Below are 288,358 nucleotides of genomic sequence, written 5' to 3'. Positions count from 1 at the left end.
TTCACAGACCGGCAAACTGAGGGGTAGCAGTGGTAAATCACACAGTTGGCTGTGGCTGCGGCTGCCGCGACTACCAAAAGTTCCTCCTAGATCTCATTCACTGGGGACTTACTGCACGCCGGACACTTCCTATGACCTTGTAACGTCCCTGAGAGGTAGGTATTACTACTTACCCATTGTGCAGATGAGGTAGGTGACACTGGGAGCCGTGAAGTTACTTCACAGCAAGTGCTGGCGTTAGAATTCACAGCCAGACTCAGTAGCCTGGTCCGGGCTGTGCTATATTGTTGCCGGACTGGAGAGTGACTGTTCTCCTGAGCACACCCCCTGCAAGACAACAAGACGTAAAGACGCTCCGTCCGTGGTTTACTGGCGGATACCGAGTGGAAGTCTGCAGGAGCCAGACCAACTATTAGGAGCTCGGAGAAACAAAAAAGTTGGGGAGGCCTGGAGAAGATGGAGAAGGTGGCTCTTGAGTGGCACCCACAGCACGGATGGGGTTTTCAAGGACAGGAAAGGCAGGTTTTGACTTAGTCTGCTCTCCTTGATTTTGTGAATCCTTTTTCTGGTCTCATGTATGGCATTTCCTTCTTGCCCACCCCATTCTGGCCGGACCGGTTTGCTTACCTGAATGTCTGCTCCGTTGGTGGACAGTGAACAAGTGACTTGATGAGCGTGCCCTGGCCATCTTGAAAGGCTGCCCCACCTACTACTGTTACCACTGCTCCTATGACACAGACACATACCCTAGAGTCACGCTTTATTCTGTCCCTTCCTCCGTCCCTCTCTTCACATCTATCTGTCTATCTGTCTCCTATCTATCTATCCATCTACCTACTACCTACCTACGTACAGTCATGTCTACACACATATAAAGTGTGGTACACATATAAAACACACTTAATATGAACCCAACGTTGCTGGTTGACTTTCGCTCTGTCATCTCCCAAGCAAAACCACCAGTTCCATGAGTGTGGGCCCCTTACGCTCTAATCTCCTGGGACTTGCACCTTGCGTGCGGATCATGTGCAGTTCTGGGCTGCAGCAGGTGTGATTTGATTTCATAAGAGTTTTATCCACATGGCTATTGGAAAAAAGCTCTACGCGTAGGGTCAGGGTTTGCGTGTTCCACTCTTAACTGTTCTTGGGCAAGTGGTTTAGGATCTTGTTAGTCTCATCTTTTGAACAGGACAACGACATCTTTCTTTTCCGAAACTAGTGTGAACAATAGTGACCTGGGTGGAGGCCAGAGAGCTTTGTGTGCTGTAGAAATGCCACCACCCTGTACCTGCGAGCTCAGAGGTTGGCCTCACATCTCCACCTTCTCTGTGAGCTGGCTTGTAGGAAGAGACCACGAAGGGGAGAGGTATGTTATGTTTATGGAAAAGGCTGCCAGAACTTCCACCCAATAATTGGGGCGTGCTCCTTCACTGGTGTAGATGTCACGTGGGGCCCATGCAGCCCCCTGGTCTCCCCAGCCGGGGTGCTTCCCTCCTCCGGGCTCTGTCTGGCCCACTTGGAACACAAAGGCATGGGGTGTAGCCTGTTCTCAGGGCTTTGCCTCACTGGTAGACTATGAGCTCTTGGAGAAGAATAAACCATGTCTCCTAAGTCTTTGTTCTTCCCTTTGCGTGTAGGAAATACGAATGAAATTTAACAAATAGCTCTTTACATTTTGGAGAGAGGTCAGAATTTTGGCTCACAAGCCCTAGGGTGAAACCCCACCGTCTACGACCTGTGATCTTGGGAAAGTCATTTCCCATCTTTGCCTCTGTTGTTCTCCCGCTAAAGCCAGTAGGCTGGCGGGGTGACCTTTCAGGCAGCTTGTTTTTCTTAGTGCACATTCTACCTGATGCTTGTGGTGTAGAGGGCAGTCAAAAGAGTGAATGCAGAAATGCCCTGGGAGTACACTTCCATTTCACAATGCATTTTAATCAGCCGTGTGTGTGTGTGTGTGTGTGTGTGTGTGTGTGTGTGAAGACAGCGGCTTTGACAACACTATTGCAGAGTGGAGGGTCTACTTTTGAGGAACTTACAGAGTGTGGCCCGTCATACCCCCTGTCGTACCCCTGCCTCCTGACGTGAATCTGCACACTTGATGGGGGCTTCGCTCGTCTGTCCCTCGGTCGACTTCCTGAACTTGGTCTCCCCTCCACTCCGAGCCAGCTCGGGCGTGGAGGGAGGGACAGCGTGAGCTTCCACAGGCTGTGTCTGAAGCTGTCGGTTACCGGTAGTCTGTTTAGAAGGTGGATTGCTAATTGTTTGATTTTTCTGCCAACAGGATTCCCTGCAAATTAGAATTGTAATCTCTGTGGGTATTTCTTGAATTAAAAGAAAATATATAATAAAATAAATAAATATTAGTTGTTTGGTTGTATAAGCTTTTGAGACCTGCAAGGCTCCTCATCAATTATTAAATATGGCCAAGGATGACATTCCTAACTAGTGTCTGTGCCTTTACAGGGAAGACATCGGTAGAGATAGCTTTGAGGCAGAGATTTTCGCGTTCTTCCTATTTAACTCGGAAAGTCTTGGCCCAGAAGCTTTGATTTCTCCACGATATAGTTTCTTTAAAAACATTTAGTGTATTTATCAAACTCGTATATGATCTTAAACACATAATTTTGTGTATAGAGCACATATGCCAGATATTTGTGTATACATACACATACGCAAACACACGTGCTTTTTTTTTCTTTTTAACTGGGGTTAAGGCATCATGTCCTTTCAGACTGATGGGGTGGATTCATCCAAGGCTGTTTTTTGGCGTCAATAAGAACGCATTAGGCGGCGGTAGCAACACGCCGGACCCGACGCGCTTCGTAATTTGGTGGCGGGAGAAAAATGGCAAAATATTGCTCTGGTCAAAATTATTAAAGGCCAGGTTCACTGCACGGTTCTGGTTAGGAGGTAAAATATGAGAGGGCAGCTTACATATTGCAGTGATTAAATATTTACTGTTCAAAGAAGATTCACAGAACTTTTTAAAATTAATGGCTTCGAGTCTTTGTTTGGATAGTATCACAAGTATTGAACCATTTATTGAACTGTTTGCTGAGCTATTTTACTATCGTTAGTGACATCCTAAATTGCCAGGCTTCCTCTCTCTCTGTCTCTTTCTCTCTCCTCTCCCCTTTTCCTTCTCTCTCTCTCTTTTAAAAGAGAAATAGAGTAGGATTGCTCTCTTTCTGCTCTCAGCAGCTGGTAGATATAAATTATATATTAAACTGTATTTGCAATGGATCACTGCAAGTGACAAGCAGTTTTCCGAAGGCTTTGTCATTGCAATGAAGTGTGTGCCTTTCGTACAGTGGTTAATATGAGTCCTTATTCATATTGTCCAAGTCTTCAAAAACATAATTCAGAAAAATGGGCAGCACTTAATAGAGCTAATCTCTTGTTCTGATTCAGCCTTCAAGATCAGCAGCCTGTAAATAAGTAAAAAAGGGCCTAAACGGATTTAGCGCTGTTAATCTTTCCATAGTGGGGATATCTAGCTCTTTAGACTGCGGTCTTTGTTGACAGAAGTGGCTTCTATTGTGCCAGCTCCAGTGGCTCAGAAGCCGGCTCCTTTTGAAGGGGCTGCTATCGGCCCTCCACACGCGTGCCACCCTCGCCCTGCACCAGCAAGATAGGCTGGCCACCGAGGCGGAGGGGGAGATTGGTGTGTGCGTCACCCCACGGCATATGCTGAATTCAGCTCCTGTAAGTAGTGCAGAGTGAATGTTAGCAATGACAATGTCTTGTGCTACATGCTCGATGCCTCTTCCTGCTCGTATTTGACTTTGCCTGCTTCACTGATTTTATTATGACAGCCTGAATACTGAGGAGGGAATTAAACTGTTAAGCGGGCATCAGAGGCTGTCTAATGTTTAATGCAAGAGTCGGAGCATGTAAGAACTGATAATGAATACAAACAGGGCGACATCTTATTTGCTGTGTTTTTATTAGCATGACTTGAGAGCTTGACATCCATTGCTATCACTTTTCTCTTCTGTTTTTTCAGTTTTCGGGGGTTAAAATTTCTAGCACCGGTGACAAACGTGCCTAAATGTGATGTGAATTAAAGACGGCTCTAGGAGATTGTAATACTTGGAAATCATCACCTATAATAATTATGTATAGATAGGAGGTAGTCATGGCTGTTAAAAGGTCACCCAGTGAGATGTAATTGCCTTTTTCATACTCCACTACATTTACTAGGACAGAAGCGCGACCCTGCTGGCAATCGCAGTAAATATGCCATCTTGAGAGTGTAATGATACATACCAGCACTCTCGGGCTCTTGCTGACTGCCCAATTCCTGCGACGGGCTGCAGAGAAAATGGGCTGAAGATGTAAAGATAAAGTAAAGACCACATGGTAAGAATGTGAAAATTAAAAATAAAATCTTCAATTAAATATCCACCCCCCTCCTAGTGTCGTAAAAGACAGAAAGCTGCCTTCGTGACACAGTGACTTGGAGGTGACTCTCAAAGGTCTTTTATATCAATAAAGACGCGGCCGGTGCCGTGAGGCCACCACATCCTGAGCAGCGAGTGGTTCGCTGGGCTCACGTACGAAATTCCAGTGCCCTCGGTGCCTCTTTGGACAGCGGGACCACATGCCGAGTTGCCCACTTTTTTTTTTATTTTTTAAAGCCAACGAATGCAGTTGGGAGACCCTGGGTCCCCTTTCCCATACAGACGCGGGAAATGCAGCAGTATGGTCGTCTTTCTGATTACATTTGGAGTGTATGAGAGCAATCCGAACCAGAGACGAGTATCCGTGGGGACTGACAGGCAGGCAGAGGAGCCCTGCTTTCTTAAACACGGCTTTGTTCCCCAGTACAGCAGAGGTGAAGGGGTGGGGTGGGGTGGGGCCGGCGGGCAGCTTCTGGGAGCCACGTCCGCGAATCTGTGCCGCCTGGAGCCCGGGGAAGACCAGGGACGCCGAGCGGCTGGTTGTGAAGACAAGAAAAGTCTATCATTAAACATCCCCGGTAAATCACAGTTTGCACTATTAATGTATCAAATTCACGGTCCAAGGAGGAGCAAATTCAGGAGCTCTGCAGAGAGGGATTGCACAACACTCTTGTTGTTTGTGATCGCGCCCTGCACTTTGATATTATCTGGTACAGAAATGTCTTCGTGGCGCAGGTCCCTCAAGCCAACGGTGGCTACCAGGGAGATAATAGGTGCCCTCTGCGTGGAGAGCAGAATATTTTCAAACTTACGAGGCAATTGCAGTTATCGTGGAAACGGGTTTTAAATTACCGCCTTTCAACGGTGAACCCAGCTAATAGGAAACCCAGAAATCCAGCTGCCTAAGTCAACTGCTAAATTTTTAAAAAGTGAAATACAATATGTAGGACCGTCCCCCCCCCCCCACCCCCCAGCATCTTAAACATCCCTCTCCTTTAAAAATCTCCCGAGTGCTAGGCTATGCTAGTTATTACCAATTGAATTTTCAATAGCCAACTTTCCAAGCCCTAACTTTGACAAATTTTATTTCACATTTGTCAAAGGAAATAAAGCTGACAGCATTACAGGGGCTGTGTACTAAAAGTGGTATCTCAATTCCAAGTCTGTCCAACCTTTTCTTCCCTAGGGGGGCATTAAATCTGGACCCAATTCACAGCTTTGTTTGAACACTATATTTTGCCTTTTCTTTGCACCTTTGATATTTATTTCAGTGTTAAATCTATTCTTCCCTTCATCTATTACCCTGTTTTATTTCTGTTTTTGAGAACCTATATTTTTGCTAATAAATATTCACTACAGCATTTCATCCTGTACTTAATATGCCCAGTGCATGTTTTCTGTGCTAACTTCGCAACAGATTGAGTGGACATTCCACTGTTGCAGTATAGTCATAAAATTCAGGAACTTATAAAACCTACCTTTCCCCTTCCACCGTGCTTTGCTACAGTATATTTTCTGCCCTCGCCTCCCCCCCACTGGCTTTGGCGGCCCTGAGCAGAGCCACAGCTCCCCCCTGTGGCCTCCTGGGGGGATGGCTTCCCTACCGCAGCCTCCTTCCCGTTCCGTCCTCGGCGACTGCATTTCTGCCTTTGAAACCTGGGTTCCAGGCCTGACTTCAGGTGCCAGGGCCCGTGGGTCAGTGAAAGAGAAGGCAGTCACGGGTGGGCGGTGGGGTGGGAAGTGTCCTTTAAACGTGAGCCACCCAGGCCCGTGCAAATAATTAGCGATTAGTGACCGAGCTTGCTTTTTTTTTTTTTTTTTTGTCTTCTCCTCCCCCCGGGCACACGCCAGCACCAGCATTTCTTGCAGTGGGGTGGGGATGCGGGAGCCTGCGTGGAGCGGCGCTGTGCTGTGCGAGCCTCCGGTGCGTGTATGTGCGTTGTGGTCTCACTCACGCTGCTTCAGGAAAATCCCACACAAGATTCTTGCCAGATTTGAGGAAATGCTCAGTTTAATAGAAACCCTGTGCACTTGGAGTTAAGGTAGAATTATAGCCAACTTAGAAAAAAAACAGAAAAAGCTTTAGCATATGACAGCGAGTCAGCTGGAACCCTCGAACACATACCGCACGCACCTTTGATCTCCCGCATCACATTAAGTAGCAAAGACCAGAGGACTTCAGATATGTACTAGATAGACCGCGTTTGATCACAGTAAAAGGCTTCGCCCCATTCCGGACTATGGATTGCACCATTGATTTTTCTTTTCTCCCCCCCTGAAAGAAGGGACTCTTTTAAGTATGTCTGATTCTTTTAATTAGATCATTACTGCTATTGTAATGTTTACTCCAGTATAATCTCTTATGAATAGCATGGGACTTTTTAACAGTAGCTGTTACGCTGCCCCTGATATCATTTGGGAAAATACATTCAAATAGTTAAGTCTGAATAATAAATACGGCTGGTTTCTCTCTCTCTCTCTCTCTCTCTCTCTCTCTCTCTCACACACACACACACACACACGCACACGCACGCACACACACCCCACAAATTGTGTGAAATCACTTTTGAAAAATACCACCGTTTCTTGCTACTTAGGAAACGAGCTAACGTGAGACCCGGCACACACACTGTATTATGCATGTAAATGCATGCGGTCCGCAGAGAAACTTGCTGTAGAGCGTCTGTCTGCGTTTGAAAACATAGGAAAGTTTTCACTGCAGTGATTTGAAAGATTTGAAAGGAAAACCTTGAATCTGTTTCTTGATCCCTTCTAGCGAGCTCAGTCACCGAGACTTTTCTTTCTCTGTTGCCAAGGGCCTCACTTTCCTTTCACTGGTTCCCTCTTTCCCTGCTATCCTTAGTCTTGTTACCTATTATTCCCTTCTCCTGTTTTTTATTATGCGCTCTTCACCTCAGTTTGATGAATCTGGGCCATCCATGGGTCTGGCAGTGGTCAATTGGGTGCCTAGTGATGTAGCTAGCTGGCATGCTTTGTGAATGTGCGGAGAAAACATCGGGGAGGCTTCCTACATGCTGGGTCCCGGTGCATTTAAGTGCAACTTAAGACAGTGATTTGTTCGCAAGACCAGCTGCACATTTTAAAAAATCGTGGCCACTGATTTCAAATTAATAACTAATAAAGGAAGCACACACATTGAGCGATGATTTTCAAAGGCAATAATTGGCATAGTTGATCTCTTCCAATATCAATGTTTATGACGTGAGTCCTCGTGGAAAGCACGGTTTATTTGTTTCTAATGAAGGACAGCATCATTTTATTCGGGGAACCCTAAGCACTTAGGCTCAGGCAACCGGACAATCATGAAAGAGGCTGTTCTTGGTGTGTGTAATGTAACGTCCACAGCACTGCCTCTTAAAGTATGTTAAATAATAAATAACTTATTAAAACATGTTCAATGTAATAATGGCCTTTTTCATGAATTGTTGTAAAAGAGAGATTAGAAAAGTAGGGGAAGCAGCCTTCAGGGGAAAATAACAGGAATTTCCAGCAGTAGAGTTGTGTAATGGTTCTATATTTTTTAAACGTGCCTGTACTCCATTCATAGTCATTTAAGTGCTTAAATAAGCACAATAAATGTAAATAATTTACTGCTTTGCAAACAGAAAATTGGGCAGAAAAGTAATTTTGAATAGCGAGTTGGCTTGCAATCTTCGATGATTTGGGACCCTGTAAAATGCAGCTGACACGCTGTTCATTAAGCTCGCTGCTATCGAGCCTTCTTCGCATTCATTAGCGATTAATTCCGACAGATATTTAACTTAATAAGGTAAGCAAATAAACAAAAAATCACTTTCTGTGCCTTAAGGTTTTTAGACCCCCTAATTGCTTTTGTGCACTAATTATCAAGATTAACACCTTACACTTTTCTCACTCCGTTTCGCCTTACAAAAAAAAAAAAAAAAGGAGAAAGAAAAGAAAAGAAAAAAAGAAAGAAATGCCACCAGGGTATTTTGAAGCCTTTTAAGTGGGAAGTGGGAAAGGGTTAAGGATTTTCCTTGCTAAGACAAAATGACCACCCACCAAAACGAGAGACTCGGGCTAAGTTGTGCGTGGATTTTTTAAAACATTAGCTGAGCAGAGGAGCCACACACATCCGTGCCGAGGGGATAGGGCTGGAATGGAATTCTAAGCCAGGAAACGAACGCTCCTGTCACACGGATAAATCAGACTTCCAGAAGGAGTGCTGGACGGCCCGTCGGCTTTGCTTATCAGGTCTCAGGCTGCATTTTCCAAGCGGCGTTAATCAAAGATTCGCGGTTGGGCTGTGGATTTAAAAGTTGATATTAACTTAAGATCACAGGTAGCGATCAACACTTTGTAATTAGTGACAAACCACTTTCAGGTCCTTTAATATTTACTGTAATAATATTATTCATAATGGAGTCATTCAGTATTCATGTGGATATAATACATAATTCCATTGTAATTTAGCATTAATTAATGTCTGCTTATTGCAGCATATTATAGTATAGGAAACAATTTCTGATAAGAGACACCAGTGTAATTTAAGGATGAATCTGATTGTAATTTGAATAATGATATGCATTACTTCAAGTCTCCGTGCCTCTGCCCCCACCCCCACCTGCCAGCACACACGCGAGCCTGCTGGAGTCCCACACACATCGCACAGCCGCACACGCACGCACACGTGTGAGCCGGGAGCTGAAGAGGTACGTGCACCAGTCTAAAGTGTGCGGAATCCCTTTCTAGAGCTTACTTTTAAATGTCCAAGTTTGTCACTCTCAGGGCTTTACGTTGCCACGGCAATGTCCACACGGATTGCAGATTCAGTGTCTCTCCTACAAAAACGTTGTTGTGAGACAGTCGCCCTTCAGTGCCGGGGGGGGGGTGGGGGGCACCTATTTTTAAAGTAACAATTACAAAGGGGCTTTAAAAATGAAAGCAAAAGTCCATCGCCCTATTTATCCATCCATCCTTCTCTCTCTCTCTAAATAACTACCTAATCTTTTTTCCTGCCCACCTCTCTTGCCACAAACTTAGAACTGACCCCTGAGAAGGGCCACCTTGGAAAGCAAAGGGAGAGGGTTCTTCCGCTCAAACTGGTCGCCGGCTGGGCCAGGCGTGGGGCTGCTGTGCCCCTGAAATAGCTCTCCAGCCTCGGGTTGCTAATTGCTACTTGCTGGGCTTATAAAAAGTCAGGAAGCTCTACCCCACCACTCCGACTTGAACTCCATACCATATTTCACTCGTTCCTGTAGCATTAGGGGATTTAAAAACTCCTTTTCCTTGAATTCTTTTCTTTCTTTAATGGGTGACTGGATAAATTCAGTGGTGGATTTCTGTGACACTAAAACAGCAGAGAAGTCTATGATGCACTCTCGCTATGTGGTTTAAAAATCCCTCACCATATGTTTTCTCACTGGAATGCCTCGTCTTGCAAAATTACAGGAACCGAAGCTTAAAAACACAATTAGGTAGTTTAAAATGAAGTATTAAAGAAATACCGCATATATTCAGATGCCTGCAATGTTTTCTTCCTCTCTCTCTCTCTCTCTCTCTTTTCTTTTTTTTTTGGTTTTGTTTTGTTCTTGGAGTATTCAAAAAACCTCTACTGTATTTGATTTTTATACTAATCATGCCCCATATTTTTTGGATTATGTTATATAGGCTGTGGTTAAATTATAAATGAAAGAGTGAACTACCAGACTTCTTGTCATAACAGCAGCTTTTATGTTGTTACAGAAAATGCAAAAAGAAAAAAAAAGGCGTTTTGCGTTGAAGGGTCCCCTCGCCTATTTTGTGCTGCTTAACGTATAGAGGCAGACAAGGAAAGCAATTTGTAGAAATGTTTTTTGCAGTATTTTGAAAATTACAGCACCCTCTCCATCCTCTGAGGGGAAAATGAAAGGAAACTAAGTACACAATGCATAAACGTAGCTCTCCCCTGCTTCGTGCATTCCTCCTTGTGAAACACATGTGCGTGCACGCGCCCACGGGCGTGCACAGAGCCTGCTTCAAGTTCAGTTTCTTCCCAGGTTATAAACCAAGGCAACTCTCCCGTGTGGTAGCCGCCTAAAAACCACCTTCCACCCTCCCAAGTGCCTCCTTCTTCAGTTGTTTGAAAAAAAAAAGGAAGGGCAACAAAAAGCCCATGCCACCGGAGGACGAGGAAAGGAATCGAGTATCAGCTTGTAATCTCCATACATGTTTGGGTTCCCATTAAACTTATTTCAAATTCACTATACATGAAAACACAATAAAAGATTTTATAGACGTCTTGTATCACACTGCTCAAAGCACTTGCTGAAAGGCCGCTTTATGTCCTCAACCTAGAGGGCTGGAATTTTAAGATATAATTTATACTCAGCAAATTGATGAAATATTTAGTTTATAGGCTGTGGCATTTTGGGCCCATTGTAACCGCATCACTTAAAAGACTTTGCCATGGTGCAGGCACGAAGAATAATTTTCTGCATTAAATCTACTGCCATGCCTAACCGTTTTGTTAATTTGTCCCCAAACTTTTTGCCAACTGGAGTCAGGGTAAGAGGTCAGGGAAGCCTGCGGAACCAGGATGGATTATCTCTCTGTATGAAGTCATTTGTTGGGCGCTTTCTAATGGAAGGCGAGATTTCACAGTATCTACTGGACTTGCTCAGATGCTTTCCATAAAGAGCAGATCCTATGCAAAAATCAATAGCGTAGCTTATGCCCTTCATTTGTAGATAAGTGTATTCTTGAATGTCTGAAAGGATATTTGATGTGGGACTTAAAACAGTGCTGGAAAAATATCTTTGCCTTAATTGCCTCTCTCTCAGCAGCCATGTGAGCCACTTTGCCAAGGAGGTGGGTATGGAGGGGTCGCGAGCCAACGCCTCCTTCGTGCTCTGCGTGGTGGGCTTGGCTCCTTTGCTCCCCTGCAACCAGCCTTAAGGACTGTTGTGTTTTTTTTTTTTTTTTTTTTTTTTGGCTTCACTGGATGAACTGTCTTCCCAAGATAACAAATTTTCTTTTGCAGCACTTGGCGGAGTTTGGTTAGGGGCTACCTCTGAGCAACATGAACTTGGCCTTGCTGGTGTCTTACACTAATACCTTCACTCCTGTTACGAATCAGGTGCTCGGGAAACAGCCTGGAGCCAGACAGCTGATTATTTCACCAAATTTGCATCTTTTCAACAGTAATGGGCATGGCTTCCACAAATGCTCCCAGGCTCTAAATAGATGTTAAGTGGTTGTTTCTAGTTTCTTCTCTTTCCACTCCCTGGAGAGCCACTTTCCAACCCACCCACTCCTAGCCTTGTGCGAGCCTGCCGGTGGGGCCGAGGCCTGCCTGGGCCCGGCAGCCTGTCCCCAAGGCCACAGCCAGCTGGCCCGGCTTGCAGTCCCGGTCAGAGCCCTTCTGGGAAGGCCCTGGCACGGAGGCCAGCTCCCTCCCGTGGCCCCACGCCCGACGGCAGGAAGCTGGACCGCTGCACGCACCGGGCCTGGGGGGCGTCCCACCATGGGCACCGGCCTCCCGCAACACAAGAAGACCTGAGCCTACCGAGAGTTGGGTGGGGAGAGCGCTATGGGCCCCAGGCTGGGAATCTCAGGCGGGCCGTAGGTGTCGGAGACGGTGGGGCGGGGATGAGCAGAGCCCCCAGAGAGGGGTGTCGAGGCGTGCCCCAGGCAGGGCTCCGCTTCTGACTGGTAGCTGAACGCGGGCTGAGCCGAATGGACTGTCCCGGAGCAAATATTTTTTTTTAATGTGGTTTTGATTAAAGATAGGATAGAGTTTTGTGTTCCAAAAATGTACCAGATGTTTGTTCTAATTGTTTGATGCCCTTCCGCCAGCCACAGGCCGGTCAGTTCTGCCATGGCTGTGCGGCAGTCCACGAGGTCAGGCCCGATGGGCTCTGAGTGTGCACAGGACCTGTTCAGAGGGCAGACTGGCAGCTTTGGGCCCCCAAGTGCTCCTGGGGTGGGGGTGGGGCTTTCGAGAAGAGAATTATCCTGGGGGGATGGTTCTATTTTCTGTAGCTACTTGGGAGACTGAAAAAGCAGTGTCTGCCAGCAGTGTCCTTCCATGGCCCTGGTTCCTCTTCCCGTCTCAAGGGGCGCTGGGGTCAGAGCCAACGCTGTCCCCACTCACCTTCCTCCGGAGCCTGTCCGGTTCCCAAGCTTCGAGGGATTTGTACTACTTGGACCCACTTTACCATCTGCTGATTCTACAGGGCAGAATGAAGGTTAGACCCAGCTGGTTCTCCACCAGGTGTGTCCCAGGGCCTTGTTGCTGTCACAGGGAAATGGCCTTGCACTTCCTGAGAGCATCCTTCTGAGGAGACTCACTTTGAGGTGCCGTGTGAATTTGCTTGCCCCATTTGTGCTGAGGGAAGCGACAGAACATTCTTTCCAAACCATGTCTGGAAAAGTGCATTTATTTTCACTGATATAAACAATAACACTTGAGTGTCTTTCCTTTAAAAAAACACCCCCGTGTATCCATCCTTCAGCTTCGTAATGGATATAAAGCCATGATATTCTTAATTTTCCTGTAGAGATGATTCATGACAAAGCCCATTTTCTCAAAGTACAGCTTTTTCTATTTTCAATATATACAACTGTTTGTACCTTAGATTTTTAAAAATCTGGTGAATAAAATCGATTTATTTTCCTTTTCATTGCCTATTGGGTTCCAAAGCAAGGAAGGGAGGCAACCCATTCAAAATAACTGACAAATGGAAAACCCGGACCCGGCTTTTTCAGATTTCATGTTTGTTTTGTAATGACATAACTCAAAGGCTTAATGACATCTTTCATTATGGAAAATCTGAAATGAAGGATTGAGTCTGATCTTCCTCTCTGGAAGGAATGTCTTGTTTTATGTGCTTTATCTCACCATTGACAAGGGGAAGAAGGGGAGGGAAGACTCTAAGGAGACCCATTTTCTTGTTGAAACAACAGAGGGGCAAAAGTGAGGGACAGGGTGTAGCCTTTTATGAATGAACCGGGACCTGTGAGGTGCTGAGCTTGACCCGCTGCTGCTGTGTCCACAGTGCACAGAGTTCATGAAGGAGCCGCTGGGGAAGCAGGGAGACAGCGGTGCCCTCACAGGTGTCTTTTCAGTCCGGAGTCCCATAATGACAGCAGGAATTGTGCCATCCAAAAAACAGTGTGAAATAATGGCCGCCATTACCATCAACTATGTTGGATTCTTGGATTATCCGGGTCTGACCATGTAGTTTGTTTGATTGCTTTTGCGTAATGAAGTTTATTTTTCCTAACTAGGAATTGAATAGAAAGGGATTGCACTGGGTCGTCAGCTTTCATCAGAAAACCGTGGATCCTACCCCACCACAAGGAAACAAACATGAAAGATCCTGGTTGCCCTGGAGGAGCCCTCCCTGTGGCTCTTGGATGTCCCTGCTTCCTTACCTGTCCGTGGTGATGTCCGTGCTTCCTTACCTGTCCATGGTGGACTCCACCACCAGCCACCGTCAATCACCTTGATAGAACTTTACGCACAAAATTGAAGAGCTTCAGGATGTTACCTTCTTTTCTGTTTCCTTCATTTCCTATTTCCACACGCCGGCATAACAGCCACGTCAGCAGAAATGAACGAAGATTAGGAAAACATAAAACCTATTCTTCCGTCGGTAAAATATGATTATTAGTTACTTTCCTATTTAGAAAGTAGATTTTACTTAATGTATTAAAAAAAAAAACCTAAACATATAAATTCATTAAAAATGTCCTCGGTTTAGTTCATTTGAGGGACAGTCATAAACATATACATTTATTTATTTGTCATATATTTTTGTCTTTGGTTTATTTTCTTCTCTAGCCTTCTGTGAGACATGTATCGATAGACTATGTGTTTACAGTGCAGGCACATATCAGTACGATTCTGTTTCTTTGTTGGTGTGCTCAGATGTGCCGGGACAAAAACATGCTTGTACCGGTGAGCTTGCAGTGTTCCGGGAAGATCCGTTAGAATTTTATTTTTTCAGATGTGCCCCCCGGTTCTCATCCAAGTTGTAGTTGTTGGCTTACGCCTCACCACCATTTAGCTTCTCTGGGAACCCCATTACTGTGTCCACACGCACGCTCTGACCTGTGCTACTCGGAGATTTTTGAGATGAAGTCATTGCTGGTTTGAGTTACTGGAGAGACATTAATTCGTCCAGCTGGGCTGGCTCAACAGCCCTCCCGGCACTTGGCCTTCACAGCCGCCCTCGGTGAGGAACCGGGGGAGGGAAGGGGGTGGGAGAGACGGGGGCGCTCTTGATGGGGGAAGCGGGGATCGCACATCACAGACACGGGACCACTAGGAAGGAGATAAGCTCACCGGTCCCACAAGACCTTTATGGAGAACACCTTTCTTGAAAGCTGGACTTTTAGTGAAAAATCTTGGGAAATGATCAGTTGTTATATTATCAAGTGGACAATGAAATATATACATATTCAAATATATGTTCTATATTTATGTGTAAATATAGAACATAAATACATATTAACACACGTATGTAATACAAATAGCGTGTGTTTTAAGGGCCTGTTGCTCTGACATGCGCCGGGTGCTCTCTGCGCTAAGACTGGCCTGTGTATGCGCGGCTGCCCAGTCCCGGGCGCGAGTCTCCCGTCGCCGTGCAAAGCCACACACTTCCGGAAGCAGTTTCCGTGCGGGAATTCAGGGGGCCCTCACCACCAGCAGCACCTAGAGGAGCTGAGGGAGGGGGCAGAAGAGGTGGGAAGTGACCCCTCCCCTCCCCCAGGTTATAACATGTCCGTGACCTCTCCACCCACACATTTACCACATAACATCCAGATGTCCAGAAACATTTTTTGAGAACTCTATGAAATTTGATAGAATGTGAAATGTGATAGTGTATGAACTCAGTGACTTGAATTGTAAAACAGCCCAAAGTTCTATATGTAAAAAGGCAGCAAAGCTCCCTGGAGGTTCACCCTGACAAAGACCAGCCCCGAGAGGTCTCCATGCGGGTCTGGCTACCTCCGCCTGGGCCTTCCTCCCTTTTTCTCCAAAGCCCTTTTCCCTTCAAGGGGTGCCTCTTCTCTCACGAGCTTACTATTTTTTTTTTTTTTTTTTTTTTTTTTGCTAAGATAATTGAAGATTCTGGTGCCTTTTCTATGGACACGGAATTCACAAATGGCAGAGACAGTTCTCAAACTCCTGCCTTCTGCCTCAAGACAACGGGGTGCCCTCCCACCTGTCCAGTCTCCCCTGATCCTCCAGTGCACAGGGGCGCTTAAGGGGAGCTGGGGTCGTGGCTCAGCCCTGGTCTGTGTCCCCACAAGGCCCGGAACTCCTGGGGGGCGGGCCCGAGTTCCCTCACCCTTGCTTGTCGCAGACCAGCAGTGGAATTAATTTTTGCCAAAAAACTGCAGTTATTCATACTCTGGAAAGTTCATAAATTCAGAGAGTCCAAAGACCTTTGATTTATATCTTGTTAATAAAAGAAAACAAAGTATTTGTTGCCAGTTCAACAACATCAATGCCAATGGGGCTTTACATTAAAAAGTTGCCTCTTTTAAAAAAATCGTATTATAAAAAGAGTACATGCCTATTGTGGAATTTTTAGAAATATAGGAGATTATTTTAAAAATTATAATTGGCCATCAACCCATTTCTTTCTGTTAATATTTTGGTCATTTACTCCACTTTTATCTATATTTTTAATATATTGATATTGTTCTGTGTGTACAATTTTATAAGTTGTCCTGTTCACTTAATGTTTTTCATAAACCTTTCCCTATTTTGCTTCAAAAATCTATGTGGACATCCTTTATAATGGCAAATGTTCTTGCAAATGGATTTAACATAATTGACTGAACTGATTCTTCATTATTAGATATTTGGTTTTTTCCCCCCTTGTAATTAGATACAATCCTGTGTTTTACACCATTGTGTGTAAAACTTGCCCCACACATATGGCTGTTTTTTGGGGGACAGATTTCAACAAATAGAATTTCTGAAAGAAGTTTGGTAACATCATTTCCAAAAGAATTTGCCTGATTAACTCTCACCAACGGCCTGGGAGACAATGAGGCTCACGTTCACCTTGGAACATTTCTGGTTTTTTTCTCACCTCTCGAAAATAACAGGTATTTGCAGGTAATATTCATTGCTTAATTTGCAATCTTCTTGTTCATCGTGGCGTCAGATATTTTTTCCCCTACAAATGTGAATCACTTGTTTTTCTTCTCCTGTGAATTGTCTGCTTTGTTTTTAGAGGAATGACTGAGAAATTCCAGGATTCGTGCACAGCTTATGTTTCTTAATATACCACCTGAGAAAGTATTCTAATGGCCAACCGATATTATTAAACAGAGCTGCAAAAGTTTCCATTTGAAAAATGCACAGAAGTAAGAAATTGAGCAAAGATTTCTCCCTTGTCTATTTCCTCCATATTGTGGACCTCTCTTCGGCTTTTGAGAGAAGTAAGAATACACCATCACCCTTATACTCCTAAAGGCAGGATAAAAAGCAACGACATCACCTCACCCAGTTTTACCAAACAAATATTCTCCCTTTTCTACAGTGGGAAAACCTCATTCTGACCATTTAGACGGTAACCTCGTTAACCACCTCACTGCCAAACTCCACCGAGAAAATGTTCTTAACTTCGGTGACAATTTTAACAATAAAAACCATACGTGCTGTCATTGAAAGAGGGAGTAACTCAAGAATGTGGTTTAAAGTTAAGCTGTGGAGATCATCACTCACCTTCTGAGGTTGCTGAAGAATAAAAGTGAAATCGTCGCCGGCATTGTTACCAGTTAGAAGCTTTAGTCTCTCCAGCGGGGCTGGGGTGGCTTGCTGGGTTTCCATAAAATCTTAGAGCAGTGACAAATTCTGAACATCTTATCCTGACAAGTATATTGGAGGTTTATGTCATCATCCTATAGTACAAAACGCATTTTTGAGGTAGAACTAAATACTTTGAAAAAGAGTTCCTCCTCAATTCTCTGCCCAGACCCTGATATTTTCAGCGGTAAATATTGATTTCAAAGAGCATTTTTCAGCTCGTTCGTGAGAAACACCTGAGTTACCGTCCATTGTCCCGGTTCATTATTTTTCTAGAACCGAGATATCGAAATAAGAAATTAAGATGTAATTATGTGTGGATTGAGAACATACAATACATTTTTTTTTTTGCGTGTAGCTGTCACGGAGTTATGGGAGACATCCCAGCTGACCTTGACCTTATTTAGTTGCTAATGGAAAATGGAATAAGAGCAGGCATTTAAAGGGTTAGACCTCAAGCTTATATTGTGTTTCAAGAATCATTTTCATTTTGACTTTCTTTGTTGACATCCTATATCCTTCCGAGTCTGAGAGATTAAGAAAAATTGAGGAGTCAGGAAAACAGGTGATAAACGCCAATTAACGTAGTGCATCTATATTGCAAACATCTTAAGTTTCTCAAAGATAGGGACCCACATGGGTAATAAGTCCTACTGGGCCTCAGAAGATCCAAATCTGCTTCTTCAAAGAAAAGGCTTCTGTTTTTCCTATCAGCCCATCCTAAGCAACATGCAATTATTGTCATTTTAATTTGGGGTTTTGGACATGAGGCTGTGAAGTGTTTCATATAGATGAAGTTTGCAGCTCGAAAATAAATGAGTTGCCAATAACTTCGAAATGGTGTAACGGTGCCTTCTTTCTATTGTCAATCATTTTTAGCACAAACTTTTGTGGTTGGATTGTCATAATGAGTGCATGCCGACCATGCAGAGAGCTTGAAGTTCTTGGAGCAGAATCTTAAGTGAGAAGATACCCATTTCAGGAGTTACACTGAAGGGTTCTGGGCTCAGCAACCCGAGAGTCGTCACAGGGTCCGTGCACACGCACACCCCTACACCCTCGACACACGTACATGGACGACCGATATTATCAAACGTGTGCTTTAAAAGTTCTTATCTTACATGAATTTATATATAATGTTAAAAAAACAACAACCCTGCCTCCACCTTCGCTCCATGGCCTTTATTCAAATTGTGAACCTGATTGATTATGGTATTGACTTAAAGTCTTTAGAATGAAATTTTAATACATACCTAAAACTAATGACTCCCCTCCCAGCCCCCAAGTTTTTTCTTGTGGATTTAAGAAATGTGTGTTCTCCACTATTCCTCTCTCTCTTTCTTATTACGAGTCCCTGGTTCGTTCCTAATTATAGGGCTGCAAATTATTTACTCTAGTTTTAAATTAAGAAGCAAACAAGTAATCTGGCGTAAAAAGCACAGGACCAACTTCAGGGGGGAAAAATGAGTATGTGTTTAATTTCTCTTTAGGCGTGCAGCTGTACAGCCCTGTAAAGGAAGGGTTGAGGCAGAATGCCCCCTCCACCTTGCCTCGGTGTAATGCAATTTAGTTTCATTAAATTACTGGAGGGCCAGTTACTTAAGCAGAATATTGATTTTCAGTCTGGCCCGTGTTTAACATAATTCTGCGTAGGCAACAGCTAATTCGGCATTTGAATCTAACACCCTAATGAAATTACAAGATGCTGCTTGACCACAGGCGAGCACTCAGCCATCCCATGTCCCACTTCTGGGCAACCTCTCTAACACCTAGGGCTCAGCTTACCTTCACGACTCCTGGAGATGGGGGGGTCCCCTTGCTTCCCGGGTCCCCGGATGCAGCTGTCTTCTTACCAAGGAGGCACTTTGGGGCACTAGGATGTGTCCTCAGTGGCATCGTATAGGTTTTAAGCAGCTTGTACTTGGCCTAAATACATATTATGGGTAAGACTCTTAGATGCGGTTAGCTTTCTTTGTGTTTCTGAGAAGTAAAAATGAGGCTTGTCTTTAAATTCAATCTTAATCTTACTTCAAATAGGACTCAGACTTTCAGAGTTTTGCCAAAAACATTTTTAGGTGGAAATCAAACATTACTTGGCTGCCTATTTTATGTGTTGGTGACAATGAGCAGGGAAAATTGTTACAATAATGTTCTTATCATTTCATTTTATCTTTAGTGAATCACAGTTTCAAAACGGACTTTTTTTTTTTTTCTCCCTGAAATATAGAGGCAAAAATACACGAGACTGGAAGTTGTCCTGCCAGCCTGGGAGGGGTTTGCTGGTCCTCTGGACAAGGGATCCCAGAGTTGCGCCAGAGGAAGCGACCAGGTGGGCAGGGCAATGAGGGGAGAGCCCTTGGGGCAATGCCTGTATGAGGAGCAGCTGAGACCGAGGCTCTCACTTCAAGGAAGGGACAGTCCCTGGGTCGGGGCTGTGCCAGGACACTCACCATGTCACCCTCATGGGCTTGCTTTGCCCAAGAAGACCAGGGTCCCTAAGTCTTCCCCGAGCCTGCACCTCAATTCTGATGCCCATGTGAAGGGTTATGGTGGGAGGGGCATGGTTGAGAGACCCTTCAGATGACCGAGCGTCTGACCAGGGTCCACCTGCTCCTGACCAGAGGTGCCTGGAAGTCGCTTCTCTCAGGTTTTGTTAGACTTGACCAGACACCGAGATTTTCCAGGAGCATCTGTGACTCTCCTTGTGCTCTCTGCCTTAGCATGAGAATATGCTACAGGTCAAGTCACTGGGCAGAAAAGCTTAGGTATGTGCCTAGTTTTTTAGCACTGAAACTTGTGTGCTCATTGGTCATGGAAGGCAGACAACCCTGAGTGGGCACTCTCAGGTGTGTCCAAGGCCCAGTGACTCTGGAGGGACTTCAACGCCTGTGACCCTCCTTCCCTCACATGGGCTGGACGGTCGGTGACCTCCCCACCCCCCTGCCAAGGATGCAGGTGCCGATTTGCCTGCCTGGGTCCCAGGCCCCTCTGGTCAGTGTTCTGTCTGAGGTTAGACCACGGTGACAGCAAGGCAGGTAACCCATTTCTTTGGGGCCTCACTTAAGGGACATGTGGCCTGTAGCAAAGGGGCCCGTCTGAGGATGGGCCCAAATGGAAAGCAGCCCATTCTAAGAGATTGACGAAGAGGGAGTAGGCATTCATTCTCCCAAGTTTCTCAGGAATGGGCCCCAATAAATCCGCATCTGTGCTGACGTTAGTGTTGGGGTTCTATGCCTGAAGTTAGTAAGTCCTGGTGCCTGGGTGGCTCAGTCGGTTAAGCGGCCAACTTCAGTTCAGGTCATGATCTCATGGCTTGTGAGTTCGAGCACCACGTCTGGCTCTGTGCTGACAGCTCAAAGCCTGGAAGCTGCTTCAGATTCTCTCTTTCCCTCTCTCTCTGTCCCTCCCCTGCTCATGCTCTCTCTCTCTCTCTCAAAAATAAATAAACATTAAAAAAAATTTAAAAAAAAAGAAATTAAGTAAGTCCTGACAGAAACACCTGCCATCTGCTCTCAGGAAGAATTAAATGTTCCATGTGAAACCTTACGGCTTCTCCCTTGATCCATATCAGGTCAGCATCCTGCTTCCAGCCTGAATCTTCAATACAAAACAAAAGCAAACCAAAAGGCCAAAAAACAAAAAATACAACATAATAAAACAAAGACACAAACAGACAGACCACAAAAGCCAGCACTTAGGGCGACAATTAACAAACACCCCTGTACTTCTGCCCACGGAAAGCCTTCCCTCTCTAATTACATTTGTATAGAGCTGGTTGGTTAAATTTATGTTCTCATTTTATCCTTAAAACAGCTTCCTTGTGGGGTCAGTTTCTACTTTCAGGGTAGCGATGACAAGGTGGGAGGGTAACCAGAAGTGAGTAGCTGCTAAGGGCAGGGCTGGGGTTTGAACCAGTTTCCTGTTGGCGAATTCAGTTCTCCTTCAGTTGCCTCAGGCTTTATCTTTCTTTCCTCCTTCTCCTTCTCCTTCTCCTTCTCCTTCTCTTCTCCTTCCCCTCCTCCTCCTTCTTCTCTTCTCCTTCTCCTTCTCTTCTCCTTCTCCTTCTCTTCTCCTTCTCCTTCTCCTTCTCCTCTCCTTCTCCTTCTTCTTCTTCTTCTTCTTCCTCTTCTCCTTCTTTTTCTTCTTCTTCTTCTTCTTCTTCTTCTTCTTCTTCTTCTTCTTCTTCCTTTTTAAAAGTTATTTATTTATTTATTTTGAGAGAGAGCGAGGAAGTGCAAGCGGGGGAGGGGCAGAGAGAGAGGGAGAGAGAGAATCCCACGCAGGCTCCATTGCTCAGCGCGGAGCCCAATGTGGGGATCCATCTGGTGACCGTGAGATAATGACCTGAGCCGACATCAAGAGTCTAACCACCCAGGGGCCCCTCAAGCTTTACCTTTCCATGTTAGAATATTGCATGTTTTCCCTGTGATGGAGCCCAGATATGAGGTTTATCTCTCCAAAACATTTCTCAATCAGCCCCCCAAGCCCATCGGCAGTATAATTAATGTGGGCAGTATAACCCACATCTTAGTGGGTTTGGGCGGCCATAAGGAAAGACCGCAGACCAGGTGGCGTATAAATAATGGACATTCACTTCTCACGGTTCTGGAGGCTGGACGTCCAAGATCAGGGTACCCGCACCATTGGCTTCTGGGTAGGACCCTCTTCCAGGTGCCTTCTCGTGGAGTCCTCACACGGTGGAAGGGTGTGAGGGGACTCTGTGAGGTCTCTGTTTTTAAGAGCATTAACTCCACTCGTGAGCGCTCTACTCTCATGTCCCAAGCACCTCCCAAACATCATCATCTCTGGTGGCTAAGATTTCAGTATATGGATTTTTCAGGGGAACACACAAACGTTCAGACAACAGCAATATAATAATAATATGTAAGAAAATAATAAATTATAGAAGATACCTTTTTACCAACTCTGACTCAGCTCCATGTTCTTTAGAAAGAGACTTTCCATAGGTGCAAGTTGAAGAGCCAGCGGCCGGTGAGTGAGGGGAGAGAGCCTCTCTCTCTCATGGGGCAGAGAGAGAGAAGGCAGGAGTGGAGAGAGGGATGTACTAACAGGAGGCGAGAGGGGGTTGAGCATGGGGGGGATCCTGGGCCCATGGAGACAGAAATGTCTACAGTCTATAAAGACAGCATGGAAAAACCAGGGGAAAGTGTGAACCCCAGGTGGCTGCTGCACCCGTGGAGACTGCCCGGCCAGCCTTGTACTGAGGGGACTGCTCTGGAAACAGTCGGTCTGAGGTGGGAGGGTGTGGGGTCTGTAGAGTCACCCCCAAAAAAGAAGGCTTGAAAGGTGGTCAAGCAGACTAATGCCAACTACAGTAAAACTTTTAAATTATGTGTATATCATACACGTGGATAAATATATACCTATTCACATCGCTAAGTATATTATCATATATACTAATTATAACACTAATACCAATTATAATACACCTAATTGTCACTCTGGCTGTCTTTGTTCCTTGGTACACTGGATTGGGGTTGGGGACTACTTACTAAAATACTGCAGGTCTGGGACACAGTTGAGGGAGAGTTGTGAGACTGCTCTCTTCTTGGAGGCACTGGGCAGGGGGCACCAACCCAGCCCTTGGTGGGAGGTTCCAGGGTGCTAACCGTGTTGGATGCAGAGAAAGGAGCTCATGGCAGTTAGGTGCTGTAGTTGTCTGGGGTGTTGCTGGCTCTTAAACTGGAAAACTCAGTCCTCCCTCATGGCCCAGCCTGGCCTGCTCACAGTCCTAAAAAGAGCTGAGTCTAAAGTCCTCAGGGCCTGAGTCCGCCCCCCCCCCCTCCTGCTCACTGCCACCATCATGGCCCAGGGGGCTGGAGGGCCGGCCACTGCATACAGGGTTGAGGTCTGCTCTGGTCCACTGTGGGCCCAGATGCTGCTGCTCAGGAACTTCCCCAGTGACAATGCCTGGATGCCTGTAAGCCAGCGCCCAGGAGCAGGGGTCCGCCCAGGTGAGCTGGGGGACCAGCTGTCCCTTCAGTGCTTGGGGCTGACCCTTTGGGTAGGGCTCAGCGGGGATGTCTGCCTCTGCCCTCTGTGAGCTGGACTCATCTATGGGTTGACACCCAGCTAGTGGGGTGGCTGGGCCTGGCCAGTCTGGGACATCCTCCTCCTGTGGCTGAGCTCTGGGACAGCTGGATCTCTGTCCATGTCCTATGTCCAGCTCTTCACAGGGCAGGAGGAAATTCCATGAAGAGGCTCCCCAATGGCACTCCTTTGTCAGATCGCTGGCCAAAGTACAAGCCCTCCCAGATTTGCGGGAGTAAGGGGGAGACTTGGTGGCCTTATTAACCTATCACTTTGGACAATGTCTCAGACCCAAGGTGCTAGAAAGGAGACCGAGTCACGGGGTTCCTGCAACCTGGCAAAGAGAGGACTGGACAGCAGGGGTTGAGCTGTGGGGGGAGGTTGCCCCCCAGGGTGGGGTTTTCCTGACCCCATGGTGCACCCCTTCCAGGCTCTGAGGAGCGAAGCTATGCCTCCGGGGCCCACGGAGAGTCATAGATTTGAATAAAGGACGCAAAACCCCGGTATTGATCTTTTATCTCCATCCCATGGGATGTGACCCCCCCACCCCCCAACTATAAAACATCATTTATAGAAGAGGACATATTTTATGAAGGAAAAAATAGGTAAGCCACAACCCCTCTTTACCACAGTGGACCTAGCCTTATAAGGAAATTTGCAACTCCATTGATATCTATTTCATTCATAAATATTTTTTTAAATGTTTATTATTTACTTTTGAGAGAAAGAGCACGAATGGGGGAGGGGCAAAGAGAGAGGGAGTCACAGACTCCAAAGCAGGTTCTGGGCTCCGAGTCATCAGCACAGAGCCTGACGTGGGGCTTGAAACCACAAACTGAGATCGTGACCTGAGCCAAAGTCAGACGCCCAACCGACTGAGCCCCCCAGGCACCCCACCATATGCAACTATTTAATCAGTGTATAGTTTCTGTATACATCCCATGCCATGTGCTCTTGGGCCATTTGCAGCTTTATTTTTTTAATTTTTTTGTTAAATTGATGAAGAGCAGTGCCCATTGTTTATGTCTTTGTGTGTTTGAAGTGAAGAAAAGATTTGTTTTCAGACCAGCCATGAGTAGAGAATCAAAAAAATAAAATTCCCTGTGGTAGATTAACTTTAAGAAAGGTGTAATGAATATTTGGAACTAGTAAAAATGTTTATCCCAAATTTCAGTAAATTCAATATCATGGAGCAGTAGATGTACAAGATTCGTAGGTTGTCAGTTTGACACCATCAAAATAACATTTTCCATTTTCCCATTTTGCTTTCCTTCAAACCCAGTTGACATAAAGGAAGGTTCAAAAGTAAATGTGCCTCATTGTATTTGTTTCCAAAATGTGGTTTCCAAACTGTCTGTTGGGGTGGGGGGTGGGGGCAGTGCCAGTATTGAAGGGTCATATGAAACCTTCTACGGTATCACTGCCTGAAGACCATCTGGGAGCTTGTCCCATTTGGAAATGGCTTGGATGCTGTTTATTGGGAGACCTCTTGTATGTTAGGGTTTTCATTTCAAAGGAATTGCTGTAGTTGGGGCTGTGTTCTCGCATGGCCACGTGCAGCTGAGTATAGATATCAGCAGTTTGGTTGATGGCAACTTAAGGGTGAAGGAAAGCCCAAGCAGGTATCCAGAAAGAGACATGAAAGCTTGGCTTCAAACTTTATAAGACACAAACTTTGTGAAACCCATCACTGTGTCTGTGTTCAGACAAGACTTCCTTTCTGGGTATAGCGAGTCCTTGTTCTGCAAGCTATTAACATTTAGGCTCATCGTGGCCAAATGGGAGGGAAGTTTTCCATGGCCTATGCTATGGGACTATATGGAGGCTATTGGCCAATCACCAAAAATCTGTTTCTTCTTCTTGGGCACATATTTTACTTAGCTATCTCTTCTACAAGTAGAGGAGGCTGAGTCCTCCCTCATAGAGGTTGAGCCAAGTGATATGTACCATTTCCATGCCAAAGCCACTGTTGCCTTCCATTACAGAGACCCAAGATGGAGGAGACTGGATCCTTCAATCACCATGTGGAGGAGAGAGCTGCCAGCTGCCAGGAACATTTGCTCCTCACTGGGGTATGGATGGGACATAGCATATATTGTGCTAGAACCACAATACATTCTGGCTCAGTTTGTTACCATTTAGCCCTTCCCTAAATTGCTCAAAGTGGCCATTACCATGTTGTAGGTCAGAGGAAATCACCTGAGATGACGGCTAAAGAGAGGTCCCCAGGTCTTTGTCCTGGAGTCTGAGCCCCTTGGTCTGGGGATGGGGGTGGATCTATTCATTTTTTAACTTCAATTTAGTTGATTCTTGTTCAGGAGTGTTGCTATAAGTCATCTTTGCATTTAAAGGAATCAAAGACAATGTGGATTTTGGTGGGACAAGAATATATGGAGCCAGTTATTCAAAGTTCACGTTTGGATACAACATTGAAATGGGACCTTTGAAACTAGTCTTTATTTGCCTTTATACATTGCAATACTATCTTTTCTCTAAAAGAGAGAATTCCAAAATTCTCTTTGGAAAAAGTATGACTGATATAACAGGGGCTAACAAAATAAAACAGTCCTGAGAGGTTCATAATGAACAGGTTTCCCTTGCTACATCCTATCTCACCCCCAGTTCAATATTCCACAGGCAATCCCCTTAGCTTTTTGTAAATGGTGTATTTGCTTCATAGATACATGCTTGCATACACTTGGTTTGTTTCTGGATTTATTAACTTCCAGTGTTGCTTATAAAATCATTGCTAGGAAAGAATAATATTTAGCTAAATTTTCTCCCGCCTCTCTTTTCATTCCAATCTGGCTAATCCACTGTTTTAAGTCCCTCAGCCAGTGTATTTCTGAAAAACCAAGCAGTATAATCAACCTCTTTCTTTTTCCACTGAAAGTATTCTTGAGAACCCACTTGCCCTTCCCTCCACCCCTTACCTGTTCCTCCGCCTCTCTGTCCCTCCCAGTTCTCAGTCCTGACAGCTGCCCTTCCTTTTATGTTATCAAGGTTATAGCTTTTACATTCTGATATGGATTCAGTTAGTCTTCGGTGAATTTTGTCTAAAAGTGGATTCCAAGATTTCAAAACCAATGAATACCATTTACATTGCTATGATTCTGGAAATAATGTTCACTGCAGAAATAAGTGCTCTGATAAAATTACATTTGCTTTCCTGAATGTCCAATTGGCCCTGAGTAGCTGTGTAAAATAAAATGTTCTTGACACTAAATTAAAATTGATTCCCCTCTTTTACCTTTGATAAATTCTCAACTTTTATCCAAGCTGTCAATTACATTATCTTATTCATAATTGTGTGTGTGTGTGTGTGTGTGTGTGTGTGTGTGTGTGTGTGTTTTCATGGAGACTTCCTCCCAAAGTCCTCTGTTCTTCCTTTCTAATCTGTACTATTTGATCTTTATACCCATTGTGAAGCTGTCACTTTTGAATTTCACTGTATGCTCTCCTGGGTCAATCTATTGATTTCTGGTCTCTCTTCTTGGTTTATGTCTTTGTTACATAATTAAATAACTCCCTAGAAATTTGCTTGGGAGCTATGTTTTCATATTCTTACTTGTCTCAAAAGGTCCTTATTCTGTCTTCATATTTGAGTGATAGTTTGACTGGGTATAGAATTGAAGGTTTAAAATAGAACTTCAGAACTTTGAAGACATTCTTCCATTAACCTGTAGCAAGCAATGTCGCTGTTGAGAAGTGTGATATAAATTGGATTCCTTTTCCTTTGTCAGCAGCCTGCATTTTTTTCTCTCATAGCAATTGGTATCTTTTTTAAAATAAGTGTTCTCGTTTCATGATGATTTTTTTTGTAACTTGTAAAAATTGTTGTGATTGACATACTTTCAATCTTATGACGTATTTTTTTTTTCAGTTCCAAGGAGCTGTCTTTCATTATTTTGTTCCTTTCCTTTGTTTTCTGTCTTCTTTCTTCTTGCAACGGTTATTAGTTGGAAATTAAAGTAATTTAATATTATTCCTCTCTCTTGACTTAACATATTCTCCATCAAATTTTTCTTTTTCTTGGAAAATAATTCTCAATTTTGCATTCTAGTCTTTGCTTTAAAAATCAATATTTGGGGCGCCTGGGTGGCACAGTCGGTTAAGCGTCCGACTTCAGCCAGGTCACGATCTCATGGTCCGTGAGTTCGAGCCCCGCGTCAGGCTCTGGGCTGATGGCTCGGAGCCTGGAGCCTGTTTCCGATTCTGTGTCTCCCTCTCTCTCTGCCCCTCCCCCGTTCATGCTCTGTCTCTCTCTGTCCCAAAAATAAATAAAAAACGTTGAAAAAAAAATCAGTATTTATATTATTTTTATTAACTTTCTATAAATCCTTGTTCTTTGGTCTTTTTCCATTCTACCCTGTCCTTGTTTTGTGAATGCAAGACCTTCTATTCCTCAGAGAATATTGATTGATATCTACATCTAACTTCTCTTATTTTACTGAAATCACATATACTTTGTCTAGAATCATGGTTTCTGTTTATCTTGTTTTTTTTTAATTTTTTTAATGTTTATTTATTCTTGAGACAGAGACAGAGCGTGAACAGGGGAGAGGCAGAGAAAGAGGGAGACACAGAATCCGAAACAGGCTCCAGGCTCTGAGCTGTCAGCACAGAGCCCGACGCGGGGCTCAAACCCACAGACTGTGAGATCATGACCTGAGCCGAAGTTGGATGCTATACTGACTGAGCCACCCAGGTGCCCCTGTTTATCTTGTTTTTTATTCTTTCTCTTGAATTACAGGGTTTCCTCTGGTATTGTTTTTATTATATTGAATTGTGGAATTACCTGTGTAGAAATTCTGGGTTGTCCCAGCATACTTTAGAGCAGCACATAGCAAAGTTGACCAGGAGTTCATTGTTTGTTGACTGGCAGGCTTGTTTCATATTAATTTACTATATTGACCTCTGCCATAAGGTTAAGGGCTTCTTTGAGGTCATTAATATCCACACAACTGCCCAATGTTCTCCAGACTGTTCATTTTATTCTTTAGAGACATATCCTCAGGTGTTAGTGGATAAATACCTGGCTCCTAGTTCTTCTGCTGTTACAGGTAGGTGTTTGTCTGAAAATTAATCTTTTTGTTTTTCAGTCTCAAGGGCCATCCATGCCTTTTAGCATTCATGTTGTCTCAATGTTCTGCTGGTACATTGGTTCCTTTGCAGGTGAATCACTCTTCATGTATTTTTTGAGCTTTGGCTTTTCCATGCTTTTCCAGCCACCACTTGGTCCACTTTTTGTCTTCCAGAAATCTTGAAAGTTCTTATTTGCTGATGGCCTCCCTAAATGTCTTCACTTTGGGGCATTAACAAACTTTTTTTTTTTTTAATTCCTTCTTAGGAAGGAGGAAAAATGCACATGCTACCTTTCTGAATGGGAAGTTCCCAATCCTTCCTTTTTATTTATACAATATTTTCAGTGTTGTTGATTTGCAGTTATGAATGAAAGCAAGTCCAAGACATCCCATCAAAAAACTATGTGTATTTGGTAAGACTCTATCTGGCAAGCTAAATTGGAGAACTAATGCATTAAATTCCCAAAATGGTAAATGCTAGCGTCAGATTTGAGCAGGAGCTTGAGCTTGGGAGACCAGAGCTCAGTGCTTATGTGCAGAACCCATGTAAGTGGGCAGAGGGAGGATCTTGGTGGCTCATAGTCTTCTCAACCTGTGGATCAAGACTCTTCTGGCAGATAAATGGGTTCAGTATGTAGCATCACCTTGTGATTCAGATTGTGACAAAGAATACTTCTGCTGGATTCATGTTTGAGACTTTCAGGCCCAGCCCATTTCCTGGCTGACACCATTCATGTAGGGTATGGTGAAAGGGATGCCCTCATCTTTCTCAAAGAAGGTTTAAGCCAGCCCAGGTAACAAGGTCATTTCTCCTGTATCCTTGGTCTGCTGTCCCTGACTAAAGCTTCATTCTCTCTCCTTATTTCTCAATCCTTCACATTCTGAGGTCATTATGTCTGGTGTTGTAATCTTGGGAAGACACCAACTGTGAATTGGCCCAGTTGAACAGCCCAGGGAGAAGGTAGGAGTCTCTTTCTCTCCTAAGAATTTTCAAGTTTTCACCTAAGATTGGTAACTTTTATTTCCTCCTGTTTCTAATCATACGGAAGGTAACCAGGGATGCATCTACCCCCGACGGGGAGGAAGAGGGTCCCTGCTTCCGACAGAGTGGATTGTGCCAGGAGACCTGATGCTCACCATTTCATGTTGGATCATGTCAGCCTTTCAGCTTTCTGCTTCACACCTCCCTTCCTGCATGTCCTGTGAGATCAAACCTTGTTGTGTGACTCACCACGGAGGTTCAGTTGATTAGCAGAAATGCAATATTCAGAACGGGTTTGTCACTGAGAGTCAATGAACGGCTTCAGGTGCCTCTCCACATTCTGTCAGATCTGCTATGTCAGGTGATTGATAACTGGCCACATTGTCAAGACGCTGAGTATGATTTGTTCCCTGCCATGGTGGCAAAACTTGGTGCGGAGTCTTTTGTCGTTTGAGGGACATGGTTTTGATTTTTTGGAATCTTCTTGGGATAATAGTCTTATTTTTTTCTTTTAAGTAATGAAAATCCCAGATATATGAAAACCTTGATCTGTGAGTGTGTGATTGGAGGTTTAGGATATCCACTCAGTGGATAAAGATTTTATAACTGGCTACAATTCTTTCAAAAGTTACACATTTTGTCATCTTTTAATCACATAATGAAAGCAAATATGTACAAACTTTTGTGCCCTAAATTATTTGATAACTTTGAATTTGCTGATCCACGAAGAAATATATAGAAACTTTATGTTAGTGGAATTAATTATGCCTAGGACAATCAATAGTAGCCACGAGGGATGATTAAGTCCAGAGTCACACTGAAAGATGCCCACTCTTTGAGTTACCTGGAAAAATATTGGAAAATCTGTTTTCAACACAGACAATGTGATTTTCTCTCAAAAAATCATATCTAAGGAGTGCACAAATCCCTAAAAATTTAAAAATAGAAAGAAACGTGTCCAAATAAATAAAAATGAAGATATCTGGAAATAAGTTGAAATCATATTGGATGTCAAGTAAATGGAAATCTAAGGACTATTAGTTTTCAAAAATATGTTTATGGCAATAATTTCATGTTTCTAATAGAACTATCAACCAAGTAAACTGTGTGGAGCTGTGAGCCATTCCTAGAAGTGACTGATGACTCTGGACAAGATGAACCCAAAGGTAGAGGACCTTGGAGTGACAACATATCACTATGCATCGTGGAACGGAGGACAGGAGTGACTGGGAGCTGCGTTCACACTTGCCTTGTGGAGTAAGAGTTGCTGTGACAGCTTTTGGGTAAAGGTCAGACCATCTGCCTCATCATCTCTCTTCAGCATGAAATTCAGATAAAAATGAGATAAGGCCATGAAGAGGCAGGAGGTAGAGGTCTGAGCAAATGTGGTGGGAAATCAGGTGTCGACAGCATGACTTCATCGCAGAACAAAAATTTTGCCTCACAACCTTGTGAGACTGGATTTCATGCCTCTGTGACATCACCAGACACCCTTGGGTTGAAAAGGATCTTACCTACCCAGGAACGTGGTCCCCGAGAGGGGACCTCCTGCTCTACAGTGTCATGGTGAAGGGAATGGGCTTGAACTTTGTCCTCTCATGGAAGAAAATCACCCTTGACCAAGAGGTCTTATTTCCTTGTTGGTTCCCTCTATCACCTTTGTCCCTGACTCCAGTGTCATCGTCTCCAGCTGACCTTGAGAGGGTGGGATAAGGCATCATGCCGAAACAAGTCAGCTAGGAGAAGCCCCGTTGAAGGAAAAAAAAAAGAGCCCCCAAAGAAGTGAAAACAATCCTGCCCATGGGGCCCTCCGTAGAGAAGTGCCTACCTCTGCTTTTAGGAGGTGTTTCCTTAGAGAGGAAATAACTGAATGCTTGTTAACAAACTAACACTACTTGACCCAGAGTTGGGGGGTGTTGGGACAGAGAACCTTGGAACTAAAGGGCCTGAAGCTTGACATTAACATTATGCTTACAAGTGGAGGCCTTTGAAACACAGTCTGCAGATAAGCCTGTTGTCTGGTGATAAGAATAGGCCATCATTTGACAGCCAACACATTACCTTCCCCGTTGGGTTATTCTTGCTAGGCTTACATTCTGCTAGGTGCTCCATCTATCCCATGTGGCCATCAGCCAAACCCACTGTGGAGGGACCCAAATTCACCCTGTGAGACCTGAGATTGCTCCTTAAAGCCGGGGATGCCTGCCCGTGTTGGCTGCCAGATGCATGCATTTTTGCCCTTCATCCTCTTTTGGTTGCGATCCATTGTCTACATCTGTCTTTATTCCTAATGACCTTGCCTTGTTCCCCTGTGATGCAGAGGACATCATTGCTCTTTCTGAGAATTGGCTGGTATCTGAAATTTTAAAATACAACAGAAGGAGAGGAACTCTTCTGTACAAACACCCTAGACAACATATTAGGCTTGAAAGAATGGATTCGAGATATCTCAGTGGTGATGACCTACATTGCTTGTCTAACTGCAACTTCCTACATCCAAGACCTCTGGCAGCTGACAGTCAGTTGGGTCACTGCTCCCATTAGTTCTGAACACTCGAGGCTAATTCTGGTTGAGCTGTTGCTCTAGGTGGGGTACAGCTTTGACCACAAAAGGTTCACAATACAATTGAGGGTTAAGATGAGGAATAGAAGAGGCACACTAGGTTGAAATGCAATGAGAGTTCTTGGCAACCTGTCAAATGATGTGTGGGGAGAGACACAATCTGATGGCTCACAGTTTGTGCTGTCTTTTCAGCAGAGGACCTTTCCAGTTTTGTGCACTGTATGTAATTTTGTGAAGACCCTCAAAACATACTGTGTTTCTAAGGATTAGACATGGCTTTGAATTGGAGTCTTGTTATTTGCACTAAAAAGAAAGATCGTTAGGGCACCTGGGTGGCTCAGTTGGTTAGGCATCTGACTCTTGACTTTGGCTCAGGTCATGATCTCATGGTTTGTGGGGTTGAGTCCCGGAGCCTGCTTGGGATTTTGTCTCTCTCTCTCTCTCTCTCTCTCTCTCTCTCTTTCTCTCTCTCTCTCTCTGCCTCTCCCCCACTTGCTCTCTATTTCTCTCTCAAAATAAATAAAAGTAAACTTTAAAAATAAAATAGGGATAGCTGGATGGCTCAGTCGGTTAAGTGCCTGACTTCAGCTCAGGTCATGATCTCGCGGTCCATGGGTTCCAGCTCCGCGTTGGGCTCTGTGCTGACAGTTCAGAACCTGGAGTCTGCTTTGGATTCTGTCTTCCTCTCTCTCTGCCCCTCCCCTGCTCACACTCTGTCTCTCTCAGATATAAACATTAAAAAAAATTTAAAAAGAAAGATCGTCAGATAAATAGAAACTCACTAACTGTTATCAAGACTTTTTCATATATGACCTTATTTGATTATGGTTTCATGCATCTGATTTTGGTAAATTAGAATGAATTAGAACACACATCTGACTGAATGGACATTGAGTGCCTTCTATATGCCCAGTGCTTTGCCAAACACTTGAGCTATGAGATCACATGAAAGAGAGTCTGCAATCCTCTGGAGGGTGAGTCCTCAGGGGAGATCCAAGTGAACACCCAGATGGGGAGTTCTGGGAGGCAGAGATAGGGTTGGTGCTGCTGACCAGGTTCTCATTGGAGAGCTAGTTCCAAATCTTCATAAATATCTTTGGTGTGGAAAAGCACTTCAAACTGTAATAATTTAGAAGAACAAAGCCTTCTCAATTCCTCAGCTCTTTCATATTCACGTTTGAATAGCAAAAAACTATCCAACAAAAATTTTACAGAATTCTGCATTTTTATTTAATATGCCCGGCAGCTCTTTCTTCTTTTAGTCATAATATTCAATCCCATCCTTTTGGGGAAATGCTCCCCATATGTCTTCTCTCCATCCTCCAACCTCCCACCCACATTCTAGTCTTCTGCTTTGAAGATGGGAACCCGCCACCTCCTGCCTGGACCACAGGGTTTGGTCCAGGTGTCGATTCACCCATGTCTGTGCTTGAGGTTTCATTGTTTTTAAATCGTTGATCTTCTCCCATAGGTTCCTTCAGAGTAAGTACCTTGAAAGCAGAGAACTTCTCTGTCTTGTTCATGCCCATGTCTCTACTGTCTGGAACACGTGGGCTGTGTTGGGCGGTGTTCAATCAATATTCGTTCAAATGAATGGGTGAATTGACTTAGAGACTGACTGAATGAATGGACACGTGGCCCGAAGTGAGAGCTTCCCCAGGACTTTCCCGATAGCCTCAGTATAAGGGGTCTCTCTTGCTTTTTGTCACAAAATTTTAGGGAAAGTAGCACAGAGCTTTTGGTGGCCATACCCCGGCACCCAAGTAAGTTGGAGGAAAGAAGATGACGTACAAGGAGACAAGCTGTTTGGGGAGATGTGGCTGCTCTCTGACTCCAGCTGCCCCCAGGTTCAGCCACACATGTTTCCTTACCAGTAACATGAGCCAGAAAGTTCCCCTTTTGGATAAATAGGCTTTTGTCACATGCAAACAGGGAAACCTAATAACCCAACCCATCAAATCAGGAACGAAAAACGTTTGCTTAAAGTGGCACATACTCAGATTTTTCTTTTTATCTCTAACGTGAAGATAATATCCTTCTTTCTCTAAGGCTATTTATGAAAGACCAAAATAGATCAGGTGGAGGAAAATGCCCTGCAAACTCCAATGTTTTGTGAGTGTAGGTTGCTGCTTTTTTTGCTCTGATCCTTTAGAAACAGCTCTGAAGTGGAATCTGTGTATAAGTTCTCACCTGTGGAAGAAGCAGTTGTCTCCGGACGCTCTCCTGGCCCCACCCGCTCCTTCCCACTGCTCCACGGTCTCAGGATCAGAGATGCAATGTGGCCTCTGTCCGGATTGCCTTCTGACAGGCCTTCCTTAATGAATCATTTCCTTCAGTCCCATCCTGCCTAAAACAAACAAAAAAACAAAAAAAACAACCCTCCTAGCGTCTCGCTTCCTTACTGGTCACCACCACACTTGGCTTTTCTCTTTAGTAGCCAATTTCTGTGTGTCCCTTGCCCACCTTCTGCTTCTTCCTTGCCCACCACACTAGGGTTTCCACCTCCACTGCACCACCAGAACCCCCAAGACTGCCAACGGTCTGCAGACCGTCACCTCATGTGCACCTGTGTGCATGTGAGCGTGCATATACCTGAGTGGGGTGCAGCTGTGAGCTTATGCCCCTCGCTGCTGCCGGCTCCTTTGTACCCATTCCTCGAGGCTGAGCTACATTCCTTCAGCTTTGGGCAGCTCCTCTGCCCACCCTGGCCACGGAGCTCCCCTCTGCAGCCCTCCACTTCCCGCTGGTTCGGGCATGCTCCTTCGTCACTGGCTCTGCACAGGCCCTCGTATACGTGACTCTTCACGTGGCACGTTCAACTCCTGGAACCACGCTTCTGGCAAGCAGTTCAAAACCAAACACTCATTTTGTGTTTATCCTGCCCTGAGGTCTGGTTGATGTCTCGAATTTCCAGAAACCCTTGGTCCTTGCCGCTGAGGTGCACAGTGTAATGTTTCCTTCTTCCCATCAAAATTGGGGAAATAACCGGCCAAGCTGATCTACTTCCCACGAGACCCACGCAAGGGCCTCGGTGTTAATTGCATGTAACCTACCATAGTCCCTCATTCTTTTCCTTTATACAATAACTAATATGTAAACTATGATTGCACTTGGAAATTACTTTCGCTTAAATTCTATTATTGAAGCCCAGCACGTGAGAGAGCTATAACCCACCTCATTAACAGACCAATCACGCCGGGTGTCCAACCGGAGGTTCTTGTCCATGTGAGTCACACCGGCAAATGTGACATACTGCTCGGCTGACGTTGAAGCATGGCGATGAGAACAATGGTGAGCATATAATTAAATGGAAAATTCCATTGTGGTGCAATGGAGAAAAGTAGAACTTCTGGACTATAATAATAATAATCTTCCTACCGATAAAGTTTACCCGATGGATCTCTTATGATGGCGTCAGCGTTTGTGAGAGTGCACGCCACCGGGGTCGTGCCTTCCCTCCTCCCTCAGGCTCATCACTGTTCTCTCTGTGGACTCGTGTGGCGGCCCGGCAAGGTCAAGGGTCAGCGGGTGTGGCTGGTAGGGGTCAGGCCGACTCTGAGCTGGTGCTCGGGCACTAAGGAGCCTGGAGAAGGAGCTGGCTTTCCTGGTTCACTTACTACACCTTGCTTAGCGACACCAACCCCGGCCTGTGCCTGGTCGCAATTCTATTCCCTGTGGAAAGGGACAGACAGGACATGAATTCTGAGTCACTGTGCGCCCGGGGCCGGGGCCACAGGAGGCCTGAGGAGAAGCGTGGGGCCACCAATGCGCATACGGGTAACGGAAGCCTGTCTTCACCACGCAGGGCCCTGCTCTGAAGGAAGGGCTGACTCCAGGGCTTTCAAGGGGAAGCCCAAGTGTCCCCGGAGGGTCTCCAGTGGAGGGGGTACGTCTGCTGGAGGCCTCCTCCCACTTGGGCCACCCCGTTGCCCAGCCCCGGACACACTTTCCCCTTTGAGCCTCCCCTCCTCCCGCTTCGGGGCCGCAGGAGGCGGATCCCCTGCCCTGTATGCCCCCCCTGTGTGGACGGTCCACCAGCCTCCAGGGGTCCTGGGGAGATTGTGGGGCCGCTGGGACGTGCAGATCACAGCCGCGTTGGGCCACTACCCAGGGTCCTGGGGATGGGGTGCCCTTCGCCTTCTCTGACTCGGGCTCCTGCAGCCTGAGCTCTAACTTCGGGCCAGCCGCCGCACGGCCACCTTCGTCTCAGCTTTGGGGACCCACGGGAGCCCGAGCTGCTGTCAGATTCCAGCCTGGAGCCTCAGGCAGGGATGGGGGCGGGGGAGGCACCACCTCGCAGGCTTATTCCCTAAGGCGGGTGTGCCCCTCGGCCTCTCGGTCACTCGTCGCTGAGGCCGCGCTCAGAATGCGTCCGTCTTGCCCGGAGAGCCACCAAGCGTGGAAGGGTGTGCTGTGGAGAATCAAGCCAGATGTCGAATCCTCGCCCAGGAGCTGTCCCGGCTGCTGGCTCTGAGTGAAGAGACCCACTTGATCAGCAGCCCATGACTCCCTGCTTCTTCTGCGTGTGTGTGTGTGTGTGTGTGCGCGCGCGCGAGGTGTATTCGGAGCCGTGGCAGGCCGTGAGCCTCTCCGGGAGCACCTCCCTCCTGAAGCCCCTCAGGATTGCTCCCACCGTGGACGGTCAGACCGGCTGCTCTGATGCTCTGGGCACTTACTCCACACCCCGATGTGATCTGCTCATTCCTGTCTCCTGAGCCGCCGGGGGCCTCTCAGAGGGCAAGGGGGGTGTCCACCTCATCATCCTTCAAGGACTCGTACAGGCTTGGTGCCCCCGCACTTTTGAAGACTGCGGGGTTGTGAGCAGCGGGTTGGTCACGGGCGTTGCAGGCACACGTCCTTGCACGTAAAGTAGCTCTCCTACTGGTAAAGCACTTCATGTCCCCGAACCTGTTTCTTTCTCTGCAGAGGAGCGACCTCAGGGCCTTAGCAGACACATCCTGCAACATCTCCCTGAAAGCGTCAAAGATGCTGAATAACAGTTTTCCTGCCTGTTTTCCTACCTATTTGTGCCCCACAGGAAATGCTGCAGGAGCTGCTCAGGGCACATTAGTGTCCTTGACTGGAAAGGGAAACAAAACACTGGTTCGGGGTCTGAGAGAGAGGCTTGGGTCCCAGGCGGTGTCTGGGGAGGAGGCTGCTTCCCCCACCGTCCGCTACCCGGGGCGTGCACGGTTGACGTGCTCCCTGGGTGCGGGGGTGGGGGGGGGAACCACCTGGTCTGGGTCAGCTGAGGAACTGACCCAGGTTCAGTGCTCCTTTCCGGAGGGCACCGGAGCAGACGGCAGAATCCAGAGGTGCTGCGGAGAGGGTTCCCCGGCCAGTTTTAGAGGACACAGTGTCCTCCAGGAGCCAACTGGTAGCAGGGAGTGATGCCTTGACCTAGGGATCATTCCCGGGCTCCAGGGGGACCCTCAGCATCATTTGACCCTTTTAGCTGTCACATCTGAGTCTCAGGTCCTTCTTGTCAACTCGCTCATTTTACAGATGGGGAAACCGAGGCCCACAGGAAGTTACTGGGGGGCGAGGCCAGAGCTTAGGGTCTGAATGATCTGCCATCCATCAGCAAACGTTGGCGAGAGTCTGCATGCAGCAGACACCGGGCCTGGACCCTCACCCTGTGGTCTGCAGTCGGTGGGAGGGAGGCTGGGGACGGGAAGGCAGTGTTCTCGCCCCTGTTCAGCTATGTGGTGCGCTCTCAGGAAAGTCAATTTTCCTGGTCCGGGTCTCAGAAGTATAGTTTTTGTTTCTTTTCTCCCTGTAAAGTGAGCAAATCAGAACTATTGCTTTGTAATAGTCTTTACTGCTTTAGAATGAAAAGAATAATTAGTGTTTCTCCGGGAGGACTTCCTTACTTATCAGTGTGGGTTTGTGAAGGCGCAGGCACTCGCCCCCAAATCGTGAGAGCCAGGCTGCTCTGGGCTGGGTTTGGGGCTCAGCTGATGCCCACCCCTTTCTCTGGCTGACTGCCACTCTCTGCAGCCTCGGAGAGACCCGGCGCCATTGGGCAGGCCCCGCAGTGACAGCCAGGCCTGGCCCAGTGTCTGTGACCCCCACCCCTGGCACGTCTTCTGGAAGGATCTAGAGTCAGAAAGCACTTTCTTCTTCTCTACTTCTTCCTTCTCCTCCTCCCCACCCTCCTCTGTCTCCTCCCCCTTGCCCTCTTCTTCCACTTCCTCCTCCTTCTTTTTGTTTTGTTTTGTTTTTGTTTTGTTTTGTTGAAGGAGGGCCCACTACTTGTGGGAAATGCCTCCCTTCATTCACCCAGTTTCCATTTCTGGCCAGTCCTCCCTGTGCCCTGCTGGGTCCCAGGACTGGGGCTTCAGAGGCAGTAGTGTGGCTCCTGTTGAGATGCTGAGGCAGGGGCAAGACAAAGGGCCGATCCTTCCAGAATCTTCTTCTTGGTAGATCTGAGCAGGGCTGGTATAAGTGGATCTCCTCATTGCATCTCCCCAAATGCTAAGGAAGTGAGAAGGCAGCCAGCACCAGGGGACCCGTCCTGGGCCATCAGCTCAGTAGCCAAACTGTTTGACCATTCCTTTCCTTTCTGGGACGTGGAGCCCTCACCCTCGCAGCTCACCTAGATCGTGTGAACGAAATAGAAAGCTCCCTTGTTTGTGCCATACAGGCCTAATTTCAGCTCACTTGAACTTGGTCTGGAAATAAAGTGCTTCATCCTATCAATACTCTTCAAGAGAGTTCTTCAAAGGTGTGATCAAAGGGTCAATGGCCTGCCCACCGCTTGGGCCCTCACTTGTTGGGGGAAGGACCTCTCGGCTCCCGGCTTTGAACCCTGTGTCTCCCTCGCTCCCAGAGCCCCCACACAGCAATAACTTATTACAATGGAGTGTTTTCAATTGTGCATATGGGGGAGGGCATCAAAACAGACGAGCTGAAAACAGCATCTCTTGGAGAAATCATCACAAAGCCGGCTTCTCTTGATTTGAGTTAAAAAAAAAAAGAGAGAGTAAAGGTTTGCATTTTTCCTCAACATAAAGGTGCGGGTGCTATGTCTCTGGAGAGGTTAAAGAGCGACCCGACCGAGCCTCCTACTGCAGAGGGGGGCAGGGGATAGCCCCTGTCCTGGGGGAGGGCACCAGTGCCGAGTGACCTTTCGTGGGCAGGCCTGGAGAGGGGGGACAAGGGATCCCACCCCCATACACTCCTGTAAAGGCAGAGAAAGGCCAGTGCTTTGTGCACACACACCGCTTGGCCAGGCCACGCCTGTGAGCACATGTCGGGGATCCACCTTGTAGCCATTTTCTTCTTCTAGGGCCCTTCAAGCTTCCTGAGATTATCCAGGGAGGAGCTCTTCCTGGCCTGGCCCTGGCTGACTCTCACCTTCACCTGTCTTTGTCATCTTTCCCAGGAGATGGCTTGCTCATACTTCTGTACCCGAGCAGACTCAGGGCCCTTTGCCTGCGATGCCACCTGCTTGACTGGCACATCCTTCCCCCATGCTGCAAGATGCACCCTCCTCCCAGCAGCATTTCCTAGCCCTTCTGCTGCGTGTGTTAGGGACCAAGCCCCATAAACACCCTTTGTGTATATCTTCCTACCCTGGACATTGGCCAAGAGCTCTTTGGGCGAGGACCATGCTTTGTTCCTCTTCGAATGCTCAGGCCTAGAGGTGGGCAGACGGTCAGGCTCAGGTGTGTTTGTTCAATAGTGGGTGCTCAGATGGCATTTGTGAAACACCCACTTTTCCCTCAGTGGGGGCTTCAGGACCCCAGATCCTTTGCTCTTGATGATCCTGTCACCGGCGGCACGCAGGCTGGGCAGTGCTTTCTAACAGACGCCCAAGGTGGGCAGTGGCTCTGGGCCAGGCTCGCCGGGGTCCGGCCCCCACGGATGGGACCTGCGGATCCCTGGCCACCTAGCTCAGTGTCAGTCTGTCTCCCTGGAGCATCGCAGGACAGATGCGTGATCCCAGTCAGAGACCACAGATTCCTGTTCAACACTCCTAGTTACCATGGCTGGGATTTTCATCTAGAGAAGCACAATTTTATCTTTTTTCTTTGAAAAAGTGGGCACGAGCTGGCTGTCCTGATACCATTTTCCCTTGGTCAAACCATGCAAAAAAAACGTCCTAAACTCACAACGGAGCAACTTCCATTTCAGATCAGTTTCTCCTCCTCTAACATGGTCTATTTATTTTTATTGGTTTGTTTCTCATTAAATCCTTCAATTACTCTGCAGTGTAAAATGGTGAAATTATTGGCATGTGCCACCTTCATCATGTATCTGAGTTTGCTTATTACACTTGCAGAAAATGCCTGAATGGTATTTGGTTCTGTTGTGGATTGAGACAGAGTTAATAAATATTATTTGGTGGTTTTTTTTTTTTTTTTCCCTGAGAAGCACTGCTTTTCTTGATTGTTTTTTACAGTTGGATTGGGAATATTGATTTATTCACCACTGTTACAATAATTGTATACAAGGAACAAAAAATGCGGAGGTAACATTTCATCTGCTCTAGCAGATTAATTAGTTGTAGTAGATTAGGCACAGTGTTACAGGGAAGATTTGCATATAGAGGGAGAGAAAGTTTCTTCTTCTTCTTCTTCTTCTTCTTCTTCTTAATCTTTAAGAAGCCACGAGAATTTAATAGAGATGTTTTACCATAAGCTGCTTCCCTCATTAGTCAATCAGTATTTCTAGATGAGCCAAAAGGACAAGTGGAAATAGTACCTCTGCCTTCTAAGAAAAAAACGTGATGAAATTACTGGGGGAAAAGACTTATGTGAAATCAGGAGAGCATAGTGATTGCCCGCGAAAGTAGAAATTAAGAACATTACGAGAATTTGAATATACAAGTGCTGGCCAAAACTTCCTTCCATGGAATTCGTGAGGGCTCGTTACTCAGGAAGTACCTGCACTTTCTTTGTATTTTTGTAACCAAACCCCATGCACTGTGGCTTTGTTTGCATTTATTCTACTGGCATGTAAAACAGGTTGAAGATGAGAAGAGTCACTTTCCTTCTCAGTGTCTCACACGGGAAAGTCTTTATGTCCCCTAAACACAAATAGCATAGTTTTCTCCAGCAAAATCAGACGCGACTCATAACAGCACAGCGGAGAAGCTAGCTCTCATCCACATTGGCCGATCCAGGTGGATCCATTGGAACAAGAGACAAGGCTTCCTGGGACTGGAGGAGGCTGCACACCTCCTTCCTTTTCTCCTCTGAACCGAAGATGCTGTCCCCCCCTGGGCTGCCCCAGAACCTCTCGGCTGCACGGCTGCCCTGCTGTTTGCTGCCCTGTTGCTCTTCTTAAGGGTTCGGGTCATTGCAGGATGCATGGAAAGTGAGGGCCTCCTTCTGGTCTAAGAGGCAGTACAGTCCTGCCCTAAAGAAGGGGGGAAGCTCAGGGAAAGTGAGAAAGGTAAGGTGAGGAGAGAGGGGGTGGGGTAGGAAGCCAGAGGAAAAACGCAAAGGGATACCGAGATTATGTGGTGGCCGGAGGGGAAGACCTGAACGTGGGGCCACCGCCATGCCACCAATGGGCACTGAAGTCCTCCCGTGTGACTGTGTGAGTCCCAGAGTGAGGCGTGAAGTGGACACAGGTCCCTGCTGTGGCCCCTCACACAGACGTGCTGGCCAGGGGAGGAGCGAGTGGCTGCCCAGTCTCGCTGAGTGGGACGCAGGAGTCCAGGACAGGCAGCCCTGAGCCAGGATCCTAAAACCTCCCTTTTCCGGGGCCAGCGCTTCTGCCACGATTTGTACAGGCTCATCTGGGAATCCGAGCTAGGGTGGGAAGCATGGGGTAGCTTTGGGACTGTGGTGGAGGTGCTGGTCAAGTTTCCTGGGTCATTTTAACCTGGTTTTTCTGGCACAGGGCTTCCCCAAGATCAGCAGACAAGGTCTTAGCACCTTATGTCCTAGACTTAGGGGTTGTTTCGTCTGTCTGCTTCTATGCTCAGCTACACTGAGCAGGTTGTGAGGACACTTTTTTTTTTTTTTACTTTATCTTATTTATCTATTTTGAGGGGGTGGGAGAGGCAGAGGGAGAGAGAGAGAATGCCAAGCAGGCAGTGCAGAGCCAGACGTGGGGCTCAGACTCACGAACTGTGAGATCATGACCTGAGCCAAAATCAAGAGTCAGACGATTAACCAACTGAGCCCCCCAGGAGCCCCAGTGAGGACACTTTAAAACAAGATTTAGAGTTGGAGTGGCATAGGGATACGTTCAAAAGTTCTGTCTTTGCTTGCAATGTTAGTGGTGTTAATATCAAGTCTACACTCCATAAGGTGCCCCAGGCCAGTACACACCTTTGTGTTAGAGCTGCTGTCACATGGGTCACTCAGAACCCCGAGGGTTCCTACCCAGCAGCCCTAGCATGATCTCTGCTGTGATGAAGGTCATCGGGAGTGGAAGCGACCATCGCAGTCCATTTGGCCATTGTTGGGACAAGGACACATGGCCATCTACTGAGGAGCACGTTTGGAAGTTAACCTGTTGAAATGACACAACTGGGAGCCCTAGATATGGTGGCTCCAGGTAGCAGGGCTTCCATTTTGAACCCATCGGCCAGTTGGAAGTCTATTCCCACATTGTGTAAACTTCCTCCAATTTTTATCTTGAAATATTTCAAGCCCACAGAAAACTTTAAAGGACAGAACAAAGCACACTGTACTTCCTGCACTGATGTCCACCATTTTGCTACATTGTGCACGGACATGCACACATGCTTTCTGAACCCCTTAAAGTGAGTCGTCACATCTTTTGACCCCCAATTGCTTGAGCAGAAATCTCCTAAGGAAAAGGACACTTAATCTCAGACATGATGCTTTATCTTACTCAAGAAATGTAATGTTGATATAACAGATTTCATATCCAGTCTTGATTTAGACTTCCCAAACTGTCCCACTATGGTGTAGAGACACCTCCATCTCGGACCTAATGAAAGATAACATAGTGCGTTTGGTTGCTATTAATTCTTACAATTTTTAAAGAAATAAACACGTTAGTAATTTACTTATGAGCTATAACTAGCTAATGCTTAATAGGAGGTTCCAGTTTGGTGATAACTTAATGCTTAAATAAGATGTGTCCGTCCTTTACTTTCCTACCTGAAATGAGTTTGGGGTAGCTTTGTATCACAAGTGGATTGAAATTCTTCTGCGAGCTTATTCACGTGGTGGGTCCCCATGGAGAAGGGGCCGTTGCTGTACAAACTTGGGAACACGGTATATTATGCTCCCCTCTTGGAGACCTGCACGTTATCACACGGAAGGTGCCGGAAGGTGCCGCAGGAAAGAGCCCTCTCAGCTCTGTGCAGCTTGTCTTTCCACTCATTTCATAATGGATCCCCTCATTTAGCAGTGCCTCTAGTGCCAAGGGACACAGTCCCTAAGTGAATTAATACCTAGTGCTGTGCAAAACTGAAGCTGTCTCAGAGCACTTTCTCACAGCTTTACCAGAGTGTTCCATTAGCAGGGCTGATACGGGAGGTTTTCTCTATTTTGCCTGAAGATCTCCATGGATGGGACACTGTCCATGGAAAGGGTGAACAGTGAGCCCTCTCAGGAAAGGTCTTACGTCAGCACAGTCTGCCCCTCTGGTGTGTAGGGTGCACCTGGCTGGGCGTCTGATGGAGTCATGGGGGTGGGTCATGGGGGAGAGGAGCTGAGAGAGTCAGCCAAAGTCATCTGACCTTGGGCTCGATGCTAATAACTGTTGGGGATTGATTCTTGTACATGTGCCCAGAGGTTTTCACAATGGCCATGTGGAACAGAAAACAAACATCAGACAAGTTCCACCATGGAAGAAGCTGACTCTTTCACCAGATCAACGCTCCTGTTCATTTCATTTCTTGATGCCAATTGGCATCCCTCCTCCTCTATCCTCTACTTCCATACATTGAATATTTGGAAATTGGTGAAGTACACACAGCAATGAACCCTGCTTCACGGGCGACTGGTAGACCAGCTATTATGCAGAAGAGAAGCTTTGTGGACAGAAGGAATGGAGACAGGTTCTGTTAGATGGACCATGGTTAGCGTGGCCACTGACAGCAGCTCTGAGTAGAGGTGAAAGATGGAGACTTTGGCTCCAGAAGGCCATCACTACTTGCTACGATTGTGACCTTGGCTTCTTGGAGACTCAGTTTCCTCAAAAAGAGAGAATGGTACTATCTCAGTGTGTTGCAAACATTTAAGTATAAGGGCAACAATACTAACATTGCACACTGTGCTCAGTTCACGGCGGGAGCATACCAGGCTGCTGGTCAGCACAGGCTGGCCCAGACTTTGCAGGGTCTGGAACTGATCACCTTCTCTCTGGGCTGTGTGTCCCCCTCTGTGTATCTAGGGGCCAGACAAGACTGGTATAAGGACCCTCCTAGCACTGTGACTTCACAAAATTCTGTGAGGGCAATTTGAGGACACCGTTGATCTTATGTGAGCTGGTCTTCCCGCAAGACACTTGCACTTCTTCTGTGCACACAGCTCTCCTGTGGCTGTTGAACACCCTAGCTCATGGCTCCCAACAGTTGACAGGGTGGGGCCTGCCCAAGACCCAGCCGCAGCCCCTCTCTTGATGTATTCAGTTTCCATAAGAAAGTTCTGAACAACCTGAGAGCTTACCATTTTTAGATTTAGTGGTTTCTTCTGGATGATGGAATGAGAAATGTCCAAACATCTGCCCAGTTCTTTGGGAGGAAATGAACTCATACAGATTAAAGGGATCTTTGCTGACAAGATGGGCCATTCACAGACCTCTTCCTCCTCTCTGTAGAACCAGATAAAATAATTCCAGATATCCCTGTGCAGAAGAGAATGGGAACAGCTTCACCTAGGACCAGGCCTCTAGAAAGCATGTGGCTTTCCGCCTTTCTTGCAAGGTCAAACGAGCCTTCACGTGGAGTGGGTCTTCAGGGTGTGAGGCCACTCCCCGTGCTGTCCCCAAGCAGCCACCCGGTCACCATCATCAGTCATCAGTATCTGTTCACTGCTTTCTGGTTTGATATCTTGACCTAGACACTGAAGGGGGTTCATTCATTAACTTCCTGGGCACAGGGCTCTGCTGGGTGTTGTCGTGAAGGATGGTGAGCGTGTCTACAACCGCATGGGTATTTCTGCCATAATGTGTGACATCGTGGCAGGAAGGATAGGACCCTTGGAGTTCACAGACCAGAGCTGCCATTCTGCCTATGCTACTTGGTAGCCATGTCACTCCGATTTTTTTGTTTTTTACTAAATTATTTCCCCAATTCTCAGTTTTCTCATGAGCTAAATAGGAAGAAACATGTCCTTCTGAAGCTATTATTGGTCGAAATGAGCTCAGGTTTGTGAAGTTGCTGGTGCTAACTTGCTGCTTGGTAAATGCATGCTCCCTCCCTGCAGTTCGGAGGCTGGTGCATTAGCGGGACCCATCAGAAGAGAGTCTCAGCCTGTGCTGGTGTGAACCTTGCAGTCCCAGGGCAGGGACGCCCCCCAGGCAGGGGACACCAGCCTAGTCCGGAGGCCCCTTCTATTGGAGACGAAGGGCCCCGCCGGGGTCTCTTGCCCTCTCACCAAAGTTGGCCCATGCATAATTGACTCAGAGAAGCCACCATTGTCCGTGTGGGCAGAGTATGTCTTTACTTCTTTGTAGAGGAAAGGTTGCCAGTCTGAGTCCCTGGCTGTCGCTCTGCTTCCCAGAATGGTGTGGGGGCCCTCTTTGTCAGAGGAGGAGTGGGTAGAAGGAAGAGCTGGCCCCCTCCCATCACTTCTCAGCTTGACAGAGTATCTGGAGCCCAGGGGTGGCCCAGGGCCCAATGTGGGCATGTGTGGGAAGGAGGGACCAAGGACAGACCAGGTGGAGCCATTTACCCAGGTGGCCTGGAGTGAGCAGGGCAGGAGCTGAACACAAGGAGAATCCAGCTGGGGCAGAGCTGTTTTCAGAACTTGCTCCAAGGGGTCCACTCCAGAAAGGGATTTAAATTCAAATTTCCTGCCAGGTTTCGAAGCATCAGTTAATTTCCTTCTCTTTCTATTTGGCTCTAAATTCTGAGTCTTTGCTAGCACACGGCATCTGTGGGCATGTTGAGGATTCGGCCTCATGGAGGCGATCGATAATCTAATGGGAAACTTCACAGCACATTTCTGATGAAGCAAAACCCATTTCTGACCGAGCCAGATGGGGACTGAAGAGAGGAAGCTTACAGAATAAATCCTGGAAAGTAGCTCTGGTAGAATCACATTTTGCCTCTAATTGATCTTCTGCTTTTTCAAGGAAAAGGAAATTAACATCCAGTATGTGGTTTTCCTAAGAAAACCTGATTTCCCACTCAGGGGCCACGGTGCTCCGATCAGTAGGCCTGGGGCTCCGGCTCAGCCAGCGACATAATGTTGACATTTACTAGAAACTCACTTTCACATAAACACCTGCAGGGCCTTCCTGAAGGTGCCGGGAACACCCCCTCAAGTCCTCCCTCTCTCTCTTCTTCAGCTTTGGAGAGGGGGACCCTACACACATCCAGCAAGTGTCCCTGGTGTGGTGCACCCCAGGGAAATCTTCTGGCCACAGGCTTGATTCAGAACTGGAAACTGCAGCACCGACCAAACCCTCCCTGACCTCTTCCAGGTGTAAACACAGAAAGAGTGGTTTAGAAACATACAAGTGTGCTGAAATTAAGCTTTAGATTTTCTTTTTTTTAATGTTCATTATTTTTCAGAGAGGGAGAGACAGACAGAGCATAACTGGGGGAGGGGCAGAGAGAGGGAGACAGAATCTGAAGCAGGCTTCAGTCTCCGAGCTGTCATCACAGAGCCTGACACGGGGCTCGAACTCACGAACCGTGAGACCGTGACTTGAGCCGAAGTCGGATGCTTAACCCACTGAGCCACCCAGGAGCCCCAAACTTTATATTTTCTGATAGAAGCTACTGGACTGGCCATCCGGAGTGTGTGTGTGTTGTGTGTGTGTGTGTGTGCGTGTAGGCACATGCTCGCTCCAGCTGTCTGGTGTCCTGAGCTCCACACGCCTATCGGCTAATCTTCGAGGTGGAGTTGGATGCTTATAGGGGTGTGGGAAAGGGGTTCTGGGCAGAGACTGAAAGCTCTCTGCTCTGTACACCCGGCGGGCGCTACGTGAGTGGCTGTCATGAAGTGGCTGCATCTTGCAAGGCCTGAGGACATTCAGTTCACTTACCAAGTGGTGACAATGGCAGGTGACCAAGCCCTGACCTACTGGCAGGAGATGTTGGCTCACGTAACATTCAGGGGCCTCACCCCCTGCATCCCAGGCCATACAGGCATCCCCTTGTTCCCCTCAGGGACCACAAGGGGGTTGTCATTGCTGTCATTTTGCAGAGGAAGAGGTAGCCCTGGCATCAGACAGCCCAGCCCTGGGGACTCCAGACCCTTCCCTTTCTCCTCTGTGAAATGGGGATACAAGGTCACCTTGCTTATAGGGTCTTTAGGATTAAATCAGTCCTGGTGTGGAGTCAGCAGTAGAGACGTATGAGCTCATGTGCTTTTGTCTTCGGGACAGTGTCTAAGTGATTTGGGAGAAGAGCCAAGTGTCAGCGCACTTGACCCGCCTCAAGGTGGCCGTGTTCCCAGGTGGTCACACTGCAGACCACGGGGAGGGGCTGCAGAGGTGGGAGAAGAGGCCAACCGAGATGTCCCGCTTCCTCCTCACCCCCGGTGGTGCCCGGGCTGGGGGCGCAGGCACTCTCCGGTCGGCAGCTGCAGAGCGCGGTGCTGGTGTCGTTTCTCCGCCAGACGCGGTGTCATGGGGTCACCGACCTGACACCGGCGCTGCCTGACGGGCCCAAGGAGCGCTCAGGTGTGCTCAGTGCCGGCCTCTCGCGTCGCCAGGAAACGGCCCTTTTGCTCACTCTTTCATGGAAAGTTCAGCCAAGGGCAAGGCTCTCTTGTCAATCAGACGAGGAGCCCCAGTTCATGGAGAAGAGACGCACGGCGGGGCGGACCCAGCCTGGCCGCCTCTGGAAGCATCTGTAAGTTTAGAGATGGACAGATGCTGAGCCGGGTCGCTGAGAGGCCCACAGAGCTGTCCAGGGTGACCACTGGGACACTCGGCCTGTCCCTGTGGACGTGTCTGTCTGTCTGTCTGTCTCCTGCAGGACTCGGACCGCATTTGGAATCAGACTGAGCCGCAGCCTGGAGTTTCTGCTTCCTGCCGAGGGACAGAAAAATGAGGCCTTGCACAAGACTCCTACAGGAAGAATCCGAGGGAAAAATAAAACGGTTTGGAGGTAAATAGGCTCCTGCAGATGCTTCCCTTACCTGGTCACGGAAAGGGTTTCTATCTGCGGCAAGGAATTTTGGACAGCTGTGTGGAGGAAAAGTGTGCCTTCAGCAGAAGCTGGCAACGCTGCTGTGGATTGGTTTTAAATGTCTTTTCCCTCATAACTAGATTATTCAGTACAATGTCATTTGCGGCCACTGACATTTTCTTTAAAGTCATAAAGGCCTACATAGTAATAAAAGAGCCAGGAATAAAATTAGGAATATCATGTATAAATTATCTTTAACCTTAGCTTCATTTGGACTGTGACTTTTTAGACCTGATCAATTTTCATGAAACTATCCACATAAAACCATGAAAAAATATTTGATCCCTGGCTCTCGTGAAGGCAGTGGTAACAAGGCTGCTACTTTACTTCTCCTTAATGGTGCTGTTGGTGCCAGTCTCTGTGGGCGACTCGGGGAAAGCAGGGGATAATTTTGAATTTAATGTAATTTCCCAGAGCTTTGTTAGGGAAAACATCTCTGCCGACATGCATATTTTATACAAGTGCTATGCAGTCAAGGACATTCAGCAACTTACTAAATTTTCTGCTTAGTTGGAAAAGCATCCCACTCACACAGCGGGGGCTTGTCCCTGGTTTCGTGGGGGTACATGGGTCAGGCACCGCTGTCACCTCTGTCCTTCTCACATCCTGCTTGTTACAGGCTTCCCTGCAGAGCCATCATGTGGGCCCAGGAAGTGGGTGGGACGCATGACCCGGAAGTCACCGTCTTGTCCCGGGGTCTGGGGCATAGCCTGGGCTGGCCCGTCTGGAAAAACCCAGAACAGGTGGTTCCCCTGGGATCTGGAGCCTCCAACAAGGATTCTTGGAGCTATATTTGTTTCGAGAGCAAAATTGCCTACAGTGCTTGCCTTCTCTCTAGGGAGATACCAGCTTGGAAAACCTCAAAGTGGGAAGGAAGATCTGCGCCACTGGGCAACTCCTGTTTAGCATTAGGAATTAACCAATTCCTAAATTTCTGGAGGGTGCACTGGCCTTCCAGGACTTTCTTGGGGCTCCGGAATTTCTGCTAAGCCTTGCTCGGCCCTCACGGGTCAGTCCTCTGCCTCATTCAACTGCTCCCCTCTGCACACGGGGTTGCTCACAGTGATGGGGGACCGTGGCAGCGGGTTCCCTGCAGGGCCCCCTCACTCCCCACCTTCAGGGGCTGCAGTCCATGCACAACAATGGCACCCACCCCAGCAGACCCAACTCTCATCCTTCCCGGTCTTAACACAGGGACTGGGGCCCGAGGAGTCTGAGGTCAGTAGGTACAAAGCGAATGGAATATTAGCCATTACTCCCCTCGTAATCTGAACATTACGTTTATAGACCTTTCATCCAGACGGTTCCCAGAGGGCATTTGCAAATTTAACAAACTGTGGCCGAGAAGTCCAGCAACCTCTCAGGTGAATGATCGTAATCGCTGAACCATGCTGCCTCCTGAGCCCCTGCACAGGATGTTGGAGCCCAAGTTCAAAGCGGGGTCTTATGGTGGCCCACACCCTGGTGTTCCTTCCAGAGACCTCAGCGCGGTGTCTGTGACCCATCGGCCCTTTCGCCTAGGAGGGAGCCGCCGCCCTGATCACCTGTCACAGGAAAGCAGAAAGACGTCCGTCTGTCACCTGCACCCAGCTCGGCTGTGCGTCCACCCTTCCTGGGCATGGGTACTCTTCCCTGCACTCAAGTCTCTGAGGTGGCGTGTCTGGCCCCATTCCGGGTGCACCTTTCCCCAGGGAAATGTGGGAGGGTCCGGTGCCCCCTGTAGATTCTGGGAAGCCCTACCCACCATTGTTTGCTCACTGGCTGTCAGGTGTATTTGTTGTCCCCGAGAGACATACTACCTCGAGAGTATGCCCTGTGCTGTGAATGTCCAGGACGGGGTGTTCAGAGGGTTTGGGAGGCATGGTTGGGGGAACAGTTAGAGGACTGTTCAGCCCCCCAACCTCCCCTCCCCCAGCTTGGGTTATACATGCCTGGGTGTTTCCCCCAGGATGCCCCAGTGAATCAGTAGAACTCCAAATGGATTTCCTCAGGGAGCTCTTCATTAAAAGATGCCCTGGTAGAGACACCAGCAGCTGACAAGGCCTCCCCTCCAGTGTCACTCCAGTCTGTGGTAAGGGGCTGGGCTCCAGGCGTGACCCTGCTCCTTCCCTGTGTCTTCCAGAGGCAGAGCCCTGCTGTGCCCTGGGGGCTCAAGCAATGGGCTCTCTCTCTCTCTCTCTCTCACACACACAGACACACACATACCTGTCTCCACTTGAGGCTGGCACAAAAGCTAATCCCTTGCCCAAGACTCTACACGAAGGTGAGATGCCCTTCTAGGCCAGGTCAATGCTAAGGCTACAAGTATTTCCCTGGAGAACGTCACAGCTTGGCCTGGCCTTGGGGGCTTCCTCGAACACAGGCCTGTGCAAAAGGGCTAGGGCAGGCTGGAGGCATGCTGTCGAAAGTAGGTCACCCCTGGCGCAGGCCCACAGCCTGGCGGAAAGTCAGCTGGGAGCTGGGAGCTGGGAGCTGGCCTCGGCCCATGTCAGTAGTTAGTGCAGGTAGTTAGGGAGACTGAGGCCCAAGGAGATGTGGTTTCTAAGGATGTGGAGCAGACAATGGTGGGGGTGGGGCGGGGGAGCTGGGAAGCAGAGACCTTGGGTGATTCCTGTGCCAGTAGCTCACACGGGAGTGTGTGGGAGGAAACGCCACCTGGAGGCCAGAGGTGCCCACAGCTCGTATATCCTCTCAGCGGGGTTTTGTCAGAATCTGCCAGAAAGGCCGCGTGTTCTCCGGGGCAGGCTGTGCTCTCCCCGACTGCGAGTGGACCATCTCTGCACAGAGCTGCAGCACGATGACTGTATGGGAAGGTGTGAAGGACAGTTACTAGAATTCACATGGGGCACCAGGCTTCTGAACTTTGTTCGAAGTTACGGATTCGACTAAGATCCGAATCCGTAAAATAGGAATATGGCTTTTCCTGGAGTGTGCACAAGTCAGGACACCATTGGCAACAGGAGGCAATAGTGACCGTTTCTGGGTCCTCGTCACGCTGCTACCCATGAAGCCATGCTGCCTTCTCTACGTGCTGAAGGCACGTAGCAATTCTCCATCTGACAAAGGAAGCTGACTTTCCCCACTCTCTCGGGACAGGAGCCACACTGGGCACCCTTGTGTGCCCCGTCCTGGTAGGATGGGTGCAGGGAAGGCTGGGGTGGCCTGAGGGGAGCAGCACCCTGTGCGTGGGGCCAGCCCCGTTCCCCGGGTGGTCCGGGCTGGAGTAGGCAGGCACGCGTAACAGAAGTCTGCAGACGGCTCCGAGTGGGGGCTGGCTTCTTCCCCATAAAATGCAAGACTGAAGCGGCCTGGGTGGTGGCTCACATTCTGGATTTAATTGTCCTTGAAATCGTTACATTCTGGGGAGGGATTTCCCTAGATTTGGGCTGTCCTTGAAAAGGGGACCCCACAACTCCACATCTCTGTGATTAATAAAAGATGCAGGCCCTTCCATGAATCCCTCCCATGCTGTGGACCCTTCCAGCATGTCTGATGAACCAGATGAGGCCATTTAGCCAGGAGAAGCCACCTCCTACAGGCTCCAAGATCTTTCTTCTTCTTCCTGTTCGGCCCTGGTCCCTGACTGTTGGAGCCCAGAGGAGTCCCTACTGGGCCAGCCTGGTCAAATCAAGTCTGATGCCCTGGCTTGGCATTCTAGGCCCTTGCTGTCCTCTTCAGCCCACCTCCCCTGCTCAAGCTGCTCCCTCCAGCCATCGTCAGCAGCTGTGCCGGCATGACCTTCCTCATTCCCTGCTCTGTGTGGGTCCCAGCCACTGGGGCTCATCAGCGCTTGGAGGACAGGCCTGAGTTTGGTGCAGGTCCTCGGAGAAGTTGAGGTTGTGGACACAGGAATGTCACCATTGTCACTGGTGGGTAAGGCTCTGGAATCAGATGCGGCTAACTCCACTTCTGCTAATGACACCCATCCCACACTTGCTGGGGAGAAGCAGGTGGTTCTTCTTGGAAGACTAGAACCTCCTCTCCTGCCACAGAGCCCAGACCCCACATCTCCCAGTCAAATCCTCTGCAGCTGGAAGGTAGAAGTTGTCACTCTGTCTCCTCCTGCAGCTTGGGACCCAACCTGGATTTTACTTATTTATTTTCCCGTCTGTGCCTGGACTTTAGCCCCACTGGATCCCCATCCTTACTCGGAGAATGCCCCTGCACCTGCACCTACCCAGCATGTCATATGCAGTTGTGACGCATGCCAAGCATTTATAGAACGTGCTGGGAAATTGCTCTGTGGATTGCAGTGACAAACCTGGGTGCACTTCAGAAATACTTGTGACATTTTGTTTGTTTGTTTGTTTATGTATGTATGTATGTATGTATGTATGTATGTATTGTCAAGTTAGCTAACACACAGTGTATACAGTGTGCTCTTGGCTTTGGGAGTAGATTCCCATGATTCATTGCTTACATACAACACCCCGTGCTCATCCCAACAAGTGTCCTCCTCAATGCCCATCACCATTTCCCCCTCTCCCTCACCGTTCCATCAACCCTCAGTTTGTTCTCTGTATTTAAGAGCCAAAACATAAGAGACTCTTAAAAACTGAGAACAAACTGAGGGTTGATGGGGGTGGGAGGGAGGGGAGGCTGGCAATGGGCATGGAGGAGGGCACCTCTTGGGATGAGCGCTGGGTGTTGTATGGAAACCAATTTGACAATAAATTTCATATTAAAAAAAAGAGTCTCTTATATTTTTAAAATTTTTCTTAATGTTTTATTTTTGAGAGAGATAAAGAGTACAAACAGGGGAAGGGCAGAGAGAGAGGAAGACACAGAATCTGAGCTGTCAGCCCAGAGTCTGATGCAGGGCTTGAACTCATGAACCTCGAGATCATGACCTGAGCCGAAATCAGACTCTTAACCAACTGAACCACCCAGGTACCCCTACCTGTGGCATTTAAAAATGCAGATGTCTTGGCCATGTCCTCAAGCGGCAACCTAGTGCTGTTTTGGAGAAGGTCATGCTACCTTAGCACAGATAAACTTCTCTTCTCTCTTTTTTTTTTTAACGTTTATTTATTTTTGAGACAGAGAGAGACAGAGCATGAACGGGGGAGGGGCAGAGAGAGAGAGGGAGACACAGAATCGGAAGCAGGCTCCAGGCTCTGAGCCATCAGCCCAGAGCCCGACGCGGGGCTCAAACTCACGGACCGTGAGATCGTGACCTGAGCTGAAGTCGGACGCTTAACCGACTGAGCCACCCAGGCGCCCCTAAACTTCTCTTCTCTTAAACCAACTACTCCTCTGTTAATAGGGTCATTTCTTTCAGGTAGGAAGGACTATTGCATGAACAAATGTGATGTTGTTGATTTCTCCCTGGTGTTTAGATGCTAAACACCAGTCACTGGCCAATGCCTTCTTTTGGGAGACACAGTGACATCATCAACGATGATGGGGTCAAAGTAATAAAAGCCATGTTAATTTCAAGGTCCATTAAAACTCCAGTTTAAAAAAAAATCAATATTTTCTGAACATAAATGGGAAAAATTGGTAGGAGACGAAATTCTATTTTAAGCTTTTAAGTCTAGAGCCAGCAAAGGATGAAGATACCAGCAAACCCCCCCCCAGCAACACAACTTTTCAGTGTTTGATGGATAATTTCCCTCAGAAATGCTACATGAAAGTATACGTTATTTAAGATAATTGTCTACTGAAGCAAATGGTTATCGCAGCCATTGGATTTTAATGGAAAGTCAACTTTTGCCAAGAAAGATGTGTGATATCATAGAACCTATGAGCAAATCAGAAGGTGTTTCTCCACTGGGCTGAGAAACACTGCTCTTCAGAGAGGAGGAAGTAGACTTGTCCCCAGACTTCATGCTCTGGTTCTGCTAGCCTTCCCATAGCGGTCAAATAACACCTTCCTGAATGGACAAGAAAATCAACGATGTACCAGGAACAACAACAACAACATCAACAACAAAAGGAGCTTGGTTTCCTGCAGGATTTCTATCTGTCTAGAAGAAAACTGGTATAAAACTCTTCTGTGTTGTTTGAAAAGTACTTTATTGCCTTTTGGCTGTTGGTGGTTTCCCTTGTGTGATAATGGCACATGACCATGGCCACGTACACAAGTGTGCAAGGGGTGGACTCTAATCCATGCCCTCTAACAGCACAGCCTCAGCCCCCCAGGGGCCAAGTAAGGACTGAGTCAGGACTGAGTGATGTCTTGGGCTAGTCGACAGAGAAACTGCTAATTTGTCTTGACTATTCACAACACATAAGAGGTAAGACTTGCAACTCAAAACACCTCCCTAGGAAAAGGCAAAACAAAACGATTATGCATTACCAGCTTTCCATTCCCAAATAAAGAATATTTGTTTGAATAAATCTAAAGCTGGCTTAGGTAGTCAATAGTTTAAATAATTAAGACCTATTCTTAAAGGAATTCTTTAGATAAGACCCACTGGTGACAACATTGTGTCAATGGAAAAGAATTCTAGAGCCAACCAAAGTCGATTTTAGTCTTGTTGGTCATAGATGGCATCAGGCATGGCTTCCTAAACTCTAATGGTGTTTAGGCACCAAAAGCTGTTCCCAGTTCCTGAGTTGGTAGGCGATTTCCAGGAGCCTCCTCCCTCTTCTGGTAGGTGGCCTCGGGTAGAAACTTGTCGGTTTCATCCAAACCATGCTAACCCTTCTGGGACTAGAGTGCATTCTTGCCCAAAAAGGCTCTGTTCCATGCAGTTTGCACCCAGAAGAATGAACCACAGTTCAGTTTCACGTCCCACCAGGCTCAAGAAGTCACTGCCATGCCTTTTGGGTATATTTTCCCTTCTTTGTTTTGGCAAATAATTCCTATTTCCATGAGCTATGGAGAGTCCTCGTATGATCTAATTGATTCAGGCTGAGTTGGCCCTTCATTCAGGCTACAGGAGACCTGGCTTCACTAGCAATTCTCATCTTTCTTTAGAAAGTGCCCCCAGCCGATGGGGATTCCCTTCAGCAGCTTATTGGTGAGTGTCTGGATTTTTTTTTTTTCTCTCTTTTAAGGCAATGCCAGTTCCAGACCTGATCACCACTGGCATGAGATCTGGTCAAAGTGGGCTTCTTCCCTTCTTTGACTCGTGCCCGGCTTTTCTGCTGGTGTCAGCTGTGTTTCCCCTGGTTCTGATGGTACCCATCTCTAAGTCCCCATGCAGATGCCCAGATTCCTCTTTCTCCGCCTCAGTTGTTGCCTCTCTGTCCAGTGTTGGTGTAGGTCAGCACCAGAGACCTTTAGCGAGTGGCCCACATGTCTTTGCAATCAGAAGAGTTGAGCTCAGTTTTCTTTGGAGCTTTGCATTTGTCACCCAATGGTTTCAACAGCTGAATGTCCAGGGCAGGGCTGGTGCCGGGAATGGTTGGTGCAGACATGTAAGACAGAGGCAGTGCTAATTGTTCCAATCCCCCTGCTCAGTAGGGAGAAGTCCTGTTTTCTTACACTTCCTTGAAAGCTTGCCTTAAAAATTTTGGAGGAGGGACATTTTAGCAATGCTTAGATTTCGAAGAGCAGAGCAGATGCTTTTGAACAATTCCCTCCAAATGGTAATCCTGAACTTTGATAATTAGGTGCAGATGATAAGATTTCACATAAGAAACCAGTGTATTTTACTACCCTTGAATTTCAGTCAGATTGAATCTGCACATTTCTCTGTGCTCAGATTGCTTCTGAAGTCGGGGGAGCACCCCTGACCAAAAGGGGGAGACTAGAAGATAAAAGGCAAAGGCTGATTTTCAAAGCTGATCTGGGTCCACTGTCTATGGGATACAAACCAAAGTTTGGAGAGAAACGAAGTGGTGTGTGTGGGCGTGGATGGGATTTCTTAATCTGGGAAACTGGTTCAGGCCCATGAAACATCTCATCAAACACTGATGTGAAACCGATGTGCTCATCAATATTTATGTCCTCCCAACAAGTTGTGGGCCTCTCAGCTTCCTCCCTTGTCTTACCAGAGTAGCCAAACAGTCCAGCAAAGGAAAACAGTGGCACCAAATCATACAGTATGGCCTACAAGTACTTTCTTTCTGTAAACACGCTTTCTATCTTCCTTTTGACTATTTATTTGTCTCTTGGAAGATTTGCTTTCCTCCCTCCCCCAAACCCGGCAACACAGGTACTTAGAAACCCCATCCATACCCTTCATTCCTCCCAGTGCCTGAGGTTTACTGGGAGGAGAAGTGGCCACTGAGCTGCATGGACCTTCTCTTATTCCACGTCACTGTAGCCTTGAGAGCTGGGTACCAGGATGATGGTCGTCCTTTTACAGGCAGGGAAATGTAGGCTCCCAGAGCATCAGTAACTTCCAGTAACTGGCAGCCCCAGATCTGGACTTTCCTGTGGCACGTCAGAACCCTACCCAACACCGGGCCTCCTGTAGACTTACTGCAAACTTGTGGTCATCTTGCGTGGCTTAGGCTCTCTGGAGAGTGCCAGATGCACATCCTCCTTCTCTCTTCCAGTGCACGGGTGCTTGGCCACTCCAGAAGAATGCAGAGGCACATCACGCTGCTCAGTAATAAAACAGTTCTTTGGGCATTTCTCTGCTAGATCCCGTGTCCCCAGGGGGCAGGATGAGCTTGGGTCTGAGTGATATCTGGGCCTGGATATCTTTCCCAAAGCCCAGTGCCAATGAGGCACTGAGGAAATGGTAGCTGAATGAAGAGGGCGGGGAGGGGGCCGAGGGGTATCCCAGACCATCTGCTGCTCAGGTGCCCTGAGTGGAGGAGACCCCATTGTGGCTCCTTGTACTGTGAATGGGAATCCATGTCTGTGTGTTGTCCCAAGCTTGTCCCCAGTAGGAACTGCTTCCCTAGAAGTCACCCTTTCGCCTTGTTTTACACCATCTCCATGATCTCAAAACTTCCAAGCTGGATTTTATAAACCTAGGGAGAGAAAGGAACCCTGCCAAACCTGAGGCTCATTACTCACAGAAACTAATTTTTAAATACACAATTCTAGCATAAATTTACATATAAAGAAGGATCTTGGTCGGGGGAAAAAATCCTGTTATCATAACATTGTGGTTGGCATACAAAACCACAGGAGGCACATATGCAGAAGTTATGGTTGCTCAGCAACCATAATTGCCCAGTTTAATGCCTAAGCAGATAGACTGATGGCTGGAATAGCATGGGGAAGACCTCACGTCTTCTGGCGCTGCAGTTGGGAAGTGATCGCTCAGTCCTCACAGACATCGTAAGTGGGGAGGGTAATTATTAAGCAGAAGAAAGTGTATTTGGAGCTTTGTGATTCTGCATGGCCATGTAACAGCTCATTGTGCCTACCAGCAGAATGTTTCCATCCTGCCTCCCCTCATCAGGATCCATCCGTGAACTCTGCAGAATTAGCGGCACAAGTGCTTTCCCTGCTTTTCTAGGGGAGCAGGATGGGGGCTAGAAGTTGCCTGCAGCCCCACAGTGTATGCCAGGATGGCCATGGTGACTACCCTCATAAGTCTCTGAGACAACGTGACTGAGGTGAGGTTGAGGAATGGCTCCCAGTCCCAGCTGGGGACAAGCTCTTGGAAGAAAGGGCTGTAGGTGGGGACAAGCTCTGGGAAGAAGGAACCGTAGCTGGGGACAAGCTCTGGGAGGAAGGGACCATAGCTGGGGACAAGCTCTGGGAAGAAAGGGCCGTAGGTGGGGACAAGCTCTGGGAAGAAGGGGCCGTAGCTGGGGACAAGCTCTGGGAAGAAGGGGCCATAGCTGGGGACAAGCTCTGGGAAGAAGGGGCCGTAGCTGGGGACAAGCTCTGGGAGGAAGGGACCGTAGCTGGGGACAAGCTCTGGTGACCAAGGAAGGCAGGAGTTGGTACCAGGGGAATGACTGAGGAAACCCAATGGTTATCCATGACATATCACCCTCAAATCTGCCCTTCCTAAACCCTCTTACCCTCAAAGTTCTTCAGTGGTTCCTGTGGCCTTGGAGAGAAAATCTGAAGAGCTTCAATATTCTGGCCATCAATTCCTGAAATAAGGCTCTATGTGACAGAACTCTCATTTCCACTGACTTTCCAAACTACCCTACTCTCTGGCATAAGTACAATCTATCAGGGAAGAAGCCCTGTAACCAGTTTATCACTAGGTCGTGTGAGAGGCCCTGTCTGTCTCTGGGGATCTCAGAAACCCCCACGTGTTGGAAGGGAGAAGGGAACTATGCCCTGCATTTCCAGCAGGCTGAGCCACCCAAGATCACCACAGGCCTGCTGGGAGTTGCAGGAGGCATCGTGTCAAGGTTAAGGCTCTGAGGTCTCCCCGCAAAGTCGGGCTCTGGGTCTGCCAGTTAGCAGGAGAGTTACTTAAAACACTCGATTATTCCTGGGCTGAATGACCTGTTTGTTTCTTGCTTTTGCTAAAACATGGTTCGTCAGTTTGTTAAAGATAGCCTATCTCAGTGTACTGCTAAATGGGTGTTTTTTTTAGGTATAGAACAATGTTCTGACCCACTCAGAATCTCAGTCTATGTTTAACCTCTCCTGCATGATACACAAAGATTGGGAAAGAAGAAATAGAATGTAGAAGACTGTTGCCTTGACCTGCTTGCATGCAAACAGACACCCATCCCAAGCCTTGACCTTATTAGCAAACAACTTGATGAAGTTTCATTTTTGATTCCATCCTTGAACTCTAAAGGGTTTCCCCAAAAGGAGTGCCGCAGATGACAGATGGCCTCATCTTGGCGAATATTAATCAGCAGCTTCTCCGCTGCCTGTCTTTTGTGCACAGTGTGACCCGCTGTGTGGTCTGTGTTTGCCGTGACACTTGTGGCCTCCACCTTGTTCCTTCTCAGAGGATCACTCCCCAGTGGAGAAGGATGGCAAACACAGGTGCCACTGCCTCCTCATGAGTGTAATGGGATGGGAAGAACCAATGAAATGTCTTCAATTCGCCATGGTTCAGAGCAGCAGCACCGGCTTCTAAATGGGTCACGGTGAATGTAGGGGTCACGTGGGAAGCTGCCACGGTTCTCATGGTCCACCTCTAACCTCCACAATAGTGCTGCTTTTGAGGGTGGTAGGGAGCTCTTTAGAAGGTACAGTTTGGAAAGGAAAGAGTAGGGCATCACTGAAGAATAATTTCCATGCTCAGGTATTTATTCGTAACAGGCCGACTCATTTTAAAATTAAACCCAGTATGTGATGGGACTCCCTGTTAGTAAGGAAGAAGGAAGAACTAAACTGATCCCCAAGGAAGACACTCGATCATTCCTGGGCTGAATGACTTCTTCCTTTCTTCGTTTTGTCAAAACACTGTTCAGCAGTTCGTTAAAGAAAGTCTATCTCACTGTACTGTTGAATGGGTGTTTTCCTAGGTGTAAAGCAATGTGAAATTTGAAAATCAGGAGTGAAAGGAATAAATTAAAAATTAATAGTTTGGAAATTAATCAGCCACTCTTGCATTTCCACTATTCCGAGGCAACCTCTCTAAACACTCTGATACTTGTCCACGTATCTTCCTAATACTATAACTTAGAAATTTGTTTTTATTTCTGATTTCACGGTAGATGAACTCCTTCCATGGTGCAGAGCTTGTGTGGGTGAGATGCCATAAACATCATGTTGGAGAGATGAACGGGGCACCAGTTGGTTTTTTATCAGTGCTTCTCACCATCAGCTGAGGTTTTTGGTATTTCGGCTTGGAAACTTGCACATTAGCCACAGCGTCGATCAGGAATCATACACTGAAATATTTCTCATAACCAGAGTGATAAGTATTATCTAAATCGCATGTGCTTAGCTCACTGGACACATTACTTTCCTTCTTTTATGTCAAAGAAACTTAGTATGCAGCTCAAGCTGAAGTCCACTTATCAGCAGCGCTGCTCCGTCACCCAATGGAGTGGTTACATTTATTATGAAAACATTGTTCAACTTTATCACAAGGTAAAATTCATGTACATTCTGCCCAGAGGGTGCGGGCAGAGGAGCGTGTGGTTTCTCTATCAGGACTGTCTCTCTGTGTAGGATCTTATTTTGATAACTGAGCATTTTAAGCCTCGTCTCCGGCCCTGTGACTTAGAGTTTCTCCAACGCCTTCTTGGAATGAGGTAGAATACAAATAAACGGACACACAAACAGCCTTTGCAACATCGCAGCTCCAGTTTGATGAGGGACACAGAATCACTGATCCAACATCCTCCCACATTCAAGTGTGTTGTGGGGAGACAGATAAAAGTGTAGCTCTTGTGACTGAATGGGTAAATCTTACTGTGGTTGACTACAGTGTTCGGATCTCATATTGCCCTTCCCAATCTGTGCTCAGGATGGAGATAGAAATGATCCCGAAGGCCAAATTGCTCATCTTTTCCTTTAAGAGATAGGCACAGTGTGAGTCCTGCTGACTTCCTGGAATTTTGTGAGACCCTGGACACATGACTTTCCCATCATTCCATCTTCCCAGCTGCTGTTAGGGCTAGTGGTGCCTTTTCTGCTCTTCTCAGCCTCCTTTCTGATTTTCTTTCTCTTCTGGTTGGTTTCTGAGGCTGGCTGTCTCTGTTCCCTCATGTTCCTCTGTACCCAGCTCTAGGCTGCTGGTCAGCCCACTCTCTGGGGAACACGATGGCCTCTCTTCTGGCTCAGGCTGTCCAGAGAGGTACTCACGCCCCCCTCTGCCTTTTTTGTCTAAATTAAAGTCCTGGGGTTTCCAACCTGCAAGGTCTTTAGGGGCCAGCCAGGAACCTCTGCATTTTTTAGAAGAGAAAACTGTCAGCCCACTGATTCATTCATAAACATTTACTGAGCATGCACTGTGTGCTAAGACCATTTCCAAAATCTATTTGGATAAACTAAATAAAACAATTCGTGGGGTGGGAGCTGGGGGGTTATATCTATTTGCTGAGGTCAATTCAGGAACCTATTCATAAATATCTACTTTGGCACGAATGAGTCTGCCTTCCTTTATTTTCACAGACAATATCTGCGTCCATAAAGATTCACCTAGGGCTGCCCATCCCCTAAAATGATACTGTCTCGTTCTTTCTGCTTGGGGATCTGCTCCTGACTGCCTTAACCTCCAAGGCCAGCTGCCTCGAGATATAGCATCACATTTCCCCATGGACCTTACTTCCCCTCCATATAAGTCACACTAGGGCAAGAGGTGAGTCATTTAAATACATTTTCTTCTTCCTGGGTTTTTAAGTTTTCATGTTGCTTTTGCAAAATGCAGCAAGGGCCGGGAGGTAGATATAAAGTGTGCAGGTTGCTTCAAATCCAAATACGTCCAGAAGCTATGGTTCAAAGCAAAGACTATCTGGGTTGGGAGAGAAAATAAAGGGAAACTTATGAGATAATGCTCGAGACAGATCGTCAATAGCATGTGGAAAGGCCACTTCACTCGCTCAGCTGGGCTGTTTTGAGCAGAATTTTGATTAAAGAAGACATTCCGGGCAGGGCCGGTGTGGACAGGCCGTCTGAACAACAATTGCTCAAAATGAATAAATGTGCACCACAGTGCGTGAGACCAGGAATGAAATGGGGCTGTCAGAGGAAGGGTGAGTGTGTTTTCTCCCTGTTGGTGCAGATCACGGGTTTTACCACAAGTTATCAATAGATCTCATAAATCTATTGAAAAAAAAATGGACAGCTTCTGACCAATGACACATCATGGGAAAGATGGGGGGCAAGGAACCAGGCTGCCTTTCTTCCCGACAGCAGGCTGATGGCCAAGGCCTTCACCCAGCCGGCTCTTTCTGAGCACTGGACCCCAGGTGTGCATGCCTGTGGGGAAGCCTGTCCTCCTTGGACCCCCTCCTATTTCGCCTACACCCCAACCACAGGCAGCTTAAGAATTTCAATGGAGAAATGTTTGTAAATATTTGAGTTATCATCATGTGGAAAATTCTAGAAAGAGTAAATTTGGGGGTCCATGTTCAGGCAAGGATAGTGTCCTGATGAAGATTTCACTCTTCCTTTGCCCCCCCCGCCCCCCCCCCCCCCACCCCGGACTCTGGAAAATGGGTGTTGCATCAGCCTAGGGTCAGACACAGATGGGCCCTGAGTAAGGGTTTCCTGTGGGTCGGGCTGCATCACCTCTTCCACCCCTTCCAGGGGGCTGCCCTGCCCCCAGGTGTGTCCTTTGCTCCTCGTGTCTTAGGAAGGTGGATTTATCAAGGATCATCTAAAGAGATGTAGTGAGAAATCCCAAGATTTGAGGGGCCTCTGCATAACTGCCCGGTCAGCCTGCCTTAGCCATAGGATTTGGGGCTTGGTTTGTGGCTTTCACATGGGAAAAGCATGTGTATCCACTAAGAAACACGGCAGCTTTGCTGGGAAGGGTTTGGGTGGCTTCTCGTGGGTGCAGCCTGGGCAGCTCATGGTGATGGTGACTGGCTTTCCCAGGGTATAGCCTGTGTGCCGTGCTTTGGCTGAACTGCTGGGTCGTGGCTATGGGTAACTGGATGGGCAAGTCCCTAGCAGGGGCAGTATCGGAGTGGAGGAGGAGGGAAGCATTGCCTCTTCACAGTCCCCGACCTGGGTCAGGTGCCTCATGCCAGGCCAGTCTGGATGCTTCTTTCCTCTCTATAAGCCCTGCCTGTTCTCCATTCCTCTCCTTCTGGGCCTTGCTGGATGCCAGGTAGGGAATGTGGGGCTGATTCATGCTCTAGGGGCAGCAAATGGTCTCTGTGCTGACCCTTCTGGGGATGCCATTGTCTGTACCATGGTGGGGACAGGAACTGGGGAAGTTTCTAAGAGATGTGCCTGGATGTGGCTCTGGGCACCTTCAAACTGGCATTGCTAACGTTGGCCAAAGCTCTGAAAATGTTAGCATTTCAGAGGAAGCAGTGGTGGAGGTTTTCCTTCATTTCTGTCCACCATGCATTTGCTCCTGGATCCGATGAGCTTTGTCCCTTGGAGCAACCACCCAGCTTCATGCTTTGGAGCAGGCATTGAACTTGCTGGTGCAAGACCTTTCTTGGGATGACCGAAGGGCTGTGGTTTGTGGCTGAAGTGAGTCCTAGAATGGTGGGAGAAACACTGCGTCCTTGCATTGGGCACCTGAGGCTGTACTATGCATGTGTGAGCACCTGGTTACTACAGTGGTGCCCTGGGTCCCTTTTGTCAGCTCTCCCCTCCCCCTGCCCCAGCATCCTCCTCCTTCTGGGAACACGTACCTCTGCTCACGAACCATAACACGGGCTGGCCGGAAACCATGGGGCACCACCTAATGGAGATGTTCCCCCAAAGTGCGGTCTGGGATTCTCTGTAGTGCCGTTGTGCCCTGGCAACAGACTGACCCCAGTGGGGTTTCAGGGAAGGAAGGCAAAAGGCAGCCAGTTCTGGGGCTGGGAAGGGAAATTAGGACAATTTATTATTTCCCTGTTGCACTGAGTAAATAGACTTTAAGATAAATTATTGGTGCCCGAAGCCTGTTTGATGCAAAACCCGTAAGTAAAAGCAGACTTTAATGAACATATGCTGGCCTGCCCCCCGTTCTGACTTGAAGTCTGCTATTAACTTTCTATGCACTCGGGAACCTTTGGCTCATGGCCTAAATAATAGAAGAATAATTAGAATAATTACTGGAGAAGGCCAGGTCAAATATCCAAGGATCTTCTCTTAACTACTTGGTTATCTTTACTTTTTTTTTTAAAGTAAATTTTTAGGTTAACCAAACACTGTTACTTTGCATCTAGAATATTTATTTAATGGAAAGTGAAATCGTCGCTTTGTATCTCGAGCAGACATTCACAATAAAAAAAATCATAGTAATTAATGTTCTGGTACGAATGAAACTCTCGTGCCAGGTTTTGACTTATTTTTGTTAAGTCAGGCTTCCACAGGATAACCTGGAAGATAGACGTCATTTAAGGCAACTCACCTGAGTAGCTCATGAGGGCATGGGTGCCTTCGGTCAGTCTTCTCGTCCTTTGACTAGTTGATGTTACAGGGGTGCGGCAAGAAGGACTCAACTTCAGATGGAAGAGCCCTCACTGAGCTGGATGTCCAGGGTGGCAGGATCCCAGGTGGACAGGGAAGCATCACCCCAGTGCTGAGGCCCCGATGCACCCGGCTCCGGCCTCACGTGGTAGGGGGTCCAGGATGCTTTCCCCGCACACACACAGCTTTATGACTCCAGTGGAGATTGTCACCCTTGCTACAACCCCCAATGTTTCTGTCCAGCCTCTCAGTCAGCAGCTGAATCTTCATGGGAGTCAGGGCTCCAGTCTCATCTTGGGACTTGTTAGGTCTGATACCCTGGGCCCAGACGTCACTGACTGCCTGGTGACTCTATTTCCTCATTTGTAAAACAGAGAACAATTAATACCACCTGCGTCATGCAGGGCTGTGGGGTTACGGTTGATGTTTTTATAAGAGTGCCTGACATGGAAGAAAGGGTGAATTCAGGTTAGCCTGTTGTTTTAAGACCATCCTTGCAAATTGTAATTATTAAACAAAAAAACAAACAAACAAAAAACCCCCACAAAAATTGGAAAAGGACCTATGTGCCAGAGCTGGGTGAGGCCCGTAATCTCATGCTTTATCCGTGTTCGTGGCAGGTCCCCAGGCCCTGTCCCTGCCTATTTCCTCCCACACTAGTTAAAATTCTGTGCATAACTCTGTGGACAGCAGGTAGGGCAGAAGGGGAGGGCAGAAGAAGTTGCCAACGCTGCTGCTTCTTTTAAAACATAAAATAAGACAGACTGATCGAAAGCAGCCATTTGAAGAACTAGGTGGAATGAAATCAACAAATACCTTGTGCCCTGGGGAGATGCCGAGGGCAGGTCAGACCGTGCCTGCCCTCCGGGATCTGAACCCTGGTTGGCAGGTGGAAACTGTGGGAGAATCAGGCTTCCTTGCCAGGCACACCTGGGTGGCAGGTGTTCAGGACGGGAGGTGGCCGAGCCCAGCGTGAGTGGAAGGTTACAGCTCGGAGGGTGCTTTCCACACATCCCTACCCGCCCCTGCGTCAGCCACATCGCCGGCAGCACAGTCCGTGGTTGGTTGTCCCCCTGCGGCCACGAGGGCTCCGAGGGGCTCGGTGTTGGTGCCTCGGATTGGGGAGGACAGCTGTCCCAGTGGAGAGAGGTGGCCGAGGATCTGGGCGATTCTAACGCGGGCTTCCCCTCTGATGCCAAAGTGCCACGCGTGCACCCCTCCTTGCACACTCAGCAGTGAATGATGGCCAATCCCCTCTGCTTCAGCCCAGCCAGGCAGCCATCCACCATGTCACTGTGATCCTTAAATATTCCTCCTCCTCATTTTTGATAATTAATAATATGCATCAATAACGCGATGCTTCAAACCTGAATCTACTATAAACTTGAGAGACTCCTACCGTCCGTTGGTTGAGTTTCTTTTTTCCCCTAAAACCATCAGGGCCTCTGGTGAATAACTACTCCCAGGAAAATGATCGCCTGCGAGGCACTGCTGTGGCGATGTGTCGGGCATCAGACCCGCTCATGGTCCTGGTTTCTTGGACCTCTTCGCGTGGCCGCCGGGCACACAGGAACCGCCCAACCCACCTCTCTACTGCTGCAGTTGGGGGCACACACGAGGGTGTGCCGATTAGTTTTCAAGGTTAATAAAATTAGGGGTTGTGAGCCTGAAATCTTCATGTGCAGCCTCCCTCTACCCGTGCACATGCCGCAGCCCCAAATTCCTTTTCAAGACCTGCTTACTCATGCAGATGGCACTGGAGCTCCAGAATCGTGGCATGTAAGCCGTCCCACACCTCCCGCGTTTGAGAGGTTCCTAAATGAGAACTTATTATCAACCTGTCATTCTTCCGTAATTATCCACAGCCCGGACGCTTTCGGTTGTTTCCATATCATTTGGAGTGACACAGAGTAGATATTACCCTTGTCTGTGTATCGTGCACAGTGAGCTTTGCAGGGAGCACTCGCCCATTAGCATTTCGAAAGAGGCAGAGGCCTGACAGAGATTTTTTGAGCTATTATGAAGCACTTATTAGTAGAAACTGATCCATCCCCCCCCATCATCTCCTTCCTCATAATTATTTCTACAAATTCTCTGCACCTTCCCAAAATTCTAGGGCACACTGTCTGAAAAGATCACCTGCCCCTGAGAGCATTACTCATTTGAGTTAATACAGTCCAAATCCTAATGTTTCCCTTCTTCATGTTTTCCGGAGATCACGGAAGGATCGCCCAGAGGGAAAATCACTCCATACGTGGCTTAGACGTATAGCCACGTACATGCGTGTGTGTGTGAGGATGCGGTACATACATAAAACAGGAGACGTTGTGTGTGTGTGTGTGTGTGTGTGTCCATGTGTGCATACGTGTGTGTGCCTGGAAATCATGGATGTGGGCACATTTTAGATTCGGAACCGGTGGGAGCGGGGGCCTGCTGCTCATTATGTGTTTAAATTTGCCTTCCAAAGAACATTTTTTACTAAAAAAAGCTCAGTTGTGGTAGCAGAGGAAATGTAGGGTTTGAAATGTTCTCAGCTTCTCCGTATTCAAACCCTTGCTTTTATAATTAGTCGTTTTCACGCTGTTTAAAAATACCTGAGTGTCAGCTGGAAAGCCAGGCTCCCCCCTCGCTCTCCGAACAGGGACACCGCCCCCCTCCTCCCGTCCCAGCCTGTGTGCTGTCTCTGTTATTTCTTTACATTCCCTTCACTCTGCTTTCCTGACTCTCTCCTCTGCCTCTATCCCTTTCTCCTGACCTTCCCGCTCGCCCTCTGGGGACAGGGCTGTCTGTGAGCTCACCTAGAAGGACCCTGCTGCCTGCTGCCTGCTTCTTTTGTCTGCCCCAGGCCCCAGGGCCATCCTGTGTCCAGAGAGGCTCAGCCTGGCATGGCTCTGTGGTTCCCAGCCCACCAAGGCTTGGGGAGAGGGGTGAGGCCTCCTGATTCCCCCTTCGAGATGGGCCTGGCCCCAGGTCTACTGTCTGCATCCCTCTCCCCACATCCTGGAGCAGGCCCTGGCTCCGCCCAGCTCTGGAATGTTCCTCCAGGTGGAGCTGCTCGCACCCTGTCCCACTGCACTGTGTCTCCGGGCCTCTATGTCTTGGGGAGATCCCAGGGCTGCTCTCCTCTCTGTCCCCTCAGCAGAGGACAGCACTGCGGGCAGAGGCTTCTGTGCAAAGCGCAGGTCCCCAGGGGTCACCTTCCTCTGGCCCTGGCAGGGCAAGTGTGACTTGGCAAGCGGGGCAAATGTGCATACTCCCCACTGGAGAGAAGGAGACTCGTGCGGATGTGCACGGCAAGGCCGTGGAGCTTCCCATGCAACGTGGAATTACATCGGAGTATCATCATTATTATCAATTATTATTTATTGCACACCCACCGGCGGCCCCAGCAGACTCCAGTTTGATGTTTCAAGAAGGCCTTGTTTGCACAGCCCCCGCCAGGGTCCCGAATTTCAGTCCTCACCCAAATCACCTTCTAGGTGACACGTGATTTTCAGATTCTCGGATTCAACCCGTTCTCGCCTCTCATTCTCCCAGGTCTTTAGACATCTCCTGCAAGAACCAAGATTATCTCTTCAGCTCCTCCTGCTCTGTGGGCTTTTTTTCCGGATTTTCTCTTTTTTTTTACCCCCACTTTTCTTTTTTTCCTTTTCTCCTTTCTATTCCCTCTGCCGGCAGGTATGATTTGGAGTTGTGCTCACAGTACAAGTAAACCTCTTGACTGAAAATGTGTCTCCGTGTCTTCTCTCTGCCTTTCTGCGTGTAACACGCGTGCTGGGAGGCACATGCTCGTGTGCTCCGTCCTGGGCAGAACCTGGCGGGGGTTTCCATGTGTTTTCCATGGAGCGTCCCGGCGTCGTGATGAGCCCTGGTTGGGGAAACACTACAGGGGCCCCGAGGGAGAGCGAGAGCTTCTGAGAAGCCACTCCAGGTCAGTGCCGTCTACACGGGAGAAGGGCTCTGACCTGTCCTGTGCCTCCGGCTTGCCTCCCTAGGGCCTGGGCACTGCTTTCCGATATCGCGTGCAGAATCCCGAGTTCAATTTAAGCAAATCAGGCCTAACGTGAATCAATAACCATTTCCGTGTTCATTATGGAGTTCGGAGGCACTGTTTTATGAACCTTTATTGTTTAAGGGGATCCTAAGCGCCTCCCTCCGAGCGTCTGGAAATAAGAATGTCTTCAACCGTATGACCCAAATGCACATATTTATTAGAGTTGAGCGGCAGATTAATGCTAGAATGCATTTTTAGACACAGTTTCTTTATTGCTTAAAAAAAAGAAAAGAAAAGAGGAAAACCTGCCTTGGGAAAGGGAGTGTTAAGCTCCAGGAGCGTCCTTCGGTCTCTGTCTTTGGGAAACTTAGTCTAAATCAACCAAAGACAGGCTGACTGCAAATTATGCTGAGAGGAGATGGGGTAAGGTCGGCACAGCCTCGTTCGGGGGAGCGTTTATCAAACACCACAAACTGACATCCGTTTTCTTCAGATCTAAGAGATCACAGGGTATGAGTAAGAAGAAAAACAGCATCAAACAAACACCCACCCCCATCACTTTTTGGAATGAAATGCGGAAGAGGGACCCCTTTCCGCACTCGCCCTATCATCCCCCTAAACTACGGCCGCCCTTGGGAGCGGCACGCTCAGGCTTCAGAGAAAAAGAATTAGTGTTTCATTTTCCAAGACTGTCACACCCCACCTTAATGAGCACTTAAAAGAGATGAATGTACTGGCTGGCAATGAAAAGATTTATTTGAGATATTTAAATAATCTCTCTCAGCTATCACTAAGCTGACACACCGGGCCCGCACAACGGTATTTTCCCCTTATTTTTGATAATACCCGATAGAAGTTTGTCGCTCGCCCTCCCTTTGTGCAGAGCACGCCTTTGTGCTGGCGCTTGCCGGGGAAGGGGCGGAAAGGAGGCAGATCGAGACACCTTACCCCTCCACGCCAAACACGCCGGTGAAGATATTTAATTACATTTCCGAATGCAAGCGGCTAAATAAATACCTCGTTAATTTTTTTTTTTTCCTAAATGGGTAGTACAACAGATCTTCGACACTTTACAGCACACTAAAAATCCTTGTGAGGGTTACAGCACCGTCCGTTACAATCAGCCATGAAGTACATTACAAAGGTAATGTGGGTTTAAGAAGGAGCTACCGCAGAATGTATATTTTCATTATCAAAAACGTTAAGCCATTTATCCTGAGGAGTCAGAATAATCATTAATGGCTGGGAATTTATGGTGCCAGATCTTAAACTAATGTGAATGATTCCAGGTGTTACTAATGGCTCCAGTGAAATGTGCCAGGATCTAAGACTTCTACTAAATCTGAGGTAATAGTCGGACGCTTAATCTCGACAGATGAGTAGCAATTTAACTGACACATTGATTGGATTCTGTAGACTTAAATGGCACCCATTGTGAAGGTGCACGGTCAAACGGCAGTCCGGAGGGCGACTTAGAAGTCATTCTCCTGGCGGGCGCCCCTGCACCGGGCTTGTGGAGATGGCACGGGACCCTTCTCGGGTGATATTGTCAGCGTGTGCTTACGTTTTGGTGGCCCGAGTGATAAGGAAGTCTAACACTGCCCGGCCTGCTTTTAACCCTTCTCTCTCCGGTTTGTGGAAGGTCCTTTGAGGTGGTCGCCTGATGGCCTGAGAGCCGCTGAGCTGAGGTGCTGAGCCAGGGGGAAGTTTTCGCCCTGCAGGGCTGGGGGCAGCCGGCGGAACAGGCTTTGTCCACCACCGGCCCCCCGCATCGCACCCGGCCATCCCCGGTTGGGTGTCTCGGTGGGTGGCTTCGCTGAACGGGACTCTGGTGCCCGCTGTCTGATGCCGGGTCAGAGCCGTGCTCGGGTACAGATTTGGACCTGGGTGGTGCCTCGGGGGCCCGACGTCCGGACGCCCTCCTGGCATCTACCCCTCGTGTTCATTAACGGTGACCGTTGGGGCTGGCGGGGCCCCCTGCCCTGGAAACGGAGCGTGCGTGGTGGGCACTCCTGACTGCTGTCAGCATCCTTTGAAAGCACATAAAAATAAATTATCCATAGGTTTACCTGTCGGGAAGATAGATTCGGTGCATCCGACTGTTGCAGGCACTCGAAGTGACAGGAGTGCCTATCATGTTCCCGTAATAGGGTCAAACAGCTGGACGGGGATTTAACGCTCAGCAAGGCCAGAAGGGCCCAGCGCTTGTAGGGGAGGATGAATGGAGTGATAGGAGGCAGCGGGTCCTGTTTATTACAGCGTTTTTCTGCTTCACTGCAGACCTCTAATGATTGCCACGGAGCCCGATTGACGGCTGCCCTCTCTCTTCCAGCGCTTTGAGGAAAGTGGGTGAAAGCAGAGAAGTCTGCCTGCTGACCTATCGCTCTGCCCCATCAAGAGTTCAATTTACTTCTCCTGACAAGCATCCGGGAGTCGGCGAGGGTTGCATTTCATTGGTCCATGTAGGTTAAATAAAAATTGGTTTAATGAATATTTCAAAATGTCTTGTCAGGATCAGGTACTTTAATTAAGGGACATGCATTCTGCATGTCGTGTAGGCCCCCTTTCCTCCAATACCCTTCAGGGAGGTCCGTGGGGCCTCCAGCTTCAGAGGAAAAGAGGAAGCTACAACGGGCAGGTCGATGCGGTTTGGGTTAGGAAAAGCCCGTCTGCTGTTTGTAAAGAGGAGAAGGCGAATGTTGGCGGGGAGGCACAGCCGTGTCTAAATAATGAGACCCACCGGGTGACCAAGGGCCCCAGCCCACAGGGTGCGGGGGTGACTTCCTTCTCCAGCCTGAGGAGAACTCTGGCCAGGTCACATTTGGGATCACGCTACCTTGTTCCCAGGGGATTCTGAGCCAGGGCCTGCCCCATCGGCCCTCCTCAAACCCCCGACACGGGGGGAATGGTCTCCTGCCCCATTGCCCCTTCACTACCTGAGTGTAAACCAGGAAGCCACAGAATAGTTCCCACTTATTCCTGGACCTTTGTATTACCAGGTGTGGTTCTGTTTCATTCTGTTCCATGAAAATATATGGTGCCCTGTGCCCCTCTCAGTAGTAGGGACAGAGGATGCATAGACGATCCAGGCTGGAGCTCACAGACTGAGGGCGAGCCTGACAGCAACAAAGACCACCTCGGTGAGAGAAGGCCGCTGAGAGAAGGCAGGAGGCTGTCCAGCTCTGTGCTGTGCTTTTCACCAGCAGCTTCCCAGGCATTGTGCTAGCATCCCCATACTGGGGCCTTGCCTCAGTTTCCTTAACTGGTGGCTGGCTTCCCGGGGATCATGACTTAGGCTGTGACAGGTGTCACTGAATCAGAAACAGAATAGAATAAAAGCTCCAAGCACCTGATCTACTTAAATCCTAGGTGGGAAGGAATTAAGATGCCACCTCAGAGTCACATGTGTGTAAGTTGGGTGTCTCTCCTTTTCTCTGCTCTGGAAAAAGATGAGGTGCACCTTGAAGCTCTGGATAGGGAGTCCTGTATGTTTGAAGCAAAGGAAGAGACTGACACTCTACCCTCACGGCATAGGCAGGAAGGGGATCTGACACGAGCAAGGCAATGAGGTTGTCTGTATGGCAGGAACTAGAGTTCTATTGGCAAGTATTAGGACGGAAAACCCATGCTTATTGCAAATGCTTATTTTTTCTATGCCACCTTTGCTATTGCTAACTGGGTCAGATTCACTTGGAATGCTTGTTACCACCGCCGGAAAGACACCCAAATGCTTTCCCACTGGCGGGGGTGGCAGGGAGGAGAATATTCCGAGGCTGGACCTTTGGGCAAAGAGACCCGTGGCTGTTGGGAAATCATTTTCTTTCCTGGAGCATGTCCTTTCCCACTTGTTTCGTGCCAGGCCCTCGTGGAGGGGCGTGTCCTCAGAGGTACTGGGTTCAGAACATGCCCGAGAGGACAGATAACTTGTACCTGTGGAAGTGGACAGCTTCATGTTGGTGGCCTTTGTTAGTTTCCAAAGGCAACAGATTACTTGGCCACAACCAGTGTCTCAGATTTTGTTTGAAATGCAAAGTCTCATTCTCCAGCCAGTATTATTTAGCAGGGGGGCAGGAGGGGCAAGTGTCACTGGGGCACTGGATAAATGTGAGGTGGTGAACAGACATCAAGGTGGCCTGAGCTGGGGATGGAAGAAATGGAAAGACTCACAAAGAGCGAGCTGGACAAATCTTCAAAATGTGCTACTCAGTGGAATAAATATGAAACAGAGTACAGGCTACCGGGCAGCGCCATTTGTATAAGGTAAGCACGTATTCATAAGCAAAACAACATTTAAGGCTATGTACCTACATGACGTGCATTGATAAAGTATACCGGAATGGACCCTTCTGGGTCGGGGCGGACCTGGAAGAGGAAAGACCGATTTCAGCGGAAATGGAATAAAGGACGGGGTCTTGCGTGAGCAGTGGTGAGCTGTGCCATGTGCGGAAAGATGTGCTGAACTCCATTCTACCCGTCTCAGGAACAAAATAAAGACTGGCGAATGGACGGGTGGATGGAGGTTCCCACCTGTGATGTAATCTGTACAACGGGAGACAGGAAGCCGCATCAGGGTGCCTGCTCAACTTGGTAGGACCATCTGCATCACAGGGAGCAGGGATGTTTCCAGACAGGGCTCTGTCTGCCTTGCTGACTATGGTTTGGGGGTCTCGGCACACCGTCCGGCACCCGGTTGGAGCCCAGTCAATGTTTTCAGAGGAAACCTGATCTAATTATCTATGTACGATTCCTTTCTCTCTTTTCATTATTATAAAAATAAAATATATCTGGTTTAAAAAAAACTTTCAAACTTGGCACAAGGGTGTACAATGAGCACAAGACCCTTCTCCCGCTCTTGGCCCCCAGAGGCCTCCCCAGAGATAACACTGCAAATTTCTCTGCGTATGTGCCGTGCAGGATGACGTCATCCTAATAATAGCTCCATATTGATTATAATGATGATGATCACCCTTCACGTGTGGGCATGCGCTGTGTAATTGATGGAGAGTGCTCCCCTGATGATGCCGTAAGCAGGACAGAGGCCGCTCTACCATTTTATACCCAAGGACGCTGAGACTCAGAGATTGAGCATTCTGTGTGATGCTGGCCCCATTTCTAGGTCTCCCCAAGTGTGATTGCAGTCAGATCATTAGGAAGTGCTCGCTCCATGGTGCCAGCTTCCTTTCTCTCTCTCTGCCCTCCCTTCCCCACCCCAGGTCTCAGTTTCCCCATCCTAATATAAATTGGCTGGAAAAGACAATGCCTGTGTCTGTCATCCTGTGGTTGGGGTGCGAGGTACGGGGTGCCATGCTAACATTTGCGGGGGCTCCGCATTTTGCAGTGAGCACCAGCGTGGTTGTCAGCAAACCTGGCCGGGTATTCCAGATGCAGTTTGCTTAAAAAGAGAAGCCGGGAAATGAACTCCAAACACCTGGTGTTGCAGCTGATGGCTCTAGGTGACAGTCTGTGGTCCCCTAGGTCGGTTACCTCCAAACTTTCCGCTGTCCAACAGCACTTGTAGAACCACTGCTCAGGCCATAGTGCCTCCCTTGATGCAACATGTATATAGTGAATTTAACACATTTTTAAAATAAGTTACACGAAATGTGTTAAGTGGGTAGATCTCATGTTAAGTGTTCTTACCACCAGGAAGCAAAACACAAAAACCAAAAGAAAGGGGCACGAGGAAATGTCTGGAAGTGATGCATATGTCTATTATGTTGATTGTAGTGATGGTTTAAGACTGTGTACAGATGTGCAAACTCATTAAATGGTGTACATTAAATATGTGCAGTTTGCTATATAGCAATTATGCCTCAACAAAGCTGTTCAAAAATACCCGGTTTGTGTCAAAAGGACACAGGCACCAAATGAAAGCACTCCTGAGAGCGAAATCCATCAATTGATCGATCGAGTGTATTGGGTTATAACCAAAGTATAAAATAAATACTCATGAGTCTACACTGATCTAAATAAATAGGGCAGAATAGACGTATTTCCAGCGTTAATTCCAAACGATTTACGTAGTTACTCTGCCTGCAAAAAATTGAACGTCACCTCATCACCTGCACCCCTTACGTGTGGGCTACACATGGGTGCCTCTCAAAGGGGGCCATGAGCAAGGGGAGAAGGCTGACGGTGGAGACCCCCGACAAACGGACCTCAGCTGGGTGATCAAGTCAACATTGACATTGACAGGTCATGTGGACAGAGTGGACCTTTGATCTGATGTGATGATAACCTTATCTTTGTGGTCCCTCTCCTAAAAATGCACAACCCCAATCTAACCATGAGGAAAGCATCAAATCCCATGAGGGACACCCTACAAAATGCCTTGACTCGTACCCATCAAACCTCTCAAGGTCATGGAAAATGAGGAAAGCCTGAGAAACTGTCCCAGCCAGGAGGAGACTCAGGAAACATGACCGTTAAAGGCCACGTGGGATCCCGGATGGAATCCTGGGATAGAAAAAAATCTAAGGAAATTTGAATAGAGTAGGAACGTTAGTTAATAATAATGTATCCACATTGGTTCATTAATTGTAACAAATGCACCAGACCAGTGGAACATTCATAATAGGGAAACTGGGTGTGGGGAATATAAAAACTCTCAGTACCATCTGCACAATTCTTCTGTGGATCTACAGCTGTTTTAAAATTAGTTTATTTTTTTAAATGAATGAAATTTAGAAATGTACGAAAAGAAGCTCTGATAGTTTCCTCACACTCCCCCTGCCCCCTGTGAATCGTCTCTCACGCCCTGCACTATGTGCAGCAACTTGGAGGTGACTTCTCCATGCGGTTGAGAGAACAGGTTGTTCTGAAGGTGGTTTGAGGGTCTTGGCAGAGGGTTCCTTACCCGGGAGACTGGGTCTTGCCTCTTGTTCCCTCTGGGTCTTCTCAGAATCTCGCTGGCCGAGCCCATCTCCTGGCCAAAGCAGTTTAGTTCAGGGACTAAATCTTAAAGGTGCACTTGATTGTAAAGGAAAATATCACTTCCTTTTCTTAAAGGCAAGGAATGTGATATCACGAGTATGTGTTCATTTCTAGGAACACTCTAAGCAAGTGCCACAAACTGGTGACTGATGCCAACAGACATTTTGTTCTTTCTGTGTTCCCGGGGCCAGAAGTCTGAAATTGAGCTGTTAGAGCCAGCTCTCTCCGAAGCCTGTAGGAGAGAATCCTACTTGTCCTTCAGTCTGGTGTCTGTGGATGGTCGTTGGCTTGTCCACGACCCTCCACGTCTGTCAGCACACTGCCATGTGTCTGTGTCTTCACATGGCCGCTCCTCTCTGATCTGTCCTCCTCTTCTTATAAGGACCCTGGTCGTATAGGACTAAGGCCCACCCCAGTGACCTCATCTTAACTTGATTGCATCCACAGTCTGCATCTGCAAAGACCCTATTCCTAAATAAAGTCACATGAACAGGTACTGGAGTTTGGGACTCCACCCCACTCTTCTGGGAGACGCCATGCAATCCACGACAGGGGTGTGCACACAACATCCACAGTCGCAGTTGTCATGGAAGGTCAGAACCCATTCCTTCTCCTCCTGGTGCCCTCCAGCCCTCCCACTCTTTCTCCTCATGGGGGTGCAAACCCACCTTTCACACAGTTAGGAAGGTCTTTATCTGCACCACCTCAAGTACAGGTGGTGAACAAATACCCCCTTGGATGATGGCTGTAAGGACACAGGGCACTGAGGCTGTCGTGCATGCGCAGCAGGGTCCTGGGCCTCTTCTCCTCGGCCATATGCCAGGGGCGCCAGCTGTGCTTGGCATTCGAAGGCCTTCTCCTCCGGTCGGTGCTGGGTGTCTGACCAGCCGCTACTCACTGCCCCAGCAGAAATCTGTGATGACAACAGCAGAAGAGATTAAACAAAGAAAGGAAGAAGAGAAAAACATAGTCATTCTTTGTCCAACGGAAATACTTGATTTCATGTTTCTACTTTAATTCCAGTCTTTGTTTCCAATCAGAAGAAACTAAAATCTGTGAATTTTAACACGCTATAGTGTAACTAGTTCCTACAGTCTCCATAATTACAGTTTTAGCAGCCAACCAGTATTCCATCGCTTCGACATACGATCCTTTGTTGGATATCAGGATTTTCGCCCGTTTTTTACGATCATAGAGAATGCTGCTAGGATTCACCATGTGCAGGGTTTTTCTTAAAAAAAAATTATTTCTTCAGGACAAATGTACAAGTTTGGAATTCTTCCTGCATCATAAGATAGCACAATTATATGACTTTAGATATTATCATAGAATATTCCAGAAAAGTGTCTCCCGGACTTGTGCTGTTGCAGACTTGGGGAAGTGAGTCTTTCCTGCCACATGTTAATCAGCATCAGAGACTGCATTTTTTGGGTCAATTTAGTAAAAACAAACTGAAGGCCCGCTGTTTAGCTTTTACCCTGTTTCTTGACTTAATGACTTCATGTGGGACTCTAAGCTCATGAGGAGGGAAGTGTCTGTTTTGGCCACAATAATGTTCGGTGACTAAATAAAGGACAGATAGGAATGAATGAATGAGTATAGGTTTTGGCCACAAGCGGTTCACTGCAGGTGTAGTGGGTATGATGTGGGAAACATGGATGGGCCCCATGGGGTGCCCAGACTCAGAAGCAAAGAGCACCTATTGGGCACGGAGGGGAAGTTGTTTCTTGGTCCCGTGGGGTTAGCTCTGTTCATACCATTTCACAGGTGAGAAGGCTGAGACTCTGGTCACAGAGTTGGCCCAGAATGGGCTCCAAAACCTTTATATGCCTCTCAGGCCACAGAATCTGACTCTTAATCACAGAGCAGAAATGATCCCTGTTGGGGGTGACCTCGTACCTGCTGGAGAGTGTCTGTAAACTGTGTCGCTCCTGATGCACAGCCTCTTCCACGGGTTCTCCCCCATCTGGGTCCACCAGTGACTCCCGAAGAGCCCTAAAAAAGCCAAGGGTGACTTAGGTAAGAAGCAGGCAAGAACAGAGGCATTGTTCGTATTAATCAGCCCAAGGAATTGTTGCCCACACCGGAAGTGTGGATAATTGCCATTTTTAATGGGGTTGATTTAGCAGCAACAACTTTGCATTTTCTCTTTCTCTTGGGGCTGTCACCTGGGCCCCTGCACACCTGGGAGAGAAGGCGGGCTGCTGAGGTCTGCCGAGCTCCCCCTGGGCTGGCCAGCTTCAGGCAGGGCATTGACTCTTCAGACCCCCGGGGACTAATTAGCCCCCGTGCAGCAGCCGTGTCCTAAGTGCTGCACCACAATGGTGACACTGAAGGTGGCTCACCTCCTGTGACATTGGGTCCTCCTTCTCCAGTGACACGGGCAGTTCCTTATGGCCACAGCTGATGGGAATCATGCCAGCGCCAGTGCAGTCAAAGAGTAGGAGCAGGGCTGGGTTCAGGCCTACTGCCTCTATAGTAGTTATTAGCTAACGTCACCTGCATCCTTGCTGGAACAAATCGGAAGCAAGAGGTGATGGCAGTGGGTCTGACTGCTAGGAGACACTGGGTATGTCATCACTTAAAATATTAACTATTTGAACATTTATTTTAATATTAAAGAAAGGGTTACGTTGTGGGATTAGAGGATTTGGGTCAGGATTCTGGCCCCAGGGTCCAAGATCCTGTGGACTTTGTTTCTGGAACAGCACCTGAGTTGGATGGAGGAGGCATCTTTGCTGCAGTGAGTGTGTGTGTGTGGGGGGGGTCTGTTTACATGTCCTTGGGGTGCAGGACAGTGTGGCCAAGTAGACCTGATGAAGGCACGGCCCCCCTCCATGGTTATTCTCAGCCCCAACACACAGACTGCCTCTGGCTTTCCATCAGTCACTCCTCCTCTTGAGATTCCATCCGATGCCCCTGGGGGTCCCAGAATGCCTGGACCAGGTGCGGCTTATCTGGGCCCTCCTGTGTCCTCAAGAGCCCAAGGACCCCGGGCCTCTGCTGCAGATGCCCGCCTTGGGCCTCTCAGGCTGCATCTGGGAGATGGGCCCTCCCACCCTGGGAAGCTGGCTGTAAAAGGTAACACCCTCCCCTCCCTCCGCAGTCCTTCCACAACTTAGGGAATACTTTGTGGACACTTGACAAGTCCTCCAGGGCTTTCCACACCTTAAAAAGAAATGCAGGCTGGATGCTGCCATGCGGCTCATCTGGGAAGATGTTGGCCTGTGGGCAGTTCCCAGTTCAAGCAGGTGCCAAGTGTCCCCTCTAGGGACAATTCACCTGGTGCTTTCTTCCCACCCGAGGAGAGTTTTATGTCACCTGATGGCACCAAAGAAAGTGCCTGGGACTGGAACTGCACTGGTTATCTGTCCAGAGCATGCTGGTGGGAACCACATTCGAGCAGGTGGGGACAACACTGCCTACCAACGGCATGCTGAACACATTGCAGCACCTGTTCCCATCCTCTGCCCATCTCAGTAGTACCTCCTGGACATCCACTGAGTAGGCCACAGAGGGTATCTCTCTAACTGGATGGTGTCCCTCTAATGGGGATCATGTCCCTCTGACAGGGCTGTGTGTCTGCAGTAAGGTCATTTCCTTCCAAATGGGCCATGTCCCGGTAGCCTCTGAGGAAGGGGGATGGGTTAAGGGCTTCTTTCCTGCTTTGGCCATAACCAGTGGCCTCCAGGAAGACCCGTCAGCAGACAAGTCGTGTTGCACTGCACTTCCTTGTCCTGCACCCTGGCAGCCCTATGTGCTGGGTGTGGACCCAGCTCTGTTATCTGCAGAACAACCCACTGGGACAAGCCTGATGGCTTGTTCTCTCTGGGCCTCTCGGGATTGCCTTTAGGATTACGGTCACACATCCTGTGTCTGCTTTTCCTATGGCTTTCAAAAGAGCACGTTGACTTTAATTCCAAAAGTGCACTCTGTTGGCTTGAATGGGTCCCTGCTTCTGTCATTGACCATAACAGCTAGTCCTTGTCAGATCAACCAGGGTCTGCTCTAACGAAATCCGAAATAAGTGATAAGTACAGAAGCGAACCACCAGAGGCTTTCTATATAACATTGTCTTTGCATTGGCAAGAGCTTTATGTGTCTTAGAGGCTCAGGTTTTTTTGCTTCCATTGGGCTTCCCATTAATGGACCATCCACATTCTGATGCCTTTGCATCTTGTCCCCTGGTCTCTGGAGTGGAAGATGACACAGTTGTCCTCTGCTGGTTAATGTCATAATGCACCAGAGATGTCAGCAGACAGCAGTCCAGACGCCTGGGACACAGAACAAGAAATGCATCTTGTTCTTTGTCCTGTGTGGCAGGAACCCTAGGGTCTGAGAGACCCGACTAGACCCTGTGCAAGCCTCCTGGAGCCCCCAGAAGCCTGTTGTCTCCTTACAAATCCTGTAAACCGCCCGTAATTGAATCCAATTAGAAGGAGACTGTCTAACTTTAAACAAATGGCAAACCAATGGAGCATTCTCTGGTGAGCCACAAACTTTATGCCTTGGCACTTTCGAGCGTTGTCAGGCCGAGCACATACCCAACTTAGAGCCAAATACACTAATGCTGAGAATTAGTTTAAAAGCACATGAGAGACTGGGAAAAAGAGAACGATTTTTAGAACTTAATAATTTAAAGGCCCAGTTTGCTCCATTGGAATATAGGCTGACTGGATCACCTTCTCATTTCATAATTAAAATCTTCCAGGAGTTCTAATTGACAGGATATTAACTCTTTTTTGTCCTTCCTTTGCCCCAGTTTTTTTTTTAATCTCTCCATGGAGGTGGTAAATGTTTTTAATAAAAAGTTGATAATCCACTTTCACAATACCTTAAAAGTAACCCAAGTTAAGCCTTCTGATCATATTACTTGATGTGTTCCATTTGGGGTTTTTCCTTTCTTGCATCCTGAGCCAGGGAATTGAGGACAGTTTCTGAAATATAGGACTGTGGCACCATGCCAGCCCATTTGAAAAAAAAAAACAAAAAACACAGTGCAATAGGTAGATGCTGAAGGATGACTCCGCTGTCCATGGTGCTAATCAGATGCCTTCTTGGACCAAGGGCCAGGGTTCTGGGTGTGGAACACACAAAACCACAGCCTGGGCTTCTATATGAACCCCACTGTACTGAAAATGGCAGTTTCTGTGTAAACCATGTGCATGTTATGCCCTTCAAGGAGTATATGGTTACACCAGTTGTGGTACATCCATGCAAGGGAATATTACTCAGAAATAAAAAAGGATCAAATGATTGGCACACAGCTGCCTCAATGTATCTTCAGAGAATTATCCCGAGGGGATAAAAGCCAATCTTAAAGGTTAGATATTGTATGATTCTATTTAGATGCCATTCATTTTTTGTTGCCATTTAATTAATTTACAGTCACATTGCTATTTATATTACGTTACTTACACTGCTATTTGCTGTTTGACATATGATATTCTTGAAATGATGAATTTGTTGCTGTTTCTTTTTCCAGTGACTGATAGCTGGTTCTGATCTTAACACAGATGGTTCAGGGTCTGTGGGAGGTCAAGCCATGTGCCCCACATTCTCCCAGAGGCCTCAGAGGGGGCCCTGAGCTGGGCAGATGGAAGCTGCAGAGCCAGTCTGAGGAGCAGGGAAAGTTCTGGAAAGTCTGACAGGTGGCATGGAAGAGGATGGGCAGGTAAGCTTCATCCTTGCCTGGACAGAACTTTGGGCTCCACCTGTGGCAAGTGCAGGGGCTGACTTCACTTGACAGAGAAGCTGAATCCTGCGGCAGATGGAAGCAGACTAAACATGCCAGAGAACACGGCCAACCCCAAGGTACCCGGGGGACCCCCAACATGTCCTAGAGCATCTCTGCTTGGGGCCAAATTTTTCCTTTTTTTGGAAATGAGAATAAAAACTCAGGCATCAAATGAGGCTCCTATAAGATACTATGTGGGAATGTTCTTTAAAAGTTTCTACAAACCTGAGGACTTTTATTCCCAGAGGCCTCCACATAGCCAAAAGAAACAAGGTGAGGTCACTCAGGCCAGGGGCTGAGGATGAGGTTGTGAGCTTTCAAAATTCCCATGCTTTTAGAGTGGCATGGAGGGTGAAACCTTGGTCTCTGCTCAGATGACAGCTCCTTCATCCTGAAACAGAATATGGCAGGTGCCCATGGGCAGGTGTATATGCCCACCTGGGTCTGGGAAGAGGTAAGGAGGCAGGTGTTCATAGGAGCTGTGGGCTTGGATGGGTTTGCTTGAGAGAGTAGGTGCAGACAGGGGTGACAGGGCTGGAATCCTGGGGAAGCTTGGCCTCATGCTGCTCCCTGGACGCAGGTGACCAGGTGCTGGGGTGGTGTTACCAACACCCAGACCCCCAGCTGGTAAACCAGCAACCCAAGCCTCAAACCCAGCTCTGTTGTTTGCTCTGTGATCAGGGGAAATTTGCCTCCTCTTACAGAAGCAAAGTGGGGTTTCCCCACTATGGAGATGAAGAAGGCATTGCATCAGCGTTTCTGTAACTGATCTGTGGGGCTTGGGGGGTTCCATGGACCTCTTCCATGGGTGATAAGAGGCAGGGAAGCATGGGAACCCATTGATCAGCCTTGCCCTCCATAAGGATTTGAACAAAATGACCGTGTGGCCAATCAAAGTTTAGAATAGAGTAAAGAGATGATACTTGAGGGTTGTTTTGATTCTAATATTCTTCAAAGACATTGTTTTTCAAAAAGGAGATGTAAATTGTAAAGACCAAATCGTCTCTGTAAACGACCTACATATTTTCTACTCCTTATCGCTGACCAGTGGTTGTGCCACTGAACCATCTCTCATATTTATCCACTTCCCTTCCTTGGGAAATATGTATCCTATAAATCACATGGTGGGACCCCTGTCTGGGACAGCTTAAATCAAAGAAGAAATTCCAAAGGATGTAAATTCAGGAGAATTAGTGAATGGAACACATGGGTATATATGTTTGCTAGGTTTGGAATTGGCTGGGGAAATCCTCTTTTTTTTTTTTTTTAATTGCCCACTTGAAAAGAATTTTCTCTGATGACAAATGTGGTACATGTCAGCTCCTGGGGCAGGATGAAGGGGGTTGGGAGGGGGAAAGCATCACACCCTGCCCTCTTCCTGCTCTAAGTGCCTCCAGTCTCTGTGCTCAGAACGCTGCTCTGCTCAGCTACTGAAGAGACTCACTTGTAGAGCAGACATATTTGGGTCAGCCATGTGCATTTCTGCACAAAGGCGTTCCCTTCTTTGGCACAGCCCACCTCCTACCTGGAGGGCTGACCCAGGGCCGGGAGAGCTCTGCAAAGCACAGCATGGCCGTAGCTATCTACCGAGGAGGTGAGGCCTGCTTCGTACAGTGATAGGCTCAGAGGACCCTGCAGTTACCGGGCAGTTAGTCCTATCCTACCTGACTTTCAAAATAGAATTGACTCATTGTTATTGTTTATTTTTGAAATAGAGTAAAACCTTGGTTTGCGAACATAATTCATTGTGGAAACACGCTTGTAATCCAAAGCACTCATCTATCAAAGGGAATTTCAAGAACCATTGGCTCAGTTGTGATCATGTGACATTCAGCGTCACTTCCTACTCGTACCGCAAGACATAACTCATTTATCAAGTTAAATTTTATTAGAAATGTTTGCTCGTCTTGCGGAACACTCACACAACAAATTCCTCACAATCCAAGGCTTTACTGGATTTCTCTTTTTTGCAGACCTTCCTTACTAATTCAAAGTAGCCTTGCCTGTCCAGTGTGGGCCCCCAATGAGGGTCTGTACCCTGAGTGAATGGATGAATGTGTGACAACATCTGCCTGCTTGACCCTGAAATTGTCTCTTAAGATTAAGGCGCTCTAGTGTCAGCCCAACCTGGTGACCGTGAGCTTGGCGTTTGAAGCAGGACCTTGGGCAGCCCACTTCATTCTCCCAATCTCAGTATCCTCAGCTTAAAATTCCTTCCCTTGGGGATCTCTGTGCGAAGTACATGAGCGGAGTCATAATAAAGCCCGGGGCCTGGCACCCAGGAGATGCTCAAGGCCCAAGTACCGGCAGTGATAATTCTTACTGTCACCGCATTCTTCAAAAGGTCACTTTGTTTCTTTGAAGCTTGTCTTCCTAGATGTCTCCAGGATCAAGGATTCCCACGTGTTTTGAAAATCTGTGAGCAACCAGTGCCTCAAAGCCGATCCCTTGCAGTCTGGGCTGAGTGATTATCTAGTAGCTGGTAATAATTGGTCACAGACATCCATCCTAGGGGGTTGATTAACTGGGAATCAGCTCAGCATTTTGTATTTCTTTACTGTAAGGCTTTTTGGAGTTAATTCACCCATCATTAGAAAGACAAATTTGGCCGTCCACCAGGAACCTCTGCCAAAACCATCTTTTCCATCAGGGGACTTTGAGTGAGGCTGCACTGCTGTCCCCTGGGGCACAGGAGGAAGTCCCTTTGTGGGTCTCAACTTACGGTGAGGACCCACTCACATGTGGGCGTGTGGGTGTCTGAGTATGAGTGCGTGTGACCTTGGATCTTCATCATAATCAAGGCTTTAAAGGGCATTTTGGTCCCTGTGTTTAGAAGCACAATTCTGTTCTATTCTGGAAACGTCCTCCTTATGTGCATGGAGGCCCCTTTTGGAGAGGAAAGAAATGCTCTCTCTGCTCTGTGTCGCTCACGGGGTTGCCTTTCTCCCCAGGAAACCAGGGCTCTTTCCCTTTAAAACACCCACTTTTCTCCTGATGCCTGGGTCTGTGTCTTTAAGACAATAATTGCTGAATTGAAATTTGAGACTGTTATCTTAATAACCAATTACTCAAATAACTTTGAAATTGGCTTAAATTGGCTCGTCATGCTACATTTACCTGAATCTTTTTATGGGAAAGTTAGGAACAAGAAAAAAAAAAAAATCTTGGCGGTCTTATTTGTTTGGTATCGCCGAAGGGTCTTATCTGCAACAAGCAAGTGGAGCTGAGTCGCCGTGGCCCAGACCCCTGCCTCCTGCGCGGGAGTCTACCCCGGCGGGCTCCTCTTTGAGCTCTGTCCACCCAGCGCTACAGCCCCTGGGTGCTCTCATGGCCCTTTCCAAACTGAGGAACCGTTAGCAGTGAGAGATCCAATCTTTATGGGTGTCATGCTCATTAAATAAATTTCCGTCTTCTTTGCAGAAGATTTAAATTTTGTGGATTTTTTTTCCTTTTGGAAAATAATAGATGGGGTTATGTAGCTTTAATTTTCTCCCTTCCAACAGTTATGAAAGCTTAAAGGTGAGAGTCACAATCTTTAAACTAAAGGAATTCACCATTTATTAGTGGCTTGAACAGAGGACGAGAGGCTGGGAGCAGTGTACTTGGATTTTATATATAGCTATAAACCCAGTAATAGAATATTACATCTTTTTCTCTAATATAGGCTTATATGCCCTCATTTTTCTTGTAGTCTAAACTAAAGTAATGGGAGTTCTTAATGCTCTTCAAGACCATACTACCTTTTTCTGCGCTGTTAAAAACTTGCTTCTGCAAACATGTTACTGATTTTAAGTAGATCTGTGACAAGGAAAGACAGAAGGGAATGAGAAAAAAATTAGGCACCAACTTTCTGCACAGTGCAAGGACCAGCCCTATCTGAATGATTCCCCTGCCTCCCTCCACTTGGGCACCTGAAGCCTCCAGTGGCTGGATGGAAATTTCAAACACCCTCTCCACCACACACAGATGAGCATGTCCCCAACCTGGCCCTGAGGTTTTAACTTAGCATCTCTACCCTGACTAAGCAGAGGTTGGAGTTTTCGCACTAAAGTTACGACATAGAGGTGCTTTGATTTTAAGGCATTGGAAGAAAGGCAGGAAAAGAACCAGGATGGTTTCCAGGTTTGATATTGATCTCCAACCATAATAAGACGAATGGCTTTCTCCCAGCGTGCCACCCTTCTCAGAAGAAGGAGCTCTCAGAGCCTTGGGGTGCAGCGGGGAGCTGAGGGTCTGATGTACCCTGGGCTCGGATCTCGGGTCTGGGCTCCTGTGATTCGACAAGCCACTGACCAGGCAAGTGGGGTGGCGGGTCCTGGGGGTCTCTGGCTCCTGGCGTCCTCGTCTGTGACACGAGGGACTAAATGAAGAGCTGGTGGCTTGCCTCTGCTCTGACAGCTGTGGGGCACATGTGGTGAAGTGGCAGAGGCACCAGTGGGCAAAGCGGTGACCCCGAAACAGAGGCCCATTTTCTGAGGGATCCTGACAAGGCACCCGGCTGCCTGGACGCTTAGTTTCCTGTCTTTGCGGCAAAGAAAGATGATGTTTCCCACCTCCCCTCGTGTGTTTGGGAGGACGAAACGAAAAAAGTACGAAATGGAGTTTGAAAATTGTAAAGCACTCTATATGAACATGAACTATTAGAGCCTTCATGATGCAACAAGATTTTCAACCTCATAATTTACCTCGAACTCTGGGAGGAAGTCACCCTGTCATAAAAACATCTTGGAATGGTAATCCATTATTCCCCTGTACTGGGAGAAAATTCAGAGCGGTTTCCAAAAGAACGAGATTATTATAAAACTGTAAAAGAATCTAAGTTCAAAAGCCCTTGGAAACTGCTGGACTGAGCCTTAATAATTTAAATGATTCTGCCAAAGTTTTTCTTTCTCATGGAATAAAAATGTTTTTTCGACACACCAGATAATGTGTCATAAAAACCTCGGGCAGGATCCAGACAGCGTGGAGCAGAGATTTCCCCCACTTCTGATGTTCCTTTTTGGACACCCAGCCGGGTTTCCAGGATGCTGGGGGCTACAGGGAATGCTTGTGAGCCAGAAAATCTTCCCTGGCCTCCCCCCAAGCCTTCCTCATCTCCCGCTGATGTCTGATGTCACAGTTGTCCCATGACCTCATCCAGAAGGGGCTTTCCTGCTCCCTCTGCACCCCTCTCTCTTCCTGCTCAGGTCTTAGGTGACAGGTGTCACTGAGGGACCCATCTCTGGGTGGCCCTGGCCACAGGAGGGTCAGGGTCCAGGGCTGGGGAGGAACATAACTTAGGGTTTTGGAGGAGAGAGGGTACAAGAGAACAAAGGTGTCTCTCTAGCCTTCTCTAGGTTATTCTAGCTTTTTGGAAATGCCACAGTGACTTAAGATTTGCAAAAGAACACATTTTTCCCCTTTGGAATCATTTTAATATAAGAAACAGGTCTCCAATTTAATCTACAACCTAAAAGGAGAAGCCAAAGATCCTGTATACCATGAAGGACACTTCCAAAGGATTTAGGCAAACACAGTATTTAGTTTAAATATATTGTAATTTTTTTTTCTATCCACAGAAGGGCAATGATGTTGCAATACGTGCCAGTATTTATTAAAGTGCCAAACCTTTTGTAGTTTTTGCTCTGGATTCAACTAGGGAAAGTCAATTAAGAAGAGTAAAAGCCCCAGACGTGGCTTGTGAGAATCCTGAGTGAGTGACTCCTGAAAACTCTGCCAGAGCAGTGATATTCTATCAGGAGGAATTCTCAAGAGGAGGCATCCAGAGACGAGTCCCCTTCGATAGCTAGGATCTCATGAGCAAACGTAGCTGGATTCCCGATGTGTGGAGATAGAGCTGACCCCGCCAGTCCTCCAGCAGCACAGCGGACCTTGGGAAGCCCAGCACCAGCGTGGCTTCCGGGACCTGGGGTTCAGCAGGCTGCGGTGCCGGCGGGCTGACCTTGGACGACTCCCACCAGAGAGGCAAGACTCAAGCGGGCAGCTGAAGGGGGTGCTGTGGGCCACTCTGTCTCTTTGCACCCGCACCTGTAGTCCATAGACCCCCCACCCCCGCAGATCCTTGCTGCCAGTTATAAAACCACGGTTTCAGGAGACAAATAATCATGCAATTTTATTTGTGTCCATTTCACAAACGTGAACTGTAAGAGTGGTCAGGAATTTATAGTAGCCACGTCACGTTCTGAAAGTTTGCACGGCGTTGCAAGGATAGAGTTTGCCTTGATAATATTCCCTTCGTGGACTTCAGCCCCCCCCCCCCCCCATGTAAATTCTGCTGGAGCACATGCACCACGGGCCACAAAAGTGACAGCAAAGGGAGTGGACTGTGTGGCCGGCACCATTTGCTACTGAACAGCTTTGTGGCACGCTGCATGATATAGAAGGCAGCCTGTGCTAGGGACGCTTCAGGCAGGCGTGCACACGAGCTGTGACCCTGATATGCAGGTGGATGGAAACACCTAGGACAGCACTGTGTGACTGTGCTCTGATACGCAAGGGAAGTGCTCAGGGCCGGCAGGATATTCAAGGCTGTTTATCACAGCAAATCGATGCTCCTGGAGAGATTTTTAATATGGTCAATGTTTAGTTTGTAGGTTGTGATTAGGCTGAAAAGCGTGCTTTGTGATGAGACTTTTGAACATCTGATGCCAATCTGATGCATCTGATGCCAATTCAGACCCGGCTTCATCCACAAAGGGCAGTGGTAGTCAGCACTGACCCAAGAGTGATAGTCGTGAAGGCCTTGTGCACACGCTCATCCTTTCAGTGGAGAGCACACAGGGTGAAGCTTTTTCACACGAAATACTCTGCGGGGTGAGAGAAAAGGGACATAGGCTGAGATCACAATATGCCTGCAGACACATTTTGAGTAGCACGATCCAGGGGCATGTCTCTGCGAAATATTTGGTTTCTTGAATCGCCTGAACCTGGCCTTTTAAATCAGGCAAAAGTTGGGGCACCTGAGTGGCTCAGTCGGTTAAGCGGCTGACTTCTGCTGACTTCTTCATGATCTCGCGGTTTGTGGGTTCAAGCCCTGCGTCGGGCTCTGTGCTGACAGCTCAGAGCCTGGAGCCTGCTTCCGATTCTGTGTCTCCCTCTCTCTACCCCTTCCCCACTCATGCTCTGTCTCTCTCTCTGTCTCTGTCTCTCAAAGATGAATAAATGTTAAAAAAAATTAAAAAAAGAAAAAAGGGGCCCAGTCAGTTAAGCGTCCGACTTCGGCTCAGATCATGATCTCGTGGTTCGTGAGTTTGAGCCCCGCGTTGGGCTCTGTGCTGACAGCTCAGAGCCTGGAGCCTGCTTCCGATTCTGTGTCTCCCTCTCTTTCTGCCTCACCCTCACTTGTACTCTGTATCTCTCTCTCTCAAAAATAAATAAACATAAAACGTTTTTTTAAACCAGGCAAAAGAAATTGATTACGTGGCATTGAGAATCGTCCCAAATTGCATCCAAATTCTGAAACAGAATATAGTTTGTTTTATTTTTCAGACCCAAATACTACTAAGTAATGGATTAAGAATCAATTCCCTATTATCTCCCAACCTGAAAGATAATTTCACCTTTCCAACTCTTCCAACTGTTGAGTAAAATATATGCATCAAAGGCAACTGGCAAAGCTAGTCTGGTTTTCAGCAAGAAATCTCCTCAAAATTTCTGGACCACATTCAGACCAAATGTCCAGATGCCAAAGTTTGGGGATAATCCCAATAATATGTGGTGTACAACTAGGATATTCTTACTTGGTAGTTTGGGGAAAAAAGAAAAAAATAAAGGTGAGAAATAGCCTGTTTTAGGCTTTTGCTCTCCACACCGAGTCCAGGGTATCTTCATAAAAGATTATGGACAATAGCATTACTCTTACTGATCCAAAACAATTATTTTAACTGTTAATTTAAAAAAATGTTACGTTTAAATGAATGTATCGAACAGAGATGTGAAGGTAGAGGATTGAGGAGGAGGACAGAAGGAGCTGTTGCCAGACGTGGCCTGTGCCATGTGGTTAAATCTAAATGCGTGATGGGGGGATCGTCAGGAGACGCACGAGCTTCTGGAAACAGAAGAGACATGGAGAAAAGAAAATTCTAATAATAATCTCGAAATAAAGTAATAAATTACCCGGCAAACCTAGGAGCCGGTGGGAGCTGTGAAGGGGGACATAAGTCATTCCCAGGGTCTCATCCGGGGAGGAGAGGGTAGGAGAAGTGATTGAGGGGTCACGGAAGAAATGGAGGGACAGAATATCTTTGGGGGAAGGACATGGATGCTGTTTTCACATGGTTTTAGAGAAATATTTGTCTGGTGATGGTTTCCAAAGAAGGGGGGGATTCTCAGCCAGTCTCAGCCGGAAACGGAGGGCATGCTCAAAATGGGAACTTTGAGAAATGTCCGATGAGGGACAAGCAGGGATATTGCAGTGCCCCAGGGAGCGGTAACTCCCGTGCAGCTCCCCAGCCCGGACGTGAAGGACGAGGGAGTGGGGTTAGCAGGACACAGAGCCAAACGCAGAGCTGGGAGAACAGAGTCTCCAAAGTATGGAGGGTGCTTCTTGGCAGGAGCTGAGGTCTTTCCTCAAAAGGCTCAAACTGCCTTTGGGCAGCTGCAGGTGAGTGTGGGGAAGCCATGAGCTGAGTGTGCTCACCCTCCCTCCAGTTTCCGATTTCCAGCCAAAGCCCCGGTTGCCCAGAGCTAACCAGAAACCCTGGAGCAAAGGAGCCTGATGATGTGGTCCATCCAGCTCAGCCCCTGGACACAGGGCACAGGGATGGAGACAGGCTGGGGGCAAGTGTGAGAGGCCCAGCACAGGTGACCGACAGTGAAATACAAGGCAGAGCAAATGTCCAAATCATCAGCGGCTGGGAACTAGATCAAAGCAGCAAAAATAAAGGAAGAAAAAGAAACAGTGTACATGTATATACGCACATGTTCACATACATACATATATGTGTATGCATGTATATACATATATACATCTATGTCTTGAAACAGAAGAGATAACGCAAAGGAAATTGTAATAATAATCTCGAAATAAAGTAATAACACATTTATATAAATATATCTACCTATGCAATAAATCCAAGAAAATCATGCTACACTATACTTAGAATCGAATTCTTTCCCCTAACGTAAGAAAACCCCTGTCTTACAGGGTCATCCAGCCGAGCCTCCTGTCTGATGCCTTTCTCTCCCCTTGGCCTCTGGTCTCCTCAAGGTCCGCCTTTCCCTTTTTGCCAAATCTAGCACAGCGCCTGGCACACAGCTGTTTTCAAGGTGCATTTGCATTAAGCGCCTCTCTCCTTGTAGACCCGGTGACACAGTGGAGCCCCCGCCTCTGGCTGCAAGCGTAGAGAACATCGGTTCCCCAGTTCTATGGGTGCTGGCAGTTTTCCTAAGAGAATCCCCTCCATGTCCTGTTTGCACATGGTCAGTAAGGAAGCAGAGGGAACAGATCCACAGTTTGCTGGACTGTGAAGCTTTCCCGGAATTTGACACGTTACAATTCATGTGAAGAGAAACGTAGACTCCTTTTATTTGTAAGTAGCCCTGTTTGCTCACCGCACCTCTCATGCTGATTAGTAGGCGGGGTGGGGGGGGGGGAGGGGTGTGGAGGTGACTAAATAACCAGTCCAGTCTTAGGCCAATTCAGACCAAGAGGTTTAAAGGAGCAATTTAGGCTGTTCCCAGGGCTCTAGGAGAAGAATAATCAATCTCTCCGAAGCTGCCCTCCCCTCCTCCTCTCCCTCCCACCCAGGGGTCTGCGGAGGGGCATGATGGAGAAGATTCACGGCCTTGACTGTGACCTTGCCGTCCGTGTGGTCTCCAGAGCACCATGCTTCTCCAAGTGTGGCCATCCCTGTGAGCTTGTCTGCATCTGGCGATGGGGCCTCTCTGGCTCCTGCTGGTGCTGAATAGATACTGGAACCAGGATGTCCCTGGCAGCTCCCTCCCAGGGCCCCAAACAAGACAGAGAACAAAAACCCTTTCTGCAGTGGACTGATATTTATATTTATGCCCCCCAAATTCATATGCTGGAACCCAATTCCCAGTGGGACGGTGTGAGTAGTTGGGACCTTTGGGGGGTGTTAGGGTCATGAGGGTGGAGGAGTCACAAATGGGGTAAGTGCCTTATAAAAAAGACCCCAGAAAGCTTCTAGCAACTTCTACCGTGTGAGGACACAGGGTGGCTCTCTATGAACCAGGAAGAGGCTCTCAGCGGACAACAAATCTACTGGTACTTGACCTTGGACTTTCCAGCCTCCAGAACTGTGAGAAATACATTTCTGTTTTATAAGCCACTCCATCTGTGATATTTTGTTATAGTCGCCTAAACCAACTCAGATCCCTTCAGGGAGGCCCCTGAACTTCTCAGAATTAAGACAGAGACCTACTCAACCCTCTTTGCTGCCTTGGCCCCCATCTGTCCCCCAGAGCTGGCAAGGGGCAGGGTTTCTTTCTGCTTTCCCTTTGTTGCATCCTGTCCCATCAGAGATGGCCTAGTTCTGTCATGGGCAGGTGGCCACGGCCCTCAGCTCAGGCTGAGTCCCTCAAGGTCAGTTTGGATAGGCTGCTCAGAAAAATCTGGCGAACGCCCTTCCCCCACAGTTGTCCCACTGGCAGAGCTCTGGCCTGGGGGGACCTCATCTTCAGCTGCATGCCGGGACCTGGAGATGACCAGCTCTGCTTTTCTCCTTCTGGTGACGGATCGCGATGACGCATCAGGTGGGAGGGTTCTCCAGGCAACCACGGAGAAAGCCATAAAAAACGTGGATGTGAGTAGTTGCCGTATTCTTACAGCTGGGTTTGGAAACATCTTTGGCTCCTCTCACATCACCGTTTGCCTTACCTGGCTACCGTTGTTAAGCAGGCCTTGGGCTTATCCCCGTCACAGAGTGGAAGCTGGGGACTGAGCGAAGGCTCTCCTGGGTTAATTTCACTATCCTCACTTTCCCCCAGAGTTCCTGAGAGCAGTGCCTTTGAGGTTGACTTAAAGTCAAGGGGAAATAGCTAAAATATCATTGCAGAGAGTTCAGGCGTAGCCTTTGCATCTTCAGACGCCGAGCAACACGCTTTCAAAACAAGGGCTCCATGTGTGTCTCTGCAGGGATACGGGATGCAGATAGTTAAGAACTTCAAATGGTGATATTCTAGGAAAGAAAACAACAACAACAACAACAACAACACCAAGGATGCTTGCTGTGTGTTAATTTGTAAGCAATGAATACAAGATTCTATTATCGATTAAAAAAAAGAAAGGAAAGGAAAACCAAGGTGAAGGTTTGCGGTGGAAGGAGGGAGGTTCTGTCTCAGAAATTCGGAGTGGTGGCTAATAATGAGGGGCTGGCATGTGCTGAATGAAAAGCAGCTCCCACTCGCCATGGCTTTGATCTGTGCTGTGGCTTTGGCTTTGTTTTCTTTGTAAGCAAAAGGCCTCCACTCCCTGGTCCTCCGTAGCACCCTCCATTGCTGCAGGAGGCATAATTGGCCCTTCACAGCACTGTCAGCATCCCGGACATTAGCATGAAGTGACACAACATGGTGTAAATAATACTGATGCCCATGTCCACAGCACATTAGCTCTATTAACCTTTTAGCTGAGCTGGGAGCACTGCCATTTTGTGTCCCCCCGAAACAGTCAGTGATGTTCCATTTCATACACGAAAACTCAAAGCACCTGTGTTTAATTTTCATCCAGAGCCTAGTTTTCATTTCTGAGCTGCAAAACTTCCGTGCTCCTGGCCCCTACGATGTCAGAAATGCACAGTGGCAGATTGGCACATTGAGCTATTAATAATTTGCTATATGTGTTACAGATGTTGCATAAATGAACGGTGTTCTATCACTATTTCTTGACATTGGGGCCCTTGGGGTGGCGGGCTAAGACCCAGATCTGTCTACAACCTGCCTGTTCTGGAAAGAAAGGGGGGAAAAAAAGTGGCCCCTTCGAGCAGAATCACATTCCAGTTTGCAGAGCCAATTTTTCAGATGTTCTCTCTTTCCTGTTCCTTGTTCCTCCACTCAGACCTCATCTGGCCACGATGAAAAATGATGTGATGCAATTTTTTATTCTGCGTTTGACACTCTTATGGAAGGCAATGTGGTTCATTGCTTCCAAACTCCAAAAAGGTCAACAATGAAGAACACAATTTTTGGAAGCAGCCCAGGAAAAACTTTCAAGCCCAGAAAAACAAAACTGCTAATTGTTACCCCTTCTGCTGCTATTAAAGCTTCAGAGGAGCGCTGAGTATGTTTCATGAGCACATACTTTTCCATTAGAACCTTATTGAGCGACCGGGTGAAGTATATACCAAGTGCCCGGCTGAAAATGGACACTAGGTTTAAATTTTGACAGTAAGCAGCTGTAGGATTTCTTAAACTTAATTCAAATAATGAAATCAATAGGTTATGCTACAGTTTCAAGTTTCCCCAAACAAATTTATATGAAAAATGATATTAATTTATCTGAGATTACTTCAGCCAAGAAATAGATTTTTCTCTGTCACTTCTGAAGGGTAGGGAAGAAAAAAAAATCTGAACTATTACAAAAAATGGAGCTTGGGTAGTTGAGGGATCTAATAAACAAAATGTGCCTTTTCAATTTAGATTAATCATGATTGCCCTGTTTACCCATTCTGCGGCCATGACGATTTTTGAAATGCTAATAAATTAGATTTCTTTTTATCCCCCAAGTTCGGAAAATGGTTCTTTCCAAACAAAATACATGTGTGGGCAGCATGCCCAAGGTTTTCCTCCTCTCTCTCTCTCTCTCTTTTCATATAAACTTTTAAAAAATGCCACACAGCGGTGAGCCCTCTATTGTATAATTCCAGTATGACTAAAACCTGAAGGTTAGCAATCCAAGTTTAAGCCAAATGGTGCCAGATAAAATTCCAATTTAGACACAGTTCCAATTCACACCGCTTTCAGCCCATAACCTTCCCTGAACAGTACAGCCAAAAGATTTAATAGTGTCACCAGTAGGGCACGCATAAATAGCAACTTTTATTGGTCACTATTTTGGAAATGTCAAGAGGGCTGCAATATGGTTCTGGTTTGCGCTCAGCATTCGCTTCACACACCTCTCTGGATCTTGGAAAACGCTTTTTCACTGTGACATATGACAATGCTGTGTGAAAAAGCGTTTTCGCTCTCGAGACTTCTGATGTGGGATTTGGCAAAGCGTTTCCTGGTAGCATCCACTAATCCACACCCCCTTGTGGTCCCTCACGGGCAGAATGCCTGGCCTCATTGCCTCCGGACCAACAGGACCCTTGTCCCCCCAAGAGCCCCATTGTCTAGGTTGAGAGAGGAGGGCCGTCCCTGGAGGGGTTCACGTAGTGCCATCTGTAAAAACAGGCCGCTGGGGTCAAAGCGGATTAGAGCATCTGGAAAATGAGACCTATCTGGGACACGAGACAGACCTCAGCAGGAGGGCATGGCGGACGCAGAAGGAAGGGCGTCCCAGGTGAGAAGGTGAGGTGTAGGTAGGGGTGGGCGTTCCGTTCAACACATAGATGAAGAATCGATCACGAGCACTTTTTCAAAGGAAATTCTTAGTCCTTATGGTGCGTATTCTGTTTGCAAGAGCGAGAAGTTGCCATCACTCAGAAACGTCACCTTTGGAGACACGTTTAGCTCAGATTCTGCACTGTTTGCAGAAATGCTTTGATTCTACTCTACGTTCTGCGGTCCAGGAAGGTCCGGGAAATCCAAGGATCGGGGTAGAGGGGTAGACTCATCTGTTATTGTCCTGTTTCCTGGAAGGAGTGTTTCAGAGTGGGCCTCTGCATGGATGGAGCCCCGAGCTCCTTGAGATACACTGGCGGGGCCTTGGGTGTCAGAGGGGGTGGGTCCTGCCATTGTGGGTCCTGCTGTGTCTTCCAGACTAACGATTTCACTACAGTGGTAGGAGTGAGCCTTACTGGCAAATTTCAGTTCCCGGTGCTGCTTGCTGGGGACCCACTCGCCACCCTGTCTGTGGACATGCTCTCAAACCTCAGGATCTGTGGGCACGAGTGAGGGGCCGTGATAGTCTCAGATGGGCCGTGCAACTGGCCCAGGGTCTCTGCACTCCTCCAGCACCATGCTCCGAGGGCTCAGCCGGCCTGGCCCCCCTCCGGCCTGCTGTGAACGGCCCTCGCTTTCTGTGTCAGGCTAGCTGGGCATGCTTGAGGGGGACGCTGGCTGGAAAAACCCTGCCCCCCCCAAGCCTGCATGGAAACAATCCCCCAAAGACAACCTCAAATATAAAACCGATCTAGAAGGAAGGCCTGTCTTGTTGAAGGAAACCTGAGAGCTTTTTCCTATTGCCAAGTCAGCCCGGTTCCTTCTCCCTCATTTATTGGTGACTTTAACAAATGTTTTAAACCAAATTTAGAACAGCTGGTTTTGCAGAAACTGCTGGAATATAAAGAGAATGCTTCGTTTGGTGCCATACCCAAATAAACAGGAGTTTAAACCTGAAGATCTGAAGAAGCCAGTCTGGCCTTGGGTGGCTCTGGTTAGTGAAAAATTGGCCTTTGTTCAAGAGGGATGACGTAACCTTGCCAGGCTGAGCTACCTCGGGTGTTATTTTGCAGTGAGTGTGAATTAGTAGATGCCATGACTCCAAGACCTGGATGGTTTTCCTAAAATGTGCATGTGGACCCAGGCATAAAAATGACACGGGCAGAAATTCTGACAAGAGAAGTCTCTCAAAGGCAGGGGGTGGGGTGGGGGGGGGGGGTCAGCTTACACTCTTAAAAGAACAATCCAAAAATCTCTACCTTGTACTAGGTGTAATTACGGGCTTTGTTGTTGGTTTATCTGTGCCTGGTATGCACGTTTTTTTCCCCGGCCATTCTGCTGTAGGACCGTTTCCTTCTTCCTCATCAGAAAATACGGTTTTAGTTTTTGCTGCCAGAATTAAAACAAACAAAAGCTTCCCTGATCCTCAACGTTTTCACTCTGGAGGTGAGCTCCTGTGTCTGAGCTCTGCCCCCCCACCGTTCGTAAGTGCCAGGGAGGGCAGAACTATTCCTTGCTTCTGTTTTTTATTAAAATAAAAAAGCCAGCTTGCAATCATGAGAGGGAAAGGATTTCTCCCCCAAATATGATTTCTCATGGTATAATTCTGGTTTCTATTCCCCTAGCAGCACTTACTTGTTAATATGCCAGATATCAGGGAGCAGGGATCACTGAAAACATGTTTATTAACATATTAAACTCAGCGAAAGGACCCAGGGCCAACGCTCTGCTGGTCAGAAGGACCCAGGCTTCTAAATGAAGCCACATGCCACAGACCAGGCCACCCCAGAACTGTTGCAGCAAGGGGCTGGGTCTGAAACACAAACACCAACCGCTGTGGGGGCGTTTAAAGTGCTCACTTAAAATCAACACTGAAATGCTAACTAATGGTGTCCTGTAAACTTAGGAAGCAAATTCCCGGTCCCCGGCTTGGGAAACACATAGGACACAGAGAGGGCTGGTGCGGGGGCCCAGCCTTCATTGAGTGGGGTCACATCCACGGATGGCATGTGTCCGGGGTCGAATGAATGCTCACAACTGCCCAAGCACAGCCAGACAGCGCACCAGACTTCTGGTTCTGACTTCCAGGCCCAGAAGAGGGAAGGGTTCCTCCACATCTTGTTTTTGTTCTGGAACATAAAAGCAAATGTCTCAGAACCCAAGCACCTTTACTTTGTAGAGTTCAATGCTTTCGCTCTTTCAGTTTTCCTTAAGTAGTGACAAGTTTCCTCCGCTGACAGGGTTATTTCACAGGGTGGTAAACATTCCAGTTTTGAGCAGGGCCAGATAGGCCACTGGCAAACAGCACCATCTGCAAACGGGCACACGGTAGGCCCGGCACAGATATGGTAAACATGCGACTGCCGTAAGAGTGCTTTCAAACTCACCCGGCAAGGATGAGCAGGTGGCCTTGGTCACCTAACACTTTGATCTCGCTTCTGCCAGTAGGACACAGCCCCCAGTATGGGTGTATGAGTGTATTTTTTAATATGTATATTCTGTAATATATGTATATATATATTCATATATTTATGTATATATTCTGTAGGATATATATTTTAGAACATACACAAAATAAAATTTCCAAAAGCATGAGGTACAAAACATATAAATAGAATTTCTAGTATTTTCTTCCTGTAGCTTATTGTATCATCTTGACCCTTGATCTGGAGATGGCTGTTCTAGAACACCGAAGTCTGAGCTGGGTTTTTTTTCACACCATGACCTCCAGTCTGATGTCAAGCTGCTGATGTATTCTGCTCCTCTAGGCTTCTGTTTCCCTATCAGCAGATTGAAGTAATTGGGGCAGAGGAAGGGACCAGGGCTTCAACTAGACCACTCCTACTTTAGACTTTATCCTTTGTTCTTTCTCCCCTTCCTTCCTTCCTTCCTTCTTTCCTTTCTTCCTTCCTTTTTGCTTTCTTTTTCCCTTTCCTGCCTTCCTTCCTTCCTTTTTGCTTCCTTCCTTCCTTCCTTCCTTCCTTCCTTCCTTCCTATCTATCTATCTATCTATCTATCTATCTATCATCTATTTATATCTATCATCTATCCATGGAAGCCATGAAAATGTTTCCAAACTGTGTTCAGCTATGGAGAAGAACTTAGTTTACAAATAATAGAACTAAACCATCTCAATCATTTTGAAGGTGATAGGACTGATTTCAGTGTTTTCCAAAGATCTGATTGAAAGATATCTGAAAAAATTCTCTCTGGAGGTTATTTCCAAAGGAGGCTCAGGATTGGAACTGACTAGAAGCTCCTTAGTTGCAGGGGGCAGGAACCCCACTCAAGCAGCTGAAGCCCATGGGGGTGCTGGTTATAAGAGCTCTGGGGATCCAGGAGCAGGGATGTGGCTGGTCCTCATGCACACCTGGAACCCTGGGGACTGTCTCCATCTATCACCTAGGCTCGTCCTTCGTGCTGTGAGTGCATCAGCTTTCTCTGTGTCTGGTGATGGAGAGGAAACATGGTTGCCAACAGCTGGTACATGTCACAACATACAGCTTCAGCCAGTGTTAGGGGACTGGCATCTCTTTCCTGGATTGGAAGTTCCGAGAATATGTCTGATTGGCTGGGGAGAGACACCCAGCCTGGACCAAACCGCTGTGTCCATGACGTTTCTAAGGTAACCATCCAGGTGGGTGTGGAAGGGGACTTTCCCATAAGACAGATAATTCCCTAAGTGTCTACCAAAGGAACTTTGAACAAATGCCCATTTTCAGGCTCCACTCTAGAAATTCTGATTCAGTCAACCTGGTGTGGGGCCTGGGGATGGGCAAGATAAAGACAGAGTGAGAGGAAGACATCAAGACAGAGAAAGGGAGGAGGGTAGAGGTGATAGATGGATGAATGGATAAATGATAGATAGATAGATAGATAGATAGATAGATAGATAGATAGAGGCAGAAACAAATATAGGAATACAGAAGTCAAGATGTCACCAAATGATTCTAACATGTAATCTGTAATTTTTAGGAACCAGGATGTAGCCAGCTCTGCACAAGCCTGCCAGGCATCATCATTGATGGCGATGTTCCTACATCCTCTGCTGTCTGAGATGACCAGGCCCTTGGCTACTGTTTGCCCATTGGTTTGCCCTTCCTGAGGCTCAAGATCCGTGACTGAGACCAGCCAAAGGGATTGGCTTTTCCAATCCCATGAAGTTGCTCCTGAGACTCACACTCATTCTGTGATCTTCTGCAGCTCACCAAGCTGGGCGTGTTGCACAGAATCACAGTTAATCCTAAGCTGAGACATGTGAGGTGATGGCAGAACCGCCACACGCCTGTTTTACGGGCAAGGAGACGGAGCTTCTGTGGAGGTAGATGATCTGCCCATGGCTACCCACATCTTCCACGATCTGCTCAGAGGTCCCTCCGGGCTCTCGTCACACCCGCAGGTCCAGGGAGCTTCACGCTTCTATCTAATTCCTCAATATGCTGCCATATTCAGATGACTTCAGGCAGTGCTTTGTTTGTGGCTGGTATTTGTCTCTCCCTCCAGATTGTCAGCTTTTTGGAGCAAAGCCTGGTCCAGCTCAGTTTTGGGCCCCCAGGCCCCTCCCGCCACCCCATACTGGATAGAATCCAGAATCCATCCGTTCTGGATAGAGTGGGGTTCCAGGTTTTGCATGGGGCTACTGGAAGGTCACTGCTTTGCCAGGTTGTGCCAACTGCTGAAGTCTAAGTTTCTTAAATTTCTCACTGGCAGGGAGTAGGTCAGTTATAAAGCATCTGAAACGGTCCAAGCACAAAGACTCCCTCTAGGTTGAGTTTAAAACATGTGTCTTTGCGGGCCATTCTGGACACGTGCTCCTGAGCTGCTGCTACCCAGGGCCACCACCCCGGGCATCCAGAAGGCCCAGCGCTGGCCCAGGGTACGGGTTGGGTCGTACCTCTCTTCAAAACCTCCTTGTCTCCATAGTGCCTTTTGCAAAATCAACACAGAAAATGAAAATGACTGAACGTGGACCTTTTCCTTCAGCTCTACAGCGGAAATGATGAAATTCTCGTGATTACACTTGACATTTTAGGCATTTTAATTGTATAAAATTTTGCTGCCCTGTGTTAAAAAGTTCTAACTTTATAACCAAGCATACCTAAGCTATTGAAACAATTGAAAAGGAACACCAAGGTCAAAGAAAGGTGAAGTACAAGCATCACACGTGTGTCAACCATACCCTAGGAACAGAGTGATTCTGGAAAAGGCCATCCAGCTATGATCTTTTGACACAAAGTCAGAGAGCAGAGGGCCTGCCAGAGGAGCCCCCAGTCCAAATGCTTACTTGGAGTTGTCAAGAGAGCAATCTGCCAGCCCCATCTACCTGCATGAACCTCTACCTTTCTAGGGGGAAAGGGGGCCCCAAGACTTATTTGCCAGCAAGGCCTCTGAAAGGCCAGGTGTCCCAGGCCAGCCACACTTCGTGTGGCTGATGCTGTTTACAGGGTGTGTGAGCCAGTGCGGGGCCAACAGTGGCTGCTTTTGCATCCGGTTTAGGGGCCAGAGGGCCAGTGGTCAGTGTAGAATGTTCTAGACACCCAAGGTGGAAGGGATTTTGAGGCCTCAGAAACGTGGGAGTTTACCTTGGAAAGTGCTGCTTTGGTAAAAGATATTACTAACAAGATATTAAAATGGAAACTTTCCCCCTTCAGTTTCGATTTGGTAGATTTACAATTTTTGAAGTGAGTGTGTGACAGATTGCCACGTGCAGAACTCACAAAGGATGTGGCTAAGAGCAGGTTCTCTCCATTTTGGACACTCAGCCGGATTAAAGATACAGCGTTGTAATCGGAGACTTGGCACTGGGAGTAGAGTTTCCCTGGAAAGAGTGGTGCCACTCAGTGGGTCCTCTCCCATCTGCTTCTTGAAGGTGGGACCACTGCCCGTTGAGGCGAGGCCTCTGTGAACCTGCACAGACCCTGGCGCTGTGGGTGGTGGACACTCGTCTGGTCCTCCCTGGCGGAGCTCAAGGGAGGCTGAGCCACCAGGCTGGGAAGTGGTGGGCAGAGAGCATGAGCCGTTGCCCTGCCGGGGAGTAACTCCTCCCCCTCCGCTGTGGCCAGAGGCTGGGACTGTGGGCACCAGATGCGGACTCCACAGAAAGAAGGAAGGAATTCGAGCCTGGCGTCCAGCATTGCACGTTGCCAGGAGCTCTGCCCTGACAGGCAGCAGGAGCCCGCCTTGGATGGAATGCCAGAGGGTCCTTGGCTGAGGGAGGTCGGAGGCAGGTGGCCCTGGCACAGCACATTCACCCTCACCTCTAACCCAGAGTCCCAAGGAAGCTGTGACAGTCACCAAGGGAGGTGTACATGTTCCATTAGCACCTCAGATGACATTACCAAAAGATTGTGTGTGTGTGTGATATGTAAATATGTACCATGTATGTATATATATATATATATATGTGACATTATGATACACACAAATATATACAGCCAATACGCACTTTTAAGTGAGCACATAGAAATATATACACATACACATGCTTTCAGGGTGGTCACATGACCAAAAGTACTTAGATCCTTGGGCATCTCTCTCTCTTCTGAATCAGTTCCCACAGCAGGAGAGGAAAACTCATTTCCCCTCTATCCTGAGTTTTTGGCTGAGGTCGTTTGCCACAGAAGACAGGTAACAAGAGAAAAACAAGGGAAGCTTTATTACCACATCTACCTCCAGGGAGACATGGGGAGGTGCCCAGGAAGCAGAGTAGAAGTAAATAGCACTTTCAGCTGAAGACAAAAGATGGGGGGGTGGTGGGAGGGAGGGGGGACCACTTAACTGGAAAAGCCAGTTAAGTTTTGCACCTTCTCCTCAGATAAGGGTTTCTTGTGATTTCAGTGTCTTTCTCTTCCTGGTGTGAAGAGGGAGGTGGAGATTTTTTAATATGAATTTCCCTTACAAAGGGGTAACTTCGAACTCTTTTTCAGAGCTTCTCCTGTACCTGCAGTCTCTCAAAAGAATCAGCTCCAAATACGCTTTAAACTAAAGAGGCACGTTTTGGGGTACCGTATTCCTCTGCCTTTCACCATCAAAAATATGGTTCCCGGGACGCCTGGGTGGCTCAGTCCACCAGTTAGGCGGTGAAGCATCTGACTCTTGATCTCAGCTCAGGTCATGATCTTACAGTTTTGTGAGTTTGAACCCCTCATCAGGCTCTGCTCTGACCCTGCAGAGTTTGCTTGGGCTTCTCTCTCTCTCTCTCTCTCTCTCTCTCTCTCTCAGCCCCTCCCCTGCTCACACTCCCTCTCAAAAGAAATTAAAAAAAACTTAAAAATAGATGGTTCTGCAAGGGAACTGCGTTTCAGTTGTAATGCATGCGATATGACCCACGATTGCTGTATGTGCAATATACACACAAATACATGGTCATATAATCCTTATTAGTATGTAATTTATATGTTAATAATATTTAATTAATATATTTAATTCTCGTTAAAATGCATGCAGTGGAAGAATGAGTTTAGAACTGAAATTCTAAAAAAAAAATATAAAGCTCATGTCCCACCTGAGAAGGGGCATTGGTGATCTTGAAATGAAGAAAATGGCGTATGTAAAACAACAGGGCCTCAAAGGGAATTGCAACGTTTGGAAAACGGCAAATATTATCAATATAGAAACACTCCTATTAATTATCAAGGTTGGCTTTGGGCGTGAGCCAAGATGGGTCAGGTCAGGGAAATTTTGAGCTAGGGAAGTAAGGCATGACTGCTTGCGACCCTGGGCGTATGGGTCCATAGCCTCGCAGTTAACTATTTATTTTGAAATAATTATCCGTTCTCAGAGAGTTGCAGAGATAACACAGCGATGCCCTGTATGCTTCACCCAGCTGCAGCCGACAATAGCTTACATGGAGCACAATAGCAAAACCAGAAAATGAACTTTGGTACAAGCCACAGACCTTATTCGGAGTTTGTCTTACATGCCGTTCTGTGTGCATGTGTTTTGGTGTGTGCAATTTGGCCACATGTGTGGGTTGGTGTGATAGCCGCAGTCAAGCACAGAACTCCTCCCCTTCGACGAAGATCTCCTTGGTGCTGTTGCTTTGCAATCATATCCATGCTTGCCCCCTCCCCGCACAGCACTAGGCTGTTCTCTGCAATCTGCTTAGCTCGAGAATAGTTCCTAAGCGGAATCCAACGCGTAGAACCTTTTGCGATTGGCTTTTCTCACTCTGCGTACCGCCCTCGAGGTCCATGTGAGTTATGGCATCTATCGGTTGTTCCTTTTTATTCTTTTATCGTTCCGTGGAATGGGCATACACCAGTTTGTTCACCTACATTCACCCACTGAGGGACATTGTTTCCAGTGCTCGGCTCTTATAAAACAAAGCTGCTGTGAACGCTCATGTTCAGATTTTTGTGTGGACAGAGTTCTCATTTTTCTGGGATATATGGTCAGGAATGTGATTACTGGGGCATCCAATAAGGTTGGCTTTTTAAGAAACTGCCAAACTATTTTCCAGAGAATTCGTGCACTTGCATTTCCCATAGGAATGGATAGGAGATCCAGGTTCTGTGCATCCGAGATGGCACCTGGTATTGTCGCAATTTTTACCTTTAGCTACTCCGATAGCTGTGCAGTAATCTCTCCTTGTGGGTGTACCTTGCCTTTCCCAAATGTGTGATGATGTTAAACATATTATAATGTGTTTGTTTGCCATCCATATATCCTCTGTGGTGAACTGTCTGTCTTTTGTCCATTTTCTCATCGAATTATTTGTATTTTTGTTGTTGAGAAGTCTTTATAGGAGTCCTTTGTCACCTATACGTTTTACAGATACTTTCTCTTGAAATATATCAAGTCTGTATCTTGAATTTTCATCCTCTTGATGGAGTCTTTTGTAGCATTAGAGTTTTAAATTTTGATGAAGTCTAATTTATCAAAGTTTTTATTTGTCGATCATGGTTGACCATAATGTCAAAGAATACTCCTTTCCTGGTCCTGTGGCTGAAGAGGAAAAGCTTTCCTTGGGCCTGTTTTTCTGTTATCTATAAGGATTTCAGGATGGCATCCTTCACCAGTGCCTCACTCAGCACTTATAGGAAGTGAACAAAGAACCCGAACACTCACCACTGTGTTGTCTCTCAAGGCCCAGGTCCCCAGCCAGTCATGTTGTTCTTACACCTTTCGTCATATGCCCCTTTGACACACCATGTCAGTGGAGGGGCAGAGAGAAGGAGACACAGAATCCGAAGCAGGCTCCAGCTGCTTGAGCCTGACATGGGGTTCAAACTCACGAACCACGAGATCATGACCTGAGCTGAAGTCGGACGTTTAACTGACTGAGCCACCCAGGCTACCCAACATTGAGTTTTTGTGGAGCAAGTGTTTTCTGGAACAAATCTGTTTTGATCAATTCAAAATAAAAGTAGAAACACTTGAAATATGTAGCCGTTGTACAGACAGTTGGTCAGGGAATTATTTCGCAAAATTATTTTCATCAAGATTCATTCTAATTAATTCTAATTTCATCAAAATTAATTCTCCCACGTAAATTTTGCAGTCAAGCTAGGATTCACAGAGCAGTATTTTTGTCCACAGATATATATATATATTTTACTAATTTTAGCTTTTGCCGGTGTATACTTTCTATTTGCAGTTATCACATTTTTCAACTTCAATATTTTCCAGATCATTTTTACAGACTTGGGTCTGCCAAAAGATTTCAATTCTTCTGACAGTTTCACCATGTACGTTTTAGCCACTGTCACTTTTATTTCATGCTGATTTGTTTCTGCCATAAGAATCATCATGAACTGAATGAAGTTGGTCTCTCGTGCCTATTTCTTATCTGATCCTTGAAAAAATAATTTTCCCCAAATATTCCAGGATGGCTTGACTGTTCAGACTGGACAGCCTTTTCTTTTCTCTTTTCTTTTCTTTTCTTTTTTTCTTTTCTTTTCTTTTCTTCTTTTTTTCTTTTCTTTTCTTCCCTTCCCTTCCCTTCCCTTCCCTTCTCTCTTCTCTTCTCTTCTCTTCTCTTCTCTTCTCTTCTCTTCTCTTCTCTTCTCTCTTCTTTTCTTTTCTTTTCTTTTCTTCTCTTTTCTTCTCTTTTCTTCCCTTCCCTTCCCTTCCCTTCCCTTCCCTTCCCTTCCCTTCCCTTCCCTTCTCTTCCCTTCTCTCTTCTCTTCTCTTCTCTTCTCTTCTCTTCTCTTCTCTTCTCTTCCCTTCCCTTCCCTTCCCTTCCCTTCCCTTCCCTTCCCTTCCCTTCTCTCTTCTCTTCTCTTCTCTTCTCTCTTCTTTTCTTTTCTTTTCTTTTCTCTTCTTTTCTTTTCTTTTTTCCACTATCTAAATAAAGATAAACCCAACCTGTATCCTCAGCGTTCTCCAGAAGCCACGTGCCCTCTGCAGTATCTCCGGGCTCTACCCAGGACCGAGTGAAGGAGGGACAGAGGACTGAAGGAAGGGCCAGCCTCACCCCAAAGGGAGGAGAAAGTCGGGGAAGGGGCTGGTCTGTAACCAGCGGAGGAGGGGCTGCAGACTGTGTGCGTGGGGCAGGTGTCGGGAAAGGACAGGAACATTTCCAGGAGCAGGTGAGCCTAGGTGAGCCTAGGGTACTGGCATAATGGAGGCGCCTTTGACAACACAGGGAAATCCAAACTTGTGCAATCACCATTTCCTTACACGCCCGGCCTCCTCGTGCACGTTGCCCTCACGAAGCTGTGCGCACACCTTCCACTTTGCCACAGGTACGTCCTGTCACCACGCTGCCGCCCTGTCACGCTGGTATGTCACTCTGAAGGGAGCTGCTCCGTGTGCCTCTCATCCAGACAGCGCCTTCATCCAGGAGGCAAATCGCCTCTGATGGCAGCGGCTTCAGAAGCGCCAGCTCTGGTTGCCAGGAGCAATGTCGCCCGCTGACATTTTCCTGGCAGGGCCTCCGTGATTGTCAGCAGGGCTGCCTGGCTGGGCCCGTGGGCTGGCAGCAGAGGGCTCTTCTGACATGTGCTCCTGGTGGAGGCCCCTCTTCCAGGGTGACGAGGGCCGCGGAAGAGGAGGTGTGCCGCAGAGCAAGCACGCAACCGCGCTGCGCAGGGTTCCTGCAGGGCGCCCCGCCCCGCTGTCCTCGGGCCTCCCCTCTGCCAGAGCAGCACAGGGCCAACCCGGCCACCGGACCCAGAGGTCTGGAAGGCCGGAGCCCCCTTGAGGAAGCGTTCTCGCCGGCTTGTGCTTCTCGCTCGCACAGTGACCTGCTTGGCCCGGAAGAGGAGGGGGGTACAACCCAACAGCCCTGATCTCCCGTCTCAAGGCACCGCTGCGAATCCCGGCTGTGCCTTCAGCTGCAGGGCTGGGGCGTCCTTGTCGGAAGTAAACACCACCAGGGCATCGGGGGTGAGGCTGTGACGCTTGGCTTTCCTGCACTTTGGTAGAAAGGAAGATGGCAGACGTTTCCTTGGCTCTTCCGACTCCTGGCCAGCACCACCTCTAGCGGCCCTCCACCCCTCCGGACAGGTCTGGCTCTATTCACCTCCTAGACCTCAATACGTGCTCTGTATCTCCTCTTGCCTCCCTTTACACCCCACCCTTGGGGGCTCTCTGCTGTCTCCTCTTGAGTGACACCCGTGCCTGGACCTGACCCTTAGGTACAAATGTCCAACCGCTCCCCTCCTGTCAGATGTTCTGTGGGTGCCCCATGGTCAGTGCCTGCCTGGGACTCCTTCCCACTAGCCCCGTGATATCCTGGAAAGTCCTATTCCTCTGAGACTCTCCTCTCCAGACTGTGGACAGCCACAGCCCCCACACCCCCAGCCCGGAAATCTCCCCATGGATTCTTCCTCTGCGACTCCTCGCATCAGGCCTCCTTCCCAGGCCTGCAGCCCTTGGCTTTCGTGACTTGCCATTTTCTCACTTGCTTTCTCTTCCTTCTGGGCCTGTCCCCCTGCTGCTGCACCTGGTTTCCCTCCTCCCTCTGCCAGAGGGACAGTCCCCTAGACACAAATCTGAAAGTGCAACCGCCACATCGCCGTAGCCCTTGGTGGCTCCCTGGGGCCCACGGGGTGAAGTTCAGCCAGCTGTCTGGCCTCCTTGAACCTCCCCTTGCTTTCAGTTAAAACCACTCCGGACTTGGATCTTCCGTGAAGTCTGGCTCCCTCCCTGAGGACTTCCAGGGCTCCTGGGTGCCGACACCCTGCCATCCAACCCCGCTGCTCCCCACAGACCTCCCGCCCCTGCTCTTTCTGTTCCTGCTGCTGTGGTGTAGGTGTGTGCACACGGGCCCCCGACGTGAGCATTAGGTCGCACGGCCGCCCTGGCGGGAGGTTTCGCAATGACCTAAGGGCAGAATGATTCTAAAAAGAAAAGAAAAAAAAAATCAGATTGTTAGATTGTGCACTGGGATCTCAGCGTCGTGTGCCCTTTTCCAGGGCAAACCCCTAACAGTGCTGCGGTGACTGTGACCGCGGCTGGCCAGCAGCCCCAGAGCAGAGAGATGGGGCCTGAGCTCCGGTCCCAGCTGTTACACTTGCATGGCTGTGCGCAGTTTCCTTCACCTCCACTTCCTTACCTGAGAAATGGGAATAATAGCCCCCTACTTGCTGCCACGAGTTGTGAGAGCCAAATGAGAACATACAGGCAGCTGTGAAAATACTGAAGGTTCCTCAAGGAGACGGAGACGGGTTGAGAGGCAGGCCAGTCCCTCCTCCTGGCAGACTTCACAATCCAATCGCACAATGTGTCTAAAACATTAAGAATTTCGGAAATGCCTTTTCAGTATGGCGAAGGAAAGGAGGAGGACCCAGGAGAAGGTGAAAGCTGGGGTCTACAGCAGCAGAAAGCTGGCAGCAGCTTCGGCTGGAAAACAAACCACCTGAGTGCTTCCCACGGAGATCCGGACATTGGAAACCACTCTCTCAGGGTGGATGATAAATGCCTCTGGGGTTTCGCAGCTTGGGGGGGAGTCGGGCTGGCTAGGGCCAATGAGAGCCCGCTTAACCTAGAGAGTAAAGCCTCTGTGATGGTGTGTGCTTCCAGGAACAGCCGTCTGGCCGGGCCGCAAGGCTCCCTGGTGCGAATGGGACACACCCGGGGCAGCGGCAGCCCTGGGACCTTTCAGACAAGACGCTGCCAACCACAGCTGCACCCACACTCTAGGAGACTCAGGCCAAGGCTGTCTCAAGTCGTCAGCTCGGTGACATGCGCTCAGAGGCCTGCAGTGCAGCCACCCGAGGGACCAGGTGCCTACTGAAAGTGCTCCTGGAAAGAGCAGGCCCCGGGGAGAGGAGCGGCGCCTGGGCCGGGTCTCTGCTCTCCTCCGCAGCATCCTTACTGGCCCGCGGTCTGTCGAAGGCGCGCCCTTACCTTTTGCTGCTAGGACTCCATTTAAACGAAGAATGTTGACTTACTGACAAAGTCCACAGGCACATTCTCAGCCAAGTTTAATAACAGGAAGATCAACTTTGACCCTGATGACTTCATGAGAGTTTCTTATAAATGAGCTTCCAGGCTCCAGACACGGCCTCCTTCCTGCTGTGAATGTTTATTGCAATCAGCCGAGGAGGTGGAAGTCGGGATGTCTCCGCGTGTGTCCCCGCGCCAGCCCACAAGTGCCTCCGGGTGGCGGGGGTGGAAAGGACGGCCGAGCTGCACACCTGCGGAAGCCGCCTTCCTCCTGGAGCCGTGAGGGCCCCGGGCCCGGCTCTGCCTCTGCCGCGCGGGGACACGAAAGCAGAGAACACGACCGGGGATAAAAATAGCAGGCTCGGGAATAGAGTTCATTAAGCATTCGATTGTCTTTGCCCCAAATTATATTCCTGGGAATTTCACTTAAGATCATTTCGTACTGTGTTTGAAAACAAAGCAAAATAAAACAACAGAACCTCAAACTCATCTCAGCCGAGTGCTCCTGGCAGACGTCAGTATTTTAATTCAGCTTGGAATGGAGGGGACTGAATGCTAAACTGGTTTGTAGCAGGATATAGTCATAAATCAGTCTTAAAATATGGATGCTTTGTTCCCTAATATGAATGAACCAGTTAGAAATGAAAAAAAAAAAATCAGAAACAAACAAAAAACCCAAATAACCTGAGACATTTGTTGAATAGTCTGGCACCATCATAGTATAAGCTACCTTAAATTTGGGGAAAATGTGCTCCAATTAGTACCCGGTTTATGCATATTTCAGGGCCCCTTTTCTTCTCCTTATTCTCTCCCCTCCCTTTACCTCCCGCACACGCACACACCGAAATTTTGAAATTTGACTTTTAACACCTGCTCAAGGAGAAATAGCTTTTCTTGTACAAATCATCATTCTTTATGCCCGTACAAAATTTTGGGTGCACTGGATAGAAAGGATGCGGACGGCTATCCGCGTTGCTTTGGGGGAGGGCCCAGAGCCACCCCCCCTCCGTGAGTGAGCAGTCTCTAAGTCAACATCCCCTGCTAGATCCCCCTGTCCTCCTCCAGGGTTGGCAGATGTCTGGAGGAACAGACATCTATCCTCCTCCTGTCCTTTTCCATCTTTGCCGTTCACCCTGCACCCTCCCCAGCCTGGAGGGCAGATTCAAAGTCTTTCTCTTTAAGTCTGATCCAGCAAGAATGTATCTTAAAATTTTAACACACATTCATGTCTCCTTGGGACAGCAATCCATTGTTTGCAAAATACTACTCACAAGCCTTCAAGGAGGGCCAAGATTCAAGTTCAAATCCATAGGCTCTCCTAGCAATGAAATAGGGTGCCTGACAATAGGGCAAGCATTCTTTTCCTCTTGAATTGAGAGGCGATTGAACCAGAGGCTGGTGCTGGGCAGAAGGAGAGGCTTGGAACGGAATGTCTCATACATGTCCTGTCTTTGTGGCTCCCTGCCATTCGACTTCTCTGATCCCGTCCCTTCATTTGAGAGACTAGAGTAGTCATACCTGTCAGACCCCCTTAACTACTCATAAGGACAGAAATGTTGTCTCCGTCCACTGTCCTCATTCTTCACAGTATTATTGGAAACGGTTTGAAAGCAAATGGAAAATGTACTGACAATGATTTCTGAGGAAACCAAGTAAAGTCAGCCACAATGACCAACTCCCTCCGAGGAAATACCTAGCACCGTCACACCTGCAAGGATATTTCTACCAACGAGGCACCTTCACACCTAATCTTATTGGAGATCTTAGTTTTGGACCTACTGTGGGAAAAGAGTCCGATCAGCCAGCCAGGAGCCACAGCTTCTGCCATTGCATTTGAGGACATCATAAATCCCTAGAGCAGAGAGACACCTTGGGCCATAGCCATTCCGGAACCTTCATTTATAGAGGTGCAGGCACCCAAGCCTGGAAAGTGGACAGGGCTCACCCAAGGTCATGCAGCTGGTTAGTTGAAAAGGAAGGTGATAGGACGAGGTCGGTCGAGCTCTGCAAACATCACGCAGGCCCAGCCCATAGTGCGTGTTGTGACTGGGCACGAAGCTCCCTGGTTGACACCTTACAAGGACAGGTATGGGGCATCCAAATGTCTTCACCAGACAGAAGGCAGACGGAAGGTTGTCTCCTCCTCCCTGACTCCTTTATCCTTACCGTCAGCCTTCTGGGGACTCCCCCAACCTCCCCATGCCCTCTTGTCTTCTGCCTGGCTTTTAGAACTCTTTCAGTATTTGGTTTGGACTATCTCCTGTTCACCAACTGGGAATAAGTATGAGAATTCCAAGGGAGTGGTTTCCATGGCAACAACAACCTCATGGAAGGTTTCAGAACTTTTCCCTCCTACTCATGGTACTGCAGAAATTCAGAAAGCATAAGGCACAGAGACAAGTGCTAATGATCTGACCTGAATTTGCTGTGGCGTGGCGGGTAGAAGAAAGACAAATGCATTGCGGTCTGCCAGACATTTCTCATCGGCACGCATCCAAATGACTTCCTGGAAGTGAATCATGATCATATTATTGTAATTTTTTTTTTTTTTTGTTAGAGGTGGCACTACATATCAAAGACAGGGTCATTTGTCTTCTACTGTGAAAGGCTCAGCCTCATGCTTTTGAGGGTGGAGAGTTGTTTCCTGGTGCTGTCTTTCGGTCAACCTGGCAGAAATGACGTCCGCGTGGATTATGATGTCTCTATACCTGCGATGCAGGTGCAGTGACAGAGTAGCCCATAATCATCAGTATTTAAACACAGATCACCGTGGTCTTAGATGTCTAAATGCCAGGTCTTGACTAGGCAGATGGACTTTGTATCATCACGTGAAGGGCTTTCTCTGGTGATGAGACCCAGGTGTGAGTGGGGCTTGACTCCATGCTGGGAGCACTTGGACCAATGGGAGGCAGGGGCCAGTTCCTCTGCAGCAGTCGCCACTCTGGGCATGGTTTTTCCATACAGTCCATCTGGTGCCATCTCATCAGTTTGAGAGGGTGCACCTGTCCGGCCATCTCTGGGTAGCTTGGAGTTTATGGCAAAGCAGAGCCAGGGAGGTGACATATCACCTTACATTTGCTGCCCACCCTACTTCAGTCCTCTCTTCCTTTACTCTCCCCGGCCTGGAATTTCATCCTTCAGTAGGACATTGGCACACACTCAAGCTTTGCCTCCACTGTTTTGTAGGAAATCGAAGCAAAGGCAAGACTTACAGGGCCAGGAGTTGATGTAAGCATTGGGGTGGATGTGTCCACAAGAAAGGAAGGTTCATCATCTCATGAGCTTGACATCTTACAAGGCTGACAATGGACACTTTTAAGTTAAAACAAGCTTGGATTTATTACAGCTAATGCAAAGAGATGCCTGGCTTTAAATGGCTGAAGAGTGACTGTCAGGTTTCTAGTATTTTGACACTGATTTCAGCAGGCAAGGGGGTGGTGCAGTGAGGTGATGGATGGGGCTGAGGAAGCCACCCTAGTTGCCTGAATTGCATTCTATAAGGGTAGAGCTGCTACCTCAGTATGGCTAGGGTAAGATCCCCAGGGCTAATCTCCCTGCTCCCCCAAACAGGCCTTATAGGCAAAATGTTTGAACTCACTCTCAGAAGTTATATGGAAAGCTAAGACAGAACAGTCTGTGCCACTTCTCCAACTCCTCTAGCACGCACACACATGTGTGCACACACACACACAATGTTAGGTACTTATCCGGCATTATGGTGGCCCCATCAACCACCCACACTACTAGTTGTCTTCATGGTACAATGCTTTGGAGACAGATCCACCAGGTAGAAGGGATTACCTGTTGGATTAAGTTTGAGGATCCGATGTCACCTCTGCCCATTGTAAACAGAAGGGCTTGGATCACCCAGGTGTTTTCCTGTTGGCACAAGATAGACATGTCCTCATTGTCTTAGCTAGTGAGGCCAGCTTCTCATCCATAAATGGAAAACCAGAACACTCCAGAGCCTTCCCTTCAAATGCATCCCTCAACACTGATCCCTGCAATTACAGAAGTTTGTCTGCAAGGATGGTTAGGGTAGGGTGGAGACACAGAACCTCCAGTAGCCCCTCCATTGATGACAAAAATATGGTTCAGAGTGCAAACCTGGGAATCCTCTCGGACCCTGCCCAGTTGTACCCCTTGGCGATGCTAACAGAGATCTGCTCCACCCAGGCGAGCAGGAACCAAGGCAGGAGAGCTCTCAGAAGCGACTCTTGCTTTCCCAATTAGCCTAACTTTGCAAACCCAACAAATCATGAGGTAGAAATGACTCTATGGTAAGGTCTTAACCTTTTAGGTTGACATTAAATTGGAAGAAACTGCTTGTGTTAGAAATAATTACTGCTGATAATGAATACAATTAAGCATAAAAGAATCTTTATAACTCCGGTACCATTTGTGCACTTAGAAATCGGCTCGTATTTTTCCCTTCACAGATGTTACCATAATGGTGTCAACACTTTTATTTCTTTGTCCATAAGCTGAAAATTATGGCTGTTTCATAAATCGGTAACGCGCTCAGATGGAGGCCCAGCTGCGGAGCACATGAGTTCAGGCTCCTGCCCCAGCCTCATGTTTCACGATGACCTCAGCTTCCTGTGTCAATGGGAACCCATGCGAGTAAGTACTTGTAAAACTGGTTTTGAAGAGTGAAGTTAGGAAGAGGTGCTGTGGTGTCAAACATCTGCTTCGTCCATTACCCTCAAATAGGGGCCGGAATGTACCGTAGGGGCAAGAAGCATCAATAAATTAAAATTCTCCTGTGAGCACAGAGCACACTTTCCATGCCTGTGCCAATGTGAGCCATGTCAAAAGAGAGACACAGAGAGAGAGAAAGAAAAAGAAAGATGCCAAACAAAAGAAGAGAGATTTGGGGACAGTGTTAATTAGAATCTGCTTTTCCTCGTGCAGCTGGTGGGCTTTGCAAAACACAAGCATTTTCACGCCTGCGCGAGACAATGAGAGTTCTGCTCCTTTCGGGAACCAGGTTCTTTTGCCCACCACCACCATATATTCATCAAAATACTAGAAGGATGAAAGAAAGTAAATAAGGTGTCATTGCAGTTAAGGGTGTAGGTTTCAGATGGCATAAATACTCACATAATTATTTATTTTACTTGGACTGCAATACTGTTAGCTGGTTAGGTTGTGTCGCCAGACCGGTAACACACATTTTGTCAAAACTAATGTATGTATTAATTACGAAAGAAAAATATATAGAAGCTTAATAGAGTTTCTAAGTTTTTAAGTGGGTTGTTTCAGGCTGGTATTCGAACTGAGCAGTTTGGGTAAGAGACACCCTCCCACCCTTTCTCGCATACGTGGCCTCGCCACCGAGACCCATCGTAAAGCCAGGCCGTCCTCGCTGCCAGAGGAGGGAGACAGGAAGTTGGAAGAGGAATGTTCAGTAATCCTTGAAGCCCGGCCTGTACAGTCTTCTTCCCTCTCACGTCATATATCAGAGAGAGTCCAGACTGTTCACAGCCTCACATCAGTCCTGGTACCGGAGGCCGGGTCTCCGAATGCGCTGTGGTGGGGTGTGTGCTCAGGCAAGGCTGTATGTGCAGCCAGGAGCAGAGGTGGAGTGTGGGGCTTGCATTTGGGAGATTCAGGGTGTACCCTGCAGGGTCACCTGAAGCTCCCTTTTGATATGACCGAGTGCCTGGCCTGTCCTTGCTGGGATGTCTAGAAGGAGCAGACCACAACTATACCCCCTCCCTGGCAGCATTTGGCGTGCTCATACCCTAAAGCACCCATCGCTCTCAAACCACAATCTTTTAGAAAGTAACTAAAAATGCCTCAGGCCAAAAACTCTGGATTTTTGCCTCATTTATCCCCTGAATAAATAAGTGGTAGTGGAAAAATAGTGTCTCCCCACCCCAGTTGGTCTTACTCGTCCAGGAAGACTGAATTTATTCTTTGCATGTCCTTCTAAAAATTCTGATTTTAATCTGAGATGATGAATTAGAAGGCTTATTCACCTTATACAAAATTTTTCAAAACAGACAGTGAAGTAAATTTAAAGGCTGTGTATATATTTTTTCTATCCCTGAGAACAAGTACTGTTTGGGGGAAGACAAAAGAGTAGATTTTAATCTGTTTGCCCTTTGAAATGACCATCAGCAACCTCCTTCCAATCACCTGTGCCCTGTGATCGTGGTCCTGGGAGCCGGCTTCATGAGTTTGGGGCTGTTTGCATTGCCACCAGACTACCCATAAAGACTCTGTTAGCCCACGTGCCTTCATAGTTTCTAATTGGCTTCTTGACCAAAGGGAATGTTCAGTAAATATTTGGCTTCAAAGTCATTGTTCTTCACCACCATACTTAAGTGAGATTAGCTCATTCAGGCAAACTTGGGTTTCAATCTCAACTTTACCATTTAACAGTGGAGAGACCTGGGCAGGCAGTGTGTAACACCCCCAACCCTCATGATCTCCATACGGAAAATGAGGCTAATTGTGCCCAGAGGATTGTGGGTAGGATTGAAGGTGTCAATGCAGAGTTATTTGCATTGTGCTTAGAACCTGGAGGTACTATCTAGTAGTACCTGTTATTCTTGTTGTTATTACTAATATTTTAATCACAAGTTAAAAAAAGATTTCTTGTCAGTTTCTCTCTCTCTCTCTCTCTCTCTCTCTCTCTCTCTCTCTCTCTATCTCTCTCCTCCACCTACCTTGGTGTGATTATGGTTAAACCAATGTGTCTCAGATAGTTAAAGACAGATAAGAAGCTTAACCTGAGTGCTGTGTGGTGCTATGATGTTGTCTAGGTTACCGTTGTGTGTTATTATCAATCATTCCAAAGTGTGCAATGAATATTTCATTCTCAGTGTCCCGTATAACCATTTAAGGGACATAGAGCCTAAGTGGAGCCAAAATCTTCTGAAGTTATTATGGATCAGAAAAGTACTGGAGAAGCCAGGGACACACACAGTGTAACTACATGGTTCCTGATTTTTTCCACATGGACCCCTGTCCCTCACTGCCCTGACATTGATTAGAGTTCCACACACACGTCCAAAGAGTCAGATACACAAAATAGAAGCAGTACCTCCAGCTCCAACAAGACTTTAGCTCTTGAGAGGGCAGTATGAATGCATGCTTTTTTAAAAATTAAAAAAAAAATTAAACAGAGTGTGAGTTGGGGAATAAGAGAGAGAAAAAGACACAAAATCCAAAGCAGGCTTCAGGCTCTGAGCTGACAGCACAGACCCTGATGCGAGGCTTGAACTCATGAACTCGTGAACTCATGACCTGAGCCGAAGCTGTACATTTAAGTGACCAAGCCACCCAGGCACCCTGCATACTTTCTAATAACATATTAGAGTTGAAATTTCCAAATATAACTATGAATTTTTTCATTTCTCCTTTCAGTTTTGTCAATTTTTATGTATTATATTTTTAAGTTTGTTTATTTATTTATTTATTTATTTATTTATTTATTTATTTATTTTGAGAGAGACAAAGACAGCATGGGCAGGGGTGCAGAGAGAGAGAGGGAGACAGTATTCCAAGCAGGCTCTGCCCTGCCAGTGCGGAGCCTGATGTGGGGTTTGAACCCACGAAACCATGAGATCATGACCTGAGCCAAAACGAAGAGTCAGACACTCAACCAACTGAGCTGCCTAGGCTCCTGGATTTTTATGTATTTTTGAAGCTCTATTATTAACTGCATACACATCTAATAAAGTTGTATCTTCTTGATGAAGTCATCTCTTTATTATTATCTAATGCTTGTCTTTGTCCCTCGTAACATTATTTACCAAAATTTACCCAATATTAAAATAGCAATTCCAGCTTTATTTTAGTTTTCAATTAGTGTTACTTGATATTTATTTTCCATTCTTTTACTTTTAACCCTTATGTTTATATATTATATATACGTATATACATATATACATATATGCATATGTATATACATACATACATATATACATATATATGTACATATATATGTATATATAATATAATATAATATAATATAATATCTTTATATTTCAAAGTGGATATCTTATCAATAGCATAAAGTTAGGTCTTGCTTTTTTTGTCCAATATGACAATCTCTGCCTTTTAATTGGGGTGTATAAACCATTTACATTTAATGTAAGTACTGATAAAGTTGTGTATAGTACTAATATAGTTGGGTGCTATTCGTTTTATATTTATCCCGCTTATTTTTTGTTTCTTTTTTCTCATTTCCTGTTTTCTTTTGGATTATTTTTTATAATTCAAATTAATCTCCACAATTGGTTTGTTAGTTGTATCATTTTTATTTTTTTATAGGCTACACTAGGGTTTATGATATACATTTTTACCTTTTCTCAGTCACCTTGAAATACTATTTTATGACTTCAAGTAGACATACTGATCTTACAACAATAAATTTTCATTTCTTCTCTCTCATCCTTTGTGCTACGTTGTTAAACAATTTATTCTACATATGCTATAAACTCATAATATATTTTTACTGTGTTTGCCTTACACAAGCATCCTTTAATTAAATTAAAAATATTAAGGAATTATTTTATATTTACCAACATTTTTACAATTTTTTTGGAGGTCTGCATGCCTTTGTGTAGAACTTAAGTCTTATCTGGTATCATACTACTTCTGTCTGAAAAACTTCCATTTATTTATTTATTTATTTATTTGGTGTGTTTCTGACAATGAATTTGCTCAGCTTTTTTTTTTCTATGAAATAGGATTTGTTTTGCTTTCCTTTGAAAAGGTATTTTTACTGGCTATAAAATTATTGGTTAATAATGCCTTTTTCCTTATTACTTTAAAAAAGTCACTATTATTGCTTGTTTTCAAAGTGTCTGGCATGAAGTCTCTGATATTTCTCATCTTTGTTTCTTTGTATATAATATTTCTATTCTTTGGCTGTCTTCAAGATTTTCACTGTTTTTTTTAAATTTTTTTTTATTATTTTTTTTATGATTTGACCATGATGTATCAAAGTGTTTGTGTGCATGTACGTGTGTGTGTGTGTGTGTGTGTGTGTGTGTGTGCTTAATTTATTTTCCTTAGAGTTCTTTGAGCTTCTTGGTTCATGTCTTGCTTGTCTTTTACTAATTTTCAAAAATATTTGGTCATTATATCTTAAAATATTTCTTCTGTCCCATTCTCTTTTTAACCTTCTAGGACTGTATCAATACATTAGAACATTTGATATTGTCCTACATGTCTTGGGAGTTATGTTCTGTTTCTCTTCCCTGTTTCTACTGCTTTTTTGCATCTATTTGTTTTTCAGTCTGGATATCCTCTATTGATTTAGCTTAAAAATCACTATTTTCTTGTTATTATTATTGCTATTACTTTTATTGTCTAGTTTCCCATTGTGTCAATTGAAGGAAGTCTTTATTTCTGATATCATGTTTTCTATTTTCTACCATTTCTATTTGACTCTGTTTTCTAATCTCCATCACATACTTTTTCATTTGATCCTTAATGTATTGATTATAGTTATTTTGAAGCTCCTATTAGCATCAATATTTTGTTCATCTCTGGGTCCCTTTCTATTTACTATCTTATCTCTTAAAAGTTTTTTTGGCTCTCTTGCTTGTGCACATGTGTGCACACAAGCTCATACATGTGTTTTGTCATTTTTGATTGAATGAAGGACATTAAGTGGAGAATAGTGGATACTGATGTATGCTCCAAATGGGCATACCTCCTCCTCTGCTGGGTCATTATTGTGGTGTGCTGAGTCAATCTAGTCACTAAGTGGATTGTTTTCAGGTTTTATTGTTGCTACAGTTGTATTTAGTACACCACAGACTAGAACTTCCTCCGCTGATGGGCTGGTGCAATCTTTTTCCTTGTCAGGGCTTTGGATGCCCAAGGGTTTTTGAGTGTCCCTGTCACATCTTCAACTTTCAGCAACTTCTACACTCCACAGTTCAGGAAGAGTACTATTGGCATAAGGCTCAGAATGAGATTAGGGAGTGATTCTCAGCTCTCCTGGTTGAGCCTTAGTCTTTGGCAGGCTCTGTACATGTGTACTTTAAAAGGAGATTCCTTAGTGTTTCTGCCTGTCTCCACTGGGCAGCCAGACTGCTATATATCTGAAAGAGTGTCTTCAGTGGGGGAGTGTTTCCTGCCCTTCTTCTAGAAGGAGACTTCAAGGCTCCTGTTTGGAGCATGGAGAAACATATTTTGTTTCTACCTCCTCTATATAGATAGTGGGTCTTTGCTTGTGTACTGGGGTGAGGTAGGGATTTCCTGTCCCTTCCTCAGTGGTTTAAGACATTTCCTTAATATGAGATAAAATTCTGGGAAGTAGGGGTTAGTGCATATGTACCAATGAGTGGGACCCATATAGGTCTTCTCTCTTACCCCATACTTTCTTGCAAGCTCCTAGTACTGGCCTGTGGAAAGAGCTTGTGAGGGCTTGTGGACTCCCTTCATGTTCAAGGCTCCCAAGGATTTAAAATGCTAATTGTAGCCCACTCTTGGTCTGTAAGAGTTTGTTAAAATTTCAGTTTTTCCCTTTTTACTTGCTTTCGTGGTATCTGCTTCTTTTTCCATGCACTGCCAAAGGTAAAACCATTAGGATAGCTTATGTCTCCTAGGAGAGGCTTGCCACCATTCAAAACTCAGTTCACTTAGTTACCTTGTGACATCAACTCAAGAAAATGTAAGACTTATAGATTATCCTATCTTTTTTTCTCATTGTTTGGGTGGGAGTAAAGACCTATTGAAGCTTCCTACATCCTAAATGGAAGCAAACTCCTAGACAGAGGAAACTGGTAAAATGACTTATCTCAAGCTCTGAAATGGAAGAATGGTAACGACTCACTTGGGAGTCTTGAAGCTGTGCATTTAGAGTATTTCTGCCTTGTCTTTTCTGTGTCTCTCCAAACTCACCCCCTTCTCTTGCCTTTATTTTTACTATGTCCTCTCTACTTGTGGTCCTTCTAATAATGGGAGAGTTTTAGTAGAATTGGTCACCATACAAATAGATGCAAAGATGGTGTGCATTTTAATCATTTCTTTTTAATTTAAAAAAATCAAATTCCATACTACAAATTATTCTCAATTGTCTTTTATTTTGGTGGTACCTGCTTTGTTAGCTACTCCAGGGGAATAAATATTTGGCTTGGCTTTTGGGAAGATCAGAGAATTGTCATAAAACTTATTCTGCAAATATGCTAAAAGAAGTGACAGGTTTGCTTTGCAAACACATGGTAGTTTTCAATGATGATAGTATCCCAGAGAAGAGATGAGTAATGCCATTACACAATAGTTGTTAGATAATTATTTGCAGATAATCCGTGTTTCCATCTCTGGAAGACATTATTATGTTCAGAAAATTTTTGGAATATCTGGTACTTACTATTTCTGTAAATTTTGTGCTTTTTGCCCATCACATTATTTTGCACTGTGATAAAAATTCAAATTAGAGTGTGAATGAGTATATTGAGAGGAATTTGGGCTCCCACATGGATTGATGAAATAGTCAACTAGACATTCCTGTAGTGTCATTACCTTTGTTGTTCTGTGAGTGTAGCTGTGTCTAGTTGGTTTTCTAGCAGTAAAGTGCTTATTAGAAATCTGAGAGAAGTTGGGGATGGGTTGATGTCTGTAGATAAAGATTTGAACATATGGTTTTTAATGTAACAATTTGTATTTCAACATTTTAATGGTAAACAAATGTCATTTAAGGGCTCAACATAGACATGCCAGTGGTCATGATAACATGGAGCCCCCCAACCCCCAAGAACTTGATGGCCACTTTTTTCAAGCCCCCCCCCCCCCATCTTGTCTCAACATTATCCTTAAATAGCTTTTCTGCCTTGATTTCCTGTCATGGGCTGCAACACCCATGTCCACCAGCCCCCAGTCTGGAGCTAAGACTTAATTACCTCATTCCTCAACAGCCACACCAGCAACCAATTCTTACTGATTCTCCATTCTCTTCTTCCTGTCTGTGGTCTATTTCCTCTCCTGCCCATATTTCAAATCATTGCTCTTTCTCATCCGCAGATGGAATAGCTTTCTGATCAGTCTGCCTTCCCTACATCTCAGACTTCTCAAAATCTCCCTCTATCAAGTGCCAAAACAAACTTTCAAAACTGTAAACCTGACCACGTTACCATCTTACCTAATTCTTTGATATTTCCCCCTTGAGTACAAGATGCAGTCCAAATTCCCCATAGTCTGGCCCCTGAGCATATCCTCAGCCTCTGCCCTCACCACGGCCCACCTCCTACCTTCTACTCCCAGCTAAGGCCCAACTAAAGGAACTTGGCTGCTTCACACTTCCATGGCTCTGCTCCTGCTGTCGGCCGGGCTGTTCTTCCACTGTTCATTTGCCTGTTGAATTCCTGCTGCTTTCAGAGACCGGTTCTATCTCTTCCTCTGAGAGGCTCTCCTGTCCTCTCCTTTTTCTTTCCCATCACCTACCCTCAACACTCTGCTATGAGCCACCAATGCAATCAGTAAATGCACACCTTTATCAATGGCTCATGATAATTCATTGCATTTGTTGGTTTGATGTCCATTGTCTCCTGGTATATGCAAATCCTTTGGCCTTTTACAGGGGGCAGGTGAGTGGAGTTGGGGGCAAGGTTTGTATCTTACTGCATTTTATATCAGGGACTTTTCATGGTACTTCCTGCTCTGTTCCCTCTTTTATGGAATGTTTCTGGGTCGTTTCAGTCTTCCTAAGACTTTAGGCTGTGCTTGACATGCTCACAAATGCCATATTGTACTCTGCAGGATCCAGTCCTTCCTCAAAATCATTTCTGCACTTCAGTGGCTTTCTGTATAATTCCACTCAGATGGATCACACAGGCATCTTGACTATGAACAAACTGAAGTCACTTTCTCTGCCTTTCTTATCCCCATGCCCTTCACATCTTCCCCATGGTTTTGCCCCACGGGTGATGCAATGTCACCACCATTAACTTTCTGGTGTTATCTAGACCTCTGAGGCAGCCTCAGTCCTTTCTTTTGAGTCCTTCTCCCCCGAGTCTCTGCATCAAGTCCATTCACCTCTGAAACCTCTTATATTGGTCCCTTCCTCGCTTAGGTAATTGCAATAACTTCCTGGCTGGTGATCTTGTTCCTGGTCCTCCCACTAGCCCAATCACCTTCCAGCCGTCTATTAGTACCATCCAAGGTGTGTATATATATATATATATATATATATATATATATATCCCAGACTCCTTCTCCAGGAAAACAGGGCCCTTTTCAGGTGGCCACATTGGGTTTAGTCTCTATTCCTCTGCACTCTGCAGGCTCTAAGCTTTGATCTCGCAGGACTCTCTCCCAAGTACAACATGAGCGGCCCAGACCCATCATCTGCACTGACTGTACCATGCTCCTGTTCCTGTAACACTTTCTTCTCATTTCTCCACCTTGAAAACCCTGACCTCATATTTAATATCCTGTGAAAATATCACCCCTCCCCCATGAAATTATCTCTGACTTCCCCAACAAAGTCAGCACTTTCCTTCTCTAGGTGCCGGGGAGCTTGCATATATACCTCCAGTGAGAATGTATCACACAGTATTGCAGTTTCTCTCGTTGGCCCAGGAGGTGCCTGGGGACCCGGACTGTGTCTTGCTCACCCAGACACTCTCAGTGCCTTGCACAACGCCTGGAATCACAGGTACTCAAATATCAAACTCAAGTGTGAATTAGAAAGATCAAGGACCTGGGGTTGGCCGTTGTAGGAAGAGAAAGGGGGTGTGGTTAGGGAGAGAAAGTGCAAGAACAGATGAGGACCGAACTTGCACTGAGGTGTTTGTTTATTTGTTTTTGATCATAAAACCTTGGGAGAAGGGCTGAAAAGAAAACATGGTTCTTAATGAGTCACCTTTTCCCATCATTCCTCTTCCTGGGGAAGGAGCCAAAGTATATTTAGAAGGACTGTAAAGCTCCCAGGTAAAGTTTAAGATTTTAGGGCAAATCAAGAAGGTTTTGCCTTTTTTTTTTTTTTTCTGGCACGTGGCTTAAGAATTACACTCCGTGGGTCCTCAAGAACTCTTCCAGTTCCCGGGTTCAGCAGGAGAGTCTCAAGTAAGTCTTTGAAATAAGGAAGTCCACGACAAGATGTCACTTTTCAAGGAGTAAGGGAACCCATACAGATGCATTCTGTGTATGCTATCACCTGGATTGCTAATGACAAGCCCGCTGCTGGCTGATAGACTTCATTCATGGCACCGAAGGGGGCCGGGGAGGAGGGAAGCCAAGCCAAAGTGGGCGGGTTGTGGAGTCTGAAATCAAAGTCAACAGCGAAAAGAAAGATCTGAAAAGAATAACATTGGAGCTCCTCATTTCTTTTCCTTTCAGGCTTTATGGCACCTTTGAAGAAACAAAAGCTTTACAGAGAAAAGGCTGGTTTGGCAGAGGAGCCTGGCTCCCCCACCCCCCTCACCCCTCCTTCAGCTCACTTTCCTGTGTTCCTGGAGCTTTTCTCTGTTGAAACAAACAAAACACTTATAGGTGCCATATTGGGGCTTCATCTCTGCTTCTCTTTCCTCCCTCCTTGCTTCTTTCCCCCATCTCGAATGGTTCTGGAAAAAGGGACATTGACAGACCCAGTGTGCCTTCCTCAGTGCTTCTCAACCTCCCCTCTTCCTCTCTCTCCCTCTCCCCCTCCCTCTCCCTCTCTTCCTCTTTCTCTACCTCTCTCCTCTCTCTCCCCTCTCCCTCCCCCTCCCCCATCTCTCTCCTTCTGTCTCTCCCCCTCCTCCCACCCCCCCCCCCCCCGTTTCCCTCTCTCTCCCTCCTTCTTTCTCTCCCCTCCTCTTTCTCTCTCTCACTCTCTCCCCCTCTTTCCCCATCTCTCTTCTCTCCCTCTCCCCCTCCCTGTTTCTCCCTGATGTAATGTCTCTGAGTTTGTCTGGCTCCAGCTGTCCTCCCCTTGAAGTGGAAGGAAAACAAGGGGGGTCAGTTTGAAGACACAATTGTGACATTATTCCTAAGACCCCATTTTGCTCCAGTGGCTCTGTCGGACCCATGATAGGATGGTCAGGTCTTCAATAGAGTCTCTCACTTGGAGGATCACATTTACCGTTGTCTCCTGGCTGCTCTTCATAGTGAGACATTGGAAATCCGCAGGCAGACAGAGCCAACTGAGCAGAAAGTTTGGAATTCTGAAATGCTGCTGAATTAAGCCAGGGACTAGCCTAGCTAATTTGCTGATTTACTCAGCTCGACCCGAATGAATTTCTGTGTAAACGAAATTTATGAAGAAGTCTCTGAATAATTCTATTAAATGAAATGCCAGGCTTTTATTTTCCATTTTATGACATTTTCTGAACACTGTGTATTCCAATCATATTGAAACATTTTGTTTTCAGGCTCTGTAGAAAGTGCTGATGGTTGAACCTCAAAAGAATTGAAGGGTTAGTTCATAAATGAGGAAAAAGCCAGCGGCATTTATCCAAAGTTTGTTTAACTACCCTAACCTCATGGGCCTGTAAAAATTCAACTGAAAATCATTGAGAAGAGGTCCTCCCATGAGATCTCTTGGCTCTTTCTGCTTCTGCTTGGATCAGAAATACCATGAGAGTCTCTCTCTTTTCTTTCTTTCTTTCTTTCTTTCTTTCTTTCTTTCTTCTCTTTCTTTTTTTCTTTCTTTTTTTTTTCATGCAACATTTCAACACTCTTGGTTCCATTTGCAGATGGAAAAGAGCGGCGGGGAAAAAATGGGAGAAAAACATGGTTGAACTTTCCTTAACCTAGAAGTTCTTGCAGATTTTACATGGAATTTCAAGCCAGAATACCCCTGGTTGAGGCCAGATGTGTCTGCCTAGGAAATGGAAAGGGGTCCCCTCCACGGAGGTTCTGGTAGAAGATGGCTGTTTCAGATCAAGTCTAGGATACCTGACAAGGGAACGTGGGCTCTGATCTCAGCACCCATCAGCCTAACCTCCCCTCTGGGGCAACGGAAACAGAAACAGGATTATTTATCCAACTAGACCAGAGTTCTTTTGTTCATGGAATAGCATATTTCATATCAGTCATTTAGAAGGAGAGACTGTGTGGGTAGATGGATTGCAAAAATAGCCACAACCCTCATATCTATGGACATGGAAAGTAGATTAGTGGTTGTTGAGGACGGGGCTGGAGGGGAAGCTAGAGGGAAATGGGAGTGTTTGCTAATGGGTATGGGATTTCTTTCTGGGGTTAAGAAAATATCCTAAAATTGATTGTGGTGATGATTGCATAATTCTGTAAATATACCAAAAACCATTGAATTGTACCCTTTAAATGGGTGAATTGTATGGTATGCGAATTATATCTCAATAAAGCTGTTATATTGAGAACAATAATCACAATCCTTCACTTGTCTCTGGGTCCATGCCCTTTGCAATGTGACTTTGCAGCTTTTCCCACCAAGGGATGGAATCTGTTGACTCTGGGCTACCTAATGAGGCTGGTTGGCCCACAGAACATGGTGGAAGTGAGCATGTGCCAGTTCTGAGCTTTACTTCTATGGAAGTGCTGCAGACTTCTGCTCACTCTCTTACTCTGCTGTCTTCAGTCTGAAGGCTTCATGGGCCAGCCCCCTGGAAGGTGAGGGACCTGTGAAACAGACAGGCATCATCCCAGTCAAGGCCACCATAGGCAGCTGGCAGGTGAGCACATCCAGCCGAGTTAGCCAAGCCCGTCCGAAGCAGCTGGACCACTCACTGAGCCATAGACTCCTGAGGCATAAAAATTGCTGTTGCTTTATGACAGGCATTGGGGCAATGCCTGACTGATATACGTGGCAATCTCTCTGAGGTTCGAGAAGCATGGGGAGGGAGAATGCGCATATTTGCACTGGTTACCCAGTAGGCCAATAATTTCACTCAGATTTCCAAGGCTCTGACCAGGGCTTGCATTTTCTCCTGCTAAATCTCCTTGAAAGGGTAATGAAACTCATCCTTGATTAGGTAAGTGCTGGTGATCATTAGACGTTTGCTCTCTGATGGCATGAGCATTACACTGACCTTCAGGAGCTTCTGGAGAGGAAAGTGCAGGGCCGCCCACAGTCCGTGGCCTTGTCTGTTAACATGAGAAGGACTGGGAGACAGCTCCATCACATCAGCGGGGACAAGTGGTATTTGTCACACACGGGTCTCACCTACAGCATCCTGATGTGTCTGGCATGGCCCACTCTTAGAGACAGGGGAGACATTGGCTTGAACAGGTGTAAGGAAGGTCTGTGACCCTCACATAGGACGTTCTTTGTGAAAGCCCCCTCTTCATCAATGCCACAGGGTGGCTGGGGAGGTGGAGACATAGCCCAAGTGCGGCAGGGGTGGGGCCATGTGAGAAACAGGGAGGGAGAGGTCAGGGGTGGCTTCGTGTGGGAGGCACACTTCTTAGGAGCTGAATGGTATTAAGGTGTTAAGTTTTGTGAGAGCGAGAGTGGACATGACATGAGCCAGGTTCTAGAGACAGATAAGAATGGAACACACACACAAGTGCATGAAAATGCCTCACGTCCCCGCTGCCCAGCAGAACCTTCTGCCCTGATGGCGTGGATACTGAGGCAAACCATAAGAGACTCTTAAGTACAAAGAACACACTGAAGGTTTCTGGAGGAGTGTTGGGTGGGGGGTGGGTTAAGTGGGGGATGGGCATTTAGGAGGGCACTTGCTGGGATGAGTGCTGGGCGTTGTATGTAAGAGACGAATCACTGGGCTCTACTCCGGAAGCCAAGAATAGACTGTATGCACTGTGCACTAGCTAACTTGAATTTAAATTAAAAAAATAAACAAAATAAAATCTTGTTTCAGTAAGTTAAAAAAAAAAAAGAAATGTGGCTGGTACGACTGAGGAATCAAATTTTAAATTTTATTTACTCTTAACTACTTTCAATTTAAGCTTAAATAATCACATAGGGCCACCGGTTAGTATATAGGACAGCACAGCTGCATTCAAGGTATAGACGCATGTCTTCAAAATTTTTATTTTCTGCTGTAACAAATATTGCAGAGGCGGTTCTGTTCAGAGAAACATTGGGCTGTGATTTAGTCCTAACTAACTTCTATACCCCCAACCGCCCAAATTCCTTCCATCTATAAGAGAGAAGCTTTTTCCTGGTCAATGAGACCCAGCACTCAACATATATATGTGTTTATTCGATGCCTGTGTGTATAGGCAAAACACATTTAAAACCACAGAAAACAAGTGGGTGATGGGCATTGAAGAGGGCACCCGTTGGGATGAGCACTGGGTATTGTATGGAAACCAATTTGACAATAAATTTCATATTTAAAAAAATAAATAAAATGAAATGAAATAAAACAACAGAAAATGTACACACAGTTCCTTTGAGCCTCTCTGTTTAAAAGTTGCGAAGTTGAAATGCAAGCATGGCTTTGACAGCATTTTGGGGCAAAATTATTTAAATTAGAAACTATGGATTTACAAGAAACAGTAAATCGTGTGCATTTGGAGAAGGCTCCTCTTAATTTTAGACACTGGCAAGTCTGATTTCTGTTGTCATTGAAGGTGATGTAATTGTGTCTTAATAAGCAAAATTATTAAAGGGTTTATGAGCTTTCATTTGTGAAACCCAGGGAGAAAAGGTCAACAAGGATTTCCCCCCTACAAATCTCTAAAGAATTTGAATTTAAAATGAATCTCGGTCGACAAGGAAAAATGTAAAATCAGAAAGACAGAAACCAACCAAAAAAAAAAAAAAAGGAAAAAAAAAACCCTTAATTTATGTTGACTTCATTATTCTCTAGATTAAAAGCAACTCAACATAAAATGAGGACTTTGAGTTCAAACTTTTAAGGAATTCACATATTTGCATCAATTTTTAAAAGGTTTTATGACTAATGAACTTGGATTTCTTTTGGCATGGCATAAAATCCATTTGTACAGTTTTTAATTAAGAATTCAGCCTATGCAATTAAAATTAAGGGTAGGGACTTCATCTGATGTCCTATGAGAACGCCAGTCGAAAAAATTATGGTAATGCTGTGTGTCCTAAAAGCCTTCTCTGAGTGCCACAAACACGTGGTGAGGAATTAGCCCTTCTGCATGATGAGGATTTGTTTAAAGTTGATAATTAGGAACATTTAATTTTGATGTGTTAGGGCCTTGTTTACCACTAATCTCCCTGGCATTAGCTGTGTGCTTGGGAACCAGCACTAAGGATCATCTAAAATTGAGCTCAGAAAGTATAGACTGGGTCAAACTCACAATCCATAATGCAAATACTGCAGTTTTTACATAGACAGGGGAATTCCTAATGTGGGTTTTAATATTTAAAGTTACCAGTGCCATTATTGAGAATATTAGGATGCTTTCATGTCGAACTGATTAAAATTACATTTAGAATAATGAATGACGTGTAAAGTACAAATACCCACCCACTTCCATTTTTTTTTTTAAGTATAAACAACTCTAATGGAAAGTCTTCCAAGGTATACTTTGGGGAGACGAGCTACAGGGTAGAAACCCAGGACCAGAGGGTCCTATGAGGTGGTCTACAAAAGCCAGGGGACTCAGGGCTTTCCAGAGACGAGACTCAAAGGGAAAGTGAACCCTCCCACCCCCCAGAGCTTGGTATTAATTTTCTTCCCAATCTCTGGAAGACTGAAGATACCTATTACAATAGGCCTTTCTATCTGGTGGAGGTGGGAGGAGGGACTGCCCAGGTCGAGTGACTCTGAATGCCGTTCATTTCTTTAAGCAGTAGGACACAGCTCTAAGTGCATTGTGTGGGCTGCTCCCTCCTGCCAAAGCTGTGTCCTGTCCTTACAGAAACCATCTTGGTTCCATTCTCCCATGGTGTGGGTCACACTCACAGTTTGGTGCTTCTGGCATTGACACTCACGACACAGAGGTACCAGCCTCCCCAGGTAGCCCTGGCCGTGAGCAGGGTTAGCTGAGACCCACGCCCTGGTAAGGCTTCCCGTCCCTTCTTAAGGGACTTCCTTGAGTGTCCCTATAAATAGCTCACCAAGCCACCCTAATCCTGCAGCCAAAGCACTAGGACCTGCCAGCTCTTCCCTCTGTGCCCCCATCCCATGTGCTCCCTTGCGCAGCAGAGTGAGCTGTGCTCCCCAGAAAGAGTTCTAGGGTGAGCTGGAGTGAGCCCTGCACAGAAAATGAAGATGCCTCCACTGTGTCCCCCATCCAGCCCATCAGCCTCTCTTTTGTCATTAGAATGACCTGTTTAACTGTTATTCATAGAGTACTTTTTAGCTCATTTATTTTTCTGAGAGAGACAGAGGCAGAGCATGAGCAGGGGAGGGGCAGAGAGAGAGGGAGACGCAGAATCAGAAGCAGGCTCCAGGCTCCGAGCTGTCAGCACAGAGCCTGATGCGAGGCTTGAACCCATGAACCCTGAGATCATAACCTGAGCCTAAGTTGGATGCTTAACCAACCGAGCCACCCAGGTGCCCCATATAGAGTGTATTTTTAAAGAAATTTTTACATTTACAGAGAAATGACTGAAAAGTACAGAGTTCAGCTTGGCCCAGCTCCCCGGTCTCCCTGTAAGAAACATTTCACTTTAATGTGGTCCATTTGTTAGAACTGAGAAAGCAATATTGACCCTTTACGATTAACTAAAGCCTATGGTTTACATTAGGGCTCCCTCATGGTGCTGCACCTTCTATGGGTTTAGATAAGTGTGCAATGGGCAGGTAGCCACCATTAAGGTATCATACAGAATATTTCCCTGCCCTTAAAATTCTCCATACTCCACTTATCCATACCTCCCTCCCTGCCTGTTAAAAACTTGATCGTGTCGTTCCCTTGTTTAAAATTATTAAATTAAAACTACTCCCCAGAACCTCCTTCCTCTATCAGGCACAAGCCTTTTATACTGCCCATCCCTCCTTCACCTGGAGGAGTTATTACACAAAGCCCAAACCCCTTAGCTGAGGGTGCTAAACATCTCACGCTCTCCCTGGTCCCTGCCTACCTGTCTGGCTCCTTCCATCCCACACCCTCACACCCAATGAAGTGTTGTGGATGAAGGCGTCGACCCTTCCCTAGGATATAGCTGGGCTGGAACCCACTCCTCCCCTCTCCAGCTGCCTGACCCCGAGAGGACAAACTACTTGGGACCTCAGAAAAGATCAATCAGACACTGAGAAAATATTTGCAACAAAACAGCAAATGCATCCGAATCGTGTAAATCGTTTGTGCGTGTTTCTTTTATTCATTTACCAAGGCTTGAAAAGTGCCAGCTAATATTCCAGGACATCAGCATCCAAGCTTTAAGATGTTAACATCATCCTCCTTGTCTTGGAAAGTCTATATCCCCATTAACTCCTATAAATAAAAACAATATTTATTTACAAGTTGCTTTCCACACCAATTTAAGTGCCCACTGAGGGAGTACTTGAGTGTCATCTTAGAGTTCACTTAACAGCACTGGTTTCTGTTGTTAAAACATTTGCCAATCTGACACCCAAGACCCTGTTCTGTTTTGGTTCACAATTACTAGATTATGAATGGGTTTTCATGACGATTGCCCATTGGTTTCTCCTACGAGTTACCATATGATAGGCATAACGCTTTCTCAAATAAGATCCTTTGACTACTCCTTACATTTTAAAACTTTGTTGTATTCATATTGCATTGACTATCTGGGATATTCTCTCCTTGTAACTGACTTTAAAGGAAGTGCTGATAATATGTTGCCATTGGGGATTAGGCTTGCTTTTTGTTTAGGAATGGTCTCTTTCATTAGGTTAAGAAAGTTTTCTCCTGGGGCACCTGGGTGGTTCAGTCCCCTGCATCGGGCTCTGTGCTGACAGCTCAGAGCCTGGAACCTGCTTTGGATTCTGTGTCTCCCTTTCTCTTTGCCTGTCCCCTGCTCATGCTCTGTCTCTCTCTCTTAAAAATAAACATTAAAAAAATTTAAACAACAAAGTTTTCTCCTGTTTCTTGTTAGTTAAGAATTGTTTGCTTAACAGGAGTGGTGGTTTATTCAGTGCCTTCTGAAACTACTATGATGATCACATCTAAAATGTTATTTTTCTGTTAATTTGTTAATGTGGAATAGATATTTATAAATGTAGCACCATTCTTTCATTCCTGGAAAAAAACCTGAGTTCGGTGGACATTGGATTATTTTCTAGTCTTTATGACCATGTGAGGTTGGGATTACCTGCTCTTGAAGGTCTGGAAAAATTCACTCGTAAGGCTGTCTTTGGCTCTAAACTATCTGGGAGAGTGTTTTGGGGGGCTTTTTTTTTTTTTTTTTTTACTAAGCTTCTTATTTACTTACTAATTTTTTTCTAGAATTTTACTAACACTTCAATTTATTCAGTGAGTGTAGGTTTATTCTGATCTGTATTTATTAATAAAATACATTTTATTAATGTATTGATATTTTCTAGAAAGTCATACATTTTCTCTAACTTCACAGCTATTGACATTAAATTGTTTAGAGTATTTTGTGTCTATAGGTAAGCTTCCTTTCCACTCTTTAATTTTAATGTTTATTTATTTATTTTTGAAAGAGAGGGAGCAGGGAGGGGCAGAGAGAGAAGGAGACAGAGAATCTTAAGTAGGCTCCATGATATCAGCACAGAGTCCGATGCAGCCCTTGAACTTAGGATCCGTGAGATCACAACCTGAGCTGAAATCAACAGTCAGATACTTAACCGACTGAGCCACCCAGGTGTCCAGCCTCCTTTCCATTCTTAATGTCTTTACTTCTAGCACTTTTTTTTCCCTTTTCTCTCATTCATTCTTGTTGGAGTTCTTGTTGTTTTTTATGTCTGATTAGTCTTTCTCAAGAACCGTCTTTAGATCTCTGTGTATTTCAGTTACTTTTGCTTTTGAAATTGCTATTTCTTTCTTTGATTTTCTTTTTACTTATTTCAGTGTTTCTTTGTCTTCACAAATGTACTTAAGGCTATAAATTTACCTCCAAATACCGTTTTAGATACATCCCACAAGTATTTGTATGAACTTGTGTCATGGCCCTTCATTCCAATTATTTTATAATTTTCATCGCTGCATGAGGATTTCCTCTTTGAACTAGGGTTTGTTTAGCAAATCTTTTATTTTTTAAAATGTGTTTTATTATTGTTTTCTAATTAAACTTATTGAAATAACTTCTTTATTGATTGTTTTTAACTCATAACATAAAGTCTGTTTTCACCTTCCATTTTTATATTTTCTATATTAATACAATTAAAAGAGTTTTCTTTCAGTCCCTGAGATGTTTTTCCATTTTTTTAACTGAAAATATTTTTGCTCATTCTATTTAAAAACTTTTAATGTTGCCTTTAATTTATTTTTAAGAGAAAAAGGCAGAATGTGAACAGGGGAGGGGCAGAGAGAGAGGGAGACACAGAATCCAAAGCAGGCTCCGGGCTCTGAGCTGTCAGCACAAAGCCCGACACGGGGCTTGAACTCACGAATGGTGAGATCATGACCTGAGCTGAAGTCAGATGTTAAATCAACTGAGCCATTCTTAGATGTATCTCTAACAGCAAATAAGCAAATATTATATATATATATACACACACACACACACACACACACACACACACGTATATATATTTGTAATAGGAAATATACATATATATTTAATCTGAATTTTAAAAATTAATATGTAGGTTTAATCTACTATATTCTTGGGAATAAGGGACACGTTTAGAATTATGATTATCTTACTTCTTGGGCCCCTTTTATCAACATTTCTTTGTATGCTTTCTCATTTCTATTTTCTCTGAGGGATTTCTTAAAAAAATTTTTTTAATGTTTATTTATTTTTGAGAAAGACAGAGTGTGAGCGGAGGAGGGGCAGAAAGAGAGGGAGACCCAGAATCCGAAGCAGGCTCCAGGCTCTGAGCTGTCAGCACAGAGCCCCACAAGGGGCTCGAACTCACAAACCGTGAGATCATGACCTGAGCTGAAGTTGGACGCTCAAGGGACCGAGCTTCCAGCCCTCCCCTTCGCTAAGGGATTTCAATTTTTTTGGTCTGTATTCTTTGTATGTTTCTCTTACAGATTGCATTCCTATTTCCGTGGTTATCTCTGCTTCAATGTCATGTAGCCACTACCTGAACGCGCGTGTTGGGGCTGTTCCCCATCTCTCCATCTCTTTCTTGAGCAAGAGGCAGCCCTTCAGCACATTCTCAGGACCCAACAACTCACTTCCTGCCCCTCCCCCTTCCTCACTAAGGTTGCCTAAGGTTGAGTTCACCGTGCAACACACACATAATTAATTATTATTTCTCACTGTCAATAATTAATTACATTTACCAATGTGTTTTATCAATATTTCTTACATCCACGTCTTCCCTCTGGGTTTGCCTTCATTCTTGCTGAAGTCAGACTTCCAAGAAGCTCTTCCAGTGAGGGTTGTTGAGTGGCAAATTTTCGCCGTTGTTGATCTGAAAATGTGTTTATTTTTCCCTCACTCTTGAATCCTACTTAGCTGGGTGCAGAAATCTAAGTTGACAAATGATTTCTCACAGCGCTTCGGGGACCAGCCTGCAGCGGACTGAGGCTTCTTTCGCCGCTGTTGAGAAGCCTGCCTTCTGTCCACTACATTAAAAAAAATTTGTTTTAATGTTTATTTTTTAAGGAGAGAGAGACAGAGTGCGAGTGGGGGAGGGGCAGAGAGAGAGGGAGACACAGAATCCAAAGCAGGCTCCAGGCTCTGAGCTGTCAGCACAGAGCCCGACACGGGGCTCAAACGTACAAACTGTGAGATCATGACCTGAGCCGAAGTCGGACACTTAACCAACTGAGCCACCCAGGAGCCCCTGTCTGTTACATTTTTAAGGTTTCCAACTGGCTCATTTTTTCGTGGCTACTTACTCTTGTTTGAAGTTTTCCTTTTTGCTTCATATGTTTTGCCTTCTAAGAGTAGATTTTTTTTCTTTACTTGAGGATTCTAAACAAACTTATTTTAAGATCTTTTTCATGTAAGTCTATTGTTCTAATTTCATCTGGAACAAATGCATCTTTACCCCGATGACTGTGTTATCCGCTTCTCTTGGCACTGGGTGTGTGCAAATATTTCTCAGTATTTTGTGTCCTGCGTCTTGAGAGAGAAGACTTTCCTGTCCCCATCCCTGCTCTGCCCAGGCCAGCAGCTTGCCTGGTGTAGTTTGGCTCCCCTGGACCTCAATGCGACACCAGGCCCATCCAGGTTGCTGCACTTACTGGTGCTGGGCTCAGTTCTGGGCAGGAGGCTATGTCTGGATTTTTCCTTCCTCCCATGCCCAGTTTCAGCTGGGGTGTCTGTGGCCCATGAGCATGGCTACCGGAGACTTCGAGCAGCTTCCTCTCTGCCAGGCACAGGGGGTTGCAGCCTGGATCTATTTCATTGCCTGGTGTTCTATTCTCCTGGGTCCAAGGAGGTGTGGCCCCTCCTTGGGTTTTTGTGTGTCCGTGTCTTTTTTTTTTTTCCTCCTTGTGTTTGGTGTCATTAATACATCTTGGAACAGGGTGGGGCAGGGGGCTTAGACACGGGCTTGCGGTGCAATTTCCAACGACTATAAAAAATATTTGTTATACTGTAACCCTTATCTGACTATTATTTCCACTTCATTTCACTTTTTAAATTATAAATAACTACATGGATTATATTTTATATGAAATTTTATGTATGTTCTAGGATACATTTCTTGGGAGGAAAAAAATACCGTGTCAACAGATATAAACATTTTAAAAGTGACTTTGGTACACTGGGTTTTATTTTCCAAAAAGATACCAAGTGTGGGTGTGGATGTGTGGGGTACAGGTGTGGATGTGCATGGAAGTGTGGGTGTGTGGGGCACAGCTGTAGGTGTGCCTAGAGGTGTGGGTGTGTGGGGTGCAGGGGTGGGTGGGGCCGGCGGTGTGGGTGTAGGAAGACACTGAGGGATGACGAGGCCACATAGCATTGCTGAGTCAGCGCTCCAGAATGAAAAAGAAAAAGGTATAGACTAGGGTTTTCTTTTGTTAAGGGTTTGTTTTCCCTACATTTTTAGTGTTTTCTTCTGATCATGAAAAAGTGCAATAAAAAAATCGTATTTGATCCTTGCCTTTGATATTTCTGTACCTGGTACCCACCCCGTACTATTTTATGTATTATATTAATATGTCGTAATATGTATTTATCAAATTAAGCTTTGTGTTTGCATTTATTTAATAAATGCTAGGCGGTGTGTTTGGTTCTTTATGTTTCTTTTCCCCCTCAACCTGTTGTTGTGATCATTTTCCCAGGTCACTAAAAATTCTCTGAAAAAAATGCCTAATGGTGCGTTTTTTTCCGTCTTAAGGGTGTATTATAATTTACTCATATAAATTACTCATAATTTGGCCACTTAGCCACTTCCAGTTCTAGGACATCCACAGCGCATTTCGTGGAACATTTGTGGGATCCATGGCCCCACGCTGTCGAGTAGCAGCGGTCCCTTCATGTTTGTGACAGACTGAGCACTCCTTCCTGAGGCTCTGGTCTGGAACAGTGTCAAATGTCAAGTCAGCCTCAGGGAGCCCATGGTGAGTGGTGCCACCAGGAGCTGGGGAATGGTGTGAGGACAGGTGCAGGGAGCGAGGGCAGGAAGCCATGCCTGGCCTGCCGACAGCCTGCGAACCCTCACCTGGGAGCCACATGTCAAAGGCACACTAAGAGATGGGCAGGGCGGGGAGGGACGACTGTGCGTGTCTGTGTGTGAGTGTGTGTATGTGCACGTGTGTGTGTTCCAGGCTGAGGATGCTGCTGGTGACAATGTGCTGGGCAAGCAGATTGCCTGTGGCCAGAGCCAGGCCCAAGGAAGGGTGCCGGGCTGGTGAGATGCACACACCCTATTTACCAAGTAGCTCAGGAGGAGGCCTATGACGGACAAGCCAGATACTGACAGGGCGACCCAAGGGGACCTTGCGGACCAGGCTGAGGACCCGGGCTGTCGTGCATCAAAGACCTGATGCTGAAAGTCACGGCACGTCAAGATACATACAGGTGGCATTTTTCACTCCTGAGTGGGGACACCCCGTGCAGACAGGAGCTGAGGAGGGACAGACGGACAGATGGACTGACGTGGAGACCATAAAGGAGGCCGCCACGCCCTGCAGGTGACAGAGCAGCAGGGGCGAGTCTTTCCGGTGCAATGGAGACAGAGGCGGGTCCAATGAAATCCCTTGAATCTTACAAGCCTTCACACTCACCGACACGGACTGTGATTACACTGAAGCTATTTATTTTGCTGTGCGTTAGGCAGCTGAGAGAAAGAACCGACTTCCAGCAGCTCTTATCCTTTGAGAGCCTGGCGTGCCTCCTGGAGGTAAATCCCGCGTCCAGCGAGAAGGTGCCGCTCGAGATGCTGCGTGGCCACCTGGCGAGCACGTGTCACTGCGCAGGGTGGCAGCTGCAGGGCAGGGCCGGGGCGTCCCTTTGTGCCTTCACGACAGAAGCTCTGACACAGATACAAAGGAATACAAATTAGCGGCAGAGCGAAACGGACCCTGGCACTTGCAGTGCTCCCCAGAGCAGCGCGTGCGTCGGGGACCAGGTCTCCATTCTCGGGACGCTCCTTGCCTGGGGCCGGGATGCTCTACCCGGGCTTCCCAGGTGCCCAGGGCGTGGTCGGGGCTGAGCACTCTGTAGCCGAGAAGTGCATGCAAACTGTAAATCAAAAGCATAAAGTACACGAACGAAGAGACAATGCACCTTGGCCGCCAGAAGAGGCATGCGTTGGGCTCCACGTGGTTATCATTAACAAAGGGAACCAAGTTGGAGTGAAGGACGGTTGGTGCCCCTTGAGAAAACACCCCCTGTCTGTCAAGCTGACCTCATGAAGCCTTGGGCAGGGAGTACCAGGGATCACTCGAGGCCAGCGGGAAGCCAGACGCTTGTCCTGTTGGAAGGAATGTTCAGGGCTGCAAAATGCTTCCTTTGTGGCAGACGAAAGGGGAAAGCCCGGGTTTACTTTCTGACACAGAGCAGCCCATCTTTTCCAGTATTCTCTTTCCTTGATTGGATTTTTCCTGGCCCCTCTCCCCTAGTGCTTGTGGGAGAAATGTACCTTAGGCTTGCTGAGATCCTGCCCTAGGCACGCGTCCTCGCGACTGATCGATTCAGACCCGCGGTGTGACACTGGGGGGCAGGCATGGCCTCTAGCCACATTATTATTATTTCAGATAAAGAAACCACTGGAAGACTAGTTAGTCGATTGGTAAGGGGTCCCCCAGCTCGTCTGTGAAGGATCCTCAAGCCCCACAACCCACCACCTCAAAGAGCAGCCTTCAAGAAAAAGGCGCCTCTGTCCACTCAGGGACCACTCTCCTTGAGCACGAGGTCCCCCACCATCTTACGGACACACACTGATTTCAGACTTCTAAAGCTGGTTTAGGGAGTCGGAAGCCTAGGCTTTGTAGTCACTGCCATAGAGTTAATGTGGGTTTTGAGGCAATTCAGGGAAACAGCCTTTGTTCAGTCGAAAGGACTGTGGTGTGCTCTTCAACATAAACACAAGCATGTGGATAGATTGAATTTTACACTTTTCTCTGGGTGTTTGGAGGAATCCATCTATGTGTGGGAAGGAGGTTTTCAGAGGACACCCTCCAAGCCCTCCAAGTCCATGGTGTTTCTCTCCCATCACACAGCCCAGTGACCTACTTGCTTAGTGAGTCAGAAGCCAGCATTTCTGGTGCATTTCTGACATTTCTTCCTGTCCTATCAGGGTGGGGCTGGACGTTACCGTATGAATATATGGACATAAACATTTATAAAACATGTAAATGCATGAAATATATACACATGTGGGTCTCATAGTTGAAGTTTGTATTGTTTGTATAATTGCAGCCGTTAATAATTTTAGGGTATGTGTAATCTTAGTTCGATACTATCGACACACAATATTTTCAACGTCCTTTAGTGTCATGACATAATTCCTTCCACTTCTTTGTGCCTGCATATCATTTGACCCCCAACACAGCTCTCTCCCACCCCCATGTCCAGAACCCCTTATGCAACAGCCCTCCTCCTCCCATTGGTGAGCCGACCTTTCCCTTGGCTTCAATAGGGATCTGTTCCTCGAGCCTCAAAAACCTCTGCTCCTTGGTGCGCCCGACTGGCTCAGTCGGTTAAGCTTCAGACTTCGGCTCAGGTCATGACCTCACAGTTCGTGGGTTCGAGCCCCACATCAGGCTCCATGCTGACAGCTCAGAGCCTGGAACCTGCTTCGGATTCTGTGTCTCCTTCTCTCTCTGCCCCTCCCCGCTTATGCACATGCGCTGCGCTCTCTCTCTTTCAAAAATAAATTAAAAACATGTAAAACAAAAACAAAAACAAAAAAACCCTCTATTCCTCAAGCTCCAGACCCCACACTCTGGTCCTTAGGCAGACACCCCCAGTGAGATCCTCATAGAAACAAGACTTCCTACCCCATATCTATGCCTCTTCCTCTCCACTCCTGGCACCATGGTCCCCTTGGCCACCAAAGGCAGAAACTTGGGAGACACCCCAGCCTCTGTTTCTTTCTTTTTTACTACCAATATTATTAGTCCACAGAAGTCCATTAGTATAGTATCCTGCAGGTGGGTAATTCATCCAGAGGTGGTTTCCTCATTCTCCCTCATGATTCTTCCCCTGGGTCGTTGGTAGAATTACCATGTGCCTGTGCTCCAAGTTAGAAGTCTGAGAATCCTGCATGACCTCCAGCCTTGTCAATGCCCCAACCTCCCTCATCTCCACGTTCGATAAAATCTGTTTTCTGAACCAGCACTGGACTAGTCCAGCCCAGACCACTGCCAGACCTCTTGACCATTCTCCTCCCATGCAGCTTTCCCTCAAAGCCACCCTCCACACTGGTGCTACTGCCTTCAATCACGCTGCACAGCTCAAAGTGCTTGGAGCAAACCATGCGCCTTCCATGGCATCTCTTAGAGTTGATGTATCTTTTATACACACCTGGCCACCTGGCTCACCCCTGGGCATCATTTACAGCAGCTCCAATGCCATGCCGACACCCACCCAGCCCTCTCTCTGGCTTAGATGACTGTGTGCATATCTTAGTCATTTCACTTGCTGCATTGAATTATGGTATTTTCTTCACATTCCTCTCTCCCCAGTGGGGCAGCCAGGTACTTTGGGGCAGTTTCTTAATCATTTTCATATCTCATGGCCTGAATCAGTGCTCGGCATATAGTAAACATCAATAAATATTCACTGAGTGAATCGATGAATGAATACGGGGTCTAGTTCAATCCTGGTGCCTTATTAGGGCGAGAAAGACACCTGGAGCTGATCTCTTCTAGCATTTTCAGCTCATCTCTCACACCTCTCCCCTATCTAACCTCCACTGCCAGGGACGGAATGGTCATTCCCTTGTATGTTTTCTCCCTCAGTAATCTCATCCACAACCTTGGCTTTGATTTCCACCTATTCTTGGATGAGTTTCAAAGGTGCATCTCTAGCCAGACTTCTCCTCTGAGCTCCACATCTGTTTAGCCAGCTGCCCATTTGGAGCTCCCTCTGGCACCCACCAGCCAGCCCACCTCACCCCTGAACTGCCCTCTTGCAGGCTCCCCTGCCCCATAAATGGTCCCACCACCTGCTCCTGGGAGCAAGTAGAAACAGGAGTCATTCTAAGCTTCTCTCTCTAAATACCCCTCCCCCATTTCCCATCCGTCACAAACTCTGCAAGAATTCACCTCTCATTTATTCATCCAACAGGTATTTATTAGACACCAATTATGTGCTAGGCTCTCCTCGTGGGAATCAGTAGTGAACAAGACAAGTAAGCCCTCCATATCCTGGAGTTTACAGGAGGGAAAAACAGTCAACAAACAGGACCGTAGCCAGGTAGTAATAAATAGCATCAATACAAAACAATATAGTGACTGGAAGGGAAGGGAAGTGTGGTCACATTGTTTGTTGCCTACCCAATATCCACTCTTCCTTTCTAGTTCCCTAATAAAAAATCTGATTTTATTTGGGCAACAGTGCTCCTGGCCAAAAACCAGCAGCAAAATAAAAAATAAACTTCACCTCCAGCATCCCTCACCACCAAGGTGTTCATGCAACACAATTCTGGCCAAAGAGAGCCAAGAGTTGGTGAGTTGGGGTGTCTGGGAAATGCCTGCTTTCCGTTCCTTCTGCTGCTTCCATCTTCCTTTCTGGAATGTGAAGAGGTTTACACTGGGGCACCCTCAGGTAGTCAGGAGTGCCTGAGGGAATGAAGGTCCTTGCTAAGGGTTGCAGAGAAGAGGGAAGAAGCCTGGACATGCACCCTGTGGGATCCTACAACCACTGCACCCACCCTGGGATGGTGGTCTCCAGCTTCTCGCTTCGTGAGAAAAACATGTACGGACCCTGCTCTGTCGAGTGAATCTGTGACCTATATGGCCTGTATCATCTGCATCCTAGAGGAATCCCAGGTGGACAGGCAGAACAGCTCCTAAGTACCATGAGGCCATCTACGTGCCCCCTCTCCCACACTACCAACAGACCACGGCAGTGGCCTCCTGTCTGGTGAGCCAGTGTCCATGCTGACCCTTTGCAATCTTTCCACCACACCAAAGTCAGAATGCAAATTGGATTCGTCTCTGTGCTTTCTGTAGTTGTTAGCACAAGGACAGAATGCCCTCACGTGGCCGGCGAGGCCCTGCAGGGGCCACCAGCCTTCCATCCCAACCTTGCTCCAATCTCCAGTCTCAACTCCCAGCCTCCTGGCCTCTTCCCGGCCCTCACACCTGCTGTTCCCTGCCCTGGTTTCTCCTTCCCTCTCAACTAGGGCTAGCTCTCTCCTCTCTTCCTTTAAATCTTAGCTCCACTGCCTGTTGCCCTGGTGGGATGAAGTCTGCCTCACAGTCTCTGTACCAGGTGTCACCACCCCCCAAACAGAGACTCTGGACATGGTGTTTGAGTGACTATTTGAGTAACTATGTAATCACTTGAAGAGCATGTTTTGGATCATTGCAAAACAGTGAAGACTGTTTTTGTCTCCTGCTATAATCCCAGAACCTAGTGCAGTGTCCCACCCCCAGAATATTTGTGGTATAAATAGATGAACAGGTACATGGATGCTTTGGTTCTTCCCTGGAGGCTGTTCCCTTTGTCTTTCATTTCTTTCTCCTCTGGGGGATGTACCCCTCATCCTTTACAATTTAGAGATTCAGTATATGGTGTTTCAACAAATTAAATGAGATAGTGTCAGTACATAATCAGTACAGAGGTCTGACAGTAAGCCCTCAAGAAAAATGGACCATCAGTGGTAGCCATTGTCTTGACTTTGAGTCCATTCCTTTTGGGAAGAATTAGGTCTTTTAGCTTTTGTGTTTCTGTAAGTCCAGGTCTCTACACCTATTTGTGGAATGTATATACGTCAAGAAATGTTTACAGAAATACACTATCCTACCCTCCACCAGACTGTGACTACCTCTAAGAAATGGAATCTTATTTCACTTGCTTGGTCTTACATCATCATATCCAGCACATTCAACATACTTCCAAATCACTGGAGTCAATGGATTTTACCAAAAAGAAGATTGCAGCTTAGAAGCGTTGAGTTCTCCCGCAGCTGGGAGAAGTGAGGAAGCCAGGCTCAAACTCCAGAGTGTTGATCCAGACTCTGGTCCTGTCTTAGTATGTTGACACCCCAACATTCCACTTTCTATGACATGTGTATTTTTAAGAAATATAATGACTAACACGTAGAGCAATTCTAGGTATTTATACAAAAATCTCTATCTTTGTAATATCTCCCCGGAAGATAATGAATTCTTCCATCTTTCAGTGAGCCCAATCCTTTGTAATTATATAAAGAATTAAATTACTGGTTTATCTGAAAACATACGTTTCCCCAATGGTATCAATTCTCTAATTAGTCACAATCCTTTTAAAATGATCCTGGCGTGGCGTGTCTAGGAGAAAAGTGGTTGTGGAATTCAAACATATCGTGGTTTCTCTCATTTCTGTCGACTTGGTATGAGTACCTCTCACTCAAAAGAAATCCATTTAACAGAAATTCAGAGCTGGGGGAGTGGAGGAGTCCAGCCACCTGGAGGAACAGCCTTCCTTGGCCTGCGGGCGCCATGGAGAGATGTGCTGCCATCTTGAGCCCACCTCCGTGTCCCTGCTGCCGGTGCCAGTTTGAACGGCTCACTCCTGTTTCCGAATGAGTTCTGACTAAACGCCATCAACCATATGACAGGGTCTAACAAATATCAGCACTCTGCCAGGTTCAATAAACACCCTTTTCAGGGTAATGGTCCTTAATGAGGACACCAGCCATCAGTTAGGTTGGGAACACACCGTAATTATTACTGGGCAAAGATGTCTGCAGAGAGAACTGCAAGTGTAAGGGTTGGAACGACATGGGGGAGGGGAGCTCGCAAAAAAAAAAATCGCTCTAAACTTTGTGCTAGGGGGGAGAAAAAAATAACTCAAGTTTTAGGGATTATTTCCAAAACAATGTCAACAATTTATCTGGGGATCTAGGGGTTAAATAGTCACTCATGTAATCCGTGCCAAATTTTATGTATCTATAATTAAGTCAATGAGAGCATCGGAAACTTGCTTGATAGAGCACTTGGCTAAATTGGATCTATTACATGGAGCAAGGAACACCTTCCATCAAAATAATCCTTTAGGGTCTGCCATGAATGTCATGGATGTTTCCATCATAGCAGCTGAGACAGCCTTTGCCCCCAAGGAGCTCAATATATTATGGCTGTGTTTGTGTTTAGCTCATCTCCCCAATTATAAGACCCGAAAGTATTCGACACCACCTTAAAGGTGCAGAAAAATGGTCTATCCGAGCTCAGAGGAGGGCAAGAGTGCTTTTGGATGGGAGGGGTTGGAACGGTTCCTTGGAAGAGGTTACATTTCGGCTCATTTATTCATTTAACGCTAATTTGTTGAGTGTATGCTCTGTTCCAGTTGGCCCTGGAGATTCAGAGGTGGCTGAGACAGGGCCCCCTTCGGACAGTGACAAAGCCAAGTGTGGGATACTTAATAGATAAGTCCTGAAGGGCGGTGAGGATTTTGACAGGTAAGTGAGGGTGGGGGAAGAACACTCTATAAATTGACGGAGGCTAAGTGACTGCCATGAGATCGGCACGGACAGTTAGGAGATTGTCAGTATTGAAAACAGAACGTGGCGTTTATTGAGCACCTACTGTGTACCAAGCACTGCCTCAAACTTTACATATTTTACCTTGCTGATGTTCACACTAGACCTGTGGGGTAGGAACTATTTTCAGCACGATTTTATAGAGGCAAAAATGGAGGCATGCAAATTCACGGGGCTGGTCAGGGGTAGGTGGGGAATTCCTTCCCTGGTCTTTTCTTCTACCTCTACAAGTTGCCTAGAATACAGAGTGTGCATAAGGGAGAAGGGCAGCTGGTCGAGAAGGGTATGTGCTTGGGCCACGGGGGTCCTTGAATGTAGCTCAGGAGACTGTTCCTTCTCACTCTGCATTCTAGTCCAAACAGATGAGTGGTATGTTCAGTAGAAAGACTAATCAGGCAGGACAAGCAATGGAGATGGGCTGGAAAGGGGCATTGGGCATGATATTGATGGGGCCCCAGACTAGGGGCTACAGCTGGCTGGGGAAATTGGAAGGAAGGCATGGGTGTGGGGACCTGGGGAGGGCATTCAAGGACATTATGTCTGAGACATGCCTTTTCCAGGAGATTGAAATGGACCCAAGGGAGAGGTTGTGTCCTCCTCCACCCCCCTTGCCTTCAAATAGGTTGTTTCTAATTCAAGCCTGGATACATACACAAATGAAAATAAAACCAGAAAACAAAATATGTGCACATTTTTGGGGTGGGGGAGTCAAGAGCTTACATCGTGTTGGAGGTCCTCCAGATTACAAATGCAACACTGTTGGGGGGCTCCCAGAACCCTGCTAGGTGCCCACCCAAACGTGAGCCCAGAGGCTTCAGACTTGACGGTGAATCTCCTTCTGACTGTGGACGTGTGCCTGTGGAAGCCTGCGTATTATGGCCCAACGGAGGCTGCCCTTTGTTGAGAGCCTGGACCTTCCTTCCTTCCTGTGGAAGCTGTTTCTAGAAGTATGATTCTTGAACAGAATTCACTACGGTCCACTCCTGATCCTGTATGTGAATCATCCACAGTAAAATATCCGGCTGATTCCCTTCGACTCCTTGTGTGTTCCTGGGCGTCTTTCCAACACCATGTACACTGAGGAGATGGCAACCGATTTTAATATTAATCAAAGCCAAGCATAATTAGGAAAATAAACCTGCTGCAAAAAGTGTCATGTAATATGTTCTAAACTCTGATGGAAAATATGGACCAGTCCTTTGGATATCAAGTGAAAAGGAGAAACAGGATTGTCACATACAGACTCACAGCCCGGTTTAGACTGTATAAACCTGCCGTGAAAGAAGAATCTTAGTCTGGGCATGAGCCATGAGTCAATATTTGGTGCAGACATAAGGATAATAGTTTACTGTCTATGTTTTTGTAACACAGACATTTTTAATCAGCATGAACTTTAAGAATACAGTTTTCCAAAAGAAAAGAAGAATGCTGGTGATCAGTTATTGCAACATTACAATTTGGGGTGACTACATTGTACAGAAAATAGTTATAGGAGATGTCTCACTGTGACAATTTTCTGTGCCAAATTGGCAATGGCCATCTAGTCAAAGGTAAGGAAGAGAGAGGTCCCTCTCCATCCATGTGCTAATTTGACATTGAAGTCAGCACATTTCCTGGGAATGTGTGTTCCCTGTTACTGAGAACAGGGAACACTGCCTTCTAAGAGAGTCTTTGCAAGGTGCCTCACAAGAATTTTCTTCTTGACAGGATGTTCCCACTGATTTTATCAATGATGCTATGAAATCTTTAACATACCATTTTTTTTTTTTAAATAAGCTGTATCTTGGGCACTTGGGTGGCTCAGTCAGTTAAGCGTCCAGCTTTGTCTCAGGTCATGATCTCACGGTTGTGAGTTCGAGCCCCGCGTCGGGCCCTGTGCTGACAGTTCAGAGCCTGGAGCCTGCTTCTGATTCTGTGTCTCCTGTCTCTCTGCCCCTCCCCTGCTTGTGCTCTCTCTCTCTCTTCCTCTCAAAAACAAATAAACATTAACAAAATTTTAATAAGTTGTTTCTTACTGAAGATGCATCAATTGTTAACTTTTTCTTGTACTTGGGATTCTGCAGATGATTTTAATCATAGTAATATTGGGAGATTAATCCTCTTTCATTCTTGCACAGGAAGAATTCTCCTATTGGGTAAACATTGCTATTTCCCTTAATTATTTTTGACGTCACACTGATAATTATTATTTTTCCCTACATTAAAGAGCAAAACGAGTTTCTACAAAAAAGAAAAGAATTGCATCAATGTAAACAGAGATAATATGTGCACTATTGTGCTCTAAGCTGCTAGAGGAATCAGACTGAGAAGGAAAATGTTTAAGTAATTTAAGGAGAAAAAAAGGTTTAATTATCAAGTTTTCTAAAAGAGATGATGATGTGCTCAGTATGGCACCTAAAAGACGGAGATTGATTTCTTTCTGAAGCAGATATCCAGAACTAAACATCAAGAGCAATTAAAAAATGGTGGTCTTTTGTAAATTACTCCCAGAAGAAATCTTGGAAATCTTTCATTTTACTCATTTCGGTCCAGTGAACCATAAAGCCATTATGAAGGAACAAAAATACTAGGGAGAAAATTGAAATACAACAGTAATTAACAATATGAATATATCAAAATAAAAATGAATTGGAAAGATAATGGTCATCACATATGCAACATAAAATGAAAACATTAAAATCTTCCCCAAATCAAATCTAAAACTAAAAGACACTCAAGGCAAACATAGATCAAACCGGGCGCTGTTTTCCAAGATTGTAACCGAAGGACTATTTATAGCAACTCTCAAAATGCACAGTGAAGGTGTCTTCAAAGGTTTGCTTTCCTTATTTTGTAAAACGACTCCTAGTTTTTCTAGAGTGCCAAAACGAGTGCATGGTGCATTTTCTATTTACTTTGGAATCATAGTTAATAACCCCCATCTTAGATTTTCACTTTCACTTCCATATGCTAAATGCCAACAAAGAATAATAGAGGAAAATCGCGGGAAAAGTGCTGCTATCACAAACACAGATTTCCCTGTGGGTTCTCTAACACTTTACAGACAAATGTTAAAGATTTATTGCACATGAACATCAAACATGGTTTTACTACAGTTCTCATTTGGATCAAATTGACACATTTTACATTCATTTTAGCCTAATGAGATTCTTTCGCTACACATTATATTCTGAGTGACCCCGTACATTAAATTTGTGGCATGGAACAAACCCATTGATATAACAAAGCCCCATTCTTACTGGTTTCTTAATTTACAAAAGAGAGAAAACAGTTTAGCAAAATCATAAATCTTGAACAAATGAATGTATTAATCGGTACTCAACAGAGAATACAAACACTATGTAGATAGGTTGTGTTATGCATGAGGCTCATTTGCAGCATTGATAGCTAAACTCTCCTAGACTTGGATTATAATCTGAATATTCAACAGTTCAGGCGTATTTCATAATTCAAATCGAGGGACTTAGCAAAGACAAGTTACAATCTTAACAAGGTCGGAAAATTCGATTTGCAATTCATTTTTAAATCATTGCTAACGGGCTGCTACGATTCAATATTTACCTTGGTGCACAATTACTTATTTTTTTAAAAATCGGGGCTGTAAAATATTGTGTCTCAATCCTCACGGTAAGGACTTGGAGGGAAGTTCGTTTTGCTGTGGCAGCTGTGGTGCCTTTCCTCAAAGAGGGAGGAGGAGGTGACCTTGAAAAGAGGTGAAAGGAAACTAGGAAATGTTAATTAAAATTATTAGCGCTGTTTGAGGTGCTTATCTTGTTTACTGCTAAGGTGTTGCTCCCTTCTGCGTAATTAGGGGTAATTTTACTTACTTTCAAGTCTGTAATTTTAAATATCACAAAGTTTTATCTTCCAGCATGAAGTAATTCATTATTGGTTTATATGTAACTGCTTGATGTTTTAATCAATATACGCAAGTCCGCGATGATTTATCTGGAGCTTTTGGATATCTTGGAGAGTGGCAGATTGTGCGTGGTACATGAACTGAAATCTTTTTGTTGTTGTTGTTGGAGTTTTCATGTCGTTCTGCACTTTTGATGTGGGGAGAGATTTTTTACTTGATCTGTCTTTTTGTAGGTCTTTCAATCCAAGATTTCACAGTCCAGCAATATTGGTAAAATAAACTTCTCTAAATCTACTCTATCTGGGAACGAAAACTCTCCTGTCACGAAATCCACACCCACAAAAAGAAACACAGCAAATATTTTTACACCCTACAAGAAACAAACATCTTCCAAGTTACTGATGTGTTTTAATCTAAGTAGTCCAGTTAGCTGTTGTTTAAAATGTGCAGTGGCAGCCAAATTTCATACTAAAATTAATTATTGAAGGTTTCAATGTTCAGGAAGTGCTCAGATGACATGACATAATGGAGACTTTTATGCATAATTATGACACTTTAAGAATAAATCTTTCTAAAATTTTCTGCAAAATCTTCCATTTTTGACGAGTTGTTATCAGTGGAAAGTAGAGAAATGTCTAAGCTTGATTTTTTTTTTTTTCATGTATAGTATACTGTGAATTTTTTTTCTCTTGGGTGAACTGGCAAAACACTATGGAGGCTAATTTTTTTGTTTTGTAAAATAGAGATTTGGTTATGACACAAGACTGTAACATGACTCTAATTAAACTATAAAAGAAAATGTCCAGTGTTAATATCAAAGAGCATCTTCAATTGATGATTATTTTTTTAGCTCAGTGATTCGCCTGACGAGGTGAATGGAAACCATCCTTAAAAATAGTAACTGGCATTTTGAAGATGTGTGACTGGATATCATCCCACTTCTATTTAGAATAGCATGATAGTGGAATTCAAAACTGAACATTCTAGAACAGGTGAGAGTTTATCATTCGCTGATTCTACAGGGAATCAAGCTCTTACTTCTCCAGGATAAACAAAGACTGAAACTAGTTCACATGCCCTCAGCCAGAGCCTGGTTTTGTGGATGATTCCCCAAGGATGCTGAAGAGTCCCTTGTGGCTCAGTAGAGTTAACGGCCCTCCCGGAGAACTTCCTGAACCTCGCAAAAACCCTGTCCTCGATTAAGATCCCCAACACGGTGTGCTCATCCTGCTTGCTCAGTAATTAGTAGGCTCTGAACAACCCCATCAGCACCATGAGAGAAGCCCTTTTGCAAGGTGCTAACGAAGCAACCACAGTTACTTAACTGAAGGTACTCGCGAAGCCGGGCAGCAGGGACAGGGTGGCCTGGGGCTTGTGCATCCCCAGGTGGGGCCCATCTCCTGCCCTCCTTAGCTCTCCTTCCTCCCACATTGTCTTCTTGATGCTGCCAGTCCTGAGTCTGTCTCAGGCTCAACCACAGTGGCTTCCTGTGTGGACCCCAGCTGCTGTCCCCCCACTGCCCACTCTCCATTGGCGGTACAGATCCAGGATTTGCCTGGATCAATCCATGGTTCCCATCATACTGGAGGAAGAGCAAACACCTCCCAGCCCAGCCCTCCCATCTCCACCGCCCACAGCCCCATCTTCCTGGTCTTCCTCCCATTTATCAAAAGGCCAAGTTGTCCCCACTACCCCTGTCCCCCGGCCCACAGAGCACCAGACTCCGCTAGACGTTCAGGTGCACAGGGGGGTGCTTCCTGCACAGTCGGAGCACAGCTGTGGCAACTGGTCTATAGCCTGTTCCTGGCTTGATGGCCACGTCCACACTCAGGTCCTGCACACTCTTTTTTGATCCACTTTTCCTGTTGCTGTGTGCCTCTGGGCTTTCCCCGCCCCTCCAGTCCAGTCCTCCCCACGGAAGGCCTGGTCTGCCATGTTCTCCACTCCATCCCTGACACCTGGAAGGGCAGGTAGGAGGAACCCATGGTTTGCAGGATGTGATGCCACAGCTCGGCACAGGTGAGGCACCTGTGCACGCCCCCGCCCCCCCAGCCCAGGCAGTGGAGCCGGAGTCCTGGCCAGCTCGGACCATGCCTTCTTAAGTCACCTTTCTTCCCGATTCCAAAGTCCATTCCCCTGGGTGCCTGTGGGGGCCCGCAAGGCCAGTGTGTCTCCGCTCTTCAGCAGCCTCTCGGCCTTCCTCAGTAATCCCATCTGAAGACTTCAGAGGTACCTGTGCTAAACCACGGAGCCCGAATTGGCTGTGAGAGCCACGTTGCACAAGGCAGGCACCAGCACTTGCTCTCCTGGTGGGTGAGCCCCCAGGGGACTTCACCAGTGGTAAGAATCAGGCTGGGCTGCACAGAACTGAAGCCTTCGGCCCCATGTGGGGTAGATGAGGGCAGGGAGGCAGACAAGGGCTTTGAATAATTTGCACAGTAGTGGGGAGGCTTGGTGCCACTGCCTCAGAGGTTTCCTTGGCTTCACGGACTGGTGGCTGTCAAGGCTCAGTCCCAGCCATGACCCAGGCATGACTCTAGGACCAATGAGCTCAGGCCAACCAACCACTGTGTCTTCCTGTAGGCCTGTCCGTGCACCATGCAACTCCACCTAATGCATGGCGGGGTTTTGTGGCTCCTGCTCAGACATGAGCTGAAAGAAGGCTGTGCTGTTATGCCAGGTAACGTCAGGTTCTAATGTGAGCCAACTTTTTCTGCGACTAGCGGTTGCTTCCCCACCACCCAACACTGTCCTTGGAAAAAAGTTAATTGTAAGAAAACTTTTGAAAACCCCGTGATTGTGTTCTGTGAGTAAATTGACAATTTGGAATTGACCAAGGCAGGAATTCTGAAGACTCAGCCTCTGCTGGTCATAATAATATTGAGACTCACTCAGAGTGATGGGAACAATCATAGTCACAAAAGTGCTAAGACCTTACCCCCATTTTATAGATGAGCAAACAGGCTTCGGGAGGTCAAGGAACTTGCTCCCGGCCACACGACTGGAAGGGTCCAACCTGGGACCAGAAGCTTCCTCTGTGTGACTCATTCCTGCCCTCATGCACAACTGCCATTTTGTCCATGTAAGGCACATCAGGCAATACCAAAGGAAATGTTCTTTCGTTAAAACCACTTAGGTTCTGGGAGCACTTTTCATTCTTCTAGTTTTCTAAGCCTCCTGTAGACGGAACACTTGTCAATGTGATGGCAATGGATTGGACACGAGAAAGGCTGGCTGTCTTAAAACCAAGTCCATCTTTGAATCCGTGGTATGTTTGCTCAGAGCTAAAGGCCAAGGGGATTTATATGGTTGTTGGAAGTATTTTCCCTGAGGAGTTAAAAAATATTCTGCAATAGCTGATTTTTAATAAACTCTGAGATTGATCTTCTTCCAACTTGCTCCCTGCTTATCTAACTGGTTCACTGTTAATAGTCCCCGAGGACTCAAGGAAGGTTGAAGAGGAATGAGTGGTGGAGGAGACAGAGGGGAGTTTCAGAGGGAGGCCGTGATGACCCGGACCTTATGCCACTACGAACATTTGGAGAAGTAACACTTTCTGACCCAGACTTGCTCAACTTCCCCTTCTCCTCCACCCCTGATTCCTCCACCACCACGATATCCATCAAGAACAAAACAGAAGCATCTTTCATCATCAAGAAAACTGGCTTTCTCCTCTCACCACTGGTGAACTCTGTCAGCCAGAAATTTCAAGAGTGATGGTGGCATTCCAGATGACCGCCTTCCATCCAGGGTATAGCACTCAGTGGACGCCTCAGAGGCATCTTTGTGTGCGAAGAACAAGGCCCTTGGAAGGAGATTAAAAGAAGTTGTGAATGTTGGAGCTGGAAAGGAGACTTGGCATCGTCCATGGACAATCTTCTTGCTCCTCAGATGGAAAACAGAGTAGGGACTTATCCAGGGTCATAGGCCAAGATTCTGTTCCCTTTAAAAATAGACACTGATTCTTTTCCTAAGACATCTCATTGCCCCATAGTTTTGAACACACTCTCTACTCCAGAGGCTCCCATGCATGTAGACCCCACCCCACTCCTCCACTGAGCACTGGACTCTTAGGTCTACCTGCCAGCCCCACCTTTCCCAAACACAACGCTTGACTCTTGCCTCCCTGCCTATAAAAACAGTTCTCTCTCACCCTCCCCCACCGAGTAAATGCGCCATCACGTATTGCATTGTTCAGGCTTAAAACCCAGAAGGCATCCTAGTTTTGTCACATAATTTCCACTGCAAGACCCAGCCAGTACTGTGCTGTCTCTACCCGCATTTCTATCTCTGCCACCATCAGCCTGATTCAATCACCCCATTTTCTTCAGGACTTCCAGAGGATCCTTGGGGACACTCTCTCCTTTCACTCCTGAGCCCTGATAGCTCATCCTGCATACACCCGGCATCCCAGAGTGACCTCTCCCTAGTGTAAAGCATATCACAGAAGCTCCTGCCTGACACCCTCCCTGGGTCCCATGGGACTCCTCCCCATCCCCCCTTGACCTCTTCTGGAGCTACATCTCAGGGTTCAGTATGCTCTGTCTCAGTGACCTCCTCTTTGTCCTTCACACACAAGTATTTTTTTTTTTCTTATCAACTCAAAGCATTCAGTTGTCATTTCTTGGATGTTTCTTTTGCTCACAGAATTCCTCTCCAGACCTCACCAGGGCTGGTCCTCTCCATATTCTTGGTGTCTCATACCTAGGGCACTTCCTCAGAGGGGGCCTCCCTCACCATATTCTCTAACAGCATGCCTTTAGCCACGTGCCCTCTGCTTTTTTTCTTACCAAGATCTTTTCAGAAACCAATGTCCCTGGATATAAGAGCCATCAAATTTACAAGAAGAAGTCAAGGCTCTTGATTCCTTCACTGCACTATCACCAGCCTGGTCTTAGGCCAGGCTCAACAAATGGGCGTGAAATCAATATTAAAAACAGTAAGACACCCAACGATGTGACTGTACTTCATGCCGTGAAATTGTACCCTTAACAATGGTTGAAGGACTAAATTTTGTGTTATGTATCCCTTGCCACATTTTTTTAAAGAATTAAATATATATATATATATATATATATATATATATATATATATATATTAGAACGTATCTGATTTATTCCCAGTGGCCTGCCCTCTGAGAAAGGCTGGGAAACTCAGTGGCGGAAGGAGAAGTGGAGCCATGGAGAGGGCCCGGGCGACATACTGGTGGAACCTGACACAAGAGCTTGAGTATCTGTTGCTAAGGCAATGGCGAATTAACACATCTCTACAGCTGCGTTGTATCCTAAACAATAAAATATTTCCAACAGGAAAAGGCACACAAACAGTAAAACAGTCTGTGTGTTATAGGTGCACGTGTTTAGTGCAGTCCTTCCAGCTTACCTTTCAGACCATTCCCATATCACCGAAGAATTTATAGTTCGTTGGCCCAGAAGTGACTGAGACAACACGCGACAGTAGCTTCACGTTCAGGCAGCAGCCCGTGGGCGCATTGCCCTCTACCTCCTCATGTTCTGCATCTCAGCAGAGCTGGAGAACGTGAATGTCCCGCAAAAGTAATAAGGGCTGCACAGCCTGTAGCGGGGACCGAGGGCTGCACAGAACTGACTCGTGCCCGTGACCCCGTGTCTGGGACTCCCCCAGCGTCGCCCGGCCCCCAAGTTCCGATAGGAATCTTTGAAATAGAGGAGGGTGGGGGGAGAAATCGAGAGCTTTTATGTTACTTTCCATTCATTCTTCACATGCTTAAAACATTTCGGGAGCTGTATACACTGTACTTTCCAGGGAGTTCTGCAGGCTCCCAGTGGGTACGAGATTAGAACCAGCAGCCGGTCCCTGTCCTAAGCAGCAAAGAGAAAACCTTCTAAAGGAAAATTTTCGTGTTCACAGCAGTTTTCCCCTTTAGAAACACTGGAATGCAGACTTAAAAGAGCAAACCAGAGATAAGCAGTCACAGGTGATACGGAAACCTGGAAAATTCACGAATTCCCTAAGAACCACATTTGAGTCCTTCCCCTCCAGCTACATCCGTGCGCCTTTGGAGACCAACAGCTCCCTGAATTCGGAGCCTCCCGTCAGGAAAGATTCTTTCCAAATTAGATTAAAATTGGGACATCTATTTAGATGTCTGGGAGAAATGTCTTAGGAATAAAACCCTGTTTCAGTCATGTTGGAGCTCAGAATATTGTTGTGCCTGGTACTACATATGCCTGAAAAGGGCTCATATTTTCAGAAACTGCTGAAAACCTCTAAAAAAAAGTCGACTTTGATGTGACTATGAAATCACAGCTCAGTGTGTACTTGTGATAAAAGAATTGTCTTTCCCTTAAGCTGGTTCTGAAATAATTGTTTAAATTTTTGTGATAACTTTTCCTTTCTTTTTTCTTTTTCTTGTAACCGATTTTTTTTTTTTTATTTAGTTCTAAGGTGGGTATTCAAGGCTCTGACGTTTTCTGCAGGTTCTTTGTCTTTGCACTATTTGAGGGAAGCATAGCTGGGTGTTTTTCTCCCCAGCCTGTGAAATACTAGTTGAAATGCCACGACTTTTGTATGCAAATACGAAGCGATAACTGATTGTTTTCGTATAGCTTCTTAGAGATGGGGTAGTACAGTTCCCTCCCTGCCCAGCCTCGAAAAGACCTTGCTAATGAAGGGGCTTTTCATTTAGGAAAAAGAGATTGCTGCCCAAGGGAAGGGAAGGGTTAAGAGCACAGGGCAGAGCGCTCATTTACGGCGTATTTTCACGGGCTGAAACCCTCACACGATCTGTGACATTTGGCCACAATGGAGGGAATTTGGAGAGCGAGTGAGGTCAGGTGGGCGTCTTGGGAGAAAAACACAGAGAAATACTATAAAATATGTGCAGTTAAGCGGAAAAATCAGCATCTGCCAGCTTTTTGTTTTCTTTCTTGTTTTTTGGATTCACAGGAAATCGTGTGTGTGCACACGTGTGTGTGAGTGTGTGTGTGTGTGCGTGCGCACGTGTGTGTGTGTGTGTGTGTGTGTGTGTGTGTGTGACTTCAGTTCTGGAAATGGGAAAGAAGGCAGAAAAGGAGCAGGGCCCCTCAGGAGAGTTGAGGGAACAGACCGATTAAAGCAAGCCTTCCTTCAAATGTGCAAAGTCTACACAAGCTGTAACCCCAAGGCAGAAGGTTTTGTGCTTTCTGCCTTTCTCCCTTCCAGTGTGCCAGTTAAAGAACAGACCAGCCTTGGCTGGGTCGATGCCATCAGGGAACGTGCACACAAGCCTTAGATTCAGGCAGAGCTCCGTGATCGGGGGGCGCAGAAACTGCACGGGGTTCCCCCAGGAAGCCCTCCCCTTTGGGGACTGCATGGAGGGACAGTATGTAAGCACATAACCCCTGATATGGGGCATCTCTTCCTTGTTTTTTGGTCTTTGTTTTCTTACTAACATCACGATGTTCAAGCTACTCCAGTGTTGACTGTGGACACCGTGGCATTCAGCCTGCATGGAGGCTGGTTTCTGCTCCATTCCATTTGGAGGCTGGGTTCCCTGGAAGGCCATGCTGGGACGCACCTGGGAGGTGGCACATTTGTTAGGGATCGACCTCTCTGGAAGGAGGAGGAGAAGCACTTCTGGAAAGAAGGCGGAGTGAATTGCAATTCACCAGACACTACGGGCCAATGAGGAAACCAAGCTTGAAGTTCTGCCTCTTCCCCCATCAGCTGTTAAAGGATTGATTGCTCATGGACCACAGGCGTGGGCCACGGGAGGCCACTGGGACAGCAGTAGTGGTTGGCCCTGGTGGGGGCTACCTGCCCGTGGGCCTGTGGGCCTGCTCCCTCCTCACCCTCAACTCCGGCCTGCAGGGCAGTACTGACACCCCTCTCACCAACCCATCCCTGTGGCCTTGGAGAGCCACAGCCTTATAGCCTGAAACGTTTTACAATTTGCATTTCAACAGAATGGGTCTGCTTCCACAAGGTCAGAAAGAAGCAGGAAGTGGGGATCAGGAGTTTTCTGGTTGGTTCCGCTCAGCACCACTCTCAGTGCTGGGGTGTCCTTGGGTTGAGGAGAGCCTGGTGGGGTGGGTTCCCTCTGTCTTGACCAGAAGTGCCTTGGACTATGTATTAGGTCCACTAGGGCCACCATGATGAATCCCACAGACAATGTGTTAACAACAGACATTTATTTTCTCACGATTTTGGAGGTTAGAAGCTCAAGATTAACATGTCAACAGGGTGGATTCCTTCCACATCTTATCTCCTTGGCATGTAGACTGTCACCTTTTCCCTGGGCATGTCTGTGTCCAAATCTCTTCTTTAAAAAAAAATGTTTACTTATTTAGAGAGTGAGCAAGTGAGAGGGAAGAGGCAGAGAGAGAGGAAGAGAGAGACCAAGGAGGCTCCACACTCAGCGCAGAGCCCAACTTGAGGCTGGATTCCATGACAGTGAGATCATGACCTGAGCTGAAATCAAGAGCTAGACACTTAACCGACTGAGCCACCCAGGTGCCACACAATCTCCTCTTCTTGTAAGGACACCCACCATATTGGATTAGGTCCCCCCCCAATCACCTCATTTTACCTTAGTTACCTCTTTAGAAACTCTGTCTCCAAATGCAGTGGCCCTCTGGGCATTAGGACGTCCACCCACAAATTTTATACAGGACACAATTCATTCCATGAGGGCTTGGAAGCTCCTTCAAGTGTCTACTGATTTCTTTTCTGTCTCCTCTTCAGAGCCTTGTATCTGGGAATGCTCTCCTCTCTGCCTCCAATCTCTACTTCCTTTTTCTCATTGTGACCATTGGATCCTGTGGCCTGCCTCCTGCCCCACACTGAGCCACACGTGGAAGCCACGTTCGTGGCCACTTTCAGATCTGAACACACATTAACGGTCATATTAGTAATGCAGCAAGTGCGTAGGAGAGGTGAGCAGGGGTAGAAAACTACCGGGTATGGGTGGAAGGAAGGGTGCCCCAGTGGCAGAACTAGAAATAACGGGCAGATCTTGGCTTAGGGTAGAGAAGAGGATGGTCAGCATGTTAATGACCTGGCAGCATAGTTAATGGGCACTTAGGAAGCAGGGTTCACTCTGCCATGGAGGAGCTTCAGCAGGCCCTGGATGATGGCTTTGCCCCGGGAGGAAATTTTTAATTGGGAGAGAAGCTGAGGAGGAGGGTTAGCTGGCACCTCTAGGCCCCGGCGATCCACAGTCCCCTGCCTTGGTCTCCCCCACGACCCCTGCCCTCATCCTGGCCCCTACTCTTGCACAGCCGAGCTCCCTCTTCACTCACCTTCTGGTCCACACCAAACCTGTATCTCATGCACAGAAATCACTCATTGCCTCCTCAGACAGGGGGATCCCTGGGACTGCTCCATTTTCCCTGGGGTACAGGACAAAGTCTGAGGGTCGGGTGGGGTGCAGGGGTCTCTGCTAACTCCCACACCGAGCTTTCTCGTTCCATCCCCTGCTCTGGGCTCGACCACCTTCTCCATGAACTTTTGAGACAACTTCCTAATTTCTCGCTCCATCTTGAGTTTCTTATCCATTACCGGTCACGGACACTCCTGATTAATCTCTGACATTTTAATTGAAAAATGAGTGTGCGCACATGCTAAGAAGTCAAGCCACACCCAAGAGCCTGGTACCCCAGCCCTCTCCTCTGGCAGCCGCTGGTTCTGCGCTCTGTCCCTTCCACACCCTTGTCCTCATTCCCCGCTTCAACCCTTCCTGCTGCACGGAGGCCCGGGAGGACCCCTGGCCCAGCAGAGGGTGGCATTCAGCTGTCTGGGAGCCCTCACCACAAACGGCCGGGTCCCTTCTGGGGGCTGCAGCCCCATCCGTGGAGCGGGCGGGGGGCCTCGGTGCATGTGCAGAATGGTCTCTGTGCCTTCGTCTGCATGGTGCATCCTCCTGCCTCGTGTGACAACTCAAGGGGCCCAGTGTTCACAGCGTCTTTCCTTGCCACCCTGCTCTCCTTCTCCTTCTGAGTGGACCATCTGTATCGTGTGCCGGCGCACTGTGTGTGAGGGGTTCCGGGGCCTCTCTCCACGGATGCCGTGCATGTGTGACACGTCCCAGGAAATGACCCAAGTGACCGAGTGAACGCCCAGAGCCTTCCTCTGTGTCTAGGACCCTGCACGCGGCCCGTGTGACCTCTTCATTTTATGGCCTCAGAAGTGGGAGCTTGGCCATTTAAGGGACAGCTGAAGTGACCTGGTGAGCTTTCAGATGTGGGTCTGTGCCCCAGCACAGTTTTCGACCGAAAAGTGCTCTGGGCCCTGCTGGCAGCCTGGTAGCCCTTGCCGGGCACCAACCCGACCCTGTCCAGGCAAAAGAAGCAGGAGATGGGCTGACATCACTGGCAGGGGGAAACAGAAACAGGGCTGACTCCCACAGACACCCGCCCTGCCAGCCAGATGGGTGAGCAGGGGGACCACGGCTCCCTTCCAACCGCAGGTGCTGGGTGCTGGGTGCTGACCCTGGGAGCAGCGCAGAGTGAGCTGAGCCCCTCTCCCGGCAGCCAGGGTTGTCCCGGCTGAGGGAGGAAGACAGGCCACACGGGCAGCGTAAGCCTCAAAGGTGATGGGGCCCAGCAGAGGCCTAAGCTGCTACATCAGCTACGCCCAAACCCTGACCCTCGACACCTGCTCAAGTTCCTCCTCTCCCCTTGATGTAGAAGTCCTCAGGCCACATCGGCAAGAACTCCTGGGCCATCGCTGCCCTCGCCTGGCACCTCTCCACCCACTGACCCTTCCTTCTGCTCCTTGGCCGTACATCCGTGCCTGTCCTTGCCACATTCGAACTTGACCCTCCTTTTGCTCCCCTGTTGCAACAGAGTCGACCCTTCCTGCAATAATCTTGAATAACGTCTTCCTTGCGTTTTACCAAGTGTTAGACTAATTTCTTCTTTAACCCCCCTCGGAGGGGCTTCAGGGAGTAAGAGGCCACAGGACGGGTGGTGACTATAAGCCAGGGTACCAAAAACACTGAGCTGATGTGCGTGCAGTGTCCTGGGGCTGTCCTAGCAGAGGGCCACAGACTGAGCACTGTCAACAGCAGGAACTTGCTCCCACGCAGCTCTGGAGGCCAGACGTCTGAAATCAGGGTTCTTCCCGGAGGCTCCGAGGGAAAATCTGTCTCAGGCCCCTCTCTCAGCTTCGGGTGGCTTCCAGCAGTCTTGGAGTCCCTTGGCTGGTAGATGCATCATTCTGATTTGTAAAAACATACACTTAGTTTTAAGAGCTTTAAACCACAGAAACCTGGGTGGCTTCTGTATGGCACAGCCTAAGGAAGAAAACGCAGAGAAGCGCTGGCTGTCACAGCAAGGCTTGAGCAGATTGTGTCGCACGCTAAGGCTGAATGAGCATCACCGCATATCCACGCTAAATTCATACGCCTGAAAATAAGAAGGGGCTGGGATCCTCATCGAAAGGTCCTTCCCCCTGTGAATATACACACTGGGTCCGAAGCAAGCAAAATCGAAGTCAGGGCATCACACTTCACTGGCACTGTTTCAGGAAGCAGTGCTCCAGGGCACCATGCAAAACTTAGGGGACTGTTACCTCAACAACCCCAGTGATCTCTCCCACTCTGCAGCACTTTCCAGAATCCAACGGCCTCTCGCTTAAGGTGAGCTTGGCCAGCCCTGGGACACAGGAGCCTGTGTTTCCTCCTGGGGACATCTCAGGGCCCGATTCGTGTAAAGGGCAAGAAGTGACTTGTTCAAGGTCACAAGGTGATGGAGTCAAGGTGTCAGGGCCAGAATCCTGGCTCTGGGTTCTACTTCCGTTTACAGGAGGCTCCTAAGGCTCCTGGGAAGTGAGGCCGTCGCGGGTATAATAAGATCCGAAATCATTCTTATCCCTTGCAGGTGGAAAACTCTGGATCCTATTTTTCTAGATATGCATCTTTGCTTCACCTACCTGTATTCTCATTCTAGCCCTGGGTAGAGCTAATTCTAATTAAATAATAAAGCATACGAAAACTCTATCTGGGGTGCCAGCCACTGGGAGGCAGTTAATACACATTATTTCTAATCTGCCTCCTCGGCCGGACAGTAACTCTGAAAGTGGGGTGGAAGCATTTCCATTTAACAGGAGAGAACACAGAGGCCGGCTTAAGTCGGCTTTCCCAATTCACACTGCTTACACATGTCAGAGCTGGGATACAAACAAAGACACATTTCACTCTGATAACTGGGGTTTTTTTCTGCTCTAATCACAGGGCAACTGGGGTGCAGCTAATTGGCAATGACTTCCAAATGTCATCTCAATATCAACAACTCTAGAACGAGTAACTCAAAATGTTTTCGAGGGAAAGAAGGTTCTAATTATTCTAAGAAATGAAATCAAAGCTTATCGTCTCATCCATTTTTCCTATCTGCAAATTGCTAAGAGAAAGACTTCCCATCCCTAAACAACAAAATTGCTTTCATCTTTAGTTAGGGATGCAAAATAGTGTCACGGATAAAATCCTGGACTCCAAGAAAGTAATAGTGAACTTGTAAATTTCAGCAAGTGACTTGCTCTCTGTCCGTCAGTTTCCTTCCCTGAAAAATGAAGAGAAGCCTAGTTCTGACCTTGCAGGGTGATTATAGGAATTATATGAAACAACACCTGTGACACTATTTGCATTATTGGTAAATGTTAGTGAAAGGGTGCTTATTTTTATGTTAGAATTTCAAATGCTACAGAATGTCTGCTTTGAATACATTAAAAATGAGAGTTGAGAATTTTGAAATCATTTAAATAAAATAAATTACTTCAACCATTAATTATCTTCCCTGGAATTTAGAAATTATTAGAATTATGATTAAAACATTTATTATTAAGACACACAATTTAAAACAGAGATTGCAGTCTGGAGGCCCACGTATTTAATCTAACCAGCAAATGCTTTCTGTTCATCATACAATGTTCTATAATTTCTGGACTGACATTTTAAAATTAGGAGCTTTTACATAAAAATGCAGATTTCTGGTTTCTCTTGAAGGGGCTTGTAGTAGTCAGGATTCTCCAGAGAAGTAGAATCAATATGATATATTGGTATCATATGTATTATATATATAACCAATAGTGTGAGTGTGGTGTGTGTGTGTGTGTGTGTGTGTGTGTGTGTGTGTGTGGAGAGAGAGAGAGAGTGAGAGGCTTATTATAGGAATAGACTCATGGAATTATGGGGGCTGAGAAGTCTTGATCTGCTGTCTACACACTGGAGACCCAGGAAAGCTAGAAGTCAAGTTCAATTGGGGTCCAAAGGCCTGAGAACAAGGCAGCTGATGATGTAATCCCCAGTCCAAGGGCATAAGACTGGTGTGCCAGCTTTTAAACATTCGAGCATACAGAGCACTCTTCCTTCTGTCTTCTTGTTCATCCTCGATGCACTGGGGAGGGCAATTTGCTTTATTCAGTGTACAGGTTTGGATATGAACTTCACCCAGAAATACCCTCTCAGACACACTCAGTAATCATGTTTAGGCAAATATCTGAGCACCCGGTGGCCCAGTCAAGTTGACACATGACATAAGCAACACTGAGCTGAATGAAACCCTGGAATCTCTGGGCCCACATTCCCGCTCATTCCCACTCGGCAACAGCCGGGTGGCATTGACCCCTTACTTGGGAATTTGACCTCTGTCCTTTCTGTCCCACCTCATGTCCCAGCTGGCTTTACTAACTTCCTCTACTCAGCTGCCCCCCGTGGACATTTGAGTTTATGACCCCCTAGTCTAAAATAATTAAATATGCTCTATTTTAAAATTGGTGTAATACAGCATAATAGAACATATCTGAACATAGTTTAGCATAATTGGCTTGAGGACATTTCAAATAAATAATTAACTCAACCTGTATTTCGCTTCAATTCCTTTAATCCACTCGGGTGCACTACTTTGGGCTTTCTCGGGTTCGTAAGTCCTTGCCTCTGAGTTTACTATCCCTTTTTGATATTCTGAGACATAGTAGAACAGTTTAGCCTGGGTTCGGGTTAAAGGGAGTGAGGCAAGGCCAGCAGAATTCTTTGAATTTTCCCCACTGTCTTCTTGCTCGTGACACATTTTTCTGTGTTCCCGGCCTTGGCCCTCACCTCTTTGGTGGCACAGTGGCAATCCTATACAGCACCACAGAAAATTCCAGATGGGTTGGGTTCCTTTTGCCCCTGTGGTGGCTTACCAGCAAATTAATTATACTTTCAAAATCACAGCAGGGAGCCCTGCTCTTTACCACCATCTATTCTCCCCACATTCTGTATGAGGGATTTGTCATAATATCTTCTCTGGCTGTTCCTCTCCCTGCATTGGTGAGGCCAGACAACAAGGAAGGCTTGGGGAAGGCTACTGAATAAAAGGCAACAATTTCTCTTTCACTGATGGTGAGGATGGGGTGACAAAGAATTTTCTGTGGTGCTGTAAGAAATGCCGCTGAAAATGTTTTGTTCAACGATGAATAAATACTCTAAATCTGGTGGGGATTTTGTATTACTTACCCAAGTATAGTTTGGGGCTTTCTCTCCCCTGAGTCTGGATTTCTTGTTTAGTCTTGACAAGAAAGTGGGGAGGATCAGTGGGGGAGGCAGATGACTAAGATATAGGCCTTCTTCTTAAGGGGTCCAGAGTCTGCAGAGGTGAGGATGGGAGGTGAGTATGGGAGTTGAGTATGGAGGTGAGTATAGGAGGTGGGTATGAAGAAGAATAAAGGGAGTGAGTATAAAAGGAGAGTATGGAAGAGAGTATTAAGTATAGGAAGTGAGTATAGGAGGTGAATAAAGGAAGCAGGTATAGGTGAGTATAGGAGGTGACTATGGAGGTGAGATTAGGAAGTGAGTACACAAGGTGAATAGAAAAAGCAGGTGTAGGTGAGTATAAGAGGTGAGTATAGGAAGTGGGTATAGAGGTAAATAGAGGAAGTGAGTAGTATACAGGTGAGTATAGGAGGTGAGCACACAAGGTGAATAGAGGAAGCAGGTGTAAGTGAGTATAGGAGGTGAATATGGAAGTTAGCATGGAGGTAAGTAGAGGAGGTAGGTATGGAGGTGACTCTGGAGGTGAGTATAGGAAGTGAGTATATAGGTGAGTATAGGAGGTGACTATGGAGGTGAGATTAGGAAGTGAGTACACAAGGTGAGTAGAAGAAGCAGGTGCAGCTGAGTATAAGAGGTGAGTATAGGAGGTGAGCACGGAGGTGACTACGGAGGTGAATAGAGGAAGTGGGTATAGAGGTGAATAGAGGAAATGAGTAGTATACAGGTGAGTATAGGAGGTGACTATGGAGGTGAGTATAGGAAGTGAGTACACAAGGTTTAGAGGAAGCAGGTATAGCTGAGTATAGGAGGTGAGTATGGAGGTGAGCACAGAGGTGAGTACAGGAAGTGGGTATAGGAGGCAAGGAGGTGAACATGGGAGATGAGTATTTTCTGATAACACGGGGGTGATGGGTGCTCTGAGGAATGTCAGCAGCACGATGGGCCTCTGGGAAGTTTGGAAATGCAGGGGTGAATAAGCTGTATCTGGAGGGATGGCAGCGGTCTTACCAGGGGAGACTGGCTTGTGTTCGTTCGCCCGTCGGGGCCACAGCCGGGCAGCACGCGGGAAAACACGAGCAGAGTTCTGGGAGAAAAGCGGGTGTGATCTTGTGGTCATCCTCCTAAAGCTGTGGTTTTCCAAAGAATGGGATGAGATCAACACGAGGGTGTCAAGTCCAAACAAGTCTCCTTTTCACTTTTAAGTTTATGTGGAATGGGAATGAGAGGATTGTCTTTGTTTACCTTTTGAGGCCCAGAAAAACAGGGATGTAGCAGAACAGAGGAAGTGCTGGGGGTGGGCAGGGGGCAGAGCAGAAAAGCGGGGAGAAAAGCTCTCTCTCTGCTCCCACCCCGGAATTAGGCCCGGAGAGCCATGGCGGATCGTCTCATAGAGCGGCCACACATCCAGCTCCTCGCTCAACTTCCTCAGGCATGTGTGTCACAAGTGTTCTGTCTCTGCCCCCAAACCACCGTCACCTGTATCCCCAACTCCCAGCCAGATTTGTGCTGAAGCTTCTGGATCATGAGAGGTCCCTTGGGTGGGGGAGGGGTTAGTGTGCAGCCTCATTCCTTTGGCCCATGGGGCATGGCTCCAGATTCTGTGGTGGGAATGGGGTCGACCCTCCAGTGGCTCCCCTGCTGGACCCAAGTAGACCAGAGTTCTGCCTGGCTGCGCTCTTAAGAAGCACTTGGCTGTACCAAAGGGTCTCCGAAGGGTTGGGGAGGGTCAGACCCTCCTATCCCCCTGGTGCTTCTATTGGGCGTGAAATCCTACGCACAACTCCATGAAATGCAGGTCCCGGTCAGGACCCACTGGTTACGGCCATCTTGCCAGAGCTCTGTGGGACCACAGCCAAGATGCTGAGTCTAGTCCGCGTGCTCTGAAAATCCCAACCTTTAAAATCCATTCTGAAGATGTGATTTAATTAAATGCTATGTTCTTGAAGCTGGTTCAGATTAGTTTATCCCTTTCTGAGGGTTGTTTCCCACGTGAGCACACGTATTAACGATGCGGAGTGTATGGACCGTTGGCATTCCGGGATAAAATACTTTTACGCTACTTAGAATTTGAAAAATAAAATAAAAATGACTGCCCTCAAATTGGTAAACCAATTCCAGCCACCATCAAGTCTTAAAAAAGCCAGACATCTTCTAAAACTCTTTTATGAGCACACATGGAAAAACTGCTACAGATATTATTGTTTGTGAATAAAATGTAAATTAGTGCTTTTGTGTTCACCTGTAAGTTTTTCTTTAAAGCCGGTGATTGCATTAGAAACCTGCAATTCTCAACAAAAAGAGAAAAGTTCAGTGCTGATTGCTGGGTATTTGGACCTCCCAGTGCAAACATTAACTGGCTGAGAGGCCCTCTGGAATGTAATGACGGAACAATGCTGGGATGGGAGCCAAGTGCAGAAACCCTGGCGCCGGGAACGAGGGATTTGCCTCCTGGTAATAGGAGCTGAGCGGGGCCCAGCACTTCTGTTACACTGGAAATGACATACTGTGATCCTTGACTTAGCCAAAGGGATTTTAAATGGAGGGAGGAGCTGGCAAGACAAAATCGCCTGTACTTCTCAGAGCGTTTTCTAAAACAAGCAGAGGAAATAAGGAGAAAAGAGTGAGGTCTATTACATTTGATTCAGTTGAGTCCAGAGTGGAAGCTTCTGATATATATATATATATATATATATATATATATATATATATTCCTTTCTCATCATATCCCACCACCCAGAAAGCACGGACGTAAAGCCGAAACTTGAAACTGCTTTCATTCAAGGAGAAGGACACCCCAACATTGCATTATTGACAGCAGGTCTGGAACACTGACAGCTGCAGAAATTGTACAGTTGAAGTTTGATTCCCGCGGGTGGGAACAATATACTGATGGTATTAATTCTGTTTGGAATTGTTAAACTAAGAAAAGGTGGTGGGGCTGAGGGAGGGACCTGCCTTTTCTTCCCGGGGAACAAAGAAAGATCTTGCTTCTTCCCTGGTGTCCTTGGAATGTCATTTCCAACCTTTTGAAACTGTATCTGATTAGCCATGTGGCAATTAATCATAATTAAGCAGGCCTGAGGTTTGGAGAGGTACAGGGAAGGTGGCTAAGAGCTGGCTTCTGTCCTGAGAAAGCCCTCTCCCCATTTCTGGCGGCAGGACCTCTGTTTTGGAGCTGTGAGAATGTGAGGCAAGGGCGGGGAGGTGAGGGCACTGGGGGGGGGGGGGGGTGGTAGAGAAAATTCTCAAGGTAGGGGAGGCACAAGCTGCCTCCCGCCCCCTTCCCTTTCTTTGGCGAACTCAGCTCCTTACCAAGTTCCAACACGTTGGAAGCCAGGTAACAAATTACCTTTCTAATGCCAAGTGATTTGGATCCATTCTTACAAACCAGATTTTTTCAATTTATTACAGGAAAACATTCAATCATTATATGCTGGCACGGGTCTGGGGCACATACGCCCCACCCCCAGCGAGCATTTTAAAAGCTTAGCGAGCCCAGAATGCCGTCTTATTAAAAATTTTTATATATTTATAATTAAAATACAGGGCTGGCATTCGAATCGTTTTAACAGATGTAATCGGACACGCAAGGCTTTCTGAGCCCAGGTCAGGAGAGAGACAATGGCTGCTTTAACTCTGGACTTCGGCTCGGGTTTCTGTTTGCACATGGGCCCAATTTGTACCATTTATGATTAGGTTTAAGTAAGTTGATGTGCTATTTATTTAGGAGAATTGCCATTTCAGAATATTACCATATTCCCTCTACAACCGCATTGCTGCACCACGATTGGCTGTCCTGCCTCCATTGCATTATTTCTGTACAGAACATAGTCCCCACTTGTCAGAAACGGCCACGGCAGAAGGATCTGGCTTTCCCCCTGACTTACCAAGGTGGCCAGGCAGGTTGGGTGTGTGCTAGGTTTACAGAGAGAACTACGATATGGATTCTAGACCCTGAGACCTTGCATGTAGCTGGGCTGGCACAAAGGGGGTTGAAGTCACTCTGAAATTCCTGTGGCTCCAACACTGTTCATTTGAGTGTTCCTGACGTGCACAGGTCTCTGTGGACAGGATACTAAGAGAGAGCCCCCCGCCTACGAGGGCCCCCATGGATGCTAATAACCCTGCCTTGAAGGGGAAGAGTCTGCCTCACTGGGCAAAGAGATAGACAATCTTTCCTCTCTTACCAGCACCATGTTAAACTCAGAAGCTTTGTGATATCATTTAGTGCAAACAAGATGCCCAGTTTTCCACACTGCACTGCATCTACTCAACTGATAATGAGTGGCCTTGTATTAGATTTTACTTCTAAAGGCAAGGAGCCAATGTCTCTGTTCCTGAGCAGCCCATCATCTGCCGTATGGAGTCAAAATTCCCTTACCTGTGTCCTCAGTTGGCTGCCACATACTTTCCTCATGTGGTTCTCCTTCCCGAACTCCATGGCTCTACCACCTTGGTCTATTCGCACCACGAATGTCCTCTCTGTCTCTGCGCCCTGTGCATGCTGTTCCCCATGTGGCATGCTCTTCTGGCCCCAAAGTCGGACACGCCGCCTCTACAGGTGTCCTTTGCAATCCCCTTGCCCAAATCTAAAAGCAATCTCTCTCTTCCCCAAGTTTCCAGAATCCTTATCTGGCCTGGACCTCTCTGGGGTGGCTGATCTCAGCCCATACTTCCCTGAAGAGATAGCAGGGGTATTTCACACTGGCACATTCACATACCTGTGTTTCTTCCCCGGTGAGGGGTGAGGTAGGCATTGTGAATCTCAGTTTACTGGCAGACTCATTGCACTTTGATTTCATCAGGTGATTTTCCCAGGCAGCTAATGGGGGAGGTAGAAGGAAGCGAGATAAAAGTGTGGGTCTTGGCATCTCTGGACCAAAAGCTCTCAGCTCTTTCTCACCAAGGTCATGACCACCTTTCCTGATGAACAAAGTGCTTAAGGGTCTTTAAGGAGTCCAGGCTGTATTTGTCTTTGTGTTATTCTCCTTCTCAAATAGGCCAAACACACAGTAGGTGCACATAGAGCTGCCTGTCAACGGAGGGAGCAGGCTCCCGCCGAGAATCTTCTAGCAGTGGGCTTCCTCAGCCACATGCAGCTTCAGGGCTGACCCACGCATCCAACTTCCCGACCTCCTTTTCCCATGGATGGGCAAATCCCATTTTCCAGCTGATTACCCTTCGTCACTTGTTGGGTCAGGCGCCTCATGGAGAAATGGCAGTGATTGCCAAGGGGCGTGGGTGCCAGGATTTGTAATTTTAAAAACCTGCTTTTCGCTTTGAGAAAAGCCCTGTCCCCAGGCTCCTCTCTTGTTCCCCTTCTTATATGGTTTAACACGTGATCAGCAGCTGGAAATCGCATAAAGATAAATTAATAACCACGATTCAGACGTCTTCCAAAAGAAACAGTTATGGTAGGAAAAAAAGAAAACAGAAGTATGAGTCATTCTCTCTGGCTCTTACTACTTCCCATTTTCCTAAAGATAATTATTGCACTGTTTGCCTTTTTAAGTCTTAAAAACAGATAAGATAAACATTTTCGGGGAGAAGGGGAAACATTATGTTTTTTTTAAAGGGGGTTTGGGGCTCTATTTTATTGCCATAGGGATCTGGAATCCCCATTTTATTTCTGGAGAAGGATTTTTTAAAACACTGTTATGCAAATGGTTGCTCTGGTGCCTTCTTCCCCTCCTGGAGGGTTTGGAATGTTCCAGGCTGGGAGAATAAGGAGGCAAACAGCACTAGAAACTCAGAGTCCTTTGCACCCTGAGAAAAAAGTCAGGTGTAGCTGAAGACTTGTGGTGAATTAAAAGCCATGAGTAAATATATCCCAGGCTAAGACACTTCTGTCACAGGGACCATACTCTAAGTAGTTTGTGATGGGCCTGAGACTGACCTTTGCAATTTAAAAATGAGAGGTCTTGGGGTTTCTGGGTGGCTCAGTTGGTTAAGCAGCTGACTTTGGCTCAGGCCATGATCTCATGGTTTGGGAGTTTGAGCTCCGTGTCAGGCTTTGGGCTGACAGCTCAGAGCCTGGAGCCTGATTCAGATTCTGTGTCTCCCTCTCTCTGTCCCTCCCCTGTTTATGCTCTGTCTCTCCCTCTTTCAAAAATAAAAGTAATTAATTAATTAATTAAAATGAGAGGTCTCTCATTTATCCAGGATCCAGGCTCTGAGCAATTGTCCACATTTGTAGCAGCAAGTAAACCCCCAAATCTAGACCCAAACCTGGTCCAGAACACTATTAGTGAACCATGCCTCCCACTGCCTGCCTTCCTTCCCTTGTCCCAATGGGGGCCACACATTGAAATATCTGTCTAAAAGTTGTCCTCGGATAATCCCAAAGATTCTCACTGGTTACCACCACTGGGCTCTGAGCTTCTCTGCAACCCAGCTGCATACTTTAGAAGAGGGGAGTTTGCTTGCAGGAGGTGGGACATTGGATGCTCCTCCCTCACCACTGTCCCCCCTGCCCCCGCCCCCTTACTGGTCATTATGGTTGCTTCACTTTCTAGGAAAGAAATGGATTTGGTGAATGGTATCCTTTGCAAGCAGTCAAGGGAGCAGGTAGAAATGCTCTCATTGGCTTAGAGCTGTCGTTGCAAAGTAATGCTTTTGTCTCCTGCATTCAACAGACACTCATGGAGACCAGGTCTGTGCAGAGCCCCCAGACCTCACAGCAGAGTATTTGAGCAGTAAAGGGTGATGAGCGGATTCCTGCAGTAGAAACAACATTGATACCACAGTTTCGCAGGCTTCCTGTGTACTGCCCCTTGTAACGCCCCAGCTGCCAAGGAGGTAGAGAGCAGTGTTACCTTGATCCCAGTTGAAGAAACTGAGGCACTGAGCCGTCAACCAGGAACCGAAGGCCGGGCAAGGAGTCTATGTCCAGACCTGCATCTTCCACATTCCCAGAGGCAGATACAGATTCATTCCTGTGATGACTTATTTGAGGTTTTGTCTTTATGTTTTGCTCCATCAGTGGGAAAGCTTTAGACCTTGTGCCTTAAGTGTGAACAAAATTTATCTAGCACTATTGCTAAGGAGAAATTAATTACCAGTGGGATTAGCATTATTAGAATTGAGTGTGGCAGGTGGGGACAATTTAGATGTTCTTGAAAGGCAGGTTTGATTCTATTTGGATTCTAATCTTTCATTTTCCTTCTGCTTCCCTCCATTTCCATCCCTCCACCTTAAGCTTGCAATTCCAGCTTCGATCTCCTTTTCCTCCCAGAGGTTCGGGACTTGAAGAGAACAAAGGCTGACGGAATAAAGGCAAAATCGAATGTGTACACGAGACTCCTTTCTGCCCTCCAGGACACCTCACCTCGGTAAAACCCATAAGGCTCTCCAGACAGATGCCCCAAAGTGACACTGACATCAAACAGGTGGTCTCGAGGCCTCCGGTGTGCCCCACGGGCTCTGCTGTCACTGTTACTGGTGCAGGTGTCCAAGAGGGCACAGGGCAGAGAGGCCCGTGCCGAGTCAACCTCCCGCTGCCCCCACAGCTCTTGTAGCTGACCGTGCCTGTCTGCCCTGGCTCCCTTCCTTCCCTCTGCCGGCTGCATTTGAAAACAAATTCAGCTTCAGAAACGACTCTTCCTTTTGGATGTGACACTTAATCGCTTGAGAGAAAGTCTGAAGTTAGCTGTTTTAGAATTTGCATCCAAATATTAGAAACCCCATATTCGGACGACCCCTTGTGCCTCAGAGCCCTTTTAGTCTGGGCCAGCATGAACCTCATGCAGATTGAAACAGTTCTGGACTTTTGAGTTCATGAAACTTTGGACAAATATAACTTTCTGTCTTTGAGATTTAAAAATAGAAAAAAAAAACAATGATTTTAACTGGCCCATAAAAAAGTTCAGAAAACTTCTGACCATTCAGAGAAACAATAAAATCACTATTTTGATGCAATCATGATTCAGAACTCAGAAACATAAGGATGACATTTTCCACATTTATATAATGGACGGGAAAGTTTTTGGCAGACGTGGCTTTTCAGGAAACAGTTTTTTAAAGAAATCTTGATATGGTTCTAAGTGCAAACGTACAAGCCTTTCCACGTTCTGGATCTGCTGCTCCCTCCATAAAGCATTGCGTTGCTGTCCGTGTCCCCCACCTTAAAGATGTGAAACTCATTGCCGTTTTGAAAGCGCCAGATGAGGGACAGGTGCACCTTTATTGTGAATGCTCTGTGCCCTTATAACAATCGTGCAGGCCTTGTCTTTCCAAGTAGTTTATGTTTCAAGTAAAACATGGGGTGGGCTGGCTGAGTCTTCAGGGATGGGGAGGAGCTCCAGAGCTGTTCACGCCTTAGCAATAATCCTGCAATATATTAGGAAGAAAGTAGAAAAACATGTGCTGGGGAGGAGGCAGGGCTCCTTGGCCGGCTCATTCATCACATTTCCAGCCCCAGCCTCAGGGGACGCTCTGCCATTGGGTCGTCTCCAAGGCCCGAGTACAACCCAGGCATTTTCCCACACTGCTTTCCCTTCTGTGATTTGGAGTGTAAAGTCCACACAGGGAAACTGCTTATTTTTGACTTTCTGGATCAGATGGCAGGGAAGGGAAACCGACCCGATCTGATGGATGTGGGGTTCATCTGTTTCCAAATCGTCGGTTAACACAACAGAAGAGATTCCAACATCACAGAGAATGCACATTTGGCTCTGGGGGAGTTTGAACGTTAGGAGCTAAATTACCCCCGGGAGTGATGGGAGTGGGTTTCCCAGCAGAGGTTGGGGTCCAGGACGTACTGATGTTCTGAGACCACGATCCCCAGATTTAGTGTGTGTTGTAAAGTCACCAAATACCAGCAGTCATTTCGGACCACAGGCTCACTGTCGACCCAGGTCTGCAAGGGGTGAGCCTCTTTTTGCCACTTGTCTGGTGCTGAGACATCCGACGCTTATGTCAATAACAACAACACCCTTTTTCTTTTCATTAATCGAAGGTTTTGAAATGAATCACTTTTATGGGGAAAATGTGGCAACAATTCCAGAGCAACACAGAATCGCATTTTATATTTATTCTCTGACTAAATGAAAATTCTCTGGGGAGAGGAAGTGGATGTGTCATGTGCCCAGATCGTTCTTTGGAAGTAGAATCCGATGTCCTCAACGGGTAACTGACGGAGCGAAGGTCACGTTGGCCTGGAGCAGAGGGGCCTTGGGCCAGCGCCTCTCCAAAGCTCTCGGCCCAACTCACCTCTGAGACCTTTGTCCCCCTCGTCTGAAGCTCTGGGTAGGGATGTTACCTACCCTAGTGTGTGTGTGTGTGTGTGTGTGTGTGTGTGTGTGTGTTACTGACTTCCTGGGATGTTAAGTGTCTTGTTTATGGGGGAAAAAACACTAGTTCTGAGACTGCTCAGTATTAGGAAATGCTGATTATATAGCACCTGCCAATTTACACTTCTGCACACGCTTTGACCGGTTGTGAAGCTGCTAACGTGCCAACGTTTGAGTCTGTTATGGATGTCGACAATGGAAGAATCATGTAACTAGTATGTTCCCTTCTGTGTCCATACATCCCCTGGATTTTCAGTTTTAAAAATAAAGAAATCTTGGAGAAAGGCATTAGGATGTGTATCTAACTGTTCCAACATATTAGATGTAAAGGTCATGCTTTCCCTGTTGAATCACTCTGGACCTTCCCCAAAAGTCCGATGACCACATACCAGTGGGACTACTTCTGGACTGATTCTGCTCCGTTGACCTAGTTCTCCACCCATATGTCAAAACCCCAATGCTGTGGCTTATAGCAAGCCTTAAAACTGGGTAGTGAAAATTCTCTGAATCTGTTTGTCTTTCAGATTGTTTTGTCTATCTGAGGTTCTTTAAGTTATATATTTTAGCATCAGCTTGTTAATATGTATATAAATGCTTGATAGGATTTTGACTAGGATTGCATTGAAACTGTAGATCAACTTGGGGGAGAATTGACATCTTGATGATATTGAGTTTTCCAAAACCTTATCTCTCTCTCCATTTATTTAATCTCTAATTTCCTTCAGAAATTGTTTTTACAGTTTTACGTACACATGTTCGGCATCACTTTTATTAAATTTATTCTTAAATGTTTTATGGTGTTTGATGCTATCATGGATGGTGCTGTTTCTTAAACTGTGTTTTCCATTTGTTGGGGCACCTGGGTGGCTTAGTCGGTTAACATCCGGCTTCAGCTCGGGTCATGATCTCGCGGTCTGTGAGTTCGAACCCCACGTGGGGCTCTGTGCTGACGGCTCGGAGCCTGGAGCCTGCTTCTGATTCTGTGTCTCCCTCTCTCTCTCTCCACCTCCCCCGCTCATGCTCTGTCTTTCTCACTCTCAAAAAATGAATAAATGTTAAAAAATTAAATACATAAACTATGTTTTCCATTTGCATGTGGCTGGTATCTGTTGACCCTATCCTGTGATCCTGCTCAATTCACTTACTATCTCCAACAATGGTTTTGTAGCCTTCTTAGGAATTTCTACATACATGATCATGCTAACTAAAAACAAACAAACAGACAAACAAACAAAAAAGGCTTTACTCTTTCCAAACTTTATGAATTTTCCTTTTTCTCTTTTTTGCTCTGTTGAGTTGAAGTGATAAGAACAGACACTACTGCCTTACACAAATCTTACAGAGAAAACATTCAACATCTTATCATTAAATGTGATAACAGATGTAGATTTTTTTTGTTGTTTAAATGTCTCTTATCAGAATGAGCGTGTTGTCTTCAATTTGTAGTTTGATGTAGTGATTTTGTCTTATCGCGAGTTTGTGTTGAATTTCAAAACACACAGTTTTCTGCATCTTTTTAAATGATTGTATTCTTCCCCCCTTGTTTTGCTAAGGTGGTGACTATATTGACTTATTTTCAAATGTTAACCCAACAGTGCATGGCGGGGATAAATGTCACTTGCTTTGGACATTACTGTCTTATCCTTTTCATATGATGCTGGGCTGGATCTCTTAAACTTTTATTGACTATTATTTATGTGTGTGTTTGTGAGGAATGTTAGCCTTTACATTTTTCATAACACCATTTTCATTTTGGTATCAGAATTATTTCGGCCTCAAAAACTGAGTTAAGGAGTCACCCCTCCTGCTCTGTTTTTTGAGGGGGTTTGTGTACATCTGGGCTACCTTGTCCTTCCATGTTCCATACTGGACCCCGACAAAACCACTTGGCCTGCCACAGGGTGAGGGCAGTTTCTCATAATTGTTGCTTTAATTAATTATACAGAGTTTTACAATTTCTTATGTCGGTTTTACTCAGTTATGTTTTTAAAGGAATTTTCCCATTTTCTTCTAACTTGTGGAGTTTATTGAAAGAAAGTTGTTCACAACTTTCAAATATTCTTTTAATAGCTATGGCATGAGTCATTAATTAATAACATCATTTCTCTCGTTCTTGAAGTTGGTATTTTCTATATTTCTATGTTTCCTCTTTCTTTTTATTATTATTATTACTATTATTATTATTTAGAGAGAGAGAGAGACTGTGTGTGTGTGTGTGTGTGTGTAAAGGAGAGGGGAAGAGGAAGAGGGAGAGAGAGAATTTTAAGCAGGCTGCACATTCAGCACAGAGCCTGATGTGGGGCTTGATCTCATGATCCTGGGATCATGACCTGAGCTGAAATCAAAAGTCAGACATTCAACCAACTGAGCCACCCAGGGGCCTCTATTTTTCCTCTTTCTCAGTCTTGCTCAGGGTTTGTTGATTTTATTAATATTTTCAACACAGTAAATGTATCTGTGTTAATTTCTTCTACTGTTTGTTTTTTATCTCAACTTTTCATCTGATCTTTACTTTTTATTTCTGTAGGTAGTTTTGTTTGATTTGGTCTTCATTTTCTAGTTTCTTAAGAAGGAAATATCATTGGTTTTAAGAATTTTTTGGTAATATGCACATTAAAAGCTACAAATTGTCTACTATATACTGCTTTTTCTGAAATTCACAAGTTTTGATGTCTGTCTTCATTATAATTCAGTTCAAAATATTTTGTCATGATTTTTTTCTTTTCATAACGTCTTATTGAGAAGTGTATTATTTAATTTCTAAATATTTGTGGTTTTTATAAATATCTTATTCATATAGGTTTCAAATTAGACTCCATGTTAGCCAGAGAACATACATTATAAGATTTTGAAACTTAAAACAATTTACTGGGATTTTATTTTTATGAACCTGCATTTGGTTCCATCGGTGAACATTTCGTGGGCACTTAAAAATAATGTCTGTTCTACGGTTGTTTGATGTAGCACCTTATGAATTTCAACATAAGAACCTTAAAGCATATTCTATTTAAATTTACCATCCCCTGTACTGTTGTTGCCATATGTTTTACTATTACATACGTTGCAATCCTGTAATGTAATGTTTAACTGTTTACTTTGAATAAATTGATGAAAGACAAACAGTTTTTCATACCTAGCCATATATTTACCACTTACTTTTTTATTTTTTTATACTTACCGCTTATAGTAATTTTCACTCCTTCTTGTGTTTTCAAGTTTCGATATTCTACCATTATTATTCACGAAGACCCTCCTTCACCATTTCTGATGACACAACCATGCTGGCAACACACTTCCTGTGCTTTTACATCACACCAAACTTCTTCTTTTCATTCGTGGTGGAAAGGACACCTGCCACGGGTATAAAACAAGGGATTGGCAGGTTTCATTTTTCTTCACCTTAAAACTGCCATCCCTTATCTTTTGACCTTCATTTTTGTTTTGTCTCTTTCCGATGAGAGGTCAGCTGTCATTAACGTTTTTCTCTGTGGGTATCATGTACTATTTTCTTTCATGTAACTGCTTTCAACATTTTTCTTTTTCACTTTGGTTTTCAACAGTTCTACTCTGATGTGCCCAGGAGAAGTTTTCATTTATCCTGGTAGGGAATGTCGTGTTTCTCAAATCTGCTGATTAATGTTTTCTATTAAACTTGAAAACAATTTGGGGCACCTGGGAGGCTCAGTCACTTAAGTGTCAGACTCTTCATTTCGGTTCAGGTCATGATCTCACGCTCATGAGTTCGAGCCCCGCATTGGGCTCTGCGCTGACAGTGCGGAGCATGCTTGGGATTCTCTCTCTCCTTCTCTCTCTTCCCCTCTCCCACTTGTGCTCTCTCTCCTTCTCTGAAAATAAATAAATAAATAAATAAATAAATAAATAAATAAATAATATTTAAAAAATTGAACATAGTTCAGCCATTATTTCTCTGGTATGTCTTCCCCTGTCATATTTTGTCTCTCCTCTCCTGGGAATCCACTTGTGTATTTTTTCCATGGATTGTTATTCTCCCTCAGGTCACTGGGCTTCCACTTTAAAAAAAAAAAAAAAACGAAAAAAATTTCTTCTCTGTTTTTCAGTTTGTAAAATTTCTATTGGTCTGTTTTCCACCTTGTGTACACTTCCTTCTCCACTGTCTAACCTGCCAGTAGGCCTGTAGGAAAGATCTTTTCATTTCACATATCACACTCTTGTGTTTAAGAATTTACCTTTGATCTATTTATTTCTAGTTCTTCCTGCTCTACGAAGATTCCTCCTCTATTCTCTCTTAATGGACCTGTTTGCCTTAAAATTTTCAACATACTTAACTTTCTATCAGCTGTTTTTCTTTTTGATCATGGGACACATTTGTCATGCTTTTCCTCCTAATTTTTGATTGTATGCTAAACATTGTACATGACTTCTTGCAATGAGTAATGTTAATTGCCTTTATGGTTGTTGAGTTTTGTTCTGGAAGGTCCTTTAATTACTGGAAGATCCTATTGATTCTGTCACTCACCTTTAGTCTTCGTTAGATACGTTTTGGGTTTGGTCTTGGTCTTAGGATATGACTTTGACTCTTTCCCTCTCTCTCTCTCTCTCTCTGTCTCTCCATATATATAAATATATATATATATATATATTTAATATATGTTTATATATAATATATATTATATATGTTTATTTATAATTTCACCAATGACCAAATAATTAAGAATAAATGAAGGTATAAAGAATATCTACATGAAAAAAACATTAAAAGTCTGCTGCAAGATTTAAAAGTAAAGCATGCTTTATATTTAGAATGAATATATACTTTGGCAACATAAACAAAATGTAATTTCAATAAAAATTCCAACAGAATATTTTACCTTTTCAAATTCTAAATTTCATAAAAATATTATTCTTGCATTCACAGAAAAATCTAGAAATAACAAACAAATGATATGAAAAAAGAAATCTATCCAGTTGTTACATATACTATGAAGCTGGAGTCAGTTAAGTGATTTTGTGCTTGGTACAAAAACAGAGAAAAACAATGGGGAAAATAGTGTGTAAAAGCAGACAGTCATAAATATATAAATTCAGTATATGATAAGTGTAGCCTTTATAATCAGAGGGAAAGGCATGGAATCCATAAGACAGGATAAGAAATTTTGTTGCCATATAACTAATCATTTGACAAAAAAAATCAATCTGGACTCTCAGTTCATCAGTGTAAATTTCAAATGAGTCACAAATTTAAAGGTGTTATATCCAATTGAAAACACTGGAGTAGAACAATGAAGAATTTTATTTATATAATCAACTAGAAAAGAATTTAATAGGCAGGAAACAAAATTCACATACCATGATTAAGCAACAATGATGACAACAACAACAAAACTATATGAATTGTCTGATTTGGCATAAAAATTATCCAAAAGAAAAATACCAAATTAAGGGCAAAAAGAATTTTACTGCATAAACGCTAAATCTATATCTTCCTTGCTTGATATGTAAAGAGCTCTTACATCGCTGTTAGAAAAAGTCAGTCTAATGCACAATTGGGCAAAGAAATACAAATGGCTTTTAAACCTTGGATAAAAAGCTTAACTTCACTCTTTATTAAAAATTAAAATTAAAATGAGACACCATTTTTACCAGATTGATAAAACATTTTATAATATTAACACTTTGTGTTAGTGAAATGGATTGAAAATAAGCATTTTGTACACTTAATTTTAACAGATGTGTAAATTTCTGCTTCCTTTTTGATGGCAATTTGGTAATTATTCACATACCTTTTGACCCAGGAGTTATCCTTCGGCACTCAAACTTGTTGAATCCCCATGTTGTATGGCTGAAACTAAAATAACATGGTGTGTCAACTTTACTCAGAAAAAAAAAAAAGGATGTGTAAGAATGTTCGTATTAGTAGTAACAAAAGGGGAGAAAAACGTCTGAGAGTAGGGTATTCTTTAAATAATTTTTGATATATCCATAAAATAAAATACAAAAACAAATCATGCTTACAGCTATATTCTGTGATATAGAACGTATCTCCAGCTTATATCTTTAGTTGAGAGAAAGGAAACACACTACGATATGAATAATATACTCCATTTGTGGAAATGAGGAAGATCTACGTGTGCTCGAGCGTGCACACACAAACACACACACACACACACACACACACACACACACACACACACAGGGTTGCACGTGTTGGACAGATACACGAGAAAGTAGTTCAGATGGAAATATCTGACAGTGAAGTTTCACAGCTGGGGAGGGAAGGAGACTTTCTTTCCCTGTTGTACCCTATTCTGCAGGTTACTTTTTTTTGTAACGTGCATAAATTATTTTCCATTACATATTTTTAAAGCATTATATATGGGCCCCTTTCCAAGTTTGACATCCTAGAAGGCCTTGCTTATGAAACGGCCACGAGGCAGCGAGTCTGTGAGACTTGGACAGGGTGTCTGTGAGATTTCAGGGAGTGAATGCCAAAGCTGGGAGTTCAGAAAAAGACCCAACGTGACTTTGTCTGAGCCACTTAATTGGTTAAACAAGTTGCTAATCCTCACCCCACAGAATTTTTACAAGTTTTAATATATGTCGAACTGTGTCGTAAATCACGTATTCCCATTCATGTGCTGTTTGGCCTTACTGGTAGCATCCCGACAGTGAAAATATTATGTAAAATACCTTGAGGTCTTTAACGTGATTGGCATTTTCCACTTATAAGCTGATGAACTATCATTCACACAGCCCACATCTTGGCTTCCATGAGCTACTATGCTTTGGTTCTCTTTAGGAGGGAATGTTATTCTGAGCTGGACCAAGTGGAATTATGAGACGTCATAAATCTCTTCACACAGAGTATTTATTGGATTCACTGATTAAAAGACATTAAGTGTAAAACATTGGTTGGTCATTCCAGGACACTGAATTAATCTTTACTCTGGACAAGAGGCCATATTCCATGACACCTGGGTCTCTCTCCAAGATTTGTGACTGAACGGCGTGGCATATGGCACAACAGCTTTTTCTCCTGTTCCTGAATTTCCAGGGCAATCATCTGAGGCCACCCCTTGTCTCAGTGGATGCACAGGCTACATTCAGAAGTTGTATTTAGTCCATCATCGTCCAATGGTAAAAGTGAATACTGACCAGCTTCAACCCACCAGACCTGTCAGTGTTTGCCATATGCTCCGCTGGGTGCCTAGCGCCGTGAGGCTCATGCAGATGGGGGTGCACAGCTCCTGCCCTCAAGGCGTCCATAGCCCTCTGGGGACGAGCATGAGACACGATGAGGCAGAATATCATGGTGCTACAGCAGGAGCTTGGAAACCGGGACACCTCTGAAATCTAGCTGCGGAAGCACCAATGTTAGTGAGTGGTTCAGAAAGCACCGTGGGGGCCGTGGGAGAAGCTTCAGCTCCATTCCAGGCTCGCCTTACCCCTGGGGGGCGTTCATCGCCAGGTGAGAGGTGGTTGATTCTGGACTTTCTGAGCTCTCTGAGAAAGGCTGTGCAAATGGCCTGCCGCAGAGGAGATGGTCTGTGGACCACAAGAGCATTCTGTGTCTCCAGTCCTCGAGGCTGAAGAGGGACTTTTCAAGCATTCCCGTCTGAACACCTGGGGTGAAGATTCTGGACAACCATTCCAGGCTGCTTCAGTGGGATCTCTGGGCTTGGGCAGAGGAAACTCCCATCTTCTTAAGAGCCATCTTCTTAAGAGCTCAGAACCAAGGTGCTGAAGCCACAGACCTCAGATCGTCAGAGGCTCATTCCCTTGGCTGGGGACTTATTTCTGGAAGTAATTGAGTGGCCAGTAAAGTTCTTCCTTCAGGAGGGGCAAGTCATAGGACTTCCACTACCAAGAGTTATAATTCTCTCCGTACGGGGACAAGGTCAGACTGGGACCACAGAGCCCAGCTCTGTTCCTTTCAGGGTCTGAGGGGACAGGAGGCCCACCGCCAGCTCGCCCTGCACAGAGTTGCCTTCTTGGCTCCTGGGGCAGAACTGAGTCCCAAGGTTGACCTTGGATGAAGCTCTCTTTATCTGCTCGTGTCTCCCTCTCCAGGTCTCCCTCCTCCGAGGAGAGTGGAGGACTTTGAAGGTCTACGTCCTTCTTCATTTAGGATTCCTTCCAGGTCATTTGGAATTCATTTCTGGGGCTTGCTCCAGATAGAGACCCATACCACAGAATGCTACAAGCACAGAGAACCTGCTGGAACACTCACTGACATTCCTGTTTAAACAATTTTCTGCAAACTTTACGTTCCCTAAGTTTGCTAGGCCCCAGAGCCTCACACATGTCTGATTTGAGGGGCAGCAAGTTTCACAGAGAAGAGAAAACAGAACGCAAGGAACACGTTGCTTTTGCATGAAGCTGTGGGCTTCCTCCCAGCTCTCCTGGAATGTGGCATCTCACTGTAATCTGTTTGCGAATGGCTCTGAAGTGGCCCCGCGATGCGTCGATGTTCTTAGCACACAGATGCGTGAGTGAACACCCGCCAGTTGTGGGGCTCCGGGGGTGGGGTCGGCACCGGCTCCCACCAGGCTGCCCTGCGGAGAGATGACAAACTCATACTCACTGTCTCCTTCCATTCTGGCCAGGTGCTTGGTGCTCATTCTGGCTTTGTTTTTCCCAAGATGACTTCAGTGTGGATGCTTCCAATTAAGCTTGGCCAAGCTACTAGGCTTATCATCAACGTCACCATCACCATCCAGGGATATTTCCTGTGCGCCTCTTGCCAGCTGTTGCCAGTTCCAGTAATGGTCCTTTACTGTCTGACATGTGCCAGGCCCTGTGCTAAACTCCGGGCACACGGCCACGTGCAGCGTCCCAGCTCAAGGAGTCCCTGCGGTAAGGAGCGGAGTAACGTAGACACGCAACATTTCAAAATAACACAAACTGAGCAATGCCGGAGGGATGAACAGGGTGTTACGGGGACAAGACAGGATCACTCAGTTCTAGCCTGGGCAGGGCAACAAGGGCAGAGGGGTTACAGGTAGAGGTGTCAAAATTCTTCTCAGAGCAGCTGTGTCTTAAAGGGTGAGTAAGGATAGACTTGGCAAGGGGAAGCGGTGACTTCAGAAAATTCTCCAAAAGTCTCTGAGCTTGGGTTCAAGTTCAAGATCAGAAGTTAGGAGGGAACTCTTCTATTTCTGCCTTGGATCAAGATTAGGGTTGGGGCCTGGCTGAGCCCTTGGGTTCACTCCTATGTGGGCCAGTTGAGATGAGGGTATACCCTTTCTCCTTGTAAGAATCCTCTGGCTTCTGGAGCATCATGGGAAGTGCTCAAAGAACGTCCTGCTGGCAGTTCATTGTATCCTCCCCCCACCAAAGGATCCCAGAAACAAGACCTAGGGGATCCGTCTGGCCCAAGATGGGGAAGGATCATGGATTCCAATCATAGCCCCCTGGCTTTGGTGCGGCATCATTGCATAATTGGGGCTCTGAATATGCATTCATCTTATCTCTTTTTATGCACTTATTCTACAGACAGTTATCAAATACTGATTGACAATGGTGATGAGGTGCTAGGTATCTAGAGGATAGGTAGATAGATGTTAGAAAGACAGTGCTAATTAAGCCCTCACATAAATGGATTAGCACAATTCTAGACACATGGGATTATCTCTTTTCATCCTTACACCCACTCTGTGAAGTAGGTACTACCCTTCAGTTAATTATGCAGAGAGGAAAACTGAGGTTCAGTGACTTCTTCACACAGCCAGTCAGCGGTGAAACCAATTCCACTCCCCGCAGCCCTACCTCCTGGGTGTGACCTCTGAGGAGCGAGACAGGGAATGGCATCCGGGTGCAGTCAGTGGGCAGAGACACAGAAGGAGAAGCTGCCTTTAAAGAAATGGCAAATGGCCCAGTGTAGGCACAGACCGGAAGTAAAGGAAAGAAGGCCAGAGGGGCGGTTCGGGGCAGCCCACAGAGGGACGAGGCAAGGGAGAGTCACCCACGGTTTTGAACACAGAACAAAGATACGCACTAGGAAGATTCGTGCTGGAGTGTGGCAGTACATGAAATTTTGTCTAAAACACTTTAATGCCGGGATTACGTGCAAACCCAAGTAAGGTGTCTAATTTCACACTGTATATGCTGATAAGAAATGCATGGGCCAGGGTGATCGGCTGTGTTTTTATCAGGAAGCCTGCGCTCCAGAGGCAGCTTGCATTGGCAGGTCTGTTATCTGGATCTGGATCAATAACCAATGATCTAATAGTGAACACTATCAATCAGGCTAGGCTAGGTCGCTCCAGCAGCGTTGTTGCAAAACATTATAAAACGTTATTTCTCACCTGATACAAAGTCAGTCTCTTGTACCCTGAATGCTCGGTTTGCGTGGTTTACACCAAGGGTCCCCATCAAATAAATGGACGCTCCTTGACATTTCCCAGGCTGGCTTGGACATCTTTCAAATAGAGAGGAAAACTGAAAGGATAAGCCAGGGATCACCCAAAGCCTTGCCACACAAACCCAACAATTATATTTTCTGCATGTGCTTTATTTCCAGCTACGGGTAGCTATTGTTTCAGCTGTGCCCCTTGAAAATGAGTACAGACATTACCACTGCTTCGTAAGTAAGTTGGCATGCCACTTCAGTTTTGGTCCAGAATTAAGACCATTCTCTTGCACGAAGACACCATTATCCCAGCTACAAAAATGAATGATAATTCCCTTCATCTACTGGTTAACCCATACTTACTCCCCAATTTTTCCCAAAATGCCTCTGATGGTTTTTTTCTGTCAGACAGAAACCCATCAAGGATGGCTTCTGGTTGTCATAACCTCTTAGTGTCTTTTAATCTGCACTAAGACCTTCCTCTTTTTATTTATTTCTTTTTAAATGTCATTGATTTTTTTTTTTTTTTTTTTTTTTGAGAAGACCATGCTTACTGTGTCATTGAAAGTCCCATTTTGGGGGTTGGCTGATGGCTTCCTTATGGTAGTGTCTAACATGTTCTTCTATCCCCTGCATTTCCCGTTAGCTGTGGTAGGTCTAAAGACTTGGTTCAAGTCCAGTGTTTGGTAAAAATAGTAGGACTTCATGTGGCTGTATTTCATGGACACGTAATAACTTCCCACCATTATTGGTGCTGCTCCATATAATCATCGCCATATATTTCTAGAATAAAAATGCCTTTTTCTCTCTGAGCCCCACAGGGTGACACTTTGACAATACGTGGTTATTTCCTCACCTAAAGGTTTTAGCCTCTATTGATACAGTTCTTGCTTGAATCAATTATTTCTTTGGTGAAATAAAAATTGAGATTTTTTTTTTTTTTAAAAAGGAACAGGAATGAGTTTTTCTTATAGTTTGCCTTTATAAAATGCTACATCTCATGTTATTTGTGATTAATGTGTTTGGTTTATAATCCTTGTGTTTTACAGGCTAGTTTCTAATACTGTGTTCTCACCAATAAATCAAATGAATTCCCGTTTCAGAGGCATTTTGTGTACATAAGCCAGTATCCTTTAAGAAGCAGTTCCTAGAAACGGGGATCCATTTGTGTGTCTGGTGAGAACATGCTCCATGCTGGCCCTCTTGCCACCAGATTGGCTGTGTTGGAGTCGTCTCAGCCCAGCACCGTGGCACTGCCCTGCCCTGGGCTGGGGCCCCATGCAAGGGACCCATGCCTCAGGGGGCTTGTGGCAGAATTTTGGGAGCCGATAGGTGGATTAGAAAAGTTTACTGAACGGGGTGCCTGGGTGGCTCAGCTGGTTAAATGTCTGACTCTTGATTTCAGCTCAGGTCATCATCTCACAGTTCGTGAGTTCGAGCCCCGCGTCAGGATCTGTGGTGACAGCATGGAGCCTGCTTGGGAGTCTCTCTTCCTCTCTCCCTGCCCTTTCCCCTCTCTCTCTCTCTCTCTCTCTCTGTCTCAAAAATAAATAAATATTCAAAAAAAAAAAAAGAGAAAAGTTTAATGAATGAGAGAGGAAAAACAAATTGCTGGTCGAACCCAACAATTGAGAGAACAGTGGTCTTTAAAATTCTGTTTCTTCTCTCAGGGGTAGATCATTTGACTGTAAAATTCTGTTTCTTCTCAAGAAACTATAGTTTCTTCTACAGAAAGAGTAAGGTGCCTCTTAAGGTCACTATTTCCCCTTCTGTCCCTGTCTCTCTCAGTCACACACACGCACACACACACACACACACACACACACACACAACCTCCCTGTGGATTTAAAAATGATCATTTATTCAGTTTGTAATTATTACTATAATTATATATAATTATAGTGATGAATGTGTTATTATTATCATTTCCTGATGCTAAAATACCTGTCCCAAATGTGGGAATCCGTTCAGGCTGACCCGTGTGTGTTTGAGACACTCCTTTCTTTTTCCATGAAGACTTTCTTACTCTGCAAGAGCCAGATACCCAGTTTCAGCCTGCGTTTTCCTTGTCTCAGCTGGAATCAGCCGTCGAACCCCAGCGTCTGTAGAAGGGGGTGTGGCAAGGACAGACCTCAACCCAGACCTTGGGTGGGCTCCTTGCCTTCGGGGCCTGTGTCTGGATAAATTACGACTTCATATTGATATCCCAGCTCAAATTTTACATTGAGAGATAATAACTTCTTTGTGTATTTTTCTCTTACATGGAAAGTGTTGCCCCTACTGTTTAACTTTATCCTACAATATTATAACACTGTTTCAAAATTTTAGTGTCAACATGACTAAACATTAACAGCCAATGAGTGAGGACCGGTGCTTTGGCATTGTCTTAATTTACATTTTTCTTATTGTGGGTCCGTTTGCATGTATTTACGGGCCATTTTCCTTTCTTTTTCTATGAACTGCCTGCTCATTCTTCTTCTCTATTTTTAGGAGATCTGTAGATACCAGGGTTATACCCCTTCAGCTTGGGTAGAAGGTGCAAATATTTTCCCTAGTCTGTCATTGTTTCTGAAGTTTGGCATCCAGAGGTGTCTATGCCACACAAAGCACAAGTGGGACTTTGTTGGTGACAATGGGGTGTCCTCTAAAACACGTCTACCAGAACACGGTGAGCGCTAGGAGGACATTCTCCTTGTTGAGGCTGGAGGTCTTCAAAGTGGTGGCTGGCTGAAGTGTCTCAGAGATCGTTCTAGCTCCCACAGGCAAGACCCCACCAAGGTTCCCAGGCTCTGCTTAGAGGAGCATCTAGTGATGGAATCTTGGGTGCCATTCTTGGGTCCATCCTCCATTTATGAAGGCTGCTGGTCACCTGAAACCAGCTATGAGGGCGATCCAGCCCTGTCTTTGGCCTGGAGAGACATCTTCACACACGCTGCTGGCTGGTCACCTAAAGATCAGGGGGCTGGGGCTTCCTGGGCTCATGGAAAAGGTTATACAAACCGCTTATATCCTTTTTGCTACCAAATGCGTATGAAATAAAGACGTGTGTGGCTGTGTTAGTCTGCCAGACTTTGCACCAGAAAGCACGTGGAGCACACACAGGAGAAGTGGAAGAGGGCACAGGTCTGGAGACAGGTGACAGATGGGAGGGTGGGAGGGAAGTTCAGGTGCATGGTGGCTCCAGGCCGGGAACAGCCACATGGTCACCACCTTTGAGCGTAAGGGATCGTGGGGAGGAGCAGATCCCAGAACTCGGACTCCAGCGAGAGTCCGTAAGGAGAAGGTCCCTTTGGGCCCAGCACCTGGCTGTGGTCACGGGGCAAAGCCGTCTCACGGGACTTCTGTGCAGTGGCCAGGGGAATATGCACTTGGGTTTCACTCCCCTCCTTCCCTCTGATCTCCCGCCTCAGATTTCCAAATGCACTGGCATCTAGAGGGCGGGGGAGGCTCGTCTGTGCCAGCGTGGAAGCCAATCCACACCTATTTGTATCTTGCTCTCTCGCTGCCGTTACCTCCCACGAAGTGGCCGAGTTGCACAGATCGAGACGCAAGGATCTGTCTGTGGCAGGCAGCTGCCAGGGAGAGGGGCTTAGGGTGGGGGTGGGGCGGGGCGGCTTGCAGGGGGGAGGCCAGCGCATCTGTTCTGTTGCTGAAAGGAGGTGTGTCGGGCATGGGGGCAGTGGCCACGGGGATGTGAGAGGAAGGGAAGATTCCAGAGGAAGTGTGGGGGAGGGGCTGAGAAGGCCCAGTGCCTGGTGTGATGTAGGCATTGCAGAATCCCAGCATTCTGGATGCAGGAGCTTGGCTTTCTCTGCAAACGCAGCATGGAGTCAGGGAGAGAAGCTGGCGTCAGGCATAAAATCCAAGGAGCCACCTTGAGTGACCGAGAGGTAAGAGCAAATATACTACAGTTTTGGGGTGAAGTCGGGGCTGCTGTCTTATGGCCGCGACAAGCGCAGCGATGGATTGTGATAAGCTCATCTGGGGAGAGTCAGGGATAAAAGACATGAGGGCAAAGAAAGGGTCACAACTGCCATGTGCATGGGCGTTTCCCTGGCCTTTCAATGCCCCAACCACCAAAATTTAGAGAGGGTGCACGGTGTGCCTGGGGTGATGATGGAGGCTGGCATTCAGGAGGGGGTCACAAAGACAAGCTCCTGACTTTCACGTTGTCATGGGAAACGTCGACAGGGAAAAGTGAATATGATATGTAGTATATTAGAAAAAACAGCAATGAGTAGTGAGAAGAAAATATAGAGCAAGCAGAAGAAAGGAAATATTGAGCCAGTGGAAAATATACGTGGTCAGGGATGAACTCACCAAAGAGATAATCTTTGGCTAAATGCCTGGAAGAAACGAGGGAGCTGGCCTCACGGAGCTCTGGGAGGAGCAGAGGGAACAATCAGTGCAAAGGCCCTGTGGCGGGAACAGGGCTTTAAGTTCAGAAAGAAGGCCAATGTGGCTGGAGGAGAGAAGAGTGGGGAAAAGGAGAGGCGATGAGTCCCTCAGGCGCTGGAGATCAGATCATAGTAGCAAGTTTCGTTTTGCTGTGAAGGCTGTGGGAAGCCCCTGTGGAAATCTGGGGGGACTGACATTTTTCCGACCGCTCTTGAACAAGCTTCTTGCTGCTACTTTGGGAATTGATTCCAAGAAGGATGAGGGACAGAAGGAGAGAGACCAGCGAGGAGGCCACTGGAGTCACCCGGATGTGATAGGATGTGGCCAGCGTGATGGCCGAGGGCCTGACCATAGGATTCCAGAATTCTCAGTCTGGTTTAAAGTTAGCGTGGCCAGATTTGCTGCAGGACCAGACCTGCTGACAGGAGGGCCTTTTACCTGGGCAGCTGAGGAACAGTTGTAAGACCTGTGTCGGGACGGGCTGGCAGACCCCAGGCCCAGCCACAACAAGCCTACGGCCCCTACTGGACCTGTACATTGAAACATCAAAGCAGTGGGGGGACACAGGTCTGGAGGGCAGAGGCCAGGCCCTGGCTGCCCCTGGCATTTCGTGGCTCTGCTGGAAGTTGCCCTGGAAAGGAGCACGGGCAGAGAGGAACGTGGAAATGGCCCTAAAGTCTAATTGTCTTCGAATGCTGGTGCCAGGAACGGGGGGCCCAGGCAAGCTGGCTGCTTCCTGGTCCAGGTGGGGGAGCAGAGGCCGGAGGGATGGCTGGCCTTGAGTGAGGGCGCTCAGGGGCTCAGCGAGCCTGGGACAGCCCTGGAGGGGCCCAGCCACCCCCCTCCCTTCCGGTCCAGAGCTTCTCATGCTGTGGCCCGCGTTGTCTCCTCTGGCCTAAAGTGGGGGGGAAGGAACAGGGAACCACCCCCACCTGCCGCGTGGTTGTCAGGACCCCAGGGTGGAGGCAGGAGGGGCAGACTGGTCCCTTTGGGGTTTTTACCCCAAAGCTCTAATTTAGACACAAAGTGCTAAATTTTATTAATTACTATGAAATAATCATTTAAAATTCTTTGAGTGCCTGACCCTCAAAACCCTTTCTTTTGTTTCACGTTGAATTGGGGGCGTTTCTGCTTTTACTTTGTGGACATTGCTCCCCCACCCCCCGCCCCCCGCCCTCCGTGTGTGCTGTGGGAACGGGTTTCCACTCGTCCCGCGCGACGCCCTTGTCTGTGTTGGGTGTGCTGGTACCTACAGCCCCCCGTGGGTGGGGCAGGAAATGATTTCATCCAGTATCTTCTTGTCCTGCTGCACGGCAAGTCAGTACAATAGGCCCCTGTGTAGGTCCTAGGAGGGCTAGGACCTACTTGATTAGCAATATAAGTTCTGGGAGGTAGACCCTGGGAAGTGCAGCCAGGGCCCCCCTGGGGCCGCCCCCTGGAATGATGTCTGGACGGGCCTCAAAAGACTTGGAAACTCATCAACAGCTCGCGTCTGCTGCTCTCCCCTCCACCTCCTCCTTGTTCAAGAATGCTTTTGACACTGATCTGCAGTCAGGACTCAAAATTAAATTCTTCTGCATTATTAAATTGAGTATTTGGCTTAATATTTTAAAATCTGAGACCAGTTGAGACCCCAAGGCACTGCGTCAGTGCCCCGCGTTCCTGCTGAAATTAAAAGCTTGCTGGAAAGGCCACCGAAGGATGAGCGTGGTGGGTTCCCCGGCGGCCGCGGGCTGTTGATGGGCCTCCAAGCATTTCTCTCCGAGCTCGTGTTCTAAGCTCCCTCCAGCCTCTTGGGCGTATTTGCCAGAATGGAACCGCAAAGTGCCAAAACTGGAATCTGTTCTTTGTTTTTTGCTTCTCGGATCCTCTGACACGGCCGACGCGAAGATCGGGTCGCACCCTGCTCAGCCCCCTCGGAAAGTCTGCATGCGATCAAACTACAGTGAACGCGTTTTGAACCCTTTGTATTTCAGCAGCTCATTTGGCTCTCAGCTATGAAAAAGTGCAAATTTCCTGTTGGCTTGGATTTAGTTTAAATTTTTTTCTCAAATCGAATGAGAACATTCAGGATATCCTAGACATGGAAGCCTGAGCTCATAGATCAAAACGCCTCATTTGCCTTTCCTAGTGATGTTTTTACTCCGTGTAAAATTATAGCAGAACTTGGCAAACCCAGCCCATGTATCGAGTTCCTGGGAAATATGTCAATTTTATGTCTAATTTTTATTACTAGGATCTGGGTGCTCTATAGATCTAAATGCAGCACACAATTGCAGTAACTCCGTTTGTCTATTTGCTTGGTGTGTTTACTTCTAGCTCCTTCTACATGGCCTTTTGATTTTTTTTTTTCTTTTCTATTCTAACAGTGTATGGTTACGTTTATAAATAAAACCGACAATGCTTGGTGATATTCATTATGAATAAGAAAATAGAGTTTCCTTTGCAGGCTGGGTGATGGAGCTCTGATACGTTTAGTATCTGCGCAGCTCTGCAAAGAGCCTTCTTAATGTGCAGATACAGATGTGCTGCCTGTCTTCTGGCAAGCCGCGGCAGCATTGGAGGCGAAAGGCCGTACCTGTAAACATCCTGCATCCACATTTGCTCCAAACTCTGTGTCCTCTTTGGCATGTTCCCAGTGATCAACCCTGAATGAAACTTGAGCCGGGCAGACCACAAACCCACGAAGCCAATTTGTCGTCTGAGCAGGATCTCTCCCAGTGTGGTCTACACAGCACTGACCATCCAGAGTTGTCTACGTGGTGGTCCCCATGCGGTTTATCACCGTGGGATGAAAACCTAAGGAGATAATATCTTCTTTCTCTAGGATGTGAATATACAGGACCTAAATGTATACTCTAATTAAACTGTTGGGTTTTAAGGACCACTTGTCAAGCATGAGCTTTCAGAGATACAACAATTCGCTCACATTCACAAAAAGCAGGGGCACACAGCTTGCCCCTGGGTTGTGATCCCCAAGGTTTTGAACAGTGGTCCTTGCAGTAGAAGAGTCTAGTATGGTAATGGGAGGGGTGATTCATCATATTTATCTATCTGAAGCATTTGATTTATTTAAGCCTTCTGGCTCTAAGAGCAAAACACGTTCTTTGTTCAAAATTGGGAAAAACCCAAAAACTCGGAAGAAGAGGCAAGATGGAGTGGTCATACCTGGGGGTGCTTCCTTTTGCACTTATGGACCAAACTGGGCCAAGACTTTGTGTCTCTCTTCTAACAGACTGGTTTCTCTTGTCCCTAAATATTCTTGGGGAAGATGAATTTCAATACTAAGTAGTATATTCTGTCCTTTGGATATGCCATTGCTGGTTTAACTAGCTCACTATTATGGGACATTCAGCTTGTTCCCCATTATCACTGTGAAAAATAAATCTTCCCTCAACATTTTACACATAAGCCCTGAAGCACAACTCAGAGAGCCTAGAATTCCTTTGTTAAAGATTGTGTATGTCCCTTTCCCATTTTACTAGCAAATTGCTCCCCAAACTGGTACAATGATAAGACCATTAAGACTTTTGCCAACAGTCCCTGAGAATGCCTCCTTTCACCAAATCTGCAAAGAAATTGTGTTCATTAAAAACAGTGACCAATAGTGATCAAGCAAAACACTACAGAGTCTTATTTTAATCCCCACTTCCTTAACAGTGAAGTTGAACATTTGCAATGTTTCATTGACTATCTGTATTTCTGGTTTTGTGATTTTCCTTTTGTCCATTGGGTTGTTCATTGCTTTTGTATTGGTTTGCAAGAAATCCTTATACAGTAAACATATCAACTCTTTGGAATGTGATAGATACAAAGTTTCCAGAATGTAGTGGACTTTTTATTTTGTTTACCGTATTTCTTTATAATATTTAATGCAGTTGGACCTGTCTCTTTCTTTATGGCTCCTTTCTTTGTGTGCTGCTGAGAAAGACTTCTCTGTCCTAAGATCAGAGAAATAGTGATCATCATTGTGTTCTAGTTCTTGTATAATTTTATGACTATAGTTTATCTTCACACCCAGCAGGAAGTATGGTCTATGGCATGAGGTAAGACTAATTTCTTTTTCCTTCTTCTCCTGAAATAATTAAGGAATTGTACAAGCATTTTAAAAATTATCATCCTTTAGCCACTGATTTAAAAATGACAACTGCATCATATATTACCCGAGTGCATTTCTAAACTTCCTTGTGTGATTTCCTTGGAGGCCAGTTTATTATGTTTGCTGTTTGTGTGGATACTGCAACAGATCTAACGGACTTTGTTTCCATTATATTTTCAGTTTTAGAGAGAGAAACTTTGTGTTTTATATGTGCGCTTAGTTACTAATCGCTTTATAGAACTCGTGTGCATGCTCGGGTTTTTTCCTCATGAAATTTTCCGAGTGGACAACTGTATCAGCTGTGTAGCAACATTGAACTGGCATTTTCTAGCACTGTTTCTAACATGCCACTTGACACAGTTTCTGGGTGTCTATCACAATATGTATTTGTTTTGCTTCTCTTGTCTTATTATTTGGTTCTTTAATTTCCCTGTTGGTTTCTTACTTCAGTTTTGCGTTTTGTTCTTGGACTATACTTCTTCTAAAAACACTTTTGTGAAAGTACCCTTCCGCCCAGTGTTGTGAGAGCCTCCTTTCATTTTGAGAGAAATTTCGTTAAGTTCACACAACTTTTACTCACCCCTAATAAAAAGGAGCCTATTTTAGTATTTCCACAAAGTAGGGAGACAGAGTCCCCCTTGGCTCTTTCCCCAGACCTCCTTGGATGCTGTTAGAACCACCTTCTTGGATCTTACTATAACTGGTTGATAAACATTCACATTGCAGATCCAGGGTCACAGAGTGATGGGGGTGAGGGACCTGGAATTGTGGGCAGCCCTAGGAGGAAGTTATCTTTCTTACATGGTACCCTTGTGTTTGCAGAAGCGGCCTAAGGGACCTGGCCTGTGAATGATCAAGCTTTCAGATCAGCTACAGAGATGACTTTGCCCACACTGTCCTGTGCTCCTGTTGACCAGTCATAGACAAGCTCCATCCACCAGGCAGGATTTTGCTTTGGGTAACTCCCATATAACCTCCAGGTCTGCTGATTCTGAACGTTTCCTCCTGGCCACCTGCTGTGGCTCACTGACAATGCTGCAAATTGGGGGGTTCCTGGGTCTCCTTCCTGAACTTTAAGAAAGGCTCTGGAGTCTACTTCACTGAGGAACAGCTGTGTTAATGCAATCTGTTCCCATCAGCAGTGTGTGTGGCAGACGTTCTTGATATTTGAAGGTGATAGAATGGGTGCCCTTGGGTATAGCTTTTTGGAGATAGATAGACAGAATTTATCTATGTATAACTTATTTATCTATATTATATATAGATACATAAATTATATATTTATATCTATCTATGATTTATATATTATTATTTATTATTTATATGCTATATATTATATATAGTATATAAATATAGAGAGATGATTTATATGTAATAGATATATAGATATCTATTATATATAATATATAAATATATATGTATATTTATATTTTATATAAACATTTTCCGTGCAATGGAATATATATAATATAATATTTATATTAATATAATCTGTCATCAAGACCTTCCAGTCTTTTAACTCACTGTTCAAACCACTATGATAAGAAAAGATAAGTAGTTTATTGTCACAGATATTATTCCCATGGAAATTGATTACAAAACATTCAAAGCGTTTGAACTCTCCTGTGTTTGCTTTTCCCCTCCAAAATATCTCATGAAGTCTGTGCACATGGTGACTGGTTCTTGGAGCCTGGATGAGAGATTCAGTTGTATTGATCTGCCCTAAACTATAAGAATGTGCCCTCAAGTAGATTCGAGTTTATCAAAATAATTTATTGTGAACATGTCCTCTGAGGATTTCTTTAGAATTTTAGCTTATATCGTCCTGTCTCTCTTCTTAATGTATAAACAACACACACACACACACACACACACACACACACACACGCACGCACACACATGCACAGTGATTGAGTGAGGCTTGTGCATAAAGATTTAATTTTTATTTTATTTGTCAGATGTTGAGCTCTGAGGGTGACTTCTGGTCCCAGATGTGGGTTCCCTTGCCCTCCACCCAGACACTCTGTGACCTTCCAGACATGTGTTGGGTCGTGCCTGGCTGGCTTTGCCCTGCAAACGGGAGCCCCTTCTGCGGAACCTCATGGTTGCAGATACGCAGGCTCCTTGATCACTTTGCTGTCCTTCTCCGAAGCTTTGGTTCAACAGTAGAACGTCATTCTTTGTTTTGTTTCTTGGACGGTTTCCTCCAGGCAACACTTGGCATTGCACAGATCTGTTTTGGCCTCCATCCAAGTAATTTAGCACCACAAGATTTTCATTATGAAATAGGTTCACCTGTAGGATGGTCCCATGGTCTGGACACTGAGCCCTCATTATTATTATTAAGATGCTGCTTCTGTACAACATATGTTTTCAGCACAGTCTCTTAATTTCCCTCTATACACGCCTGGAGAGTTTCCTCTAGGGCTGGCGCCTTTTTGTTCTTCTCGAGAATTAGGAAAGCAGCTAGCTGAATATCCAGCTGTCCTCTTCACATTATTATTTAAAATCAGAGATGACAAAGGTCACAATTAGAAAACACAAGTTGCCAGCGTGTCTGTTGGTAGGCTTGAGGAGGGACCTTCCAATCACTCTGGATCCCTGAGCAAGCTTTCCATTTGGGTCACTGGGACCCTGTGATGACGGTACATATAACTGTCCTTTTGTTTTAAGGGAGGTGTGGGCTACCTCAGCCCACTTGTATCTCACGTTAAAAGAGAAAGATTACACGCTGGGTCACTCGGCAAATGTTTTGCATTAGTGCAGAAATTGCCTTCATGCACTAAGATGTTTAAGCACCTACAAAGTTGTCGCCAGCCATCTGGGCTGCTGGGAACACTAAATCAATCTGTTGTATGCACAAAGCCAAGTAATTTATCTGTCAGGTAGTATTTCATTTAAAACATATTTCTGTGCAAAATGAAATACGTAAAATCGTCCATTTCCATACCTGGGTCTGGCGGTTCCCATTATTTCACAGATAAAATTGTCTTTTTAATGGAGCAAGAAGGTCCGTGGGCTCATTGGCCTTGGACTTCAGAAAGGAGCTTCTATATGTTACGCAAATGTCCAATTACTGTTGGGAGAAGTACCGGGCTGTTGTCTGACTGTCGTGTCTTTCCCAACCCGTGCGTGTCACTTGGATAAACACTCGACCGGAAGATCTGCTGAGATTTTCCATGATGACTTCAAGACAAAGTATCCGCTCATTATCCAATCTGACACAGTTAGAAGCAGAGCTCGATTTCATGGCCTTGTGCTGAGAGCCAGGCAAGCTTTATGAAGCTTGAGCTTTGCCTCTCGCTCAGATTTATGCACCTCCACTCTCCAAATGTGGAAGTGCCTTCTGGCATCCCCTCGTGTCTCCACTGTCAGACATCCATTTGCATTACAGGAAGTGTGCATGGGTTGTACGCCCTGCGTATACCTGCTCTGTTAAATTATTCCCTTTTTCAATCATAAAATCCAAGCAGGAGTTGGATGAGACATAACTGGCTGTCTTCCACCACTTTTGTGGGGTTTTTTTCCCCCAATAAATAAATGAATCATTCGTAAGTTGATGCATTTAATACGGGGACCCCAGTCTGGTATCATTTCTCCAGACCTGGAATCTGATTAATGACATAGCGCTTCAGCTGAATTTACGTTCCTATGCACCTGGGAAAACGCGGTTTGCTCTCCTTCCCAAACCGACAGGAACAGTGCGGGAATCGGGTTTCTCGTACCTGCGTGTGCCAAAGGGGTAACAGAAAAAGGCTGCAGAATACATTTCAGAAAAACCTACTTGGAAAGAGAAAAAGCCCTTTTGTACATTTGGAAATATTATTATTGAGTCCTAGCGTCTGCATCTTGTTGGGTCAGCTTTCGTTCCTTCAAATTTATCCGCTTCTGCTCAAAGATTCTCCATGTATTCAGATGCTTAAGTATCTGTCCGCCAAGCTATCCCCCGTGTCGTGCATCACCATGGACTTGTCTCCCTCCTCTGAGCTCCTCTTTCTCTCCCTATGCTCCATCTCGGGCCAGAGCAGGTCCCTGGAGCCTTCTTGATGGCATCTGGAGGTGACCGTAGCTTTAACTACCTGACTATGTAATTCAGGGAGAGTTCCATACAGGGTGGTGCTAAATCACCATTCCTTAAATGTTTCTAAATGTCACAAAGAAATACTGTGAGAATTATCCAAGTATGGGCGGTCGGCTAGCTCTGAGGTGGGACCTGCAGGAATGTAGCCTTGCCGAAGCTGGCCTGATGGCTCCACACCCTGTCCAATGGGCTGGATGACAAGGACACTCGAAAATGGCTCAGGGTCCTAAGTGCAGCGAGAGAGCACACAAGTGGTTGCCCCAAGTGTATGGCCAAGGGTCCTTGGCTGTTCCAGATGAGGCTGTGCCATCACTGGGTACTGGGAAAAGCTTTGTTCCCTCCACTCCGCTCCCTGCTTTTCCCTGTCCCTTTGTGCCAAGGTCTCCCGACTGATTTGTCTCCAGGTCAGCCAGAGTAGCCATCCAGCTCACACGTCCTATGTGGCATCACTGTGCTGGTGAGACTTTGGTGGCATGCCCTGCTCATCGCCAGCTGAGAGTTTGTCTCAGGCCCTCCTCCCTGACCCCGCTGTTGCCCCCACTGCTCACTGCTCCTTAGCCCCCTCTTCCCCTCCTCCTGGCAGAACACCCCTTTTCCCATTCTCGGGTGTTCTCTGCTGACTTTGTCTCCTGAGTTTGCACGTTAGCACAAGCAGTTGCCTTTTGTAGGGAACATTTCCTCCATCTCCATGCCCGATGAACTCCTACATTCCTCATGTCTCAGTTTGCCATTCCCCAGATCTTCTGTAGCAACTGGCAGCCCAGTGGCCCCAGTGAGTGTCAGACCTGTTGTGTCACTCAGCATCACCAGCTGACCCAGGCTGACACCCCAGGTGATCACACTCCAGTCTCTTTGTGGCTAAGTTGGCACTTCTCTTGGATTTTCTTGGCCCTGGAAGACAACCTAGTTGGCTCTTGTGTCCATCAACAAATATTTGCTGACTGCCAACCATGTGGTGGGCACTTCTGGGGGACCAGTGACAGGATGGGCAGACAGTGAGGCTCCAAGTCCTGCCATCAAGGTGCTGTGGTCTCAGCTAGTCCAGCTGTGGCTTTGGAAGGTGCACGTGGGGTTACACGTGCCTTTGCTATGCCTCCTGAAGCCAGCCCAGCCCAGCCCACCATCTTGAATGTATATCCTAAGAATTGTAGATTCTGTGGTTAGTTGGGAGCCAACCATCCCTGTTCTTCCAGAGTCTAGGAGTGGGGATGAGGTTAGAGGGCAGCCATCAGGTATGGGGTGGAGCTGGTATTAGGCATGAGATGCAGGCTTTCTCCATGGCTTGGCCAGAGATGGGGTTCTACCGCCTCTGCAAACTTGGTTTGACTCTATTCAGCAGGATAACTGCCATGTAACCCTTCCAGGTCCTCTGTGCAGGTGCATGAGTCTCTTGAGGGCTGGCAAGACCTTGGAGGTGTACAGCTGATCAACAGGTCCTCTTCTGAGAGTTACTGGAGCACTCCGGTAGACTAATGAAGACACTGGTGTCTGTTTTTTGTGAGAGGAGGTGGGAGTTGTCCTCATTCACTGTTATTAGAGTGTTGTTTCCCCAAGAGCTGAGTTGGAGAACATGCCATGGGATGTACTTCCTGCCAGGGGCTCAGCGCTTTGTCACCTCCCCCTTCTGGTGCCGAGGGACTTGGCAGGAAGACTAAGTTGGGGGCCGTTATGCTCTCAGACAGTGTTAGGACAACACAGTCCAGGAAGCAGGCTCTGAGGTTGGCCCGAGTTGGGAGTGAGTTTATAATATTAAACAGTGTACTGTTCCATGAACCACTTCCATGGGGACAGACCTGCATGAAGTCTACACTTAGTCATATTCTCCAGATGGTTAAGAAAGAGCAATGCTAAATGTATTGAATCTACGAAATCTAAACAAGTCAGCACTTATTAGGCATTTCAAGTTTTTGGACGATATTAATTGGTGTATACAACCAAGTGATGTGTGTGTGTGTGTGTGTGTGTGTGTGTGTGTTGTTCGCTTAGCTCCTCTGTGAGCAGGGGCACCCGGTTTTCTGAAATCAGAGAAGGAGCACGGGGAGGGGACACAGGAGAATTTCCTGGAGGAGTTTCCGGTCTCTCTTTGCCTCTCAGAACGTGGACACCGTGCCGCTCGAGAAAACACATTTGCTTTTAAGCAGAGAGTAGCCCTGAGACCCAGGCAGAAGGAGAAGTTGGCCCGGCCTCGACTCCTGATGCGTTCCAGCCCCACAGCCCGGGGAAGGGAATGTCCTTTCCCCCCAGTGAGCACCGAACACAGCCCCGGCCCACCTGCCTGTCAGGCACCTCATCAACCAGGAGGTCCCTCAAGGCCCGTTTAGTGGGAAATAGCAGAATCAGGCGAGCTCTGTCCACCATGGGAGCGCGGGCTGCGAGAGGTTCGCCCTCCTTGGTTTGCATTCCCAGGTAATGGCCCTGTAAGCAGTGGCAAGGCTGCTCATTGGAACTGACACTCCGTGATGGGCTTAGACAAACACAGGAGCCCGGCTGGCCTCCTGCAGCCTCGTGATGGGGAGTGACCCAACATGGTTATCATTTGATTGAAACCATCAACTCATTTCCCATAGGTCATGGGATATCAGCCGTGCTCCAAATCGGAAAAGACTGGGCTTCATTGCCTGATTACCGGCGGCAGCCCCAGCTGAGTTCAAGGATGTGGGAAGTAAAGTGCTGTTTCCTCCTGTTTATGGCGGAGCACGGGAGGCAGAGCCCTGCCTGGTGGAAGCTCCCTCTTGCACCTCTGCACGCAGTACACCTGGTAGCCGGGGAGGCTCTCTGGAAGGCCGTGAGCCCTGCCCAGGTGAAGCGGGGGCAGGAGCGGGGGCAGCAATGGGGGCAGCGGCCTCTGTATGGGCTTGAGGAAGGGGTCAGGGTGTGTAAGAGCTGTGGGGACGAGGACGTGTAGTATCCTGAGCCTGCCCTAGCAAACAGTCACAGACTGGGTGGCCCAGATCAACAGAAACACACGGTCTGCGGTTCTGGAGGCCAGAGTCCCAAAGTGTCACTGGGCCATGCTCCCTCAGAAGGTCCTGGGAAGGATGCTTCCAGGCCTCCCTCCTGGCTGCTGGTGGCCTCGGGTGTTCCTGGGCTCTTGGATGTGTTTCTCTGATCCCCTGTCTTTCCATGGTGTTCTCCCTGTGTCTCTGCACTGTCTTCTCTGTGTCCAAATGCCCCCCTTTTATAAGGACATCAGTCACATTGGATTAGGATCCACCCTAATGACCTTATTTTAAACCACTCACTCTATTAAGACCCTATTTCTGGGGCACCTGGCTGGCTCAGTTGAGCATCCAGCTTCGCCTCAGGTCATGATCTCATGGTTCATGAGTTTAAGCCCTGTGTTGGGCTCTCTGCTCTCAGCATGGAGCCCGCTTCAGATCCTCTGTTGCCCTCTCTCTTCCCCTCCCCTGCTTGCACTGTCTCAAAATTAAATAAACATGGGGAGCCTGGGTGCCTCAGTCGGTTAAGTGTCCGACGTCGGCTCAGGTCATGATCTCACGGTCTGTGAGTTCAAGTCCCGTGTCGGGCTCTGTGCTGACAGCTCAGAGCCTGGAGCCTGTTTCAGATTCTGTGTCTCCCTCTCTCTCTGACCCTCCCCCATTCATACTCTGTCTCTCCCTGTCTCAAAAATAAATAAACGTTAAAAAAAAATTAAAAAAATACTAAAGAAACATACACACACACACACACATATATATATGACCGTATTCTAAATAAGATGGTGTCCTGATGTATGGGGCGTTAGAACCTCAGTGTATCTTCTTGGGGAACATAACTCTAAATTAACAAGAAGGGAACCCAAAGGAAATGAAATTAGGACCTTGAGATATCTGTGCTCCCACATTCAGTACAGTCTTACAATAGCCGAGATGTGGAAACCACCCAAGTATCTGTATATGGATGGTGGATAAAGAGACTGGGGTGAGTGTATACAGTGGAATATTATTTAGCCTTTAAGAAGAAGGAAACCCTGCCATTGTCAACAACATGAGTGGATCTGGAAGACATTTGACTGCATGAAATAAGCCAGACACAGAAAGAAAAGAATTGCACCATCTCACGTATGTGTAGGATAAAAATGTTGAATTATACAGAAGCTAAGAATAGAACGGTCGTTGCCGGGGTCAGGGAAATGGGGGTGATGGGGAGGTGTTGGCCAGAGGGCACGGTGTTGTAGGGTTACAGGATAAGTAAGTCTGGGGAGCTAATAATGTACAGCTCGATGATTATAGTTAATAACATTGTACTGAATCTGGAAATTTGCCAAGAGAGTAGATATTAGGTGCTCTTGGCACACACACAAGGAAGGAAACTACATGAGGAGGTAATACATTAATTAGGTTGACTGTAGTAATCTTTTCACTATACATATGTTTATCATATGGTCATGCTGTACACCCTGAATCTACGCAACTTGTATTAAAAACAGAAAATCTTAACAGGAAGTATGGTGATCATGTGTTATTTCTGGAAGGCCATCTATCTGGACCAAAGCCCCGGGGGCCGTGGTCTCTGTGGACGGCCCTGTTCACGTGTGCCATGCCTTTGCTGTGTCTCCTGGCAGAGGCTGGGGACCTGAACAGCTTTCTTGATGTCCAGACTGAACAAACTTACATTCTTCCTCCACGCACAGATCTGTTTTCAGGACCTTCCGATTCTGGCACAGAGAACAGGAAGCCACCTTGAGTCTGGCATCTTCTCCATGACTGACTACTCTGGGCATTGACCTCAAACCTCCTCGCGGTGGCTGGCAGAGGGGAAAGTAGTGGACTCCCCCAAAGAAAACCTCCAGGAGGAAGGAGGCACACCATGAGTGGGGGTCTGCAGAGCTGGGAGCTCCCTGCAGTAGCCCTGAGGCCCCCAGCACGCCATCCAGGGGGACCTGCCTCGTCCCAGCCCCCACACTTCTAGACATAATCGCACCCCGACTGCCACCTCACGGGAGCAAAGGACCTGGAACAGCCCAGGGTTCTGCTTGGAAAAGTTTGCCCATGGCATGTCAGAAGTTATCAGTGGGAGATAAAAGCTGGTGCCATCACAAGGTGTGGAGAAGACGGGAGAGGGCGGGCTTGGCTGTGGAGGACGGGCCTGAGGACGGAGGTGTGCAGGGAGCCATGGCAGGTGGCCCAGAACCGCTCCATTCATCCCGCTGCTACCTGGATGTTTTGTTTCTTATTAAGTGTTATTTAGAAAGGAGCTGTCCCCCATTATCCCTCTCCTCTGTCTCTCTTTACTTTTCCTTCTCCGCAATTGCCAGAGGATTAAGGATCCATGTACGTTGCTATAATTACCACGGTGAGCTCGTTACACCCCCAGGTGGGAGGCCCTGTTGATGCGTATTTGATATGGCAGCCACAGCAAACACGATTCTGACGAATCCTTTTTGTAAACTCAGGTGTGTTACCTGTTAAGCCTCCTCAAAGTAGAAATGGTTATTTAAACGACGGCAGAAATCTGTGTTTTTCTGCTTTGCAGAACTATGAATCGGTAGTAATTAATAGCCCAATGTGTTCTGCATTTGCATCCAAGGAAGTCCCCATTGCCACAGAAATGAGATTTAAACAAAAGCTTGAGAGAGCAATGCATCGACGGATGCTTTGAAAACCAACACAACGGATCCGGATCAGCCAAGGGGGGAGGAAACGGTAACAGGAGAAGCTAGGAAGTGTTTCTTTCTCTGGCGTGAGCTCCAGGTTCAGTTTTGGTTTTGGGCATAGATGTGGGTCCTCAGGTGACGTTCACGGCTCTGCCTCTGAGCCACAAATCGGTAAGAACACTACCTGCCAGCCACGCTCAGCTGTGGTGAGCAGGACCCCCGAGTTGGGTCTGACAGCAACCACATCAGGATAAGGCGCCTCGTTTACATGCCTCTGGGACGTGCCTGGCTCTACTGAGGGTAGGAGTTCAGGCTGCCTTCTTAGATCCCAGAGGTTTGGATATGTGATGGGCTCAAATTCTTGCCAAGAAGATCCTGTCACGGGGCTTTAAAAATCCTCAGTGGTGATGGTGTTCTGGAATGGGCTTCCTTAATGGACAAAACAGGCATGGGGTCTCTGTCTCCTTGGCGAACAGTCCTGGGGGGAAATGAGGGGTCCAGACGCAGAGGGCGCAGGGTCCCCATGACTCTTACTGGGTCACAGGAAGGGTCAGAGGTGACGTTAGTGGGTTCATGGAGGTCCTTTCCTGGGAGTGATCCTTGGGATGGCCTGTCCCCTTCACAGTTCCATGCTAAAGACCCTTGCCCTTAGCAAGAGACCTTGCCCTCTTTGCCTGACCCTCTGCCCCCCCCCAACCCCCACCCCGGGGTCTCCTCAGGCATTGATCACACTTCAGTGGCATCTAGTGGAAGTTTCTGCACGAGCTTCCTGAACAGGAAATCAGTGGCCGCTCTGCTGGTGCTCTTTCCAGGCTGGTCTGTAATGTGGGTGCAGGGTCTGCCTTTCCTCCACCCTTCACCCGTGACCTTCCGTGCCTTCTCAGGTTTCTGGAACCTTCAGAGCTGGCACTATAAACTCCCCTCCAACCAGGCATTATAGAGTCCCTGTCCCCTCAAGAGGACACATGTGTCCACCAGGCACAGCCCCCGACTTCTTCGGGTGCTCTCCCCATGTCCTGGCCATATTCTCTCACACGTATCTCTCACCCCAACTTGGCACAGAGATCCTCAGCCCTTTGGAAGACCACAGGCAGCTCAAGATGGCGGCCTTTTCTGCCTCCTTCTCCCCCAGACCTTGCAGGCGCCATTGGCCCTGAGGGGCTACTGAAGGCTTGTGTGTCGGACCACAAACCTCATGGGTGAAAGCGAGTCTCTGAGAATCGTGAAGGCTCCTCCTCACCTCACGTGGCAGGTGGCACACATGTGCTTGTGTATGCACCACACACACACACACACACACACACACACACTGGCAGAAGATGCCGTGCAGATACCCCCAGAGCCTGTAAGTCCTGCTCCAAGTGCTGAGCTGTGTTCTGCACTCCCCCACTTGTTCCCGAGGGCAGTCCTGGCTCCCAGCCTCTGTGCTTTCCCCCCCAGGATGAGTTAGGGGCCCCTCCACTGGGTTCTCGTGGCACGATCTAGTTACATCTCCTTGTATCAAAGCAATCTTGCTAACTAGACTGGGCCCTTTGAAAGCAGAGAGCATGTCTTTCGTTCCTGAAGCCCACAGAGTTAGCACACAAGGGGCAGGTATGTGTGGATGAAAATACATCTTTGTTTATCTACAGCCCACTGAAGCTTCCCCTTCCTTCTGGTATCTCCATTTAAGTATCTGTAAGTCTACCTACCTAACATAGTAAAACCTTGGTTTGTGAGCATAATTCATTCTGGAAACATACTTGTAATCCCAAGGTCTTGTCTATCAAAGCGGATTTCCCCATTAGAAATCATGGAAACTCAGATGATTCGTTCCACAACCCCAAAATCTTCATATAAAATGATCACAATACTGTAATATCATACAAGATAATAAAGAAAATACAAAATATAAAGAAAAATAGGCAAATTCACCTGCACTCACCTTTGAAAACCTCTGTGGCTGGTGTGAGGGAGACAAGAGAGCGGAGGGTTATCAGGCAGGACGACTTTCACTCTCACTCACAGACTGACTGCTATCTATTGGCTCAATGGAACCTTTTTTCTTTTCACACAACTTGGAAAGAAACCTATCCAGTGACCTAGAATAAGCTTACTCTTGTCCAGAAAAGCAAAGGACTGTCCAGACGTGCTTCAAAGTGACAAAAAATACACGAGTGCCAGGGTGGGCACCTTTCAACGTTCTGAAAAATCATTGATTCCTGCCAAACACTGCAGCCTGAGACCGAGCATCCAAGTGTGGGAGACAATCACCCACAATCCCGCATGAGAGAGAGGGAGAAAGAAGCCATTGGCTCAGCTGTGATCATGTAACATTGGCATCACATACGACTCGTATTGCAAGACATCGTTCGTTTATCAAGTTAAAATGTGTTAGAAATGTTTGCTCGTCTTGTGGAACGCTCGCAGGACAAGTTGCTTGCGATGCAAGGTTTTACTGTCTTTCTGTCTACACTGCCTGTATCTGTACGTGTATCTGTCTGTAGCCAAGCCATCATCCCCTGTAGCTACACTCGTCCATCTCTGTCTATATATTTACCCAATTACACATATTCAAAATCTCCCTTCGTGACATAGACATCCCTGGAGCACCAGATTGGGCTGGGACTCACCACCACACCCACTTCTCCCCGGGAAGCACAGAGCCCGGCCCCCTGACTTCTTATTCTTCCTGTTTCCAGACAACGTAACTCTACCACCTGTGGCTGCTGGAACTATATTTCTTCCTGCTGCAAACAAGGTGCAGGACTGATTTTCTAGCATATGGACTTAAAGGCAGATTTTATATTTTGCTGGCATCGTCCCTATGCCTGACATGATCTGCATTTTATTTTGAACATTTCTCCAGTGTAGAAACTCACCAGAACATTAACTCTAGCTCTGGAAATCTGAAATTTTCCCACAACGCAGCCATGCAATATAAAGGTTCCATTCCTTCCGTCAAATGAGACAGGAGGAAGGGCGTCCCCCGCTATAACTGGGAGGGGGTAGGGGCTGCACCGAGTCACCCACATGCTGCTGAGCCACTTGGTCTCCCAGTGCGGCCCAGCTCTTGAAGGGGAAACACTGGTAGGAAAGCTCTGTGACTTCCATAATCTGCTGGCATCCTCCGAAGGAGACTGTCCCAGGTTATTATGAATCTCCCCTAAATTCTCATCCTAAGCTTCTTTTCCTCAGTGGGTGAAGCAACATGTCAAAAGAGCTTAGGGCAGATGTGGGGGTGAGGGTGGCTGGCTCTGCCCCGGCCCGCAGCATCCTCTGTGCTCCATGGACAGTGGAGGTGAGGGAGTGGCTCCCGCTGTGTAGGCAGAGCCTGGATGAGGAGTTGCAAATACCATCCACCTGTGGACTCTGCTGCCTGGTAGGGAGAGTGGGTGCTGGGGCTACAGGAAGTAGGAGCAGCTGTATGGGGAGGGGAAGAAAGGGGGAAGGGTTGTGACATCTGGGAGGGTGGACGGCCACCACAGCGTGCTGACCTCTTGCACACCAGCCTCTGGTGAGTCCTGTCAGCTCAGTGCTTGCCGAGAAACCTGGAGGCCATTTCATGCGTGGCATGACTTTGATGGATAGGACCTGTCTTCGTTAGCATTTTACCTTCCAATGACACGATCTTGAAAGGGATCCTGGAAGCTGGATCATTAGGAGATTGAGAGAGCTTGGAGAGAAGATTCCTTTCCATAAAGCAATTGCTGTCCCACACTAGCCAAGTCCCAAGGTGCAATCACTTATGACTATTTAATATGGGTATAAAATAACATGGATGAAGTGGCTTTTCTAATATGCCATGAATCATTTGACAAAGCCTCCCTATTAAGTTTGTATCGGACCCCACGATGTCGCTGACGTGGGCATCCGCCATCACTGCAGAACACAACAATGATGAACCGTTGACTTCGAGCCAGCAACCGCTGCAGGAGAGGTGGTGACATTGGTAAGTTCCTGTGCAAAAAATTAGTGACCCACAAACTTGCGGTCACTGCATCAATGCTCGAGAAAAAGAGAAAAAATGGAGGGGCGTGCTCAGGAGGAGAAAGTAAAAGGTAGCACACGTGAAAGTCAAACTGAAATACCACACCCGTCTGGTCCCCGATCAGGTGGCCCATTCATCTCCACAAAGCCCCTCCCCATACCCTCGGGGATCCTCAGAAAACATAAATTAGCCTGCTTTTCTCAGACTTACTTGTAATGAGAAAAGCATCAAAGCCAAACTCCTGTGCGAAGACAACTGGGTGTACTGCCTCCTTTCCTCTGCTATTTACTACCTGCCCCTGAGAGACCTCCGTCATCTCTCTGCCTCGGTTTGCCTCGTCTGTAAAACGGAGACCATAAAACCACATTACCTCGATTCCAAGATGACTTTAAATCAATGGCGTATTTCAAAATCAATGTGCATATTTGATGCAGTGATATTTATCTTTGCCAGAAGCTATTACTAATTACAAGACAGATCCCAATTTCAGAAACTTTAAAATGTGACAAAATGCCTCCGAGAACTAGAGGAAACCCCGCAGTATCTACCACTGCGTAAATGAGCCACCGGCTATCACGAAACTTGCACTACACTTCGCACAGAACGGGGCTCAGTGAGTGTTATTCTTGGGATAATTGGGAAAGATGTAATTATGACGATATAATGAGCTGGGCCACAGCTCAGGTAGAGATTTACCCAGTGAGCTATTAAGCTGTGGGAACATATGAACGATATTTCTTAGGTTGCCTGTGTCAGGGGATACCTCAAAATGTCACCAAAATCAAAGCTAAGGGGCACCTGGCTGGCTTAGTGAGTGGAGCATGTAACTCTTGGTCTCAGGGTCATGAGTTCGAGCCCTACCTTGAGTGCAGAGTTGACTTTAAAAGAAAAACAAAAAACAGAGCTAAGCCTTCAGCAGGAAATGGTTGAATTTTAAAATTTATTTGTATTCATAAATTAAGTTTCTACATACGGGGTCGATCTAGCGGCACATCCGTGGTAATGACTGTTGAAGTATCTTTTGCTTCCATTTGTTACAATTGGCCATGAGGTGTGGATTCATGAAACGTTGGCAGACTGTATGGATCTTCTGGGAAGTTCCCCAGTCCCTGGCTTCTGTCAGAGGGGTCTGCTCCTCGGAACCTTCTGGGTCCAGGCCGTCACTGAAAACACATTTTCCACATCCTGTCTCCTGCATTCTCTGCTGGCGCCCCACAGAGGCCGAAGACGGGGCGGGGAACAAATCACCACCAACTGGTTTCCACTCCTCTCCGCGCCACCGTCCTGGGGCCCCAGGGGCTCCAGAACAGACCTGAAGAATCCGTTTCTGAACCTGGAAGGGGAGTCGCCCTGGGAGGAATGCAGAATGTTCTCAAACCCCGGAGTGCACCCTGCACACTTCCTGAGTCACTTCTCCAAAATACCTGCAGACCGCGACCCAAGCCCAGGACAAGCACCTGGCAAAGGGCTTCATGATGCTCTCTCCGCTCGATGAACGGCGGCGGGGTGTGTGGCCCACGACGGTAATTCGGGCACACACGGGAGATCTGCTGTGCAGAAATCCCATGGGGCAAAAGCCACTATTAAAATTAGGTCATCGTGGACTTCCAAACTCCTTACAAGCCCCCAATTCTGGCCGTGATGAGAACAGGGATTCTGTCCATGAGGTGGCCCCGTGCCCCCCACAGTTCACATCTAAAACAGTCTCTGCTTCCAGATACTGTGGCGGAACCCTGGAAAATAATAAAGGTATTTTGTGAAAAACTCCTTAGTCTGTGGGATAAACCTGGAGCACTGACATGTATAGCTGGAGGCTTATTTTTAGATCCTCTGGAGAATGAATGTGTGTGAGAGAGAGTCAGAGAGAAAGAGCAGAGAGAGAACGGTTTAAATCATAATAAGTTCATAAAACAGAGTTTTCTTGTAATATTCTTTGGTAATGTTGAGCTCAAAATAGATTTACAATCAAAATGGGCTTAATCTGATATTAAAGAATTCTCTTAAAATCCCCCAAACAATTGAGATTTTTTTTTTCCCTTTGGTTTGTTTTGCGTTAGCTCCTCCAAGAGGCTGTGGATGTAAAGAAATGTATCGATGTTAATTAAAGTGAGTTTTACATTGCTTGGTGAGGGCAGCTTCAGCCCCAGCTGATCTGTCGCCAGCATCACTCCCTGTGTGACTCAGAGGGTGCCTACATCCCCCGGGGGTGAGTCACCCCTATAGGGAGAGGGCACCGGATGACATGGGGCCTTTGTGACAACACCAGGCAAGAGTGTACACGTTCCCAAGGCTACTCTGTACTTCCGAGTCCACGCCGAGCACATTCCTAAGGCTTGAAAGTCAAGATCATCCCTGAGAACAGGGCACCCGGACCCTAGAGTTCTGGCTTAACCCCCCCCAATTCCTCAGGTTAGAAACTGGGACTTTGGTAAATTTTAGGAACAGTCTCCACCAGAATGAGTGTCCTTTGTTCTCCGGGGAGATGGCCGTGCTTTTCTCCTAGTGTAGTAAAAGTGTGTCATTTTTGCTTGGATTTTTCCTAACCAAGGCCCTTTATATCGGGGGGCAGATCTATCTCACCACACACCTATTACCTCAGTTGATGAGGCCTAATAAAAATTCTTAATTAAGAACAATTGCATTAATGATAGTATCATCATCAAGAGCCATAATTTCAGGTTTTGCATATAAAATCGTTTGATTTTGAAACAAATCATCACAAGCCTCTCAGTTGGCTTCTTATTGACGAAATTAATCAAACAGGAGAGAATATTTTAAGTTAAGTTATAGATGATTTCCTTCATGGCTCACAGCAGGATAGGAGCTCCTACTGTGGATGACCCTGGCACGGGTCATGCGTCCCTGTCCGCACGTGGCATCCCAGAAACACAAGCAGCCCGGGATCCTATTCTTGCAACTTGGTTCACACCCACGTGCATTTGGTGCTGGGCTCCACCCTGACTGACGTGGGCCACAGTGTATTTCCTAATGCCCCCTGTGCGTCTTCCCAGATGATGATGCTGGTCCCAGACAGTGAATCACTGTAACTGCTCTAATATATCCATTGTCCACAGGCTGGAAGACTTAGCCTTTTCTGAGGTGCTCCAGGCTCCCATTGCCACAGACCGTGCATTTCCTTGGTGGGTGGAGGGAGAACTCTCTAGGAGCAGGTGATGTAAAGAGAGACCCAACTAGGGTTGTTGGTGGACTGGCTGGTGCCACATGGGACGACTCAAAGATGAAATGTCTCCTACATGTTGATGTCAAGTTCTTAAGGATGTCCTCAGTGCCACATGTACAATGCATGCTCTGGTGACTTTAAAAGTAAATCATGACTTCAGAGGAGAGTCACACGTGATTGATGGATCTGAAAAGTGAAAGGCAAAGAGAGAATGAGTGATACGCTGAATATACGAGGCATCGTGTTGAGTCTTTTTTTTTAGCTTAACAACTTCATGTAAATCTGTCTTGACTATAGAGTTTTATGAATAAACTCACGGCCAAATTCTTAGTCACTCAAAGGTCCTGAGATTTCAAATTACATGTCACCTGCTGTCGGGAAGAATTCCAAGGAGATTACTGCTTTATAGCTGCTTGACGTTGGGTGCCCAGCCGAGCCCATCGTTATGTTTGGCAGATGAGAGTGGACAGTTTGCTGCAAGTGGCTCTGAAAGCAAAGCCCTTTCCAGGAGGACCTTTGGGTGGAGAAGAGGGAAGCAAACCTCACTGCTAAATAACGTGTCGACTCATTTGTTTGGATCTTGGCAAAGGATCTAAGATTGCAAAAGAGTATATGGGGTGGGTTGAATTGTGCCAGTCCCCAGAAAAAAAATATAGCCACCAAGAGCCTGTGAACGAGCCCTTATTCCAATAGGGTCTTTGCAGATGTAACTACGGAACTTCAAATGTGATCTGACACTTGATTTAGGGTGAGTCCTAATCCCAGTGACACAAGTCCTCACAAGAAGAGAGGAAGGCAAAGAGATGCACACAGAGAAGGCCATGTGAAGCCTGAAGGTGGAGGCAGACACTGGAGTGACCCACTGAAAAATCCGGGAGCCACCAGGAGCTGGGTAAACATCATGAACAGGTTCTCCAGAGGAGCATCCTCAAGGAATTAACTCTGCCAGTATCTCGATTTGGCACTTCTGGCTCCAGAACCTCGAGAGACTATGTCTCTATTGTTTTATGCTTCTCAGTTGGACCCGTTTCTTAATGCAGCCGTAGAAAGCTAACACGGTGTCTATAATTGGTGTTCTGGCCACCTTGATCTTTATGGAAATATCCAGTAAATGTAAGATTTCCTTTCTTATGTTTTTCTACTGTATCACATCTCTGAAACATGGGTTCATTTCAGCGGGTAGATTTTTGTTGGCAAAAAGGTGCCTCTACAATCCGTGACCTTGTTATGGCTCCTGAAGGGCTCCCCCGTATGGCTTCTGCCTTAGCTCAGGTTCCCGAAGCAGAGTCTGAGGCAGGGATTTGCATGCTCATTGCTATTTGAGAGAATGAGCTTCAGGAAACACTTAAACAGGAGCGTGGCAAGCAAGATACGAAAGTCAAATGAGCTGAGGAAGGATGTAGTCTCTGCTGAAGTCTGGCCTTGGCCTGAAATGGGGGTGGGAGACTGAAGGGTGCTATGGAGCGTGCATCACATCCCTTACGAGAAGACAACTGGTCTTCGCACCTCCGTATCAGCCAGTCGTTGGTTGTGACTAAAGAGGGAATGGGGGTAGGCAGCCCCCAGGTTGCCGGAAACTGAGGCAATGGCAAGCTGTGAGCTGGGGAACAGGGGATAGAGGCGGGCATCCACAGCACCTGTGACAGGTGTACCATGGACGATGGCTTCCAGGACAGACACCCCTGTGCCCTCCTTGCCTCTGACCCAACTGAGAGCTGCCACTCTGTCTAATTATAAACCCACTAGGACCCTAGGACCTAGCTGCCTCCTGACCACTGGCTAATGCAATGTCCTAAGACATACAGCAAACCACTCCTCAATTCCCCTAATCACAGGCATTTGATGTCCCCATGCTGGAGTGGCCACAAGCAATATCTGAGTTCACATTCTTATTATTTCTCAATGTTTTGAAATGAAACTGTAAGGGAATGATGTGCTTTGGCTTAACTTGCTCATTCATCCAGTCCATACCCTGCGAGCCCTGGGTGTGGTGTAGCGAGTAGAGCACGCAGTGGTGAACAATGTGCACCTGTTCTCCTGAAGAGCTCAGGGCTTAGAGCCAGAGGTGGGCCCATGAGCAGATCACAGGGCCCGGTGGATGGCTGACACCACAGAGAAATGGGTTGCTTCTGTGCCAGTGCTTTCAAAGCCCCTAATGCCAATGGATCAGAGGAGCACGATGAGAAGGATGCCCAGGGTGGGCATTCGCCAAGTAGGAAAGAGAGTAGCAGGGCCAGGCCTCAGGGCTGCTGGCAAGCATCACTTCTGCGCACACAGTGAGGAGTTTGCTGGGGTGAGTAGGGCGCACGAGGGAGATGTGCAAGGCAGCATCAGGAAAACAAGACAGGCCCCTGCCAAGCAGTTTGGTGAAGAAGTTAAGGTCAACGAGCTCAACATTGCTACTGAAATCTGGGAATTCTTACATCAAGAACAACAAAAAGCGTGATGTTTCTCTGGAGTGTAAGGCAGGGTGGCTCAAGGTTGGAACTCCGACATTAGCGTGAGGTCACCTGCCGCCTCTGTTCCTCTCCAGCTGAGGGACCCTGGGGCAAGTTGCTTCAAGTGGCTGTGCCTCAATTTTGTCACCTGTAAAATGGGAGTAGAAAAGAGTAGTTCCCTCCTAGGATACTTGTGAAGCTGTAACAGTGTCTGGACCAGAGTCAGAGCTCCATGTATCTTGGCTCTGAGGAGCCTAGACTGGTGCCCGGCCTTCTGCACGAATTCAATAAACATTCCTTGAATGAAATCCTGCATCATGTCCTGAAACTTCATGCACATTTTATATTAGGAAGTATATGTCCTTGTGTTTGTTTTAATACAAGATGTTCTCCAGGGAGAGTTTTAAGACAGATTCTCCATGAGGATGCACCTTGTTCCTACTGAGAGTCTGTGCCCCCACTCCCACCCCCAGGGTCACTGTGCACCCATAAAATGATGGGATTTGCTTCTCTGTGTCCTGCACACCCAGCTGAAAAAGGTCATTCATGGGAGCAACTGTGTCCAGGGAAAGGGTTGGATGCTGCGGGTGTAGACTCAGTCTACAATGGTGCATTTTGCACATGTTGAAAGATTTTCATGGTCAGGATGCTTTTAACACCGGTGATGTGAGAGGCAGGCCAGGCTGGGATGAGGGGTTTACATGTGGCTGCCCACAGCTCAGTCTAATGAAGTTCGGTGCTCATACTTTCCTGGGATGTAAGTATGAAAAGTTAAAAGGTCCAGGTTTTAAGTCCCTCTGCTCATGGTGGCAGCCATTCTGACACCCAGTTTGTCTGAGTGAGATGGGGTGCTGGGATGTTTGATTTCTTCAGGTAGTTAACCATTTCTCTAAAAGATTAGCCAAGTAATGTTTAGTTGTCTATTATTATGGAATCAGATGATAACAGAACCACAATGCAAGTGTGTGATGGAACAAGAGAAGTTGCTATGGGAAACTTGACTCTTAATTTCCAGAAATTTCTGAGCTTGATTCGGGAACTCAATGTTGCAGTGATATAGCTGCTATAGTAAACACAGAGAGAATACCATCTCCGATAGACTTTCCCTTAGGGAAAAAAAATCCCCCAAATGCTTGTTAAAACACTCTAAGATATTCCTATGGAGTGTGATATAAGCTTTATTTGGTAGATGAGTAAGAAAAAAACAGGGATCCCAAACTTCTAGCAATGACGTCACAACCCCATCTAGCACAGAGGAGTAGACTGTCAGGGTTTTAACGCAGTTGTGTCTCTTGTAGTTGTTGTGTGGTTGAGCATCAGCCCAGACATCCCTCCGTGAACCTGCAAGACACACAGCCATTGAATGATCACTATTTTGCTCTCACAGCAGAATTAAGCCTTCAGTGAGAAGCTCCCAGGCCAATCCCAACAAGTTTTCATGATACTTTTGGAAAGAGAGAAAATGAGAAGGGGTGGGGGGGAACAAAGCAAAGTAAAAGGGAAGAGAACCATCACTCCGTTCCCAAATTGCTTCCAAGCAGCTTTGGAGAGCCAGAAAGGAAACTCAAGGAAGATGGTCTCATCCCCAGAGACAAGCCATGACTCTCTCTTTTCATCTCCAGCCTTCCAAGTTCAGCCTGTCAGAAGCTGGTCTTAGGGTTCTAAGGGCTAAATGTGAAAGTGCCAGCATGGTGTGTTTCTTCTAACTAGTTGTAAGTGTGTGTGCCTCTTGAGCTAGCTAGCTCTCAGACTATGATGTCCAGCTATCAGTGAAGCTGGGGCTGTGGCCACTGACCTATCACATAATCACTCTTTACTGACAATCTTGCTTCTTCCCATCAGCGCACTGCAGCATGGCTGGAACCACACACAAACTGCTCCTGGAAATCGATGATATAGGAAGTCAATACTTAATCTGAATCAGAGGTCCCTGCTCCAGGACCTGCGTCTGCTAGGATCCACGGCAACCAGAGGGATTCCAGAAGTTCAGAAACCAGAAGCAAATATATCATGAAACTCACGGGCAGTAGACTGATTCACGAGTCATACCCTCTGGGTATGTTGGCATCACCTGTAGGCTATCTTGGGGACACAGCCAAGCACTACGCTATGAGATAGGCACACGTGCTAGGGCGTCATGCATGGGAAGGAGCAGCTAAAAAGTTGATGCATTGAAATTCAATTGCTGTTCTCAGGGCAGGTGGTGGATGGACAGTTGGGCAGGGGACAGGTGGGTAGTTCAGTATGTAAGAGTAAGGTGTCAGAAACAGAGAGACTCCTTGGAGCACAGATGGCTAACTCCTTGCCACAGCACCAGTGGAGACTTAGCCACATTCACACATGGCTTGTCATACTTAATATGGAAGAGCTCAGAACTCCTCTGTCTTGCTTATCCTCAATTAGTATTTGTTGAATGCCTGAATGAATACATGAGAGCCACCATTAAAGTCTAAAGAATTCAAAAATTAAAAAGGTAAACATAGGTACGATATGTAACCTCAGCAAACTCAAGAGTTTGCTTGAGTGACTTTCAATGCTGAGCCCAAGCCAGAGCACCCCCCCCCCAGGTTCCCTGATTCCCAATTGAATGTTCTCTATATGGCTCCTTCTCTGGCATTTGTCCTTAAAAATCATTATGGAAAATAACTTGAATTAAGCCCGTACTCTCATTTGGGTGGTTTGTGTCACTTAGAAAAAAGCAAAATTGTCTGGTTTCAGTCACACTCTCTGGGTCTTAATCCCCACAGGTGAATGGAGCGCTTGTGCTAGGACCATTGCAGTGGTCTCTAGGTGAGAGTGAATCAAGAAGTAGACATCTCAACAGGGCAAAAAGATGAAGAGAACAATCCTTCTGTGCCACTCATTGTTACATCAGGCAAGGACTAGAGTGTCCCTGGATACTCCAGTGTATTTGCATATAATCCATTTTGCTATAAATTTGCCCTGGAGATGACTTCTCCGTGGTTGGACCAGGGAATTTTCTAGTCCCACAGTTGTCCCTGATTTTTCATCCAGCTCTTTTCCCTCTCCGTCTTGCCCACCAAGGGATTCCCCCATCTCTCGATGATAAATAACTCCCAGAATTCTGAAGAGGCTGATGGAACTTTCCCTCTGAGGACCCAAAACCCAACTCCATGAAATCCTGATATGTGAACTTTGCTTTTAGCCTCCCAGACAGTACAGAACAAACTCAGACTTTCTTCCATGAAACAGACTTTCACATTCTTGAGGTCATCAGCGGGATATACCCCTTCTTTTTTCTTCTTAGGAAAACTGTGGGTTCCTTTAGATTTCTCACCTTCTCTTATCCAGAATACACTCTTTCAGAGCAACTCGGGTTTGCCAAAGTACTTTTAAGTGCCTGCTCAGAATGGGTCTAGGTGTGATAGGACTCCAGATGGGTGTCAAAGGTGGTCATCCTCTTTATTTTGGTCACCTTCTCTTGTGGGTTCAAAGGTCTGAAGTGCGGGCATTGGTTCAGACGTGCACACACGTGTGCAAAGCCAGCCTGGCAGGCGTGGAGGCATTAAGACAGCAGCCCCCCCAGTGAGTTAGCATACTTTCCAATTCCCTGTGATGAGTTAGAGAGACCGAGAAGGCAAAGCTGACTGATACAATGGTGGTTTTCTCAGGACTCGAGACTGAATTAATTGTGTACACCTTGAGGAAAGTGTGGAGGAAACAATAGGAACGCTTCCTTTAAAGTCGTCTTATTAAGGGAGAAGCATCCTGGCCTCTGTCTCGCAGGGAACCTCCAATCTGCCTTATCAAACACAAGGTGCTTGCGAGATGCAACAGGTCCCTTCCTCCAAAGCTGTGTTCTTACATTCTCACACCCCCTGTAGGCTTTGAAATCAGTGTTCAAAGTGGACTTTCTGAATTCATGAAAACCCACAGGTCTATAATCCATCCCTAATGGAAGTCAAACATGACACCGGCGAGATAAAACACAGTGGCCTCCCCCTCTGTTCACAGTAGGTGTCTGCGGATAATAAATATTTTATTTTACTACAAAAACAAATAACTAAACATACCCCCTGTGTTTGTTCTGAACTCGACAGTAGCTTTTGTGAGTTTACTATATTTCAAAGCCGAGCGAGGAAACCACAGTGTCACGTCGGTAACTGGGTGCACTTATACAAAAGGAAACGAAAGCTGCTTTCATTCCCTACAAACTGCGTATTACAGCGATGCCAGCCAGTGCCCCTCGGCTGAGGGACTCATTGGCACTCTTCTTCTGCGTTCTGGTTAGGGGGGCAAAGAGCAGCCACCACAGAAACAGGCAAAGAGCAAACGTGTTCAGAATTCATCATCTTCTGACCTGAGCCCTTCTGATTGACTCTCCACAACCAACATTCACGAGAAGCCCTCAACGAATTTACTGACTTGGTGCCTTGTGGACCTCGTTTTCCTCATCTTCCTCTGTCCAGAAGTCAAGGCCTGAGGCTCTTTGGAATCCTCCAGAGAGGAGAAAGATGAGTCAGGTTCTAAGGCTACTAATCTCCAGAAGAATTCAAGGCCAACTTTGATGAAAACCATTCTGTTTCACGGTCTCCATCAGGCTGTAGAAATATCACCACTACATATTTTAAGGGTTTCAAAATTGCTTTGGGTAGGTTAGAAGCTTTAAATCAAGTAGCTGATTGAATAAAGTAGACAATGCCCGAAGTTTGTCTATTTATGTTGTTGCCTTCGTTACTCTGTGTTGGATTGTGAATTGTCCAAGTTAGTGGCTCCACTAAAAATTCTTCTGGAATGTTCTGGAGTGTCATTTGACCTTCTGTTTCTTTGCTCATGTTGCATTGACTTAAGGATCGTGGGAAGATTTTCACGTGACCCAGTCTCTAGTGCATTTGTTCATACTGTTGGCTAAATGGAATACTGGCCCAGAAACTCAACATGGCAGTGATCAGAGTTAGGCATGGCTGCAGGCCACCTCTGGGTTAAAAGAGTTGGCAACGGCACATTACTCAGATTTCATTTTCGTTTGCCAGCCCCACCATTTCTACTTCTGGTTGTCAAAGGATGTGGATTGGTGTGAATTCCTGCAGCAGTAGAGAAGGACTGCACCATAGATCGCCCTCATGGCACACACCTAAAACATCTGCTCTGCCTCTGTAATTATTAACTGTGCGTGTCAATTTGGAGGGTGATTTTGGATAAGATTAACATGTAATTCAGAGAATTTTGAGGAAAGCAGATTGCCCTCCATCAGGTAGGTGGGTCTCATCCAATCAGTTGAAGGCCTGAATGGAACAAAAAACTGACCTTCCTGAGCCAGAGGAAATTCTCCAGAAGATTCTCTACAGACTGAAGCTCTATCACCAGCTCCCCTGGGCCTCTAGCCTGCTGGCTTGCACTGCAGATTTGGACTTACCAGCCTTCAGAACCATGTGAGCCAATTCTTCATAACAATCTCTTTCTCTTTACAAATGCATTCTGTTGGCTGTTTCTCTAGAGAACCCTGACTTATAAAACCTCCTAGCCAAGCACAGTAAAAATGAGATAATATCTAATAATAAAAACACAGTAATGTGGTCATCAGTAATGTGGTCATCAGCTTGTCCTCAGTGTAAATGCCACCAAAGGTTCCGGGAACCCAAGAAAATGTGTATATTTTGACTTTACTGAGCTATGCCTGAGTGCCACCTATATAGCCTCTGTTCATCCAAGATAAGAGACAGTGAAAGATACCACTTGAGTTCATGGCAACCAGTTGCTACCGACATCCATAGTTTTTTGTGTGTTTGTTTTTGGTTTTTTTGTATAATGTCCTCTTTTAAAAGCTCTTCATGGAAAAGAAATAAACAGCCCTGGTTACAGCTCGTGCTCAGGGTCCCCTCCTCATCCTTCTGACACTTGTTCTCAGCCTGGGGTTACTGTGGGGGCTCTGACCCATGGGTTCAGCCAATCAAGACACCGGGCAGGAGATAAGAGGGTGGTTAGAAATGCAAATCAGTAGGAGACTCTCCCCAGAGGCTCCTCAGGCCGGTGTGTCCCCCCCGACAAGTCCTCTCTGCTCCCTCAAGCTAGGGTCTGCCCTGATCTCTTCTGCTGCCTTCCCAGCCCCAGCCCCAGTTCCTCCCCTTGTCCCTTTGGGCATAGAGGTGGTAATAGCTCCATTGTGGGGGGCTCTTACATCACCTCTCATGGTTTCCAGCCCCCCCAGCACACCCTTGTAATTGGATCTTTTGTAAATAAACTCTCCCTGAATTATTCTAATTTGAGTGTACCATCTGTTTCCTGCTGGGACTCTGACTGATTCCCAGTTGGGGATTTTAAAACTATGTAGGTCTTTGTTTTTGTTTTGTTTTGTTTTGTTTTGTTTTTTGTTTTGTTTTTTGCCTTTTGACTAGAGCATGGCTTAGGGTTGAGCCTTTAATAATTGAAAGTCCAAGTTCAAGTCTGAGCAAGTTGGCCACTGTCTATACTGAGCTGCACTGGCTTTAGCAGAAAGGTGGAACTGATTCTGTTCATTTGAATAGATCTGTCTTAAGGGAGGCATCTGTGCCACACATTGTGAGGGACCCAAAGAAGCGAGGACGTGGATTTGCTTGCCTGTTGTCAGGGCCAAGCCGTTGGCCCGGAATCACGAGTGAGCCCTTGACTCTGTGGAGTCTCAGTCTCAGGATGGAGCGGCCAGCTTTCCCATCTGCACACCCAGAAAAGTGCCCACGTCCTGGGGGCTCAACTCTGGTGGCCAAAGGGCACACACAAGAAAAGGGCAGGATGCTTGAAGCAAAATTGAACATGTTTATGACCTAATCAAAGCAGCTCTTAGATTTGAAGTATAAACATCTCAGAGATAGACCTGGGCCAAGACCATTGCCAAATAAGGACAAAGACACTGGGATCAGTGTCAAGGCCCAAATGTCACCACCTCCAGGAAGCTGCCCTGGACTCCCTCAGGGCTGGGTTTATGGGACACAGCATTCAGGGTGCACTCATGGGTCCCTAGTGGTGGGGGGTCAGGAGAGGCTCATGGGTCACATTAATCATCCCCCAGCCTGGGCACGATGGTCCTGGTCACGTGGTCTGAGTGATGCGATCCTAATACGTGCCCCCATATTATATAGTGGCTGTTGTCACACAAACTGGAGAACTTTAAACAACGGAAACTTAGGGGCTCAGTCAGTTAAATGTCCGACCATTGATTTATAATGCGACTAGGGGGCCAGAGGCTGCAGCCAAGGAACATGGCAGCCACCAGAGCTGGAAGGGACAAGGATCGGATTCTCACCTGAGCTTCCAGAGGAAGTACAGCCCCGCCCACACCTTGATTTTGGCCTAGTGATACTGATTTTGGAATTCTGTCCTGCAGACTGTAAGATAGTATTTTTTTTTTAAGTTTATTTACTTTGAGAGAGAAAGAGAGAGAGGGAAGGAGGGAAGGGCAGACAGAGAGGGAGAGAATCTCTCCCTGGAGAGGAACTCACGAACTGTGAGATCATGACCTCAGCTGAAACCAGGAGTCCGATGCTTAAGCAACTGAGCCACCCAGGCGCCCCTCCCTCTGCCTCACTCTTAATAGGACCCCTGTGGTGGTGTTCAGGGCCTGCCCAGACATTCCAGCGTATCTCCTCATCTCAAGACCCTCTGGTTTGTAACATCCACAAACTCTTTGCATTTATTTATTTATTATTTATTTATTTATTTATTATTTTTTTAATGTTTATTCATTTTTGAGACACAGAGACAGAGCAGGGCAGGGGCAGAGAGAGAGAGAGGGAGACACAGAATCCAAAGCAGGTTCCAGGCTCTGATCTGTCAGCACAGAGCCCGACCTGGGACTCGAACTCACAGACCGTGAGATCATGACCTGAGCTGAAGTCGGACACTCAACCCACTGAGCTAGCTACCCAGGCGCCCCAAACTCTTTGTGATAGAAATATCACAGGTTCCAGGGATTAGGGTCTGTCATCTTTGGTGGCCAATATTCTGCCCACCATGATGTCAGTGTATATGTCCTCAGGTAACACACACATACATCTTTAATTTTTTACAACTCCACGTGCAAGCAGCATGTCTGTATATACTTCACTGTACATATGTACTTTGCACGTAGACACATGATATGTTAATATGCAAGTACTGAATATTTTAACTCGGCTTCTCCAACCGAATTGGCTGCCGGGTGGCTCTTTCGCCACAGGGGCTGAGGTTGCTCATCTCCGTGTCTCCAGCGCCTGGTGCACAACATTGCAAAGACTCGGCGTGCACTTGACCACCTTCTTCACCGACTGCTTTTTTCTGCACCTGATAGGCGTTGCTCGCTGATCCAGCAGACCTCTGACTGTGCCCTGGACCCTGGAATAGGCGCCAATGTCCAGGCCCCTCTTTTCTGCCCGAAGTACAATCCAGGCGACAACTAGCAGGCTCGGCTTGACTGAACCACGGTGCTGCCCTGTGCCCTGTGCCCTGGAGCCCGAGGCCTGGGAAAATGTCTCAGCCTGCGGTCACCCAGACATGTGGCTGGAGGGCCGAAGAGGCTGAAGCTTTGGCTCCCAACAGACATAGATGTGCAGCAGCCCCCCCACCCCCCCCCCCCCCCGATGCTCTGCCAGAAGGTGGAGTCTGGAAGAGACCCTCTGCTGAGCTTGGCCGAGCCCACTTCGGCTGCAGCCACGCTCTGAAATGGAGAACAGTCTGTTGGCTCAGCACTTGGGTTGTAAGAAAGCATCTGATGACACAGAGGGACCCTGGTGCACCTGTGGACGCCCAGCCTGGGCACCAGTGTCGGTCGTGGTGTGGCTTTTTCTGGACCTCAATAATGGTCGTCAGTCCTCCCTGCACACTGGTCTACACAGCCATTCCGTTGGCTTTGTGTGTTGAAATAAGACCCTAAATATTCCTTTAATACAGTTTGGGGAACTTTTTTTTTATGTGTTCCTGTGGTTTATATCATCATTCTTACTGTACTAAAATTTACATGCCCTTTTTAAAAAAAATAATATTGTCATGTAAATTTTTGTAAGCTCTAGGTTTATTTTATGGCCCATAAACTTAGACAACATATTAAAATCTTGGGAGAATTTAATATCAGCAGCAGATTATCCTAAAAAAAGAAAAAAACACACCTAATTCCTGGGAATTACAGGGACAGAGGCGTATCAAGTATGTTAAAAGGTTTAATAGCTGTTAGTAAATTTTACTGCTGCTGTCAATAACTCCATAATATATTGGGCCAGTTAATAGGTCAATGGAACATATTTATATCTTGCTATAAACTGTTTAGCCAAGAACAAACTAATTTCTAATGATAATGAAACACGGAGTCAATAAATATTAATTTTAGTATTTCTAATTTAAATACAATTTTTTTTACATCTTCCATAAATGCTAGGCTGGCAGCATTAAGACATATATTATTGGTTTTGTGCTCCAAGGGCAAATGTGTTACAAACTAACTGTGATATTTAGGCTAGAGCACAATGTTTGTGAGTGGCACAGCCTTCAAAGTGTGTGATTCTTTATTTTGTTATTAAAACTGTAACAATACTTAGGATGTCATCTACAATATTTGTTCAATCACCAGACATTTTCATGCATCTTAAAAAACAAACACATTGTATGAATGCACTTTTCAAAATATATTTTTAAGAAATCATGGCGAGTTTTTATATTTAAGACATTTGGAATTCCCAGATTGCTTCTTTTCCTAATTCTCAAGTCTTCCGTTTGGTCATCTAAGAGGTGAATAAATCCAGCCTTGCCGCTCAGATGCACAGAGCCAGCAGATGGAAATTTCCCATCTCCCTTATGCTATGGGCATGTTTCTGGTGAGAAACAATGCCATGAATTAATTGTGTTTCCAGAAGACTTGAGGGGTCAGGGAGTGATCGTCCAGATAAGCCTTTTGTGAAAGTGCACGTTTATAAGCGTTTGTCATCAAGTGGGATCTCCGGAGGTAAGATGCACACCCAGCTAGAAAAACACACAGGGATCTCAGCCACAGTGCTTTTTCACAGTGGAGACACGTCTGGGTGCACTATTCCCTGGTGGACGAGTGTTTGTGGGGCTCCCTCTGCCTGGAGCTTTTCTGGGCATGGCAGCCACGTGTCCACGTTTGTTCCTGTCTCTGATGTTGCCTGAGCTATATCACTACAGTCAAGGTCCCCTGGCGAGTTTCAACTCTCTTTATCGATCTTGCCAATGCCACTTGCTCTCATGGACTGCATTGTGTCCCACTCCCACCCTAAAACGTATATGTTGAACCCCAATCCCTGGTAACAACCCAGAATGTGACTATGTTTAGCGGTAAGGCTTTTAAAGAGGCAATTAAGGCAAGGGAGGCCTTTGGGGGGTCCTAATCCAATCTGACGAGTGTCCTTAAAAGAAGGGGAGATTAGGTGTGCACACACACACGCACGCACACACACACGCACACACACACACACACGCACACACACACACGGAAGGCAGCCATCCAGAAGCCAAGGAGAGGGGCCTCAAGAGAAACCAGCCACACAGACACCTTGATCTCCTGCTTCCAACCTCCAGAGCTGGGAGAGAGGTCATGTCTGTTGTGTAAGCCCCAGCCTGTGCTACTTTGTTACGAAGTCCTAGTAGATTGACGCACTTACTAACCCATGAATCCTACTTTTTAATTTTAAAATTCTGTCACTTTGGTTTAGAGGGAAATGGAAGTCCAAAACATTCCCCTCAGGAGTGCAGGGAGCCCCAGCTTCGGAACTATCGACATTTGGGTAGAATGATTCTGCGGCGGACTGTCCTGGGCCCGGCGGGATGTTTAGCAGCACTCTGGTCTCCACCCGCTAGGTAACGGTAACGTCACGTGGACTTGGGATACCCAAATGTGTCTCTAAACATTGCCCAGTTCCCCCAGGGTCGGGGTGGGGGACAAGATGGCCCCGGATGGCAAATGCTCTGACATCGCGTCCACTCTGAAGACATGTAGGCCTGAGCTCACGCGCACATGTGTGTCTAGGGGGCTAGGCAGCATGTTGTGCACACATCATGTGAAGAAAGACAGAGAGTAGAAGGGGCCTCAGAAGTCCCCAGGCCAGGCCTATACTTTTCAGAGGAGGTCACAGACCCAGCAGGAAGCGCTTGCCCCAGGCCTTGGGGACACTGGTGGCCGGGCCCTTCTCCCTGTGTGGAGCCCTGAGCCATCTCCCTCTGGTTTCCACGGGAGGACACGGTGGGCAGAGGCCAGGGGACAGTGTGGTGGCAAAGGCAGGTTTGCGACTCTCAGGGAAGCCAGCGGCAGCCCTGTGGCCGACCACACCAGTTCTGGCCCTGTTTTCTGGTGCCTCTGTCTAGAGGCGTTTATTAAGGCATTGCAGGGCCCCAGCTGCCTGTAACTCTGGCAGAGGTCATCTGCAGGAGGCCCCGGGAAAAGCAAAGGTGGCTGACTTGTTACTGATGGGGAAGCGAGCCCTGTGGCTCGTGCCCATCGTGGGGATGGCCCAAGCAGGTCGGTTCCCTTCCGCTGCCCCTCCACTCCTCGCTGCCTGCCATGTTGTGCTCTGGAACCTGGCACCTTGGCCTGTATCTTCCAGGCTCCCTGCCTGGTCCTCAGTTTGCCCTCGTGTGGCCAATGGGAGGGGCCAGCAGAGGAAGGGAGAGGGGACAGGACTGGGGCAGGGTCGAGGTGTCGATTCTCTCGTCTCGCCCTGAGCAGCTGTGGGTTGGCTGGTGACTGTGTCCTGTCCCACGCACCTTTCCTGAGGTCCTTCCTCTACACCCAAAGCTCTCAGTCATCAGGCCATGGTGGCCCTTCCCTCCCCTCCCTTCAGGCCTGGGTGGTGAGGGCTCCATGTCCTTGCTAGTCCCCGAGGCCTCACCTTGTCCCTCGCTGACTTCCCAGGGCTCCTACACTAACCCCGTGGGTCTACCTGCATCCCCAAGGCCACGGGGCGGGTTGATGGGGGGCAGTGATGCAAGACCCTCCTTTGATTTCTACTGAGTGAAGTCTCAAGCCTGTGGCTGGGGTCATCCCGCTTTGCAGAGGTCACTGTTGCCTTCACTTTCCTCTTTTATGTTTAAACTGACACAATCCCCCCAATTAATATGTTATATTAAATATTAGGCTTTAATAATCTAGTATTTTATTAATATATTTTAATATTTAATGCTAACATTTTATGTGGAGCTCTCGGTCATATTAATCTAGTAAATTCTGCTAGTAAAATTAATTTTTTTATCCGATTTTACCTTTCGAATAGTAAAGGTTATGGCGGAGTAAAAATAATTAGATTTCTTTGGGGGAAGTAATGGGGATAAAGGTTCATTTCCCAGAAAATGGTTTCTCCACCACATCCTCTGTTTTCCAAAGCCTCCTGTGGGCATCTCACGCGCCCGAAAATTGGCCCCGAAGGGAAGGGGGGTGGCTACTTGCCAAATGCCTCTTTGATGATTTTTAGAATTTTAGAATTGAGAGAACTTTACGGAAAGATGGATGGTCCCTCAGAGTTACGGATAAGAACAGGGTGGCCCCATCGCCCCACAAGCAAGAGCTGCTTTGCTGAGAAGCCTCCCTTTCCTCCTCCACCTTTGCTCTATGCATAAGTTGGCTGGCACAAATCTTTACATAATCTGATCTCTAAATTAGTAACTCGGTCACATAGTAAATCGGAATATGCATGTCGCCTCGCCCGGATGGCACGTCGCCTTCTCTGCTTGCTCGGCTGTTTGATGTGCTTTGCTTTTATCCCCTTCCACTTCCTCCTCCGGGAGAGCCTTTCTGCAGGGGTGGGATTAGGACCCAAGCACCTGGAGAGAAAGGGGAAGGTCGCATGTTCCCCCCAAGAAACTCCGGGCCGTGGGGGAATGTTTGCCGTGTCGTCTTGAGGGTCTCCCTTCCCTGCCCCCCCCCCCCAGCCCCACCATGTTCTGGGCCCCTTTCTGCTCAGAGCCCCTACCCCACTTTGGAATCCCACCCAAGTGTCTCTGGCCAATCCTACAGGATCTGGAATGTTTCCTTTCTGGACCCCTTTGAAATACGCTTTCCCCAGGGGACCAGCTGGTCCTATTGAGTTGTCAGGCTGGGAAACATCCCTACACTCGAGGAAGACTTGGAGCTAGAAACCCTGACAAACTCCTATCCAATAAGGTGCTACCGATGGCCGGGTCCTTGCTCTGCCAACGCTCCCTCAAGTTTTTACATTCATGCAGCTCCTGGTCTCTAGTGATGGTAGGAAAGCGGCATAGCAAGTGAATTGGGAAAGCAGGCTCTTTGCAGGTTTCAAAAATCCTTAAAACTCATTTCCTGTGGGTTGGGGAGACTGTCACGGCCCCTGTTGTCCACTTCCCAACAAACCCCTGGGCTTCCTACCACAGACTCCCCTAAGACCTGGGCCGCTACCCTCCCCAGTGAGCCAGCTCTCCATGCTTGGCTCGTTCTCTCCTCTGCCCAGAATTCCCCACTTCCTTCTCCCTCCTCACTTAAAACGTGTTTGATGGTCAAAAACCACTGGATCCTAAAGACAAGAGGCTATGAATGGACCATGATCTCGAAGCCCAAAGTTAAAATTATCCACCTTTATTTCAGCCCGTTTATGGCACGCGTATTTTTGTATTTTTTTAAAGCTGCCTAATTTAATATTCAGAGATGGGGTTCGAGGAACCAAACGTAACTTAATCTTGGGGCCCTTGACCTGTGCAGGGGCTCCTTGCCATACTGCTGATTTCAGTTCTTTCTCTAAAAGAGGCCACCCAAGTCGTGTACTTCCCAGCTCCCCAAAACCTGGAGCTGTCTTTGTCCGTATCACCTGAGTTTTCCCAAGGTATTAAAATCTCTTTCTAAATGGGATTCCTGGCGTTGCGTGTGGGCCATGGGGGGGTGAATCAGAGTTTACTCCCTGAGTGCTGGCCCGGAGGCGATTCCAATATTACTATCACAAATAACAGCGAGCAACATGTTTATGCATTAATCTTTGTCCACACTCCCTATTATTTCCTTGGAATAGACTTCCAGGAGGAGAATTAGTGGCTGGCAGGGGTGGGGGTGGGCAGAAGAGAAATAGATTTCTGTTTCTTCATACTGGCAAATCGCTTTCCCCGATGGACATGCCGTCAGCATGATGAGGATTCTACCCAAAGGCACCCTTACCAGTACTTAAAAATAAGCATTGTAAAATTCGTGTCAATTTGGTAGGTGACAAATGGGATCTTCTTGTTCTCACCTTAATTACTCGATTACTTGCAAGGTTGAACTCTTTAACAGTCACTGTCCGTCTGTATTTATATTTTATAAACACCTTGGCTACCTCCTCGAGGCTTTGTTTCCTTTTATTTAACAATGCATGCACTTCTGTGTATTAAAGTTGTTAATCATTGTGCACCTTACTGGCTTAAAATATTACTTTCTTAGTTTGACATATGTTTTTTAACTTTTCACACTGGAGGTCTTCCGACGTCAAAAGTTTTAAAATAATAGACGGTTATTTTATTGATGTTCTCACTATATTGTTTTTTTTTTCCCTTTGCTTTTTAAATTAGAGAGCCCTCATACATCCAAAGGTCAAATCATCTCGTATATTATTTGATTTTTATATTTAACTCACTATCTCATCTAGTGTTTGTTTTAGTATGTGGTGTGAGAAGAGCATTTAGCTCAATATTTTTTTTCTGTTTAGCCAGCCGGTTGTGCTGGCACCATTTATTAAATAACCAACCCGTCTCTCCTTGGTTTAAAAAGACTCCTTTTCACATTTTAAGTGCTTGTGCATGTTGGAGGCTGCTGGAGAGAGACCCATTCTGTCCTGTGGACAGGCCCATCTGCTCTTGGGATACTGGTTTCACAAACCCAGATTACTATGCACATTCATAAATGAAAGGGCAAGAGCTTGCTTATTAGTCTCACTGCGACACATTTAGTCTTTTCTAAAAATTCCATTTTAAGACTTTTTTATTATCAAATACAACACGCATATTAAAAAGTGCATAAAATAACAATGTAGAACTTAACAAACTCTTATAAAATGAATATCCTTGTAACTATCACCCAGGTCAAGAAATGGAACATTGGAGATCCGAGAGGCTGGGCTTGGTCCTTAAGCCCTGTTGTCCACAAAGAAACACCATCCTGCCTTTTAGGGCAAATCACAGCCCTGACTTTGTTTATCATTTTTAATCTAAGTACGCATTCTAAAACCCGGTAATGTAATTCTGCACATTTTTGAACCTTATAAAAATGTACTTATATATAAACAGACTCTATTTAAAAAGACTTTTATGCTCTTTTGTATCTAGATGTTTTTGTTCAATGTTTTCTTTTTAAAAGGCATCCATATTTTTATGTGTAGTTTTAACTCAACCATGTTCATTGTTACATAATATCCTATAGAACTAATTTTTGAAATGTGATTTGAAAACCTGAATTGTTTCTAGTTTGAGGCTCTTCTGGATAATGCTGCTGTAGATTCTCGTACATGTCTTCCAAGGCACACATGCACACATGTTCTCTTGAGCACACACTTGAGACTTTATGTGCTATGCCTCAGAGTGTGGGCATATGTTTAATTTTGATAGATAATACTAAGTGTTTTTGAGCATGTCAAACCAATTATGCAGCCACGAGCAGAGTGTAAGGATTTCCATTCTCACCATTATCTGGTATTAGTTGTCTTTTTCATTTTGGCTTTTCAGGTGGATGTGACACTATCACATGTGGTTTTCATTTACATTTCCTCAATAATTAACAAAGCTGAACACATTTCCATGTGTTTACTGGCTGTTTCAATTCCCTCCTTTGTGAAGTGCCTGTTCATGTCTTCCGCCCACTTCTACTTGGGTGGTCTGTCCTTCTCCTGTTGTTTTGTAAAAATTCTTTATATATTCCAGGCTTGAGCCTCTCACAAGTGTATGGATTGCAAATATCTTCTTCCATTTTGTGGTTTGTCCTTTCCTATGCTTGATGGTGCCTATTGATGAGAAAATGTTCTCATTTTAAAGGGGTTCACATCTGGGGTGCCTGGGTGGCTCAGTAGGTTAAGCATCTGACTTCAGCTCCGGTCATGGTCTCACGTCTCGTGGGTTTGAGCCCTGCATCAGGCTCTGTGCTGACACCTCAGAACCTGGAGCCTGCTTCATATTCTGTGTCTCCTGCTCTCTGCCCCTGCTCCACTTGCACTGTCCCTCTCTCTTTCTCTCTCTCTCTCTCTCTCAAAAATAAATAAACATTAAGAAAATTTAAAAAAATAAAAATAAATGGGTTCACATTTATTCAAATGTGTCAGTCAAATCCTTTTGGGATGCTTTATGTGTCCAATGTAAGAAATCTTTTTCTACTCAAAAGTCATGAAGATGTGTTTTTATAATGTCTTCTAAACATGTGTTCATTGGCCTTTCACATTTAAGTCTATAACCCCTCGGAAGAGAATTTGGGTATAGAGTGAGTTAGTGACCCAATTTCCTATTTTCAGTATGGATACCAATTTCCTCACCATTGTTTTTGAAAATTCATCTTTCCTTGTTGTTTTGCAACTACATCTTTGGTATAAATCAATTGCTATATATGTACAGGTTGGTTTCAGATCTTCTAATTTCATTCTATTGCTCTGTTTCAGTATAGCTTTGCCAATACCCACTGTTTTTAATTTTTTTTTTTAACGTTTATTTATTTTTGAGACAGAGAAAGACAGAGCATGACCAGGGGAGGGTCAGAGAGAGGGAGACACAGAATCTGAAACAGGCTCCAGGCCCCGAGCTGTCAGCACAGAGCCCGACGCGGGGCTCAAACTCACGGACCACGAGATCGTGACCTGAGCCGAAGTCGGCCGCTTAACCGACCGAGCCACCCAGGCGCCCCAATACCCACTGTTTTAATTAATAAAGCATCACAATGAGCTTTAATTTCAGAGAAAGCAATTATTCCTACTTGTTCTTCTTTTTTGAAATGGACACCTTGGATTTCCATGTGAATTTTTAAATCAGTTTTACAACCAGTCCACAAGGAAAGCCTCTTTAGAACTACTGTATTGTCACTCAGATCTACTGATTATCTTCAAGGAGTTGAAATCTTGATTCTATTGTATCATCCAATTGACAAATGGTGTATGTCTTCATTACTTACCTCTTCTTTAACTTAATGTAATAACTTTTATAGTTTCGTATACAGGAGTCTTGCCCATGTTATGTGCAATGTTTATTTCTATGTACCTAACTTTTTTTTCCCTTATCGTATTGACAATGGTACCTTCACAATTCTCAGTTTTTGTTTCATGAAACTATATAAAATAACTTTTATATATTAACTTTGCATCCAGAAAAAGTTTTAAAGTCATTGATTAATTTATTAATTAATCTTCAAAATCCTGTTGGGCTATTGATACACAATTCCTTACTTATTATTTTATTTATTTTTTACCATTTTCACAAATGATAGTTTTGTTTCTTCTTCTCCAGTGCATTTTTCACCTTTCACCTTGCCAGCTGCTCTAGTGAGAACTTTCAGCACAATTTTGAAAAGAAAAGGGGGATGATACTGGGCATTCTGGTCCTGTTCTTCATAATTTAGTCTTCCAGATGATTTTCAGAACAGTTTTTTTTTTTTCCAAGTGAAATAAAATCCTGCTGAGATGTTCACAGGGATTGTACCTTGGTGTCTGTATCGTATGTGATCTGCACAACCAGAATCAAGGGATTTCTCTTTATTTATGCCAGTTTAGAAATAACATAACATTTTCTCCTTGTGGTACCTTTTCACTCCTTGTAGGTATGATCCCACATTTATTTCTTTGATTGTGCTTCTTAACATGAGAGGCATGTAAATTCCTAACCATCTTCTAACTGGATGTTGGCATCCAGAAGTGCTGGCAATGCTTACAGCGTTGTCTTGTATGTTTCTGCCCTTTTATTATGTTTCCTCATTGATTCCTCTGGGTTTTCTAAGTTATATTTGCAGCAAATACACATTTGTCTTCTTTTTAGAATAGTTGCATCTCTTAATTCTGAGTTCTTTAGAAAAGCTTATGTTTAAAATTTTCCAATGATTTGCTTCTTTCATTCTTCTGTTATTCTGTTCTAATGCTACTGAGGTTTTTATTTAAAAGATTCCTACACTTGGAAATCTGTTAAGGCTTACTTAGAGTTTCCTCTATGGCTTTGTGTATGGCCTGCCATGTGGGTAATTTTGTATATATTTAATAGGTAGTTGAAGAAAGGTAGTCTGTATTTGTAGGGGAATGTTTGTGTGTGCTTATACATGTTCATACAAACACACAGGATGATTAGAAAGCACTAACTCCAGTGCAATATGCATATTCATATACAGTTGTCTGTGTGTGATGATTGAACTTGTTAATTTTGTCAATTGAACCCTCTACAGGCACACTTTTTATTCCTGTCTATTTGATTTTCCAATGCCAAAGAAAGTAAATCCAAACCTCCCTCTGCGGCTTTGGTTTCATTAATTCATTTTTTTAAATAATTAATTTTTCCTTGATATAATTTGATTTATGTTGTTCACTGTTTATAGGATATGACTGTTATTCCTTCTCAGGTGATTTTAATTTTCCTCAATATCAAATATATACTTCTTTATCCTACTTGAATATTTCTATCTCGAACTCTGCCTTCTCTGTTATGAATAGTGCCCCGTTTGCTTTCCTTTCGTTAGCATTTGACTGTCTGACTCTTTACTTTAAAAGTGTCCATATCATTTGGTGTAATGTGTGCATATAAGCAAAGCTGAACTGTGTGTAATTTCTGTTTACTTCTCTGCACATCTTTTGATAGAAAAATCAGAGTTGGTCACAGTTGTTATCATCACTAATATATTTTGGCCTTATTTCTGTCCTCATTCTTTTGTTTTCTATTTGGTCATAAAACCGAATTTTTATCCTTTTGATCCAATGTTGGCCCCACCAGCCACACTGGGAGTGATGTCAAAGCCAACAGCCTCCAGCTGTACTGGGACCCTCTGAGTGGGAGTTTGGTGCAGTCTTTGGCCAATACTCTTATGACTGGGCAAGCACAAGACCAGATCCCTGCTGAGCTCAGAGCAAATGCTTGAGCCTGTGAACTTGCACTTCTTTTCCAGGATTATTGTTTCACCACTGGGAAATTGTGGCCCATTTTTTCATAAAAACAGTAAGAACGGTGTTGGTAGAGTAGCACTATCCGAGAACTCACCTTTTGTTGCTGTGAGACAATATACTTCTTTATCCTATATATATTTATCCTCAATATATCCTAAGTATATATTGAGACAAACGGCAGCTCAGTGAGAGGGAAATAGACACAGGTAAATATAAAGCAATGCTTCTGCCCCAATTCAGTCTGATCTTTGTGGCTAATTACAGTGTGTTTTCACTAGATCACTTCTTACCCACCAAGCACTGGGGCAGTCAGGGTGAAGCAGTTAGTATAATTTAACTGAGAATAGTTCATCACTTGTAATCAGCTTAACTTCCTTTGGATCCTGGAGTTGCAGAACTGCTGAGGGAAGGGCAGTAGCAATAATTATTATTCATAAACAATCAATACCTTTGAACTAAATGTTTATCTTTACGGGTTTATTTCCTCACACAGGCCATTTCCTGAATCTAGTCTTAAGGAACAAACAAAGGAAAAAAGACCTTAATGCAAATCCCAACTCTGCCACCAACTGCACCTCTTTCCTTATCAGTAAAATGGGCACAAGGACATTTGTCTATGGGCACGCTGAGTTCAGTGAGTGCTATTGAACTTGAAAGTGACTAGCAAAGAACCAGAAATGCTGTAAGCCCTCCGAAGCTTTTCTGAATTAATTTGTAGGTAGTGGCAAGATGGATGCCATTGTTTGGTTTTGAATATAGCCATAGAAAACATTAACACATTTAGTATAACCTTGACCAAATTAGCACTGACATCTAATTACTTGGGCCAAGGTGTTATAGTTAAGGAAATATCAACTTGGTAGGTTGAAGAAGCCATATACATAGCTTGAAATCAAAATAAACTTTTACAATGTGATATTGTTAATATTCTCTGATTGCATACATTCAGATTTAACCCAAGTAATCCAATTTACATCTTATATTTAGAAAACATAGAGCAAAACGTATTGACCAAGTGATTCAATTTCAATCCTTATTTCCTAAAGCATCCAACCTTGCTTCCTTGACAGAATCTCTCTTCTGTTATCTTATGCTTGATTTTCATGGATGTTGGAAAATATAAGCCACTTCCAATTTAGTAGAAGGCTAATTCTGAACTTTACCAATCATTATTAAAATTGCAATATGTAAATATGAGGCTTTACATAGAATGTAAAGTTTTTAAAAGCATTAAACAAAGAGGAACTCTTCCAGTTAATTCTGCTTTTCTGAATATATCTCTACCCCTCCTCCTATCTTTCTCTTGTTGTGTTATGATATAGGAAACATGAAAGAAAGACTTAATTAATTAATTTATTTTAAAATTTATTTTTGAGACAGAAAGAGAGTGAGTCGGGGAGGGGTAGAGAGAGAGGGAAAGAGAGAGAAGCAGGCCCGAAACTTTCAGCGTGCAGCCTGACGCAGGGCTCGAACCCACGAACCACAAGATGATAACCTGAGCCGAAGTCAGATGTTTACGTGAGCCATCCAGGCGCCCCAAGAAAGAGTTTAATTTTTTATGTTCATTTATTTTTGAAAGAGAGAGAGACAGACAGAGAGAGAGAGAGAGAGAGTGCAGGGGAGGGGCAGAGAGAGAAGGAGACACAGAATTCAAAGCAGGCTCCAGGCTCCGAGCTATCAGCAGAGGGGCCCACACTCACGAACCACGAGATCATGACCTGAGCCAAAGTCCGGCACTTAACTGACTGAGCCACCCAGACGCCCCAAGAAAGACTTAGTTTAAAGTGATGCTGAGCAGCTATGAGGAATGTCATCAGCAGACAACGGCATCGAGAAAATTCTGTACCATATGTAGCTAAAGAGAGATAGACATCAGATTCCAGCAGAGAAAAGGAAACCACAACTTCAGAGAGGTAGAGGTGGGACCGCCTAACTGGTGTGCTTTCCCTGGAGAATTCGAGGATCACCCCTCTGGTCATGGACGACAGCGGAAGAGAGGAGGTCTGGGTTATGGCTCTTTGCTAAGCAATTAAATTCAGGCGTGTGGAACATTTGCAGTAAGGCCCCGGTCTCACAGTCACCTCTTCTGGAGTTTGCCTGGAGGAGAGCCATGCCAACAGCACTCCAAACCAGCCTGTTCTTGGACTCCTCTGGAGAAGAGTGAGTTTGGGGCAACAAAGGCAAGAAGGGTGGGAAGTCCCCATGCCAACAAAGCAAACCACCTGAGAATCCTAAATGAAGGCACACTTTGCTTTGCATAAACACAGGACTCAGGGGTGCTGTGATCAAAAGCTACATTGGCCACATGAGGAAGGAGGAGTTTCCTTTGGACTGAGGAGTAACATCCCAGCCCTTAACTGATCAATTTAGGCCACCATCTACAGGAATAAACAGAATTTCAAACACAGAATGAACAGAATTCCAAATATTCAATAGAGGCACTACATTAATACTCCAAAAAACTCCAAGGCAGTAAAATTAACAGAAAACAGAGACTTGGAGATTGTCTTCTGGGGGACCTCATTATTCTTATTTGACAGGATGTACATCCATAAAAATTAAAAACATGTTAATTCAAAAAAAAACACTGGAATTTTAAGAGTAAGGAGTAGTGTTACCAATGCCAACCAACAACAAGAACAAGCAAACAAAAACCCTCAGTAGTTTGGCTGAATAATAGAACAGACACGGCTGGAGGAAAAATTAGCCAGTTAAAGGATTCTCCCGTAATGCACGCAAAATGAGGGAGAATCAGAAAAGAATTAAACTCTACAAAGTGTGTGTGTCCAGATCTAGAAGCCCAACACATATCTATCCACCAGGAAGGAGTTCTGGTAGGAAAGAAGGGTACAGAGGAGATGAGCAAACATCACAAGCGAATTCCTGACACTGACCATTGTCTCCGATCCTCCTATGCACGAAGTAAGGATAATGAAATGCATCTCACATAGAAGCCACAGTGCAATTTACTAAGTCGCATGCCAGACAACAATCTTTGACTCTTGGTGTGGCTCCGGCTCTTTCCCGCCCCCTCCAGTGCCCAAGGGGCTGCCGTTCTTGGGTCTGTGTTTAGTACCAGTGGTCAGCAGTTTCCAGCCAGATGCCACAGAGACCGGATTGAGAACACTGAGGAGAAAAGTGGGCTGGAGTTGGCTTGCCAAACAGCACGTGGGGGGCTTGTGGAGCATGCGCATCAGTGCCGCGGGAGCCCAGGTCCCGGGGCGGCAGGTCGTGTGATCGCGTCCCTCCCGGGTGCCCAAGGACAGCAGTAGCCCGCGTGTCCCTGCCCCTCAGCGGTGGAGACCCTGCATGAAATCGGCAGCATTAAACCCCTGCCGACTTGGAAAACTGGGAAAAGGGTCTGGTTTCCTGATAGGACCCCAACTAACGATACCAGGAAAGAAGACAAAATATTAAAATCTAACAAAGAAAACAGAGAAACGTTATCAACAAAAGAATTAAATGAGACCGGTATTAGAATTTTAGTTTGCAACATGGGACACAGGAAATCAGCGGATCAGGGTCTTTGAGAAGAAAATGATTTTGAATTAGGAATTCAATGGCTGTTGGTGGGCCTGGGGGGCTCAGTCTGTTCAGCGTCCCACTCTTGATTTCAGCTCAGGTCATGATCTTGTGGTTGATGAGTCGGAGCCCCATTGGGCCCACTAGGGATTCTCTGCCCCTACCCCACTCTCTCTCTCAAAATAAATACACTTTAAAAATATATTTAAAAAGGAGTTCTGTGGTTATCTTAATTAAATAATGAAGACATTTAATACTTATTCAAAACCAAAGACAAAATAAATGCATTTTTACTCTTGCAAGCATTCAAAATGTTTACCACTCTTTCTTAAGGATTCTGAAGGATGTACTCCTGCGAAATGAAAAAAGAATTTGATAAAAACAAATATATGAGATAAAAGAAACAGTGGTGAGAAAAAAGAAAAGGGTGCAAACCTTCACCTTTTTTTGGGGGGGAGAGAAAAGTTATAAAGAGTTCTCAGCATTGATATAAAAACAAATTTGAGGAGTGCCTGGCTGTCACAGTTGGTTGAGCAGGTGACTCTTGATCTCAGGGGTGTGAATTCAAGCTCCACACTGGGTGTAGAGATTACTTAAAAATAAAAATCTTCAAAAAAAAAAAAAACAAATTTAAGCATAGTATTATAAGAATAGAAATAGTATGTGTGAGTTCCAACACATTACAGCAAATAAGTAAGGAAAAAAACTTCATCCATCCAGCTAAAGCATGGAAGACAGACACAGCAAGGAAATAAAATATATCAATCAACACAATACACATGCAGTCATTATTTTTTTTTTCACATTAAAGGACAAAGAGCAGATTGGATTTCTTTAAAAAGTGATGGGGTGCTTGGGTGGTTCAGTCGGTTGAGCTTCCAACTTTGGCTCAGGTCATGATTTCATGGTTCATGAGTTCGAGCCCCACGTCGGGCTCTGTGCTGACAGTTCAGAGCCTGGAACCTGCTTCAGATTCTGTGTCTCCTTCTCTCTCTCTGCCCCTCCCCCACTCTCCCTCTGTGCGTGTCTCTCTTTCAAAAATAAACATTAAAATATTTTTAAAAAAGAGTGATGTGCTATGTACAAGAAACACAAAGTAACATGATATTGAAAAACCAAAAGATTAAAAGGTTGAAAAATAAAGGAAGAGACTGGAATAAATTTTGGCAAAAGCCATTAAAATAGAAACAGAAAAGATGAAAAGAAAAAAAATAAAAGACAGGAGAACAATGCAGAAGTATTTCCTGACGAAGGGAGGGGGGAATACCAATACTCACAAACATGTGGACACATTCCCAGTTCAATAGCAGAGAATGTCCTAGAATCAGAGAGTGGACCAGCAGGTTACCAGGGACTGGGAGTGGGGGATAGGACACATGTTGGTCAAAGAGCATGTACTTCCGGTTGTAAGACAAGTAAGTTCCAGGAACTAATGTACAGCCTGGTGACTGGACTCAAAAATACTGTATTGTATCCTTGAATTTTCTAGGGGAGTAGATCCTAGCTGTTCTTACCGACCACCTCCTCCGAAAGCTGACTCTGTGAGGTGAGGGATGTGTTAAGTAACGTGATTGCAGTAACCTTTCCTCGGTGTATATGTGGGTTAAGTCATCACGTTATACATTTTAGAAATATGAGGAACTTACAGAAAAGGAAAAGCAGTGAGTAGATCGCAGAGTGCAACTACAGGCTATAGTTTGCAAATTCAGATTAATGTGACGTTGGTGGGAGCCAGGCTAGGGGACAGCAGACACACTCACACATGCTCACTGTGGTTTAGTATTTTGCTAGAGCATTTTTGAAGGATAACAGAGCAGGAACCGTCCAAATCAATAGTGCATACCCTTGTCAGCAAGGCATTTGAATGGATCCATCTTACAGAAATATCAGCATAATTGCACAAAGCTGAAAGTTTACAGATGTCCATTGCGATGTTACTTGTAATAGCTAAAAACTGGAACCAGCTTAAATACTCATCATGTGGAGAACGATTAAATAAATAATGGTACATCCTTTCTATAGAATATTATATGGGCATCAAAAATAATAATATTTTTAAAATAATATCAAAAAAGCTAAAAGACACATTGATGGAAAGGAAAAGGATCCTGCAGAAAATATGAAGAATATTTTATACAAACTTGCATGTGTAAAATACTCACAAATTCTGACATCAAAAGATATAAATGATACACACCAAAGTGTTTTCAGTAGTTTTCTTGAAAAGGCAGGTGGATTTGAAAGTGCCAGGAAAAGGAAATTGTCTTTTAACTCAGTATGATTCTGTGCAATTTGACCATTTTTTCTTTTTTGGCAAGCATCACTCCATTAAAAATTTGGTAATTAAATAAATAAGAAAAGTATGTGGTGAAAAAGGAGGCCCGCTTAGAAATCTTTGTTAAAGGAGCTTTAGTTAAAACCGGGTGAAATATTGTTAAAGCAGCGGGTGTTAAGCGTTTGCCTTTGAACCACTTAGCTGGATGGGTTGATAAGAAGTCAAAAGGAATGCTCAAAAAATTAAAAAAAAAAAAAAGACAGTGAAAGAAGCTGGTATAAATGAGCCTGGTTTTCAAACAAAACTCAAGCTGATTAGTTTCGGGGGACACAGATGTAATTTAGCACTTAGAAGATCCTTGTTTACCCTTTCATGACTTATTTTGTATTATTTTTCATTATTTACCAAGACTGTTGTCGTATTTGCTCTGCAGACAAATACAGGACTAAATACAATCCTATATTTATCAACTAATAGCTAATGGAAGCATCACTGTGTCTCTTTCTCATATACCGGAGGTGACTGGGATGTTGCCAACATTACAGATACAGGAATCCTCTCCCACGTTAGCTGCAAACTGGTATGAGACAAATCCCCCGGGATGGAGGGGCGCCTGGGTGGCTCAGGTGGTTAAGTGTCCAACTCTTGATTTTGGCTCAGGTCACGATCATGCAGTTTGTGGGATCGAGTTCTGCCTCAAGCTCTGCGCTGACAGCACGGAGCCTGCTTGGGATTCTCTGTCTCTGTCTGTCTCTCTTTCTCTCTGAAAATAAATAAATAAAAACTTAAAAAAAACCTTAAAACAAAACCCCCTGGGATGGAATAAAAATTGTTAATTCCCTACGGGCTTACCCGGAACTCCAAGCGCAAAATTAAGCCTATTAGCCCATCACGATAGACTAAGCTGCACCATGGAAAAAGTAAAAGGTAAATATGTCCAAATAGCAGTGGTCTGGGAGGCTGCCGGTCTCCTGGCAGAAGGGAGCAAGGAAGTCACAGCGAAGCTGGCTCTGCCCCTAACAGCAGCTGCTTGGGAGGGGCTCACGTCACTTCTGTTCATGCTTCATTAGCCAAAGGAGGTGGCCGGGTCTGCTGTGAACGGGTGGCTACGACAGAGAGGAGCTCTTACTTGTCACACCCTGAACTTACTAGTTGTAACAATACCTGAGGATAGATCCTGACCCCTGGACTGTTAGAATGAAGCACAAATGAGCAGAGGGATAGAATACACTAGAACTTAAATGCGGCAAGGAGAGAAGTGCACAAGAGTATTGTGTAGCTAAACTCAGAACTAAATACCTACGAAAATAGAGAATTTGAGTTAGCTTCTTGAGTAAAATAAAATACTGAACGAGGGAGACTGGGCCAGAGGGACCTCGAACCATTTTCCCTAGCAGGTGCACAAACAGAAGTGTGGTCACGTGACAACAGAGAAGGCTGCTCTGAGCTGTGATGTCTCCTAACCTGAAATATACATGTGTGCATATACATGTACCTCCTGAATTAAAATCATGTAGAAGCTCCCTTTGACTAAAGAAGAATCCCAACCACATTAGCAAGATGCCCCGATAACCTGCCTACCTCGTTCAGCCTTATCTTTTGCCATTTCCCGAAGGACCCGCCTTCACTGATGTCAAGTCTCCTAGAGTCCCCTCCTCATGTCTTGGTGCATGCTTTCTCTCCTTCCCGGCATATCATAAATCCTCAATAAATATTCATTTAAAAGTAATAAATGAAGAAAAACCGAGATGAGGAGATAAAGTTACATAAACTAGGGAATGTTGACAGGGAACAGCAGAGTCTAATCAGATCAGGCTGGAGGTTCTGCGGGCCGGATCATCCCTGTTCAGTCTTCTCCTCCGGGAGTAGGAAGGCAGGCCTGATCTGGCTTTTTTATTTACTTATTTTTTTCATTTTTGGAGCCCTAAGCTGTCAGGAAGGAGACACAGAGAAGTGAGTTGTGACTGACCCAGAGGAGCAAGCAGCGGGGGGAGGACTGGCCTGGGGAGAAGGTGGAAGAGACGTCTTCGGGGACAATGGCGCCACGTCTGTCCAACACTGGGGCACGTGGCTGTGGTACGTGTAGTACCAAAAGTCTCCGAACAAGAGGATTATACCTGTTCCTCAGGTCATATTACTTCTTTTAAATATTAATCAGAGAAGCCAGAAAGCTTTATTGCATGGAGGGCGGATGTGCCTGTATCTCCAGGAGAGGCTTGCACAGGACGTGCGAGCTCCCACTCATTGACTCGACACAGGGATTGCAAGCTTCCCCCCAACAAGCGAAAGAAAGCATCCTCATCGTTGGCCGTAAGAGGGGGCACGACACAGACCTGCTGGTTCCCCAGGCTGTGAGAGGGAACCTTCCCGGGCACAGTGGGTGCATTTTGTCCCTGGGCTGATTTCCACTGGCTGCAAAGTTTGTGAATGTATCCAGATCATTTCAGCCCCCCCCCGTCTGTACCGCTGGACCTCAGTTTCTAAAAGAGCCCTTGTTTAAACCAACTGCATTTCTACACTGGCCAAATTGAAAACAGCAGTCCCCCCTCCAGAGCGAACCTACTTTATCATGATTTATACATGGGAACGTGAGCCTTGCCAAGAAACACACGACCTCTGCCCGATATTAATAATTGCAGGATGGAGACTAAGTCCATTACAGGGGATAATTCTGTACAGGGCTGAATCTATTTAAAGGAAAAAAAGAGAGAGAGAGAGAGAGAGAGAGAGATGAGATTCTCACTTCCCACAAACAGGGGTGAATGGATGTTAGCTGATAAATGCGGGCAACAGATTTCGTCAGTAAAATGAGTGGAGAAGCACAGTCTTTGAGAACTTCCTAAAAGATCAACCTGGCCCGGAAATATCGTCGAACTCTGTGTGTAGGCCAGTGGTGGCCAGTGATTGCTTAAGAACCCGTTCTCCGGGGGGCGGAGAAGCCCTGATCCACTGTGGATGCCAATTCCTGTTGTGTAAAGAGCTCCACCGCATGGCACACCACTGCTTACTGCTTTCACCCCACAGATAAAATTGGCATGAAGAGGGGCACCTGGGTGGCTCAGTCGGTTGAGCGTCCGACTTCAGCTCAGGTCATGATCTCACGGTCTGTGAGTTCGAGCCCCGCGTTGGGCTCTGTGCTGACAGCTCAGAGCCTGGAGCCTGCTTCAGATTCTGTGTCTCCCTCTCTCTCTGCCCCTCCCCAACTTGTGCTCTCTCTGTCTCTCAAAAATAAATAGATGTAAAAAAATTTTAAAAAAAAATTCGCATGAAGAACCTCAAGATTGTAGATAGGAGGAAAATGCAGTGAAGTCATTAGAGAGTGATTTATTCGGGAGATCTAAGCTAAAATAAATCATAGCTTTGAGGTAAATACCTTTCATTGCATATTTATTATTTAAATAACTTTATTTGAAATAAAATACTTAACCTTTTAAAAACGTAACTTATTTAATTGTAAGTTTATATAACCTAATACTTAAAACAGCTGTGCTCCACAACCAGCTTCACAAAATTCCTGAAATTTTTAACCACTGGCTCTTGAGAGCCTGTACAAGCCAGCAAACCCTGAGTTGGGACAGATGCGACATGCATACCTATGTTTTTAAGAAAAAAAAAAAAATCTCATAGACAGAAAAGGGAATCTGAGTGCCATGTACGTATTTTAAATCATTATTTTTTTCCTAGGATCTGGTTGCTGTTTGGCCTGTGTTCAAATTGGCAGTCTTGTAGACACAGCCTTCCTTTCAAATACGAGCCAACGTGTTGGGGCCTGGGGTTCTTGAACTGAGTCTGGATTGAGTTCAAAATCGGTTGTAACCGAGTTTCTGAGAGTAACTATAGCATGCACATTTTTGTCCAGTATCTAAATCCTTTAGGACGGTCTTGCTCTGGGTAAGATGGAATGATCCAGAGTGTTATATTTCCTTATATCAGCTCTAAAACAGAAATCAGAGAAGGTAAGAGACTTGGAATCTTCTCTGAGGTGGTTATTAATACACAAGCCAGGCCTCACGGAGCTGGTGGTGTGTGATGAGGAACAGAGGAACCGGTGACCGGGGATTTCCCGTGCATCCTGGAGCTCTTAGAATGGGTATGACTGGGCTTTGCATTCTGACTATCTAATCTCCCTGCTTCCCTGTGGTTTCCGTGTGAAATGGGATGTGGTCCATGATGTGCTCATTCATTCATCATGGGGGAAGGGAGCAAGAAGCCTGTCGGAGGACACAAGATATCTATAGGCTGAAACGTAGATCCTTCTTAAAGGTAAGGGTCCCAGATCCCCTGGAGAAGCAGCCAAAGTCTCACCACTTGGGTTGGGCTACTGACATGCAGCAGCTGTGAGAGTGGTTGGGACCCAGCCCACTGCTGAGCTCGTCGCCGGCCTGGTATTAAGGCTTCACGCGGGGGAGTAAGTCTACTTCTTTCCTGGCCAAGCATCCCACGCAAATGCTGCCTCATGCCTGAACCATGGATCATGGCCTGGACCAGCAGAGAAGGAGATGGGGAGGAGGGAACCTTCTTACGGAAGGATTTTAAGAATCTTGAGTCAAAGACTCCCTGTCGGATGGCCCATCCTGAGTGAATACATGTTTACATCCTTAAGCCATGTGTTGAAGAGACACCCCCCCGGAGTCTGTGTATTCCTGTTGGTGGGTTGCGTTGCTCTTTGAGGGGCTGGGTTAAGCTCGACAATTTGTAAGTGAATGGCCTCTGGATAGAAGGGTCTGGAAGGCCACCAGTGCTCAGGAACTCAGGCCCTGTTCAGCTTTGTGCAGAGCACCGCAGACACTGCGGTGGGACCCGAGATCAGTGCGGGACGTGGCTACACACTCAGTACAACTGAGCTGCTGGGCGATGAGAAAGAGGGCTCACGTGACCCAAGAATGGCAGAAAGCATTTCTGGTTTTGAAAAATCTGTCAGGTTAATGAAAAACCTGTGTAGGACAGGAGCGCTAATGAATACCTGCCCAGCCTCTCTCTCCTTCTCTGCGACCTGGGCCGCCCCGCCCCGCCCCTTTGGGCAGCCCCGCCCTTCTGGGCCGCGTCCTTCATGCCAGGCCAGGCCGCGGGCTCAGGGACGCTGGCTCGCCTGACGTCAAAGCTTAGCAGCGGGCAACAGTGAGGTAAACTGCCACGAGCAATTAGTGTCTGTTTCTAGAACAAATAGAAATCAACGAGCTATTAGTGTTGTCGTTTCTAATCCTTTGGCGATATTTGATTATAATAAAAGTGCAGAAATCAGAAGAGGGGACCATTTTTTCACGGCCTAATTGATCTTAAAATTGTCCTATTTTATTTTGTATTTTGTCAAAAACAAAAGGAGCCCTTGAAGCCTCGCATGAAGACATTCAGAGAAATTATTAAAGGTGTGACATCAAATTACCAGGGAGATTACACGAGGTACTCGACCCGTTTGCCTGTCAACCTGTAGGCAGCTTCTAGTATGGTTGTTAACCATTCTTGATTGTCCAAGACAGCCCAGCTTCCCAAGGGGAAACTTTTAGGATGAAAAAATATAAGCCTCCAGAAGACAGAAGCCAAAGGATTCCAAAATGGACCACTGTGGGCTGGATTTGTTTGGGAAGTCTGAACAGAGCCTGTCAAACGATCTGTCTGTTGCAATTATTGGGATAAATTTGGTGCACGGTTTCATCTTCTCCACTGTGTAATTTCTCCATGCGTCGCCAGGAAGCCCAGCCTTTGTCTGGGTCCCATCTAGCCACAAAGGAGGAAGAGGAACAGAGACTTTGCACACATCGGGTCTATTTGAAAAATCCCTCAGAATGCTTGCCGTAGTTTACCTCCTTTCTCAAATCCTAGGACTTAACCTCTCTGTACCACTGAAAGGTGGTCTTTTATAGTTTAGCATCTGCCTGGGGGCTGTGTCTCTACTGAAAACATAGAGAACACCACGGTCGGTAACCTTCCCCCATTTGTGAGCACGTTGGATGTTGCTTCCCTACTTAGGCCAATTTTACTTCACCAATTAGAACAAAATGGAAGAGCATTTTCCATGTCGATGGCTGGAAAGAATTTACATTCTAAAAGGCCCAGTTAGGATACTCAATGAAGAAAGTAATGAGTTCCCTGAATTGTCAAAAGAAAAAAAAACTAAGTTAAAAAATCAAATAAGAATGAAACCCGAATCTGGGAATCTGACATGGCCTGGAATAATCCAGTCCCACCTCTGGAGCAGAAGTCATAGTGCTCCTGGCCACCCAACTATTAGGTGAAGTGTCTTAGAAATGTGTGCTGCTCACGGCCCAGGGAGGCCAAACCTTGTGTAATATGGGAAACCCAAAAGAATCAAGGGACCAAAACCCTCTTTACGAGGTTCTGCTATTTTCATGACACAATGGCACCAAAAGCAAGGCAAGGGGACTGTTGACAAGTCAAAGAGGAAGCCCTGGCTGGGATGCATTCCCTTTCCCCACAAGGACATCTTCCTGGGCTGGAGCAGGGGGCAACAGAACACAGTGATATCAGGTGAACGTCGTAGGTTCAGAAGCAAGTAAAACCCAATCCTTGGTCCCAACAGCTTACAGACCAGAGGGGTCCACATGGGGGAAGGGGCTGGGGTAGAAAAGAGGCTACTCCTTAAAAGCTGTAGAGGTAGAGGGACAAAGCAGGACAGTCACAGGATGGTCATGCGGGCAGATGAGTGTGTATTTTGTCAGTCAGGACCAGAGGAAGAGGAGTCTTTTTAAAAGTGATGAAAAATGGCATGGTTTTACCAGGTTGGGGTGCTGATATTTCCATTAGAGGAAACAGTACAAATCAAGGCGTGGAGATATGGAGATTCTTAGGGGGCTCATCAGACTGCTTACTATTTCCCAGAGGAATCTCTCAGAGCCTGAAGATCTCTTTATCAAACACATATTATCATATTCCCTCGATTTTAAGACATCATTCATTCTTTTGAAACAGCTTTTAGTGGGGATGGAAAACACACTCACACTTTAAATGGGCACTTTGGTTGCAAGTTTCTTCTTTACTTACGAAATGTTAACATAGGGGGAGGTAGAGGCAGTGTTTTAAATCAAGGGAAAGCTGTGGGGAGCAGGGCCCAGGAGCTAGGGCACCGGGCAGCAGGGTGGGGGTGCCGCATCTGGGTCCCCTGTGGCCTGCTCAGTGGCAACCAGCCCTGGGATGAGACAGAACCCAGTCAGGTGCTGCTGGAAGGTTCTGGAAAAGGTGGTGCTTAACGTGTTCCTGACATTTATGTGAGGAAGAAGATGTCTGCAGAACACCTGGTGGAAAATTGGGTTGCAAGAGCATCAGTGGCTGAGTGAAGGTGCTTAGCCACCGGGACATGTCAGGAGGGTCCCCTTCTATGCTGAGAGGGTTTGGCTGGGCAAGTTCAGCGGACCCCCCTGTCCATTCCTACATCCTGCCCTTGTCCCCTCCAGATGTCTCCCATGGTTTCCACGTCTTACCTACAGGTTCCGATATCTCCCTGGAAGTGGGTATTTCTTTATCTGTTCAGTGATGGGAGTTCCTTTCATCCAACTTTTAACATCAAAGCCTTTTCCCTTATATACTGTGCTTGAACCTCCCCCCAGCGCAGGAAGATTAGCCCACTTTGTGGGGCAGGGAGCTGAGGCACTAGAAATGGACTCTTTGGCCCAATTGTTCTATTGCTTCCTGTGTCATTACCTCTATCTCATGAAAAGGTGCAAATTAGGGCTCTCAGAGATACACAGGTCACACCATAGAAGGGTCTAGAACCTGAGAAGCCCACTCAAGGAGCTTCTCTTGGTTTACCTGGTATGTGCACATACATACATATACATGCACACACACTCATATATACACACCAACACACGCACTCGATATACACACACCAGCACACACACATACACTCAAGCACACTGCAGCATCTATGAGACTCAACCTCACAGCCAGCCCCAGGCCATTCCCCCCTCTCCCCTCCAGCCCAGGGCCCTCGGTCTCCAAACAGAGCCTTCCTCTTCTCCTTCCCAAGTTCCGGATCAAGTCAGTAACATCCATGCCTCAGGCCTGTCAGGTAATCAGGCTGTTGCGAGCATGGCTGTAGCATTTGGGGAAACTTATAATAAACTGTACTTTCATTCAGGACTGATCAACAAAGGAGGTAGCAAACCATGTAATTGTATAGAAATTGTAATTTGTTGGCAACTTGCCACATATTGACCGTAGTTTGCGACGCACGGACCCTGTGCGGTCGTGGGATGTCTCACTTTCCTCTATCTGCTCCTTACTGCTCCCACTGCTTCATTGGTTCGCTGTTATAAACTGCAGGTTTGGGCCCCTTCAGAACTCACATATTGAAACCCTAATTTCCAATAGGGTGGTATTAGGGGCGGGGCATTCTGGAAGTGATCAGGTCAGGAAGGAGAGCCCTCGCGACAGGGTGAGCATCGCTATAAGGAGAGGATGTGCTCTGTCTCTCTTGCACACGTGAGGACGTGGTGAGAAAGCGGCCTCCTGTAAGCCAGATACCAAATCTGCTGGCACCCTGATCTCGGAGGTCCAGCCTCCAGAACCACGAGAGATAAATGCTTGTCATTCAAGGCACACCGTCTGTGATGCTCTGTAGGGCAGTTCATTTATTTATTTATTTATTTTTTTAACGTTTATTTATTTTTGAGACAGAGAGAGACAGAGCATGAACGGGGGAGGGTCACAGAGAGAGGGAGACACAGAATCTGAAACAGGCTCCAGGCTCTGAGCTGTCAGCACAGAGCCCGACGCGGGGCTTGAACCCACGGACCGTGAGATCATGACCTGAGCCAAAGTCGGACGCTTAACCGACCGAGCCACCCAGGCGCCCCTGTAGGGCAGTTCAAATGAAGGCGCTCAGTCATTTCTTTGTTCGTGAACATGTGCTGGGTGGGTTCTGGCTGGACATCCCCAATGGAGTGGGACGACATTCGGTTGTACCTGTTGGTCAGCAAGTTAGAGTTAGTTATCTGTGCACAGGACTGTGGGCCTCGTCAGCAGGACAGCTTGGGGATAGTGTCTTCATCGCCTCTTAGCATCAGAGCCAAGCCTGGAGCCCGGCACGGGGCAAGCCCTCATCAATGGCAGCTACATGCAGTCGTGCAGTTAAGACACGGCACTGACCCTGTCCTAGGGGATGTTGGTGCAGGCTTGTCCCTGGGACCCATCCAGGCTAAGACCTCTGACCTTGTCACATCCCCATCACACCCCTGTAGGGCCTCCCCAGGTATCAAGGCTCCTGGTCTTGCCTTGGTTGTTTCTTTGCTTTTCTGCCTCTGCTCAGCCTCCGGCCCCAAGCCCATCCTGGAATGCCATATCGCCACTGAGGGCCGTCCATCCATCCATACATGAGTGTGCATGTGTGCTGGTGTATATATATGACTCTGTGTGTGTGTGTGCGTGTGTGCACCTCATACCTGGCCTGACCCTGGCAGAGCCACCGAGCTGAGGGTGACTATCTCCCTGATTCCTTTGACCTTTGCCTTTCACAACCACCAGGCCCTCATCCATGCTGTGCAAGGTTAGGGGCTCAGCGGCTGCCTATAGCTGTGTGGACAACGGCTTGACTTCTCGGGTGAACCACCCCCTGGGAAGGTCAGCTCTCCACTGTCCCTGTGGGCTGTTCGGGTGGCAGCCAGACCCTGGGATGAGTGCTGAGTGTCAGTCTGTGGTCCTTACCCACTGTGTGAAAGCATCTTTGGGAGGCTGATGGCCTGCAGAGGTAGATAAATATGAGGGCATTTGTCTTTGCTGTGAGTTCTTTGTGTTTTTTTTTTAAAGCTCATTTATTTTGAGAGAGAGAGAGAGAGAGAGAGAGAGCAGAGGGGGGACAGAGAGAGAGAGAATCCCAAGCAGGCTCCGCAATGCCAGCGCCGAGCCTGTTGTGGGGCTCGAACGCACGAACCGTGAGATCACGACTGAGCTGAAATCAAGAGTTGGATGCTTCACAGCCTGAGCCCCCCATGAAGCCCTGTCTTTGCTGTGAGATCTAACAGAGCAGGCAGTGTCGGGGTGGGTCCTCAGGACAGAAAGTAAAGAGGAAACGGTGAGTGGCTTTGCTGACTTGGGGTGCCAGAGTGGATCTGCTACATCTGAATTCTGGTAGGCTGTGGGGGGTAGGCTGTCACAGGTCCTACTGGAAGAGGATGTAGATTCAGAGACCAGAGGCCCCGCCCCCTGCCAGGCTACCCCTTCTAGGACCATCTGCCCAAGTCTCTATGTGACCCTAAATGGAATGAGAGCTGTGTTCTCCCCAAGGGCAGGGTGGCCCCACACTTTTCAGCAGCACAGAATTCACTTTTCTTTTTTTTTTAATTTCTTTTTTTATTTTTATTTTTTTAATTTTTTTAATATGAAGTTTAATGTCAAATTTGTTTCCATACAACACCTAGGGCTCATCCCAACAGGTGCCCTCCTCCATGCCCCTCACCCACCCTCCCTTCCCTCCCACCCCCCATCAACCTTTAGTTTGTTCTCAGTTTTTAAGAGTTTCCCATGGCTTGGTTCCCTCCCTCTCTAACTTTTTTTTTTCCTTCTCCTCCCCCATGGTCTTCTGTCAAGTTTCTCAGGATCCACAGAAGAGTGAAAACATATGGTCAAAGCACATTCTGCCTCACTGGCTGCTAAGTGTTCACTTTCTACTCCGCGTATACGGTGAGGAAGCAGGACTTTTGTCTCATATCAGCTTTCTGATACTCTGCGAGGAAATGTGGAAAGAAGCGAGAAAATGTTTAAATTGTGCACAGAAAAGAGCTGACCGCACACAGGATGTGATGGCGTCAGTGTGGGCTTGGCTGTTGAAGAAAGTAGGATCCTTCTCAACTACTGTTTATGCTTGTGACCTTCTGGTTTTCACCAGGCTCATTTGTCAACCTGAGGCTTCAAAGCCATACTGGATGGAGTCCATGATCTAATTTCTTTTGTTCCTTCTTACCTTTTTTGTTTGTTTCTTCCTTAATTCACTCATGGGAGGGAAGCTCTCCTTGTTCCCCAGGCAAAGCCCATCACGTGGGCTACTGGTGTGGTGCCTTAGGGAGCGTCTTATCCATGGACCACATTCACCTTGAGGTCCTCCTATTCAGAACTAACTGGAATGGAGCAGATGAACAACAAATGTTTGTTGAATGAATGCAGGGGGGTGGATCACCAGACCTCAGGCCTCTGAAGGTTCAGCAAGAGCTGAACCAGGTAGAAAGGAGGCCAAAGGTATCCCAGGTAGTGGAGGCAGAAATTCAATAGCCATTGACAGTAGAGGATCAGGGTGCTGGGAAGAAAGAAAGGCCAGCTGTGGCCACCAGTCAGCCAAGCTGCCACCATCTGGGTCCCAGAAGGTGTCATTTGGAGTCTGTCTCTCACAGTTCTTTCACTCCTGGTTACAGGGATACTTTAGTTTCTTTATTTTCTCTCTGAAGGCAACCAGCATCCAGTCATCAACCACCCTCATACCTAAAGCCTGTGGAATTTGAGGACAGTAGTTTTGTGGCCTCTGTCTAAGGAATAACTAGTTCCATCGTCTCAGGTCGCTTGCACAGTCAGGTCTCACCTGGAAAGGACAGGTGACAAGGTGAGGCTGTATCGGAGAGAAAAAAAAAATCTAAGCCTATGTTAAACAGAGATGTTGACTTAACACTGGTGTTCCCAGCAATTAAAGCAGTATATTTGGGTAGGGAATTATAATTGAAGAAATATAAAATGTTCATTGGTATAATGTGCATACTAATTTAATATAATGCGAATAAGAAGTCACTAGAGATGGAAGCTGGAAACAGCCCCTGTAGGACTATTGCCATGACAGGCAACAAAAGAAGGGCCTTGTTAACCCATTGGAAGGAAGTTCCATGTTGCCAGCAGAAGAAAAGGTGGTGGCTGGTTTGGCCAGTAGAGATAAGCCCAGTCCCCACTGGGCCACCTATGTCTTGGTTAAGGACAGTGTCAAAGAACAAAAACTCAAGGCATCTTTAGTAAACTTCAATGTATTTGAGCTGGACAACAGTAGCCAACAATCATCATAACACTTTAGAAAGTTTGGGTAAGATAAGATAAGATATAATATGATATGATAAGATAAGAAGGAAGGGGAGGAGGAGGAGGAAGAGGAGGAGGAGGAAGAGGAAGAGGAAAAGGAGAAAAAGAAGACTATAAGGCTTATAGCCCAAGAAACATAAAGAAATGTGACAGGTCACAGGAACACTATCTGAAATCAAGGCTGCCCTAAGAAATTTAGCATGTGTTGTTTCTACACTCACTGGACTATACACGTACTACCATTTTTTAGAAACTGAAAACAAAGTAAATGTACTTAACACAAAATGGCACAACCCACAATTTGTTCTGGAATCATCCAGAAGGCACGCTAGACTCTTAGAGACCCGCAGAGGCCTCAGTGGTGCCTCCGCTCTCAGCCCAGAAGGCAGGGAAGTGGACCCCGAGACTGGTGGTTTCACCCAAAAGTTGACTCAGCCATACTCCTGGAAGAGGGGCAGACACTAGCTTCTACTCTCTCTCCCAGGGTGAGGCCTGGAAGACCCATGGGCTCCTCCTCCCTGCTGCTTTGTATTTTAGATCAATAGGCATTGGCACTAACCATTTATTTCCCCAAAAAGTGAGATAATGTTGCATTAATGTGGATTCTTCTCCTGAGACTTGTCCATGATTTAATTGAAACAGCATTGGCTTTTTCTAGAAAGATTTATCTTGTTCTCATTTCATATTAATAGTTGTCAAATAAAAGACATTTAGCCAACTTTACAAACATTCCCATCCATGGATAAATCACATTTTAGTAGGTATTGTCAATAAGATAATCAGTATTTTAATATTATAATTTGCTCTGGGCATCTCAAAAATGTATACTTAAATTACTTTTTCTGTATGTGCTTTGCATTAGATTCTGTGTCACTTATTGTACATCTCATGATGGCTTTTGCTAAAATATTGTCCTTACATTTTGCCTTAATTTAAATCCACGTATAACTGATATTAAAAATGACATGTTTCTGCCTTCCTGGAATTTGAAAGTGGTTCCTTCAAATTGGGCTGTTGGGGGGATATTTTGCATCTTTTTAACTTTTCTGGGTTTTAATTTTTCTTTCACTTAGATTTTTCCTTAAAAAATATTGAATTTTATTCCTTCACTAATTTTCTCCCACAATTAAGGGAGGGGATGAAGCAGGAACAATCCCATTGGTGGCTAATAAAGACTATGGGGCCCAGTGGTTCATTCTTGGAAGGGACTTGGCTAGAACATGTCCACATAAACAGACAATGACCCTTTGAGGAAAGGCTTTGGTGATAGGGTTTTTCTAAGTTTATTTATGAGAAAAAGTGAGCAAGGGAGGGGCAGGGAGAGGGGCAGGGAGAGGGGACAGATGTCTCTGCACTGACAGCAGAGAGCTCGATGTGGGACTCGAACCCACAAACCATGAGATCATGACCTAAGCCAGAGTCAAAGGCTTAACCGACTGAGCCACCCAGGCACTGCGAGACAAAGCAGAGTTTTACCTGAGTGCCCTCCTGTGCCTCAGCTTCCCACCAGCAGGCTGAATGGCTCCCCCATCACAAAAATAGGGGTCAGGTTCCATCCTGGTATTTGACTGACGGGCAAGGTTGGCTTCATGGGCAAGCAATCATGAGGGTTCTTCCACTGGGTTCCATGCTAAGAAGGGGCATCTAATGCTCTGCTGTCACCATCTTGAAATTCTTAATAATTTTTGGAAAGGGGGCCACATCTCATTTTGCCCTGGGCCCTGCAGATCACTCAGCTGGTCCTGCTGATGTGGCCTACAGAAAAGGTCTATGACCTGCAGCTGTCACTGTCGACTTGCCTCCACCATTCTTTAACACTTCCTCACACCCTTCTGTTGGATATTTTACTTTCAGTGCAAGACTTAGCAGTTCATTAATACAAGACACAGAGCATCCCCCGGGAACTCAGGGGTCACCAGTGATTCAGGACCTCTCCTGGATGCTCCTCCCTGCCCTCCAGGTCCAGCCCAGGCAGGCCTCCTCACTAACCTCCCTCCCTGTGGCATGCTTGACTGGTGATACTTTTTATTTCAAATCTGTCTTCTCCAAAGAGACCGTGAACTCACTGAAGGCAGGGAAAAGTATGATTCTTGAGGTATCGTCTGTCCCTTGGGTAACAGGGTGAGTGTCATTAAGATTAAGAGGGGTCTGCTTTATGGGAGAAGAAAAATGTGCCAGAGTTAAATAGTAAAAGGAAAAAGCCAACTGTGGATGCAGGGACCTGTGTATCAAATGTTTGAATTGATTTCCAGGAGGCTCAGGCCTGTCCAGGATACAGATGAGAGTACAGCCAAGAGCCAGCATCATCCTGCCATTGCAAGGCCCATGGTTGATCCTACACATAGAAATGACTAGGGAACAATCCCCAATTCACTGCCAGGGGAAGCACGTCTCAGGGAAGGTCATGATTTATCTTTGTCTTACTCACCTTCTGGTTGCATTTTATATGATTACTTTTTTTTTCTTTTTTTGAGGTTCTTTTCTTGTCTTCCACCAAGCAATTAATTCTTTGGCAACCGAGTTCATGCTTAACATGTTGGGGGGCTTTGAGAAGGTGCAGAATGAAAGACCCCCACTCTTGAGGAACTTACCATCCACTCCCTGAAGAAACACTATTGGTATTCATTCATTTTCTCAATAAATGCTCAGGGAACACAGAGCATGAACCAGCACAGAGCTGGGCCATTGTCCAGTTGGTGATCACTGAGCAAGTAAGTGTTATGAGAGCTCTTGTAGGTAACGGGCTCTAGATTCAATTTTATGGCGATCAGGAAAGACTCCTTGGAAGAAATTACATTTCAACTGAATGAGGCTCAGTGAGTGTTGGCCAGATCAAGAGGGTGAAAACAGACGTCAGGAGCCATATGGGCTGGCCTGGAGTCCAGGGCACGTGCGGTTCATCTGAGACCCACAGGGAGTGATGGAATGCTCGGCCACAGGTTTAGGGCCTGGGGTGGGGGTGAGGGGTACACACCTTGGTAAGAGTTGACTTGACCTCGTGCCGAGAGCTAACAGAATAACCACCCTTTATTGAGGGCGCCCCATTCAGGGTCTGTTGTGATTGCTCTGTGGACATCATCTCCTTTAGTCCTTAAAATGCAATCATTCTGAAAATACAAAATGAAGGCCTCCCGGGTCCTGCCATTCTTCTAAACTTTGTATTTTGAAATTACTCATATCAGTCAGGGTTCCCCAGAGAAACACAAGCAATAGGAGACACCAGTATACACAGATCTAAGAGGAGATTTATGACAGGAATTGGCTCACAGGGTTATGGAGGCCGAGAAGCCCCAAACGTGCCCACCGCAAGCTGGAGCCCAGGAAAGCAGATGCTGTACGTCGGTGAGTGTAAGGCCTGGGAGGCAGGGGAGTGGACGGTATGAGTCTCAGCTGGAGGTCGAAGGCCCCAGAACCAGGAGCTCTGGTGTCCATGGGCATCAGACACCTGGATCTCACCCCCACCGCTACATCATCCTGTGGGATCCTGGAGGGACCAACGGGCCCATCCACACCCCTCCCCTGACCCCAGACCCCTTACCTCCGGCCTCAGCCATGTGCCTCCAGCCTGACTAAGCAGAACCGTTGCTTCAGGTTGTACATTCTGCAGACAGGAAGGTTGTGAGGTGACAGGATGTGACCACAGTGTGCCTGCCACGTGAAGGAGTCGGGAGACCCAAGAAAGGGGAAAGCAGAGACTACAGGCCTTGGGGATTCTCCAGTTGGTGCAGTGACACCTTGGGTGTGTGCACGACCTGCGATTTCCCAGGAAATGTCCAGAGGGGTGGTTTGAGGCAGGTTAGGTTACTACCACCCAAGTGTGCCTAGCTGTCCCAAGCTGTGCCTTGAGGTCCCTGAACCCAGCTGTGCCCCTGGAGTTGTTGCCGGGAGGTTGACCTACATTCTACTCCTCTCTGACCACTTCAGACTTAGGGAATGATGACGCACTCTCTTCCTTTGAATTCTGGATCCAGTCCTTCCGGCTCCTCCCCCGCTGCCTCCCCATTACCTGTTATTAACAGGTGGAGACAGACAGGGTCAGGGGAGTGAGTTGATACTCACCTGGTGAGTCCAGCAGCAAGGAAAGGTTCTCAGCCTGTGGCTCCACTGTGACCATGCATCACAGTTTTCTGAGGGTGTTGGCTTTTCTTCAGTTTATTTATTTATTTTGAGGTGGGGAGGGGCAGAGAGAGAGAGAAGGAGACACAGAATCCCAAGCAGGCTCCGCGCTGTCAGCACAGAGCCCGACTCGGGGTTTGATCCCACGAACCATGAGATCATTACCTGAGCTGAAATCAAGAGTCAGATGCTTAACCGACTGAACCACCCACAGGCACCCCCCTGGGGATGTCTTAAAGCTCCTCTCTGGGCTCTCACCTGTGTCTCCTGAGTCAGAAGCCCCCAGGGAAATCTCAGCAACATGTCTTTAAAATGCCACTGGTGAGAATCCTATTCCTGCCTGGCCAGCATTGGAGAACTTCTGAATCATTCAGGTGTCAAAGTCAGGGATGGGGAAAGTCAAATCAAATATAAGTGGAATAATCTGTGGAAAACTGTCCAAGATTCTTTGGTTCAAAGAAAAAATTCTCCTCCCAAATCCTTATATTGAATAGTGAACAATTTAGCTGCTGGTTTGCAAAGAAAGATAAGCAGACCCCAAAGCTAATCAAACTTAACAGTGTATGCATAGGTACATACATACATTTAAAGTTACATACATACACATATTTTAAGTCTGATATACACACATGCACACACACCTGTGAGAGGGATGGACGGGTAAATTACATATGTTTATTGATCATTTGCTCTATGCCAGATACTGCATTTACTGGGTGTACTACAGACAGTCCTATGAAGGACACAGGGCAATCATTCCATGGCACAGCTGAAGAAACTGAGGCACAGGCAGATGATGAGTCCAGGGCTTGGATTTGAACTCGGGCAGTCTGACATTCAAACTCTTTGTCTTCACCATGACCCTGTACATCCTGTAGAGTGTAAAATCAATTATGGGTTCCAGCTTCTTCCACACAGTGACATGTTGATCCCATTTCCCAAATATCCAGGGGAGAGGTAGAGAATCAGTCAGCGCCCAACAACCTTCTTGGCCTGGGGGACCCACACTTGGAAGGAGCTGAGTTGCAACCTCATGTCTCCCTCTCCTATCATCATCCCCTGTCCATGGCATGGATCTAGAAAGGTCTCAGACTTGGTCACCCAGCCAAGCAATGAAGGGAGGGTAGAGATAAATCCTCCATTTTGCTTCAATTGGAACTATTTCATGGAAAATTGCTTTAGGTTGTTTTTCTAGGGCAGGATCTGGTGATGAATTTTCTAGATCATTCCTACCTGTGTGGCCAGGAGGAGCAGAGGACATGACAGACAGTTCATTATCCTCATGGTCCCCAAGGAGTTGGATGGTATTTTTCCTGCAGCTCAAATTGAGGAATCTGAAGCTGGGACTGACAGGTTTTACCTCACCTAGTGCCCTTTACTGATTGCCTAGTGAATCAGCTGAAGCAGGCTCTACATCAGGTCAACCAACCTACCAAGAGTGGACGCCATGTCTTCCTGCCCCAGTGCACAGCCGAGCAACCCTAGCCTTAAATCTATCTGATTTTGTGACATGGCATTGGGTTTGTCTTCTCCTCTGGCTCAGATTGGCTGAGTAGGGCTGTGTCTGGAACCCTGGCAAAGACATGGACCAAAAGATCCCCTCTCAAGGCTTTGGTCACCACTTCTCATTGACCTGGAGGTCCAGAAAGATCGGAACAGAGCCAAGGAGGCGGCCAGCCAGTCCCCTTGTCCCCAGTGTCCATTAAAGAGATGTGTTCAAGGACCATAGAAAATGGGGAAGCCTTTTCTCCAAACTCACTCCTCAATATCCTACTCTGGACCACTTGGGCTCCCCTAGCTCTGCACATGCAAACTTTACCTAAAATCTGTTGGGAATGTGGCTTAAAGAAGAGGAACAGTCTGTTCTAGGGTACAACTGTGTGCTGTGTTAAGGCTGGGTACCCATGCCAGCCATCCTCCATCTCCCGGAGAACCAGGCAAAGGCACCTCTACATCTGTGTGTCTGGAAAGTGCCTCTGTCCAGGTTCTACATTCAGGGTGGGACAAGCTTTCCAACATCAAGAATCCTCAGAGCAGTGAAGGACTCCCCAAACGAAGGAAACATGTGCTCATTCAGATAACAGATTTGGACACCTTCTCTGCTGGGGCAATGCTGAGAATACTTAGCAATGGAAATAGATTCTGGACAGAGCTGGAAGAATAAATGAGCCTTGGCGACATCTGGAAACTACTGGTTGCCAGCCATCTAAGTATTTCCAATACTTTTTCTAAAATACGACTTCTTCAGCATGGAATGAGATTAATTTCCCCATTATTTCTAGGATTTTTTTTTAAATTGGTAGCACTTTAAGCGTCCAGTCATTATACATTCATTTGGTATTCATGGAAATAGCAGTGACCATAATGAATTCATTTGATATGCATGTGGTTGTCACATGCACTTTCATAAAGATACTATTGTAATGCAGCCTTCCTTTGGCTAGATGCCTTTTTATGACACCAGCTATTTCTTCCGATCTGATTTTGCAGCCTCCAGAAGGTGGTTTCTTCCGTGTAACTGGGGCTTTGTCTCAAGGCCAGCCAAGGTGCTTCGGAGAGTGTTCTGGGGCAACCGCGGCCTTGCACCTTGCAGATTCACACCTACACTCAACTGTGAAAGAACCCCTGAAGTTCATGGTCCCTTTGGTCTCTCTCTGAAGCACACTCAGCTTGGCTGATTGCACATTGCGGTCTCCCTAAATACTGAGTGAATTCTTGAGCATTTGAATAGATACCCAGGATTCCCTGAGTTGAGCCTGCCCAAGCTGTGTCCCTTTGGGACAAGGAAACCAAATTGAGCCCCAGTTCCCCTTGTTCTATGTGGCCTCAGCAGTTGGTCTTTAGTAAGAATCTCCCAAGCAGGAGGCTGGTCCTCATTTCATGTTAATACAGCACAGAGATGAGTCCTTATGAGCTAAGGGCAAATATGATCGGTGCGTACTTAATCCTAGAAATTTGAAATGAAACCAGGCCAGGGTATTTATCCCCTGGTGCAGCCTTATATTTTCTCATGTGTGGCATTCCAGCGTGTTTCTCCACTCTGTTGGTACATCATGTGCTCAATAGCACTGAGAGAAGGCAATTATTTTTTCTACTTCGTGGATGGCAAAAGTGAGGCTTGGGAAAGCAAAATGCCTCGCTTGGATAGCAGGAGAGCTGCACGGGTAGTTACCTCCTGATTCTGGCCACCTGCTGGGTCAGCTTCACCTGTCCACCACCCCCTCCCCCAGGGTGAGGGGAAGCATTTTGTTCAAGGCGGAGAAGGGCAAACGCTGTGGTTCATCATGGAGGGGGTGACCTATCCCACGAGTCTGGAGAGGCATTGCAGAGGCTGACCCAGAGCAGAGAGAAAGGGGAATTTCAGGTGAAGGACAAGGAGAAGTGGCCTGCCTGAGACCCACAGTCACCTCAGGGAAGGTCAGAAGGTGGGTTTCTTTCCTGGGCATCACAAGAATCATATCCTGGGGTGTGAACGCAGCCCTTGTGACCTATTTCACAAGATGGGCTTCTGGGCTCAACAGTGTAGGAAACAGCCTGGGAAGCAGGGCAAGGGAGCAGGCTCAGGGGAAGATGCGTGCGGGAAGGCACTCATGATGTCCTCTCATTTCGATTTTCTCTTATGTTTTCCTGTCGTTAATCAAATGCATTATCACAGATTTAGTTTAATTACCATATCAGGTGGAAATTCATTTCTACTGATACAATTAAAAGACTGGCAAATAGTGTCTTACAAGTGGCTTAGAGTCACGTTAACAAAAAATTGATAGTAATTGATGTGATACTCACATGATCTGATGGCAAAATTGATTAATTGTGTCAAGGGGAATCCTCTCCCTGCCTCTCTGGCTCCCCCACACCAGCCAAGTGTTAGGCAGCAAAGGTGCCAGCAGAGCTGTGCACGGAGTCTGGTAGGCACAGGGTGACGGTATGTGCACATGGCTCCTGGGATGAGATTCCAGGATCCAGTTCACCCACCCTCACTCGAGTCACGGGAATATGTGCCTGCTGGTCAGAAAATATTTCACTTCGATTAGTTTAAAATGCAAAACAACAACAGAAATCCATTGTATGGCCAGTACAGTTATCTAAGTACATAAACCTTGATAAATCTTGTGCACTTATTTACCTTTTAGTGAAGCCATTGAATAATTTCTATTTTTTTAACATCTTTATGAATTAGCCTTTGCATTACCATTACATTCAAAGTAAAAGCTATTCAGATATGTACTGAATTATCTTCTCATGACACCAAGATGGGCCAGCCATCTCTCCACAAAGCAAGTACGTTATTAATTTCTTCACAAAATATCTGAACGAGATTTTTCAATTAATTTTTTCCTGTTGTGTTTGCCTCCACCTGACACCACAGATGTGATGTTGTCTTTTGCACAGCTGGAGATCAGCTAAAATGGCCTCTGGGATAATGTGGATATGTCAGGCAACAAAGAATATGGCATTTAAAGCAAGAGAATTCCTATATACATGACAAAACTTTGCCCTTTTCTCATGCTCCTTTCCTGGCTCATTCAGATGAGTGTCTGCAATTTCCTGACCTACCAATTACTTCTTTAATGAGCAGGTTGGAAAACCACCCCGTGTCACATCCATGGCTAATACCCTCACTTATGGGACCTTGACCTCAGCCAGCCAGCCTCCTCATGGTACGCTGTGTGATTAATAGTTCCACGCCGGTCTAATTGCAGTCTGCATGTTGATCCCACCAGGGCAATCCCCCATCGACTTTGGTGCCATCTCAGACACTGCTTATTTGCTGCCTGCACCGTAGATCTTGAGTGCAAGCCTGTGCATGCACACACACACACACACACACACACACACACACGTGTGCCTGCGTGCCAAGCATTTCCAGTTAAGAACCACCCTGACCTCTGTGAGCATCCTTGTATCCGGTCACACCATTGACTCCGGCCTATCAAGTAGATTTAATGACTGTAATTCTACCTATGCCCGTGGCTGTGTCCACCTAACTTCTAAATAAACAGTAAGGGAAAGAAATTACTCGGACTGATGACTTTGCATTAGGAAAACAAGGGGAGCCCATTGTTTGAAGTTAATTTATGTAAAAATTAAATTTGCTCTACTTGGTTTATTTGTGTGAACAACGAACAGTGGTGACTCCAGGCTGTTAAGCTCCTCGGACACAGAAGCTCCTGCCCTTCAACTTGCTTCCTGCGGCCTCATGACACTGGGCGGGGATGGGCTTTAATGAAATGGGTTTACTCGTGTGTGTGGAAAAGGTAGAAAAAAAAACATGTGCGCTTTTGTTACGTCTTCCCTCTCTTGTGATTTAGGTTACTGCCTTTTTAACTGCTAGTCTAAGAAGATTATCTATTTATATCTTTAATTATTTATTCAGCTAAAAGAACTTATTCACCATCTACCCTGAACAATACTCTTAATATTCATTCATTCATTCATTCATTCAACAAATAGTCCAAAGGCTGTTTGTTGGGTTTCAGAAGCCCCTTAAGGGGAAAACAAAACAAACAAAACAGTATGCCTTTCCAAGTTCTTAAAGAGTAGTATTGCTGGGGCACCTGGGTGACTCAGTCAGTTAAGCATCTGGCTCTTGGTTTGAGTTCAGATCATGATCTCACCGTTCGTGGGTTCGAGCCCTAAGTTCGGGCTCTGCGTTAACCAAATGAAGCCTGCTTATGATTCTCCCTCTCCCTCTCTTTCTGACCCTCCCCCACTTGTGCTGTCTAAATGAATGAATGAATGAATGAACATAAAAAAAAAAAAAACCAGATCTCTGCTTACAAGGTGCCAAAAACAACAGCAATATGCATCTGAGACACGAGCATAACATGTTTTCCAGCTAAGTGACACTCACCAGCCTCAGGGTGGGGAGGACGCCAATCTTTGCTTCCCCAAATGACAAATATCCTTCGGCCCTCATCTGGGACTTGCTAATTGTCTGGCCTGTGGATGTTCAGACCGTGCTTCCCAGGTGCTCAGTGACAATACAGCACTCAGTGTCCTGTGAGCCACCAGGTCGCGTTAGTCCATCACTTATGTCCTCAAGCACATTTCCTTGAGGGCCTTCCATTTGTCAGGCATTGCTGCAGGCATGGCCGATGAGCACGAATGAGAGACACAGTCCCGCCTCTCATTCCATCTAATTTAGGAAAACAGAGAAACGTACGAGACAAAACTCTCTGAAGGAAATTTAGGATGGGGCCACTTTAGTTTGGAAGACTGGAGAAGCTCTCTCTTACAGATGTAATCTTCAAGCTAAAACAAAAGGAGGACAAAGAACCAGCTTTCTAGAGACTTACGGGAGAGGATTCAATGAGTAAGGAACAGATGATAAGCAATAAAAAGGCCTGGAAAGGAAGAGCAGAAAAAGCAGAGACTGAAGCTGGGTTGGAGGCGGGCTGTTGCAATTAGCAATGTTATCACGGCGGTGAGCGGGACCACATAGTATGGACCAAGGGAAAAGTTTACGGTAAAGAATGGATATTGGCAATGGGAGGCGGGGTCCAGGCAGGAAGAAGGATGACATTCCAAGAACGGAAGCGGGAAGACTCAAGAAGACTATGTGTCTGCCTTACATTTCCTACTGACTTTCTTTTTTTTTAATGTTTATTTATTTTTGAGAGAGAGAGGGAGAGAGACAGAGCAAGAGCAGGGAAGGGGCAGAGAGGGAGAGGGAGACACAGACTCTGAAGCAGCTCCAGGCTCTGAGCTGTCAGCACAGGACCCGACGCGGGGCTCGAACTCACAAACCGCGAGATCACGACCTGAGCCGAAGTCGGACGCTTAAGCAAATAGGCCACCCAGGCACCCCTTAACCTTAATTCTTAGTCCTTAATGATGTCCTCTGCTTTCAGAATGTCCCCAGCTGTTCTTAGCTCAGGACCTTGGGCTATGGTACCGTGGAAGCCGGTGGTGTGGCCAGTCAGTTAACAGTGCTTCTTCAGCAGTGGAGGGGTGGGCGGTGGCCTCAGGCTGCCGAGGCTCTGGGGCCCCTTACTTCCTGGGAGGAGGGCGCCATTTTTCCTCAACAACAAACTGGGATGATGCCCACATCAGTCCCGCTCTGGTGCTAAGGACAGCGGTGCCGACAAAGGGCTTCATATTCATATGTGATGTCATGCGATTCAAAATAATAATGAAGGCCCCGCGTTGGATTTCCCTTTTGCCATATCCAAGCCAACTCTAAGTTCGTATCACCAGAGTTAGTTTTATACTGAGAGTAATAAGCAGGCGCGAGTGGAGCATTCGTGACCCTGAACCACTTTGTAATTTTTGATACGACTTCGGGATCTGCAGAAAGAGACACAGCTACTCCATGCATGGGCAGTGGACACATGTACACGGCTTTGTGTCCCCTCACCATCCCGGCCACCCCTCCCTCACTCTGTGAGCTGTTCCCCCTTCAACCACGTGTCTCTCTCGGGACCCAACCTCTGAGTAAAGCAGTTGGTCTAAGCAGGGAGCATGCGACCAGATGGGGCCATGCAGAGCTCATAGGGCAGCCGATACATGGGCATTCCAGGAAGAATGTTGCTCTGCTGAGCTCTGAGGCTGAGAATTCAAGGCTGTTTTTGGCTAGCTTTCCTGTTGTGTGGAGTCTGTCAGTCTGTCCGTCTGCAGAATCAGGCCAAATGGGAGCCAAACAAAGAGATGAAAAGCAGATGTGGGGGGAGAAACAGGGGGAGGGAAGGGGAGGGAAGAGCAGAGGAGCACTGCTCCCCCTCGTCACCTCTCCCTGTCGCGGGGTCACTACTTCCCACAGCTGTCCCAATGTCCCGATTTCTTTTTCTGCCACACGAACTAATTAGTTCATGTTTTGTGAAAGTTCTTTGACTCAGATGTCTGTCCTCTGAAAGCAGAAGAGCCTGGCTAACAGCAACTGTTAACGTGCATTTTTGAGAAGCCTGGAGTTTTCCATCCGGCAGTGGTCCCAAGTATGGGGCTGAGCCCAGTGCCCCCTCCTCAGCCCTTTTGGGGACGGCAACTTGAGCACTGGGCTCCTCCACCATCACTCACCAACTGCCTTCACCCCTGCTCTCTGACTACTATGAGGGGGCCTCCCTCACCTGCCCGTCCCCAATCCCACTCAGGAGAGATGGCAGGGTGTCGGCGACTGGAGCTGATTAGAACAAGGCTGGGTCCTCAGGGCTCTGCCTTCTGCGGCATCTCCTGGCCCGGACTCCCTCGCATTTCCTGGACAGCCCCTGCCCTCACGAGCCGTCCTGACTGGTTTATTTCTCCAGATGTTTTGTGATCTCATCTCTTATTAATGTCTCCAGGATTTTGCCTACACCAGGGTCAGACGTGCTGTCTCCGTGCTGGCTATTCCCTTAGTCCCTTTCGTAGAGACTGGGGTTTGCCATCCTTCAATCTGTCAGCATCTCTCGTTCCAGAAGAACCCTTTAAAAACTCCCTTATCAAAAGAGCAACCCCTCTGCTCACCTTATGAATGATTATGGGCGGGGCCTAATTATCTGAGAATCCTGTTTTCCTTTCTAATATTTTGACTTCACAGTTGGTCCTATGACACCTTGCTTCCCACCCTCCCCCATAGTACCTTATGCCCAACACTGTCTTCCTTTCTGCAACAACACTCAAACCCTCATTCTGTCTCCCTTGTGTGAAGTGTTTGGTCTCCCTTCCTAAGAAAATTTCTCTCAACTTGGCAAGCCAGTGACTGATAGCTGAAGTTCCAGAGGAATCCTGCTCTGAGCAGGATTTGGGCCCGTGTTACCATTTCCCTCTTGTGCTCCGTTGTCCTCCTTGCAGAAGACCGAAGGAACCAAGGCGCACTTACACACAATAAACTTGCACTTGACTGCTGATCTGGCTGGAATCGTGATCTGGGGGCTTTTTCCTCTCTCAACGTGACTATGTCTCATCCACCAGGAGTCTGTCCCTTTGGGATGCCACGAGAGAAAGCCTCTCCTTTGCCTAAACCATTCTTCCTGGAAGTTGCTGTCTGGAGAGTAGGTGTGGCAGGTCAGCCCCTGTGTGTGCAGGTACAGTCTAGACAATGCTCTGCCTGGGTATCTCTGTGGGACACTAGTACCCAAGTCCGAAACTCTAATACTAGAGTTCTTCTTATTACCAAAAGGTGTGCATTTTTAATGAATATTTAATGTAAGAGTCATGCCCTGAGAGGCTCTTTGCAAAAGGGAGATGGGATTTGAATAAGCCAGCAAACCTTCACCCCCAAGGAAGGACCTCTTCGTTCCAGGGGACATTATTATGGGCGCCGCAGATTGTTTGGCATTGTCTCCTTGACCTCTCAAAAGAAGCATCTATTTCTAGAAGCCAACAAGGTGGTTCTCTTTTCCCTTTAAGATGTAGTAAATTGGGAAAATCAGAGGGAAAGATGTGAACTAAATATGATTATAAGAAAGAAAATCTCCAGACGCTTGGGCATAGGTGGGAAACTTTCCTTTGTTCTCAGGACGATCCTTCAGAAATGGATGCTACACAGACCCAAGCAATCCTCCTTGCCTGTGGGACTCAGCTCCGTAACAAACTTGATACCCTGGCCACGTTCCCGAGTCAATCATCCCGGTCCTTGAAAATGGCAGCGTCGATCCTAGTAACAGCATTCAGAACGTGCAAGAAAGATCTAAATTACAATTCCCAAGCCTTCCAATCTGAAACTGAATTTAGGTTATGACCACCAAAACCTGGCAAAGGAAACCACAAGTTATTCCCACCTGTTGAATTATGCTTTCCCTCCAAAAAAGCCATTGTTCTCACTGGAGGTTGGGGGCTGCTTGTTCCCCGGTTCTCTTGGACGACAGCAGGGGAATGCAATTTGGGGGCTGCAGGAGGTTAATACTAACAGCACGGACAACAAGCCACTGTTCAGAGGCAAAAGATTTTGTCTCTAATTTTCAAGGGCTATGCTTTATTTAACGAAGGCTAATTAGCTGTGATCTGCCCATAAGCAATAAAAACATTGCATTTGCTCTTAAACTTTAACTAGGTATTTAACAGGAATCGGTTTTCCAGAAATCGGTATCTCACAGTGGTGCTATCAATATGTTAAAACACCCCAGCAGAGATTTCTTCCCTTTCTTTCCAGCGGCATGAATTAGAGGCAGGTCTACACTCGAGGTTTGGGAGAAGTAAGGAGGATCCAGCTTTTGGACTATATGCTCCCTGGTTGATCTGCCCACCTCACCCCCTTCAGGTTTGTGGCTTCTTCTTCATCAGGTCACCTTCTGCTGTGGAAAAGGAACAACATTTTCACTCCTGCATTTTCCAGGCTAAGTCACTGTAGAGCTTTGCATCCTGGCTCTGCCGCATGGACAGATTGCCAGCTTAATTACTCTGATAGTCACCAAAATGCCTGGGATATCACATCCGAGTGGGGAGAGCCAAACGGAGCAGTTCGGACTGCAGAGGACATGATCGCTTTGAACAGGAAGCTCAGACGCATGAACAATGGCTGTGACTTGCCTTCCTTCATTTTCCGAGTTCTGGTTACCTGATGTCTGCGTGCTGGAGCCTTCCTTCTCTTTGTCTAATCCTAGCAAGACACGTTTCTGAAGCCAATGCTGTGTGTGCCTGAGAATGAGGGGCACCCTTTTCCTAAACAGGGGAAGTTGATGCCCTTCGTCTCTGCAAGGCAGCCAGTCTCCCAAGGACCCCGGTCCTCCGACAGCTCCAGCACCAACCTTGTTCGCCACCAAATCCGGTTCATGTTTTCTATTCTTTCGAGAGGTGCTCTTTCCTCCTTGATTGTTGCTGTAATTACACAAATGATCTGCTCCACTGTCACTTCTAGTCAAAGGTGTCACCTAAAATTAAAAATTCATGTAAAATCTAGAGATGCAACTTTTAAGCAGACAGTGGAAACCTGATGTGGTTTTACAATCGATGTTTTAATTAACCCGTTCATGGCTCCAGTGAGGTGCGGGACTGTGTGTGTGTGGGGGGGGGGGGTGGGGGGATGCGAGCGTCACTCACCTGGCCACCTGGAGTGGATCTGGCTGCTGTAAGTACAAAATTCCATCAACGGTGTAGCTCAAACAACACACGTTAATTTGCCCTCTATCCTCAAGGCTCTTAGCCCAAGACTGAGGTGTCAGCATCATCTAACAGTTTTCATCTGGGCTGGTAGATGGCCTTTTTGGCTGTGTCTTCACACGGTTTTTTCCCCATATACAACTCTGTGTCCATATTTCTTATTATTAGGGCCCCATCACATTGGCTTAGGACCCCTCCCCCCCCCCCCCCCACACACACAAAGACCTCAATTTAACCTACTTACCATTTTAAAGGCCAAGTACAGTCATGTTCTGGGGCACCAAGGTTAGGAACTTAACATATGAATTTGTTATAGAACACAATCTAGCCCATAACGATGTTCCACTACCCTCTAAAGTGAGCAAGAGACCACATAGGAAGGCCAGATTATCTGTGGACGTTCCCACTTATGGTGCATCCAACCACACAACCTACGTCACACAAGACAACTGCTGGCTTCAAACCTGAAGAAACCGTGTTCCTCCTTTTGTGGAAGAAGGGGGATTAGCTTCTGAACAATTTCTTGAATGCCTTAAATACTGGGACGTGCAAAGATGCTTAATTTTAAGACAACATTTTCTCTTTATTTGAGCTTTAAGATATTGATAAATCCATGAATAAGACAGGTAAAGCATATAATTATTATTATTTGTCTTAATTTTAAATACTTAAGGGCGCCTGGGTGGCTCAGTCAGTTGAGCATCTGACTCTTGATTTCAGCTCAGGTCATGATCTCAGTGTCCTGGGATCGAGTCCTGTATTGGGCTCCATGCTGAATGTGGAGCTTGCTTAAGATTCTTTCTCCCTCTCTCTCTCTGCCTGAGTTCTCCCTTGCTTGCGAATTCATACACACACACACACACACACACATACACATAGCAAAGTTATGAAAACTCATGAAATCATATACTAACCTTCCCATTTACTTAGCATATACATAGGTCAGTGCAACCACCATCACAATCAGGATGCACAACTCCATCACCCCCTAAAATCCTCTCATGCCGGCCTTTGTGGTCAAATCCTCCAAAATCCCACAGATATATTCTCTATCCACATGATTCAGCTTTTGTGAGACTGTCATATAACTGGCATCACACAGTATCTAATCTTAGGAGAGGTTCCTCTTTGACCCAGCCCAATGCCTTTGAGATTGATCTATGTTGGATGCACGGATATTTTATTGTTCTCTATTGCTGAGAAGGGTACTGGGCAGCGGATGGACCTCAGTGCATTCATCTGTTCATCCGTCGAAAGAGATTTGTGTTAATTCCAGTTTCCAATGATTACGAATCAAACCACTGTACATATTCATATATAGGCTTACATGTGAATGTATGTTTTCCTGTCTTTTGTATAAACATCAGGATTGGGATTGCTGGGTCGTATGGTGAGTTCATGTTTATAAGAAATCTTTCCCGAGGGGCTGGGAACTGTGCATTTATACCAACAAGGTATGAGAGCACTGATGACCCTGCATCACACCAGCACTTGGCCTTGTCAAAGTTTTTGTGTGTTTTTCCTTATTTCTGTTCACCATTCTTATAGGTACATAGTTTGTGAGTTTTAACTGAATTTTTCTGTTGTCTAGTGATGTTGAGCATCTTTTCATGGGCTTGTCATTTGTGTATCTTCCTTGGTGAAGTGTGTTTCCAAACTGTGTGCCTTTTTTTTTTTTTTAAATTGAGTTGCTTATTTCCCTACCATTAAGTTTGAAGGTTCTTTATATATTCTCATACAACTCCTTTTGCAGATATATAATTTGTAAGTATTTTCTCCTAGCGTGTAGCTTGTCTTTTAATTCTCTTTTTTTAATACTTTTCTTTTTTGTTTAATGTTTATCTGAGGGGGGGGAGGGGCAAAGAGAGAGGGAGACACAGAATCTGAAGCAGGCTCTGAGCTCCAAGCTGTCAGCACACAGCCTGATGTGGGGCTCAAACCCACAGAACGTGAGATCATGACCTGAGCCAAAGTCGGATGCTTAACCGACTGAGCCATCCAGGCACCCCTTAATTCTCTTTTTTGAGTCATATCTGAAAATTCTTGGCCTAACCTAAAGTCATGAATATTTCTCCAATATTTTACTCTAAAAGCCTTATGGTTTTATGTTTTATATTTAGATCTGTGATCTACTTTGAGTTAGTTTTTGTATAATATATAGGAAATGTGTTGAAATTAATATTTTTGCATATGAATGCACAGCTATTGAAAGACTATCCTTTTTTCATTGAATTGCCATTGTACCTTGGTCAAAAATCAATTGACTTCCCAGATGGGTTCACTGGTGAATTCTATGAAACATTTAAGGAAGAAATTACACCAATTCCCCACAATCTCTTCCAGAAGACAGCAGCAGCACTTAACTTATATTATGAGGCCAGAATTACTCTAACACCAAAACCAGAAAAAGATATAAGAAACAAACAAACAAACAAAAACTACTGGCCAGTATCTCTCATGAATATACAGATGCAAAAATTCTCAACAAAATGCTGACAAATCACATTCAAAAAAGTATATACAAAACCATACACCACAACTGAGTGGGATTTATCTCGGGTATGCAAAGCTGGTTCAACGTTCTCAATCAATGTTATCCAACACATCAACAAACTAAAAAAGCAAAATCACATGATTATATCAATAGACAAGACAAGGCAGAATGTGGAACAAACTTTTGACAAAATTCAACACCTATTCAAAATAAAAATTCTCCGTGAACTAGGAATAGAGGGGAACTTTCTCAATTTGATATAGACTATCAATAAAACCCTACAGCTAACATAATACTTGATGGTGAGAAACTCAAAGCTTTTCCTCTAAGGGCAGGTACAAGGCACTCCTTCTCAACATCAGACTAGATATCTTTGCTAATGCAATTACTAAGAGAAAAAAATGAAATGTATACAGATCAGAGAGAAAAAAGAAAGAAAGAAAGAAAGAAAGAAAGAAAGAAAGAAAGAAAGAAAGAAAGTTATATCTTTGTTTGCAGATGACAAGATCATCTGTAGAAAACCGAAAAGGATTGATTGAAAATGGAAGTAATAAGCAATTTTAGAAAAGCTACTGGATACAAGGTTAGTATTAATAAATCAATTGTTCTTCTATATATTATAAATGCACAAGTAGAATTTGAAATTAAAAACACAATACCATTTACATTGGCACACCAAAATTAAAATAGTTAAGTATAAACCTAATAAAACATATATAAGAACAAGGTAAGTGAAACTACAAAACTCTGGTGAATTAAATCAAAGAGCTTAACAAATGGATATATATTCCATATTCATGGGTAGAAAGACTCAATTTGTCAAAATGTCAATTCTTCCCAACTTGGCATATAGATCCAATGCAATCCCACTCAAAATCACAGCAAGTTATTTTGCAAATACTAATGAAGTGATTCTAAAGTTTGAGCACATCGGAAATCTCTGAACCCCCCTTTTGATTCTGTCGTAAACCTAAAACTGTGCTAACGCAATAAAGTCCTTAAGAAATCAACTGTTTATATTTTGGTGGGTCTATATCAGGACTGTTTATTCAGTTCCAGTGATTAATGTATGTATGATTTCATGCATATCACTGTTTGGAGTACCACAGCTTTATATGAAGTCTTAAAACCAGTCAGTGAGAGCCCTGTCATTTTATTTTTCTTTCTCAGAAGTGTTTTGGCTTCTCTTGTCTATTTGCCTCTCCCTGTGCATTTTATAACCACCTTGCCAATATTTAGAAAAGATCCAGTTAGGGTGTTATTGGAAGTGTGCTAACTCTACAGATCAGTTTGTTGGAAAATTGACATATTAACAATCTTGAATCTTCTTACCATGACTGTAATGTGTCCATCCACTTACTCAGATTGTCATTCACTTCTTTCATTTGTGTCTTGCAGTTTTTGGCAGCAGAACCTCTACATGTTTTGTCACATTTACACCTAGATATTTTACTTTTTGCAACTATTGTAAACTTTTTCTTTAAGTATTGCTTTCCAATGATTGGTTGCTGGTATATAGAAATATAATTAATTTTTGAGCATTAACCTTGAATCCTGTGAACTTACTAAAGTTACTGATTGGTTTTAAAAGATGCTTGTCTCTAGATTTTACAGGGTTTTCTACATGGACAATCACGTTGTCTGCAAATAAAGACAGTTTTATTTCTTTTTTTTCCAATCTATATGTCTTTTAATTCTTTTTCTTGCTTTATTACACTAGCTAAGACTTCATTTTTACTTGCTTTGTTTCTTTCATTTTTCAATAAATGAGACAATTTTATTTAGGATGTTCAAGGATTTACCCAAAGTTGCATGATTAGTAGTTGCCATAATGGAAGCTGGAATTCAGGCATTTGGTCTCAGTTCCAACTTATTTCCAGCCCTGTTTCTTCTACTCTTGCCCACAAGACTACAGGCACAAAGAGAGAGGGTATAGTCTGGATCCTTATATAGCTTTTCTGTTGACTTTGTGATAACATTGTGCTGAACTTGATCACTGAAGACACAGGCCATTTCCCTCCCATGGTTTTAAAGTCAACCAGCATCTAGGGTGACTTGGGGCCTCATTCCTGAAGAGGTGGACATTTCCAGCCATGAACACACTCAGCAGTCACTGTGCGGTCCCCAGGCTTGCAGAACAAATTCTGAGTGCTTTTAAGGTGATGAGGTGAATGGAGAAGTTAAAGTAAGTGATGGATTTTGCCCATGCCTCTTTCCATTAGCAAATCACTCTCCACTCTCTGGGGCACTGGAAGGTGGTGACAGGGACGCAGAAATGTCCACTGTAATTTAGCTCGCCCACTCACAGTTGCTGTTGGGCGGCTGGAAATGCAAACTCTGCCAAGGGAAGTGAATGACAGCTTGCTGGCCTCCCCTGCCAGTATCAGGGGGCCAGCAGGGCCATCCCTCGGTGAGCACTGATGGGGACAGAGGCACACCCACCAGGACACTCAGCATCTTCTCTGGCAGGCTTGACCTCCTGCCTCGTGTTTCTGCTTCCTTTCCCAGGAAGGAGACCCACCACCGATGAAATAGTGTCTGACTCAGGGAGCACCCAGGATGGGGCCCTTTCCCTGCACCTTCGCCTAAGATCTCTTGTTGCCTGTGTCAGAGCAGCAGATTCATTACATCAAGACATAGTGAAGTATGACAACTTTTGGGGGGAGATAGTTTGAGGGTGAGTGGGGCCCTTTCTTCAAAGCAAAAATAGAAGAGAGAAGCATTCTGCTCCTTGGAGCTCCTCATGGAGTGTGTACAGAGTAGGGAAAAAATGGGAAAATCAGTAGCCTTAAAAACTGTCAACAAGGGGTGCCTGGGTGGCTCCAGAGATTTTGGCTCATGGTTTGAGTCATGACGTCATGGTTTGAGTTCGATCCCTGCATCGGGCTCCGTGCTGACAGTATGGAGCCTGCTTAGGTTTCTCTCTCTTTCCCTCTCTCTCTGTTCCTCCCCTATTTGTGTTCTCTCTCTCTTTCTCTTTCTCTCTCTCTCTTTCTCAAAATAAATAAATAAATAAGCTTAAAAAATTAAAAAAAAAAAAAACGGTCAGCAAACATTCTCATTCTCTTCTTATCTGGAAATGTTTGGTTCAATGGATTTTACAGAAGACAGTGGCTCTTACAGCACACCCATGGACCACCTACCCTGCAACTCACAGCAAGCATCTCCTGGTGCTCCAGGATGGGACTCCTGTTTTGTGCACCATTTGCAACTTGCTGTTGTAATTCCGGAGTGTCTACCATCCCTGGAAAAAAAAAAAAAAAGAAAAGAAAGAAAAAAAAATTCGTTTGGTTGTTGTGATTCTAAAAGGGAATCATTGGGTCTCTCTGCATTTTCTTGTCCCACTACACACTGTATTGACCACTCACTTAGGTTTCCTTCACTGACCCAGTAATCTCGATTTAAAAAAACAAAACAAAACAAAACTGATTTCTTGTCTCTCGGATTTTGCAATTTCAAGTGCACATTAATTTAATTTTATCGACCCAACAAATGATTGTATAAGGATGCTACCTTTCTCCACTATTGAACAAACTGTTCAACGTAAATGGAGTTTCCATAGAGACACAGAGACCCAGAGCTTTCAAGAAACTTGTTAATGAGTTAATGTTTCTTAAATGCTTTGGAAATAAAAGCTCTCTATGAGTGCGAAAAGCCATTATTATACATTGTTGGGCGTGACCGAAGCAGCTGCCGCTTCAGAGAGCTTTTAGCACTGAAATGAGAGGTGCCAGGATCTGTCTCGTGTGGTCAGTTGTGATGTGAGGGGAAGCAAGAGGGGGCTTTGCTGCTGGAACCCCGATTTGGGACCCTGGTATGTTGAAGGAAGCAGGAAAGGGCTGCGCCTGTGAATCGCTTTCTGGGCTTTCTCCTTCACAAGTGTCAGCTGTGTCTCTGCTTATGTTAGCAGAACTCCCTAATACCGAGTGTCAGCTTATAGGAGCAGGTGTCTTCCAACTGCATGAGACAGGGCCACCAAGACAGAGACACGTTGGCAGGGCAGTCTGGTTGGAAATAGTCTGGTCTATCCCGGTGGCTCCTGCGGGGTTGGGAGCAGGGGTGGGTAGGGCTGTGCAGGCTTGCTGGATGCCAGTGTCTGGGATGAAGAGACGACATGCAGGGAGGTGGGAATCAGAGCGAATTTTTCCAGGGGTCTCAGATCTATGCCACACCTTTCATGGCCTTGCACAGGTGAAGGCAATAAAACATTAGGAAGCCCTGCGAACTTAGGAAGCATTGCACACCCGTGGGCTGGCCCATGGAGAGGTCTGGGGCGGGGTCAAAGGCGAGTGTATGGTATCGTGCTATAAGCTATCCACCTGAATTAACCACTGCCACAGACTGTGTGATTAGAAGATTCTATTCGACCAGCCTGGCTCATCCTGAATTTGGTTCCTTAGACAGTTCGATGGTCAGCCAGGGCATCCTAGGACCCCGGAGAGGGTAAGGCAACATTCCACCTCCATGCACGCACAAGATGCCACGGGACAGAGGTCACGTGATGCTGGTCCCAGCACCACACGAGGACCGGGGAGGGGACGTGGTGGATTGTGAATGATCAACAGGAATATAGAAATCAGTACTTGCATTTGCGGGATCCAAATCCACAAGGTAAATTATTTTATACTTGCACTTTATAATTTGGAAATAACTCTCATCAAAGAACTGAGTTCTAAAAACCCAATGCCATGCAGAACTTTGCATTTCTAAGGGTAAAGCTATTTGGGCAGGAGGGAGAGACAGGTAGTGCTCTGTGACCCAGAGAATCACAACTCTGACAACATTGCTCTGTGACCTTGGACAAGTCACCTAACCTCTCTGAGTCAAGTGTTCAAAGGATACTAGCCCCATAGGTTTTGTGACAAGATTAGATCGTCCTGAGGTGCTTTGTAAACGGCAGCACTTAAAGGTTTACTCAAATTTGACTCAGCCAGAGCGGCTGCATCAGTTTGCATTCCCAGCAAACCAGAAGAGACTCTTAAATACAGAGAACAAACTGAGGGTGGATGGGGGGAGGGGTGTGGGGGAGAGGGGAAAATGGGGGATGGGCATTGAAGAGGGCACTTGTTGGGAGGGGCGCTGGGTGTTGTATGTAAGCGATGACCCACGGGAATCTACTCCAAAAACCAAGAGCACGCTTTACACACTGTATGTTAGCCAATTTGACAATAAATTGTATGAAAAACAAACAAAAAAACAAATTTACTCGGCCATGATAGAATTGCGCTATCATTCATTCCGCTGATCTTTACGGGGAACCATGGTCTTGATCTAAGTGCTACAGAGGGCTCTGAGGAGGAAAAAACACGGTGTCAGCCCTTGACTGCCCCCATCCAGCCTAGGAGGCCTGCATGTGGTACTTTGGGGATAAAATAAGCACATTTGTGGGGAAAAAGAGTTAATGAGGTCCTAGCTAAATGGCCCATCTAAAATCAATGATGTCTTTGTATTAATTTTGTATTGAGAAGGGCACCTCTCCCAGGTTTCAGGAGTTTATTAAGCTAATCCGGCTGGGTGTATCATTAAGTAGAGTTTTCGAACTACGTTTGGGAGGTAACCACGACACTTAGTTTACAGGGACTCGGACAAAGAACCAGACGGCGAGTGGCCTTCCTGTATAAATTGGACAGATCACAGGGGGAGCTACCCGGATTCAGTGGTGGATGCCAGCACAAGCCTCCCCCAGCACAAGAACAAAGTCGCCGTCGGACCAGAAATCGAGTTTCCTCGCAGGGGCCTGAGCGAGCAGTAATTCCTACCTGAAAGTGGCCAAGCCTTTTGTTGATGTGTTAATGTGGCTACAGCAGCCGGATGTCAGTGCACATTCGAGCTGCTCTCTCACTAAGGGTCCACATGGGCTGCTCCCTCCTTGTCAAGTCAGAAGGCAGTTTGCAGGCAGACTTACTAACCAGCTAAGCCATCATCTCGGTGTCATCAACGACTCCATGTTGCCCTTCTGTCAAAATGGATTTTCAGGCGAGAGATACAGTCCCTTCCCATGCATCACCGTGTGTGACACTATTGATCTGATATCGACTCTCGGCCGTCTTTCTGGGCTGCATTCCAACAGGTGGCCGGGCAGACACCATTTTCCCCAGAGTGTCCGTGGAAGAAAATGTGTAAGTTGCCTTTTAAAAACTCTTTCCGTTAAAGCTAACTTCTGAAGATTATTTCTGAAAGCAAGATGGCCTTCAAGGCGACACTGCCTGGTCTGGCAGGAAAGGGGGACAGGGGACCGCAGAGAGAGACTGCAGGAAAAGCGGTATTCATTCAGTCTCTTCATTCCTTTCTTCAGTCAATGGCAGACCCGAAGGATGCCCATGTCTCCCCTCAGTTCTGCCTTTGTGTCTCTGAATTCCTACCCTATTGGTGTCTATCCTGTGCATCTCAGCTAGAAAAGCACTCTTGTAGGCTGTGGGGCTCCGGGAGAGTGGGCTTCCTGCTCCCCCAGTGTCCCACGGGCACGGTGGAGATTGGGCTTGCTGCCCTGTCTGGTTCCCAAAGCCTAATGAGGCATCACAGGGGACAAATCCAATCCCTGTTGTACCAGTCATCCTCCCCAACCCACTCCCTCCGAGGGCCCTCAGGAATATGACTGCCTGTGTCACCCTGTTCCTCGTCTAACTCCAAGAATCTTGCCAAGGTCCTGCCACATGGCGGGTACCTGCTGAACACTTCTGTATTCTCTCAGACCTCAAGCATCTTTCTTAATCCGGTGACTGTGGCACCACTGAATTGGGCAATGCAGGGACAACCCTGGGCTTTGCTGCCAGAAGGAAAAGAATGTGATGTCAGCCCCTTCTCAAATCATCATCTGATCGCTTTGTCCTTTCCCAGCATGAGATGCTGGAAGCCCACTTGAGAGGTCTCCAGGTGGGGACATCTGGCTTCATCATATTGTCTTTATTTCTTCATTTAGCCAAAAAGGAAATATTGAAAAGCAGCATTCAGTGTGCATTTTGCGTTGTCCAGATTGCAACCAAATGCATCGCTAAGCAACACTTTGCTGGAGATATTCAGCACAAAGGCTTCTGCAAATACACTATTGCATCGAGTGGAATGAATAATACATTACATACAAGGTCTACTTGGGTGTCTGTTTTATACTTTCCTGTGTAGTTTTATAGCTAATTAATCAGGTGACCATCTATACCAAAAAGCTATAAAACCATGAAAACTAATAGGAATTTTTAGACAGAGGTCCCACAGGCATGGTGGTAAGGAGGGAAATCTGACAAGGATTTTCCTAGTTAGTAAACTAATGAAAACCCCAGTGTAGTTATTCTGGGAACACTTGAAAAAAAAATAACATTATATGCTTTTGTTCCCCCCTCCTTTTCTCTCAAAAGTTGAAGTGACAAAGGAATTATTTTGTGGTTAAAATTATATATAATTGGAGTGAAAGATTGCATGGAACTCTTAAGTGGCATGCATGAGTTTTAAAGAAATCAGGAAACATTCCCAAAAAGGGTGGGGAAGGCTATGCCGTCCTCAAAACCTCTTTCCTAGTCTGGTTGGATAACTGAGAAAGTACAAGCTCAAATGTCTGCTGGTTTCCCCAAGAAGCAGCGACGCACCTGTTATGAGAGACCGCTGTGTGCAGAGGGGTATCTCCCGTGTGAGATGGGGGTTAAGGAGGACACCTGGAGGGGCCGTCTCAGAAGTAGCGTGCCTCAAAGTCAATTAGGCCTTAAGGGAGCCCCTGCCGCGGGGCTTGGGGGGCGCGTTTCCAGGTGGGCTCCTCTCTTCCTATTCTCCCTCCCCCTCCCCCACCCCCGCATCCGGGCTCTCCCTGCGGCCTGGCCTCCTGCCCACGGGAAGTCCGTCTTTAGCTGTCTCCTCATGGGTCCCTGCCAGGCTCCCAGCCCCTCCTGGGCCATTTCGTTGATGTCATGGCTCCATCGTTCCTACTGTCTCCATTCATTCATCCTACGTGGCTCCATTCATTCCTACTGTCCGCAGAGATCTGAGGATCACTGGCCTCAGATACCGTTTGAAATACTTCAAATGGCTCCCTGTCACCTACAAATAAAGTGGAAGCTTCTCCACGCTCTAACTTCTAACCCCGACATATCTATTGACTCGTACATCGTGTCCCAGGCTGCCCCACAAGAGCCACCTCCAGTGGGGAGAAGCCTGTTCTTACCTCCCTTGTAAGGACTTACCTCCTCTCCAGGGAACCCTTCTCCCTCCCACTCCTGTACCTTCTGGGGCTGTTTCTACTACCTGGGTAGGGAGCAGTGGCCAGAGGTATGGGCTCTGGGTGCCCCAAAGCCTGGGCTTCGACCCATACTGCCCGTACCATCAACTGGAGAAAGTTACTGACCCCCCTGCGTCTCGGTTTCCTCTTCTGTAAATAACAACGGCGTTACCTTCTGCATGGCCGTGGGTGAGGACTGCCCAGGGCAAGCCTCTGACTAATGTGCCGGATAAAGGCCTAAGCAGTTCTTAGTGCCTGAGGCCTGCCCATCCCCCCAGCTGGGCACCCTGGCCACGTCCCCTCATCTCTCAGTCCATTCTCAGCACCTGCCTGGGCGCCTCTTGCTGGAGCTGGCCCTTCGCCCCATCGCCCCACCTACACCGTACGCTCCTGAGGGCAGAAGACACGCATACACCTGCTCACACGCCCAACGGGAAGCACGCAGAGCGCAGTTAATGTTCCTCAACAGCAGCGCTGCTTGATCTCAGGCAATTTTCACAGAGTTAAGTGGGAGGTTGGGTAAAGGATACCGACATCCCCAAATCCGGTAAGAACGTCCACTAGGCGGTTAGAACAAGTTCCTCCCCCAGCATGGGTGGGTAGGATGAGAACTGATAGGTCTGCAAAACTCGTTCCCGCTTTTGCCAAAATACGGAATTCAAGACACCGTGCCTTCCACATGCAGAAGACGCCTCAGCGGTCCCAAGGGACTTCAAGGGCCCGGCGCGAGTTTTCTATCAGGCCCGCGAATCGGCCATTTTCTTTGGATGGAATGGAATCCATTTCATCGAAATTGAAGAAGCGTTTGTGCATGGAGATATGGGCTCCGATGGTGAATTTCCAAATGTCACACCTTTAGGGATTCAAACCACCACCGATTTTATCTTTACTGCCAATTCAAGGCCTGAGTGCGTTTTTTCTTCCATCTGGCGGGTTTTTGCCAGTTTATCTGCCTTTCTTCGGAGCCAAGGAGCCAAGTCTCCCCACCAAAGGCACTAACGTGTCACACGCGCGAAGGACTCTGCTCCCCCCAGGGCCTGAGTCACCCCGGGGCTGTCAAGTAGGTGCTGAGGGAGGCGTAGAGGGAGGCGTATTAATCCCAGTGAGGCCAGCGGGTGTATGCAGCTTGGGCAGACTTCGTTACTTCTGCAGCCCCAGCCATCTTTCCTTCAGTCTGACCCGGTGATGGATGACCGTGAACAAAACCCTCTCTTAGGAGGAGAGAAATCATAGACGGGGGTAATTCAACTTTTGCAGGGCATGGGGTTTCATTTTCAGTGCAGAGAAGAGGAAATTTTCCTAATGGGTTGATGGAGCATGGAAGGAGTAAAGTGAGTTCTCCCGACAGGGTCTTTTATGACGCTCACCCTGAGTCAGGAGGAATGCATAGCTCCCCTCCGCCCTTCCTTCCCTTCCTGCAGGGCCCTGGGGAGAATACTGGGAATGGCACTGAACCCCGATCCTCCCTTCTGAGGCGAAAGCATTGCCTCCATGCGTTGGCCGCTACGAGGTCAGCTGCCAGGGCCCGTGACCCCTCCAGCGCCTCGGACTTGAGAACATTTTGCTCGTGACAACAACGCGTATTCCACATAACTCCAGGTAAGGCTTATGCACTAGAACCTCGTTTGTTTTCGGAGTTTTCAAGGCGAGGTACCTGCATGGTAGGGCAAGCAATCCAATCCTGTACGCCTTTCGTATTTGTGGTTCCTAAATGAACGAGGTATGTTGTGCGATAGAATTACTAGATTTGTATTAAATTGCAGCTTAGGGACCCATCACTGTGTGACGCTAGCTACTTTCCACTTGCTTTGTTTATCACAGAGAAGGGAACTGAATTAGCATAAAATGCTACAAAGTAGTAAAAAGGATGTTTTAGCACCCTATCTATTTGACCTACTGTTGACCTGGTCTAATTTGTATTTTCTCTGGGACGTTTTAACAGATCATTTTCCTTTGTTAAAATTAGGTCAGATTAGAGAATTATGACCCCCCATTTATTCTGCTCAAAAGGCAGTCATTTCTGCTTCTGAAATAATAACCCTATCTGCCCTGAGATCTTTCTTGTTAAATAAAAACACATGCTTTGCTTTGCCTCTTAAATTACTAACTGTGGTCCGGCCTCCCGCAGCCGTGATTACTGGTGAATGAGTATTTACCCAGGCCTGTCTTTCTAAGCCCCTGAGAATGATATTGGTCATTCATAAATTGCTTATTGATCAGTCACAACTGGAAATTAGATCCAAATCTTTGAAAGGAATTGTTAGACTTTGAGTAACATTTGCCCCGGAACATTCAGGGATCCGAGTGCACGCTTCTCACAACCGTGGGGCCCCTGATGAATGGCCACTGTCTGTGCAAAGCACCTGGAAACGGAGATGTGGGGCCGCGGGACATCCTTCCTCTGTCCCCACGTCCCTTTCTTGGGCATGGCTCCCCACACTTTCACGAGGGGCTTTTTATTCTGGACGAGAGATTTGCAAAATGAGAAGGATGTGTGCCAGCATGATTTATGATCTGTTGAATAACTAGACACTGGGTAATTCTAAAATTGATACAATCTTTTAACCTCTGAATTTTTTTATAACACGCAAATTTAGCAATTTTCCTGGCAGTGGTTTGTGTGCACAAAACAGGGTGGCGAAAATAAAGCACTCTGAGACTATCTTTGCCAGGCTCGGCCGAGGGTCCTGCCCACGTGGGTGTGTGGCTGGGCAAGCGTGTAGGTACGCGTGTGCACGCAAGACACACGGGGCATAAACCCCAGGAGCGTTACTCCAATACTCCTTTAAAAATAAAAAAAGGAAGTTCCCTGCAGCAAATGCTCCGTGGAGCCCCACACTGATTAATTGCAATGCCAAACAGCTTTATTCTGCTTAATAAGAAATTAGATCACAATGGGGATTTGCAGAAATTACCTTGAAATGTTTGTGTGTTTGAATGATTGAATAATTTGTGCTAAAAATTACGGTACCCGGGTCTGAGTCCTAAGCCTGTGAGCAACTGCACGTTGGGCTAATCGGTATTCTGGAAAGAAAGCCCCACAACGCGCCCGGACCCGGCCGGGGTGGCTGCGGACGCAGAGGGCTCTCTGGAGGCTCTGAGGCTGATTCAGGCCCACTGTCCACCGATTCGGATGGAGAACTGAGCGGCTCATTCGGAAACAATTAAATCTTAATACCCACTCTTGGATGCAAACCCAGAGCCTGGGACACCGCCACTGAATTTTTCACAGATGCTGTGCATCCTGCGGGCGGGTGGCGGGACCCGTGTCCAGGACTCCTGTCCGGCCCACGAAGCCGCTGTGTCCCCTGTGCGGAGGCAAAGCCAACCTGAGGAAGCCTCTCGGTTTCATTAGAAGGCAAAACACCCCAGCTGGCTGCACGGCTCCTTGAACAACTTCTGAAAATCTTTCAAGTCAACCTTGTGTTTTAGTCAACAGGGAAGTTTTGACCCTTCCCCTCTCAACAACCACGCGTTTCATTATTTATCTGAGGGAATCGGAGAGTTTTTGTTCTTTCACAAAAGTCCCTGACACCGGGATATTTTTAATAGCTGAAATTTTCCATTCTTGTCACTGCGCCTTTTGAAAATACAGGTATTTTCGTACAACACGTAGCTAATGAGTGAAACTTCAGAATCCGACCTTTCCCCATAATCACGGCACAGGGCCTGAAGAGGGCCCCGCTAGTGAGGAACATGAAAATTAATTATTGAGCTCCCTTTTTATCTTCCTCATCTGTTTGATATTCTCCAGCACAGAAGGAGCCAGACAATTAAATCACTCCGCCCTCCGCCTCATCACAATCCTCTGGGCACCCCCTTCTTCCACCCCAGAGGCCGCAGCCTGTCTGTTTGCAAAGGGTACATGGTGGGGAGAAGGAGAAAATGGGGGGGGGGTGCGGGTACAAAAAGAGACCATCGGGCTTTCCTCCACCTTCAGGATTTTTAAAGAGGCTCCGTGAACCGTCCCCTTCTGACGTGATTATCTTAAATGTCTTTTTTGCCCTTCAGCTGCCACAACCAAAGACTGGTAGGAAAAGGTCAAAGGTTGCGGCCTCTGCCCCACGCACGCTGAGGCGTCCCCCCTGCTTCCCCGGACCCCTTCCTCTCCCGTTATCCTGCAATCTCCTCCTGTTTCCCAGGTACATACAGAAAACCTCCCCTCCACCAATGCGGATGGTTGAGTCAATTAACTTGTTTTATTGAACAATAAAGCTATCATTCTCTAAACTAGGGCGATTACGTCTAAAGCCAAGGGGGGGTGTTCAGGCACACGTGATCCCATGTTTAGGCAGGAGGGCGTGTGTGTGCACACGTGGTGTGTGTGTGTGTGTGTGTGTGCATGCACACGTGCTCACACCTGTGCCCACACGCCCGGAGCTCTGGTGGTTTTGTTTTGCTTGACGTACAGCTGAAGAATTGAGAGAGAGAGAGAGAGAGAGAGAGAGAGAGAGAGAGAGAGAGAGACGTGGCCAGAACAGGCTCAGAAAAGGTGACATCCACGCTTTCCCCCTCTCATCCTTGGCGAGCAGGCCCCCGGGGCAGAACCCAGGTCAGGGGTCACTTACCCTCCGCAGAACTCTGCAGCGTCTGGCCCGGTCACCACAGTTTTGTGCATAGATGTGACTTTCCTCGGAGGAGACACAGCTTGCTTTGATCAGATTCATAAAGGGGCCTGTGATCCCTCAAATCTCGAGGACCTAGGCCAGCAAGGCGGCCATGCCCATGTACTTCCGCGCTATAGACCCACTGCCAGACTCCAGGGCTTGAGGTCAGAGGCCAGGGTCCAGACCCCTTCCACCATTCCACAAAGCCTCCCCAGGGGTTGGGGGCGGGGCGTGGAGATGGGTGCTTCTAGCTAGAAACTCCCATTTTTCATTCATTGCATCCGGAATTACTGATAACACAGAAATATGCTTTTAGATGAAAACCTCTTTTTCATGCTTTTCTGCTGGGTTTAAGGGTGCATTTGGGAAGGGTTGATTCTGCAATGCACCAATACTTGTGCTCATGGAGGATATGCCCCGACTTAATTTGGAGAAAGAGGCTCGTTTCATAAACGAGTGCATCACGGACAAAGTTAAGAGGCATACATGGCGAAGTGCTTCTCACACTGTTTGGGTGGTCACTCGACTCTGTTTTGCCCGGGGAATGCCACCAATAGAATCTGCATTCTGCCAGCAAGCCCGTGTCTCTCTTTGAGATGGGCTCCTCAGTTTCCACTCTCTTAGAGAAGCCTCGTCATAAACCTAAGCTGAACTCCACAAAGAGCACAGCTCTCACACTGAAAACAAAATTTTCATCCTCAGCAGGAAAGAACAAACACCTGAAAACAATATGCACTGTGTTTATTTTTTACTTTTATTTTTTCGCTTTTTCTTTTCTTTATTTTCTTTTATTTATTTTTTATGTAAGTTATTGTCAAATTGATTTCCATACAACACCCAGTGCTCATCCCAACAGGTGCCCTCCTCCATGCCCATCACCCACTTTCCCCACCCCCACCCCCCCATCAACCTTCAGTTTGTTCTCTGTATTTAAGAGTCTCTTACAGTTTGCCTCCTTCCCTCTCTGTAACTTTTCCCCCCCTTCCCCTCCCCGCTGGTCTTCTGCTGAGTTTCTCAGGATCCACATAGGAGTGAAAACATGTAGGATCTGTCTTTCTTTGCCTGACTTTGACCCTTGCACCGAGGTTTTGCAGAATGCCACAGCCTTCGTTGTTCAGCAGGCCAGGTGTGTGACGGCCAGCTCTGGGAACGACGCGCAGAAGGGTGAGGGTCCAGCGGTGTGGCTGGAGACCAGAAGGCCTACTCTTTCCCGCTGCCCCTGCACCCCCCCATCTTCTGCTGAGCCTTGTGGGGGCAGAGGGCAGAGCCCCCCAGCACTCCAAAGGAGTCTCTCTGCACCCTCTGAGTAGCCATCTCCAGGGGAACCCTCCCCACTCACAGCACCCTCCCTGGCCGAGCAAGGTCAGCGTCTCCCGAGGGGAGATTGTCAGTCCCTCGGTGGTTCACTGATGGCACCATGAAAGCTCTTAGCGGGCAGAAAGGGGAACAGAGCAGGTGAAGAGCCTGTGACGCCCACGCCCCGTGGGGGCACTTACAGACATGATCTTAAGATTCCTGACAGCCACTGGGAGCAGATGACACTTCTCGAGGAGGCACAGCAAAGGGCTCAGGATGTCCTGGCCGGCCACTGCCTCGCATCCCACCGTGCTGACCACGGCTTCCACGAAGACATGGGGATCGTTTGCTCGGAGGCCCGGCTGGGCTGTGGGATTCTGGCGTGCCTCCCTCCCCCATTCCACAAGACCTCCCTGAAGCTCCCACCTAAGCGAAGGAAAGTGTACCTCCCCCGTCACCCTTCTTCATCCTGCTTCCCTGCGTTTCCCGAGAACAGCTTTTACAGCTCCCAACTTTGGTGCGTTCGCTGACGTGCACGTTTGCTCCCACACGCGTGTGCATGCTCACGCCCAGCGTGCATCCACATGCTCACACTCACTCACTCGCATTTGCATTATGCGTGCAAACCCACGTCTCACACACGTGCAGATACTCACGGCCATGCATACAAATTTGCGTGCCAACGCACACACACGTATACACACGTGTGCACACAGAGATGCACACACATGTGCGTGCACACAGAGCTGAACGCACGCACACATACACATGTGTGTGGATACACAGGTGCACACCGACACGTGCCCTCGCACACACAGATGCACGTGTGCACACACATGCATGCACACACCCCCTTCTCCCAGGTGCCTAGCAGAAGAGACAGAGCCCCCTTTGTGGGGCCCACCTGTGCCCGTGTAAGCCCCCACACCTGCCCTCCCACTTCTGGGATGCAGAGATCTTCCCAGAAGCCTCTGGGGCTCCTGGTTCTGAGGGTTGGGGGGCAGTCCTGAGGAGGAAAAACACCTTCCACTCAGGATGCACGCTCTTGGACACGCTCTTGGGACAGCTCCTAACTCAGCCTGGTGAGTGGGAAGGGAGTTGGGAGGGCCCGGGGCCCCATGTCCCCTTCTGTGGGGAGGAGCTCTGGTCCCATTGCTGCTCTGGGCAGCGGGCGAATCAGAGGCTCTGTCAGCCTCGAGCTGGCAAGGCCCCGTGGGGCCCGGAAGGTGGGGGTTCCGGAGCCTCAGTCTTACCTGCAGAGCGTCAGGAGTGTTCCCAGTCAGGTGTCTCCGGCTGGGCCTGCCCTCCTCCCGCTCTGCGCTTTCCTCACAACTGGGTGCCGTCAGCCCACAAGGGCACATCCTGCCATGGCCCTCAGGCTGTCAGCAAGCTGAGCCAGGGGACGGTGCCTTGGTCTTCGGAAGAACAGAGCGTGGCAAGGCCCCAGCTGTAACCGGCATCCATGAGGTCATACTGGAGACGTCTTAAACCACCCGAGGAGCATCAGTGTGCCTTTAAAATAACTGTGTGGCCTATCAGAGGACAAAATTCACCGCTGGTTATTGGTCATTTTAAGCTTTAGTGATGAATCTGCTTGATGGCAGAAGAGAAGGGCCCCACGCACAGCCCGGGAGGTGGATGCGTTCCTCAAGATGAGTTTGGACACCAAAGGGCCCGAGATGTCACTTACAGGCAGAGCGCAGCTTGTCCAAATGCTCAGGTGGTTTGTCTCGTAGTTTCTTGCTGTGGTGCTACTCTCCTGGATGTTTATAGAACACTCCACATTCTGTCATCCAGAGAGAGTCCAGCTTTGTCATATCAGGGAAAAGCAAACTTCAAGAGGAATAATAAGAATTTTCACCTTTCTTTCTTTCTTTCTTTCTTTCTTTCTTTCTTTCTTTCTTTCTTCTTTAGTGAGATATGTTGGCTTCTTGCAGATTCACAACTTCCTTAAATGTACTACACGCACAAGAAGGGCAAGGAAAAGAAAACTCAGGGAAACACTATCTGCACCCTTGTCATCACAAGACATTTAGCCTATTCCATCCATGCTTCCTGTAATCCTGCGCAGATGCGGCTCCCTGCCCGTGCCGTGGTGCCATGTCACTTCACCCCGCAAAAGGAAAGCCCCGCGTAGGGGACCCAGAACTTTGTCCCATCCCGGGCGGCGAGGAGCCCCCGTCTCTGCTCTTGGTTGTTCCCCGCGTCCCCTCGTCGAGGTGACAGGGGCCAGGGGAAGAGGCCCTTTTTTGCTGATAGAAATATCAAGAAAGGAGAGATGGAGCAAATTGAGAAATTAAATTGTAATAAATGACTGAGGCCAGATGGTATTCATCCGAGAGTTGTAGATGAAGGGAAGACTGAACTAACGAAGCAACTCCTAAGAATATATAATTCAGCCCTTCACATGGCACTGGCCACTAAAGCAGGGCCAGCACTGAACCCGCTTTCCAGAGTAATCACAGGCCACAGGCGGTGTGCGAGCCTTTTAATTATTTTGCGGTTGATTCCTCACACCCCTGACATATACAGAAATGCCCCTGAGTTTGCATGCTAATAACTTGGAAGAGATAATAAATGTTTGTATGGAAACCACGCCAAATTATTTATGTGAGGAGGGAAAAAACAAACACAACAGTAACTCAGCACCCTGTACAAGTTCCAGCAGGAAGAACTGCCCACGGTGTTCACGTACGCAGAGACCAAAGGGGCAGGGAGACCCATGGAATTATCTGGAGATACCCAGCTCCCAAAACCCACGGCCACCAGCCTCCGATGGGGCCCACCCTTTGCCCCGAGTCTCACTTTCCCTCTGGAAGATTCTTATCCCTGTGGTGGAGATGCACGGCACCCTGGGCTACTTTGAAAAATAAATACATAAGATTATCTTTAATTAAAAGTCCAACAACAAATTGGATGAAAATAACTGCAATAAATATGACCAAGGGTTAACCTTAATATGCAAAAGGCTCTTACAAATCAGTAAGAAAACCTGAATATTCCACTAGATAAATGGGCAAAGAACATAAATTATTCACTAAAGAGAAAACTCAGATAACTAATAAGCAGGAGTGGGGGAGAAGCTCAGCTTCAACTAGATATCAAAAAAATGTAAATGTAAACAAATTTTAAGGAATAATTTTCTACCCATGACGTTAGCCACATGCTAGCGATGATATTCATTGCCGGCGTGGGAACCAGGGGCTGGTGAGGGTGCAAAGTTCCACTTCAGAGGAGCAACTTGCCAGTATGTTCCAAGAGCCTTGAAGGATTTATACTATTCCGCTCAGGACATAAGGAAGCCCAGCAGGATGTGAGGAAAAAATTCAAGTACCGAACATGCTTTATGCACCAAGGCGCCCATCACAACAACGGAAATCACCTCTATTTTCGGCAAGAGTGAATGGTTGGCAACTGTGGTCTGTCCAGACAAGGCAATACTAGTCGGGTATTTAAAATACTAAGTGAGGGGTGCCTGGGTGGCTCAGTAGGTTAAACATCCGGCTTCAGCTCAGGTCATGATCTCCTGGTTCATGGGTTCGAGCCCCGTGTCAGATTCTGTGCTGACAGCTCAGAGCCTGGAGTCTGCTCAGATTCTGTGTCTCCCTCTCTCTCGGCCCCTCCCCCATTAGTGCTCTCAATCTCTCTCTCTCTCTCTCTCTCAAAAATAAATAAACATTAAAAATTTAAAAAAAAATACAAAGTGAAAACACAGGCTAAAAGTTATGTCTGGGTGAAAAGATTTGAAGGAAATAGACTGAAGTCTAAACAGTGGGCATTTCTTGGCGGTCAGTGTGTAGTTGAGACTCGTTCCCTTCTCTGTAGTTTTCTGAGCGCTTGATATTCTGTGAGAATCAGGAGCACAGTCACTTTGGCACGGAGGAAAATCAATCCCACCATCAACTCTAATGCCTTTATTTTCTGCTTCCCAGAGCAAGTTAAACCATATGCAAAACAACGCACTACGACTCGGAGGGATTAAGCTGTTAGCAAGGTCACAGACCAAGTCACAGACCAAGTCAGGCACTGAGCTTGGTTATTTTTTCTAATACTGTATATACTAAAGCTTGCTTTTCCTTTTTCCTCCCGCTTAGCACATGCCTCTTGAATGTCAGCTTCTCCGCTGAATACGGTAAAAACATGATCACATTTAGCCACATGGGCAAGACAAGAACAGTCCTATTTTATGAATGTGAATGCTGAGGTGGAGAGGTTCTCTGGCAAGGCTGCCTCGGGGCAACTCTTGGTTCTCCAGTAATGACTCTGGAGTTGGGCAGTGTGTCACCTGCACAACGGGGCAGGCAGCAGGTGGCAGCCAGGGTCCCGGATGAGCTTGCCTGACCCAAAGGCCGTGTTTGTTCCTCTACTGTGGGATGGTCCCTCCAAGATGCCGGTCTTGCCCTGAGCCTCTCAAGGGTAAGGATTTGTCCACACCAAGATGTGGATCAACCCAATGACTTTTCACCGAATGCGTCCTATGTGCCTGGCACTGTGCTGAAAACAGAACACGCAGAAAACAGCAGAAGTCAAGTGTGCAAGATTATCCAGTTTAACGCCATTCTGAGAAATCGCACAGTATAAAGTTGCGGTGTCTGTGCGCCGTCGTGAAACCTGCAACACCAGACGGAGGGCTGGGTCGGCGCCGAATCCATTCTTTGCACCCGGATGCAGAACCGTGGGTGCTGCCCTCCGTCGTGAGACAGGGCAGCAAATGCAACAGGAAGGAGACACGTTCCTGCTTGAGAGGTGCCGGATGCTTCCTGAACAAGGAAAAGACGAAAGCCCACAGCCAAGCAAAATCACGCCCAGGCACTAAAGATACTCCCAACCTACAGAACAGAACTGACTTCTGTAATTAGGATTCCTCCGAACTAAGCCCTGAAAGGGTTTCCAGGAGCTCTCTGTTTGGGGGCGCAAGCGAGTCGCTGGCTGTGATCAGGAAGAAACTGGCCTCTTTTTGCACACCCGCAGGAAGAGCATCGGGAGATTTGCATGCCCTCCTCTAAGACACCCAGCCCTGGTCACTGTCACATTTAGGACATGAGGCAGGACCTTGCCTGATGCAATCTGCCAGTTCCGATCTTGCTATGTGATTAGTACAACAGTCAGGTGTCTTGCAACAACCAGGTTTTCTCTGCCGTGGCACTTTCTGTCTGATAGGTAAGCACACAACTAGTTAACTCTCCTCTTTCTTTCTCCTTTTCGCACCGACTCTGCTTGAGGCAATTACAGCAATACTGCATTTGTCAATCACATTCATTCGTGCATGGTTTCCTGAAATAATTATCAGGTGAGTGGCATCTCTGTGCCTGGAGAACCGGCTTGGAAACCACAAGCCCCAGAGTATTAATTACTGAGCGCAAAAATTTGCAGAGAAGCAAGTCTTTTAATGGTAGAACTGACGTAACATGATTGTTTTGATTTTTTTTACTAACATGACAATCATTGCCGTCCCCTGGTCATCACCACAGATCAGCTCGAATTGTCTGGGGAGGCCATTACCAAGCCGGGTACCATTTGATAAAATGAGGCGCATGCTTCCTGGCGTGGTGGTTGTTGATTTTCAGAACACAGCAAAGCCTGAAAGTCAACAGCTGGCATAAAAGTGGACTTCTGCCAAAGCAAAAGCCAGAGGGACACTCTTTGGCGTGGCAAAGCGGATACTTTGGTGGTTCCATCTTGCTGGAAGAAACACTTTTAAGGGGGTGCCTTTTACATTTCTTACAACGGTGCTCTCTCCGCAGGCCGTGGTTCCTGATTTAGGGGGTGGAGGACATCAGCATTTTGTCAAACTCAACATGAAAGGTAGATTACACCTTTTTCTAGAGGCTCAGTTCATACATGTTATCAAAACCCATATATCACAACACTGGGTCCCCTGGTAAGGGAAAGAGGCGATGTTTTCTGGTCTGTGTGTTCTCCTCTTGAAGAGGGATCTGTTGAATGCATCACAGGAAATGGATGAACAAGTGCGTGTCGGGAGGTGGGGGAGGGGAGGCCGGTGCCGGGAGCTGGGGTCGCCCCTCGTGGTCCCCGGCTCCTCTCCTCCACCCTTCACATCTCCTCTGCAGGGTCCTGTGCTCTCCTCATTCTGGGATTCTCTCCCCCCGTCTCTAATGGTTTCTTTTTTCTAAGCTTGGAACAGACTCGTATTCCCTTAGGGCTAATCTCACTTTTCAGAGTCCGAACCCTCTGTCCGGCCTGTCCCAGGAGCACTTCCTCAAATATCCACCCTCTGCAGCCTCTTTCCTTCCTGGGTTTTCTTTGTCGAGGACCAGTCACAAGAGGAAGAGGCAGGGACTGCCGTGGGGTATGCAGAAACGGCTCCCCTAACTGCACAACCCTGGCCGCGGCAGGTGCCCTGCTCCACACCTCCCGCCCAGCACAGGCCGGCAGAGCCTTCTCCTGCCCATCAACACTTTCCTCTTGTCAGGATGAAGGGTTCCGTCTCCATGTGATGCCCTTGGTCTCTTGCCGGACCCTCAGCACAACTTAAACCTTCATCTGTTTGTTTGTGGGGATTTTTCCCAGACAAGGCATATTATCTCACAGTCCCCGTATGTTACCTGCTGAGGCGGGCCTGCCCCCATCAGTCACCTAATTCCCCCGAAGTCTCTGGGTTCGGTAGGATAGCCCAATCAGGCTGCCAACAGAGGCTTAATGGTCACAGAAGGTCCAGCTCCTCTAGCAAAACCCCCGGTGACATCGGCAGCCTCCTCACTTCTTGTTATTATCAAAAACAGAAGCCCAGGAAGGGCAGAGAGAACTGACAGACGGCAGGGCATAATAGCAGTGGGAACCCAAGGCTGCTGCCGGGGCCGCCGTCCCTGACCCCCGACCTCCCTTTCTTGGGATTCTGCTCACAGATCCTGCTCTATTTGCAAAAGATGAGGTGGAAAAACCCACACCCTGGCAGAGAGAAAGCACCCACTGGAGACCTCCCATGAGCGAACTCAGAAAGCACAGGAGAGAAATCCCTGAGTTTCTTTCCAACCAGAATTGAAATGCTACTTAGACGTAGGGCCTAAACGCTGGAGCCACTGCTCGTCCGCCAGGCATTTCTTTGAACCTGAGAGGTGCGAATGAGAACCCTGAGCTGTGCCTTAAAGACTGAGGCCAAACCAGCAAGCAGCTGGAGCCCAGACGCGAGGAGTCGTGCTCCCCTCACTCGGTGCCTGGGATGCGCTTAAAGCAAGAGCGGGGGGGGGGGGGGGGGGAATATCGCCTCCCACGTGCTGACCCCATGGGCCGGAGGTGCGAGTGCCAGAACTGGACTCACTCGCCCCAGAGAGGCGGGCCTGGAATCCTACGGCGCCCCACCCACCACGATACTGGAGAAAGCTGCTGTGCTGTGACAGGTCTTTGAAGTGGGACTCCACTTATCTGGTGTGACCAAAAGTGTCTGGCTGGGGAGCATCCAACCTCTCCAATCAGGAGCCAAGAAGAAGCAGAGGCACTGACATATTTTCCTGGACCGGGCACTCGGCGGGCTCCGCCCCCCCGCCCCACCCAGGCCCCTGCAGCAGGTACCAGGCCAGCAGTCTCCCAATCAGAGCAGGGCCAGCACACCCTCCACCCCGGCGGGCACAGAAGTCCAGGGCCAGCTCTGGGGGCTGAGGGCCTGTGGCTCTCTGTCCCTGCTAATGGCAATCCGTCCTGGCTCAGCCCTGCCCTGCTCAGAGGCGGGCACTTCAGAGGTCCCACTCAGGGCGCCCACACGGGGATGCTACAGTGTGAAATCCATCCTGCACCTGCTCCCCAAATGAGGATTCGGTGCGGGGGGAGTACCGCCCAGAGGGAGCGCCTTTTCCTAAAGGGCGTTAAGAGCGCTTTGTGGGCAACTGTGGCCAGCCGGCAGTGAGGGCTGGACCTTCCAGAAAAGAGGACTTTCTCTGGGAGTCTGCATCCTCACTCGCCCTGGTCCTGTGTTTAGAATGTTTCATAGAAGCAGTACGGTCTCGTTTGGCCTCCCTAGACAGGAACAGTAAATGATCGCTCCCGCTCTCCTGCGATATTTAAAAACCACGCCAATATACTCTGCCAAGCTCCGGTGGCTGGTTCCAGGTCTCGGAAGAACGGCTGGATGCCACTCAGGCCTGGACGCTGCCCCCTGTTCGGTGACGGAGGCGGAACTCACTGACCCCTGCCAGAACAGCCTCGGTGCCCGAGTGCTCCTGCACCCAGCAGGGAGCTGGCCACCGCTAGCTGGGCGCCTCGCCAGGGGATAATCACAGGACCTTTTTACTGAGGGACTGTGGCCCGCCCTGGGCCAGCCCAGCTGCACGGACCCCGTGCATTCGTTCCTCTCTGTTGACGGGACCTGCTCTGTAACTTGTGGGGCCCGGTGCCAGGTGACAACGCCGGGCCTCGTGTTGGAAAATTGCAAAGAGTTTAAGACCCCGCGAGCCGAGTAGCAAGCCCTGGAAGTGCAGGGCCCCGGACAAGCATGCAGGCCTCGCGCCCGTGAAGCCAGCTCTGCCTTGAGCACTCAGCACACCCGCTGAAGTGGACACTCTGGTCATCTCCATTTCCCAGATGGAGAAACTGAGACAGAGAGGTTCAGTGACTAGCTCAGAATCACATAGCGAACAAGCGACTTCCTTTCCCCATACCTTGCAGTCCTGCCTACCTTGGAGGCAACATGTTTGCTCCCGACACAGTGCACATTCTTGCCCCGCTCTGGCGACTATTTTGGATGAGGACAAAGTAGGGGGCAGCAGGATGGTGTTCTAGGGTCTGAGCTTTCTCTGGCTCCCTGCAGTGCACAGGATTGTCCACGCAAGTCCTTAAAGACCCTGACTTGGTAGGCCCCTTCTGGACCTGCCTTGCTCTGCCTTACCCACCCCCTTCCCAGCCTGCCCTGCTCTGCCCTGACCCACCCCCTTCCCGGCCTGCCCTGCTCTGCCCTGACCCACAAGCACTGACTAAGCCCTGGCTGTCCCTAAATGCCAGTGTCCTCTCCAAGCTGATGTCTCAGAGCCGGCACAGGGAAGATCTTCTAGGAAGGTTGGGGTCTCCAGGCCACACTCCCCCCTGCTAATACCCTGGTGCCACTGCTGTATCCTGCCAGCTTGCTGTCGCCCTCTGGGTGGAGGCTTTCAGCCAATCACAGCACTGGGGGGGGGGGGAGGGAACCCAATAAATATTTGATATCATTTAGATGTGCCGGATGAGGCACGAGGGTCCATATGAGGTGGCCTGACACCTTGAATCAGAGGGAGTTCAGCGGGTCCTGAGAGTGGCCAGAGGTAAAACACTGCTTGCTTCCTGGTAGGCACAGCCCCTGCTTTGGGCCGCTCAGCCCTTCAGAGTCACCACCTGGGCCCTTGTCTCCTGGGGACACCTCCTCCTTTCCCCAAGACATCCAGCCCTCAGCGTTGGTACTGACACTGAGGCCGCGTCTTGGGGATCTGAACAGGGATGGTGTTGTGAGGCCTCTCCTTCCTCTCACCCAGATGGAACTCCTGGCTTTCAAAAGACCAGAGAAGGTCAGGGCAAGGCCATCGCGTGGGACCTCTTGAGCAGTGACATGAGGGGAACAGAGAGAAAAACATTGAGCTAAATCGGGGCCCCTTGTTACTATGGGCGATAATAATTACTTTGGCACAAACTTCATGTCTGCACACGAATGCGTGTCAGAACCCCTTGCCTTACTTCTTAGTAGCAACAGCCATATGATAAGACTATTCGTTAAATCTTCAGGAAGATTCATTTCCAGACAAAGATTTCAGGGAGAGAGAAGGGGGTGGGGGAAGGAAGGAAGGAAGGAAGGAAGGAAGGAAGGAAGGAAGGAAAAGGAAATTCTAAATTCACCCTAATTTATAACAGATGTTCTCAAATACAGTTATTTATAAAGTCACTTCAGATAGTCACTCTCTTAAAGGACTTGGCATATTTCTTATTTTGACGTAGTAAAATTGTTTGGATTGTAAGTTCACCTGTGTATCCTGCTTGACAACAAAGCAATTTATTTATAAGAGACATATTAAGACGCACAGAACATGATGTCTCCTATTTCCCTTTCAGTCTCACCCCCATAATCAATATCACCATCATCACCACCATAATCAATATCACCATCATCACCACCATAACCACCATCATCACACATCATCAACATCACCATCATTGCCATCAGAACGTTTACTTCAAACCCAATATCATAAGAAACTCAATATGAAACCCAGACAAGGGTAAGGCTTCTCTGGTAGAAGTGCAGTTGGGGTACTAGTCTCATCTTTCCTGACTCAAGATGACCTTGGAAAGACAACTCCAGAAGAATCCCCAGGGACATTTAGAAAGAACTGCTTGTGGCCAAACTTCTGGTGCAAATGAGAATTCTGGGTCTCGGAGAGGGGCAGGGATGGGCACACAGATGGCACAGAAAGTTAGGGGCAGAGTTAGAATGCTCCCGATGCCCATGGCCCATAACCCAGGTCCTCCCCGGGGGCTGGTGCCTGACCCACAGTGCCATGGACTAAGTGAATCAATATCAGAAAATCTCTTAGAAGCAGGGCCAGACTCAGTGAGACAGGCAAGACACTCACCTTGGGTGCACAAATCTAGGAGGCAGCCCAAACAGGAGTCAAGGGAAATGATATTTCATGCAATGATTCAAGAAGTCAAAATCATGCACAAATTAACAAATATCAAGATAAATATTTTGATTTAAAAAATCAAAAATTTATATAAAGATAATAAGAACAGCAATGCTTGACACAAAGTAAACTCCAAGTGTAAGCGTACATCATTTATACCTGAAGTCAATTACATATATAATTTATACAAAAATTATATAATACATAATCAAGGAAAATAAAAATGAGGAAACAAGAGATATTTTCCAGTGCAAAACAGAATGCTGCAGAGAGGGTGCCAAAATTTCAGGCAGAAGCATGAGAACATACATAAAAGAGGAGATAGTACACTCAGGTTCTCTCCCATTTGGAGGTTCTAACAGTTCTGGGGTTCTGACTTCCATTCTAAGCCATTTAGAATGGGCAATGGGGTAATTTAGAGACCAAGAGATGTGTAGAAGGAGCCCAGATATCGAGGCGCTCCCGAGGGAATGATCTGGGGCATCAATAATGGTCCATGAGCCTTGTCAAACATGTCCACCCACTAAAGTCCTAAAGTAGCCTCCCATCTCTGGGCCTTTGCACCTGTTGTGCCTTCTTCCCAAGTACCTTTTCCCTAGACTACACCCCCACCTTTCTCCCCTCATCACACTTCTCATCAATCTGCCCAAATGAAGCCTGCACAAGAGGACCTGTCCTGATCCCCTGCGTAATCGAGCAGCCCCACCCACCTCCAGAAATCTCGAACTCCTTCTTCATGCACATGTTACAACTGTATCACATACTCATGGCTGCCTGTCTCCCTGACCAGACCCGATGCCCCATGAAGGCAGAGGCTCTGTCTGGGGCACCACCTCTGTGCCAGCACCTCGGACAGCACCTGGCCCAATGGGAACTTGGCAGCTAACACTTGTTGAAGGAATGAGTTAAGTCAGGGTTCTGTCGCTAGAGTGGGGAGTAAAGCCATGACAATAACAAGGGCACGTTCACTCAAGTCTCCTTGCCTTTCTCCCCTCAAGCCCAGTTCCTAAAGTGTGCTCCAGAGCATTCGTTCTGTGCAGTATCACCAGGTGTGTTGTGATAAAAGGATTTTGCAGCCTAATAAACTCAAAGCATTTGGCTACAGCACACAAGTGTGCATCTTTGGTCTGTGGGGGATGGGTGAGCTTCCTCTAGTGTATTTGGCCAGAGAACACCTGTGAGCAGGACTGTCTGGAAGGGGCGTCCAGGGGACACTCTGGGGAAAACACTGGTATGCATGGAACATTGGAAGAATAGCCTCATCTAGAACTGTTCAGCCCAACATGGTAGCCCCTAGTCATAGGTTGTCACAGAACACTGGAACTCAAGCTAGCTGCACTGAGATGTGTTCTAAGCATAACATGCACACCAGATTCCAGAAATTTCATGTGGGGAGAAAAAAAACTTTTAACATTTTTTTAATCTTTATTTTTGAGAGAGAGAAAGTACAAGCAGGAGAGGAACAGAGAAAGAGGGAGACATAGAATCTGAAGCAGGCTCCAGGCTCCGAGCTATCAGCACAGAGCCCGACGCGGGGCTCGAACGCACGAACCGTGAGATCATGACCTGAGCGAAAGTCGGACGCTTAACCGACTGAGCCACCCAGGCGCCCCTGGAAAAAAAATTTAATATCTCATTTATGACTTCAATATTGATGATATGTTGACTTAATATTATGTATACATTGAATTAAATGTAAAATCAATTTTGTTTCTTTTTATTTTTACCCTGTTGCCCCTTAAAAAACGTAACATTACACAGGTGACTCAAATCACTTTTTTACTGGGCAGGGCTGGTCATGAGCTGTCTGTTTTCTGGTTGAAGCTGAGCCTCACTCAGCGCTCACCTGAGGGGTGGATACAGAGAAGAGCTCAGGTCCAGAAGCCTCGGGCCTCACCTCACTCACTGCCAGGAAGTGCAGTAGCTGCTCTGATACTA

Source organism: Panthera pardus, unplaced genomic scaffold (genome assembly GCF_024362965.1).
Source record: "Panthera pardus isolate Hobbes unplaced genomic scaffold, ASM2436296v1 HiC_scaffold_22, whole genome shotgun sequence".
Taxonomy (NCBI): Eukaryota; Metazoa; Chordata; class Mammalia; order Carnivora; family Felidae; genus Panthera; species Panthera pardus.
Note: the sequence above shows the minus strand (reverse complement) of the source record.